The sequence below is a fragment of the Strix aluco genome, chromosome 27 (genome assembly GCF_031877795.1).
Source record: "Strix aluco isolate bStrAlu1 chromosome 27, bStrAlu1.hap1, whole genome shotgun sequence".
Lineage (NCBI taxonomy): Eukaryota > Metazoa > Chordata > Aves > Strigiformes > Strigidae > Strix > Strix aluco.
This window is the reverse complement of record NC_133957.1, coordinates 4,528,198-4,815,033: the sequence shown is the minus strand read 5'-3', so window position 1 is coordinate 4,815,033 and position 286,836 is coordinate 4,528,198. Positions and strand designations below refer to the sequence as shown.

General features: G+C 48.1%; 4 protein-coding genes across 4 annotated transcripts; 3 read left to right on the top strand and 1 right to left on the bottom strand.

Annotated features, from left to right (window-relative positions):
* The first annotated feature begins 72,397 nt into the window (after positions 1-72,397).
* Positions 72,398-144,876, top strand: LOC141915834 (ras-GEF domain-containing family member 1B-like). Its single transcript, XM_074807706.1, is given in 8 exon segments — positions 72,398-72,665; positions 133,434-133,548; positions 133,551-133,615; positions 135,393-135,515; positions 136,478-136,615; positions 140,867-141,079; positions 141,178-141,252; positions 143,257-144,876. Coding segments are annotated over 7 exon segments (762 nt in total). The 5' UTR covers positions 72,398-72,665; positions 133,434-133,439; the 3' UTR covers positions 143,296-144,876.
* Positions 144,877-144,940: 64 nt separating this feature from the next.
* Positions 144,941-148,622, top strand: LOC141915691 (uncharacterized). The gene is made up of 4 exons (XM_074807475.1): positions 144,941-144,989; positions 145,235-145,311; positions 145,560-145,649; positions 146,940-148,622. The coding sequence occupies exons 1-4, from the start codon at positions 144,941-144,943 to the stop codon at positions 147,822-147,824; spliced, it is 1,101 nt and encodes a 366-aa protein (XP_074663576.1). The 3' UTR covers positions 147,825-148,622.
* A 9,808-nt stretch (positions 148,623-158,430) lies between these two features.
* Positions 158,431-258,587, bottom strand: LOC141915927 (hydrocephalus-inducing protein homolog). The gene is given in 50 exon segments (XM_074807862.1): positions 158,431-158,495; positions 158,715-158,897; positions 159,078-159,280; positions 159,685-159,897; positions 160,389-160,994; positions 161,752-161,917; positions 163,177-163,318; positions 163,796-163,979; positions 164,281-164,430; positions 164,894-165,102; positions 166,241-166,414; positions 167,056-167,226; positions 167,904-167,938; positions 167,940-168,090; positions 168,589-168,757; positions 168,976-169,215; positions 170,287-170,436; positions 170,830-171,021; positions 171,141-171,268; positions 172,117-172,253; positions 173,299-173,432; positions 174,071-174,198; positions 174,713-174,890; positions 176,562-176,699; positions 177,553-177,762; positions 178,459-178,575; positions 180,430-180,622; positions 193,844-194,157; positions 194,996-195,139; positions 196,885-197,028; positions 198,902-199,157; positions 201,322-201,560; positions 202,833-202,985; positions 205,309-205,473; positions 205,934-206,069; positions 207,322-207,422; positions 208,248-208,483; positions 210,437-210,504; positions 214,837-215,060; positions 217,066-217,184; positions 218,354-218,453; positions 221,824-221,995; positions 223,157-223,168; positions 224,642-224,843; positions 234,490-234,614; positions 238,866-239,065; positions 245,132-245,266; positions 255,422-255,541; positions 257,184-257,309; positions 258,468-258,587. Coding segments are annotated over 50 exon segments (8,316 nt in total). The 3' UTR covers positions 158,431-158,491.
* A 16,579-nt stretch (positions 258,588-275,166) lies between these two features.
* On the top strand, positions 275,167-283,067 carry LOC141915690 (uncharacterized protein C12orf50 homolog). Its single transcript, XM_074807473.1, has 10 exons — positions 275,167-275,269; positions 276,988-277,065; positions 277,173-277,284; positions 278,960-279,081; positions 279,254-279,457; positions 280,553-280,738; positions 280,841-280,932; positions 281,547-281,583; positions 282,007-282,134; positions 283,023-283,067. The coding sequence occupies exons 1-10, from the start codon at positions 275,167-275,169 to the stop codon at positions 283,065-283,067; spliced, it is 1,107 nt and encodes a 368-aa protein (XP_074663574.1).
* The last annotated feature ends 3,769 nt before the right edge of the window (positions 283,068-286,836 follow it).

Below are 286,836 nucleotides of genomic sequence, written 5' to 3'. Positions count from 1 at the left end.
GCTTGTAGAGCTCTTCTCCACTGCTGCAGTAACCGGAGGTGGGGCAGGGATTCAAGGAGTTCAGAAGTTTTTCTGTCTAGTAGCGACACCAGGTTTGCTTTCCTTTCCATACATTAGTGGACAGACAGCTGGAGCAACTGGCTGCTGCTGCTCACTGCTCGTCTGAAAAAGGGTTTGGCTTTTAAAATGAACACCCTTCAGTTCTCCCCTCAAACAGGTCATGTCAGCTGATACACATGTCTCAATCACCCGCAGACAAAGGAGCTCCCTTGTTGTAAGCTGAGGCACGGGGCGTGTGCCTGAAGCTCCCTTTTTGCTGCTTGGGGGTGAAGGGAGTGCTGCAGTAATTTCCAGTGCTCTGGAAAGAATATCATTCAGAAAATTAAACTTTTTAGGATGAGGTAAATAGCTCTTGAGCACATTCTGTGCAGGTGAACTTGCAGTGTTTTGTAGAAGTCTTGTTTAAAGGCTCGTAAGGGTTTTACTTGTCTTGCGCTGTACTGAGCAGGGGTGGTTTGTGCCTGGTTTTAGGGGCTCTAGTCCAGGCCTGAATGGCAGCTCATTGTAGCAGCGTCCTTCCATGTGTGGACAGCGAGAGGAGCCAACTGCCCTGAGAGGAAGCAGTGCAGGATAGTTTCAAGTTACATAGTACTTCCACCGAGTGGGTGATACCTGACAAGTCTGAATGAGGTTAGTAAATAAATAGTCTGTGTTTTCAGTTTAGACCGTCTGCAGTTGTCTTGCATCATCTCCTGCATGGCAACATAGGTGTACTTCCTTGTGTTCTGTTCCCCTAGCCTGGCCCTGGAAATAGCTTATTTGAGGTATGGTTTTCAAAAATTCTTCAGTTTTAAGGAATTGTTTCAATTGCACTTTCTGCCCTATGATTGGGTGATGGTAACCAACCATCGCTGCAGATTTCAGGTCCTGGAACTAAACTTACCGTCTGAGCTCTGTGCTCAGCAGAGGTCTGAGCAGAGTGTGAGGTTCGTTATGTGTCTGGCCCCAGAGACTGGAACAGGGAGATGAGAGGAAGCTCTGGAGTGTTGCCTGTCTCTGTGCTGGTGTGGATGACCTCAAAAGTGTTCTGCTTCTGGATCCCAAGTAGTGCAGTTTACAATATAGGGATCCTTTCCTAGGCTGGAGCACATTCTCGAAGATCTGTGTCCAGCTGTTGCTGTAAGCTTTGTCTGTTAAGAAACTCTGAAAGTAGAAAACCTCCCTCTTGGGCAAAACACCTTTTGGTAGAATACAGCAGGACTGTTAGGTTTTGGCCTGGCATTCAATCTGATAGAAACTAAATAAAATTACCATCTACTGCTATGAAAATCTTGATTTTATTTGAACTTGTATCTTGGTTTAGGTTTCATTTGGTCACTTGAGACAAAGGAAGCTTACCTTTGCATCATTAATAGGCACCAAAATGTTTGAATGGATCTGAGTAGCGTAGGCTTCCTCATTCATTTTTCTCAGGCTGTTGGATCTGCCTTTCCAGCTGGCCAGTGTCTGTTCCCTGTTGTATGAAAGGCTTGCCTTTACTTGGGCTGCTTAGTGTAACTTCAGCTCCAAGCACTTCTTCCTGCTGCTCAAATGGCATCAGCTGCTGAGCCCTCGATTAATGGGAATGTGGGGGATCACAAACATTTCAAGGCTGTGGAAATGCCTAGGAGACTAACACACACTAACTCAGTAGTAAAGATCTGAGGCTTGAGGGTAAGACCTGTCTATTGCTAACATGGCTTCATCAGTCAGCGTGAAGGGGCATAAACTCGGATTTGTTTCTGTTTGCAAGTCTCTACATCTCCTCTGTGAAGTCTGGTGTCTTGGCAAGCCTGATAAATTGAGATTCATGGACCAAGGAGCAGCAATAACAAAAGGCTTGAAAGGAGAATAAAAGGAACATCTTAGAAACGGTGAAGTTCTTTTCCTGATGTGTCTGTTATACAATTAACTATGTGATGGCTTTAGTGAAGATGTTGCCCATAACGCATTGCTTGCTGCAAGGGAGGGCTGCCCCCGTTTCTTTTTGGCTAATTCTCATCTGTTAGTTCCACGGATATTTTCTGTATGCACTGAAGAAGTAGCAATGTGCTTTGTAACATAAACTTTTTAAGGCATGATTTTTGCACATCACTGCACTTTCTGAGCTGCCTGTTGGATTTAGAAGTTTGTTAGAAGATGTGAAAACACTATCTCTAGAGCAAGGGTAAGGTATGATTAGTGTTCCTGGCTGCTTATTGCTCCTTCTCGCGGTGTTGCAGAGATTTGGCATCTGGAGGTTTAGCCACCTCATGCTACTCTAATCAGATTGTTGGGAATTTGGGCCTCTTCCCTTTTAGATTACTGTAGGGGGAGTCGCTAACAGAGCAGAGGAAGGCAAGCAGTAATTGTGTAAATTTTAGAGCAGAATCTCATCTAGAGCCTGACTTCCAGTGGTACAGCTTGGTTATGTTTGGGGAGCATGCTGCCTTCTAAACTCATTTTTGAAGGATTAAGAAAGCAGGGTTTTTGCAGGGGTAGCACAGTGCTCTGTCATGGGATAGTGAGGATCAGGACTGCTCTGGACATCTTGGTGCTGGCATTACCTTTGTCTCATGTTTGAGCTGAGTACCGGCTTGCCTGTCTACTTGTTTGGTACCTTTTTATTCATAGGGACATATGAGGATTTTTCTGTTAAACCTTTACCTGTGTCCTATTTTAGGGGTTGTCACTGAACATGAGGTTAATGTTGGTTTGTGAAATAGTTGAATGATGAGGGACAAGATGTGTGGAGCTGGCTCTGCTTTGGTTTCACAGGTGTTCTTGAAATCCTGGTATCGTCAGGATTTAATTTTCTTCTTGGAGTATCAATTCAGCAGTAATACAGTGATTCCTATGTCTGGATAGGTTTTCTTTTCCTCCTGATCTCTGCGGAGAGGCTTACCTTTGGAACAGTGCTGAGCAGAAGTACAGAGAAACCGGGGTGAGCTTGCCTTGGTTCTTTTTAAGTGATGATGGAATTACCACTCTCTGGCAGCAGAGAAAGCAGGTTGGTAGGGGAGTTTCTGTGGTATCCATGTGCCCTGAGACACGTGGGGAGTGCTAGCCTGGAGCATGTTATGCAAAAGCAAGTATGACAGTACTCTGGCTGGTCATGCATCAGACAGAAAAGTTATAATTTCAGCCTTAACTGGCTGCCAGTGGATCATAGCCAGTACTTGTTCAGTAACAGAGCCAGCTAATGCAGTTTAACAGTATCAAGTGCAGGCTTCTTAGGCTTGCATGGAAGCATACCCCAACTGTGCGAATGAAAACGGGCAGCAACAGGTTAGGTAGCAGTTCTGCAGAAAAAAGAGAGACACACACACACATACATGCAGTGATTAAAGAGGCAAAAACACTTTGCTTGAAAAAAAGACAAGCATGGAATAAGCAGAAGTAATTTTATTTTAGGACTTTCAGGCCATTTCTACAGTCTCTAGAGAAGATGTAGAAATATGTAGGTTGTTTATTGTTCCGAATAATTTATTTGCTCTGCTGCATGCGTAAGAAACTATTCTGTCTGGTTAGAAGTGGCAAGTGTTGGTCCAGAACCAAGGGTTACCTCTACTCTAGGGAGTTATCACTGGGATTTTCATATTTTGTAGCAATTTAGCAACTCTTGGATTTTATGAAAAGCTGACCTGAACTAGCAGCAAGTTTGATTCATATTGCATTGCCTTTGACTAAACTTTTAAGTTGCTTTGGGAACTGAAAATAAATACTCCAATTTCACAAACTTTAAAATGTAATTTGTTATTTTGCAACTTATAGTATCACATCATCTATAGTCTTGCCTCTATTAACAGTAAAAATGTTGCAATTGAACTGTGTAGTTTTGCTCTGTTTAAAACGGGTAAGGGCAGCTGTTACTTAAAGGTTGCTTCTGTCAGTAGTAAAACCAGCTTTGTCCATAGTCTGAGAGCAGCACGTTACCACTCTGATGTAAAACCAGCTCCTTTTGGTCTCAAAGTAAATGGGAAAAAATGGCAATGATGGAAGTTGCTATGCCTTTTGAAACCCAAAGGCCTACCTTAATTCTTTTGATACTTGCTGATAAGGTTTGGACATATGGACTAATTCCGTAAGTATGTGGTTAGAAAAATTACCTGACTGCAGTGGCTGATAAACTGGGCTGAAGCATCTATTGTTACCATAATGCTGAAAGGTTACTAAGCTAGCTACAACAGAGTCATAGGGACATAGGGACATAGGATCATAGAACGGTTTGGGTTGGAAGGGACCTTAAAGGTCATCTAGTTCCAACCCCCTGCCATGGGCACGGACACCTTGCACTAGCCCAGGTTGCCCAAAGCCCCGTCCAACCTGGCCTTGAACCCTTCCAGGGAGGGGGCAGCCACAGCTTCTCTGGGCAACCTGTGCCAGGGCCTCACCACCCTCACAGGGAAGAATTTCTTCCTTAGATCTAACCTAAATCTGCCCTCTTTCAATTTAAATATGATACCCCTCACCCTATCCCTACACTCCCTGACAAAGTCCCTCCCCATCATTCCTGTGTCCCCCTTTAAGTACTGGAAGGCCACTATCAGGTGTCTCCGGAGCCTTCTCCAGCTGAACCCCCCCCAACTCTCTCAGCCTGTCCTCATATGGGAGGTGCTCCAGCCCCCTGAGCATCTTTGTGGCCTCCTCTGGACCTGCTCGAGCAGGTCTATGTCCTTCTTATCAAATCAAATGAGTACATGGATTTGATAAGTCCTAAGCAGGCCTGTTGCAAGTTTCTCTTATCTCATGAGTCTGTGGGACCTTGCTTGGTGATTTCACTTGCAGCTTGTGATCATTTTTGTGAAATTACTGGAAATACTTGCAGCTTGCTTCGTTGGAGAGGGAAAGCAACATGGAGAAGAACAAGGAAGTTCAGTGCAGCAGTAATGTCAGTAGCAGAAGAAAGTTGTGTTAAAATGAGGCCCTACTCAAAGGCAATTCTGCGTGGGGTTTGGGGGTTTGGTTTTGGTTTTGGAAGGATATTTCCTATAACAGATGACAGAAGTTCAGGTTTATTTTGAACAGGTGCTTTGTGTTTTGTTTCAACTTTAATTGCCCATTGTTGCATAAAATGAATTTTAAACTCAATTGAGGCCATACTCTCAAAGTGGGAGTTAGAGGAGTCTGGCCTATTGGGCAGCCCCTTGGGTCTGCCTTATGGATAATGAAGCATTAACAGCTTGTGCTGCAGTGTTGCTGTGGAGGTAATGTCCTGTAGGTAGGAGAGGGAGTATGTTTGGCAGTGGAGGAAGGAGAGATATTCATGATAGACTGAAAATTTATTTTGATGGCTATGACTGACAAGGGTCAGTCCCTGACCAAGCTCCTGTGCGAAGCTTCGTAAAAATAGCACATAGCGTTAGTAGAAGCCAATTTCTGTCTTTCTAAAAGCATTTGCTGTCTATGTCCAGTAAAGTACTGGCTTTTGTGTATATCTTTTCAAATGTCAAGCAGTGTTCTTTTCAGGATGCAGCAAATCCACTTGCTCTGACAGTTTGTCCTTTTGGGAGCAGTTGATTTCATTAACTGTAGATGTTGAGCAGCACCTCTCAAATGCTGTCAGCTCCATTCCCATGAGCGCGCTCCGAAGTTGACAGTATCCATGAGGTTTGCCAGCTGGAGGCAGGTCCTAAAACTGCCATAATCCCTGGTTTTCTTTTGTTTCTTTGTACATAACTTGTAAATCTTTCCTGTCCCTGATTTGATTTTCTGACAAGTATTCAAGCTTTTGGTCTGCAGAAAGGTTATGCATATGCAGAGGCAAGACTAGTTTTTTGAGGATGAGTTCAGAACATAACTGTTTTTAAATCTAACTCAGTTTCACTGATTCTGTTTTAAAAGCCATAAAGATGTATTCATTTTCCTGTATTCACACTACTTTTGGTAGTTCTCTACAGATATCCCACCAAAGAAGCACATTGGGCCAACATGTATCTGTAGAAAAAGCTTTTTAACCTCGTGTGGGCACAGAAAAGAGGAGGCAGTTTGTGTGCTGGGAGGAGCTGAGCATTGTATCCTCTGCACGTTGGACAAAAGGGACTCTGGCTCCTCTGCCTGATAGGGATTAGGGGACACCAGACGCTGCCATGCTGCCCACCTGCTCAAGTTTTCTGCTGTTTCCTTTAGTATCTGAACAGACTGCTTGAAACACACCTGGTGAACAAGGTGCACAGACATGCAGTTTCAGAATATGCTAGAAAACTGGAAACTCATGAGTGACCTAAATGCATTCTCTGATGCCTTCTAACCCGGGTGCATGTGTTGATGTGTTCTGAGGTGAAGCAGCAAGGCTAGTTCTGGTTTAAATCATGCAGTAACAAGCTGATCTTGGTTTTTTCCAAGTGGTCTTCATGTGAAAAGCATGGAGTTCCCCCTAAATCCGGTTAGTATTTCTGGTGTTGAGAAGACTGCCTTTGTTTTCAGGTTTTACCATTTTGTTTGCCTGGTCTGTTAGATCAGTCTTAATGCTCTTTGTTCAGCAAATGTTCTCACTGAATTGGCAGCTAAATGGGAATGGTAGTATCAGACCTTGTGTGTGTCACTGAAACATGCTGAAAATGATGCCAAGGCAATCCCAAAACTCCAAAGCCATTCACATCAGTAGAAAGATTCTTAATGGCTATAGCGGGCATTGGGTTAGACCTTTACAAACAGGTCTAGGGCCGTTTTTTCAGAGAAGAGTTTGCACTGGTGTTTCTTGTGGACAATTGGAAATTTATTTATACTTGCAAATCTCATCTAGACTGTGTGCAAATGGAGCTTTCCCACTTTTCCCTTTGGTTTGTAGTTTGTGGGTGATTCTGTGTAAACAGAGGGGATTGTAAAGAACTGAACAGATGACGAGTCATTTTAGCTACTCTTTCACTTGATTTGTATTTCAAGGAATACCTTCTCATCTTCTGAATAATTAGAAACTACATTTAAAAAGTGAAGTGTGAGCAGGAAGACTGAATATAGGAAGTGTGTGGCAGGTGTAACCCTGTCCTTAAGCTGTTCAAAAAACACAGCACAGAAATGTCTCAATGCAGCTCATGGAGTTCTGTAATAATGGATTTCTACATGTTTATAGATAACTAGAACTAAAAGCCCTGAGGTTTTAAGATGTCGGTTTCCCTAGTGCTTTCCCTTCAGGTTATTAAGGATCAGATCATATATAAGTGAAGAAACTGCACTAGATCTGTGTGCCAGAGACAACAGAAGAGCAGTTGGGTCAGACATGGGTAGTGCTGGCAGTCTGTCAGGGAGGTGTCAGGGGAGGGAGGGAATGCTAGAACTCAACTGATTACCAACACACCTAGTATTTTTTTCTTCCTACTCATGAGGAATTTTTCAAATTGTATTTTGCGATGCTTTCCTCACTACCACCCTTGGTTTTATTTCTTTACAGTTTCATTAAGCTTTCTAGTAATTCTAGGTTTTCTTCTCCATCCCCCACCCCCTAATCTTATCAACTGATTAACTCAAAGACTGGGCACTAGCCAGTACCTGTTCTGCTGCAGGAAAATTTAATGAACTTGTAATGAGTTGTGGTGTTGGAATGTTCTTTGGTCTACTGCTAATAGCTGTCTCCATCAAGCTGCACTCAACTCCTGTTTCAGGGGTGTTAGGGGAGAAACATGATGTTTGCTCAGATGTTTTCCCGTTCAGAGAAAAGGCATGGCTACACACATGTACGCTCATACCCTGCTTAGGGGAGAGACATGATCTTGGAGACATTCTCCTCTTGAGAGGAAACTAATGCCTGCTCATACCCTGCTTGTCGAGTGCAGGAGGGTGAATGGGGCCTTGAGGTAATGGGGAAGGGTATGGTAAGTAGTTAGCCTGAGACAGGAAGGATTAGGGGAAGGGCAGATGAATCGTAGAATATCTCAAGTTGGAAGGGACCCATAAGGGTCATAGAGTAGAACTCCATGAAGCCTTCAAGAAATAGGACAACAGGTTATGGAACTACTGGAAGAACACAGAAGTTGCGTGTTAGGAACAGGGCTAACCAGACTACTGATCTGTGTGCACCAATAAAGTAATTGCACCTGACCAATTCCTGTCCACCCCAGAGCTGGAGAGGCCCGTGCACCAGTGGAGTATTAAAAGTTAATCTCCAAGTCCAGACACACTTACCTGAAGTGCAGCACCAGCATAGCAGTTTTCCTGTTTAAATGCATGGGAGGGCAAGAAGTTTTCACGTTAAGTCTTCTTACAACAAAGGGCTGAAAGTAGAAGCTAGTTGGCTTCTTGGCCACTTGGTTTGGAAATACATTGGTCATAAAAGTTTTGAATTTCATCTGAAGTAGAGTGCTTTCACTGACATGTTCCTGATCTTTAAGAACATTCTGGTGTTGGAGATGTATTAAAAAGTTGATATTCTGCCCATTAAAGGAGTTTTACTGGGGCTTTTTTGAGTCAGTTGTAAATAGGTAATCTAACAGGAGAGCTGTGCTACAGTTAAGCAGCAGATGAAGTGCTGCAGAGAATGGCTGATTATGGGAGAGTGGTGGGCAGGGGGTTCAGAGAGGCTGAAACTGCAAACTGCTGGTTAAAAACAAGATTTGTAGTCACCTCACTGGGAAACAGGGTTTGGGGCAGAGAGTTGCTTCTGTCAGCACCAAAATGTTTTGCTGCAGCGCAGAAGCTGGTCTCTCTCTGAGGACAGCACTGGCAATGTTACACTTCTCAGACAAGCAGAATCTAGAGTAGAAGTTGGTTTTGCAGCTTTGGTGTGTTGAATCCGGAAGACTGTTTCCTCAAATATGTATGTCTTACTAATACAGAGATCATTATAGTAATCAGTATGGGGAAGCTGAGCGTGCTTACAGAGACCCAGCAAACAACTGCAGAGCTTGCACTGCCCAGATAAATTGATCCATGACACCTATTGTCTGATTGATCTCTAATGGATGTATTTCTTAATGGGGTGTTTTAGTTGAGAATGCTGGTAAGTGGCATTATGGTGTGTCTCATTATACACAGGTCAGGTTCTAATGCTAATGGTATTTCATACTTAGAGTAAGCTTGTAGCTTGTCTCAAATATTAAACCCTTTTTCAAAAACACAGTTCTGCAGCTATCTTCATAATACTGCCAAGTACTTTAGAATTTCAGAAGATGTTGTAAACCCCTGTACCTAGCACATTCCTGGTCCGATGTGCAATACAAGCTACAAACTAATGTAAGTCCTGAAAAATGGTTTTTGTTCCATTTTGCGAAGGGTAATGCTGTAAACCAAATAGGGTTGTTCAAGGGTTTTGCCTAAGGTCACAGGTCTGTAAAAACTGGAAGTAGAGATCCACAGTCCCCTGATGTTCCTGTCTGCGATTGTGCTTGAGCTGCTTGAATAGGTATTATGTGAGGTCCCGTTTTAAATACGTGACCCACCCTCTCTGGGTTGCCCAGGGAGGTTGCAGATGCCCAGTCCCTGGAAACACTCAAGTTCGGGTTGGACGGGGCTCTGAGCAACCTGATCTAGTTGAGGATGTCCCTGCCTATTGCAGGGGGTCGGACTAGGGAGCCTTTAAAGGTCCCTTCCAACCCAAACCATCCTGTGATTCTATCTCTGGTTCAGGTTGCTTAATTCCACAATTGTTTTTTTCCTGCATTCTTCATAAATTTTTCAGCCCTAATTTTTCCACACATGTCCAGTGTTAGGCTGACATTTGGGCCTTCTCTTCCCCTTAATTTTTAGTATGAGCATACATTATTTATCACTTGGATGTAGGCAAGAAGAGTAAGCTGACTGCACATTTCTTCAACTTCTTCAGCTCAGTGCCATCTTTAAAATGTGCTGTAAGTCAACATAAAACAGCTTCTAGCACAGGGCTGATTTTTGTGACTGGTGATGGAACTGAAATATTTGGATCTGCCTAGGGCAACTTGACTAGGGAAAATTATTTGTAGAGGCAATTTTGCCAGTAAGAAAGGGATTTCAAGATAGGTGCTTGTAGAATACCATTTTCCAAAGTATAGGGGAAAAACTGCAGTCTTCAAGCAGTAAGATAGATGAATCAACTTAGAACTTAAAATGAGTACTCTTTCTTCACAGCTCTGAAGGGAAGGTGATACAGTGACCTCTGTAAAGTAAAGAAGAAGAGGACTCAAGAAAAAGTAACGTAAAATAATGGTACTTTTTCCTGAAGAGGTGCAGGATTTGCTTTATGCAATCACTGTCGCATCTTTCTGGTACAAGCTGTTAGTTCCAGTTACTTGGACTTGGTGGAAAATTATGTTGTATTAAGGCCTCAGCATGTGAGGCCTGGCAGAAACCCTTTACCACTGCAGTGTTACCAGGTAGTGGTAGCAACACAGAACAGTCATCTTAAATTGGGTCAAGATTTGTTCATCAATGGAATATGATTCAGGGTCTGGGAGTTTCAGAGATAAAGCCCATGGTGGCGGGATCACCTGCCTGGACTACTGTTAAAACTTTTTGCTTAGCTCTCCTTGTGCCAAGGCCTGCTTTGGTCTGCAGTTAAAGCCCTGCTGTGTCCCACACCTGCTGGTTTTATTTACAACATGAAACGCTGGAGTTCCGTTGTCTTTACAGAGACCTGTTCCCAGGCATACAGTTCTTGAGTTGTTTTGTTCTGTTTGCTCATCTTGTAGCTAGGGAAAGCTTAGGTTCTAAAAGGAAATTATCCTCCACAATCTCACTGGGCAGCGATATGGAGCAAGGAGGTAAATGCTCCCTGGGGCAGGGGGAGCGTAGGTTGTGGGATGGAAACCCAGCCTGGCAGGGGGTTCTAGGTAGGTCGTATCTGCAGACAGTCTCAGGACAAGGGCTCTCTATTCCTAATACACCGATGGCTTTTCTCAGACAGGAAACTGGATACTCTTAACATCCCCTCGCTAGTGTATTACCTTACCTGTAGAAAGCATCATGAGACACATGCTCGGCTTGTGTGTAGGCTGCAACTAGTGATCTTTCATTTCTGGGATGTCCAACTCCAGATGTTGGTCTGGAGCAAGTTTTAGTTATGTGCTGAATTACCATATAAAGAACAAATGAGTGCTCACCAAAGCTGTTACCTTTGTCCTTTTGGACTGTGGATTATAGGTTAATGTTTTTTTCAGTTTGAAGCATTAGATGGCTGAGTTGACTCCATGGGCACTTTGTTTTCAAAATATCCTCAGTCACTAGAGGTGGTGAAGGTCAGTCTTGCTTGACGAGATTGTCTGATAAGCAACTTCAGTGCATTGATGCACTGTGAAGAATCAGCTTAGCGACTGGTTTGGAAATGGCCTTTCTGACCCTTATGTAGCTCACATAGTGTGAGCAAGTTCATTTCAGAGTCTAGCACAGGTCAGAAGTGTGGTTCTACTGATGAGAAGTTCCAAATTGGACCTGTCTGTTAAGCACGCCAAAGCATCCAAGCCATATATCACCATATCACCAAAAAAAGATATTTTGTAAGGAAAGGCTGGTAACCAGTGTTGAGCTGAACCCAGCTGCACCTCACGGTGTACTGAGATGCTGAGCAAATCGGCAGAATGCGATACTATAAAAAGTTGACTTCACCCATGGCACTGCGATAAGGAGATGAGTTTGCCTGGTGAAGTTGAACATGTATGAATCTAAGAAGAGTTTGAAGCTTGCACTCCTTGATGATTTGTTGACTTGTGGAAACAATTTATCCTTCAGGCCTGCTGCTCCCTTTATGGTCCCTCCTGCTAGGGGGTTCTTACACCACCTGGGCAGAAGGGATGCTCTTTCATAGCAAAGGACTTCATTTTAATATAGGTGAGAAAAACCAGTTCTTTAACTCCTTTAAAATCAGATGTGGCATATCCTGTTGACTAGGAAACAAGACCCCTTTCAGAAATGGTTTTAGGAATGTGCTCAGATCAGACATGCCTCCTGAAATAGCTTACATGGGAATTTGAGCAGTTTTTAAACGATTCTCCCTAAATATATTTATCTGGCAGTGTCTTCAATTAAGTGAAATAGTTCCTAAAAAGTGTAAGCCTTCTAATGAAGTTTGTAAGCTTTGTGATGAGCTGGGTTTTTCTTAATTTGCAGGTTTTGAGCAGGTATTTTTCTGTGAAGATATTTGCCACAATTCATGTTATTTTTCATCTCCTGATGAATGCATTGAAAGCAACTGCCTTTTATTGCCAGCCTGTTTCCTGGAGATGATTTGTGTGCAGTCTTTAAATATAAATTTTTTTTAAATGGTGGAGCATATTAGGGGCTCTTGGAGCAGCATATGCTTAGACTCTGCATGATGTCTGTGGGTGAAAATTCTGTTGGATGAACAGGAGTTGTCAGCTGCAATGTTGAAGTGTCCTCTCTCGCTTGACTCCAGTGGTTGAATTGGAGAAAGCCTGTGGAGAGCTGAAGCATGAAACTGTTTTGAAGCAGATGGAGTGAAGTAATTGGAGGGTCTATGCATTGGTGTCCTAATAGTGGGAGGAGTTTGACACACTGAAAGCAAACCAGGCTTTCTTCTTTTCATCCAGTGGGTAGTGTAACTATTGATTTCTTGTCACAGTGGCTGTGACAGTAGCAAATGAGCTTTCCTTCACCAGCATCACAGCTTAGCTTTTAAGACCCATCAGATAGTTACTTGAGGCAATCATTACTGTTCTGCTTTGATTTAAAAGAAGTGTAATAGCTGGTGATTATGATAATGACCCTTTCAATCTCTGAACTTGCCCCTTGTGTTCTCTCAATCGACATGTATTACGCATTTAACGCAGTCTGTTGATAATCACAGAATCATAGAATCATAGATTGCTTTGGATTGCAAGGGACCTTAAACATCATCCAGTTCCAACCCCCTGCCATGGGCAGGGACACCTTCCACTAGCCCAGGTTGCCCAAAGCCCCATCCAACCTGGCCTTGAACCCTTCCAGGGAGGGGGCAGCCACAGCTTCTCTGGGCAACCTGTGCCAGTGTCTCACTGCCCTCACAGGGAAGAATTTCTTTCTTATATCTAATCTAAATCTGCCCTCTTTCAGTTTAAAACCATTACTCCTCATCCTATCACTACACTCCTTGATAAAGAGTCCCTCTCCATCTCTCCTGTAGTCCCCCTGGAAGGCCGCTATAATGTCTCCCTGGAGCCTTCTCTTCTCCAGCTGAACAAGCCCAACTCAGCCTGTCCTCACAGGGGAGGTGCTCCAGCCCCCTGATCATCTTCATGGCCCTTCTCTGGACCCATCCAAGCAGGTCCATGTCCTTGTTATGTTGGGGGCCCCAGAGCTGGACATAGCACTCCAGGTGGGGTCTCATGAGAGTAGAGTAGAGGGGAAGAATCACCTCCTTTGTCCTGCTGGCCAAGCTTCTCTTGATGCAGCCCAGGATATGGTTGGCTTTCTGGGCTGCGAGCTCACATTGCTGGCTCATATTCGGTTTTCCATCCAGCAACACCCCCATGTCCTTCTCCACAGGGCTGGTCTCAATCCACTCCTCTCCCAGCCTGTACTTGTGCTAGGGATTGCCCTGACCCACAGGCAGGACTATGCACTTAATCTTGTTGAACTTCATGAGGTCTGTACGGGCCCACCTCTCCAGCCTGTCCAGGTCCCTCTAGATGGCACATCCCTGCCCTCCAGCCTGTCGACTGCACCACAGAGCTTGGTGTCGGCGACAAACTTGCTGAGGGTGCACTTGATCCATGTCGCCAACAAAAGTGTTAAACAGCACTGGTCCCAACATCAACCCCTGAGGAACGCCACTCGTCACTGCTCTCCACTTGGATATCGAGCTGTTGACTGCAAGTCTTTGAGTGCGACCATCCAGCTAGTTCTTTATTCACTGAGTGGTCCATCCATCAAATCCACGTCTCTCCAGTGTAGAAACAAGGATGTTGTGTGGGACAGTGTTAAAAGCTTTGCACAAGTCCAGGTAGATGACTTCAGTTGCTCTTCCCTTATCCACCAACGCTGTAACCCTGTTGTAGAAGGCCACCAAATTCGTCAGGCACGATTTGCCCTTAGTGAAGCCATGATGGCTGTCACCAATCACCTCCTTATTTTCCATGTGCATAGTTTCCAGGAGGATCTCCATAACCTTGCTGGGCACAGAGGTGAGACTGACTGGCCTGTAGTTCCCTGGGTCTTCCTTCTCTCCCTTTTTCAAAATGGGGGTTATGTTTCCCCTTTTCCAGTTAGTGGGAACTTCACTGGACTGCCACGACTTCTCAAATAGGATGGATAGTGGCTTGGCTGCTTCACTGGTCAGTTCCCTCAGGACCCACAGATGCATCTCATCAGGACTCATGGACTTGTCCACCTTCAGGTTCCTTAGATGCTCTTGAACCTGATCTTCTCCTACAGTGGGTGGTTTTTCCTTCTCCCAGTCCCTGCCTTTACCTTCTGTGACTTGGACAGTGTGGCTGGAGCATTTGCCAGTGAAGACTGAGGCAGAAAAGTTGTTGAGTACCTCAGCCTTCTCTATATCCTGGGTGACCATGTCTCCCATTTCCTTCCAGAGAGGGCCCACATTTTCCCTAGTCTTCCTTTTATCACCGATCTGCCTGTAGAAACTTTTTTTGTTGCCCTTGATGTCCCTGGCCAGATTTAATTCTGTCAGGGCTTTGGCCTTCCTAACTTGATCCCTGGCTGCTTGGACAGTTTCTCTGTATTCCTCCCAGGCTACCTGTCCTTGCTTCCACCCTCCATAGGCTTCCCTTTTGTGTTTGAGCTTGTCCAGGAGCTCCTTGTTCATGAATGCAGGCCTCCTGGCAGACTTACTGACTTCCTCTTTGTTGGGATGCATCACTGCTGAGCTTGGAGGAGGTGATCCTTGAATATTAACCAGCTTTCTTGGGCCCCTCTTCCCTCCAGGGCTTTATCCCATCTTACCCTGCCAAGCAGACCCCTGAAGAGGCCAAAGTCTGCTCTCCTGAAGTCCAGGGTAGTGAGCTTGCTGTGCACCCTCTTCACTTCCCTAAGGATCTTGACCTCCACCGTTTGTTGATCACTGCAGCCAAGGTTGCCCTTGAGAGTATACAGGACTAGTAACCCTCTGAGCCTACTGGTCACAGAGGATTAAGTAATGAAGTGGGAAGGTTGAGGGTTAAAGGGGCAGGTGAAGATGTTCTGGAAACAGCTTGCTAGAAGTGAGGTGAATTGAACAAGAAAGCAGTTATACTAGCATTCACATGGACCTGTTCACATCCAGGATAATATCCTTTTCCCTTTTCATAGTCCTTTTTCGTATTTCAATGAAAGGTTAATTTGGTTTCAAAAGAGTAGTAAGTATACTGAAGTAAAAACTTTCTAGATGAAGATCTCAATTCACAGTACTTCCTGTCATCATGCTTCATTTTGTCTGAGGGTGAAAGCTTCATTAACGGCAGAAAAGTCTCAACAGGTTTTTTTGCCAGGGTCTTAAGTCTAAAAATGATACTATGAATTTAAATGCTTTTTTGAATTGTTACAGGATACTTATCCCATTTTTTCTCCCCATTTGTGGTTGTTTTCCTAATTCTAACTCTAAAAATGCGAAGCAGAACCAGAATCTGATCTGTAAGCTTTACAGGTAGTAAAACCTGGCCCAACCACTTGTCAGTCACAATTGTGAAATTGCTCACAAGTCACAACATGTTAACGCCTGGGAGTATCCAGAAGTTACAATTTAAATTCCTCATACATAACACGTAGCTGTTTTTATGCAATTACTGTTCTGCATTATAAATACGGCTTAGGAAAAAATTATAAAATGTACTTATATATTATTTTTGTTATTTGATTCATGCAGTGAAGCTTTTTAACCTGACAGGCCCATTTACCTGTTTGTTAGCAGGACAGCTAAACCTGTTTGGATACATTTCTAGGGAGTATTTGCTGCAGCAGAAGCAGCCTTCTAGGGCTTGGAAACTTATTGTGTAGTGCCAGTTTATTGGTGAAATGGAGGTGAAAATAAAAATAGCTGACGGGCTGAGAAGAAATGAGATTGAGTTTTTGCAGGGTCACATAATAAATAGGCAGTGAGAATAATGATCAGTTTTTTAACCTGAGCAAAATGCTTTAACAAGAACCCCAGCTTTCTTCACCTGTAGGAAAGTTTATGAAACAAGTGAATTTACATTCTTCTTATGAGCCCAAACATTAACCCAATCGCTGAGTAGGACTCTTGGTGACTAAGTATGTTGGTGCTAATTAGCAGCTGGTTTTGATTTGTGTGACTGGCAGAACAGTGCAGTGCAGTTGCTTTACTTGCTTGCTTGGGGGTAGTCTTTTGATTTGCAAGAAAACAAAGTCTAAACACATACCTCCTTTATGAACATCAGTTAGGAGACCTGGTAGTAACCTGCTAATATGGGTAATTACATCCGGCTCTCTCATCTCGTTCTGTCTGTCTTTAAGCTAGTATTTTACAGGCAGATTAATCTGAGTTATATTTCCTATAAAGAACCTTCAGTGAGTTCCAGTGACAATGTACAGTAATGACAGACAGAGGGTTAAGTTATTGAGGAGACATTGCCAAGGCAGCCGATCAGCTTTCCCCTTGGTTTTCAGTAGTAGTACTTTTTGCTTAGTACTGCATCAAGGATACAGTAAAAATACTTTCTACACAGTATCTTCTGAATTATACCTTGCTGTTAAATTTCAGTGGAATGAGTAAAACCTACCACAATGAAAAGCAGCTTTCTCTCATTGCAGATGACTGAAGTGAACTGTAAGTGATGGCTGGGCAACTGGAGTCCTAGGCAGAGGTTTTTAAAAAATATTTATGTACACCCAGAAGCATAGCATGCACCTAGGGAGAGAGGAGTTCTTGGGGAAGAGGAGGTAAAAGTTGACCAGGACAGGATGCTTCTAAAACCGAGATGTGATTCCAGCATAGCTGAGCTGTGCTCTGCTTCGGGAATTGTCATTCCCACTATTTGAGGGGAAGACAGAATAGCAAGTGAAAACAGAAGGTGATTCAGTGCTTCTTCCTGACTTCCCTTTGGCATCTCATGTGATGTAAATTGCCTAAGAAACAAATTTTATTCCTAGAACTTGAAGCACTAAAAGGTGGTGGACATGAATAGGAAAAAAAAAATGGTTTTGCTTCTCTACTTTCAAACATGAGAAGAAAGCAGTGAGGGCTCAATACTCTAAGCTGATCATTCTGCAGACATGCCCTTTAAGTAATGAAACTGTAATTTTGCTTTTCTTTGGTTTTGGTTGGTTGGTTTGTTTGTTTATTTGTTGGGGTTTTTTTATACCTGTGAAAGCTGACAGCTAGAATGGGAGAAGTCCTGAAAGTATTTGAAATGGTCTGCTGTCAGGGATGACAGCAAGGCAAGAGAAGGCTCTGCTTCACTAATTTCTGCCGCCTTTCAGCAGATTCTGATATCACACTGACTTGCTAAGGTGACATTTTCACTGTGTATCAGAAACAGATACCTGTCAACGGGAGAAACTGCCGGTGCCCTGTTACTTCTGAGAGTGCATCTGTGTCATGGCATAGGGCTTTCCTAACACTGCAGTGAATAACATTGGACTTGACATGTATCATTTAGCTTAGATTATTTTAAATGTGCTGAGAAATAGTTTGTGATCAGACTTTCTGAACAACTTGCAAGAAATTAAATGCTATCCTGATAAAAAAATGGAAGACAAAAACAACTCACACAATGCATGTTCAGCTGTGTTTCTTCTGAGTTATGATTCAAAGCTCCTTGAGATCAGGCAGTGTCTTGTCATTGACTTCAAATGACATTTATTTTAGATGCTTCATTGTGATTTTTTTTTTTTTTAAAGTACCATTTAAGGTTGGTGCATGAAATTATATTTTTTGGAACATCTGAATTAATAATACCTTGCAGTGCTCATGTGCCCCTCCAGTAAACATTATCTTTGCTGGTTGCGAGTCACTGCCAGTCCCTATTGTTTATTATACAAATATAAAGGAAAGAAGTAGGCCAAGTCTTAGCTGAGTAAAATCTTGAAGCATGTATTTCTTAAGATCCTTTGTATTTCTGTATTTGGTTAAGCTAGACTTGAGCATGTGCTTAAATTTTGCTGAACTGAGGTAAAATTAATTCCCTGACAACTGAATGATTTCCTCATGTTAAGAGCAATCTCTATTTTTGTATTTTAGTTAAACTTTCTAGGATAGAACTCTGAATTGGTTGTATTGTGGACTTGCTATGGGGTGTCTTCCCACAATTGAACATTCCTGCTCGTAGCTGATAACGTATTTGACAAAGAGGTATTGATAGCTCACAGCAGCTTTGATAGACTACAGCAAACTTACACGTACCGGTGCTGACCCCTCAGGAGCTGGCTAAAGCAATGTGACCTTATCGGTGCGTTTGAAATCTTTTCCTTTAAGCTTCGTAAATGTTTATGGCTGTTTGAATTTAATTGTGATTCCAGCTGTTCTGCTGATCACGTAATACTGAGGATGTGTGCTTGCTCTGGCAGGCAGCGGTCTCTTAGCCCATGGCATGTGTTCATGTCACATAGAGACTGTTTTGATAATGCTGACACAGGGGTTTTTCTTTCAGGAGCAAGAGGTAGATAGAATGGCTTATCACAGTGGGACCCTGCAAACTTACACTGCCTCGTCAGTTCAGTGATACTCTTCTGGTATAAAGGTATACCCCAAAAATTCTAGTAATGGGTAGATGGTTGCTTTACCTTCTGTTATGTCATTGAAACTTTGACAGGCAGTGGTGTGCAGGAGTTCTGATTTCTGAGAGTACATTTCTAAAGAACACTGTTGTAAGATGGGTCCTGTTGCATGTGAAGTTAATTGTATTAGTTGGGATGTAGGGGCTATGTTCTGTATAGTGTGGTGACACCACCCCATCAGGTTTTACGATGACCTGTTGATAGGGTGGTTATTCCCAGAAGAGATGACCTTCTCAGAACGTCTTTCCCCCTTACTGCATTCTCTTCTCCCCATTTCTTCAGCCAACACTGAACAGAGCTTTAATGAGGACTGGACGCCGGTATCAGCCTTAACTCAGGTGCAGCATTGCTGTGAGTGTTAATTATCCAAGCAGTCAGTACGGGTCTCAGTCTGGAACCACTACCCATTGTATCCAGTCTTTTGGCACAGTGGTCATCTGAAGTCTCTCGTGGTTCGTGTCCAGCTGGTCATTCTGCAGTGCCAGCTGGCTGAACCACAAGACCAATTACAAACAATACATACCTTTATTTCTTAAAAAATACTGAAAGATAAGATATACAAGTATTTATAGACTGCTTGAATTTTTTGAGCAGTAACTGGACTGGAGTGAATTTGAAGTGCAAAGTGATATAGCTAGTAATTAAAATGTCAGAGTTACAGACGTGGTGAATGAGGGGAGAAGTGAGCACGCTCTTAGGAGATTGCTGGAGCATAAATCAGTTTATCAGTATAAAACAATCTGTTTTGTCCTGGTTATGGCCCCATTACTCTGGTATCTGAGTGGCTCACATTCTTGACATGCATCTTTAAAACATACTGGTGAAGTAAGAAAATACTATCATCCATTTATTTTTGAACTGAGAAATGGGAGAAAATGACCAAGCCAAGATCAGAAAGGAAGTTTGTACAGGTTACAGTCCTGGGACACAAAAGGTCTTGGATTGTTTTGCTGCATGAATTTAGTTATGTTAGCGAGCTTTCAGTTGGTAATGTTCAGGTGCTGGTGATATCTTCATTTCAGATCACCTTTGTAGCATGTTGTGTTTGTGTGTGAGTTGAAGCTGTTATGGCATCATGAGTCATGGGGCCTGAGGCAGTAGAAACAAAAGCCTGAACTGAACGAAGTGAATCCTAAGAGTGAGTGTTTAGTTGTTGGTTAGTCAGGAGATCACTAGAAGTAAGAAGAATATGTCAGTTACTCTGAATTTAAATCTAACATTAGAGATGGAGTTAGAAAACCAGTATGAGATTCTTCAAGTGTGGGGTTTTGATCTAATGGGAGTAGAAGTAGTTCTTTGAGTAGACTCAGAGAAGTCTAAAACTGTATATATTAACATTGCTCATTATCTATACAACACAAAGGCTGTGAATGCACACCTTGGAGACAGTTACATGGAATGAAGAGTAACTTTCTAGGTGGCATATGAGATAAATTGAAACAGCTTCCTCAAGGGCTTTAAACAGAAGACAAGTATTAGCTGATAATTAGCATATAAATTTCAGTTTGATAATTAGCATATAAATTACATCTTGAGAATTGGAATGAATGGTTTTTCAAAAGGCTGAGAGATAAAAGCAAATGACAATGGCTACTACCATCTGATTTAGTCAGACTCCCTCCCTCCCACAGCCACATCTAGGCCATACATCAGGCAACGCTTCCATAGAACAAGAAGACTTCTGCCTTGGGTTATGGCAGGAAGGGGCAGATTCATCCTGGATTTACTCTGAATGAACTTCATAGCATCCCATGGAAGACCGAAGAGGGTGATGGCAGAGGGACCCTGCTCATAGGGTCATTCCAGGTGCAGCTGCATTCATGCTGGCATACCAAGAAGAAGGGGCTAAGCCGGGAGGGCCATGGCCTGTTGTGCAGACTGGCGACCACCGACAGGTTTGGTTAGCACATGTGTCAGCGGGGAGCTGTTGTCCAGTCTCACTTGGATTTATTTTTTTTCAACCATGATAGTTAGAAACTTGCCTTGAATTTCTGCTGAAAAGCATCAACTTAATTCTGTACTGCCTAGGGTGTCTATTTTATATTGCAAGACTGAAGAAGTAATTGAGTTGTCACTAGCGCAGTGTGTTCCAGTGCACAGGAGGGCACTTGTGGTGTAAATACTGTGGTGGTGTTCGGAGAAATGTAAGGTAGGAAAAGTGGGGCCCAGAAAATGTCACTGAAGTTCCTGTAGGCTGGTCATCTTCAGAAATACATGAAAGAACTTTTAACAGTGTTATGGTTACAGACTAATGTCCAAGAGTCTAGTGAATGAGTGTGGATCTTGTTGTGAAGGAAAGCCCACTTGCATGCCGTCATAGCACATGGAAAAAAGGCTTACAATATGCTATTCAGAATAGGAAGTAGGTCTCATAATCTGCCATGTGGCTTATGATGGTGATAACACTTGGCTTATCAGCAGGTAGGTGGCATTGCTAAGAACATGAAGGCCACCCTTTCTAAAGAAAAGATTAAACAAGGTCTCCAGATTAACTGTACAAAAAACTACCTACGTCTAAACACAGTTCTATGTTAAAAGTAAAAGGCAGGTGTGTTATATCATATATTGTTTAAGCCAAGAGTTGCTTCGAAGTAGAGGAACAACCAAATGAAGGTGTTAAAATTGTCTGATCAGAGTAATTAAGTGAAGAAGCAGATGCAAAGAAGATGTAAAGGGAAAGAAACAGGAAGAGCAACCGGAATGAGAAAGTTCAAAATTTTCATCTCAGAATGAAGATGAAGGAGTTCCACAGTGGTCCTGTATCAGGAAATTTTGTGTTAGTGCAAGCAGGGGGAAATGCTTTGAAAGGGAATATGCTGCCAAGGCAGGTGGATCAACTGGCTGCAGAAACAGGGGCCTTCCCAGGTATCAGGCAATGCATTGGTCCTTTCTCCCTCCCACAGGGGACAAAAGAACAACTTACAGAGGGCACAAGTAACCACGGGATTTCTCAGGGGCTTGAAAGAAAAAGAGTTTGTGAGGCGCGTGCATCCTGAGCCTGAAGAATCGCAGGGCATCGCTCAGTGAGTGGACACTCCTCAGCGCACCCTTAGCAGGTCCAGGTGGCGGTTGTCAGGGCTTTGTTTGCAGCCCATGCTCTCTCTCAGGAAACAGCCCCGGACTGAAAAGCAGCCAGGTGAAGAGGTGAGTGGGATGAAACTATTTTATGTATAGACATGCAAAATTAATGGCTTCTGTAGTCATGTACTGGACAGAAAATTCAGTGATACCTCCTGAATACACTGTTTAGAAGTTCTCTCAGAAAATCCTTCATCTCTTCAATAAACCTCTGTGCCCAGATGCACAGAGGAAAAAGATGGACAGACTTCCTCAATTTGAGCAGAGGATGACTTTCAAGTCCAGGAGTGGCCATGGAGATTGGAAAAGGCAGTTTAGTGTGAGAATGAGGAAGAAGGCAGCGAAGGTGAACGTGGGAAAAGTGAGAACTTTTAGGAAGTTTAAGACATCTATTTCATTTTTTGGACCAAAAGAGTAAGTTTTAGTGCATGTGTGTTTGTGGATTATGCGCGTTATATTTGCTATATAATATCCCCCTGGGGAGGGGGGAAGGAGACAAATGCACGGCCTTTCCTACCTGCTGTGGAGCACCTGTCGTGTCCCTTTTGACACAGGTTATTTATATAGTAGGGACAAGGGTGTGATCAGATTCACTGGAGCTGCTAGCCATTGACTTGTGTGGACTCTTAAGATATTTAAGAGGTTTGCCTTCCCTGACAAGTGCTTGCTGTGTTGCTTATACCCGTGTTAAGTCTGGATTGCTTTTGTGTTGGTGAGCCTTGCAGTGTGGTTCGTCTTAGTGCTGCGTGGTTTGATAAATGTGACCCAGAGGATTGTCTGCTGTCTGTGATGAGCTGTTACAATCAGCATCGTGGTACTCAGCAGCTGAGCCTGTGGCTGGGGGCTACACCACATGGCATCTGAATGCTGCACTTAATTCAACTCCTGTTGGCTTGAATTTCCAAAGTTGCAGGAGGGAAGATGTTTTCTATCCCTGTTTTCCCCTGGTGTGTCCTCTCTAGCAGAAAGCTCGAGCAGTGAATGATGAAGCTGAGCTCTCAGTAACCGGTCCTGGTGCAGCTGTAAGTTCCTTTTTTTTCCTCCTTTCTTTGCATTTATGTGCTAGGGACATCTTACCAATTTTTACTTCTAGAAAGCTGCTTTTTACCTTATTTTTATTATAATTACCATTACTTCTCTGAATGGGACTTTTGATCCTCAGCTTTAATAACACAAAGCTAATTTCTGCTACTGATGATGAATAGTGATAGAAGGAGTTTTAACTTCATTACAGACAATACTTTGTTTTGGTCCTTGTTATCAGCCAAGACAGGCACTGTAATCTGTATCCTGGCAGGTAGCCCTGAAGCTAATATATATCTTCTTAATATGTAAAATATTCTGGGACTTCATACAGGTTTTTTTTCTAAAAGTGATTGTGATGGCAATCACAATTTATGATAAAAATTGTCAGGCTTTAATGCTGATACAAAATGTGAACATAATAATCGGATTTTTCTAAAAATTGTCCACCTTGGGTGTTAAATCTCTTGGCTTTTAGTGATAACAGTCCTGCAGGATAGTGCAATTCATAATTCTGAGCTGTCATTTTGGGCTTCTGCTTCCTGTGGACTCCAAAAGGGTTGATTAAAATTCATATTTTTTTTTAAGATTTCCCTAAGAAAAATGGGGAGCATGCTTAGTTTAAGTAAAATGTTCAATGCTCAAGCAAAAATCTGATGCAAGAGAAGTTCAGAGGCCTGTGGGTGGGGTGTTATACAGTGTTAAGCTCTTTCTAAAAAGTTCTGGGTGTGTGCTGCAGACATTTATCTTCTGCCATAAGGCCATCATTATAATTTAATTCAGCCTTGCATGTTTTGAAAATACAGAGGAAAACCTTTTGTTCCTTGTTGTAGCAGTGTCGCAGATGAAAGTATTGACACGGTAATGGTTTAGTAAAACATCTAGGTTTATTAATAACTAACAGCAATTTATTATTACAAAATAATTCAGAAATACTGAAAGAAAGAAAAGCGACTTATTCACAGATTCTAAAATGACAAGATTCGCACTAACTTACTTAAGGGTACCTTTATATATATATATATATATATGCACATACACAAAGGGGACAAACACACGGCAACAGAGGTGTTTGGATTCAGTAGAATAAACACACAAGAGTTTCAATTCCAAAAGGAATTTTAAGCTGTCTCAGGGAAACAATGTTGACAAAGACTGAATATGAAGGAACTCGAGCTACTTGTGGTGGGGCAATTCTTACCCCCCCCCGCCCCTCCTTGTTGGGCTGCTGGGTGCTCCGTGTGATTGCACCCACAGCCCCGAGCTCCACCCCAGTCTGTGGAGATAAGGACTGATAATGGTAACGAGCCGGCTCTGCCCTCCCTTGTTCCAGCCTTATCTCTGTGCTCGGAATTGATGCCTTTCTGTAGCACTGAAAATAAAAATGTCCGCCCCCCTGTTCCAGCCCCGCACAAAGCCACCAGTGCTGTGATTGCTCCTGTGGCACTTTGCTGGAGGCACCAATGGCATGTAGCACTGTGGGGAGAGGTGACTGCACTCTGCGACAGGCCGGAGGAGCGGAGGGAGCTGTAACCCAGCAGGGACAGGGCTGGTGTTCAGAAGCTGTCTGGGCACAGTCCTGGGCAGGAGCTCGAGGGAGCCCTTCTTGAGCAGGGGGTTGGCCAAGATGATTTCCTGAGGTCCCTTCCAGCCTCCACCATTCTGTGTTTCTGTGGCGTGCCAGAGTCTTCCATGTGTACGGGGGCCTCTGAACACAGAGGAGAGGGAGAGCTCAGGGAGCATTTCGGGAGAAAGTACCAGCTTCTCAGGATTTCTCCTGCAGACCAGGAATGCCTGTGCTGCAAAGTGACAGTGCTGTCGCCGTGCAGCCCTCGCACCAGCTCATCCAAGCAGGCCGTCTGTGGCTCCATTCTTTGGCGTGAGCTGTTCCCAGGACTGCGCAGGCTTGGAGAAGTTCTGAAGCACCAACTGCTCGGGCATCTGCCATGGGGCACAGGTAGGACCAGGCTGGCGTTGAGCTCAGCCTCATAGGAAGGCTTTGCAGTTAAGAATGCACAACAAGAGTGAGACCCTTTGCACTCAGATCTGTGGGGTGGTTCCTGCTGCACTGTGGTGTCTCCCGAGCCCCAAGGACTCTGTAACCACAGTGGAACTGCAGCGATTTGGTGGTTTCTATCACTGCCTCCTTTTGCATTCCAGCGCACAGAGTACATGACCTGCTTTACTTTGTGCAGCAAAGTTTAAACAGTAATAGTGTGTGGTACATCTTCACTGATCAGCGGGACTGATGTTTGAGAGAGAGTCTGGCTCCTGTGATGACAGCAGAGAACCTGCTGTGCTGAGGTTCCCTGAGGTGATTCCCCTGTGAGATCCGTACGGGAGCAGGATGCCGTGTGTGTTGTATGTGTGTGTGTCTGTATCTGTGTGTGTATTTGCAGGCTCTAGCTGTGGACAGCCCTTAATGCTACCAAGATTTTTCTAGTATGAAGATGTTATAAATGTTCTTGAACATCACTGAGATTTTAAAATTAACACTCGCAGCTTAAGATCTTATGCGGGTTTTATAAGTTCTGTGGCATCACTGAGCAGGAAAAGGCTTCTTAGCTGTGTGTTTAGATGCCCACGGACAGTGAATGAGGAGATGAAATTAGCAAATATCCTTTTAGTCTTCATTAATTGTTATCCTGATTCTTCATGTTGTGCACAAGCTGATCCTGGTTTTAAAATGTGGAAGAGATAATGTAGTCCCTGTTGTATCATGAGGCAGTTTTCTTAGTTGTAAAATTTGTGCATGTGTTACCGAAAAACTCGGAATAAAACTTATCAACACCAATTTGATGTAGATAAGCAGACACTTCTTTATTGACGGCCGGGTGCGCGGGTGAATCCTTTCACCAACGACGCACACCATGCACCAAAATCATACACCTTATATAGAACTCATTCATACATATTCATTATGTATTCATGCATAAACATAACAATTCCTGGAAATCATTATCATACTCTCCTCCTATTTCCGATTCTGTGCCGTAGAGTCCAGAAACACCTGGAAATGGGTCTGGGGTGTAATGTGAGTCGGTGGGTAATGAGTCGGTGGTCGCGATCTCCCCCTGTCGGAGTTACCTATTGCTTGAGGACACCGTTTCTTGGCTTAAACTTATATGTTGCTTCAGCCGATTTCCCCATTTTCCCATTAATTTAGATTCTGACATCTCTCTGCATTCTTTCAGGTTATTAAATACCTTATAAGTAAATGATATATATATAAATCATCTTGAATCTTAAGCCTGTTATCTAGTTCTAAATGTTCCTACTAGGTGATTCTGACCAATTCTTTCGGCCTTGGTACAGGGCTGTGCAAGGGAGTTCGTAGTAGCCTTGGTTCCTGTATAGAGTGCAAATGCAGCATAGGATTTTTACTAAATATCTTCTATATTCCTATTAGAACTAAACAAATTAATACTAATCTATATTAAATCAATAACATATCAAATCAGTAACACATGGAGGAAAAAACCATGGCACAGCTAGCACAGGGCACAAATGGGGCCAACCCAGTGTGGTGCACGGCACTGCCTGCAGGGCATGGCTGGCTTGCTGCCTTTGGGGAGTTGAAGGATGGCACTGACTTTTTTCCCAGTGTGCTTTTTCTTCAGCTACTTCAAGTGCAGTAATGATTATGTAGCATGTTTTTAATGCCCTTGTGGAGAAAAGCAGACATAATTGCATGGCCCAAAAGAGCTTAGCATGTACGTACTGATGAGTAATAATATCTCTTGGCTCAGAACTGATTTTCTGGGGGGGGGCATTGTCAAGAGGAAGAGGGCAACATGTGCTTCATGCCACACTCAAACACAGTGGCTTCTGAAATATGACATAGAAGGATCTGGTCCCTAGTTACCTCCCCTCTTTCTTGGGATAAAATTATGTACTTTAAATCCTTTTCTCTTGTACTCCAAAACTGGCCTAAATGAAGGAACTGAGGCAGAGGTCTTCTTATTCCTTCCTCATGCTTGGAGTCCCATGGAAGTGACTCTAACCAGATGGAGAAATAGTGGTTCCCCCTACACCTCTACTGCCACACGTAGACAAATGTTCATGCCTGGACCTGTGTAAAGAATTCTGACAACTTTGCAAAACATGCTTGGGATGGTGATGGACTTTTCCCTCTGAGTGGTGAAGTATCACATGGATTCACTATAGATTCCTGGTGCTGTTCAGGCTTTCTTGTAGTGCAGGCAATAGTGTCTTCACAATTGCAGAATTTAAGAACTGTACTTTCTTCCTTTGCTTAGCTGATTAGAAAAATGTAAAAGCGGCCGACAGCTGCAGAAGGCAGACAGCCTGTCAGCCACCAGACGCTTACTCTTATTATCGAGCTGTGGCTATGTAGCAAGGGATGAAGCATTCGAATGTACAGACAATGTTTTCTCACTAACAAGGTGCAGAAGAGATCTTAATTCTGTTTAAGCATTTGATTTTCTGTCTTGTCTTCCTGATGCAGTCTCCCAGAAAATGGATCCTGAGAAGAGATGCAAGTGGCTCTGAACTCAGGTGTTGTGGCTGAGATGACGAATCTCATTTACTGACCTTATTTCAAGTCCAGTCCTGATGCATTTGGCTATTTCAGTTCATGTTTTCATACTAGTGGAGCTGTGGGATTCTGAGTGCCCTGAAAGGGCTTTTCACTTACAAGAATGTCTGGGAACTTGCATGTCACTTTGAAGGCCAGCTTGCTTGATGTCAGTGAGCATTGCCGTTTGCAATTGCCTGCTGAGCCAAGGATACATCTTTATTACTTATTCTAGTAGAGGCACTAGGAGAAGCCCTGATTGCTTTCCAACGGCTTTTACTTGGATTTCTCTAAATGATTTCTTTTGAGCCTGCTTTTGGTATAGCTGTGTTAAAAGGGCTGAGACTCATCCCACCTCCCTGAGGCATTTCAGTTGGGACTAGAGCTGCCCCAGATACAGTGCGCTCCTGTGTTAATGCCGAAGGGCTGAACTGAGAAATGGAGACTCTGTTACACTGGGCAATGTCAGAGGAATGGTTTCACTAGGAGAAGGAACTTGTTACCTAGGTAAATGCAGCAATATGATTTAGCTGCTTAAGCATTCCTGATCTTGGACAGCTTGCATGCATTTAGCACAGCTCCGCTGCCTCTGCCTACTTGTCAGAACAGCTTGGAAAGCTGCCCTAGCAACATTTTGTACCTATGGCAGACATGTAATCCTCTTGTACAGACTGGGTGAACGCTGAGTATATTGTTCTTCAATCAAAGAAAGCTTAACAGAATTTTGGACGAAGCTACGGCAGTGGTGGGGTATATGCACGTATCAGCTGATCTAATTAGTGCTAATATTTTGCCAGACATGTCAAAGTCACTTTCCTTCTCAAAGCATTACTAAAAAATAGAAATCCGCTTCTGTTGCATTCATTTCGTTTGCTGGATTTGCATCATCTGTAAGCTAAATCGGATGCCTCAGCTGTGCCACTTTAATCTTTGAGGAAAAGCAGTGTTCAACCGTGTGCCCACCAAAGCAAGAGAGACATCCATTTGGAACTGATACAGCTGAGGCACTGCTGAAGAATTCTGTATTAATGCTTAGCCTGTCGTAGCCACAGCGTGTCTGGAGGCTGTAAGTCGGTCAAGCAGTGCTCTGTTTGAAAATAATGTCCTAAAATCAGGTACTGCTAAAAAGCAGTTCTGTAACGTTCCAGAATCAGACAGTTGAAGGAAGGACACAAGCTGAATAGGGAGCTCTTCTCCCTCGACCCTGCTGATGTGATTGTTCAGACTGATCTGTGAGTGAGAGACTGTATTGAGAACAAGGTGGAGCTGCTGTTAGACAAAATTCAACTTCCATTGCAGCAAGAATAGCACAGTTGGAATTGAACTTTCTTACCAGCAAAACCCATATTGATCATTGTCTTGAATATAATTGTAAATACCTTTGAGCAGCTGTGAAGGGCCAGCGAAGCAATGGGCACTTGTTTTGCTCTAATGCGAAAATGCAGAAAGTGATATTTGATATCCCTTGAGACTTAAAATGCGACAGAAACTGAAAATAAAGAATTCCTTAGGAATAGTTGCAGTACAGGGTTGTCTTTAATTTACAATTAGCAAAGTGTTCTTTAGTAAAGGCAGTTTTCTGGAGCAGTCTGGTATTCAGCTGAGTTTGCCAGTGTATCCCTACCGTGTGGTGTTACCAAGGTAAAAGCCAGCACTGCAGTGCTGTGCTAGGGCCCCTGCACAAGGCACAGTCACTCGGTTGAATGCTGCTGAAATGAACCCAGCTTAGGGAGGCGTGTAAAGCGATGGCCACGCTGGGGCCACAACTGCATCGCTTGGAAATGCCTGGAGCTGGGCTGCCTTGTGACTGTGTTTTGATGACTGTCGTGTGAATAAGTGATGAAAAGAGTGGTGGACCAGATAGGTTGAGTCTTCAGTCAGTGCTTTCACATGAAGGGGAGTTCCCAAAGCTTTTTTCCTGCAGGAGGAGTTGGGTTGGAATGACCTACTCCTCTTTGAATTTCCTGTCCTTTGTATTTATCATACTCAAATATAATTTGCCAAACAGTAACCCGAGGTCTCGGTATCGGTGTGATACTGTGCTCCAGACTGTTTAAACTTCGCTTTTCCATTTTTAGCTGCCCATCTCTTCTCTCTACAGTTCTTTACGACTGATGCCAAGTGACACCCTATGAGCCATGAGGCAATTTTGAAATAGAAATTTATTGTTGGGATTGACAAGGGCCTGTTCTTGCTGCTTTGTGGTTTTTTTTGACTTCTGATAATGTCAAGAATCAATTCAGCTTGGAACCTGGAAATACTTGTATGACTGTGGGTAACTTGTTTTAGCTGGCTTTTTGCTTCTGCTTTCTATCTTCTCCCTTTGGGGCAGCTGATGATGGGAACCACAACTGGAAGCTGGGAATCACAGTAATATCCATCATCCAATGACATTCATCTTGCAGAAAGTACCAGGAAGAGTAATGTCAGAAATAAATTCAGTTTCATATCACCTGAAGGACAGTTAGAAGCTTCATTATGATTTAAAAGGACATCTTTTTTTACTGGAATCTTTTTGCACTCTATTCTTTTGTAGTCAGTGGTGGTTTCTTTTGATACAGTCAGTAGTGGTTTCTTCTGATAGTATCGTGTCTTATTCTCTGGGATGGGAATGCATTAGGGGATGTGGTATCCCATGGCAGTCAGCTCCAGGTAATAGGCACACTAACTTCGGAAGTCCTTGTTAATTAACAAAGTCTTGCTGCGGAAGCTGAGGAAAGCTGTTCCTATGGATTGTACTGCAGTGCACAGCAGGCCTCTTGCTGGCCCTTACTGCAGTGCGCTGGTGACAGCTGCTGCTGGAGTTGCTTTTCCAAGTTTAGCTTCATGTTCGGGAATGTCATGCATGTGTGTGACATCAAAGCAGCCTGTAGGAGTGACTGCTGAAGGCTACATGCATCACACCGTTATTCACACTAGAGGTGAGACCTCGTGTGAAAGCTGTTTCAGTCAGTTAGCCAGGTGAGAGCTGGTGGACTTTTTAACCCTTGCTGGCAGTTTTTGGGCAGAACTGGGAGTTAACAGTTCATGGGACATGGAAAAATTATAAACCAAGTCTCTCCTATGAACTTGGTAATATCAGTTGTGCTGGTATTGTAGGAGTTACTAGGAGACTATGAAAACACTCAAATGCCTGCACTACGCTGTTGTTCCTTTGCTTGCAGCATCAGCTTGTCTTGTTCAGCTGCCGTTCACCAACTTCAGCTGCTGAATTCCACCACACCTCGAGCTAAGTGCTTGGCTGCCTGTTTTATTTTTCTTGTGTTTGGGTCAACTATAGAAAAGATGTCTGAAGACATGACATATGCAGGAAACAGCGGCACAGATGGATGATGTAAGTTGCATATAAAATCTGAGAGCTGAACCTTTAGCAGGTCACATCATTCACAGGGTGCTCGAGGTCCGCTGCAGCCATTTGTACGGCCGTTAGGAAATACCATGGAATGGGTCTAGAACATTGGAGACTTGGTGTGATTTGCCTCAAGGTTGCATTTTCTAGTGTCTTTTCCTTTCCTGCACCTTCCTGACATAATGCATTGTGCCAGGGCTGCAGTGTCTTCTTTGTAGTGCTGCTCTTAGGAGTGCACTGAATTGCTTTTAATTTGTGTCCTGATGAAAGGTGCCAGACAGGTAGTTCTGGAAGGAGAAGTTACTTTTTAAGTAGGGGAAATTCCCTGTCTATCCCAAAGGCACCCTAGACAGAGAGCTACCCCCAAGTTGTTCTACACGTGTCCTCATTTTCTTGCTTTCTTTCCTGCCTTTCCTTTGCAGTTGCTTGGGTCTTGTACACTGAACTGACACTCATGAGGTTCTGGGTTTTGTGCATATAAATTTTTCTTAATACCTGTTCCTATTTTCCACAATAGTCGTTGTCTCTCTGTCTGCCTCTTTACGGTGGAGTTTCATGTTGCCAAGGCACATGGCCTGTTTGACTACTCTGCACTGGAGACTTCATCCAGCCTCACAGTGTGCTGGACACTCGAGACCAGAGGTGGATTTATATGCCTGATGGTGTGACCTCTCTGCTCCTGCCAGGCTGATGCTCAGCCCTGTCTGGTGAGAGGTAGGTGCCATCTGCTGCAGCTGCTTAAGTGGGATGTGGGAGTGATGTGGAAGACTTCTGACACGTACTGGATTGTCTCCAGTTAATGCTAGTGTCTTTGAGAATACTTGTCTTCTGGGATCTGGCCTAGGATTCCAGCGCTCACTCTGCACAGCATGCTAGAGAGACAGCAGATGGTGATGCCTTCTGTGCCATTCTAATCTGCTGTGAGCTTGGGCCAGTGACCTAGAAGGGATGGGCTCTGGGATGGTTTGCCTGCTGTCTGTGGCAATCTACCCACAAGTGCCCTTCTATTGCTGTGGAGAAAGTCTCATTGAAGAGATTACATGGATTTCACAATGGGTGATACCTGATACAGTGTTACTGGCCTAAGAGGGAGAGGGTTTAGACTGCTTTGAAACGAGCAGGCTTTGAAGGCAAACCATCTGTGTGTCTGCATAGCTCTAACCTTCCCAACTGCAGCTTAGTTTCTAGTATATACACAAGCTTTCAAAAGCATCTTTGATTAATACATTAAACATCCTGGGGACCTGTCCAAATTCAAACTATTTAATGGCAACTATCATCACAGGGCTTCTTCCTCCTTTTTTTCCTTCCAGTTTACCCCTCAACTTTCCCCTGGGGCGTAAAGCAGAGCTGGCAAGCTTTGGAGAGGCTGGAACAGTGGCAGGTTCTCCTTGCAGCACAACCTGCTGCTGTTGGCATGAAACTTGGAAGTAGATGTGGCTCTGATGTGGCTGCAGGATCACGTTACTACTTGGGTTCATTTGTAGTGTATCAGCCCTTGGCTGCTTATCAGCTTCATGCTTTAAAATGTTGGAGACACAGAGGGAAGGAAAAACAAATACTGCAAAGTGTGTTGCAATAACTGTGTAAAGAATAGCTGGTCACACACAGGAAATAAAACAAGTTGTCTGATCCAGTTAAGCCTCTGGTTGGTTGCCACATCTGCAGTGACTTATAGTGCTAAGGGACATGATTAGGTGTTTAGAAATACTCGCTTTAAAGTCACTAGAGCAGAAAATAAAAGGATTTTACTAGAATTGCACAGATTCATGCACCTTGTCCCTCTACATTCCTTTTAGCTGCCCAGGCGCAGGAGTAATGCCTTGTAAGGATGCAAAGCAGCATTGCCCAGAGGCCGCCTCTGTGACTACCCGGAGGTTTAGTTCTGCTTGCTGCAATTGTGCAGGCAGTCTGGGGAGCTGCTGCGTGATGCCTCGGTCTGCGTTATCCCCACAGTGGGTGTGCAGGCTGGTTTGTGCCAAAGAACAGCCATGAGTCCAGGCCTAGGAACAGGGTTCCCCTTAGCAGTGAAGCCAAGTGGGTACATTTGAATGTCTGTCTGAAACCAGCAGGCTTACAGGTTTGTGTGCACATATTAGTGGGTTTCCTCCTCCTTCCATTGAACTCTTTGAACGATTGGGTGGCGGAAAGGAAAAGTGGAGAGGGCACCGCACCTTGGGTGGGAGGGGAAAAAAAATCCAAGGCATCCTTGTTTTCTGATGCTCAATCAGTATAAATCATGATCTGCCAATGCTCTGGCCCTGTGTACATTAGTTTCGAACTCAACTCACCTTCAAGGTTAAGCACGAAGATGAACACACGGAAAAGATAGATAGCATGCTGAGTAACAAACATGCTTCTGGTAGGGGTATTCAGATCATGCTATCGGACAAAATGTTGTTGTCAGTGTTTCTCAGCATATGAATGCTGCTCAGTATAAAGAGCAGCTCGTACTGTTACTGCTGTTGTGATACGGGAACCACTGGTGCAAGTTCTGGTAAACAGCAGCAGAATTGGTGTTAAAGACTAAGGCAAGGAACGAGACTTTGGTTAGGCGTGCAAGATACAGATACTGTAAAACTACATGCTTTTTGTGATTGCCTGTGCCTTCTGACTCAGAAATAGGGAACTGGATAGTAGCAGTGAAAGAGTTCTGCAATGGATCTCTCTTGTGGGGTCAATAGGCTGTAAGGTCTGTGTTCCACTGCTTGGCAAGGCAGCGACACGGAATGCTGAGAAAGCAGGAGGGAGCTGAGCACTGCAGAGCTGAGCTTCAGGGACTTCTCTGCTGGCATACAAGGCGTGGGGCTGGCAGGTTTGTCTGGGTGGTGACAGGAAGGCTGGGATCCGAGAGCAGCAGTGGCTGTGCTGGCTGTTAGATGGCATTTGCCTCTGTTACAGCAGTGTCCCAGGTTTGAAGGGATGCATGCCTTCCTGACAGACCTTGTTCTCCCTGCTTTAACAAAAGCGAGTTGCCTGCTCCTTTCTGGCTATAAAAGATATTGGGGCTGCTGTTTGTACCTACTTAAAGTTTATCTTGTGCTTTTAGTCTCATCACATTAGTAAGTTGTTAGAGCAAGGCACAGAAGAAAAGAGGGGGAGGGGGAGGTCTGTGGAAAGAGAAGTAAGTAGGAAACAGCCAGAATTCCATTTCAGTTCTTTAGCTAAAAGTTTTGTGGGCCTGGTAGTTTGGAATGAGCTTCTGATCCATGTGAGCAGTCGCTGTGTTAGTCGTAGTGCCAGAGGGCTGAGCAGTGCTTCCTGCTGCTGAGGCCTGGACAAACAGACCGGTGGAACTCCTGCCAGCCAGTGGCTTGGAGCGCTTTGTGCTTGCTGCAGGACCTCAGCCAGGTCAGAGCTCACCGGTGCTTTAAGTGGGGACACTGGGAAACTGAATACCATCATGTTGTTTTTCTGTGTTGGGATATCTAAAACAAATTCAGATCTGGGGGAAAAAAGTCTCAATGGGCTACTTGAAACATCATCCTCTCTTTTTGGGTAAAGCATTTTGGCTTTGAAATAAGGCCTTAGTATAGTAGTTTACGTACGCATAGCTGGAGGAGGTTTGTCCCAGGGCGAGGAGTGCTGGCCATAGATAGATAGATAGATAGCAGTGTTTGTAGAAGGACGTGAGTGCACGTATGTCAGTAGTTAATTTCACTTTGGTTTTAACCTGTTTTTTTGATACTTAAGAGCATAAATCCCCCAGAAAGTCTTACCTGGAGGTCTTTCAGGGCTGAGCAGGACACACTGTATTAAATTTACTGCTGGAACTTTCTTAGATGTTTCTCCTGAATGGTGTTTGCTGATTTTACTGGGTACCTACTGTGACAAACACATCAGGCTGCCTTGATATTCCACAAGTTTGGCTTGTGTGTTCTTTTTCTGCTCTAGGCCCATGGCCAAAAGAGCTAACATTTGTGTTGTGCCCAAGTGGAAAATCAGTACCCTTAAGGCAATGGTTCAACTATGCTGTGGCATAACTCATCCTGCAGAGAGAACAGCCCGCTGGAATGATTCCCAGACTTCCTGACAGGTTGGCAGTGGCCTCAGAGCGTCTTGTAATCACTGATCTCTCTCCTTGCTGCCAGATGGGTGAATTTCTGGATGAATGGCCACCTTTTCAGTGAAACCCTGTCCCACCCGCCATGGGAACACGACATTTCTGCAGTGACTTAGCTCTCACCGCTGTGCTGATCTCTTGCCAAACAAATCACCTGCAAGTGGAATTGCCTGGGGTTGGCACCTACCAGGCACAGAGAGAAGGTTTTTCTGCGCTGGCTTTTTTTCTGTTTGACTTTGAGCAAGTGTTAATACTTAAGTTTGTATGCTCTACACAAAGCACAAGTATCCCTAGCATTAAAGTATTTCTTGAAGGTCCATACTCAGTGTTTATGGTGAAATAATCTTTTGGCTACCCTGTTTGACAGGGAAAAGTATAAACATTCTTTAGGATGCCTGCTGTCATCAAACACTCAGCACGCTTCTAACAAGTTATTCAAGTACATCTTTTTCTAAGAAGTTATAAGAACAGAAGATGCATTAAGACAATAAAGGAGGTGAAGAGGTAAGGGATTAGTTTATCAAAGAGACTTGGGAGAGAGGTGTTGCTATTAATTGTCATTATTGCTTGTATTGCTGAAGAAAACTCAGAAATCGAATGAGTCCTGTGTGTTAAACTCTTTTTGATGATGAGGCTTGTTTTACTTGCTATGTTCAAAATGAAGTTCTGAAGAAATTAAAGCCTAAGAAAATGCCGATGTCAGTTGTAAATCCTGTTCTTAGGGCTGTTTGCTTGCTGTGTAAGAGTTGTGTGGTTTGAGTTGTGCTGCAGGCAAGCATGCTAGAAAGCTAGGTATTTATAGATAATTTGCCAACATGCAAAGTGTCTCCTGTTCAGTCTGTTGGGTGAGCATGAAGGTCAGGATGAGAGGGCCTGTGGAGTTTCCTAGTGCAAGGATGGGAAGAAGAGAAATCTGCAGATGACAGTGGTGCAGGAAGTGCTAATGGAGAACTCAGTTCAGCAAAGTCCTCCCCAGAGTAGGCAGGACATGTGCCAAGAAGGGAGGGAATAGGGGTAGAAAGCGACTCTACCTAGAAGGTCATTACAGAAGCAGGTGAAGATAATAGTTGTGTACTGAAGAGTTTTGAAGAGAGGAATCTAAGAAGATTCACTTCACTTTCAGAAGTGAAATGAGTTCTTCATGCGCTATAAAACTGGAAAGGCTGTAACCTAGTCTGTAGAGTGTGTGGGCCAAAAGATACCTGGAAATTAATTTGTTTTTACAGTAGCATTTTTAGTTTAGAAAGCCATCTAATCTTCACCGTATCTTTTGGCAGTGGTGGGCGTTCACGTTATTCGACTTTTAAGTTGTGCTGCTGTAAACCCAGTGAAATCTAGACCCAGGGCATTTGTATGTCTTAGTTCCAAAGTCCATCAAGGAAATTCATGGTGACAAAACCTGGACACAGGTAGATTGGGCAAAATTAGATGGATCTTTGGTCTCCTGGCCAAAGGTATGAGACTTTGAGCACTTGGACCTATGAACAGAAGCAAATGAGGTTCTGTTCCTACTGACCCCTTTGTTGTTATTGCTGTGTTTGTGATAAACCGGTGGCTTCTTTTGCCAGAAGGGTGGTGGTGATCTGATTTCTGTGGTGGGCAACTGATGTTGCAGGGCTGCACAGGGAAATATGTTCAGTGTTTGTGTGCAGTTTGCCTCTAGGCAATGGTGTGGGGTTTTTTCTTGAACTGCTTTAAGAACTGTAAACATCTGTTGTACTGTGAAAATGCATGTAGGAAGTAAACCTGAAATCCTTGTGATCTTCACTTTTTTCCTTGTGTCTGGAAAATTTGTTGCTCATATGGACGTGGTGGTTAAATACCATTTACATCCTACCGTGACAGTAACATAAGTATCATGGCAACAAAATGTGCTCCGGGCATATTAAGGGAACGGTATAAAGGTGGCAAACTTTAGAAAATAACGGATCTTCTGTGCGCTATTTCTGCTTGCTGTTTAACTGTTGCAAGGCAATCCATAGCTTTGGAGTCATTGCTTTGGTCGATAGTCGAGAGCCATGCGAGGGCCTGGTGGTAAAAAAAAAACAAAACAAAAACAAAAAACAACAAACCAATTCTGTTGGCTCAGCCAGCTCCTCATGAGCACTTTGTGCCCTGCTTTCCACTCGCTCTTCATGGCTGTATTGCTACTGGGGAGAAGGGGTATGTGAAAGATGTCTTTGAAAACATCCCACAAACTTAGTAAAGCTGCGGCTGCTTCCCAGCAGTGAAGTGGGGCAGGTTGTTGGGAGCAGAAGAGGGTTCGTTTTGGTTCTCTGCTCTTTTATTGTTCTTTCAGCAGTCTGGTTTCAATGCATCACTTACATTACTTCACTCCTGTTGTGACCAGGAACTGGTGCTTCAGTGGCAATCACAAATACTGGATCTTTTCGATCTGTTTGCACAATAAATTGTGCCTGGTTGAATAGGCAGTGTTAGAATTGGTGCTTGGGAGAATCAACTTGAAAATGAAGTTTATTGCATGTGTGAGTATCTGAACAGTCAATTCTTGCTCAGTTTGAACAAAAGCGTATTTTGTTTTCTACTTGGAAGTTCAAAGCATGGAGCCTTGGAGTTCAGCACTAGAGTCACTGAAGCTGCTTCCCCTGCCCCAAGCCCCTGTATGTGTTTTTACCTGGATCTTTCATCCCTGCTTGGAAGCTTGTGGGCTTACAGGTGAGAAATCTAGCCTTATGCTCTGACAGCCCTCTGGGTTTTGAACGGAGCTGAACAAGTCCAGATGCAGGGCATTTGCTTACAGCAGAGGGAGTAGATTGCCAATTAATGCAAAACTTGCCTGGTGTGGTCAGTAGTCTACTGTTATGCAAAGCATAGTTATGCTTGGGGGCATCCCTTTGTTTGAATGAATGTTGTTTGAGTAACCAAAGAGGTAAGGGATGGTGTATGCTAAAGGGGATTTATGAGACTGTAAGACTCAGGAATGAGTTCAGGTGCTGAATTCGGACAGCCATACATTGGGAGGTAGCCAGGGTGCAGTTTTACTTGCCCTCTCTTAGGTGAGATGGTGCGTGCACCCTTAAACCCACTGTAGTGTTGTGCTATGGAATGTGTTTTGTAGATAATATTTTCCTGACGGAACCAGTTAGGAAAGATGGAAAGAAAAAAGCTTCTGCATGATTCTTTTCTGTTCCATCTGCTGTTTCACTGTGTATATGGCCAAAATGGTTTGTACTGATGTTAGAGACTTGTCTCGTGAGCCACTGGTGATAGAGGATGGGTCAGCGAACCGAGCTAACAGCTGGTCCTGCAGCTGTTACTGCAGCATCACTATTACTGGCTTTGTAATTCTTATTACTATTTTTTATTTGGTAATATAATAGGCATGTATGAACCCTGACTGAGATCAGGCATGTTCTCCAAACGGACGGTGGAGAATTAGCCCTCAGTTTAGATAAGACAACAGCTTTCAGCAGAGGCTGCCTTTAGTTGCTTTGGAACTTGGCAAATTTGAAGGCTGAAATTTTTCTTGCTAAATGTCCAGATTATCTTAAAATTTATATTTTCTAACTCTGGAAGTTTAACTTTATGTCTTTGTTCTTATTTATTGTAGCTTCTAAGTATCATTTCTGTGTAGTGCTTGAGTGGTATCTGAGGGCCTGTGTCAGGTACTGTCATATTCTATGCAGTGCTGTAGGTCAGGGGTTACAGGTGCTTCTTTGGAGAAGTAGTGGCGGAATGAACAGTGATTTATAAAAATAAGGGAGATCAAATTGTTCACTAAGTTGGGTGATCTGAACAGCTCACAGATGTTAAACTCTTTTGCGGCAGTTTACAAATCAGTACATTAATTAACGCAGTGTTGTTTGTCTAATTTTTAAGAATCTCTAGATTCATTCTGAATGCCCAGAGATGATTTCCTGTGCAGCCACTTGGAGCTTTCCATTTTGTAACTGCTGTTCAAAGGGAAGCTAATTGAAGAGGTGACTGAAATTGCTCCCATTCCTCTTTACACAAATGAGTTTTATAAAGTATGTGCTACTTATTATATTTTCTCAGCATGAAGACGTTAGAGAGACATTTCCTCCCTGGATAAGAAGGTCCGTTATATAAACCTCACTTACTACCTGAAATGTAGAAGGGTTTACATTTTTAATAGAAAAGTTATTGAACCTTTGTCTCAAATGACAGAACAGACTCTGCTGATTACTTATTTCTTTACAGCAGGTGTTGCAGAGTGTTCCCAGAAGTCATCTGTTGAAAAATCGCTGCCATACCGAAGGGAAATCTGGCCTGATTTCTGTGCTCTTGGCTGCTCTCCTCGGACTTCTGTGTCCTTCCTGCCAAAGCACTTACCCCAGGGTACAGTGAATTAGGTTTGGATATTGCTTATTTTTACTTTTGGGACGTCCTGGATTGTGACCGGCTTTTGCGTTGAACCATCGGTGTGCAGTCTGCTTCCGAGATGAGCACACAGCACACGCTTGATTGCATTGTGAGGTGCCTGTTGTCTTAAAAGTACTTGTTTTCACGTGCTCCGTGAAAATACTGATAGAAAGGTCTGATGCCTCTGAAGAACCCAACTGCAAATACTGCTGGTTCCAGTGTATTGGGAGCACCCACGGAGGGAGTTGCTGCTCTGGTTAAGGTGAGGGGTAGCAGCCTGACTGAGAAGGGCTGGGGCAGGCAAGTAGTCAGGTGCTAATGAAGGTCCATTTCTTCCTCTGATTAAACCCTTTATGCCATCTCTCCCTTCTCCTGAGCAATGCTGTTGAACCACAGATAAGCAGGAATGGGGCAGGTACTTTGTTTTGTAAGCAGCTTGTATGGTTTTGTCCTCTGCTCCTGGTTGTCCCCTGTGTTTGTTTTTTTCTCAGTTGTGATTTATCTCTCTGACACTCCCCCACCTCCCTGCCTTCCCCCGAGTGGCAAATAGCAGTGTCACTGGTTGGATCACCTAGGCAGCATTTCAGGGAGCAGAACTCTTGTACCTGAATACTGCATTCAGGTTAAGCACCAAGGGCTGTTCCCAGGTACAGTTTATGAGGCATCTAAAGGAGGAGCCTGCTCAGGCTCCTTGTTAAAAAGGAGACTGTGGTTCAGCTCAGAGCTACAGCCTCTCTCTGACCTCCGGGTGTGTCATCTTGTTACAGTTCAACATATAACTGAGTTTCTGAAACAACTTGTGAATGCTGGGAAGTGAGTTCTCTCTTTAGTCTTCTGAGCTTTCTGTTACAGGGCTGCATCCTGGTTTTAGTGCTGAGGAGCGCTCTGGCTCATGGGACAGGCTGTTTCCCTACACGTGTGCATTTCTGAATTCATACATTCTTCAGTGTTGACACTGATTCTTACCAGTGGTCTCTCGGACAGCTTTTTGATGCCAGCAGTAAATGATGGAAAAGCCCCAGTATTTTTGCTCCCAGTTGATATTCCTTTAAAAGACCACTTACAGCGGGAGTCCTCTTCACCCCATTCTTGGCTAAAGCCCTGCTTTTATTTTTGCTCATCAGGGCATTGAAAACAGGGCAGGAGTTGCTGTCTTGAGCAGTGTTTCTCACTGAAGAGGTTAACCTGAGCAGCTTTTTTTTGAAAAAGAGCTTAAAGCTGAGGGGTCCTACATACAACAGCAGCCTCCTGAATGGTGTTGACAAAATCGGGCTATTAAGTCTGGTTCTGAAAACTTCAGCTTCTCATGTGATTATTGCTTGGAATAATCCTGAAATAATAATCTCGCTTGGAAATCCTGCAGGTTCAACAGTGAAAAGAGAGTGGGACAGGGATCCTGTACTTGTACACATATTCCAAATCCATACAGTTCTAAAGATCACTGTACAAATTTTGTGGAGGAAGTAACTTGTTAGGATGAGTGAGATCAGGTTTGGGAATACTGTTTTATTTGTCAGACCCTTTTTAGTATGCCCTGTAGATGCACAGAGGTATCTCTGATGTAAATGGACAGGGTGAGGGGCTGGTGGCATACAGTGCTAGGAAAGAGCACTGAAGTTCATGGGCTAACGCTTCTCTAAAAAACCATTAGAAAGCATTTATAGTTGGCTTGATGTAGGCGTCTGGTTGTGGACGAGTTGCTGGTGCTGGCACTAGGGCATTAGTTTCCTGCTTTTTTTCTTTAAGGAAGTGGGGCTGCTCTCTGGGTGTTAGAATATCATATAAACACAAGGAGAGAAGATGTGAAATGGCACGAGATGTGGGAAAACCCTGGACAAGTAATAAACTTTGCAATTTCCTGGGCAAGCCTGTATCTGCTTTTTGGCTCCAATTCAGAAGGAAGGGATCTGGAGTCTGGGAGCTTCGTAGTATTATATAATGCTCAAGAGTAAAATGCTGAGGCTCAGATTTCTGTCTCTCTTGTGGTTAAAATGGTTTAGGAGGCTTTGGCCCTGATTCAGCAAAGCACTTAAGTCTATATGCTGCCTTATCTTATTAGTCTCAGTGGAACTATTCATGTGAATCGGACTAAGCCAGAGCTTGCTGACCTTTCTGGACCAGAGGCTTTATGATAGGTGTGGAGATGAAATGGTCAATCCTAAAACAGCTGTTGATGTAATAGTTGTACAGAAATTGAAGTATAAGCAGCGCTGAAAGCCTGGAGAGAGGATATGGTTTGATCTGTCTTGTGTGTCACCCTAGGCTAGCTTTAGAAACTTCTGACAAATGTATTTCTTGAGTTCTTAATATAGAGGGAAGACAGCATAGACTCCTCCAAAGTGGTGAGAAGTCAGTGCTCCAGCACTGAATCTGTTTCTAAGCACATGAAGTGACACTGTGTAGAGGAAGATCAAGTTCTCAGCTGGAGATACCGTGTGGGCTGCTGCATCTCTGGCAATGGTGTTGCCAACTTTGCTACCAGGAGTTGCCCAGTGTTAGACAACTGAATGCACTGTTGGTACCTGACCAAGAGTTTGGCTGTACTGGGTGGTCGCGTGTCTGCAGACAGCACTATTTCATACTGAGGAACTGAATGTGCATCTCCTGGTTGTCCTGGACAGTCTGCATTGAGGCTCGTGTGTTACTCAGGAGCCCCCCAAGCTCAGGGTGAATAAACTCCTGTGCTAGGTGCTAAGGGCAGCAAAACCAGCCCGCATTGTCTCCTTGAGGAAATGGGTAACTGAATTCAACGATTTGGTAACTGCTTGTCATCTTTTACATGTATTTCTGCTGATGGACTCTCTGGGAAAATCATAAAAAGACCTATTTAAAATGGCAACTCACAAGACCCGTGCTTTTTTCCTAATTTGTGCTACTGATGGTATCAGAGCAACAAATGAAGAGCATCTTAGCAGTTCATGAAATGAGTGCTTTCACCTACAGAAACAGTATAGTTTTTCAAAGCAGTTACTTAACTATCAGCTTGCAGCCTGACAACAGAAGTATCTTGGTTGAGCTTTCCAACCTGTCACATGGAAACTTTCAACTGCTGTTGCTTTCCAGCTTGCTTTCCGGGGTGCTCCGGGCAAGCATGTTCTGCCGCAGGTTCCCCATGGTCAGTGTCTGCCCTCATGGATAGCAACATGTGTCTGAGGGCAGAAATGCTGCCTGCCTTCAACCCTTTCACTCAAAATCCTGTGCCTTGGCTTCCTCCCTTTGAGGGTGCGGCCCTGCTTAATCTGTTTATTTAAGAGGTAGGGCATTTAGCTCTGAATTCAGATTCAGAATGGGAAAAGATGTGCTGTTCTGCCTTTTCCAGATGTATCAGGAAGCTAAGGAAAGGAGAAGAGGTGCAGCTCTGTATTTTTGGGTATTCCAGCATCCTTCTTCTTGTCTTTATAGCTGATGAGTAACAATTACTGCCCTAGTGCTCAAACTACCACATCTGTCTCCAAATGCTGTTCTTTATTTCAAGGGGTCTGACAGCACTGACAATGCAGTTGAAACCTTCATTATGCAGAAGAGCAAAGCAGGTGTTAGACTTGACTTGCCCAAAGCAGTGTTTTGAACCAAAGAGAGTCGAATGATCCCAGTGAACAATTAGTCTTATTTATTGTGTATTCAAGAATAGGGCAAAAATTACTTCACTGATGTCTGCCAGCAAGTAAATGGCTGGTATGGAATTGACTTTATAGAAGGGGATAACCATTTTGGAGAGGGAAGTAGCAGCAGATGATACTACAGCAGTTACTTGTTTTGTTGTCATTCTGCTGATGTCTGGCTTGGACTGGCAGCTTTACAGCAGCCTAGCTCATTGCCAGATGCCATTATACTGCTGTAATAGTGAGGTGCAGCAGTGGTGAGGTGAGACCTCCGTGTTTCTTTAATGGCCATGGCAAGGGTGTTTTAGTACATTGGAGTTGGGAAATGACCCATTTTGAAGCCGTCTTGTCTTGGCATCCCTTCTTTCCTTCTGAGATCCTTATTTATGGCTTGCTTTGACATATGCTCATTGTAGACATAATCTGATTTTTGTAAATAAATTGTAAATCAGAGGTCTGATTGGATTGTCTCTGCTTGGAAACCCCATGGGATTAAGCATTCACCTGCCTGAACTGCTTCTTAGGTTCTTGGTTGTGTGGCACAGCTCTAAAGTTAGGTTTGGAAAACACGTCTCTGGTTGTAGCACCTGTCATCAGACCTTCACCTACCTCACGGTAACACTGAGGCCTAGAGCACAGTAACAATTTACAGGTTCTGTCTGGATTCTCCTTGTGTCCTGGGGTTACTCACCCGTTCCAAGGCCTGGACTAGTTCACATGTTCCCCTGGACAAGGAAGAAAGGGAAAGAGGAAGGAGTCTGCCCATGCTTTTTGAGTGCCAGAAGTGTGGTGTCAGGTGTGTCACTAATCCTGATCTGGGAACGTGAAAGAAGTAGGTTGTACTCTTCTTCCAAGATCAGATTGAATTTGCAGTCCTTGAGTACTGAACTGCCATGAGACTGAGAAACCGTGTCAAGCTGATGTGAAAACTGAAGAGATTAATAAGGAACTCCAGGAGACGTGTGTTCCATTTCTCTGGATGGGAAGGCACTATGCTTTCTGAGTGCCAAAGGCGATATAAATCAGACCCAGTGGGCTGTTAAATGGTGGAGGCATGGTACAGCAGAAGAACATAACAAGTTAAATCAGCTTCCTCTTCCCTCCACCCATTAATGCTGTTCCTTGTATCTGTATATGATGCCATCTACAGCACTCAGCTTTGTTTCTGTAAATCAGCATAACTTCTGTGCATTTTATAAATGGATTGAAAAGGTGTGCCTCTTGACAGGGTGTTTATATATCCAAAGTGAAGGACCAGTGTTACCCCTGTCCTTTTTTCGAGTAAGGTACTGTAGCTTTCCTGGTAACTTGGCTTGTGCACTGCCCTCTGCATCTGGAAGGCCTGAAAGGAACGTGCACTGAAAGCGTAGCTGGGCTTACAGCTGTTTGAGAGCTGGGAAGATCATATTGACTGATTTAGATCTATAGAGTGATATGAAGTACATGTTTTAGGTACTGGATACTAAAGGAAGTAGTCAATACAGCAAAAACTATGAAATCTTCTGTGTAAAATAATAATGAAAGTAAACCTTTACTCAGACGTATCTTCCCAGTGTTATTTGTAATTTATCAGGTCTTAAGTCATAGAATCATAGAATGGTTTGGGCTGGGACCTTAAAAATCATCTAGTTCCAACCCCCCTGCCCTGAGCAGGGACACCTTGCACTAGCCCAGGTTGCCCAAAGCCCCGTCCAACCTGGCCTTGAACCCTTCCAGGGAGGGGGCAGCCACAGCTTCTCTGGGCAACCTGTGCCAGGGCCTCCCCACCCTCACCGGGAAGAATTTCTTCCTTAGATCTAACCTAAATCTGCCCTCTTTCAGTTTAAATATGATACCCCTCATCCTATCCCTACACTCCGTGACAAAGTCCCTCCCCATCTTTCCTGTAGCCCCTTTAAGTCCTGGAAGGCCACTATCAGGTGTCCCCGAGCCTTCTCTTCTCCAGCTGAACCCCCCCAACTCTCTCAGCCTGTCCTCACAGGGGGGTGCTCCAACCCCCCGAGCATCTTCGTGGCCTCCTCTGGCCCCACTCGAGCAGGTCCGTGTCCTTCTGATGTGGAGGCCCCAGAGCTGGGCCCAGCACTGCAGGGGTGGGGTCTCACAAGAGTGCATCCCCTCGCCTGACCTGATGGTCATGCTTCTTTTCATGCAGCCCAGGATACAGTTGGCTTTCTGGGCTGCGAGCACATTTAGAATGCACTTTGATTTCAGACGTCTCATGTAAGATTTTGTAAGACGACCATCTCTGCTGCTTTAAAGTAACTTTTCTTTACGCTTGTTTCTTGGGCTTTAACAGGCCTTAAGAGCTACCACTGCTTATCCCAGGATTTAGTAATAGTGTGTGGGAAATGAGGTTAACCCTGTCAAACTGAGACACTGTTGTCACGTTGGGGTGACGTGGGAGGGTGTTTATTCTGTCAGGTACCTTCCTGTGAATGTCACTTCTGAAAACACCACCACACCCGTTGGGCTGAGCTTTTCTTTAGTTTTGACCATTAAGATAATCCTCTAAAGCCCATTCCCTTCTAAATTACTGTCTCCCTGGCTAACAAGAAATGCAGAAAGCTGCCACAGTCGAGGGGAAGCTGATGCCATTCCTTCTGCACGGTCTGTGGGGTCTGTGTACATGGCACTGATACCACAAAACTGAAGAACTCAAATTACCTTTTTTTGTACTAGTTTATGCTGAGGCTTGGTAACTACCATTTTTAAATGATGTATTTTAGAGAATGGTTATTGGGTGAGTAATAAGGAAAAACAAGACCACAGGGTTCTGACTGCTCACCTTAAGAAAGTAATGGGAAAGCCTTGCTCTGAAAACGCTGCTGCAATTGTGCTTCTAGGTTATACTCTGAAGCACTGCGTGTTACCGACGGGAATTACTTGAGACCCCTAGTTTAGGTTTGACAAGGTCAGTGTCACCCACACAAAAGACAGGATTTGAGCTTTCCTTCCGTGTAAGATAAGCAGAGAACAGTACTAAAGCTACAAAAGTAATAAAGCTACTCGAAAATAAACCACTAATTTTTCTTGATTAGTCTGGCATGTTCTTGAGTAAAGGTCGTTGCCTGCTCTTTTTTTGAACCAGAGAAGACAGTTCTGAGTAGTTACGGGTTTCTTGCCTATAAGCAGTGCCTTTTGCATGTCTGGTTTGTCTTTCCACATGTCACAGATTTCCTGTTTATCTTGTGTTCTGCTGTTGCAGTGGGAAGGAAATCCAAATTCTAAAGATTTTTTTCTTTGACATGAGCTATCAAAGTTAGGACTAGAAGTCAAAACAATGAACTGTTCTTCATCTGCTAGTTATTGATAAACAGAAGAGGTCAACAGCAATGGGGCAGAATTTGCAAGTGACATGCCATTATATGTTAGCAAAAACTAGAAAAGAGTTTGCAGTGCGTTGGCAGGACCTTGTGGAGCTGCAGAGATTTGAAGAATCAGAGCAGATGAGGTTAAATTCAAACCAGTACCAGACTGCACATGTTGGAAGTAAGAATTATAGCACTGATGTGGTTGACTTTATTGTGAGCAGCCAGGAAGAAGAGCAAGGTTTTAATGTTAACAGTTCAATGAAAACAGATGTGCATTGCATAGCAGGAGTTAGAAAATTGCATATTTATACAGTTCAAAAGATGGTCCCCAGTTCCAAAGCATGAGGTGCTCTAGGGATGTGTAAAGGAGTTGTGCACTTAGGTTTCTGGCAGTAGAGATCCTTCTAGGGACCCAGCTGTGCTTTCTTAACTTGGGCAGGTTATTCCTCTGACACACGACAAGAGTACAAGGTCATCAGACTGGGAGCATCACCATCGGACCCAGAGTTGGCAAATCCTGTGTCTTCGTCTGAAATCGTACGACGTGCTACCTGCAGTGGTTAGGACAGAGTCGTGGCAAGAAAAGATTTGGTTTCTGAATAGAGGAGCAAAGAGTTTGGTGTTAAAATCTTCCTTGAAGTTTAGAGCAGCAACATGCAAACAAGCTGAGGTCTGGACATGGCTGAGATGAAAGGAAGAGAGGAGGGAATCCTAAACTTTGCAGTTGACCTGGTTGGTTTGTTTTAAACGCTTTCTCCTAGTATTGGCAGTATAGCGCCACCTATGTATCAGGCACTTGGGTCACTGGACTAAATTGTGCAATGCTTGCTTTCTCTTTTGGTGCACAGTACTGTGTGTGCAGGATGAGATAGTGGCTGAGGCCTATTTCTGGAGGATCAGCGTGTATAATTTCTGTAGTGGATGATGTTGTTATCCTTCTGCTGGCAAACCAGTAGAAAAGCATTATGTAGGCAATAAATACCTGTTTGACTTGATGTCTTGCCTCACTGGTTGGTGATTTCCAGCTAATTCTTAAGTATAAGATCAGTTTTCATCCTCCTGCTTCCTTGGATTCATAATAACTCTTCTAAAACTTCTGCATCTTGTCTTGGAAGTTTTCTGTGTTAGGTGAGATTGTTGTTGAACTTGCTGAGAGGAGGGGGCCTTGGAATGTAGGGCTGAGCTTCAGAGAACTGAGTTTGTGGTGTTTTGTAGCATGAGCTACTGTTTTTGTAAACAGTGAAACTGCTCCTTGCTCCCAAAGAATAACTACCCATCCTCTGCCATGTGTGTGGTTCAGCAGCATGTGTTTAAAGGCATAAAATCCCAGTTTTTCTGTTCAGCCTATTAACAAGGGAGATGGGGAAGAGGGGAGAGGACTGATGGAGCTCTGAGCGTTGTTTGTGTTCAAAGTATATCAGACTAGGACACGGGGGGAGAAGAAGGGGAGACAGGAGGAGAGGCAGCTGAATGAGAACAGAAAGGGGAGATGTACAGGAGCAGCATATAAGGAATGTGAAATGCAAAATAATTAGAAATGTGGGAAATACTTGACATGAGTTTATATTCTTACTAGGGAGTATTTATTGCTGTGACCCTCTTCAGGTCACCTCTCTTCCGGAGAGAGACAAAGGTGAATGCTTGGGTCATTCCCACCTGCAGGGAGGGCTGGTGGGAGGTAGGACCTGTCCAGCCAAGGCAGTAGCTCCTTGTCCAGTCACATTCCTTACCCTGAACCCCCTTGCTTCCACCACTGCCTTCCCCTGCCCTGCTCTCACAGTAGCCCAGCTCCAGGCTATGGGCATGTAGGAGCTGGTGACTAGTACAATCCAAGACAAGGCACATTAATGATGGCTGAGCGAGACAGGAGATGCATTACATGAAAAAGAAGAATCCCCGCAGTACAGCTCTTAGGTTGCCCTCACTAAGCATCACACTTTCAGTTAAACTTCCGTAGTGTCCTGAGCTGCCATTCATCTCCGGGTTTTATTAACTGGCAGATTCCCAAAGAGCCAGACAACCCTGGTGACTGAAACAGGCTTTCTGACCTCCCACACTTACGTGGCAGGTGTTTGCTGATTTATCTTGCTGTTCTGATATATATTCCCCACCCAGAGGGCAGGTTGTTTGAAGAAAAGTCCCAGCTTGCTTGGGAATCCTCTTTTTTGCGGTGTTACCAGTGCCGTGTGTGTTTGGTGGTGTCTGCTGGGCTTCTCTTGAACAGCTGCAGGTTGCTGTGGCACAGCTCTGCTTGGCCTCCGACTGCCCCAGAGCTCGGGCAGCTGCTGCGAGGGTGAAGGGCTAAGGGGCTGTTGAGGGGCAATTTAATTTTTTTTTCCCCCCTCCTCCAACTCTTTTCAAACATGGACTTTCAAGCCCAAGTCCAGGCCAGGTTTCCACACTCTCTGGCAGATGTAGCGGAGCTCTTAGAAACCATTGTCTGCTTCTGAGGAGTTGGCAGTTCTGTGCATGTAGCATAAAGCTCTGAACTCATGATTGAGTTATTTTTTTTATTGTAAAAAAATCTGGTGTTTCAGTTGAAAAGAGATATACCTAGTAATGGAAACTGGCAAAACATTAGTACAGTAGCCCAGGGTCCAGGTCCACTCATTTAACCCAAAATGCTGCACACTTCCACTTCAGCTGCTTTTTATCACATACCATAGTTTTATGCCTAGAGCTCTTACTGTAATTGATATTTATTCCTGCTAAGTTCATTTCAGTTCATACATTGATTAATGCTAGAATTGGTTTTCAACTGTTAAGTTTCAAAGGAAAATATTCAGGTTTTACGTTCAGTTTTATACGGGTACAGTACAGGTTTCCAGTTTCACCCTTCGCATTCTGAGTAAACGTATGAGCTCCCTCCTGGCAGGTGGCCTGGATCAGCTGGAGCTGCAGAAGCTGTTGGTCTGATTGCCACCTTAGATGGTATCTCTGTAGCAGTTGGAGTGCCTAGGCAGAGGGAGGGAATACAGCTTACACATTCAGCTCATAACCTTTTGTGGCAGTACTGAGGCTACAATTCTTCTTTTGTAACATCTGATTGACTTTGTGGATCCGTGTGAACACCGCTGATGGGTAAAGGTAGGGTTTGAGTGTTGTGGCTCCTCATATTCAATGTCCTTCACGCTTTCATGCATGGAATTTGCATTCCCCAACTGGTCTGACATCCCTCCCCACCCCTCTTTCCCTTCTAGATGTCCTGAGGGTATATTATAGAGAGAGTTTTGGTGATTATATTAAATGTGATATGAAGCTGTTAAAAGTCAAGGCAAACCACTTCCAAGGTGTTGATGTTCAGATTCTATGGCAGTGAGGCCTGGTGATTTCTCCTTCTTGCTCTGTGTGCACTGTGAGAAGAAGTGGAATCATTTCTTTCACTAGTTACTTTCTGAATGGTTTTTGGTAGCAAAGCTATTGCACACCTACACACTTTGCACGGGAGCAAAATGACAGCTGTCCTGATCATGGGGCTGCTGAGGCCAACCCAACAGGGAATGCATGAACCATGAAAATTGCCTTTCCAGATTATATCTCTGTGTTCTCAGGAACACCAGGAAAATGTGCACTGAAGTCTGACTTTATTCTGTTTGCATAACCCATTATTTAGCAACATGTAGATGTGGCCTTTCTCTCATTTCAAGTTACCCCGTGTTTGTGTGGTGGCACAGGCAGCCTTGCCCTTTTCTTCTATGAGTAATTTGGGATGTTTGCATATGTCCAGAACAGTCATTTGTTTTACGTGAATCTTCATTGCTTGTAGGGAAGCATAGGAAAGAATTGTACGTGCAGACAAGAGCAGCTGTGATGGACACAGCACATGGTATGGGTGTAGAGTCTGGATCAGTACAAAAAAATGTATCTGATCGAGATGGTCTTTCTCCATACAGGGGCAGACCCAAGATGGCTGTAGTCCGCAGCCTGTCCACTAACCATTTAGTGGCCAACATATACACACACAGAGAGTGATAAAAATGGGGCATGCTTAGGCGAGACTTGCCCCAACTGCTTTCTGCTCTTTGAAGTATATTCAGTATGTGGCTTTTTCTCAGCTAGATGTGGATTTCTCTTCCATGAAATTGTTCACTCTCCTTTTGAACTTAGGTCAGCTTTTAGGACCCACAGTCATCTTCTACAGTGAATTCCACACGTGTCATGTTCTGTTGATTTTCAACCTGGCTCCTGGTAGTTTGATTGACAGCCCAGTAGTTCTTGTTTGTGAACAGTCTAACCAGCCAGATCTGCTGGTTGGATCTGCTGTCTCACATAGCTGCAGTCTTTGAGGTTCCTGCACAGAAAACCTGTACAGGCAGTCTCTTGAGGACAAACCTAGTGACTTAGAGGGGGCATGCAGTTTTGGAAGGGTCCATTCAGCTGGGTGGATTTGTAGGAGGAGCCTTTAAATACACTCTGGCTCTTTGGCTCATTTCAAACTGCTCTTCTTACTCCATCATCAGCAATTCTGATTTTTTTTTTTTTCTAAAAATCTGATTCGAATACATTTTTTCCTGCTCTCCAAATGTGATAATGATAAGTTTCAGTGTAAATGTGCAGCTCTTTTCTGAAAATATCTTTATAAAGTTGTAGCTTTTTAGTCCTCTGATAACTTGATTGTATGTTCAGGTGTAGTACTCAGTGTTGGCTTGGCAGAACTTGGAGACCATGACCTGACCTTTCTACTTTCTGATGGCTATTAAGTAAAAGCCTGATTCAAACCCACTGAAATAAACGTGTTGCCTTTGGATCCAATCCATGGTTCCTGACTTCATGCATAACCTCTTTATGGTACCCAAGAGATGATCCCCAGTCTCATGAATCTTAGTGTGACCTCAGTCACAGAAACCTCCCGCTTAACAAAGAGGAGGGAGGAAAGAGGTGGGACAGCACTGAGTTTGTGTGATGGACTTGAAGAAGTAACCTCAGTTCTTGTAACCCCTCATTATGACCAACATCATGAAATGCACAATTATGTGGTGAACACAGAAGTACCTCTGTTGTTCAGATACCAAGTCATCTGCTACGGTACTGCAGTAGTGTTGTGTCTCTTATTTCAGTCTCAGTAATACCTGACAAATCGATTTGGGTTTTTTGTTCATGGCCAATAGTCTTGTGATGTGAGAGCTCATACTAAAAATCTGAGCAGTCACTCAGCTGTGGAACCCCCTTTCTGCAGTAACAATTTTAATCAAACAGGCCACTTGAGAAGGTTACCAGAGGTCAAAGCGTCACAGTGGTTTGTTTTCAGAAGGGCCGTGCATCTGGCAGCTGCGGCTGACATCAGAGGAAGCTTCCTGGTGCTCAGATCTCTTGAATACATTGTGTAAGTGTCACCCTGTCAGGAGAGTGTCTTCTTAATGTTGTTTCAAATGCCTGGTATCTCTCAGGTCCCAGAGACAGCTGCAGCTGTCAAGAGGCTGTATTTGCTTTCTTAATTTCTGTGCAGTTATCGCTAGTTTTTAATAACTGTGTGTGCCTTGAATTTCATTTGAACATCTCAAGACCTCTAAAATAAGATATTAATGAAGATAAAGTTGGAGATTTATTGGGTTTTCCTACAGGGTCAGTGAATGAATGATGGTTTTGAATGGACTGCAGCAGGATTCTGTCCTTTATGGAGTTGAAGACTGATGGGGATATTTAGCTCAGGAAGTTTCCTGGGAACTGAATACTCTGGAATACAGACGAATAGGTTGTTACCCGAACACACAAATACGGACGCATGATTTTAGGAGACATAGGGTTATGTTTGTTGGGTTCAACTAAGAATTATCAGGATGTTGCTGGGGTCGTGTGGGAAGGGGAGAAAATGATTTATTAGGCCAGGAACAAGGAGGGATCGATGGACTTAGGACAGCTGAAAAATGCGTAGGAATTGTTGTCAACTGAATTTCCTTTGGGATGTTCAGCAAGCAGAGTGAAAAGGCACGTGTTTGGGGATGGTGTGGTTTCCTCTGTTCTGAGTTTTCCCACAGACTTGTAGGCCTGAGGCAGCACAGTCAAGGTTCAGATTGCCCCAGAGCTTTTAAATGTGGAGTATGCAGAGAAGGAATTTCATATCTTGCATTCGCGTCTGCAGCTTGGAATGGCTCCTGTGAAGACGAAAAAGGTGAAGTTGTTCTTGGACACGTAACCAGTTTCACGGAGGACGAGAAGTTGTGGCCTCTCCAGAGGTTGTCAGAATCGGGCTGTGTGTGTTTCTCAAATGGCATTTCACATTTTCTCTGCTTTATTGATCAGAAGCCCTGGTTTCCCTCTCTGCATAATACCCCAGGCTCTTAGGGCAAACAACGCTGTATCTTTGCTCTACCTTCCTTTCTGTTTTAGCCTCATTCTGCAGTGATTGGAAAGGAGACCAAAACTCTCATCCTCTTCCTCTGTTGGTCTGTTTTTCCCCTCCCTGCTGTATTCCTGACTCCTGAATACAGGATGCTAGCAGTCTTACTCAAGTAGGTTGTAGGCACAGGAGTAACCATATATATATAATTTTTTTTTATTGGGGGGTAGGTTGTGTCCTGGTTTCAGCTGGGATAGAGCTAATTTTTTTTTCCTTCTGAGTAGCTAGAATAGTGCTGTGTTTTGGATTCAGTATGGGATTTGATATGAGAAGAATGTTAGTTGTAGCTAAGGAATCAAGGACTTTTCAACTTCCCATGTCCTGCTAATGCACAGGTACACAAGAAGCTGGGAGAGAGCATAGCAAAGCGACAGACCCAAACTGGCCAATGGAATATTCCACGTCATATAACGTCACGCTCAGTGTATAGATAAGGGTTAATCAGGAAGCTCACTCTGGCTTCTGGGGTTGTGCTTTCAGGATTCACTCTTCTCTGGGATCGCTGCTGGGAAGGGGCTGGGCATGGGTCAGTGGGTGGTGAGCAATCACATGGTGCATTACTCGTATTTCCTAGTATTGCTATTATTATTATCATTATTATTTTAATTTTATTTCAATTATTAAATTGTTTTTATCTCACTCTACAACTCTCCTTACTCTTACCCCTCCAATTCTAGTTCCAACCCCCCTGCCATGGGCAGGGACACCTTCCACTAGCCCAGATTGCTCAAAGGCCCGTCCAGCCTGGCCTTGAACCCTTCCAGGGAGGGAACAACTTCTCTGGGCAGCTTGTTCTAGTGTCTCACATTACCTTCACATTAAAGAATTTCTTCCTTATATCTAATCTAAATCTTCCCTCTTTCAGTTTAAAACCATTACCCCTCATCCTATCCCTACACTCCCTGATAGTCCCTCCCCACCTTTCCTGTATCCCCTTTAAGCCCTGGGAGACTGCTCTAAGGTCTCCCCGGAGCCTTCTCTTCTCCAGCTGAACCCCCCCAACTCTCTCAGTCTGTCCTCACAGGGGGGTGCTCCAGCCCCCTGATCATCTTCGTGGCCTCCTCTGGACCTGCTTGAACAGGTCTGTGTCCTTCTGATGTTGGTGCCCCCAGAGCTGGACCCCGCACTGCAGGGGGGTCTCAGGAGGGCAGAGTAGAGGGGGAGAATCCCCTCTCTCACCCTGCTGCCCACACTGCTCTGGATGCAGCCCAGCACACGGTTGGCTTTTTGGGCTGCGAGCGCACATTGCTGGCTCACATCAGTTTTCCATTCACCATCACCCCCCAAGTCCTTCTCTGCAGGGCTGCTCTCCATCCACTCCTCACCCAGCCTGTATTTGTGCTTGGGATTGCCCTGACCCATGTGCAGGACCTTGCACTTGGCCTTGTTGAACTTCATGAGGTTTGCCCAGCCCCACCTCTCCAGCCTGCCCAGGTCCCTCTGGATGGCACATCCCTGCCCTCCAGCGTGTGACCGCACCACACAGCTCGGTGTTGTTGGCAAACTTGCTGAGGGTGCCTCGATCCCAGTGTCCATGTCACCGACAAAGATGTTTAACAGCACCAGTCCCAGCACCCACCCCTGAGGAATGCCACTCATCGCTTCTCTCCGCTTGGACATGGAGCCCTAAACACACACTTTGTGACACATTCCGTGTTAGTGTCACATTGCTAAACTGTGTCATGGAATAAAGGTGAAATTTTACAAGGAGTACCATGAAGCCACATAAATGTACTTAGAGCTCTTAGATGCTCCCAGCTGAACAGTTTTTTCTCAAACTCCTCCATATAAGCTCAATTTATTGGATCACTAGAAAGTTTCCTGCTGGCTCTCCAGTTGGTGAAACTACTTATGTCTCTACATGATTTTTTTTTCTGAATGTGTTAAGAGACCACAGGCAGGCATTAAGTAGGAAAGTGTGAATGACGGAAGATCTGCTGAATTTTCATTTCCTTCACTGAGTACTTGCCTTAATTCCCAATTCTAGCTCCATCTTCCTCTGGCGATGCTCATACTTGTATTTTCTGCAAAGTTTTTGGAGCTCTATGTATATGATCTATCTTCTCCATGTTAGGCTTTAACTTCTGTGCTTCCCAGAAATTTTGGGAACTGAATTCACAACCAGAAGTTTCTAATCTGATTTTAGGTTGCTGTCTTCCGAACAATGCCAAAGGTTTTCTTTACCTTCATATTTTGAATGGTCATCCATCTAATTTGTTCAGTTTGATCTGAACGGAGCCTTTCAGACAAATTTCCACACTTTCAGTACTTCAAACCAAGGTGAAAGTCTGAAATCTTTCACGTCAAAGAGCCTTTGACAGAGCATTGCCTGTCAAGCATGTATTTCTGAGGCCTAACTCAAGCATTATTTTCAAGCCTGCAGTAGTTTTTACCAGGTGAGAACTTGCTTCTGATCTGTGTTACTGCTTTAAACTGCGACTTGAAGTGTAAGACTTGCAAAAGATATCTTTTCATCGGGGGATTTTGTCTGTCTGTCTTCATATATGCCCTCATCCATCAGAATTTTGCATAGTGTTAAAGATGGTTATCCTCCAAAGGTCACCTGGGAATGGCTTCAGTTAAACCATGCTGACACATCCTATGGACATAGGCCAAGCTGAGGTCGTTCATTTGGACACTCATTCCAACATTGAGATGCCTTAATGAAACCAGTTAAACAATCTCACACCCTTCATATTTGGATTGGGTTTGGTGTGCAGAATGTCCCTTCGTGGATCCTTTTTAACCTCTAATGAGGAAAACAATAGGTTTATAACCAACAATGTGATAGAAGTTTGTGAATATAACTTGAAATGTAAAATGGAACTGTATTTCTGTGTACAATAAATACAGTGAATATTGAAAACGTTCTTTTATTAGGCTCAAGAGTGAACAAGAGTTCAGCAGACAATTTAATTTTGTAATTTTTCACTTAAGAAAGATGATGCAAAAGTTTCCCAGGTGACTGTGCCACATGCGTGTCCTCACCACACCCTGATGACTTCTGTATGGCAGAGCTCAGCCTCCTGGCCATTCCAGGCAGGAAAGTGGCCCTTTGGTCAGAGAGGGCATTGAAGAGCCAACCCAGCCCAAGCTTCCTCTGTTGTTTCTGTCTCTCTCAGCTTTATAGGCTGGACTGCTGCTCAGTGTTTAATAACCAACTAACCCACCCTGGCAGTTAATTTATGCTGTAATTGATACGCTGCTGCTTAAATGAGAGTGAGTGGGAGGATTGGGCCATCAGGCAGCAGGCTCAGGTCCCCTCTGTCACATCTGGCTGCTGCTGCTGGAGCTTTTTTCTTTTTCCCTGAGGTTCTTACATAAACTAAATGACAGTTCCCAGACTTCTGGGCTGTGGGACATATGTCACTGTGTGTTGTAGAGTAGTGAAGGGTGGTGGTTGAGTTGGTTTGTTGAAACCTCCCTTGTTGGGTAAGGCAGAAGACAAGAAGAGTTGGTCTGTTTTCTCAAGCGTGCTGCCTGGTCATGTTTTCCTGTTCGCAGGGGCCCTCAGGAGAGAGGTCAAGTCCTGTGTACATCTGCAGTCAAAAAGAGGGATGGGTCTGAAGGAGATTTGTGGAACAACAGGATCTAAGAGAATATTCTGTCTTTGATGACCCCGAGGTTGTAATTGGGGTGGAAAGACGTGCATTTTAAGTGCCAAAAGGGCAAAACACAGAGCTTGTGTCAGTAGGTGACACGTGCAATCTTAGCCAGGCAGCGTAATATTTGTGTTTATGTAAGAGGAAGAGAGTTTGTGTTACTTGATTTTAGCTGGTTTCTGCCATTTTCCAGATCCATATGGGATCTCTCTGGTCACCCAAATCACATGGCATAGAGTGGAAAGCTTCCTGCTGACTATGGCAGAGCAGCAATCTGACTGTGAACTCTCACCTTGTTAGCCCAGGTCAGAGCTGAAGCCCGTTCAGTGCTGTTTCAGCATGGCAACTAAGCTATAGCAGCCACAAATGCTCCCAAGGATAGGGACAGGAGCCTGACAGTTTGTGACAGCTGTTACATAAAGCTGTTGTATTATCTTTGATCTATGGAATTGCTCTCACAGGGCAAAAATGCCTAGAGGGATGACATAAACCTGCATGCTTTACTCTTCAGCAGCAGCTGCACAGAACATACTAATTCCCTCTTGAGTCTCATCCTGAAATCAAGTCATTGATTGTAAAGGACTTAGAACAGTCAATCTGTCATGTAGCACCTACTCTACTCTCCAGTGATACTCCACAGCGGTTCAGCTGAGAGACACTGTTGAGTTACACATATTCCATGCGGGGAATGGGCCCTGCAAGAGATAACATGAGCTTGGGGAGAGCAACACTGCAGTGGCTGACTCTGGTACAGAGAGCGGTGCTGACCTTTGCCAGCTGAAAAACTTGGGTGATTTTCCAGATGATTAAGTCCACTTGAATAGATCAGTTCCCTCAGAAAAGGTCACTTCTGACACAACTCCATTTTCTAACAGGAGTAATGTTTTGATAGAAATTACAAAAAAGAAAAAATAGCCTTTTCTTCTAAATCAGCCAGCATTAGCATCTCTAGGCTTATCCTTATGAAAAGCATTGCTGGCATGAAAGATAGAAAGTTCCTGTGCTAATGAGGATTCAAAACCAGAGTTTAGCTTGGAGCTAAATCCTGAAAGCTGACAAGCATGTGAGTCTTGTGCTAAACTGAACAGAAGGTGCTCAGCAGGTCTCAGTATCTGGCCTTTAATGCACAGCAGGAGACAGGCCTGACTGACATAAGGTGGGCTGAGGGTGCTCCAAAGGGCTTTGTGCACCACTTGATGGGCTTGTAAAGCTCTGGCATTGGCCACTGGCAGCACTATTCAGAGACCGTTCCTGTAACAGTGAAGTGAAGCTGTGCAGATATTGGAAGGTGATGATTGGGCAGTAGTGAAAAGGACTTTCCTGCAGCCACTGCCCCAGAAAAGTACTGATTGATGCTTTCTTTATAATTACAGAGTAAGCTGCCTGGGGTGGTATGCATTCAGTCACTGCTTTTACCCAGACTTCACACCTACGTGTCAGTTCCAATCCCATACCAGGACTACAGAGCAGTGTGTTCATTATTCCATGGATGCTCCCTTGCTCCAGAACTATAAAACACAACCTCTTGGGACAGATGCTCACAGATGATGAGAACTTGTCAACTTCCTTTGAAGTCAGTTGGTGGTTGTGTACTGCACTGTCTGAGCATTTGGCCTAATAAAACTGAATTTATAGTGGAATCGAGACTCTCTTGGTACTGAGCCCCTTTAAGAGTTTACAGGCTGACCTGGCCAACAGTCTCAGGAGCTCTTCTTTTACTGGTTAAGATCTCTTCCACCTAGACTGCTCCACACGAAGCCCAGCGCCTGGGAGAACAAAGACCATTTCAGGAATGCTAGTTGCAACACTGCAGACGTGTTTTTGTATCAGGACAATCTCTACTGAGAGGAGATAGACTTTCTCAGTCCACACACGTCCACAACTGCTGTTCAGTTTTCTTGTTACATTCCCTATACTAGTTAAAATTAGTGTCTAGTTAATCTACAACTGTTGACTCATAGCTCTGACCGTGCAGTTCTAGTACTAGTTCACTTCTTTGGGGGAAAGTATATTGTCTAGGTTAGTGCAGATGAAGTTCCCTTTTTCTGTCAGATCTTCTCTCTAGGCATAAAATGGCAGGGAGTATATGCAGTATTATTACTTCCTCTGCCTGTAATTGTTTTTCCTGTTGTTACACCCCCACTCTGTGCTGTACTGCCTTTGGAAAGTCCCCAAGTTGTTACAGAAAATACTGTGTGTGGGCTGTGTTACAGGATTAACTGTGGCAATAATAGGGTTTGATGGCAAGGCTCTCCAAGCAAGAATGAGAAAAGGGGTTTTCAAAGATGGTCTGGAAATGGTTATTCTTACAGAATCAGTCTTGGCATTGGCCTCACTGGTGACATTGCTTACTCCCTTGGACTTGGATGTTAGGTGACAGCTGCCTGTTTCCAAAGCACCAGCTCTGTTCACAGGGGATGTGTTAGTGTGGAGATACCTGAATGGTGCAGGTTGTCCTCCAGCTTGTCAGACGAGTGGGCAGGCATCTTAGAGTTGCTGTTCTCTGACATTACTGACTGCATCTCATTCACATGTGGTTGGTTTTGGCACAGTGGTGATGGGGGTGGCTCATAAAAGCTCAGATTAAAATTTAATTTCAGCCACACAGGCCCAAGAGACAGCAGTTGGCAGGTTCTGGTGCCTGCCTCCGCCAGGACATCCAGTTGTGTACACCTGAATGGTGTCCTGCAGTTCTACCCATCAGACAGCTGTGAAATGGTTGGTGGGGTGAACGTGTTCACTGTGTAGCTAGGGAGTAGTGACCTTTCAAGATGTGGATGCTACCTACAGTACTCGATATTTTTGAAGGACTTTGCCCTGATTACTCAACTTAAATAAATTTCCCTAATGTTTGCTGTATGCTCTGGTTGTTAAGGGGGATTTCTTTCAGGATTTCAGGTTGGTCTCTTTATTAAGGAAAAGTCTTTCAAAGACTTGCTGGATTTGGGTGCAACTTCTGTGCAAACTTGAACATGTTTTATGTAACAGCCATACTGGTGGTGTCTCCTTTCAGCCTGTTTTTCTAGGGAAATGAGATTTTTTTTTTTTTCTTTTTTCATGCTTATAACATGTTTGTGATTTTTCTCCCCACCCCGTTGCCACTGTTGACGTTACAAATTTGTAGAACACAGGGTTGAAGGAAATTCAGCCTCTGCATGAGTAAAGCAGCTGAAGAGAAGAGAATCCCCAAGGAAAGGCTGTGGTATGATATCTCCTTTTATTAGACATCAAAGGATCCCCATGGGAACACAGCCTCTTGAAATTAATCCAGGTAACTTGTTCTCTGCTTAGAGAGTTACTTAACGTTATTGCATGGCAGGACAGCTTCTCGCAAGGGACAGTTCTTTTCTGCAAAGACATAGCTGAGAAGACCATTCAGTTCTGAGTTTCTGTTTTGGTTTTGTGTTTTCTACACTAGCAGAAATGGCATGTAGGACATGTGGGTTTAGCTTCTGATTATGCCCCAAACTCATTCTGGACCTAGGGCCGGTCACCAAATGCCTCTGGGACTTGAGACATTACTTCTCATCAAAGCCAGGGATAAAGCTGTGCTCTTTGTATCTCTTGCCTCATCAGAACTTGGTTTTCTCTGGAATTTCATAGCACACCTTGGCCTGCAGGAGTAAAGTGTTTGCGTTGTAATGTAGCAGGTCAATAGCAAACACATCTCAGCAACAGCAGAGTCAGATGAATTAAAACGCTTGTTTTCCAGCAGATGCAGGCTGTCAACCAGTTCTGGCATTCAAGATGTCTTTGAAGTGCTTTGGCTGTCATTTGTCTGTTTGGATTAATTTGTTAAATAGTGCATGTGACACAGACTTGAGTGCAGAGGGAGACACGGTGAGTGTCCGTAAGAGGGAAGACACCAGGGCAGTAACAGGCAGTGCAAGAAAAAACTGGCAGTGCATAGCTAGGGTGCTGTGAGGTTTGGAGAGAGGATTACCAGAAAGCTCCCATGTGGTGGTTGTGGGCATTTATCCATTGCCAGTTTTCTGAGGGGACTCATGCTCGTAATGAGGTATGACTGGCAGAGCCCTGTTTGCTCTGGATAGACAAACATGATCATAGTGGAGTCCTAAGAGGGAATTATTTTCAAAGATCAGCTTAATTGTGTTTGGCCTTCCTTTATAAACAGAAGTACTGCTTTCTTGTGGAAATCAGGAGGAATACGGGTTGGATGGAAGATGTAGCTCTACGGTTTCTGCAATTGCTTGCTACGCTAGAGAGGGTTAGTAAAGAGGCTGAAGTTCCTCAAACCTCCTTTTATACGATCAAGTTCATACCTGATAGTACAATAGTAACCCTGGGACTTCCATCTGGCCCTGCTATAAATGGAGTTCCTCAAAATCGGAGATCAGGCCAAGCAGACTCTGTTGCCCTATTCCATTTCAAGAGATACATTGAGAGATCCAAGATGGTGATAGTGCAAATTAAGACCTTTTTTTGCTCTTTTTGCTTTAACTTTCAAAAATTAGCTAAATTTAGCTCACTCTTTTGAATTACATAGAGTACTTATCAGGACAGGCTCAAGAACAAAGTCAGTGATGGTTCTGCCCCAGAGACGTGAAAGCAGAAGCCCAGCTGCAGTGCAGTGAACACGTTAGCTCATTGCCTGCCCAGATAACATAGCGCCTGCACCATAAACCAGCTTAAAGTGAAATTGGTCCTTCACAGTGATGAAAAATCTCAGTCTAGTTTAATGAGATCAGGAAAATAAAAAGGAAAGGGGAAGCTGAAGCAGTGACAGCAAGAGAAGGAAGGGGAGAAACCAAAGGGGTTTTGGTTGCAGTATAACGTGTACTTACAGCTGCAGAACTCCGTACGTTTCCTCAAGAGATTTTATGGGTAAGCTGGAGGCAATTTACTTCTGAGAGTCCCAAACACTACTGACCACAGGGATATTATTAATTTCTTTTGAACTCTACTGTTGTAAGGGAGTTGAGTTGTTGGGATTTCTGCAAGGGCTACGGAAAACCGAAGGAATTGCTGAATCCAGCACAAGAAACATTCAAGCAGCTATAAAACAACAGAAAAACCTCTACAGAGAGTTAGAGCCACAGTGTATTTATAGTGGTCTACTGTGCTACTTGAAGGGTTTTAACAGACCCGAATAAGAGATTGTGTTAAAGGTGGTGGTTTTAAGCAAGTAGGTGGTGTGTTCTGCAGAGAAATAGCATGACTGGGATTGTCATGCGTGAGTGTGTTCTTACACCTTGTGTGGGGGGGGAGAGGTCATACAAGCAGCTATATAGTGCAAGTGTCTCTGTCCAAAAAAGCTGATCACTCCACGTGGCAGTGGGAAGAACAGCATGTCTGTGACAGCTGGGGGGGGGGATTCAGGGCTGTGCTACTCTCCCATCTTGCTTTCTTTGCCTACGGATTCCCCCTTTTCCTCTCCTTCCATCTGCCTGGCTTGTAGAGTTGCAAACTCCACCAGAGAGGCCAAGATGGAAGCACTAACATCAGCACAAACCCTGGCACACACAGGCAGCTACAGGGAGTGTCTGTTGCCCCCTCTGTCCCTTTTGCCTTTCCTTTTAGTATTTCTTGCCCTGTAGTAAGGAGTTCTTATCATGCTGGGCTCATTACTTTCGGAGTCTGTCCCCCCATAGAAGATTTTCCAGCAGCTCCCTGGTCACCCCGCCAGCCTTGCCTTTCTGTTCCAGCCCCTCTTGGTACTTGGCTCTTTTCCCCTCCAGGGCTGGTAGGGAGATGAAGCTTCTCTCTTACCTGTGGTTAACTCCTTGCAGCATTTGCCTATGTCGGACGGGCTCCCTTTCACCATTTATAGTTGTTAAGCCCCTGCTGTTTGTTTGTTCTGAGCAGTAGCAGTCCCCACACCTCCTCATCGTGCTTACGGAGTGCCGGGGCTCTGTTTCAGTGTCCCTGTGGCGAGGGTGCTTTGTGGCAGCGAGGAGAAACCGATTGGTGTGTTTTTTCAGCAACTCTGACACGCAAAAAAAAATTCTGTTTCTGTCGCTTCGACACCTCTTCCCCGTGAAATGTGCCAGAAGATGGTGCTCACCTAGAGAGTATGGAGTCGTGCCTAGCTGTGGTTGCTGAAAAGCTGGTTTGTGGTGTAGACTGCTTGGTCTTTCACTAGGTTTTAGTAGTAATGCAGCATGTTGCTACACTAAGAAAAGAACCGAGCCATCAGTTTGAGATGCATTAGATTCACGTGGAACTGTTTTTCACCAAGTATTTCAGGCCTTGTGGTTAAAAAAAAAAAAGAGAGAGAAATCCAAATAAAAATGGTAGAATTGGATCCAGGCTCAGACTAGTGTTGGTAGTTTGCACTTGATCTTCTGTTTTTCAAAATATATAAACAGCCTGAGATTCAGGAGAGTGTGCCTCTGCAAACATTCCGGTAATGCAGAGAAGTTACACTTGGGTTCCTTCAAGAGGCTTTTGAAATGAGTGTAGGACCTAAACCTCTAGCATAATCAGTTAAAGCTTTGAGACCCAGCATCAGCTGGTTTATGCTTGATTCTGGTTCAGGTTGTTATTTATGGGGCCGCAGAATCATCCCAAGGGGAGACAACATCCCTGGCTGCAGGGCCTTACTGGTTCAGTGTGTAAGTAGCAAGTTTGAGGAAACCTTATGGTCTTGACTGTTGTTCAGGGTTAGGAGTTCAAACCCAGCTGAGGTTTGTTTAGTCACTGATTTTTGTTGTACATATTTTGCTTAGTTCAGATGTCAGCAAACAAGCTTGGCTCTGGAGGAAGAGCCCTTTTGACTCATGAATATTTTGAGTGCCACCAACTTCAAAGCCTAACATGAATTTCTGCTCTGACTGGCCAAGTTACAGTTTTAACCGTATAAAGCATATTTTGCTTGGTGACCAGCCTCTGGCAAGCATGCTCTCTTCCCTTGAGAGAACTTGCCATGTTCCTTAGACCATCCATCACATGGCTTTTCATCAGCCGTCACAGTCTAAAGACTTTACTCTCTTTTTCGTAAATATAATTATTTCAAATTCCCAAGCGAACACGAGTGTCCATGTAGTGTGAGTGCGGCGCACCCCAGGTGTACTGGGTGAGGCTCAAGGTGCAGCAGTCCCCGTCTCTGTGTTCCTGGCAGCGGTTGGTACAGTGCTGAGGGGAGGCTGCGAGGAGCAGGGCGATGACCCGGTGACGCGTCCGGCCCCGGGCACCCTCTCAGCGCTTTGAGACCGCGTGGAACGGTTTGTGGGTAAGTCAGTGATGGACTGGGGGTTTTCAAGGAACGTCTGCTGTGAGATAAATAGGCTGAGGCTGGGGATATATCTGAAATTAGCCTGAGCAAATTACCCTCGCTCATAATCTGGAATTCTTTTATGTCAAAATGGTCACATTTTGCACTGAGGCTGCAGAGCGTTCCTCGAAGCAGTGAAGGTGGCCCCTCCCGAGGCTGCTTTGTGACAGCAGGGTCACTCACCTTGGGTGTTAGCAAACTAAACACTAATGTCCAGGTCTGAGCACGCTGCCTCCCCTGCACTCCTGCCTTCAGGTTCCCCAGGGCCTCCTTTGAACACGTCCTGCATGTTTACCTGCATTTAGATGCCCTTTGCTTTAAGCGTGAGTTTATTCTGTAAGATAATCGCCCCATCCTTACCTGTACCCTCAGCACGGTGCTTTTAGTTTCTTCAGAGAATGTTCTCTCTAAGGGTCATCTTCTACCCTCTGATTTGAAGGCAGAGTTACTTATTCAAGGGGAGCCTCGCTACAGATTTATAATTATATTCCACCACCCCCACCACGAAATGCAGTTAGAAATGCAATCTGGTCTCGAGCAGTGGTGTGGGTCCAAAGTTAGTGTCTTGTCATCTACTTTATGTTTCACTTCATGAAGTATTTTTCAGAGCATGTTTCAAGCAGCAAGATACTTGCAGTATGGAAATATTACATTCCTCTGCTGATGAAATTAAGTATGAATTCCAACTAAACGTGTAGTTAAAATAATTAAGCCTGGGTGCTAAGAGCTGGAGTACAGTGGCAAAAAAAAAAAAAGGACTGACTTTACAGTGACTCTAAGCTTGTATAGTTTTCCATATTGTCTAAGGAGAGCTAACTCTGCTCAACATATTGAGGGGAAAGAAGCAGAACGCTTTTAGTTACATGCCTGTTTAAATCAGAAACAATCAGTTTCATGGTAGTGCTTCATGATTTTTAATCCACACTAGAAAGACTTTGTGGCATCTTTCCAGAAACAGCTCAAGTCATGTGTATTTCCTTTAGATTCTGCTTGCTGGATTGCTCCTGTTGTGTTGTTTCCTGACATGGATGCCGTCAGTCTCCTGTCTTTCAAGGCTATTTGTTATGTCTATTGGCTGTAGTCATCTCTTGGTGCTGCTTGCTAAAATGCCCAGAAAGCTTTGGGCAAGACTGAGGTTTTCCTATTTTTAAGAAGCAGCTTTGAATTTTTGTTTGTGTGCCCAGTGTGACCCTCTCAGACTCTTGTTAACCAACTGATAGAGGAAATAATTTTTTTTCCTGCATGTAAACAGTTTGGAACAAATAAATAAACATTCTTAAATGGGTGCTTTATTTAGTTTTAATTTACCCAAGGACTTCAAGTGTGTTTAGTTTAAAACAAACATTCTGCAATGCATCATCCTATCAGAAGATGTTGTTTACTGAAAGTCACAGGAGGAGTTTGTTTATCCTTCTCCTCCCAAACCCGTGCCCAAGGTTCTGCTTTTCCAACATTCACCGTAGTTGCAAGAACAGGGCTGTGGAGAATATACACAAGCCCTCAAGGAATAAAGTACCTCATGCAGCTGATACTCTGTTTCTTTTGGGATGGGATGGACAAAGCCTTTTCTCTTTTAGAGATTAATTAAACATTCATTAATTAAAACCTTCACAGGTTTATTTCAGGCCCTCATTCAAGGAAGGTTTAACTGCTTTTATGAAACAAGTTGAAAGAAATAAGCTAGCACAATCCCTTCCTCAGGCCAAAGCGTGGGGTTTTGGGGTGTTATTGTCGTTTAGGGATGGCTCAGGAGGTTTGTGAGGAAGATGGAGCTTTTCAGCTTCAGGTCAGTACTGTGGTGTTCCGAGGTCCTAGAGAGTGTGAAGCTGTAAACCCACTTTAATCTTACTGATAACTATCTAGCTAGTGTTATAAATGCCGAGGCAGAGGCGAAAATATCTTTAATAAATTTATTTGCAATAAGAACAAGCAAAAAAAAACCTAGGCACGCCGGGGGGCAGGGGGGGCTTCCCACTCCGCACCGACGAGCACCGGGTGGTGCTACGTCACTCTCTTTTATAGTCCCTCCTTCACATGCGCAGCAGGGTCCCTCAAACTTTCCCGGGCTTTTTGGTGTTGCCGGGGCTCCTGGCAGGGATTCCTCCAATCATATTTCACCTGCGCAATCCGGTGTTGCCGGGGACTTCTGACAGGGGTCCCGCCGGTAATTTTCCACCTGCTTAGCATCTGTCACTGAGGAAAAAAACCTCCAAATTCCTTTCAACAATAAAACCATGACAAATCTCCTTCAACTTATGTACATGGCAAATTCTTAACAAAGTCATCATATTTTAACACAAATCACCACCCTATTCTTCACAATCCCTCGCCTTTTGTTTTATTAAATTGATTCGTGTTTCGGTTTCAAAACGTGCTAGGGTTTGTTGTATGGGATTTGGGTGTTCTGTTTTCTTTATTTTAACTATCATTAGTGGGTGTACCTCTCCTCCTTTGGCTAATTCAGGATCTATTGGTATTGCAGAGATTTGCATCCCTTGAACAACTGAATGAATCAATCTAATAAAACATGGAATCATACATGGTATAAACATTAGGGCAGCAAATGCACACAACAAGTAAAATAAAAGCTGTTTTACCCATGGAGCTCCAGGACCATGGATCGCCATTCCAGCTACTCCATGTTTGGACATGGACATGAGCCAGTTTTCTGATATCTGTGGTCAATTGAAGGACCACTTCTCCTACATCATCTATTTCTAGGCAACAATTGGAGACATTTAATTTTCCACATACCCCTCCCTCTTCAGCAAGCAGGTAGTCCAGGACCATGCGATGTTGGAGGATCGCAGTGCGCATCTGCTGAGCCTGTTGAGCTAAAAGATCTATAGCATTAGCAGTTTTATTTGTAATGATTTCTAAAACTGCTTGCAGTCTAGTTATACGATTCAAATTATAAATTGGTTCTCTTGCCCCTGATATTGGTTCATTAGGGTTCCAGGTGGCAGGCCCATAGAGTTTAATTATTCTCTCAGGAGGCCACTCATTTTCCCCCCACTTTTGTGTTCCACCTATTTTGAAATCAATGGATCGCTTACAACGGGTAATACTCTTATTTCCTAATTTTATTCCTAATTGGGGGCCATCCGCCTCTGGAAGAAGGAAAAATAGAGGTCGGATAATCCCTATATAACAAATTCCTGACCAGTTCGTCGGTAATTGTTTGTAGGCAGTATGTCCGCATATCCAATAGTGGCCTTTTTTGGCCTTCGTACCTTTGGCAAATGGTCCCTCTGCAGTCCTTGGGGTTTGAAAATAAGTCGTATTTTTGTCACCCAAAGGGCTGAAAACTTCGTTTAAATTGTTATTTATCCGTATAGTACAATACCAGGACCCAGTGTCATTTTTCCATTCTCAAGTTCAATTATAAAAACTGTTTCCTCGTAGTTTGGCATATTCAGTTTCATTTTTGTCTGACCAGAACCCCTTGAATCCTTTGCTGTGTCCTTGTTCATTAAGCCACAACCATATATAGATACCTCTATCTTTGTTAATTAATTTATGTGTAAGTGTCCATTGACACTTACTCTCTCCCACATTAACTCCTCCTTTCTGAGTTCGGTTCAGACAAAATTTACCCTTGTTAGGGAATTGAACTGGCCATTTTTCACTATCTTCCCAGGTAGTATTATTAACATCACTATAGTTACTTACAATTTGTGATGGGGAAAGCGGTACAGAAACCCACAGCCAACTTGACAATCCCAAAGGTCCCCCACAAACCCAGCAATGACTTAAATTGAAAGTTTTACTTATAGTTTTTGCTAACAGAACAAACTCATTCTCTTCAAAGGGGTCATATAAGCTGGTAGTGTTTTGACCCTTTTTAGCCATCACGAGGCCAACACACAAAATGAGGAGAAAAAGCCAGTCGCCATCGTGAGGTCCGGTATGGCACATTTTTCTGTTTATCCCTGGACCCATTGGGTTGCTGCCAACGGTCGGGTTTGTGTCTTCTTAACAGCAAAAATGGAGGCCAATCTGGTCTTGCCCTCACTTGGACTTACTCTCAGCTTTTCCCTCACTCTATTACTTCCCTTTTCTTTCAGTTTCTTTGTCCAACTATACAAACTGACTTATGTTTTCATGCAAAACCGTCTAAAACCGAAAAAAACCACCTGTGAATGTTACAACTTTTTAACATATATACATACACACAGGGTTCATGTGGACGATTCAAGATCTTTACTACTGTTGATGTCGCTCTGTCTGTTTCAGTAAGTCCAGTTCTATTTTAGCTTTGTTGTATTTGAAGCTTCAAATCTCCAGGTGCTGACTAGATCTTCCAATCTGATTCACCTGTGACTGGTCCTTTCACCCTGGAAATATGAGTCCATCCTCTTTCAGCAGTTCTTACAGCTGTCTCTGTAGTCAATACCAGGAATGGTCCTTCCCACCTAGAAGATAAGCTTTCCTCCTTCCAGGTTTTAATCATTACTTTACCAAATATAGTCAGGGGATAGTTGGTTAAGTAGCATATAGGGGTTTGCTACCACAGGGAAACGAGCCACAGTTCGCTGATTCACAGCCCTTAAATCTTGCACCAATCTGTAAGATCCGTCTGATTTTAAAACTGGTAAAATAGGTGTGTTATGTGGAGACATGCAAGGTTCCAATGTGCCTTTACTTAGTAATTCATCTATTATTTGTTTCAACCCCTCTCGACCCTTTAGGGGAATGGGGTATTGTTTTATCCGAATTGGTGTCTCCGGATCAATTAAATTAATTTTAATAGGCTTTATTTCAAGTTTTCCAGTCTCTCCTTTTGTATACCAGACTTTCGGATCTATTTGTTGTTCGTCTTTTTCCGTTAATGTATAAATTTTTAGTTCTTTTTCTTGTATTATTATTAATTTTAACTCCGTAATTAAATCTCTTCCCAGAAGGTTATTTTCAGCCTCTGGTAGCAACAGTAAATCCCCTATAACGATACGGTGTTGGGATTCTATTTCTACATCCCCGACACTTGGTACTTTAAATGGTTCCTCTTTAGCTCCTATTACTAGAGCAGTTTCTTTTTTTCACTTTACATCCCCTCAGAATGTTTCTCACAGTTGATTTTTCGGCACCCACATATACTAAAAACTCAAACTCCTCTCCCTGGGGACCTAATTTCAATTTTATCAAGGGCTCCTCTGATGTCTTTGTCCCCAGGAAATAGAGCCCCTGACACCCCTATTCTTCTTTAAACATCCTTTCATCCCGCTCTCGCTTTCTACAAGTCCGTTGTAAATGTCCCTTCTTTCCACAATAATAGCAGGTTAATGTGTTTTCCCTAATTACTGTCCCTCTCTTTTCACCACCTAACGCTCCAGGTGATTCATTAGAGCGAGATCTCGGAGGCTTCTCCTCTCTCCGCTGAGTTTCTCTGACTGCTGCAACAAATATTTTTGCCTCCACTCTCTGCTTTTCTTCATCCCTTCTAACATACACCTTCTGTACTTCTCTCAACAGCTCCTGCAGACCCTGATCTTGCCAGTCATCTAACTTTTTTAATTTCTCTCTGATATCACCCCACGATTTGGCCACGAACTGAGTTTTCAGCAAAGCCTCTCCCACCGGGGAGGTCGGGTCTACCCCCGAACGTATTTGTAAAATCTGTTGCTCGCTCTCTGCTTTATTCCCCGGCCGGGCTCCTCCAGCACCGCGCTCAGACCGCAGCGCTCGGCGCAGCCCCCGCGGGGGTGCAGCCGCCGTCGGGCCCCTCCCTGCGGTGCCGCGGGGGGGCCGGGTCCTGGTGCGGGGTCGTGCCGCGGTCCCGGGGGCCGCCCGCCGCCGCCAACGCCTTCCCAAACCTCTGCCCCACTATTTGTTGTTTGTTTCTGTTTTTCTTGGTTGCTGGTTCTGCTAGTTGATGGAGGGGAAGGAGCGGTAGGCTTTGGTTCCTCATCCTCTGAGCTTCCCTCGTGAGGAGGAGGAAGATTTTGGGTATGGCTCCCATTCTTTTTCTTTGAAAGTTTTCTTATTAGTGTTTTTATTCTTTAGTAATAGGATTTTTGATGTTATTCGGGAACCTCTCCACACCTGAGTATAGTTACATTCTTCTTGATTATAGGGTTTTTTATTGCGTACATATGAATTTAATGCCTGACATGTCCAATCGTCCGTAGTTCCAAATTTTGGCCAAAATAAATCATCAGATTTGATAGGTTCTTTGGTCCACTCGACCATGCAATACTGAATCATTTTTTCTTTACTTTTTCCTTTTGTTTCAGGCCAATTATACCAATTTTTTAGCATACAACCCAGGGGACTGTCCTGAGAAATATCGGGCAAATCGCTCCCTCTCTGGGAACCTCTCCGTGGGTTCCCCGAGCCGCGGGATTTACTCCCTTTCTGGCCCATAGTCTTTGCCGGCGTCGTGAGATAAGACTGATCCCGTAAACCCTAGGATAATGCCTATCCTGAAAACCCTTGCCTGAGGCCTTTCAAACCCTTTCTTTCTTTCGCTTCGCCCCTTCGCCGGCCAGGCCTCTCGTGAGACTCTGAAACCGCAGCTAGAAGGGCTCCGCACTCGCTTCGTGACACTGTCACGTCTCAGTCACACCGCACTCACTCAGGCAGAAAATCACCCCTCCCGCACCAGGCGTCACTCACAGTCCAAGGTCTTCGCCTGGATCCTTCGCGGGGAATCTCCGGGGAGCGTCGTCTGGGGATTTCGCTTTTCTTTTGCTTGTTCTTATTGCCTTCTGTTCGTGATACTATCGGTCCGAGGAAGTACTGGAGTCCAGGGGCCACCTAAAAGGTGGGGCGCACCTCCCCTGAAAACCAACGCTCCACAGGTCCCGAAGTATCACGTCAGGGTCACCAGATTGTTATAAATGCCGAGGCAGAGGCGAAAATATCTTTAATAAATTTATTTGCAATAAGAACAAGCAAAAAAAAACCTAGGCACGCCGGGGGGCAGGGGGGGCTTCCCACTCCGCACCGACGAGCACCGGGTGGTGCTACGTCACTCTCTTTTATAGTCCCTCCTTCACATGCGCAGCAGGGTCCCTCAAACTTTCCCGGGCTTTTTGGTGTTGCCGGGGCTCCTGGCAGGGATTCCTCCAATCATATTTCACCTGCGCAATCCGGTGTTGCCGGGGACTTCTGACAGGGGTCCCGCCGGTAATTTTCCACCTGCTTAGCATCTGTCACTGAGGAAAAAAACCTCCAAATTCCTTTCAACAATAAAATCATGACAAATCTCCTTCAACTTATGTACATGGCAAATTCTTAACAAAGTCATCATATTTTAACACGAATCACCACCCTATTCTTCACACTAGGTTTATATCTGCTATTTCGGTCCAAAGCAGCATGCCTTGCTGGGGCTGTTTGTAGATTAATTGATTTGCTGGATCAGAGCTCTAAGGGACCAATTTCTGTATCAGTGAAAAGCCTAGAACTGGTAACACCTCTTCCACCTTCTTCATTTGAACAAAAACATGCCAATGGAACGGTCCCCATTTATTTGATTTTCAGTATCTTAATTCTGAAATACCAGTTACTCTTACAATCAACTGTAAAACACTCCAAAACGACCAGAGGACTTTGTGAGCCTGAGGCAACCCTGTTGTGGCAGACACTGCTTGTCCCGGCTCCGCAGCCTCCTGTGCCCTCTCGTGTGGGGGACACGCAGCAGCTGCAGAGCAAGCTTGGGGAAGGGGACTTGGCAGCCCACAGTTGGCCTGAATGGAGAATCCATCCAATTTAAGGGTATTTTTTAAGCTTCTGTGTTTTTCTCCAGACCTGCAAGATCAACATGTGAAGAGCTATTTTTAATCATGGTTGGGGTTTTACTTATATTTTCGCTAAAATTATCAAGGCCAAAAAATTTGGGCATTTGTCTTCTTTAGGGACGATGTTTGCAGCAGCAGGAATTGCTGCTTACAGTACACCTCGTAAAGACCAGAGCTAATGAGCACTTCTTAGCTGCTATTGAAGACCCTTCTTGCTTTTTTGGCTCACTGTCAGGTGCACGGCATGAGCTGGGATTTCACAGGAGGGGTGTGTGTGTAGGTGAATGCATGTGTCCATGCGAGAGAGAAATCTCAGGCCCTCTCCTGTCAAGGCTGTCGACACTTTGCACGTGTAATGGCAGAGCTGCCTTGGCACTGGTTTTTGTGCTCTGAACAGTGAGTGTCTGCACTTTGGGGTATTCACTTAGAGCACTGTTGAAGAGCAGATCATCTGGAGTTGATATAAATAACAAACCAAGCCCTTCCAAGGGCACAAAATGTGCTGGCAGCCTCTTCTGCAAGGACATAATTCTCCCCATCTGTGGTTTTGTTTACAAGAGGATTCTAAATGTATCTCTCATCTCCTGATGATGATTAGGAATAAGCCTACTCCTGCATCATAGGGTTAGAAGACAATGGACTCCTGAAACTGGTTTTTCTTAGAGTACACTGGGTGCAGTGTTGCTCCCTGACTTTAGTTACGTGTTCAATAATAATGAATGCTATTACTGAAATCATGTGAGGAAGAGTTGTATCTGTAGAGCTCCCTGCTATAGTTGTCCCCTTCTGTGGTAGGATATAGGTCTGGCTGCTGGGAGGAAATGTGAGACAGTTGTTATGGATTAGAGTTATCCTGAAAGCCCTGTGTTTACTCTTCTCTGCCACAGGTTCAGCAGCATTACGACAAGAGAACCCTGTGAGAAATTACGTAGTCTTTTTCCAGGTCTTTCTGTAGATTTCATTAGAATAGATTTTTGGAAATTTGGAGGTAGGATCAACAAAAACCACATTTCTCACCATCACGAAGAGGTAAAGCAAATACTTCCCAGACACGTGATTTGTTACCAGAATTGTAGTCCTGCTTTTGATGTGCGTTTTCAGGAAGAGAAGTTGCCCTTGGGGGTGTTGGTCTCAAGCCTACCTGTTGAAGTTGTTTGATTTGCAGATGTCATTTGCGTGTGGACTGGATGAATAAAGCGGCATACAGACAAAAGCTTTTCAGGCAAAGAGGCTGTGCAGGTAGTGCACACTTACTCCGTGTATATTTAAGGTCTGCGTTGTAATTGCAGACTAAAAATAACGACCATTTCTCCCCCAGCAGTACTGCTGCTTGGTCAGTAACGGTGCAGACCTGTGCCTTTTCCCTGGCTCAGATACAAACGTCACTTAGCGGCATGTTCAGCAGGGACTGGCGCCAGGATCTCTCCCAGCACATAAAACATGCAGACAGATCCCAGGGCTTGATGACGTCTCTGTTAGGGCGCAGCGATCACAGGGTTTGTGTCAGCTCACTGTACGTGTTCTGCATGAGTGGTGTTCCACGTGCTTCCTCAGTGGGTTGTCATCTCTGACAGTGGGAAATCCAGAGCAGGTGAGATTTAGCTCTACTCTCTGAAGCACAGGATGGAGAAGAGGAAGGCCCTAGAGACTAGAAAAAGTTTCTTTGGAAACTACTGTTCCAATGCTGCAACTCATGCAAGAGAGAGTGCAAGTATTTGAGGAGAAATACCCAAATAAGCAAGGAGGAAGAAAGAGAATGCAAGCACCTGGCACAGAGTAAATTAGAGAGAGAATCTGGAAAAGAAAAGGCAAGCATGTTTGAAAAACTCCAGTTCTGTTTTAACCCATAACTAAAGTGAGTATTTGAAATTTTCTTTAATAAAAGGAATTGGTTTCTGAAATACAGCTTTAGGGAACTGGATAGGAAACTGTTTTTCCCTTTCTTGATCTAAATTGCATGATTATCAGAGATGAACTTCTCAAAGCAGTGTCAGATTTGAATGCACTCTTCTATTTGTGAGCCACTTCACAGCAATTACTCTTGATGTGTGCTGGTGCCACTTGGCAGGAAAGCAGACTTCACTCCCTTTACCTGTGTTCTGTGGCTATAACGCAGCAATCCATACCTTAGCTAGTGTCTAGACCACCCCTGCGTTTGGTGAAGGGGCACTTTGAAGGTGCCATTTGTCTCATCTATTTTAGAAGTCTGCCTTCAAAGGCAGTTGCTCACACCTGAGGAGCGCATGTCTCTCCATGGACGACCAGGGGAGTCTCAAAGATGAGCTCCAGCATTCATATGGAACATGTTTATGTTGAGGTGAGAGGAATCCTACTTCATTTCAGCAGTGAGGCGCAGTTTTAGGAATCTCCCTGTTGTGTCGCTTGAACTGAGTTGTTCTTTTCTCATTTCAAAAGCTCTTACTTTTTGATTTTTTTCTTCCGTTTCGAAACCCTGGCTTGCAAGTTGTGATGCTCAGCCAGGCCCAAAAGCATGACAGCGAGTGAGGAGGCTGTGTACCTAAAAAGCCCTCTGCTTCGTTTGTGGCTCGGTCCTTTGAGATTGCTTTGTAGACCTCAAACACAGCTGCTGAGAGTGGAAGTTCATATGAACCAGAAATTTCTGAGCAGAGCCCTTTTTTAACTTTTAAAAGCCTATTTTATGCTCTTGGCATGTAAATTTGCCTAAAATTGACATATACAGGACATACAACTCAGGAAACCCTTTGTTTTCCATAGGGAATAAACATTTGTAGTGACTAGTTAAGGAGCAGTTTTCTCAAGGAGTTATTTCTTTAGGATGCTGATAATATGTCAGTCAAGTTACATAGTGCTTGGATGAAAAAAGCCTTTTTTGTGAATTCAACATGCCATTTGGGGCCAAATGTAAGCTTCAAGTGTGGCTGTTCTGAGCTTGAGCCAACTGTGTGTGTTGTCGGAAATGAACACGGTCTGTGTGCAAGTCAGTTCAAAAGGAACTGAAGTCTGATAGATGTGGTGCTGGCAGTTAGTTTTTCAGAGTGCTTTCTGATTCAAACACCTGATTTCCTTCTTGCTTTGCCCCGGATGGTGGTTTTGCTCTATGCAAATTATGTCTATTTGTAAACCATTTCACAGTCTCTGTGCTGAGGTGCAAACAGCTATGCTGAGGCCAAGGGGAGAGCAATCTCTCTTGGAAGCTCCTTCCTTCAGTGCACTGCTTTTAAACCTCAAGGACCTTCACGCACCAGAAGGACAGACCTGGAACAAAATGGCCAAGCTAGGAATGTCACGCTCTTTTCACTATTTCAGGTGTTGAGCTCTCACCTTGACACCTCACAAAGAGGGTTAGATTTAAGGAGGTTACAGTGCAATGCTCTCTGGACATCTCTTGGAAGGTACCACGTAGTGACTATCAAAAGCTAAAGAGCACAAGAACATCAGTCCCTCAAGAAAACCTTTGCCAGGATTGCTGTGAATGGGCAAGACAGATGGAATTTCATACTCTGGGAACCAGATCATTCTGAGTAGAAGAGGATAGGAAGAGTATTGCGTGTGGTAGTGCAGTTTGAGAAGTAATTTTGTACTACTTTCAAGGGATCTTAATCATCAGGTTTTGTCACTTACTACTATTCTGTTCTGCCATTTGGAGTGGAAGAACAGAGGCATTATGCTATCTTAGTACAAAAAGACTCAGCATTAAACCCTAGAAAAATCAGTATGTTGCTACCGTGCATTTCAAAGGTTGGAGTGCGGAAAGAGAAAAGACTTTCCTCATAGCAGAGGAAGAGGAGTCAGCTGGATCTGTAGATTCTTTAGAGAGAGAAAGAGAAGCAAACTAGTGGTATTGAAACAGATCATTTTTGGCTTACATAAATTTATTTTGTTGTATAATGGATCAAATAGAAGGTGACCCAGCTGAAAAAGCAGCAGCAACTAGAATTGGTATTGAACGAAAGGAGCTTTCAGAAGAGAAGCCTTGTAAAGGAAAGTTCTGTGCTAACGGCTAAAATGGACTCCTGATAGAGAAAACAGTTGGCCTTTGCTTTGTTTGCCTGCAACAGAGGCTGAGAGAGTGTGGCTGATGCTGTGAGTGTGTCTGTGCCCACACCTGCATGACAGCACATCACCGTGTGGGTGAGGGGGGGGTGCCTACGTAGTGCCTGCACACGTGGAGTTGTACAGCAGATTTCAGTGGAGGCGTTTTCAAATGGCAGTACAAATGTTTCAGGTATGAAAAAAGGTAAATCAGTTCAGCCAAACAGAAGCGTATTTAGTTTTCAAATGCTGTGGTTTGACTTTGTTTTTTAAATGACCTTTCTTCTCGTATTGTTCTTCAAAACATTTTATTGAAATAATAGGTGAAGTGCTGTATAGGTGTTTTTCTCTTGTGTTTACAAAGGGACAGATGTGGTCATCGCTATTATTTATTTGTATATTACTGAGGTGTGCTGAAGGTTGTGAACCAAAGTATAATTAAAGCTGCAGAAGATGCTGAAGTGGCTATTGTGGGGTAGCCAGAAGCCATTTATGTCCTTATCAATTTTTTTCTTTCAGTTTTGAATTGTAGCAAGTTGAGGGGTTTGTTATGGTGTTATGTAAACTGAATGTGTCACCTTTTCTTTTTTTTTTTTTTCCATTCTGCATGCAGTGCAAGTTATTTTTAGGACTGTTCTTAAACATAATTATCCAAGTGCTGGCTAATCCTTGCAGTAGTTCTGTAGAGCAGGAAAGATGTCCCTTGTCCAAATCCCAGTGCCTTCCATAAGGTGAATAGTCTTCCTTTCCCAGTTTCTGGTCTAGACTTTAAATTACATGTCTGCCCCCAGGATGCTTTCCCAGATACTTATGTCAAAAAACTAACCAGAGGTTCTCCATCATGTGAGCGTGTGTATAGTGCCTGTACCATGCTGTGGACGTGCACAGGTGCCTCGCAGCCTCCCTTGTCTGAATTGTTTCACAATATTACCATCCCAACAGCCTGTCTTGAGATTTTCAGAATGCATGTTACAATTACTTTCAATCAGTTCTAGCAGTCTCAAGTGATTGAGTCAAAATGGAAGTGGAAGGGACCCGCACACGCTTAAGCTACATAAATTGATGTGAAGGATGAGGCTACTGTGCGAGCAGTGCCGGTAATAAAGTTAGTGGTCAAACGTATTTTTTCTAGCTGCTCTTTTCTGGAGCTCCGAGGCCTCCTCACACCCTCTAAGAAGTGACTGTGTGCTTGTTAAAGCTGATCCCTGAGGTACTGTAGGTCGGCCTTGAGAGGCACTGGCAGAGCTTTGTGTAAAGCATCTCACCTACTCTTTCCACGGTGTGTGCTGCTGTTTCCAGAGAGCCATCCTCAGAGCAGAGTGCAGACACTACCCATGATATTTCAGTGTGTTGCTCTTCGTTGTATGTCAAGGACAAAGAGCCCTCCTTGGCTGTCAGGCCTTCCTTTACTTTCCCTTTGTCTCTGGTGTCTCGGTGTAGCCCTTCAGGACTTGGGTCTGAGAGGAGGTGGTGAGGATCTGTGTGTGACCGGTGCTGTGCCAGTATCTGCTGCCACAGATGGACACTGGGAAGTAAGGGTATTTGGTATGACGAGCCCATTTCAGAATCTGCCTGATCGTCAGAGGCTGTAAGGATGATTTGTTTTTCATAATCAAGCAAATTAAAACTCAGCTTTTATGTAAAATGAGTAATGCTTTGGATTTCTCTGAACTGATGTGGACACAAGTGCACCGATGTGTGTCTTGGCCTTCTTGTGTTCTCACCTATTAGCTGGTTACAGGACAGATAATTAAGGTAGTAAGGTAAGTGTGACTGAGGTGTTGTACTTGGAGAGAGCCGTTTCTGCCAAGGACCAGCCATACTCCGTGAGCTGTGGGTGTGTGTCTGGTGTGCAGGGGCTGATCCCCTTGTTCTTCAGTGGGAACAGAAGTGTTGAGCACCTGTGCAGGCTGCTCCCCAGAGGAGAGGGGCTGGCGTCCTCAAGATGAGCAGTTTGGGATTTTTGCCTTCAGACAGGCAAGTTCAGAGGAGAGAGGGGTGAGACCCTGCTTTCTAATGCATTACAGACACTCCAGCCTCATCCTTCTGTGGCTGTCAGTTAGGATGAATTCCAGTGCAGACTGGTGGAAGAAAGAGAAAGGACTTGGCTTTTCCAAGCGCAGTAGTTCCATGGCTTTGCAGAAATCCACATATCATTGCTGCCTCTGGAAACCCTACCTGGATTTTCATCCTCCTTCCTCCACAGGTGTCCATATTGAGATAAGCTTTGTTCCCAGACCATAATAATAAATGTGGTGTCCAGAATGCACAGAGCCTGCATTGTCCAGTGCAGCAGAAAGCAGGTAATTGCCTCTCTCAGCAGGTTGGGTGCAGACCGGCTTCACTGCTGGGATGAAGTGCGGCAGCCCTTGCTGTGAGCTGCTGGCGCTGCACCTGCATCTGCCGCTGCTGCAGTTGTACCTCAGCACACTTCTGTTCTGGATGGAGACGTCAGGATTCATCACGTAGTCAGTCCCTATTCTCCAGAGAAACTCTTTAACGTACTTGTAAGATACCGTGTTTCATGGGATAGTGTCTGAGTATCACTTTGGGTTGAAAAAGCTCTTCTCTGGAAAGCTGTTGTTTTCTCCTGGAGGAAGCTGAAGAAGCTTTTTTGGGAACATTTATTCTTCACTTTCCATACACTGCCTTTCTTAATTACATAAAGAAGAGACACATTAACTGAAAGGCAGCATGTGTATTTAGCTCTACTCAGCATAGATCTCTGCTATTTTAACTTAGGGAAGCGCATCTACTTATGTAACAGATTATTTTGGGCCAGTTTCACATACTTCATATGAAAAAATTAAGCAACAACCAACCTTGTGAAGTTTCTATCTGTATTGAATAACCCGATACGATGGTTCAGAGAAGACAGCCTCTGCTTTTGTCACTACAGCTGCATGTTTTGCTTTCTTCCCTCTTTCTCTCTCCCTGTCAAAGTTCTTGGCAGGAAAACCTCTCCCCTGCCACTGAGGAAGGCTCTTGAAATGCAAATAGAAAAAGCTAGCAAGAAACCCTGGAGAGAAAAATGGGCAGCAGGCGCTGGGCACACGCACAGCTGGGCACGTGACTGCTAATCCCGCGGTGATAGAAAGGAAAGGTGTGTACCGGAGCTGCTTCCTCTCCTTCGGAGCATCAGTCCAGTTCCCTTCCCAACAGGAATGGGTGTCCTGTTGGAAAGAGAGAACTCCCAAAGATCTGAGTCACTGCTGTTAAACAAAAACAAAGGGCCCAGGTGAAATCCTGTTTTCCCTGGTGGTTAGTCTCCTGCCTGGAGGACTGGGAGGTGTGGGCTTGTGTAACACAAGTTACAAAGGCCCCAGCCCTGTTAGCGCAGCCTGCGTGTGGTTGTGTCTGCGATGTCTGGGAATGGCTGCAGAGCAGAGCATTTGAAAGATGCTGTGACAGCATCTTGTGCTCGGGTAGCATGAGTGGGAGACCCGTCAGATCGAGTGTAATGGAGGGGACATCATTCATTCTTCATCCTGTATGATCTTTCCTAAAGCTTGTGATGCCTTAGCCAAAAGATGAAATGCTATTGTTTGCTAATCTAACTGTTCCCATCAGATATAACCAAGAAATCTGGGTTAATGCCCCTTATTAGATAAACAGCAATCTTCCCAGACAGCAGGGTGCCTACTTTGGAAACTGTAAGCAGATTTACTTTCCCCGTAACTTCTCCGGGGGTATAATTGTTTCTGATTTCCCCATCCCTGCTGCTGTTTCCATTAGCTTTTTGAGAATGGCTTTAGGCAGAACGATAGGAATGTATCTTATATTGCCATAAGTTTCTTCTCCTAAAATCCAAGTGAAAAAGCTCTGTGGTTTAATTGGGTTTGTGCTATCAGGTAGTGGTGCTGCTTTATCTTTGTATATGGTTAAGCTTGCACTGCTGAAGCTATACGAAGGATGCATATTGTCTGTCAGAGTATGAAGTTTTACAAAATAGCATACCCTAAGCATCCCTCTGGGTTGTGGACAGCTTTAGCAGAGGTGATGGTGTTATGAGAGGATTGTGCTGCCAAGTCAGAGGAGAGCAAATTAGGACTTTGAAGTGAATCCTTACTGAAGTTGCAGGCCCACAGTGGACGTAAGGGAGTCTTTAAACGTCAGGCTGTGTTTCAGCTGTTGTTCTTCAAACAAAAATCTGGTGAAAACATTTTCCTGTAGATATCAGTGATACATTCTTACTGATGCTAGTGGGGTCACTTTCACTTTATTTATTTTAGTGACAACCTGAAAAACTAGTGACAAGCAGGAGGGAGTTTATTCTCTGCTACACAGCATAAGGTAACCTGTTGGAGTGGGTTGCTTGCCACAAAAGCATATTGCTGGGAGGCAAGTCCCTCGACCTGATGGCTCTGCAGCCTGAAAAATGGAACAAGCTCTGGGATTCTGTAAGTGCAGTTAGAGAGTGTAAAGGAGCTTGCGTGGTAACAGCTTCATCACAGTTTATTGTGATAGACAAAGACATGGTAAAAGAGGGCACCACTGACAGAATACAGATGAGGAACTTCAGCTGTTCATGTCAGGGATGCTGAACAGTGGGCTTGGAGGGGAGTGTAAATGGAAACAAACAGGGAAGATGGATTTCATTCAGCTTGACAGGCTGTATTTTATCTATCAGATTTGTAATGATGCTGTTGCTGCTCTTCCACATAAGAAAGCTGACCTGAAAAGCCAGGGGTACCTAGCGACCTGCTATCTTCAGGCTAGACGTTTTCAGAAAGCAAAAGGTCTTGAATCAAACCTGCAAATGGAGGATTTAAATCAAGTAAGCAAACAGATTGTTAGGCAGAATCACTTGCAGAGGAATACTCTGTGAGAAATTAGCCATTGCTGAAAATGAATGAGTGTAACTGGCTAGTTTGTATGTGACCGTTAGAGAAAATAACACAGCTTTTGATTCTAAGGGGATGAGAGAATTCTGTGTCTGCCCTGAGAATTTAATAGCATAGATCCTAAAAGGAGGAGGTAGTAATCTGTAAAATAGGGGCATACTAGTGTCATAGTTTAAGCCCAGAGGGCAACTGAGCACCAACCACACAGCCACTCACTCACTCCTTCCCCCTCAGGGATGGGGAGAAGTAAATAAAAAAAAAAGGCTTGGGAATCGAGACAAGAACAGGGAGGGATGACTCCCCCATTATGGTCATGTGCAAAAGACAGACTTGTTAGGGGGAGAAAAAGAACAACAATTTAATTTAAACACCACACCAACAACACTTAATCTAACAGTCAAACAGAGTAGGACAGTGAGAAGTATAACCACATCTTAAAAACACCTTCCCCCCACCTCTTCCTAATTCCCAGGCTCAGCTTTGCTCACGATTTCTCCACCTTCTCCCCCACAGTGGCGCAGGGGGCAGGAAATGGGGGTTGTGGTCAGTTCATCACCCCTTGTTTCTGCCACTCCTTCCTCCTCAGGGGGAGGACTCCTCACGCTCTTGCCCTGCTCCAGCGTGGGCTCTCTCTCACGAGGAACAGTCCTCCACAAAGTTTCTCCAACATGAGTCCTTCCCATGGGCTGCAGCTCTTCCCAAACTGCTCCAGCGTGGGTCCCCGCCATGGGCTGCCGCCCTCCCAGCAACTGACTGCCCCAGCACGGGCTGCCCTCAGAGTCCTGCCCTTCTCCGGGCACAGCCCCCTGCTCTGGCGTGGGGTCCTCCACGGGCTGCAGGTGGCATCTGCTCCACCGGTGACCTCCATGGGTGCAGGGCACAGCCGGCCCTCTCCCCACGGGCTGCAGGGGTCTCTGCACCGGCACACTTCCCCGTCCTCCTCCTTTCTTCCACTGACATCAGTGTTTGCAGAGGTGTCTCCCTCACAACTCTTCTCCAGTTCCCCTTCTTAAACACGTTATGGCAGAGGTGCAGCCACCGTCGCTAATTGGCTCAGCTTTGGCCAGAGGTGGGTCCGACTTGGAGCTGGGGGAGCTGCGAGAAGCTTCACACAGAGGCCACCTCTGTAGCCCCCTCCTGTGCTACCAAGAGCCTGCCACACACACCCAACACAACTAGCATAGCCTAATGCTAAACTGAACAGAGCGGTGGGTTCTACCTAAGCAAGAAAGGCACAAGTGTGTCGTTACACTACTGCAGCAGGAGCAGGACAGAAGTGAACTTGAGTCGCAGCCACCATTTCTCCTTTGCTTGCCCTTTGTCCGCACGTAGAAGTAACTTCCCCATCATTGCACAATCACTGCCCAGGGTACCTGGGGCAACAAGGAGTTGGGGGGGGGACACCCGACTTCACTCATTGCAGCAAGATACAGGGAAGTGCTCCCTGCTGTAGGTGCTCACAGTGGGACCAAGCAGAGGGAGGTGAGCAGGCTCCTCTGTCTGTGCTGCTCAGCCAAGAACAGCCTAACCCTGAGAGAAGTGAAATATCACTGCAGTGTCAAAGCTACCATGACATTTGACCTTGAGCCTCAACTGTGATGCAAAAGAAATGTGACTGGAGTGGCTTGGGAGCAGTAGTTGGCTGTCACCAATGCAGGTGTACTGGCCCGCTTGGGAGCTGCAGCCTGAAAGAACTGTGAATTTGGAAAGTATTATGGGAAGTTCTCACAGGCTGGAACTGAAGCTGCAAGTTTTGACCAAGCATGCTTAAAGAAAGAAGATGATCAGACAAACTCCCGTGTGCCTCATGATTGATGAGATGATGTGGTGAACAGAAAGGCCATTCAGCAGGAAAAAAACCACATGGAGAGCTATTTTTCCTGTTTCTCCATAAAAAAGGCCACCTGCGTGTAGCAGAAGGTCACTTAGACAGCTAAACAGAGGGAGAAGAAATTTGCCTCCATCCATAGGAAACTGGAGAAATAATAGGAAAAAATTGTGAAGCAGAACTATGTCACTCCAGAGGCTGATACAGAAGGGCACTGTCTGCCCACTGCTACAGAAACAGGGTGGCTCTCATCTTACCAGGAGGTTGTCCGGCTCTGTTTTCCTGGGATATCTCTTGCTTCCCATGGCTGATTAATCTCAAAAGGAAAAATAGTTATTAGTAATTTTCAGAGATTCCATTTCCTTTTCTCAGTTTTGTGTGGCTCCCCGTCTGTCATTATCCTCAGTAGTAGCCTTAGACTTTTCTAGAAATGCTTTTTCTGCACTTTTGTGTTCTTCAGCCTGGGCAGGGGGAGGTGGCATTGGTCAGAATTTCTGTTGTGGACCACCTCGTCCATGGTCAAAGCTCTTCAAGGACAGAGGAGAAGATGGTGTGCCACAACAAAATACTATTTTTGGTAGACAAGATGGTAGACAAAGGATGGGAAATCTGTGTGTTATTCTTCCTGTTTTGTTGGTCAGGAGCTATTGTTAGTGGGGTTAAATTTGCTGAGAATTGACTGCAGGTGCTCTCATTTCACATGCAGATTGGTGACTGCAGGGCCATTCTTCCTAGGTTCCCCTCAGATCTGCCTTAGCCAGAAAAAGAAAGCCCCCAAAACGATCACATTCTTCAGAGAAGTATCTTCATTTTGTCACCAAAATAGGGAATAAACCTCTTAACAGCAATGTAGCATTACGAAGCAGGCCTTCTCTTTATTACAGCACTGGGTGCACGGGGATCGCTCCACCTAACGTGTTTACAATAAAATAAAAGTTCATCCTTTAATACTTTAAAGACATGAATATTCATACATTTTCCAAGAAGTCTCCACCTCTCTGCCTATCTACTACATTTACATAATGTTGGCATTGCAAAGCTACACCATGCGTGCGCGGGGGTCTCACGTGGTCCTCGATGGTCGTTCGGGGAGTCACCCCCGTGCTCCTTTTTCCCTTTTACGGTCATGAGCCTTTTGAGGACAATTTCTTCTCCTTGGATGTGTCCCAACTCTGTTGTCTGGCCAAGTTGTTCTTCTCCGCCTTGTTTGAGCAGTTCTGCCAGGATGTGTCTCTTCTCAAGGTTAGGATTTCTTCTCTGTGCACTTTAATCACTCAGGCCTCGTTAACTACAAAGTTAAACATTGTTTGGTAAAAGAATTTCTCAACAATTTCACCCCACCAGCAGGAAGCTTTGTCACTGTAGGATGGGGAAGAACATGATGGGATATCATAAAATTAGCTGCCTCAAAAAAAAAACCAAACCCCAAACTGAAAAACAAAATGTGGAAAATATGGTACAAAGTTCTCAGGGTGCCTCCCACATGGACTGTTAGCACTAGGTTCATTCTGAGCACCAATTTATTGATTTTGAATTTACTGTGAGCAAGCCAACAGCTGAGGTGCAGTTCCTGCATGGTTTGCACATAGATCCCCTTTGACTTCACTTATGATTAACTTGCTTTAAATTCTCAGTGAGAGAGAACAGAAAAACTTCATCTTTCCTGATGGCAGAAGTGGCTGTTGGTGGTGCTGCCTTTGAGTATGAATCTCTCAGTCTTCGTATTCATCTTGCTGTTCTATGCTATGAAGTATGAAGCCAGTGAGTGCACTTCTCATATTTTTTTGAGGTAATTCAGATGTTGAGTGGGATATTTATGGGCTGAAGGACTCGATGTTACTCTTGTGAGACTTCACAGCAGTGAGCTGTAACAGAAGCACTCCTCCAGCTCTCCTCCCCCGGCTTCTGAAAGTATTCATACTAGGTGAAAACAAGCTGTTTCCTTTCTCACTGATGTAGAAATACAGAGAAATGCTTGCACTCTCTCAAATCAGAGCATATCCCCAACAATATTACCTGCATTAATGGTATTATACATACCCTGAAGTGGATAGTACCCAGCAGAAATGGAGCTGCTTGAGAAGTAGACACAAGAAGTCCTAAGCAGCCACCTGGAAAAAGCCGTGTCAGTCCCTTTGGAAGGACATAAAGGGCTGGACTTTCCTGCACCAGGATTGTCTTTAGGTGGGATTTGGCAGTTAACTGAGGAGCTGGCACAGTTGGCAGATCTTGTGCTCTGACCAGTCTGGTGCTACTCTGAAAAGGGTCTTTAGCATTACTGGTCATTGATAGGGAGCAAATGTTGTCTTTTGGAGCACTGGCAAATATCAAAACACAGCCCTAATGTAGGAGTAAAACAAGAAAAAAGAATTTGGACTGCTGCTAGCTCAGCTGCTTAGGGAAACTTTTGGCTAGCTTACACAAATTCTTGGTCTGTGTGTGTGTGTCTTTAGGTAAGGATTGTGTCAAAGTTTCCCTGACACCAGGAATGTGAAGCGCCCCAGCCCAGAAGGCTTAGGTTTGGTTAGGTGGTTTTGTTTTCTGGATTAGGGAGGGCACGGCTACTCAGTTGATTAAGCTGGTGAGCTATACTGTATTTACAGCGTGTCTATTGGAGCAGAATGAAGTTTCTGGGATTTTCTTCCCCCCCCTGTTTGTAGGCATTTCTGGAGAAAAGGTACTACTCTCATTTCCTCTGTGGTAATCCCCCTCCCATAATTCTTACAAGCTTAATCCTGTGGTTTTCAGGGAATTTCGAGAGAACCCAGTTTGGATTCTACTGAAGTGAGTGGCGGAGCTCCAGCCTGCTCTGTGAGAGAGCTGAGACAGATCCTCTAGCTTCTGTAGAAATCCCCATTCAAACACACAATTCTTTTTACCGCTTGTACTTTCTTGCTTAACAATTTAAAATGAGTTAACTCGTGGTGTGAAGTAGGCTCTTAGCACTGTGGTAGCCTCACTGGCAAATCGCAAGATGTTCTGCAACCATAGTCCCCCCAGAGCTGAGTGAATCTGGTTTTCACCTCTTAGCACTGATAACAACTCCGAAGCCTCAGTTCGGTGTGAGAAGTTTTCATGTGAACAGGGCCGTGCACCAGCAGACCATGTACATGACTGGCTCAGGCAAAACCACGCCTGATTTGATGCCAAACACTCACCTGCTGCTGGTTTTTTTCATCCCTTTGCTGTATTTTCCTGTTGTATGTCTGCCACGCACCCGGGCCATAATGACCCCGAGGTCTCCCCTCACAGCAGTGAACCTTTCTGCTGTCGGCTGCAGCCCTGGCCTGGGGAGTGGTGCTTCGCTGGCCTGGGGAAAGCCCCCCCTCCAGAGCCCCCGTGGGATGTGCCTCGGTGGCCTGGCAGGGTCCTCCTAGCCCTGGAAGTGTCTTGTCACGCTAATTTGGGGCCAGATCCTCTGGGAGTTGTTGGGGGGCTGATGTAGCCCTTTATGGCCTTGCAGTTGTTGTTCACAGAATCGCAGAATCGTCTCGGTTGGAAAAGACCTTGAAGATCATCCAGTCCAACCACCAACCATATTGTGAGTTTATTGACCTGGCTGGGAGCTTCCTAGTGAGGAGAGCTAATGTACAGTAAATAACCAGCAAACGGGCCAAAGCTAAAACTCTGAAGGACAGAGCTTCCTGAATTCGTTGCTAGTTCAGGAATGATGGTACTTAATGACACGGTCAGAAGGAGCTGCAGGCTCTTGAGTGCTTTAAAAATTATTCAAAGTCAGGATGGGCTTTTAACTCCTCGGATTTTGGTAACACCATTTAAATTAATGTCTAGCATAGGTCATTCTGTCTGAAAGGTCTCTGCAAATTTTGGCTTGGAGACCTGGAGCATAATGGGTCCTTAAGGGATAAAAGGAGCACGGGGTCTTTCTGACAAGCTGTATTTATAATACCCCCTGGGTGAGTGCTGAGTAAAAGATACTGTGTGGCAGCAAGCGGCTCTGAAGTGGAAGTACTGGCATAGCTGGTGTCTGGTTTGTGGTTTTCCACAGCATCAGACTGTTCCAGCCTCTTGTCAGTAAACTTGCGTGTACCGACTGTATCGGTCAGTTTTATCATTAGCCGAGGGTTAGTCGTGGGCACTGGATATTTACAGAGCCAAGTAAATACGTCACAAAAGGAGACATCAAGCATAACTCCTAATGGGTGTGCATTTGAGATGTGCTTTTTCACTAAACCTCGTTCTAACAGGGTTTCGGAGCACGCTGCATTCGGCACATGGAAGTGACTGAGAAGGTGCACGAAGTGGAGTGGTCGTGTTTGAGGAGAAGGTGGCATTTTGAGTGCTGGTTTGTTCCGTTCCAGGAAAAGGTCCCAGGGGACCTCTGAGTCTCAGCCTGGATCTCTGTAGGAACTTGTAAGACCCCAAGGCACTCTTGGCATCTAAGTTTTAAGATGACCTCCGCTATAGACAGCGCCATCACGTGATGTTGAGGAAACATTTGAAATGCTGCAAAAGGCAGGGACAGCCCGGTTTGTATTGGAATCGCAGCCAAGGAGATGTTCAGCTCCCGAGTCACTCTCCATGCAGTAGATTGTATTCTGTCAAAAATTCCTCTGGGCCTCAGGATTTCAGCATATCCCCAAAGACTTGGTACATGCCAGAGATCTCTGGCCTCTATGGAAGCATTTCTTCTGGGTCCATCTCCAGCAATACTAGCTACCCACCAGGGCTGTGCAGTTGGCACCATGCCACGTCCTGTCTCTCCTTGGCTGTTTGGAAGTGCAGCATTGCAGGAGCTTTCCGCCAGCCTCGCTCACAGATGTGGTTCAAGGCCTTCCCTTGAGTAATGTTTTGATATTACCAATGACCTTGCAGTGATCTTAATTCAAACTAGATCAAATACAGATTAAAAGTATTTAATTAAAGTGTAGAAAGCCTACTGGGAAAAAAAGCAAAGAAATAAAAGGCACGTTTTATCTGCTGATACCAGGATAACACCTACAAACTGTCCCTCCTGTATTTGGCTGTTGTGTTGCAGGTGCTTTCTGGTCCTACAGCCCTGGAAGCCGATGGCCTGGCTGTAGTCTAGTTAGATTTCTCAGGGAAGACTGTTTCCTGGTGCAGCATGTTTGCTTTGTAGTCCTTCTGCCTTTCAGAAGTTTTCCAGAGGTTCCATTCACATTCAGTCCGTTTTCAGCAGACCTTGTTCACTCCTGACAGCTGATGACTGTGATACCTCCTGGCAAATCTAGATAGTTCACTGGAATGTCATCTATCACTTTCTGTCTGTATTAAGCACTTTCTGACTCCACAAGGGGTTAAACTCTCTGTTTTACCCCCCACACCTACTCTCAGGAATATACAAACAGTGCGTGTATCCCTTGAACTGATCATCATGTCTCTATCAATATTGATATCATCTGTAAGACTAAATGCCAGAAACAAGAATGAATTAATGCAGCTCATTTCTGAGACTTGGATGTGATCAAACATGATAATGATCAAGCTTCCACCTGATTGACAGCTTGGGCAAGGCACCCCCTTGCAGTCTGGCTTGGATGGCCGTTCTTTTAAATGCAGGAGTCTGTGCCCCCTCTACCTGTGGCACGTTGCCATGTCCCGGGGTAGGACACAGCACTGGGTCCATGTTGGTTGGCTTGTGTTGCAGATTCTGGGTACGAGCGGTGGGAACTACGTAACTGTTTTCTGTCTGTACTTACAATCAGGAGTATTGGTTATGGTAAGATTGGCTTGGTGAGTCCCTGTATTCAGTTTTTAACTTAAATTTGCCAAAAACAAGCACTTGATTGCAAAACAAACCCTCTAGTGTTTTGTACATTAAAAAACATCAAACAACAGACCCAAGCAAGAAACAGACCGATCCAACCCAAGGCTTATTCACCACCATCTCTCAGCAGAGGGGTAGAGGTGTGAGGGAGAGCTGAGCTTTCATGTATAAACTTGGAAAAAGAAGCATAGCCAGCAGAGTACACGAGACTGTAATTTCCACTTAGAAACACGTAAAGGGGGGTAGGAACACTGTTAAAATACTGCTGTTGCATTTCTTAGGAACTTTGTGTAGGCTTTATTTCTGGGTTTGAATCATGTGAACTCCCAGTAGTTGAGCTTTGCTTTGCGTTTGGATGAAACCAAACCTTTCGAAACAGAACTCAGATTAAACTGCTCTTTTTCATCCTTTTTGTGGCTTGATTATATGAAGTTAACATATTTCCCATGGTTTCTAGCCAAAAACATTAATCTAAGGTTTATCTGAAACTCAGTAAAAGTTCATGTGGAATTGGGCTCAGGTTTTGAGGTGATTTCACTGAATCTGGACTGAATATCAGGGTTACAGCAGAACCACAGCACGCAGTGGAAAACACCTGTTTGGTTAAGTTCCCTGTCTGCCTCCCCGATATTTAACTTGACAATTTAACTAACATTTCTGTGCTTGGAAATAATAGTGAAATATTATTATGGCACCATCTGTTATCACCCTTTGAGCAAAGAGAAGCAAAGGGCAAACCAAAATCTTGTTCCACGAGAACATAAAGCAGTTGCTGGTTTTTTTTCCTTCCCTGTGTTCTCTGGTGCTATGCTGTTTTCTGACTATAGGGGAAAGTTTCTGCAACCTAAAATGCACTTTGGTTCTATATTTTGAATATTAGGTGTTTGATACTATTCAGCTTTGAGTGTTGGATACTACTGGGCTGGAATGAATGGGATAGGCCGTCTTTGCTGTGAGTCGTCTCAAGGAAGCTTGGCATTGCAGGATCTGACCAGGCAAAAGGAGCCATTGCCCGGGAACGATTGTGTCAGGATCAGTCCCGCTAGGTTCTGGATGTTCTGGCCTCCATCCATCAAAGCACTCCAGGAATACACAAAATACCCAAGAGATCTCATTACAGACAGAAACCGTACTTCTAGGTTAGAAGGATATCCTTGGCTGGATTGAAGCTTGAATGCTGAATGACTTGGAGGACAAAACATTGATTCGTTTTATTTACGTGCACAGAGAAAAGGCAGAACAACTGCAAGTCCAGTTGAATAAGGGTGGAATAAGGACTTTTTTAAATGGAATTTTTAGAGGCACTTGGATACTTAATGCTGCAGCTCAGTGCCAAAAAGGCCCTTGAGCAGTGAGCTGAAGTGTTGAAGACTCATTTTTCCCTGCTCAGAGAGGAAGAATGAGTCAATCGAAGCGCTCATCTCCACTGTGCTCCTTCTCTGCCTGATTCCATTGCTTTGGCTCTGGTGCTCATCTGATCCTCTTGTGAGCTGGTTCACCCTGGCTGGTCTATCTGCTTTTCCTTTAAAAAAAAGTTTTAAAAAATGGACAGAGGAGTGCTAGATACAGAGTGAAAAGGAGGAGGGAGACCCTTCTGGGTCAGTAAATATTGTCAGCATGCATTTAACATACTTGATGTAAAGGTCTGAATTAAATATTTATAGGTCAGTGCTGTCTCTTGGCTGAAACCAAATGAAATTGGAATTAATTGCTTTAGGATGAGAAAAGGTTTGAGGAGACTGACCTGCCTATAGCAGTCTTCTCAGGATCTTTACCTTTAATCCAAGGATGCTTACTGTGGTCACGTTACTTTTCACTTCACATGAAACCCCTGAGAGCAAAATTTGCCTTTAGTTCACTGCCAGTTGCGTGTTTCTGCTAAGGTATTACTGCTGGGGAAAAAGAGTTTCTGGGGTCATACATACAGTTGAAAGTTTCCTCTGAGTGCAAATAAACAGAACATATCTGTCACCTACCTGTTGGTAACAGCTTTGCATCCTCCAGAATGACAGTGTGTGCAGTGGAGTTGCGTGTGGAGACTTTTTGGCTGTGTGTTTCTTCCTCAGAATAAACTGATGGTATGAAAGGCTTCTCAAATCACAGCTGCTTCCCAGTGGGAATGAACTGAGCAGTTTCTTGTGCCAGAGCTTATGGTTTTGAGGGGAAAATCCTGCTCCTGCTGCAGTTATGTGCCCTGTATGCAGTGGGAATTTAACAAAAGTGCTTTAACTAGACTGGTACGCTCAGAGAAAAGTAAATCTGTGCTTTGAACCAATTCCATTCACTCCATCCTCTGCCAGTGCAGTCTGTGCTGCTAAAACTTCTCTTCTGACAGTGTAACTGTGCCTAAATAGGGGTTTCTCTCTACTGAGTGGGGGTGTCACCACCTCACAGCTTTGGTAATTTAGCTGTATGGCAGAGATGTGTAGAGTAGCCAGCTGTACCAGGATTCTGGTCAGACATTGGGGAGATGTAAATGGCAGTTTGCAGCTTACTGGATATCAGGGAGAACATGCCCAGAACAAATTGTCCCCACATCCGTGCCACCGTTTTAAGTACGAATGTGCTTTCATGGCTGCCTTAAATTAGTCTGGATGTAGCTCTGGAGCTCTCAGTGGCTCTGCCAGCTTAAGTGGCTTCAGGCTGGTTGTTCATCCTCAGCTGTGGCAGTACAACTGTTCGTGAGACAAAAGGGTGAAAAGGCTCGGGCGGCTGACCCAGAAGTTTTCCTGTCAGTTCTCTTCCATGTCCGAGCCGTGTTCCCACAGCAGCTTCCCAGACAAGCTGTACTGGTACAACTGCAGCCCAGGGATGAGCTGGGAGTGAGCTGTTGGGGGCAGAAAGTCTTCAAGCTGGTGCTTACACTGAGAGAAGTGGCCACAGCAGCAAGGCTTTTGGCTCTTTTCATGAGCTTCAAGACAGGTTTTTTTCTCTGTACCTGCTGCATGTGCATAAATACAAGGCTGCTTGTTATATTGTTTACAGCATTTCTGTGCTGACCACCGCTGAGCTCATCCGAATGAGTGCAGATTCACTGTCATTTGTGAGAGTGCACGATCAAACAGCCACAGTAAATGTGATACCAACTGTCAGGAAGATTTAATCATCATATGAAGTGAAACATCTCCCACTAATGACACAGCCTAATCACAGGATGCTGTTTGGCATGCATCACTGTCAAATGCTTTAATAGTTTTAGTCCGAAGGTATTTCAGAGATTACAAGATGCTTGTGATTAAAATTAGTACAATTACACTAAATCAATGGGATTTGTGTAGTTGCCCAAAGACACTTTTTGAAAAATAGAATTAAATTCCTGTATAAAGGATGAAACAACGCTAAGACAAGGTTCATTTGAAAGCGTATGTCAGTGTTGGTCCCTGTGACCCATGTGTTTTCTCCGTCAGTTTGCTTCTCTTGTATGTTGTCAAAGAAAATCCTTCCCTTTGAAATACAGACTTCAAAACATAAAAATAGCATGCCTGCCAAGAAGACAGAGAATTTTTATTGGTGAAAACAACCAGAGAAGGATATGGAGCAGAGATGTGCATTTTTTTCCCGCTTTAGTATTAAGAATGTGTTTGTTTGTTTGTAGACTGAGTAAAACCATCTGTTTGGGTTAATGCCTAAGCTCAAGTGACACGTTAATTTAGGATTGAACGTATTGCACTGATCTTCTAAGGAAGACCACTAAGCATTGGCTCTGTTGTGTAAGCCTGATGCTTGGTATAAGCGATGCAGGCCTTGTTAACGACTGTAGCCTTGAAGAGGAGCTAAAAGATTGGTAAGAGGGGAACATCCTGTCCCAGAAGGCATCAGAGGCTGGATGATTGCCTGAGAAGCTGAAGTCAGCAAAAATCAGCAGTAACTGGGGAAAGGTAAAGGCAGCAGGGGGAGACCACCACCACCAACTCAATTTAAGACCAAGAAGATGTGCCCCCCCCCCCCCCCCCCCTTCGAGTTTGCACAGAGTAATTAAAAGACACTGTAACTTTAAATTGTGATGAGGTCTGTTGTTAACCAATAAGGGACAAAGTGTTAAGAAACTAACCAATGGTGATTACAGTAAATGTGTATTGGTGAAGTTTGAAGTGTATAAGTACACTGAAGTTCCTTTGTGCGGTGTGCTGGCTCTGTGGAATTAGCACCCAGCACCCCTCTGTGCAAACCTGGAATAAATAAATATCTTGGCTCTGTGTAAGATCGGCTTGTTGCACACTGGGTACCGAACCCTGTTGGAGGGACAACATGTTGTTTTTTCTGGACAAAAGCAGAAAAAACTTCAATACTTTCCCCAACATCTGTAAATGCTTCTGAAACTTGGCAAGTTAATGGGGTCTGGACTGATTCAGACTAAGGCCACAGAGTTTAAGGGGCAGCATGATTCTGGGTGAACTCCTGCCTAGCTGATACTCTCCTGCCCAAATCCTGGGGGTGTTACCAGGTAGGAACCCCTGTCAGGTGGCAGCAGTGGATTGATCTTTGTAGACCTCACCCACCTGAGGTCAGGCAAGAAGTCTTGTCTTTTCATCAGCGCTAACTTCTCACTGTGTGTTCATTCCAACCACAACAGTAACAATAGTCAGGGGTAGAGAGGAACCATCTTCCTTCTAGTGCTGCTGAAAAGATGTTTGGGGGAGATGTCAAGGGTGCAGTCTCCTCAAGAGCAAGCAGCCTGGCAGAATGGAGGAGAGGAGCTGCTGCTGCTGCAGGAATGAGGACAGGGCGGCTTGAGACTGTGTCAGATGGAGCTGTTCTCACAGAAGAGCTCTGCAGAGCTTACTGCTCCCCTTGTACCTCTATCTGTAGAGGGTAATCTGTAGGGCTGGCAAGCTCTGACATGGAAGGGGTAGCAAAGCAGCCTATACATTTTTATTCAGTTCAGCTAAAGGCAAGAGTTTCAATGTCAAATAGTTGAGGGGATAAGAGAGAAAAACGGATTCTGGTCCTCTGGGATTCCACTTAAAAAGACGAGATACACAGCTCCTGGCCTCAATTCTTTGACTCAGTGTTGAGGCAGTGCAGGCTCTGCTGACTTCAATTTGAATTTCCTGGTAAATGGTATTTTTCTTGAAATCTTAGCTCCTGGAATCATAAACTTACATGAGAATCTTAGTTTACATTTTAGTTTTGTTTTTCTGGAGCAGCAAAGGCATTAAAAGTCTCCAAACTATTAGCTAGAAAACCTCAAAACTAGAGGTGACTAGATGACTAGGTGACTAGATGTATATTAAAAAAAAAGTAAGGAAAAGAAATAGTTTTGGGGTTTTTTTATCAGGCTCCAGCTTCTGCTTCTTGTGAGTCTTCCTTAATCTTTTTGACTGATAGAAATGTTGTTTTAGTTCTAGTTTTCTTGTACTGTGGAACATTTTGGCCGGTTTAGCTCTCTTTCTCTAAGGCCGTTGGCATTGTTTCACAGTTAGTTTGTCATAAGTTTCAGCCTGTGTTGCTTTTGTATTTCTCAGAATCTGCTTTTCTTTTCAGTTCCTCTTCCTCCAAGTTTTGTTTTAACTCATTGAGGATTCCTCAGGACACAGTCTTAACTTGCTTGCAGAAATAATTAGGAAATCAGCTGAAAGACTTCCCTCCCCAAACCATTTTGAGGAGTGCAGGATTATTAGTTCTTTCATAGGAGATTCTGAGGGCCAAGCATGTTTGTGTGGCCAGGGATAGATGGCAGGGGCATGGGCTGGGAAGTTGAGATGCAGGGCAGGGTTGCATGTAGTCATGTTTTGATTTATGAATAATCTTGCTTAATACTTTGCATTTTGGTAATTCTCATGCAGGGATAGTAATCAGAGCCTTTTCACTGACTTCCACAAAGTTATGCAAATTTATTCTAGCTGAAGACTTGACTCAACAGCTGGAAATCAAAATTCAGCTTATTTAGCTAGGAGATCAACTGCTGAGGTAGCTCTTGTACTGTCATCTGTTGCATCAGCTATTTGGTTTTTGGTGTTTGTTACTGTTCGTTGGTATTTGGGGGGAGTTTGGTTTGTTTTTTTTATTTTTTACTTCACTATGAGTTCTCAAAAAGATTTCATTCAAGTTACCTCTGACATAAAGTTCAGTTCTCAAATGATGATAGTGGAGTGGGACCTGTTTTGGGATGGACTGCATGCTCCTGAGGACCTTTGCAGTCCAATTGTGTATGAAATTCATGGCACCTTCTTTGGTTAAAAATCCTGTTAGTTCATATCTCTCATGACATTTTGTAATTGCGCCTTTCTCAGGATAGCAGATGTCTTCAGTGTCCTGTGGCTTGTATGTCTGTGTGTGCTGTCCCTGAAGAAGCTTCTGCCTTGTGGATTAGGGGAAAAGGGATAATGCATTCTAATTCTCAAATTCTGGATTTAGAGCATAAAGTAAAGCAACCTGGAGATTGCTCTTATTAGAGCCACTGACTCTGACAAGTGAATATTCTCAATACGTGCAGCGTAGGGGCACAGCTGGATAGAAGGTGATTCTCTGTTCAGCGCGTTGTTAACTAGGCAGAGCTGAATTGAGACTTTACTCCACCGTTTGTGATCCACTTCAGTGGCTTTGGGGAGCTGCTCCTGCCTTGCATACTAACATCATGAAGTTACAAGGGGAGACCAAAGTGTGTTAGTTGGGTAGCATATAGCCTCACCTCTGTTTCTTAAGCCAGGGCAGTTATTTAGCGGGGAGAAGGCCTTCGGAGTGTTCTGTTGCTGATATGGGAGGCACCTGCAGAAATTCAAGATTATGAGCAACCTATTGCGAGGGTTATCATCAGTGTGACCTCATCAGAGGGACTTTTTTAATACCTCAGGTTAAGGATCCAATAAGACAAACAAGGGTTTTCTTCCCCTAGGAAGACACACAATTACTTCATTCCATGGCAGCGGCCCATCAGTGGAATGAGCAGGGCGCTCCGGATCCATCAAGTATTCCAGTAGTAATCCAGAGCCTTTTATTAGTGTTTTGCCTAACACAGGGGAAAATCATCACTTTAGTGTCGTATAAAATGAAAACTAAGTGCTGTTTGAATACTTAGAAAGCTGCTGTAGTAAAAATACAGAACAAATTAGCAAACAGAAGTTTGATGGCTGAAGCAACACGTCAGGTACCATTTAGGTTTTGTCTTTGCTACAGGACAGAATTGCCTGTGACATGAGGGATACCTAAGTGTAGCCTGGCATCCAATTTTAGAAACTTCTAGCTGCTGAGCTAAATTAAGGCAGCCCACAAGCCACATGGAAGTCTTAATTTTTCACCTAGTTTAGACCCCAAATGACACCACTTTTCTTGACAGCTCTCCTGTAAGAATGAATGTTTCTACTGTGTCACAAGTGTGGATGGTGCTAAATATTGCCAGCCTGGAAAAACCCTCGCTGCTTCTGGAATGTCTTGTAGTGCTTCAGATTTCTGCAGGTAGAGCTCTTGTTACTGTTATTAATTGGAACCTTATTTTCTGCATTTCTTTGCATCGTGGTTCATGACACGATGGTGCTCAGAACGGTATGAACATAGTTCTTGCCCTGGGGAACTTATGATCTGAATCAATGCAGAATAAACTGATCCACCAGTCAGTACCAGCTACAGCCGTCTGTGCACATCAGGGCACACCAGTGGCCTGAGCACTTCTGAATTTCCTTTACTCGTCACTGCAAAGAAGAGTTTTGAGGTGGGTTTGAAGAAGAGTAATACATTAGTTCTGAAGGAGTTCAGAAGGAGCTTTTCCCATGCCTGAATTACAGCTCAGGAAAGAACCTGTCTGCGTGTGTTAATAAAGGCAAAAGGAAAAGATGGAGGTGAGCTGGGTGTCAGGGCCTGACACTCACCTGGAGAAACGGAGGGGCACCAAGGTGGATTTCTTCAATGAAAAGGATTTTTGTCTGTTTAGACGTAAATCATTTCAATGGTTTATCATTTCCCTTTGCATATTATCAGTAATGAAATTTTCAATAAATAATACAGAAATATTACTTCCTCTGCCTTACTTACCTGAGGGAAAAGTATAGGGAAAGAGGATCATAGAGGTTGGCATTTCAGCTCTCTCCCATGATCCAGGAACTTCCTTTACTTTCATTCAGTAGGTTGGGGAAAGGAGGTATGTTGAGGTGAAGATGAAGCAAGCTCCTCTTTGCTTTGTATCTCTAAAAGCACACTGACTTTAAAAAAGAGAAAATCTCACATTTGTTGCTGTAACAGAAATACTGAGAGGGTGTGTGGTGGTGGTGGGTGTCAAAATAGTCCATGTTCTTCAATAATAAGTCATCTAACCCAAAACACCCATTCTAAATCCAGGAAGAAAAACCATTTTGTCTTTCAGCCACTTAAATAATTTTCAGTGAGAAGTTTAGTCTGTATGAGACAACAAAGAAGGATGCAAGCACAGTCTGCTCTCAGGGTGCTGTTAGCACGTAGTGGACCAGTTTAGCAGCTGTTCTACTCGATGGCACAGGCAACAGAGTCTTGAAACCATCATTTGTGATGCAAACCCAAGTTGCAGTTTAGTTAGAAGCACTGAGCGTGGGTATATTCGGTGGGTGTGGTGTTGGTCGTGCACGGTTCTGTGTAGAGATCCTGAGTGCTGGATGAAACACGTGCGGTTGACAAGTAAAGGAGCAGCTTTCAAATCTTCAGCCTTGAGAACTTCAGAGTGGGGTCTTCCTGAAATGCCAGACAGACTCCTTCCCGATTCCCTGTCCGCACCACTAGTTACAGGGTTCTGCGTGCCCAGTCTGTGTCAGGGCACGGCTCCTGTGCCCTAGCTGAGTTCTTCACGGTGATGTAAATACACATTCAAAACCTATCTGCTAAGTGTTTTGCCAAGTTTTCTTTGTGGAAGAAAATGAATGTAAAAAACTACTTAGAGTTTGTTAGCAAACCTGCACTGCTGTATAATCTCCCTTCAGCCATGGGAGTCTTAGCAAACTCCACTGCAAGGCATGTATTCCATTGATCCCTCTCCCCCCCAGCCTCATTACTGCCATTTGTATCATTTGACTAGAATAATAACATGAAACGGATTTTTTTTCCAATAGATACTAGTAATTAGATAAAGCTTTTCCTTTGCTGTCAGAGTTTGTCCAAAATACCAGCTTTCAAAAACCAAATATTCTTTCGGAGAAGAAGAAATTTCTTCTGTTTAAACTGTGTTTGGGGAATTTCAGTTGAGGAGGAGAATGGGCAAAATGGTTGCCTTTGTAATAAGGTTTTGTTTTTTCCTGGTTACTGCCGATGTTATCCTTCGACTTGTGGCTGCATAGTCTATTTATTATTGCATTTGGTCTAGCGCACAATTCTTTCCAGCTTTATAGAGGCCTGGTCAACAATTGGTGCTGATGGAAGTTCTCTATGAACATATGTATATCAACTTCCCTGCCAAAGTAATTCTCAGAGTTACTACACTGTAACAAGGCTGTGCTGCCTGCACTGGGGTGGGAATGCCTGGGTGTATTGTCAGTTTGCCGGGTGGGATGCTGAACGCTGCGTTATCCCTCGCTGCAGCTCACAGAGGAATGGGTTGCACTTCACTGCTTTCACAGTCATCAGGTAACTTGACCAAAAGGGGCAGGAACTTGCACTAGGAAGAACTCAGCCTTCCCCCCACAGATACTCTGCACCCACGCTGTGATCTCATGCAGATTTCAGGTCAGTGGTGGGTTGCATCCCACCTACTGCTGTTGCAGTGTTTCAAGAATGTGTTGGGATAACTTAGAAGATACCCAGCGTATCAAAGTCTTTGTTCCCTCTCACAAGCCTGCACTGGAAGTCTTTAGTACGGGCATTACTGCAGCTCTTCAGCACTCCACATAGGTATGTTCCCTTTGTGAAAAGGTCTCATTGTCTCTGAGAAACTCTTTTATTTGCCAGATGCCTCATAGCAAAGAATTATTCTCCATTTATGAAATGTGACTGTTTTCCACGCTCTGAAGATACATATCAGAGCACACCTATGCAAATGGATTCCCTTCAGAAACTTGATCCTGAGCTCTCTGAAACAAGTATAAATAAAAAAGGAGGGCCTCTCAGATTCAGGATTTGAACAGCAAGACCCGCTCATGGTTAGCATTCCTGCGCTCAGTTCAGCTTTTGGGACTCCAAGGAGTTTTCAAACCTGTTTTTCCACAAATGCCGCATACAGCTAGACTTGGCTGTTATTTCTAAGTTCTGGTCTCCAGAATCTCCTGATCATGGGGGCTGATGTAAAGCTCCTTACCTTTTGTCCACAGGCATTATTGTGGAATAACAAGTGGAGAACTCTGCAGGCTGTCTTACTTGGTGGTACAGTTCCCTCACACATGCATGGGTGTGTATGTACTGCAAGGACACTGCTCTGAGCATCTGAAGATTGCTTGAGAGCATTTCTTTATTTGTTGCAACACAGTTCTAGATGTCATCAAATTCAAATCATATTTGAACGTTCCTCTAAGCATTTAGCTTCTCTTTGAAATGCAAAAGGACATATCATGGCCCCATTCCATAAAAGCTAGCAACAGTGTCTTTAGAGGCTCGGGGCTAAACTCATGTGGAAGCACTGATACCTTTGGAACAGTCTCCTTCATTTCAGCTACTGCAAAAGGGCCTGCCAAATTCGATATTTGGAGAGGACAATTAATAAAATCTTATTAAAGAAAATTAGTAATGGATATTCCAATAGTCATGTGAAGAGTTACAGATAAGGTGGTGCTCTGAAAGGTGAAGGCTGTCATATTAAACCAGCTGGGTGACTTCTGTTTGCATTTATCCTCTTGGTAGAGGAGACCGCATGACATAGAATCATAGAATAGTTTGGGTTGGAAGGGACCTTTAAACCTCATCTAGTCCAACACGATCTTCAACTAGATCAGGTTGCTCAAAGCCCCATCCAACCTGAACTTGAATGTTTCCAGGGAGGGGGCATCTACCACCTCTCTGGGCAACCTATTCCAGTATTTTACCACCTTCATCATAAAAAATTTATTCCTTATATCTAGTCTAAATCTACACTCTTTTCGTTTAAAACCATTACCTCTTGTCTTATCGCAACAGGCCCTACTAAAAAGTCTGTTCCCATCTTTCTTATAAGCTCCCTTTAAGTACTGGAAGGCTGCAATAAGATCTCCCCAGAGCCTTCTCTTCTCCAGGCTGAACAACCCCAACTCTCTCAGCCTGTCCTCATAGGAGAGGTGTTCCATCCCTCTGATCATTTCGTGGCCCTCCTCTGGACCTGCTCCAACAGGTACATGTCTTTCCTTTACTGAGGACTCCAGAGTTGGACATAGGTGGGGTCTCACGAGGGTGAAGCAGAGGGGCAGAATCACTTTTCTCGACCTGCTGGCCACACTTGCTCTTATGCAGCTCAGGATACGGTTGGCTTTCTGGGCTGTGAGTGCACGCTGCCGGCTTATGTCCAGCTTTTCATCCACGAGTACCCCCAAGTCCTTCTCCGCAGGGCTGCTCTCAATCCCTTCATCCTCCAGCCTTTATTGATACCGAGGGTTGCCCTGACCCATGTGCAGGACCTTGCACTTGGCCTTGTTGAACCTCATGAGGTTCACATGGGCCCACTTCTCAAGTTTGTCCAGGTCCCTCTGAATGGCATCCCATCTCTCAGGTGTGTCAATGGCACCACTCAGCTTGGTTTGGTCTGCAAAATTGCTGAGGGTGCACTCAATCCCACTGTCTATGTCACTGATGAAGACATTAAACAGTAGTGGTCCCAAAACGGACCCCTGCAGGTCACCACTCATCTCTGATCTCCGTCTGGGCATTGAGCCATTGACCACTACCCTCTGGATGCAACCATCCAGCCAGTTCCTCATCTACTGAGCCGTCCATCCATCAAATCCATCTCTCTCGAATTTAGAGAGAAGGATATTGTGGGGTACTATGTCAAAGGCATTACAGAAGCCCAGACAGATGATATCCGTAGCTCTTCCCTTGTCAACTGATGCAGTCATTCCATCACAGAAGGCCACTAGGTTGGTCAGGCAAGACTTACCCTTGGTGAAGCCATGCTGACTGTCTTGAATCACCTCCCTGTCCTCCATGTGCCTTAGCACAGCTTCTAGGAGGATCTGTTCCATGATCTTCCCAGGCACAGAGGTGAGGCTGACAGGTCAGTAATTCTCAGGGTCCTTCTTTCTACTCTTTTTAAAAATGGGTGCAATGTTTCCCTGTTTCCAGTCACTGGGGACTTCACCTGACTGCCATGACTTTTCAAATATCATGAAGAGTGTTTTGGCAACTATGTCAACCAGTTCCCTCAGGACTCTGGGATGCATCTCGTCAGGTCCCGTAGACTTATGTATGTTCAGGTTCCTCAGGTGGTCATGAACCACCTTCTCTGAAATTGGAAGGACTTTGCTCCCCCAGTCCCTGTCTTGTGGTCCATCCACTCAAGAGGTATAGAAAGAGAGGTTGTCAGTGAAGACTGAGGCAAAAATGTTGTTGAGTACCTCAGCCTTCTCCTCATCTGTTGATGTGAGTTTGCCAGTTATATTCATCAGGGGAGGTACACTTTATTTGACCTTCCTTTTCTGACTGACATACCTATAGAAGCCCTTCTTATCATTCTTTGCATCCCTTGCCAAGTTCAGCTCCAGCCTCACCTTGGCCTTCCTGACCCCATTCCTACACAACCGGGCAACATGCCTATACTCTTCCTGGGACACCTGTCCCTGCCTCCACTGCCTGTGCATTTTCATCTTGCTCTTCAGTTTGACCAGCAGGTCTCAACTCATCCATGCCAGTCTCTTGCCTTCTTCTCCTGATTTCTTACACCTGGGGATTGAGAGCTCTTGCACCCTATGGAAAGCATCCTTAAAGATCTACCAGCTCTGTTCTGCTTCCTTGTCCCTGAGGGCAGTTTCCCAGGGGGTCCTGTAGACTAACTCCTTGAACAACTGGAAGTTGTATTTCTTAAAATTCAGGGTCCTGACCTTACTCTTTGTCTGACCCATATCCCTCAGGACTATGAAATCCACCAGTGCATGATCACTGCAGCCCAGACTACCTCCAATCTTGACGTCATGGATTAGCTCACCTGCATTGGTGACCGTCAGGTCCAGTATTGCATCCCCTCTGGTAGGGCTCTCTCTTACCTGGCTTAAGATGTTGTCCTCAACGCACCCTAGGAGTCTCCTGGATCGCCTGCAGCTTGCTGTGCTACTTTTCCACCAGATGTTGGGGTGGTTCAAGTCCCCCAGCAGTATGAGAGCCTGCAAGCGCAATGCCTCCTGTAGCTGGAGTAAGAATGCTTCGTCAATAGGCTCCCCTTGATTGGGCAGCCTGTAGTAAACACCAACCACAAGGTTCCCTTTGTTGCCTTGGTCTCTAATTCTTACCCATTATCTTTCAACCTGCTTGTGGCTGTTCTTCAGAGACAGCTCTTCACAATCTATCCCTTTCTTGACATAGAGGGCAACCCCTCTGCCCCTCCTTCCTTGCCTGTCCCTTCTGGACAACCTGTAGCCATCAATAGCCACACTTCATTCATGGGATTTGTCCAGCCACATTTCAGTAATGGCAACTAGGTCGTAGCATTCTAACAGCATGCTGTCTTCCAACTCCTCCTATTTGTTGCCCATGCTGCATGCATTGGTGTAGAGGCACTTCAGCTGAGCTGTTGGCCGTGTCACCTTCTTAGAGGAGCACACCTTAATTCATTTGAGGTATTTCACCAGTGTTTCCCTGTTGGGTCCTATTACCTAAGGAGCCCCTGGCTCATCTCTGTAAGACTTCAGGTGTGCTCCAGTGTACCCAGCACATCTCAGAGCAACAGGCTGAGGGTCCTCTAACCTTGGTGTGTCATCCCACAGCTTGTCATGACCAGGCCTGATATTATCCTCTTCCCACTTCAAGTCTAGTTTAAAGCTCTGTCAGTGAGCCCTACTAGCTCATGAGCAAAGAATCTCTTCCCCCTTTGAGAAAGGTGAATCCCATTTGCTGCCAGCAGGCCTGGTGCCATGTAGACAATCCCATTATCAAAAAACCCAAAATTGTGGCAATGGCACCAGCCACAGAGCCATGTATTAATAGACCAGGTCCATCTGTTTCTTCCTGTATCACTGCCTGTAACTGGAAGAATAGAGGGAAAAAATGAATTGTGCTCCAGATTCCCCTACCAACCATCCCAAGGCCTGAAGTCTCTTCTGATTGCCCTTCAACTACTCTTTGCGGCTTCATTGCCACCCACATGGAAGAGCAATAATAGGTGGTAGTCTGAGGGCCATACCAGTCTAAGAAGTTTCCTAGTGATGTCCTTAACCTGGGCTGCAGCGAGGCAGCAGACTTCCCTAAGGGGAGGGTCTGTCCAGCATATCAGATCCTCTGTTTCCCTCAGAAGGGAGCCATCTACAACTATAAGCTGTCTTTTCTTCCTCGTGGAGGTGGTCTTGATACATGGGGTAGGCCTTTCTGACCTTGGCAACACCTCTGGTGTAGATGGACCATCATCCACATCATCTGTTGACTGGCCTTCCACATCCAAAGCCTCATACCTGTAGTACAGAGGCACCTAGGAAGGCGAGATAGGTAAGGAGGGGGTTCACCTGCTGCCTGTGACATGTGAGCACAGGCCCACAGTGGCTCTGTTTGCCAGCAGTTCTTTTCTTGGGAGGTTCTTCTTGTGACTTACAGTTCATTTACCATCATGAGTAAGGTGATGAAACACTGGCACAGGTTGCCCACAGAGGTGGTAGATGCCCCGTCCCTGGAAGTGTTCATGGTCAGGTTGGACGGGGCTCTGAGCAACCTGATCTAGTTGAAGATCTGCTGGACTAGATGACCTTTCATCCCAATTTGTAATTGGTGATAAGACCTACAGAGATAAAGGTCTTTCAGTTCTGTCTCTTATGTGGTTGTTCAATATAGAGCAGATGACACAAAACAAAGAATGATTTCCTGGTGAGGAGACTCATCCAGGACTTTTGCCCATGAAATTACTGGAGCGAACTCATTTCGATGATCTTGTTGATCGCTGGACTGACCTGGGTCTACTCAAGAAAGAAAATATGGACAGCAAAGAACTGTATAGATAGAGAAGCTCTCTGATGATAGTTGTAATGCAATGAATGTCAGCATGCAAGTGATGGGAAAGAGATAAAAACGTCCCTGTGGTAAGGATGCAGAATGTAATTTTTTGAGTTATATAGCTTAGTTTATTTGGGAGTTGAGACCACTCACGTTTGATTAAATTTAATTTTCTGACAAACTTTGCATTATTTACAATATGTTTAGTGGTCTCTGCTTGGAGGGAAGAAAATCAAACCTCTCGTCTCTTTTCCTTCCAAAGGCAGGAATAGTAGGTGAAAAATACATAGATGAGAAAGACTACCTGCCCAGCAGATGTGCTAGAGAGAGCCTAGGAACCACTAAGTACAGAAGGAATGAGAACTAAAGAATACTCTTTGCAGACTGGTTATTTTTCATTTGATCACTGGATTTACATGCCCGTAAGCCAGCTGGATCTGACAGGATCAGATAGGCTGTAGGTCCGAGTTTCATTCATCAGGTTGCGCTTTCCCAGTTTGAAACCCTTCCTTGGAAGGTGGGGATCCATAATCCAGTTGCCATCAGCTCACACATCATGCAGAGGTTTATGAAGCATCCTCAGACACTTATGTGCACAAATCCAGTTAGCTGTCATAGTTGAACTCTGAAAAATAAGGTGAGGAGTGAAGAGTGTGAGAATGTGTTGTTGCACTTCAATCCCAAACAGCATTGGAGAGTTTTGGATGTATGCAAAGCAGTTAATTCCCAAATTCACTCTTTAACTTTCTGGATGCCTTATTACATGTCAAGAGTCCTGTGGATAGATGGAGCCTACGTGAACTCAAAACAGGAGCTCTAGTCTGCACTGTGGTAGTTACTGTCACAACGATAGTACAGAACAAAGGGAACCTGGGAGTTGGCACAGGTGGGTTTCCCTATAGTGTCTGACTGGACAGAGCTACAAGAGTGAGCTCTGCAAACTGCTGAATTTTCTTTGAAGCCCACATGTTAGTTGAAGGTGTTCCTAGCTGGTGAAGCACTTCAAGCCTGCCTGTGACGATCTGTATCCAGCCCGTATGTTGGCAGATACAGCTTTAAGCTCACAGGGGGAAATGAGGTCATTGCGTGCGGGAGGGGGGGGTGTTCTTTGCCCGGTAAAATTTTGGAAGTTGCCTTTGTGCTGTCTAGCAAATTTTTCTATGAGTGTCTTTTGTAACCAGTGTGCTGGTTCACCAGTTCCTCCTTCTGCTGTGAATAGCAGCGGCAGTCACTTGTGGCGCAGGCAGCTGGCACGGGACTTGCTGGGGTTACTGGGAGGCAATCGCGGAGTGAAGGCTGGAGAGAAACTGAGCTGGTGCTTTGGGACAAAGCACAGTTCACTGGGTGCTGACATACGTGCACTGTCACTAACAGCAGCTTTCCATGTCCACCCCTAAGCAGGGCTCAAGGTGTTGAGACTGAGCAGAGCAGAACCCCTCAGAGCTTACAGCTCTGGGCGTGACTCCTACAGCAGCAGGTTCATCTCCAGCTGTTGTTCCATTTCTTGCACATCCAGACTGGCCCTTTGCATTGCTGAAGTAACCAGCCGCAGCTAAAGGACAGTGTTCATGCCTGAAGCTGAGTGTAAAATCTATAAAGCGTTAACGCCAGGACTCGGAGCCGTTAAGCCCCACTGTATCTCACATCCTGGGAACCGACTGATGTTGCAGCATCGCAGTGACAGAGTGTGTTGTCTGTTCAGTCTGGATCTGGGTTGCAGGAATAAAACTTTCCCTTTGTGCCCAGAGCGCAGACAGAGTTGGGGAACTATTAAACTGCAGGAAGTGAGCGATGGAGAGGGAGGCAGGCTTTCAAAGGAAGTGTGTGGTGGGACGGTGAAACTCCAGCAAAGCAAGTATGTGATATCCAGAAGGGATCAGGACACTGATTGGACCCACATGTCACAGCAAAGAGTGAGAGAAAGAAATCTGCTTAAATGTGGGCAGATTGAGCTGCAGCGTTAGGGAGACCCAGCATGTCTTCCACACAGATCCTCATCCCTCAGAAGCAGGAATTCAGCTCCATCTCTCTGGGAGCTCCTGTAACTGCTCTGAAGCCGTCATAGAATCCCTTCGCCAGAAGCCTTCCCCAGGGTGTTCTGCAGATTACAGGCCCTTTGAGTTGGGGAGGAAGAGCTGATTGCCACAGACCTTAAACACCTCACTTCTAGTCAGGGTTCAGCTCCTTCCTGTTGTGGCTTTTCCTTGCTTTTTCTCTCTCATTACTTCTTCAGGGCTACACATGGTCTCCGAAAGTGGCTGGAGAGCGTGAGCCCGTTAGAAGCAGAGAAATCCCCTTTCCTGCTCCGTGGTACACTTTTAGCCAGGAATCAGAGAGTTCCCTTCCTGCACATCAGAGAGAGATTTTGTGAAGGACTCAGCATTCCGTTGCGCCGTACCCTACAGTTTTATAAGGAGATGTAACGTTTGGTGGCAGCTTCAGAATCTCATCCACACTTTTTTGTGCTTAAGGAGCGGTTTGTCTGTCTGCTTTGCCAAGGCAGCAATGACTTTGTAAGGCATGAGGCAGAAGGGGGTTGGGACTTTGGTTTTATTGTGGAGCTTTCTCAGAAAAATGCTACTTAATTCACTTTGCTGATACTTGGTGGAGTAGAGGCCAACTTTTACGTTGTTAGTGTATATTAATGAAAAATACACCCCAAAGAATGTTGCATTTTACAAGCCCCTGCACCTCTCTCTGCCTAGTTGTGTGTATCACAGAAAACCAGTTAGCTCCATTTAGAGCTACTGGAAAGTACCACAGAGGAAAATATTGCAGGTTTGGAAGTTGCTTCTATTATTCTTGAACAATTTGAATAGTATTATTTGTTCATGTGCTGCACGATTTTTAAACTCAGAACATCTATGTAACTTGAAATTTCATTGTCCTTATTACCATTTTCTCCAAAAAAAAAACCCTGGAAATGAAAATGTTTATAAGTACAGTCAGTGAAAGAAAGCTTTGAAAAATCCTAGCCAGCAGATTATTTTTAAAAAATTACTTTTGAATAGGCTATTGTGTTTCAATGAAAATAACTCCATAGAAGTCCACCACATGTAGTTGTGTATATTTTCTGCAGAATTTTTTTCTGAAGATTTTTCTTGTTTCTGAAACAGAAGCCGAATGACCACTAAGGTCCTAAAAATCAGAAACGCTGACATCAGTAAAATAATGATCATTAATATTATGCTGAATCTCTCATCAGTATAGCTATTCTGGACTTAACAAGTGGTGAAATATCAATTAAAAGGATGAGTTCTTCTCCTGTGTTGTTTTCTAAATCCCAGCTTGGTAAATTCTTCAAATTAGTACTTTTCGTCTGTTGAAAGCACTTTGAGAGATGGAAAATTTACACATTTATTGTTCAGCATCTCTGTATTAAAGTAATAGTCATTGTTACAGCAATGCCACAAACCAGAGGGGAGGAAAGCGATCTTGTAATTACAGCAAGCCTTCCCTGAGTGTCGTCTGGAACTTTAATGCTGGCATGAACAGGAGTCAATTGTTCTCCATGGGTTACAGATCTCTCCTGTTAAAGCCGCACACAAGAACCACAGAGGAAAAGGCAGTTTGGGACGGCAAAACAAAACTATTCTGGGCTTCCAGACCTTCTGTACTCAGCAACACAGCTTCCAGGCAGGAGCCAGTTCTCAGCTAGGAAGCCCCTACTGCTCTCAGCAACTTTTTTGGCCTGCCAGCTACTGAACTGAAAATGAAGAGTTGTTGTGTGGTGTTGCATCATTTTTCTTTCTGCTTCAGTTGCACTTTCCAATAAAACAATGAAATGGCTGGAAAGTGATTTTCAGAAATGCACTAGTAGCTCTTCCAAAGATGTACATTGATAACCCACGGTGGTGAGGGAAGGAGGGGTGGGGAAGGGTAGCACGTTATCCAAGGCAGGGTTGTAAACTCACATACTGGATGCAAGCCAGATTTGGAAATGAGGCAGAAGGAGAACTCCCAGGCATTTGGCCTGCCTTCTGTGAGCAGTAAGTTACCCGTTATCAGGTGGTGATGTAGAAACCAATGCTTCTTGTCTTGAGCTAGGCTCTCCTGTTCAGCACTTTGTGGTCTGTGACCCCAAGGGAAGATGACCTTGTCATTAGCAAGTCAGCCTTAGCGTTAGGAGACCAGAGCTTAAAAGTGCTTAAATGATTCACGGGAAGGTGTTTTCCTGATACAGATACCCAGCTAGGAGAGCTCCAGCTAGGAGAGTGTCTTACCTGAGCAATGATCTCTTGAGCAGGGTGTTTCTGAAGAAGCAGCTGGGACCCTCAGTGACTGCTGCTGCCAGGACCAAACCAACCACCCCTGGAGGAGAAGGGTGTGGGAGCCGTGGGCTTCGTTCCCCCTGTGGATTATTAGTTTCTGACTGTGTTAACAGTGAGTTGTAATCTCTAAAGAGTGTTTGGAGAGGTGGGCTGGTTAATGTGCTGGATTAAACTTTAATTAAACTTTATCACCTATTTCTCATTGTTTGAGTAGGGCAGTTTGGGAAATTATGTCCCTCTGCTTCACCTGGGTATTTTTATCTCCTCTTTAAAGCAGATCAATTGGATAACTTCAGAGGGGTATAAAAAGAAACGTTTGTAAGGCCTTGACCAGAAAGGAACTGTTTGCATACCATGATATGACATGATTTTTATATTCCCCAGTAAAGATTTGTGATTACTGTTGAGTAAAAATTTTGAATAATTTTAAAGACATCAATATGAGTAGCAGTGCCCCTTTGAGGGTTTTGTTCCTTTGGCTGAAGCAAAACCCCTAAAGCTTCCTGGGTTGCTTCTGCTGGGTCTGATCATAATGTTTAGAGTCCATTGCTGCCTGATCCTACAGAGAGTAGAGCAGATTGGAGTGATGCTCCTGAGCCACAGGTGATGGAAAAGCCATCTCTGTAACGGGCGATGATGGGAGCCTTTCCACGTTCAATTTAGTTAAAACCAGGCACAGCTCTTTAGATGAGACGTGGAGTATGGGTTTGGTTTTTCTGCCTTCCATAGAAGAACACACAAGGAGTCTCATGGCAGCTAGGACCAGCTGCTAGAGTCATGAATTTTTATGAAGAGCTTTCTGGCAACCACATTAAATCATCCACATACTGGCTCTCTGAAGTAATTTTTATATCAACCCTGCAGATGGGTGATTTGTTGCAGCACTGGCCACTATTCCTACAGCAAAAGGCTCTTCTGCTTGTCAAGATTGTCAAGTTTGCAGTTTCTCTTCCACTCAGGGTGATACTAGTGCCAGAAGAATTATGGAAGGGAAAGAAGAATGAAATATTATTTCACCCCCAAGACTCAGTTATAATATCAGTTTTAACACCAGTTGAATTTCTTTACATCTTACTACTGATTCTACCTTCCAGGTTATTGGAAATCTTCACACCTCTGACTTCTTTGAAATGGCCTCTAAAAATGAGTGTCACCAGGAGTTCACCCTTCAATGACTGATATCTCAGTCCAGATGGGCCCATATTATGTCATGCAGCAATGCAGAAGGACAAGTGCTGTTCACCTTTATGTGCATCACCTGCATGCCTTCAAGACTCATGATGGGAAAGCTCTAAGTGTTGTAGCAGAGGTTGTGTGCAGGTAAATGAAAGCAGAATCTATTCTGCAGAGTGCAGGGGAGGTCTATTGGTAAACACTTCTGGAAAGAAATCCCATAGGGCTCAAGCCAGTAGGTTCATTTTATTATGGTCATGCTATATTCTTCTCCATGATGTTTACTGAAATATGAGTTCCGTGGTTTTCACCTCAAAATCCACGGCATTGTAGAATACCAGAATCCAGAGTGAGTTCCTTCTCTAATCAAGTTAAATAATTAAAACCATTGGGGTGTCATTCACTGATGATATAACCACCACCCTGCTTTGCGAGCACTGTTTTTATTTCAAGAGGCAGTGTCCTACTGGTGCTCTGCAGCTGCTCTTGATTCCGTGATGTCCGGTGGTTGCAGTTGTAAAGGATGCTCGTAAACATTCTCCTAATTGTTAGAAACTGGTTTGGGAAGTGCTTTTCATTTCTCATTCTTTTTTTTGGAAGCACACCAAACTATGTGTGCATGGTGATGCTCTTACTCTGGAGCTGTGGACTGTCTGACAGCTCCATGGAAATGACCCAGTTTTGCACTGAAGGTCTCATCCTGTAGGAAACAGAAAAAGAGAAACAGGGGCATAGAAGGGAAGTGATGCACGTGCAGCTACAGAAATCATCAGTGACAGAACCCAGAGAATAACTTTGCTCTTTGTTCTCTAGTTCATGGGAGCCATCAATACCCATTGGCAACATTATCTCCAAGGTTTCATGAAACATCTTTTCCTTTGGCTGTTTCCTGACACCTATTCAGTTGTGGTTTTCTGCCGTTCTGATTTATACCCTCTGCAGGCTGGACAAGGCCCGTGATGTTTATGAAACTAGAGTCCACTAATCTGTCGTATACTCCAGGAAAGCAGCATGCAACCACCTATTGCCTTTGCTTTTGAAGATGCTTGGTACAGGCTTGGGGTTTCTCTGTGCGGACAACCGAGACACCTTTAGCAGGCTTTCCTGCACATCGGTGTCACACTGTTTGATTACAGCACAGCTGTGCAGATCTTAAACTGCAACAAAATGGTTTAGTGAAAACTGCACATAACAACCTCTGATTTCCTCTTAGGAACCACAATCCCCCTTAATTATCTTCTGCAGCACGGAGTTTTGTTGTTGCTTTTGTGGTTGGACTTCTTTATTAGCCAGTCCACCTTTGTTTATCCGAATGCGCCCCCTCTTTCCCTTCTCCAAAGGGAAATTTGAGGGAATTTCTTGAGAAGTGGGAACCTTCTTAGAGCTTTGTGCTGCCCTAGTCAGAATACTTGTCAGGATAACCTCTGATCTGTGTGAGCAAGTAGCGTGAAACAAGGCCCATATGTCCTTGGCCAGACACAGAGAGGGGAGGAAAGGGAAGGAGACCTTGGAATTGGGAGCCAGTGTTGACTCTTACGCAAAAGCAAAAACCCTTTTGGCTTTGATCACATCAAACATTTGTGTTTGCCAAGAGAGTCAGAATTGTGCATGACTGTGTGGAATGCCACCTGCTCATTTGGCATTACGAATTGTGACTAACCCTACTGTAAAATTAATCCTGTCCTGAAAGAATACTTGTTAAATTTGCAGGAGGAGGTACTCTCTTACCCAGATTATCCTCAGCAGTCTGTACGTATTTCTTAATCTGAATTTAGGTACATTCTTCCCTGTGCTGGAAAAAGGAAGGGATAGGCCAGGCTCTTGATCAAGACGATAATTCATGTTTATTCTTCAGAAATAGAGAGCTATGCTGGGATATAGTTGACTGTTTGACTAATGGGTAAAAATCAATGTTGTATTAAAATTCTCCAGCTGGAAGCAAATGGAAATAATTTTGTGAAAATACTTTATTTACTTCAAAATATGAAATAGAAATCACTTTTAAAGAAATCACTCAATCTTTTTCCTGCATGATCCAGACCAAACCAGAGTAGATGTGTTTGGCCGGCTGTGCTTCCCCATGCCCAAACCAAGGCCTACTGCCGAGGTTGTGAGAGGTGTGAGGGTGCCATGGATAATACCTAGAACCTCCCCCTCTGCCTTTGCTTTCTCCCAAACAATTGACAGATGAGCTGAAATACCTTGAGGTAAAAACAGGGTTATTTTTACATGGCTTTTTGAGCCTTAAAAATACATTTGGGTCATACATGCATGCTTCTTCCTACGGCCATGAAACTTAGGTAAAACCAAACAAAGGAAACAGATTTTTTGCTTTATAAAATTTCTTTCAATGCAAGGAAGCAAATATTTTCATGCCATAACATTTCTGATAAACTATTTGGAGCTGGCAAATTGAACTGAATTGCTGAAAAACGGCAGGACAATTCTGGCTTTTGTTGCAATATGAAAAATGATCACAGTGTTACTCCAGTAACCCAGAGGGCTGAAACTGTGGCACTGCTGATTTCCAGAGACTTGTTTTCAGATACTTTCATAATCACTTCTGCATTTTACTATTGTTGTGTTTCTGAATTCTGACACTGTGGCTGTATCATTGTTTAGGTGCAAGAAAGAGGCAGGAGTTTATGTAAAAATACCCCAAACTAGACTCAAAGCCTCTTTTTTTTTTTTTTTTTTTTTTTGTCTTCCGATTAAATTCTCCTAATTGCCTGTTGTGGTGTTCATCCCAGTGTTAAAGTCAGAGGTGATGAGAAATATCTTACTTGGCTGAGGTGATGCTCTCACATAGTACTGATGACAGTAAAGCAATCATATTTAAACACTGCTGTAAATCTGAGGAGGAAATTGCACTCTTTAGCGTAAACATCCTTCCTCTCAGCCTGTCTCCTACATACCTGCACTCATGTGCTCTGTCTGAAGTACTGTGTGAATGTTTAATGAGACTCTCTCTCGGGTCAGCTCCTCTTAACGTTGAGCATGTGCATAACGGTTTGCAGAATCTGCACCTTGGTTTCTGGCGGAGTGCCTTTCCTTTCCATTGTGTTGTAGGAAGGTGAAGAAGCCAACTGCCATTGAGAGCTGGTGAACTGGCACAGCAGGCAAGAGTTTCAGCCTATCATGGGTGTAAAACTCTGCCTGCTAAACCATATTTAGACAAGAATTGAGGCGTTCACTATTTATTCCGTTTCAGGAATGGCTGTTTTGAAGCCATTTCTGTTGCATGAAGTAACATTTAAACAGTTTCAAATGACTGTTACTTGCTTAATAGAATGAAACACTGGAGAGTCACAGGGTGACAGGACAAGCTGCTAAACCTGCCTTGTTTCCCTTGAGACTTTTGTGTGTTCGCTTTCTGCCCATCAGAAGCATTGACTCGATGGCAAGTCTTTGCAGTGACAGAGAGTAACAGCAGAAAAAACATCAGTAGTAACCGTTCCTATCCTCTATCCCACCACTTTTTTTCAGGAAAGAAAAGCCTTAGCACATTTCTGCAAAGAGATGCCCATCCCAATAGAGAGATACACAGCCAGGGCTTCTACCCTGCAGCTGGAGAAGCTTTTGGGTTGTTCTCTGCCTTGCACGTGCTGCCAGGAGGACAGTACCTCTGGCAGTCTGTGAGCTCAGGAACTGTTGTTCCAAGACTTTTGGGAGACATACACCGGGCTAAAAAAGGGGCTGAAGGCTGAGCACCAGCTGGTTTTCTTGCTTTGGGTGTAGCAGCTGCTCCACTGTGTGTGTGTGTGTGGAGTCGAGGGCTCCAGGCAGACCTTTGTAACCCTCTGCACTGGAAGCTGGAAGGGGACGGCTGGGGACACACAGGCGACCTTTCAACCAAGTGGAGAGAGTATGAAATTTCTCAGTGACGCTTTTTTCCCCTCGTGACCAGACAAATTTTCAAAACTGAAAACCATCAGGAAAAAGGGTAGTTTTTGAAAAAACAATCTGATAACCTTCTCACAGGGGGAGAATTGGAAAAGTTTTGAGATTTTCTACTTAGTTATTTCTGAATTTCAAAAATTGGGGTTTTTTTATTCAAGCCAACCTTTGTTTTCACACATTGGTTAATTTACTAAATAAGGTTTTAAATAATACAAAGCTTTGAATTTGAAATTTAATCTTTTCAAAAATATTTAAATAAAATTTTCAGTCTGAACTATGTTTGAGATTGTTGGTTCATGAACATGCATTTTTTGGGGTGATTTCAACATTTTTTGGGAGGGATTTTCAACATCTCACACATACTTGCAGAATAGGAAGGCTATTCCTCATGCAGCTGCTGGATGCTGTGGTGACAGTTTTGAAAATGTGGATCATTCCCTGGAACTTGAGAGCGGTCACACACCAGATTCTTTCATGTAGACTGTCAAACTGCTTTCATTCATAACAAATCTTCCTTTTTCTTCACTGACCTGCAACTGAACTAACACCTTAAAAGTAATAAAGGCATTATTTTCTTCATTTTCAGGACATCTTTTCATTTCCCTTGTCTTTTCTGTTGACCTATAAGCCTATTTTGCACCACATAACAGTGGAAAGAATGCCAGATCCCTTCACAAAATAGCAAGCACAGAGAAATGTGTGTGCATACTCTATCCATACTTCAAAACAACATTTGTTGGTTTTGAAGTCTTTTAATCCTTTGTGTACTGGTTGTGGGTAGAGATGTCTGAACTCTAGCCAAAGATTTTGAGAGATCACTGCCAAGTTTATTAAACATCTGGGAGGTGTATCAAGTTTCCTGCAAGTCATCTGGTACAGAAGCTTCTTACTATAACCAGTGCTTTGAGGTTTGTCTAAGAGCCATCACTGCTGCAGGTTAAAAGGATGAATTTCCTCCATGACATCGCCTGACGGGGTTGGTATGGTTAGAAGGGACAGAAGGGAATGTCTGTCAAGCTAATGGATCATCCATTACACCAGAGCGCCAGACTGCCTGCGTGCTAGGCATACACACAAGAGAAATAAACCAAGGACTAGTATAAACTTCAAGCAAACATAGTAGGATCATTTTCTCATTTTGATAATCCATTCAAATGGGGACTGTTTTGCCCTCGTGATACTTGTGGTACAAGACTCTGCGCCCCAAAGGCAGTTCAAAGCTCTCCAGTTCCAGTTCAGCAGTTCAGGGAGGGTTTATGAACATTAGCAAATTCAGAAGAAGGGTTGGGTTTGGCTCTGGGAGGAGGTGGTTTATTTGTTTTCCTTTGGAGCTTTGTTTTGTTTGTTGCATTTTTTGGTTTTGGTGGTTTGTTTTTTTTTTTTTTTTCTCCTGAAGACTCCCTTTGTTTCTGTTTACTCTTTCCTGTTATTTCCCCAAACCAGTGAGTCTGTTTCTGGTAGCCCAGGTCCCAATATACAATTGCAGTACAGGGAAAGACCTTCAAAGCCTCACTGGCCAGAGCTCAGGCCTTGTTGTCTGGAACAGCAAAAGGTGGCATTCACCCCCACAGCTAATCTGTCGCTGCAGTCTTGCCCAGCCCCAGGCATGGCAAAATTCAGTGCACAAGGGTTTTTTGGCTGCCTGTGTGGGTGCAGTGAGTCCACAGAACATTATTAACTTTATTAATTATTAAATTATTAATTATTAAACCTTAAACCTGTGCCAGACTGTTAATGTCCTAATGCTTATTCAACTGCCATCAAGTGCTGGCAGATGGCGGAGTACAGGGCGCTGTCAGTAAGGACATCACCTGCCATTCCCAGGGGCATTGCTGCAGGCTGGCAGGGAGCTTTGAGAGGATGGCAGGCTGAAAGAACGGGGATGCAGGAGAAGTTGTAAATGTTTCCTTGTCTTGAGGGGGTGAGGAAGAAGCCTCCAGCAATAGCAACTGTAAATCAATAACTAAACAGAAATAAAGACCCCGACAGCCAGCTCTGGAATGGTGCTACTAAAGGAGGAGTTCAGGGCTGTTAAAGCTTAAGGCACGGGGCCCTGACACAGTCTAAAGCATTTGCAGTTACCCACCAGCAGCAGGTCACGTTCATCAGTTCTCCTGTAGCTGTACGTCACATGCACATCATCAGTCGAGGTCCCAAATGAGAGCTTTTACCCGTAGTTAAAGCCGGTAATTGTGCAGGGCTGTTATTTCTTCTGGACAGTCTGGTTTGCAGTGAGGCTACTTCCCATCGCCAGCGCTCTGACCTCCCAGGGCACAGAGGGCTTGGGAATCAGGGTTCAGCTCTGTTCTTGGGGCTGGCTGCTCATGTGCTACATCATCTGCCTTTGGAAATGCCTCAATCTGCTTTGTCTTTACGACAATGTGGGATATTTTTCAAATTTGCAGGTAGCTGTAAAGATTTATTAGTTTGAATACTTTGGGGAAGTTTTATGTAAATAAACAGGAAACTTAATTATTGTGCTCTGGACAGTTTATTCCTTTGGGGACAGGTAAATAGAGGCCATCAATAATGCAAGTGATTGCAATGAATCAACAACATCTCTTAGAGATAAAAGTCAGGATTAAGCCATACTGAGTTGGGTTCGACTTTACTGTATCTCCCAGCTTGTAAGGGACGTCAGGAGCCAGTGAAACATCACGCATCCAGCTGCACTTCTTTTGATGGCTTTGAACTTGTGAAGTGCCCCAATAGTACTGGCAGTTATGTTTACTCAAAAGGACACAGCCATTTGCTCCTTACAAAAATACATTTTTAAGGTAGGCCAAATGCTGACACTTTTCACCATGGCTAGTGGTTCCACATGACATTGAAGGGTTCAGTGAGACTCTCAAGTAAACAGCAGCCTATAAACTGTCCTAAATGAAAGAGTTGCTGCTTGTCCTTGAGAGCTTAAAGGTGCTTTTCCAACATAACTTCAGCCTTATCTGGCTTGATTTATGCAACTTCACTCTTATGCTGGCCAGACCTGGGGAAGGGTCAAGATGATCCACAGCTAGATGAGATGAAAGAGAAACTGAAGCTGGTGTCCTCCTTAGGCCAGCCTGTGCTAAGCCATTGGTATGTGCTTGCCTCACACAGGGGCTTCACAGGAGAGAAGGCAGGGCTGTGTGACAGCTTACAGAGGACAGCCTCAGGACACGTGAGCAATGGTTCAGACTGGCTTGCTTTGTCATTTGGGAGAGAAAATAACACTATTCCAGGATGGCTGTCTTTCCCCTCTGTTCCCCACCCGCACCAGCGCTTGGCCTTGTCATTCTCCAGTGTCAGTGGCTTTAAAGATTCAATGTCTATTTTTACACATCGGTTGTCACCCACGTAAACGATGCCCTGTGGAGCTCAGGTGTGTGGAATGACTCAATGGAGTCCGTCCTCCTGTCAGCGTTCTCTGTCTCTGAAGCACTGGCGTATGGGCTGGGATTCAGAAGTTGCATGTTCCTCTTGCTGGCCTGCCAGATGACACAGAATTTGATATTTCTGTGCTTTGCTTTGCTCATCTGGGCAGTGCTTATCCTCCTTGGCAAGGGGTCTTGAGCTCCAGTGGAGATACCTCCGTGTGAGAGATGTCTCCTACAGTTTTAATTTCTTCTGTGAGGTTCCTCCTTAACTATATTATCACAATACGCAATTTCCTTTTCCCACCTTGTTTCTCCCCAACATATAGTATTTGATCCTTCCACAGTTTTGTCAATTTTCCCTCCCTTTCCCACTGTCTTGGTGTTAACACGGAGGGCACTGAGAATATAGAAGACTCTCTCCATCTCCTCAGCTCTGGAGCCCGCTGCGCAGAGGGGGGCCACTTCAGTGCAAGTCCAGCTCAGCTCCTGCCTGAGGCTGGCAGTCATGAGAAAGTCTGTGAGAATTCTGCTAATTCTCACATGTGCTTGTAAGGCAAACAGCTTTCAGAAGTTAAGAGCTTGCCTGAATTGGGGCATTAAAGGTAAATTACAGGGAGCGTATTCTTTCAATTTTCAAGCCCCTGTCCAGGGCTTTGTCACAGAATGTTTTCCTTCAATAGGTGACAGTAACAAATCAAAAAGATGTAGTCAACACAGGAACATGAGCAATAACAGTAGGTTTTTGTCCACCACCTTTTCAGAAGAGTATAAATAATTTTATTGAATTTTGCCCTAGCCTGAAGCAGACACCTGCCATCAACACTTTCAGCTCTGATTGCTTAAATTCTGACAAAGCTGTAAACAGCTAAAATCAAAGTCTCGTTACAAAAAATCTATTACAGGAAGTGCTGTCTGCTTACCAGTCAGGTGCCCTGAGTGCTTGTACATCCCTTCATCTCCACACAGAATCATTCCCTGTCATAGCCCTCCATCGAAACATTGAAGACTGCTTGCATCCTCTGCCAAATCACTGAAGTACGCTCTTAATTTCAAACTTGAAGCTAAGGCGAGGTTTAAGTGATCTGCTGGACTGATCCCTCTAATCTAAATGTTTACAGTGTAAATTGAATTTGAAGCAGTTTTTTGAAAATTCAAAGTGCTCAAGGGTTTTGGTATCTGGTTCTGCAAATAATTGCCCCTGTGCAGGTGTCTCAGTGATTTCAGCAGTCCTGTGCAGAGGTTTCAATGTGCTAATATTGCCAGGCCAATGCTTATTTTTGAATCTCAGAGAATTGACTTCAAACTCTAAATCCTTCCTTTCCGTCTGTTTGTGTCGAGTGCTCTTTGTGTGGGGGATTCTGCTGGGTACTTTTTGAAACGCCAGATAGTTGTGTGCTTTTTGTGTAACAGGACTTCTCCGCAGTGAAATGCTACTTTTCATTTAGTCTGACTTTGCTCTTATGTAAAACCACAGCTTAGTTTTGGCAAACATTAATAGCTCTTAAATGATTTGTAATCTATTTTTAATACGATCCTAGTTCAAGTTCAAAATGAATAAACATAGGTCTTAAAGGAAACCTCATGTCTTTCTGTTTTATGCAGGGAAGTGCTACAAACCACAGGGTAAGGCTTGATTTATTTGCACAGCAATGAGTATTATAATGAAAAAAGAATGGGTATTGGCTATTTGCTCTTAATTACTCTTCTTTGATGATTCTTTGGAGTTACAGGAGGCAGAGAGCAACCAGTTTAGGCAATTGTTTCACATTGCTCTGATGGAGAACTGTCCAGTTACTTGCTGAAACAAGTGTGTTCTCTCTTTATGCTTAACATCCAGCATCACTTAACTGTTGTACAGACCCTGCTTGCATGATCTGACAAGTAAAGATTACTGGGTAAACCGAGGGAAGTGGTTTCTGGTTTATCTCTTGGAAATTACGAGTATTTGGCTGGGGCACATAGCACAAGCAATGCTGCACGGGATCAGTATAAACCCAGAGCCTGGGGGCAGGGGGGAGGTTGTTTTATCAGTAGACAGATTGTTCAGCCACGTAAGGGAAGTTAATCCACAACGGAGGCTGCATAGAGTTAACAACTCTGTTCTCAGTATTCCCAGGCTTGGTGATTTTTCTAAAGCTTAATTTCCTCAAGTCATCTGATGCCATTAAATATGCTTCTCACCCCCATTTTTTATAACTTCTAATTCTTATGTCTTGCAGAAACACTGGATAGTATGAATATGTTGATTTGAAGCTTATCAGCTCAGCTACCAGTCACCAGAAAAGTAAACAGAAATACCTTGAAAAAATACATTTTCCTTCTATGTAAATATTGACATTTTGGGAGTTAAACTCCTGCTTCTTCAGCGGTTAATACTGGCATTGGTGTTTCAACCCACCTTTTCTGGAGTGGGCCTGGAAGCCCAGGAGCCTGGTTACAATCAGCCAGAACTGTAGTTTGGTTGCACACGTGGGCCCACAGATTTCCTGTGTCTGTAGATACAAAAATCTCTTCTCTCCTAAAATCCAGTTTGTTTTGAAGTAACACATTCAGTTTTCATATTTGGATGAAAAAAAGCTTTTACAGTAATAATGGAGATAACATGGGGCTGTGGATGAAGTTTCCCACAGCTCAAACCCGCAGGCAAAGCAGAGGGCTGGTTTGCAGCCCAAGGTTGGGGTCTGTGTTTCTGCCACAGGAGAGGGTCCCATGTTAAAGCCCAGCCTAGATGCTGGGTTTCCTGCCAGCAGATCCAGCCATGGGACCCGGGCCTGGATTTTAGAACACTGCCCACAAAGAACTTGTTTAGTGAACATCAGTCTAATTGGTTTAATCAGCCCCCATCTAGTTTTTTAGTTTTTGTTTGTGCTTAATTCCCTTAATCTGCATCGCTGTTGTGAGCACTACCATATCAGAAATGGGGAGGGTAAATAAGCGAAGCACCTGAGCAATGCAGACTGGGCACGTTCTGCGTTTGGGACATTAGCTCACAGCTATACCTCTTGACCTCCTTACAATTTTTGATCTCCTCTCAACTCTGGCCAAGTTATCCATAACCAATTGCACTGTTGAAGTGAGGCCTGAGCAATGCCAAGCGCACAGACAAATTACCTCGCTTGCTTAGCACGATCCTTGACTTACAGCCCTGAGCTGCAGCATGTGCCAGTCCTGCCGCAGTGCCGCGCTGCTGATTCACGCCCCGCGTGCCGTTCGCTGCACGCCTGGCACTGCTCTGCCAGGAGAACACAGGCTGCCCTCCCTCTTGTCAGCCTGCACCAGGACAAACCAGGAGAACAGCACTTACTGTAGGAAAATATTTCTGCTTTAAACAAAGGTTGTGTCTGAGAATACGGGAGACATGGGGAGGGAAAAACATGTTTATCCTCGAATCTGAGAGGGGCGAAAGGAAAAGGGGGAAACACTTTATCTGGATGAAGTCTAAATCTTTTTTCTAGTAGATTTCTTGTAGGTATGGTGGCAAGAGTTGTCTGATGAAGAGAATTGTAGGGGTAAACAGGAATCGATAAAGTGAAATAGTTTATTGCATTGGGAAACCTGTCACAGAGAGGAGACATCACAGAGCAGAGCCTGGGGAAGATACGTCGCACCATCCTCTGACATACCCACCACAGTGGGAAAGGCCCAGGGTACGTGTGCAAGGGCTGTGGCTTCTGGCTCGGCATTGTGTCATCTTCCTCCAGAAATAACGCTGCAATGTCATTTGGTTATACTGCACATTATATGTGACACTGTGCAGACGGACAGAACAAGCTTTTGTGCGAATCCAGATCTTGAAGCCTTGCAAGTAATTTCTAAAATTCACAGTGAGATCACATGAGCCTTTAAGTCCCAGTTCCAGAAAGGGAATTGTGTGGGCAAAGGCTCTTTGTGCTGGGGTCCCTTTCCTATTTGTTATCTTGACAGCTCAATTATTTTGAAAGTAAATTTTTAAAGCATTTCTTTCTAGAGACTGAATTTAAAGAAATGCAGGTAGGTAGGGTTGTGTGCCTGCCTCCAAAATAATCCTGGCCAAAGGAGCTCAGGTTTACATGCTCCTTGTATGCTTGTGTGCAGAAGTAGTAGCCAGAGGCTCCTGTCTTTCAAGCATTCCAACGCCCAACAACCCCTTCTGTGAATAATATCCTAAGAGCCAGTCTGACCCTGCCCTGGCGCAGCTTGAGGCCATTCCCTCTTGTCCTGGCGCTTGTACTTGGCTCAAGAGACTCATCCCCCCTCTCTGCACCCTCCTTTCAGGGAGTTGGAGAGGGCCAGGAGGTCTCCCCTCAGCCTCCTCTTCTCCCAACTAAAGCCTTCCAGCCTGGAGAAGTGGTGACTGAGGATGCTGTGCAAGAAATGGAGAAAACTCAGAGTGCTCTGGAGCGAGTGCGTAGGAGTGAAATGTTTGGCACTTCATGGAAGAGAAGGGAACATGAGATGGAAGCTAGTAAGCTGAGTTCAAGAGAAATTTTTTAGACTGGCTCTTAGGAAGGATTTCTTTGCAGAAGGGGTTGTTGGGCGTTGGAATGGGCTGCCCAGGGCAGGGGGGGAGTCCCCATCCCTGGAGGGGTTGAAGAGTCGGGTTGAGCCAGCGCTGAGGGATCTGGTGGAGTTGGGAACGGTCAGGGGGAGGTTCATGGTGGGGCTGGAGGAGCTTCAAGGGCTTTTCCAACCCAGATGGTTCTGGGGTTCTGTGAGATGAAGGACAGTGGCTCTCCGAGGAGTTCTGGTGGATCTGCGCAAGTCCTTTTTGAAGACTTTTGCGGATGGGCTGCGGGGGGAACTGGATGAGTACTGGAAAGAGAGATGTGCTGAGCGTCGCTGAACAGACGAACATCCCTGAGCTCGGGAAATCCTCAGTGCTGAAAACACAAGCTGGGAGGCTGCTGGGAGGAAGCGTCGTGTACGCGGGGCCTGTAAAGGTGCGGGGCCGCCTGGGCAGCGCCCGCTCCCGGGCAACCTCAGCCGCGTGCAGTCGCCCACGGGCTCAGCCCCGGGTTTCAAACCAGCGCCCGCGGCACCGGCCCGCCGGTGGCACCCGGGAACCGGCTGGGCAGCGGCGGCGGGGCCAGCTCAGCCCCTCCCGCGGCCCGGGGCGGGGCGGGCAGCGGCACCTCCCGGCGCTCCGCCTCCGCCCGGCAGTGCCGGGCAGGGCAACGGCGGCGTGGGGAGCCGAGCCCAGCCCAGCCGAGCCGAGCCGAGCGAAGCCCAGCCGAGCCCAGCCCAGCCGAGTCGAGCGGAGCCCAGCCGAGCGGAGCCCAGCCGAGTCGAGCCGAGCCGAGCCCAGACGAGCCGAGCGAAGCCCAGCCGAGTCGAGCGGAGCCCAGCCGAGCGGAGCCCAGCCGAGCCCAGCCCAGCCCAGCCCAGCCGAGTCGAGCCGAGCCGAGCGGAGCCCAGCCGAGCCGAGCCGAGCCCAGCCGAGGACGACGCGTACCTGCGGGCAGTAAAGCGCCTGCAGCCACTTCCAGGTACGGTCCGGGGCGTCTGCGGTGCTCGAGTGTCCGTCCGTCTGTCCGTCCATCCCTCCCTCCATCCCTCCCTCCCCTTCCTAGCCCCGGCAGCATGCTCGCTCTCTCCTGGTGTTTATGTCCTTTCTAGCTCCCCAGCTCTGTACAGCCCGAGCTTGCTCGTTTCTGGGGGATCAGGATGCTGGGGAGGGCAGAGAGACTTCAGCCCAGCAGAAAAAGCACCTGGTGGTGCGGTGGTTGGGTCCTTCTACCTGTTCCTTTCCCTGTATAACGATGGAACAGGGTCCTAAAACTGCACGATGTCATCTTTCTGTGGCTGTAATCCCTCAGAGAAGCTTTCCCCGTTTTTGCTTAAGCCCATCGATTCAATTGATGGCTGGTTTTTTGGATGGGAGAGATGAAAAAGAACTAATTTGCCAGATTGTGGTTGTAGGGCTGCGTGAAACGGGGAGGTGGGCGGGGGGGGGGGGTGTCACCCAGGTGTGTTTATGGGCTTCTCTTTTGCTGGGCATCTGCTGTGTGTGACTGGTGAAACTTCAGGCCCCTGTGCTGAGTGAGGTGGGAGCAGCTCAGGGGCAGAAGGAGCGAAACGGCTGTTAAATGACCCAAGACCGATGTGTTGTTCGTCAGCGATGTTTACTGTGTTGTGCTTAGGCCGGGCTGTAAACTAAGGCAGCTCTAACAACAAGCAGTGCCTCCCTGCCTGCCTGTGTGTAAAGCTAAATGTAGCACTGAGAGGTGAGGAAAACTTCAGGAGAGTTTTCCTGAATAAAACAGAGGAAGGCTGACTCCTCTTGGAGGGGAAATATGGCCTGAAAAATCTAAAGAGCTAGGAGCAAAGGGATGCTCAGTACCTCACACAGCGCGAGGAGTGTTGGGGGGGTTGCTTTCAGTAAGATTACGGCTGCGGTGGGCTGAGATGATGTGTCATCTGTGGGAAATGGGGACTTGTGCAGGCAGGACTGGGTCCCTCTCTGTGTCTTTGTTTTGAAAGCCAAGAACAATGTTTGAGGAATGAGTCCCTCAGGCTTGTCTTGCAGCTTCCAAATGAGATGTCTGGGAGAGAAGCTGGTAATCAGTTGAAAATCAATGCCAAGTACACTAAAGCCAAGTAGCTAACTGGGGGGCTGTGGTGCAGAGACCTCATAGGAAAGAGGAAAGAAAACGTTGGTTTATCAGGGGTTAAGTGCACAGCGGTGCCCCACACTAAGTAAAATGGTTTTTTGGATGGTAAAATGAATCCCCATTGGTTCACATTCTTCGTGGTTTCTTCCTGCTGAGGTTTTTGGGAACAGCACGGTGTGTTGCTGCCTGTGCTGCAGTTGTATCTGAACAGTCCTTGGGGAATCAGTGAGTCACCATACCTGTTGGTGGTCCGCAGGGTGAGCTGCTGTCACGCCGTGTCAGAAATGACAGGCACAGTTCAACACTGGACTTGTCGGTGAAGGAACGCAAGCTGAAAAAGCTCAAAACATGGGAGCTTATTTTTATAACCCAGAGTAGATAAAAAGTGAGTTTTTCTTGGGGTGAGGATAGGAACGAGCTGTGTGAGGGTCATATCGCCAGTTTGTGCTACAGCGCTGGCATTATGACACCTACTAGAGCTGGCAAAATTGTGTGGTGGGATCTTTCTTGGCTACCTTTGACTACATGGCTGGTTGGACATTAACGCCTGTGAAATGATCATCTCTGAAAGGGTTAAGTGATGTTTGGGACCAAAGAGCTCAACACTCCTGGTAACAGGGATGCACTGTGGCTCTAAGCTTTTCTGACTATCAAGCTCTAGGGCTCTTGTGCAAAGAGAGGAGGTGTAAGAAGTATTGGGTCGTTCACACTCCAAAGATTTCCTACCATATCAAAGGGTTTAGAAGCTTTTCTTTCTCTGCAGGGCTGCAGTCAGTCAGCTAGTACTGGAGTTTAACTGGAGTGTCATTATGCTTAGAAGTGGTGGGAGCTCAGTGAATGACTTGGAAGAGAGCAAGCTTGTGGTGCTCACTTCACTCTTACACATCCTTCGTGTGGGTGTGTTGCTGTTTGAAGCTGTGTCCCTGCTCAGTTTGTAGAGCTCCTTCCATTAACTGTGATCCTTGTCACCGCTTTGGCGTGATTAGTGTCAGAGCTCCAGCACGGAGCCGGGTAGCTGTCACAGGAGAGTTAATTTAAAGCATAGTCTTCAGAAGACAGCCCTCAATTTCCTGAGGTAGAGGTGATTTGAACCGTTTATTTCCTTGTATCTTTATGCAGTGTTTCTGAATGAAAAGCTAGTTTTGCCTTTGTCTCAACATGTCTTCCTTTTCTTCAGTCATTTGAGCACTGTTCTGCTGTTCAGGAGATGTTGGGCAATACAGGAAGAAGCTGTGGGTTGGAATAGGATGCTTGTGTTTCAGTGAAGGAGACAAAATTTGTGTTTTCTCATGCTTAAGCATCTTTTCCCAAATGTTAGTAGATACACAGGTGTACTCTGCAAGCACTGACAAGTGCCCTTTGCTTGCTGTGGGTTTGTGGGACGGAGCCACATCATCTAATAAACACTTTGCTAGAAAATGAGCTTGCAAACAAAAGTTCCAGAGTGCATTTTGCAGCCACAGCAAGGACAATACAGAATTTGCAACAGGAGGCAAAGACTCTACCTCAAGCCGAAAGCTCTTGCTAATTCCTCCTCAATGATAGCTGCTGTGAGAAGCAGTATGAAAAAACCGAGATCACTGCAGTGAGGAACAGTGAGGATGGTGTTTGGTGTGGCTGTGTTTTTAATTAGAAAGTGAGCAGGATCGCAGAAACAATACAGCTCAGCCTTCCGAGGTGGCTCTGGAATAGCACTACATGACTCAGATCCACGTATTCTGACTCGTTTGGGTTTGATTCATTAAAATGCACCTTCTCCCCACAGTAAAACGTTCCCCAGGTCACCTGCCCCTCCCATGGGGTCAGGTACTCTGCTTGCGTCTTGTCACATCTGGAAATAGGGGCCAGAAGTACCAGGTCACACACCAGTAGAGAGATGAGCCTGGGAAGCTGTGAGTCTGCATCAGCCAGCACAATGAGACGTTTAGATCCATAAGCAATAAGACAGAGGATAAATATGCTTGAGTCAGACGGGGGAGCAGGATATTTTCTGAGATAATTGCTCTCATTGATACAAGGCCAGGTGCTTTCCGCATGAAAGCAGCGTGCTGACCTGACAGTACCTGCCCGTGAGGGCTGATCCTCCCTTAAACATCCTGCAGGGACTCAGACACTCCTAGCCTGTGCTTACAATGATCCTTTCCCAATCCCAGACGGTATACGTTTGCTCAATACCATACCTACTGTGTGTTGACTTAAGAGATCGAATTGTTTCAAGGCGAGGAGACTTTGACCCATCGCTGCAGAGCCCAAGGGTCCACCTTCGGTTGAGCGTGGGAACTGCTGCTGGGTCTTAAAGGCTGACACGAACCAGCAGATGCAGCATGTGAGTGGAGGATATTTCTGCTAGGGCCCTGCCTAGACTAGGGAAAAAACCCTCTTCAGTCAGTTTGGCTACATTGTTCTTCTCCGTGATTTCCCAAGGAGCCAGCCAAGCTGGAGCCAAGTGCTGTACAAGTGCCCTGTGCCTCCGACCCAGCTCTGGGCTGGCAACCACTGGCTGATATTCAGCCCAGGTGTAAATGGGTGTGAGGAAAGTATAACTGACCCAGGTACAGAGCTGTACTTGCTTTCTTAACTGCCAAAGTGGGACCATCCCTTTTTTTCTTCAACCAAAACAATAAAAAGTTTATTTTGTTGTTGTTGTGGTTTTTTAACGGAAGTATTTCTACCGCAGAAACTCTAAATATACTGCCTTCAACTTGCTGTACGTCTGCAAGGGCCAGTAAAAATTCTGTATTGTTCATGGAAACATAAGGTCTTGGTAAATGGAAAAACAGGTATTATGTGAACTGTTCGCCTTAAACCAGCATTTTTTCTGCGTCTTCTAAATAGAAGAGAGATGTCTGGCGATGACATTTTAGGTAGAACCAGCTAAATGAAATCAAGTACTGTTATTTAACAATGTTACAGCTTGCTGTTGTAAAGTATAACTTGCCTGTCTATTATGATCATGAAAGGGGATGGCTCTTTCTTCTGAAGTGCATCGTAGGTTTAAGCAGAAGGCCAAGCGTGGATGTCTGCAAAGAGCAACAGCTTTTGGATTCTGAAGGTGTCGTGCTTTGGTGAGGTTGAAGAAGGAACTGTGTCAAGAGAACTTCATGCTTAAGGCTTAGTACTGTGCTTCTGGCGTCAATATAGTGTGATACACCTACTGTACCCCTTTTGAAAAAAGATCTTGGAACTTAATGAAAGGAAATAACCCCACACTAATCCCTCTTTGTACTGTCAAGCAGAGGAATGCAGTAATGAGAAACTGAGTGACTTGACTAACCCCACGTGAGGAGCTTGTAGCAGAGTCAGAAGCAGATCCAAGCTCCCACCTGCCAGGTCTAAGCACTGAAATGATGCTTCTGCTGTTGGCTGGGGACGAATGTGTGAACAGTTCTTGATGAAGCTGGTTATCACTCCAAACTAGTTCGGACCCACACTTACCTACTGACCGTGCAGATAGAAAATGTGTATGGTTTGGCCTATGGTCACCTCAGATGGGTTAGGATTACAGAGGTTTATATCCCTGTCACATAAAATCACACAGAATCACCTAGGTTGGAAAGGACCTTGTAGATCATCCAGTCCAACCCTTAACCTCACCCTGACCGTTCCCAACTCCACCAGATCCCTCAGCGCTGGGTCAGCCCGACTCTTGAACCCCTCCAGGGATGGGGACTCCCCCCCTGCCCTGGGCAGCCCATTCCAACGCCCAACAGCCCCTTCTGCAAAGAAATCCTTCCTAAGAGCCAGTCTGACCCTGCCCTGGCGCAGCTTGAGGCCATTCCCTCTTGTCCTGGCGCTGGTTTCTTGGCTCAAGAGACTCATCCCCCCCCTCTGCACCCTCCTTTCAGGGAGTTGTAGAGGGCGAAATGGGTCATATTCCCCAAGGTTAGTGGGAGTCTGATACGACATTGAAATCAGTGGTACTGTTATGATGATAGCATGGGGGAAACTGCTCCTTTCTCTATTGACAGCGTCAATTTTGTATCAGTCTGAAGCACACAGGAGGCACAAAGCATGCTGCAGAAATGACAGAGTGCCAGGGTTCTGACTCACTGGTGGGGATGGCATAGCGTGGATGACACGCAGGTCCACCCCGTTCCTGGACAGCTGAGCCACCGTGCGTCAGCTGCTGAATCACTTGGTTTACAGCGTGATGTTTTGAAGTAAATCATCACTGCTGTTCGCTTGCCTTAAAACTCCTGACTGCAAACCGCAGCAGTTCATCAGCTGATTGATGAGCAGCACTCAGCTGGCTGCTCAGCAGCACGGGAGGCCGGGATGGAAACCTGCTTGGGTCTGCAGAGCTCTGTGCCTTGCTGGGGATGGGAGCCCTGACAGACTGAATAGAGAGGTGGCATTTTAGGGTTTGTAATATTTAAAAGACCTCTGTTCCCAACAGAACAGCTGGCAAAACTCTTCTGTATTTCACTCGGTGCAATTAGGGGAATGCTGTGTCCTTCTAAAAACCCCGTCCTGCTTCAGGGAGTTAAAAAAGCATAAGGCTTCAGTCGCATGCCTGTGTTTTCTTTGCATTTAATACACTTGTACTCCTATTTCAAAGCTCTCGATTTTGCCATCAGCAGTTCCAGCCAATTTCTTAACACTCCGTGCTGGCCAGCCAGTAGCGGTCTGTCTTTCCTGGTGGTGTCTAATTTTGAATGAAATCTAATGCGTAGGACTGAGGAGATCATACTCAGCTTGTGCATTTGTTTGGTTTTAAACAAAGTGCTTGGAGGACGGACCATTTATGAATTTTTTAACAAAAATAGATCCAGGAAGGGGGTGGGGGGAAGTTGTTTCTTAATACGATCCCAGTATTAGTTGTCTATCAAAACTTCTTTTGCTTTCAGTCCAGCTGCCTGCTCATAAATTTTGGTAGAAAAGAGTTGCTACATGTGTTGTGTGTTGTTTAAGATGGATGGTACTTCACTGCAGGCTTTGGCTGGCCTGAGGCCTTTCTGCACCCTTTCCCATTCCATCCATTCTGTAAATCACTCGAGCTTTACAGGAGTTGCTATGGAGTGTGCAATGGACTGAACTTTTCTAGAATCTCTGATGGTTTGTGACATATAATCACTGCTGTGCTCATCCATCATGGCACTTAGGTACTTACCCTGTATGGCTCATTTTAAACTTCTCCTCTGAAACCAGGAAAAAAAAAAAAAAAAGTGGGATTATTAAAGAAATTTACAGGGTTAAAAAACCCCATGGGAGAACAGCCTTATTTTAACTGAAAATTTAATTAAAATGTTAAAAGGACATCATCCAGGTGAAGAAATTGCCCATAAATTAAAAAATAACTTACAAATGAACTTAATAAAAAGATTAATCAGTCAGTGACGGAGCACACTTCGTATAGTATCTTTTTTAATAATTGTGGCCGCCTCAGTTTTAACCTGCAGATAAAAATCTCCGCTGCGTTGTGATCAAGGTAAGGTACAAGTGTTGAGAAAGCGAATATATTACACACGTGGTCTTCTTTCCATGTTCTGTGCTTCCAGGCAGCTGCTTTTGTGTGTCCAGCAATACAGCTTGTTCCGTGTGTTTTGGTTGGGAGGAACATACGCCCTGCCCTCTCCCTTGGCCCAGGTCATTTCCCCGCAGTTGGGATTTTTGCAGTGGTGCAGTCTGCCCGTGTGCTTGTGTGGCACTGCAGCATCGTTGTGGCACAGCCACCCTCAGCATCATCAGACCTGCGCCACTCTTCTGCCCCCCAGAAGAAGAGCACGGGGAAAGGGCAGAAGGGAGGTTGGTTCTTGGGGCTTAAGCAGGGGACATGGATTTACAGCACATCAGCAGCAAGAGGAACGTGTTTGTTTTCCTCCCTTTTTCCACCCTGACATGTTTTGAGAAATTCAAGGCATTCTTACACCCCCTGCACTTTTCCTAAGGCTCCCAAGCATACACACAAATGCATTCATATCCATCACGCTTTTGCAGTTCAGTAGCCAAGGTCTTTAGTTTCGGGTGATTCAGGATCTGCTTAATTACTGCGTCAGAGTTCTCCGATGTGAGTGATCAGTCAGCAGTGCTGCATCTGACCTTCCGCATCATCAGCGAGATCTGTCTATAGATCCAAGGAGTTCCTTTGCACGTTCAGGAGGAAGATGCCTTTCATTGAAATTCAGTCCCTGGTCTGTTCTTTGCTTACTGGGGTTTTCCTTCTCCCTTTGCAGCCCATTGTTGCCTGGGGAATTTTTTGAGAACTTTACAAAATTGTTCCTCTGCTGGTTTCGTGAAAATGAAGAAGTCTCTCGAGGCTCAGTGGGGTTTGTTATGCCTGCCTCAGATCTTTGCCTTCCCTGCCAGGGACTGCACTTCACTGGTCTCTGCTGTGTGCAAGATGCGTTTCTGTTGCTATGTCGCTGTCTAGCAGTATCACCTGTGGATAGTTTTAGTGCTCCTGTTGCTCTGGGGTGGATTCCTTCTGAGTTGCTCTTAGTCTTGCTCTCGATTTCAGCCAGGAAAAAGCCCGTATCGCTCCTCTTTCAATCTCCTGTGTGAGTATGAAATACTGTTCTGTGCTCTGCCTCTTACAAGGTGCAGTTATGAAGAAGTATTTCTAGGAAGGACAATATATAGGAAGGAACTGTAAGTCAAAGTTGTGCTGAAGTCACACTGCTGGAATTGTGTGGCAAATTCTGCATGGAAGAATGGGAGTGGGAGGACTTGAGCTGGGATAGTTATAAGGTCTTCGTTTCTACAAGTAAGGCATATGAAACACCAACCTGGGAGTATTTCAGGTTTCTTCTCAATAGCTTGAGCTGTAGAATTTCACTTTACGTTTCAGTGCAGAAACAAATGCTTTTGTAAGCAAAGCAAACACACCCAGCTGTATGGAATGCAACCAGTGGTGGCCCCTGTGTCTGCTATGCTTTTGTTTTGGGTAGCCTGTGCCCTTGTCTAAAACACTCCACACTTTTCAGAAACACTCCAGAGAAAGCTGGGTGTTGCTGGCAAGCACCTAGTCCTTACTTCCTTTCTGTCTGTGAAAGCCGAGGCTCATTCTGACTTGCTCAGACTTTCCCAGGTTGGTGCAAGGCGTTAAGGTCTATAGTCCTTTCCCCAGCAGACTTTTGTTTTGCCATACCTCAGTTTTGTAATGGCATCCTTAAGAACAAGGCAGGATGGTAATCGCCTACTAAATGTGGTTTGGGGTTTCTGATTCGGCGGTGAAGCAGCTCTGAGGGGATGTAACTGCACACATGAGGTTTGTATCTTCTGTGAGGAGGTGTGACTTGGGACGCGTAACAAATTCAGTCACCGTTCCTCTGGCTGAGGGATGTAGGATGGGAGGTACCTGCACATAACCAAGGAGCTGAAAATGTTTGGCAGTGTCTTTAAAGGCACCTTCCGTGGCTACTACTGAAGCCCTCAGTGGGTGCTTCTGTAAAGGATACGAGCTGTCCCTATTGCTGGCTCTGTTTTATACACCCAGCGGGCAGACTGAGCTCTCTAATATAAATGAAAAGAAAATGAACCAATGCAACCTTCCGCTGTTGCTAGTAGAACACAGATTTTTCTCCTATTGCTGAACACAGAGGTTTGGACAAGACCTTGGCGGCCTGGAAGCTACGTCTGATTCTTTTAGTTTTGCCAAACTGGAACTCATCTCCTGCAGGAACCGGTGGGGTTTTGAGCACGTTGTCTTTGGCTCTGGCTTTCCATTTACACTGCTGTTACTGGGAAGGTTGGGACTTCTTCCTTGTCAGAGGCTACTCAAAGCCAGAATCTGGACCTTAATGCCCAAGATCTCACGTTCTCCACAATGACACTAAATGCAGAAAAAATGTTTATTCCTCTTTGCACAAGGCAGGGAGTCACTGACTTCACTCTGTCATAGGAGAACATCACTGATAGAGCAAGGAAATTATCTAATTGCTCTGTCCTTCAAGTCAGGTCTTTAACAAAAAAAAAAAAAAAAAAGCCACTCTTTTCCTTCTTAAAAGAAAAAAAAGAAAAAAGAGAGGAGAGAGAAATGTTTTTCATGTTAGTGACAGCCAAATGTTTTCAAAGCCCAGTTAAAAAGTTGCAGTTTTAACTCTCAGCATGTTTTTCACTAAAATCAGATTTCCTGTCTTTTTTTCTAATTCCTGCTTGTCAGATATTGTGTTGCTGTGGTTTATCAATATTATTAGGTCCCAAGATGCCTCTGCTCTATATGCTGAGGCTTTGTGGTCCAGATTCTGCTCAGTGACCAAATTTCAGTTCCACTCAAGTCGTTCTGAAGACACGGTTTAGTGTTCTGTATTTAGCTCCTGAGCTAGTTAGAACTGAGCATGCTGCTTTGTTTCTCCACCTCCATATAAAATACAACAGAAGAGTCAAGGTCGAGGTAATAAAGGAGTCCTGCTGGAAAAGCACATGTGCTGGATGAATCATCCTGTTGGCTATGCTGTATTTATCTCTGTCACACTTCGGTATCATCCCTTTTCATTGCATCGAGAACGTGTCCTGTGCCTTGTTGACAGTGTTTGAACGTGGAGCGTACAGAACATCTCTTAGCTTGGTGTCTCACTGAGCAGAACTGAACCATCTCTGTCAAGCAGCATCCAGAAATAGATAGCAAACAAGTGAGCCAATATGTACCTTTCGCAGCCAGAGTTTTGGGAATTTTATTTTATTGTTATGAATCAGTGTATCTATTAATGACCTGATGATTTTTTTCCTTTCCTCTTGAGGCTAGGAGGCTCTCTGTGTCTCAAATTTAGTTTTTTCTGAAGAAGGATCCACATGGTTGTGGGAGTAAGTGTTGTGCTGAGCGTTAGGGGACTGCAACTTCAAATTGAAAAGGAAAAATCCAGCCCTGTGTCTTCCAGCTTCAGATTTTCTTAATACTTAAGGAAAAATAAAGCAATTACTCATCAGTCTGCACCTCAGTGCCCGCGGAATAACCAATTTCCTTGCTCTTACCAAGGAAAAGATCAGCCGGAGCTGCAAACCCAAATTCCCTTTGGGAATTAGTTATTAGAGTTTAAGCACTGCCTGCAGACCTTCTGCCAAGTCTTGTGTTTTATCAGGCAGTAATACGTAGTATGCATGTGTGAAATACGTGGGAGGAAAACCCTGCTGTGATTCACACCTGTTTCAGTTCTTACCGTGACAGAAGTTGGTGGTGTGGTGGAAGTGGAGGTTTTTCCCCAAACATTGTATCACCCATGAAATGAGATACTGCCCGAGTCTGCTTTGTATTAACCAGAACAGCCCAGTTCAGGGTGAAACTGGAATCTATAGACGTTTTAGCGAGCCGAGCCAGCAATTAGTTGTGATTTCACATAACTCTCACCACCCAAAGCAAAAATCTGGAGTGAAACCACTGCTCGCCTTGGTTCTTTACAGTGACGATATTGACGTCAAGTTGCTTTGCAGACGCAGACTAGCCTTTCTCACTTTCCTTGTAGAGTATTATTCCCTTGTAGAGTATAAGGTTTGGTGGGTGGCAAGTGTTTACACACTGTCCACTGCCACTTGCCTCATGGCTGAGTAAACTTTGCTGCAGTAGCTGAAGAGACTTCTGAATTTGTGTGCAAACGGGACATCTTTCAGCGCCGTGGGCTGCAGAATATTTTGGATTTGTTCAAGTCTCTGTGATTAAAACATGGTGAGCTTTGAACAGTATGAAAACCTAGAAACTGCTGCAGAACGTTCCTGTCAGCTCCTTGGTAATGCTTTGTTTCCCAAACTTTGCCAGCCTTGCAAAGAGCCTGAAAGCCCAAGAGACTTTATGCATCAGGATGCTTTATCATTGCAGAGTGTGGCTGTGGTTGGATTGCTCCTCACTTGCCCAGTGATGTGAACTCTCTTGTACAGGAACCTTGTTTTGTTCAGTCCTGCCCCTCATGCTCTTACGCTGCAGCACAAGTATTGACTTTGTTGTTCTCCCAAATCGTTGGGCTGGATGGAATTCAGTCACTGGTTGAACAGCTGCACAGAGTGACTCATGTCACTTTTCAGACACGGAGACTCCTCACTCTTTCCCGTTTGGATGCAGATATCTCTTGGCATCTCGCAAGGTGGGGTCAGCACCCATCACACAGGCCAAGAGGCTCTTTTCACTGTCCCTCTCTGTCTTTGCAACTGTTTTGGGCTTTCTCTTGCTGTTTATTTACTGAATCCCTCAGTCTTGTGCTGGTTTGAATGCCTCCACTGTCTGGACATGCTGCCAGCAGCATCAAGTCTGTGGTGTGTGTGGTGCTTCAGGTCCCCAGGAATCTAGCTAATAACTTAATAGCTCGTCATCCCCACCGAGCTCACTCTGAGCAGTTCTTTGTCGTGGGCTGCGGAGCACACAGATGGCAGCATGCTGTTTATCTCCAGGCTGTCACGTTGCCAGTTGTTTTCAAAACGGGGTGCCTTCACAGGCTGGTGTTTGCTGAAGTCTGTAGCTTTACAGAGCCTTTTCCCAAATAGGATTTGATACAATGGAGAGAAAAGCAGCAGCATCTGCACTGACAATGGTGGCTCGGGGGCATTAATGCTTTTCTCAGGCACATGCACACGCTCTGTCAGCACACAGGCAGGGCAGCCTGGGCATACTATCTTCTCAATTTGATCCCCCTTGCCTCCCAAGGCGAGGGGAGGGGGGAAGCAGTGTGCAATACCTTTCTGCACTTGATCTGTCCACTCCCCGAATGTGCCTGGCCCATTAGTACTCACGGTCCAGTAACTGCTGTAGTAGAGTTAAAACCAGCACATATTTGTGGTTAAAATTGAGCACAAACTTGGCTTGCAGTCAAGGCTGTAAAACCCAGGTTCCTTAAACTGACAAGAACCGCTACTCCCAAAAGGAAGGAGAGAGGGGAGGGGAGGGAAGGAGGGTAGAACTCAGCTCTCAGATAATCAGAGAGATTTTATCTTTTGGCCTTTGTCACCAAAAGAGCTCTTGGGTGCTCACAGCCCCCTTGCTGCCCACCCACTACTCTGGATGACTGAACAGCCTGCAGCACTGGCTGATCTTTTCCTTGGTAAGAGCAAGGAAATTGGTTATTCCACAGGCACTGAGGTGCAGACTGATGAGTAATTGCTTTATTTTTCCTTAAGTATTAAGAAAATCTGAAGCTGGAAGACACAGGGCTGGATTTTTCATATTGTCACAGAATTTGGAGAGAGCGTTTAACAGATGTCTGACTTTGCTCACATCTTTGATATCATTGGTGAGCTTGGACAACATTGATAAGCAACTATACACAGGCATATTTTTCCAAATTTCTGTGAAGCCACTCAGAGGGTAGGTGGAGACAGATGCCCTGAAGCGTCGGTCTTTAGCCTGGGTCACACCTGTCACGGTAGAATTGGAAAAACCCAGCACTGATTTACCAGGGTGGAGTTGGGAAATTGGAGCTTTCGATTGTAGTTACGTGGTTGTTGTGTTGCATAAGTAGACTGTCCTCACACGTGGCCTCTTCAGGGCTGGGCTTCGCTTCAGTCTCTCTCCCTCTGCGCTGACGGGGGCTGTGGCAGCCCATGACAGCCTGAACACGCTTCCCCATCAGAGCGCTGCTCTTAGGTAGCTGCTGTAAGGATTTGCCCAAAGTTGTCAATGAACGTTATGCCACGTCCCCAAAAGCTTTACAAAAAGTTTGAGTTCCCCAAACCTGTCAGGATTCTTGTACGCTCCTTCTAACTCTTAACCTTGACCCCTTATCTGTCATTTAATGAAGAAACAGCAAGATATAAAATAAGCACGTGGCAATTGCAGTAGACAGGCAGTGATGAGAGCCTGTGTTGCCCTTCCCTGAGAAATCTGCACGGGCTGGAAGACGGCACAATCTTTACTGCTGTGTTCAGGCAACCCAGGGTATGACACTGGGATTTCTTCCTCGTGCTCTAGTGCTTCCTATCTCTGCAGTGGAGAAAGCCTCTTACGTTGTTGTGCCTTGTGGTAATTACCCCGTATCTTTTTGTGTGTCTCCTCAGGAAAGGATGCCCCAGACACCTCCCTTTGCAGCTGTGTTTGACAGCAGTGGCTACAACAGGAACCTGTATCAGTCAGAAGAAGACAACTGTGGAGGGCTCTGTTACCATGACAACAACTCCTGTCGGGGTCTCTGGGAGCTCTGATCCAGCACTTGGTACCCAGGGTAGACTGCTACCCTGATGTAAGTCTGTACCCCAGTTAGCTGTATGGCTGGGCCTCACGCATCTCGTAAAGAGGAACTTCACATGTACAGCCAAAGCAGAACGTGTCACATCAGATTGCCAAGGAAGGGGTTCAAGTGACTGAGGTAGCAATGACAGGATAACTATTGCTTCATGTGAGTGCAGCGTGCAGTAGCTCACCTGACCTAGGAAGTCTAATTCTTTATTACTCCTGTTGTGAGGTGCACAGCCCTGGTCTCATTTATAAAGTAAGTACCTAGTGTGGCTTACTGTTCGGTGGGTTGTATGTACCATTGACCCTTTAAAGTCTGTCAGGCAAGCTGAGGAGAAAGACGTGACCACCAGCGTGACAGTATGGATGTCTTTAGTTTAAAAACAGTTTTTAGTGGTTATTTCCCATTGCTCATGTGAGGTCCCCACATATCTTGCAATTAGCAACCAGTTGAACTAGTGCCACCCTGTTTGGAATCAACAGATGCTGGACGTGAGAGTGGAACATCTGTCATCTGAGAATTTTTGGCCTGTCTAGATGCATCTGTGCATTGAGACATTTTATATAATTCTTAGAGAAGAAGAATGATATCAAAAGGGGGGGGGGGGCAGTTGGGGATGACTGAGGGATGATGAAACTGCATCTGTGCTTGTTGAAAGGCTCTTGCTGAAAACATAACTCTGCTTATACTCAGTTTCTGTTGTTGTCGTAGATCTATTCATGTTTCCAAGACAGGATCTTTTTTAACTTGGGTCGGAGTTAGTAGCAGCACAGGACTGTGCTTAAGCTAGTGCTTATCCACTAATGCTTAAAATTCAAACATGTAGCAATTTAGACACCAGTTGGTCAAACATGATGTTTATTCCAAGTTCCTAGGACTGGAACATTGTAGAATCTTTCTTGTGGGTGCCACAGATACTTAACTACTGGCAGTGTGGAGAGTGGAGTGGCTATTTTGTATATCCATCTCACAGTGAGTTCAAATCATGATATATGGAAAATTAAAGCAAAATAAGGAGCCTCTTCTTGTAACCTCAGAATGAGTTACTAATTTTTGTTCTGTAAAATTAAGCTATGCAGTTCCCTCTGCTTTCACCCAGGAGACAAGCAATACTGTGGGAAATGAACAGTATTTGGAGATTCTTAAAGGAAGTACAAGGTCATAGTGTGCGGTTCACTGAGGTCAGACAGGCAAGCACAGCATGGTAAAGGTGGTGTACGTGGCAAAATTGAGTCAGCTCAGCGATCTGGTCAACTGGCATCTCTTTTTATTCTTTTTCTGAAGACTGTTTACTTTCACTATCAGTGTGGAAGCAGACAGGATTTCTCTGTTGGTATTCTAAGTATCTTGGACTTGCAGCATGAATTTTATTCCATTGTCAGCCTACAAAGAGTTATGTAACATGGTAATGGCTCTCACAAAGATTTACTGTAGAGCAAGAGAAGATGAGTTGAAATTTTATTCTGAGTAATTTTAGGTACTGAGCTTGCAATGAGGCTGTGTGCAATAGGAGAGCTATACCAGCCCTACTCTACCTTGTTCTGGTTAAATCTTGCATAGCTTGGCTCAAGCACGAATTTATAACACTGATTCTGGAGCAATGACAAGTGTTAAATTAAATGCTTATTGCTGTAGTAATAGCTCTTGTCACAGTCACATGCAGAGTTTTCTTCTGCAGATAGTAAAGTTTTAGGAATGGATTTGCCAGGAACACAGTTGGAGAAAATATAAAGCTGGTGGTAATTTATCCTCATCCCTTTCTCTGTCTTCCTCTTGTTTGCAGAGGACGTACATCTTCACCTTCCTTCTCAGTTCACACCTGTTCATGCACCCGCGTGAGCTCATGGCCAGAGTCTGCTATCTGTGCCCTGAGCAGCAGAGACTGAGTGAGCCTGGCCTGGACAAGGTGAGGTCCCTCGTTCTCAGGGACTCCTGTTACTTCCACTCAAATGTCTCCTCCCTGCCCGCGGAAAAATGTTCCTGCTCAAGAGAGTCCTCAGTAGGATTAAACAGATTGAAAACCTGATACGAGCACCTAGAATGTGACCCTTTCTTTGCTGACATTCATGTGGAATTTCCACACTGCTCAGCCTGTCTCTGTGAAGACTGTTGCTGCTGCTGCACTGTTTTACCAACATACGGCCCAGAAATGAAAGTGCTGCTGTTAATGACATATCCCGCACTGGCCCTGCAGTGGTTGCTTTTGTTTCAGGGCTCCGAATGTCTTGACATGTAATGCCAAAATGTTGGAAAGATGTAATGATGAATTGAGCATGTCAGTGGGGATTACACTGACCTGTCTCACATGTTTAAGCTGCGCTCTTGCTACAGTCTTTGCAGAGTGGCTTAGATCGCTGGCCCCTTTGCCTGTCATGGCTGGAGCTGAAAGGGGACGGGATGTGGATGTTTGGAGAGAACCTCCACGCCAGTAGAAAATGACACAAATTAAATTCAGATACTTGAATAATTCCATTGCTTTCTCCCTATAAGGTATAGTGTGTGTGTAAGTCCTGGCAGAACTGGACTTACCACTTTCATTGTTGACAGTTAGCCATAAGTTACAGAAACACTAATAAATGTCTTGCGCTGAGACACTCCTGATAATGGGGAAAATCATTCTAAGATTTCCACCTACCTGGGGCCTAATTCCCACATCAGATAAGCCAATGAGAATCTCTTCATTGGCTTCATTGGGTATTGGCTCTGGCCTTTATTCCAATGCTGAATTAAGTTAAGCTTAAAAATTTAAGTGACCTTCATACCCTTATGCTCCACAGTATCCTATAGAAGGGAATTCTGTTTCCTTTGGGTTAGATATGTGCTGTACTGCTGTTACTTGTAACATTCCTCCTTGCCATTTTCCAATAGAATCAGATACGAAAAATTGCACCCAAAATCCTACAGTTGTTGACTGAATGGACAGAGACGTTTCCTTATGATTTCCGAGATGAAAGAATGATGAGGAACTTAAAAGAGTTGGCACAAAGAATAGCCAGTGGTGATGAGGTGAGTTGTCTGTGTACAAAGTTAATTGATAAAAAGGCATTCCTTTAACGCTCTGATATTGTAGGTTTGTTGTTGGTACGGCTCTGGGTGGCTAAGCTAGCTTAGTATGAAGGTGCTGGTAGGCAAGAAGTTCTGCCTGCTACCTAGGCCTAGGAGGAAACCACGCAGCACAAGCAGAGCCTTTTCAAAGCACAGGTAAGGTTCACTCCATCCCTAAACCCGTAATATAATCGCATCTTGTGCAGATAGACACAGCTTGCTGGCTGGTGGTATTTTTCATTTTAGTGATTCTGCTTGGAAGCCTTGCATATCTGAGAAATCCCTACTGATGTTGATAATTTCTTCGATTTGTGTGAGTACAGTGTGCTGGCACTGGGCCTGGGTTTTCCAGCTACAGAAGCAGGTCAGTGGAAGAGTTATAGCAGGTTTGAAAAAAAGTTTCTAAAAAAAAACTGGACCAGGAAGAATTGTCTTGAACTTAAAGCATCAGATATGGGCTGAGAGGGAGTCTGTCGTATTCATTCCTCTGGGTGGAGCACACAAGGAAATCACCTGACCTTTTTCTAAGTCCCATTCTCAGGTGGAAGTAAAGTTTCACAGAGGTATTATGAAATATTTTGATGCTTAACTGATGGTTGTCTTGTAAGTACTGAAATAAACTCAGCCAAAAGCCAAAAGTTAATATTCACTTAGTGGCAAGGCAATTACCAAGGTTTCAATGAGCAGATCATGCGTAGCTGCCATAATACTCACATTACAAAAGGCACTGGAGTGGCGTTTGGAAGAACTATAAACACAAAGAGCAGCTGCTAAATGGCATCGTGTTTGTAGCATTCCTCAGGGGCTGCTATTCCTTAGTACCTTATGCCAAGGGCATGTTAACAAGCATTTAGGTGAGCTTTACTGGGAGGGGTTGCAAGTGCTACCAAAGGCCTGGAAAGGTCTTGAGAGACTGTAAACAAGGCTGGAAAAGAACAAACCTAAACCGAGTTTGGAAGCTAAAATACATTGTGGTGTTGTGGAAATGGGGAGGGACAAAAGAAGATGGGACAAGAGAGTGAGGTGCAGTATGGAATAGAAATGAAAATGATACCGGATTTGATGAGCAAGCTTAGAACTGCTGCGAGATAGCTACGGGGGCTCTGGGCTGTGGAGCTTTGCCTTCACTGTGGGGTGCCAGGAGGAACTTTTCCCTGTACAGCGCTCCTGCACTGTTGCTTTGTGTCTGGGTACTCTTCATAGGAAGACAGGGAACTGAAGTTCGGTTCAAGGAAAAGGAATAAGATTGAGGACTCACACCTGTTTGAAAAATACCCACTGGCACAAAAAGAGAGAGCGAGCTGTTCAGCCTGGGCCAGTTGGGCTGGTGGATACGAGAGTGAACTGGCAACAGGGAAGGGTTGTCTACAGTGAAGTTTCTGGCACTGCAGACAGTTTAAACAGTGAAGTCATCTATTGAGGAGAAAGGCAAACGTACAAATTGCTAGAAAATGAGCGCTAGGGAGCAGTCTTACTCTGGCAGCCAGCTGTAGATCTTTTCTAGCTCTAGCTTTGAGCTTTTTTGGACTTTGAGGTTTCCTTTAGAAAGACAAAGGGAAAGCAAGCACTGCAGTGAATTGACTTGTGTTACTGTGAACTGCTTGGAACAGTAAGTGGCAACTTCCTTGACCTTGCTTTTCTACAGATTGCTTGGATTTGTGTGAGTCACCACCTTGAAGGACACAGAAGAGGCAGTGTTTGCTATTGCTGTCCACTACAGCTCTTCTACTTGTAGCTTCTTAATCCACTTCCCAAATTATCGTGCTCCACTGCTATTAAGAGCTGTCAGTAGGAGTACAACTAAAACCCTTCACCATGCTAACATCAGAAAATCGTCTTGGGAAAAACCTTGGTGGGGTTATTTTTGTCCCTCTTCTCCCTCAATTTAATTCCATTCCTTCCACTTTTTCCCTCTGTGTCCTGAGAGGTCATCATGCTCATGAGATATTTCTAGATTGTTCTGGTCCCTTTTACCACTTAACTGACCTTTGTTTCAAGGTATATCTGAAACCTTTCCCATCAGCCATTGCCCCCCATTTCCTGATTAGTTCCATATAAACGTTTAGCAGAGGCTTTTTCTGTGAAACACTTGATGGCTGTGTGCAGTCAGACCAAAGCCACATCCCGTAGCCTGATCTCTTTTTCATGTGCAGCCCAACATCATTGCACTGACCTCTCTTTTTGTTTTCCCCACCATGATATCACATAGTGAGATTGACTGTGGAAACTCATTTAACGTGTGGTATTCCAGATCTAGCAGGTAGTAATGGTACTTCCAATCACTATCCATGTGGGATGGACACAAAGGAGTGACCTTGAGGTGAAGTGTCCCATCACTTTCTCCCATGCTGTCCAATCCTCAGAGATTTTTAAATATAAATAAATATCAGCATTGTCAGTGTGAAAATAGAATAAAAAATAAGACAAATAAGTGGAAAGGGTCAACCTAATTTAGATGAAGACTGTATGTTTAGGCTGACTGGGAGCCATACTACAGTCAAATTAGTATCTAAGAGACATATTCAGTGAGTTCATTGGTGTGTTGTTAAATATATATATATCTCTATATATATGGAATTAAAGCAATGCCTGAGATGAAGTAATGGCCCAGCAGCAAATCCCTGTTATGTGTGCAAAGTGCAGTGCGTACTTATCCTCACACACAGTGCTTCGAGGTCACTGCCCCTTCGCTCAAGAGGAGGCTGAAGCTCAAAAGAGCAGAGGGGTGTTGGCTTTGTGGGCTCAGCTACACCTATGAGGTGTGAGAGGAAACTGGCATTTCCTTCTGCCTTTGTGCCAAGAGGGTTTTGCCTCATCACTGGGCAGAGGGATGTTTGTTATGCTGAACTGCTGTTAGACCAGATGTGGGTAACTACCCTGATTTCTTGTTCTGGTTTGGAGGGTATCTGCCAGTTTGCCTTTTCTCCCTGATTTTGTCAGTTCTGACATGAACCACAAATTAAGGCAAGGTTTGGGGTTTTTTTGCTTTGAAGCTAAACCCACTGGTATTACGTGATTTCCATCAGTAGCCAGAACTCATCCTGAGTATTTTAGATTTTTTTTTTCATTCTCAGGTGAGTACCAACTGGGCAAGAAAACGCTTCATAAAGTTCTCTTACATGAAATTTCAAAGAATTTGGGAGGGAATGGGTCAGTGAAGCAGGTCTGTGTGTGTGTCACCTAACACCTGGTGATGGAAGCGCAGCACTTGAAGTAATACTTCTGTGTCTTCCTGAGGAAAATGTAGATCCCCTTGTGCTCTTCCCACCCACCCTGGTGAAAAATTACGCCGTGTGTATTTGTCTAGAAAATCAAAATACATCTAAGCAGAAAGCAATTATTTACCAAGTAACAAGACAAATCCAGCCTTGGTTGAACATAACTGACTTCAAGAATGAATCTGACCCAAGATAGTGCTGTTGTATTTGAGTAAATTTGGAAATCCATGTAAATGGCAGCTTTGGAGGGAATGAGAATTTCATTAGAATATGGGAAACATTCCTGCCTTGGACCGATCACCCTGTGCTGTGCTGCCAGTAGGTTTTGGACACTCCTTTTTTCATCCACTTAGGTTTTGCTTTAACGGCTTTAGGATGGTATCTGGAATTTGGAATGGTAACCACCTTGGGGTCAGTTACACAGATCTATCTACTTAAGAGTCAAGTCCTGCTCCTACCTAAATTTGTCCCTCCTGTTAACTTAAACCGCCACATGGAAAGGCCTGCAAGGTGAAAGAGAGATGTTTGTATTATCTTCTCCTTTTTCTCATATTTACTGCAAGTTTTAATTCTGACTTCAATGAAATTGGTCTTGATTTACTCCAGAGAGAAGCAGGCCCTTTTTTCATCATTGAATGATCATATATTGTTTTTCCTGTGGTCTTAAGCAGGAGAAGATGGGAGTATTTTCATTTCTTGTGTTTTGTCTGGTGATTGTTGGTACTTTTCTTGCAGTAGGTTGTGCATGTCTTTTCTGCTTTTCCTTGAGCTAACCAGGTCACTGTTGAATCTGTGAGACAATCAGTGTTTAAATTCTTGGCTGGATTCCTTTTGGTCTGATGAAATGCTAATATTAGAAACCCACATAGTGGAACACATCTTCAGTTGGCAACAAGTACAGGTATCAGCATCAGTCTGTTTTGGTGTTATGCAGACTTTAATACTATCTTTGCACATTTCGAAAACGTCTCCGGATCGTTTCTTGTCGTGACAGATGTATCGGAAGAACGTACAGCAGCTCCTCCAGAACCTGATTCGGAAGCTCACCACTGTTAGCCAGTATGAGGAAGTACTTGCAAAAATTAATGCCACGTCCACAGATCGCCTCACAGTTCTAAAGACCAAGCCCCAGTCCATGCAGAGGGACATAATCACAGTCTGCAATGACCCCTACGTGTTAGCTCAGCAGCTGACACACACAGAGCTTGTGAGTTGTCATACTTCAACTACGATTGCATCCTTCCCCTCTTTCTGAAATGCAGGTTAACATAGCGTAGGACTTGGCTGCTTGTGTGCTTTGTTTAGGAGAGACTCAATTATATTGGACCAGAAGAATTTGTCCAGGCATTTGTGCAAAAGGATCCTTTGGATAATGACAAGGTAATTGGAGCAGATCTGGAGCAGCTCTGAAATGTGGTATTTAACATCCTGGAGCTCAGGTGCCCCATGACCTGGAAGCGAGGTCTGGCAGTAAATGAGAACCAGCAGGAATGAGCTTTATAGTGAAAGTGCTTTAGTATTCCTCTTAAAAATTTGGTTGATGCTTTTTGTTCCTGGAGGACAACTCCTGGTGCTCTAGAACTCAGCCAACAAGTTGACTTGAATTAACACATTTGCTTTTTTTCTGATTTAAGCTAAGTGAGAACTTAATCCTGTGAATGGTTTCTGCAGGCCACCTATGTGGTCGACAGCTGGAAAAAGCTGAGTTTAACTTTGGCTTTTGCATTACTCGTTCTCAACATCTGTTCTTCCTTTTAGTAAACTGCACTCTTGCAGCAAACTGGCAAGTGGGTCAATTTGCAGGTGAGCACACATCACAAGAAGGGGGGCTGTGAGCTCCAGATCTATGTGAGATGAAGGGCAAGGACGCAGGGTTTTTAGCTAACCGTGCTAGAGCTGTCATCTCCTTGAGTGCAGCTTTCAAGATGATTTATGCTCTGTAAATAAACTGTGCCAAAGCCAGGCAGTTAAAACTTGAATTACTGTCCTCCCTAAAACTGACAAACGTAATAGAATGACTCAAGTTTACAATTTGATATTCAGTCAGACAGTCTCTGAAGATGGTTTTGTATGTCGAGATCACTAAAACCGCAGTCTACCCCTTTTTAGGCAATCCTGAGATGTGGTGTGGGAATCGTTCCAAGACACTACAGAACAAATAACACTGGTTAGGAAAGGGAGAATCTGAACATAATGTGCCAGTGGAGTGGGCTGGCCTCTGTTTTCCTTCTGCACTTGCAGAGAGCATAATGTTGTCTCCACCGTGTTAATGGGACAGGAGTGAGGACAGACACAGTGCTCATAGTCAAGGAAGCTTTAGCAGATACTTAGCTTGGATTGTTTGCATAAGTCTATCATAAATCCTGGTAGGATTCACAGCAGGCGATGGATTCTGCACACCTGCTGGAGTGCTTTACTGTGCCAACGGCTCAGGAAGGAGTTACACGTGCTCGAATACTGTCAATCCCACCCTTTTTCAGGCTTTTGTCGACTTACGAAATACTGTTAATCATCGCACGCATCGGGTTTTATCATGCATATAAAGAGCCATACGAGGCTCCCTGGAGGTCTTGTAGAAGGCAACACTCGAGCTGATCAGTTGGTTGCCGCTTTAGCAGACACGCATAACATTGTTCCAGAAGCCTATAAATCTCATGCCTTTTTTCACCAGTCTGCAACTGCATTACGTAAGCAATTTAACATCCCTAAGACCCAAGCACGGGCGATAGTGGCTGCTTGTCCAGACTGTGCCACTCTCACACCGCTACAGGACGGTGGTGCGAATCCTCGTGGCTTACAGCCACGGGAAGTTTGGCAAACTGATATCACTGTATTTCTGCCTTTTGGGCATCTTCGCTACTTACATGTGTCAGTGGATACCTGTTCCTCATTTATATGGGCCTCTGCTCGTGCTTCTGCCTCGGCAGCAGCAGCTTGTCAACATTGGACGCAAGCAATTGCGGTTATGGGGTGTCCAAAGAAAATTAAACCTGATAATGGTCCTGCATATCGGGCAGCCTCCACCACTGCCTTTTTACAACATTGGGGAATTCAGCTTCTCCACGGAGTACCACACAACTCTACTGGGCAAGCAATCGTTGAGCACGCCCATCGTATATTGAAACATCACCTTGTTATTTTGAAAAAACGGGGAGACAGGGGGTTCCCCTCATGAGATATTGGCAAAAACATTATTTGTTTTAAATTGGCTTAGTATACGTGGAGGGCAAGATGAACCGCCTGCGCGAATACATATGCAAACAAACAAGCATGATTATTCTTTTCAAAAAATTCCAGTGCAATTGTATTCCCCTCAATCTGGGCAATGGGAGGGATCTATGCAGTTGCTAACTTGGGGAAGAGGTTATGCTTGTGTTTCCACAGGTAGTGATCCACCCAAATGGGTCCCCGCAAAGTGGGTGAAACCATGGATCGCAAAGGATGACAACACCAACCCTGCATCCCGAGGCACTCCAGAGACACCAACATCGATTGAACTTGGTCCTGACGCCGTTGTTAACGGCACTACATCCAGCGAACAGTGAAGTTCTGTGTCTTTTACCGAATCTGTAGTCATTTTACATGGCTATTCGAACACAGCCGCTCACCATAAAACAGCTTGAAGAACATGACACAGCTAGTACGGAACATGGTCTAAACTGTCGACCTTGGGTTTTTATACATTGTGCATGGTGTGACAGGGGAACTTGGAGAGTCACGCGTGCGCATGATCGGGAAAGTGTGTATAAATGTCACTTGTGTGCTGACCGGATTATCTTTTACCGAAGCAGATTGGCTGTCTGATTTTATAGGTAGGTCAGTGTATCAGCCATTAGCTGTTAGTACAGAAGGACAGATTAGAGTTTTAGAGAACAACAGCAGTTTTCTAGGGCTTTAAGCCTAATTGAAGATCTTGGGCAAAGAGTTTTAGCAGAAATTAGTTTTGAGTTTTGTAAACGCTTAGCTTTGCAACGTATTAGGCAAAATAATAAGGTAGTGGATAGGAGCTGTGGTGTTGGAATAAACGTTCCTCGAAGTTGGCAGGTGCACAAGGATAAGATCACGCGGATCTGTTCGAACCTTTGACGACACCTGCAACGACAACGTGCGGCTACCTTCATTAGCCACTGTTATAGCTACTTCTTTCTTCTTTCCGCAAGGAATGGCTGCCATAAATGCAAAAATATATACGTAGATTAGCATGTTGGAGTGAAAAGCAATTTAATCTACCTTCGCAAACGCTGAGTGCGCTGCTTACTGATGTTGATAGTGTTAGGCATGCTACTTTGCAAAATCATGCTGCTGTAGATTTTTATTATTGGCACATGGGCATAGATGTGAAGATTTTGAAGGAATGTGTTGCTTTAATTTGTCTGACCATTCACAGAGCATACACCAACGATTAGCGAAAATGCAACATAACATGAAACATATTACAGAGGGACATGGCCCCTTTTCAGATTGGCTCATTGGTCTCGGACTGAGAGGTTGGTTACAAACATTGGTCAAAGGAGCATTGATGGTATTGATGGTATTGCTGCTTTTGCTGTTGATTCTTCCTTGCTTGTTCCAATGTTTGCAGAGGATGCTGCAAAGTTTGGTTGAGCAAATAAAATAAAAAAAAAGGGGGGGAGATGTAGGAGTCTGGGCCGCGCTGGGAGAAAGTGCAGACAGAAGAATGCAAGGACGAAGACAAGGCCAGCAAAATAAGGCTGGCAAAAACACACAAGACAGCAGATAAGTGAGAAACACCTGTGGTCAGCAAAAGCACACAAGTCTGAGCAAAACAGGGTATGAGATAAGGGACTTTTGGCAAGTTTTGGGCTTTACGTGCTAATTGCAATTAACCAATGCAAGTGCTTGTAGAGGCGCGTGAACAGCGCGTGTAGATGACCTGTAGCCTATTAGAAGATAGATGAGTGCGTGTACGGAACTTAGTAGAGTATAAATGTAACCAGAAAAGGAATAGAATATGTAATAAAAAAGATGGACGACCTGATCATCACATTGGTGTTGCGTCGTTTCTGTTCCCGCAGAAATAAGGACCCCGGCTAATGGTGACCCCAATATGCGGCACGGGTGTCCGGTCTCGGGGTGGGCAACGCCGTCGGGGTCCGGTGCCGGGGCAGGCAGGGAGGCACCGGGAGAGGTTCCTGGGCGGGCTGGGAGGCACTGGGGTCTGGTCCCGGGGCGGGCAGCGCGGCACCGGGGGCCGGTCCCTGGGCGGGCAGCGAAGGTACCGGCAGCCGGTCCCGGGGCGGGCTGGGAGGCACTGGGGTCTGGTCCCGGGGCGGGCAGCGAGGCACCGGGGGGGGTCCCCGGGTGGGCAGTGCGGCACCGGGGGCGGTCCCGGGGTGGGCAGCGCCTTACCGGGGGCGGTCCCGAGACGGGCAGCGCGGCACCGGGGGTCGTTTCCGGGGCGGGGAGCGAGGCACCGAGGTCCAGAACCGGGGCGGGCAGCGAGGCACCGGGGGCCGGTGCCGGGACGGGCAGCGTCGTCGGGTTCCGATCCCGGGGTCGGCAGCGCCGTCGGTGTTCGGTCCCGGGGCGGGCAGCGCGGCACCGGCGGCCGGTCCCGGGGCGCGCAGAGAGGCACCGGCGGCCGGTCCCGGGGCGGGCTGGGAGGCACCGGTGTCCGGTCCCGGGGCGTGATGGGAGGCACCGGGGTTCGGTCCCGGGGCGCTCAGCGCCTTACCGGGGGCGGTCCCGAGACGGGCAGCGCGGTACCGGGGGTCGTTTCCGGGGCGGGGAGCGCGGCACCGGGGTCCAGAACCGAGGTGGGCAGCGAGGCACAGGGGGCCGGTGCCGGGACGGGCAGCGCGGCACCGGGACCGGTGCCGGGACAGGCCGCGCCACCGGTGTCCGGTCTCGGGGCGGGCAGCGCCGTCGGGGTCCGGTGCCGGGGCAGGCAGGGAGGCACCGGGAGAGGTTCCTGGGCGGGCTGGGAGGCACTGGGGTCTGGTCCCGGGGCGGGCAACAAGGCACCGGGGGCCGGTCCCGGGGCGGGCAGCGAGGTACCGGCGGCCGGTCCCGGGGCGCGCAGAGAGGCAGCGGGGGCCGGTCCCGGGGCGGGCCGGGAGGCATCCTGGGTGGTCCCGGGGCGGGTAACAAGGCAGCGGGGGCCGGTCGCGGGGCGGGCTGGGTGGCACTGGAGGCCGCTGCCGGGACGGGCAGCGAGGCACCGGGGGCGGTCCCGGGCGGGCAACAAGGCAGCAGGGGTCGGTCACAGGGCGGGCTGGGAGGCACCGGGTGCCGGTTCCGGGGCGGGGAGCGCGGCACCGGGGTCCAGAACTGGGGCGGGCAGCGAGGCACCGGGGGCCGGTCCCGGGGCGGGCTGGGAGGCACTGGGGTCTGGTCCCGGGGCGGGCAGCGCGGCACCGGGGGCGGTCCCGGAGCGGGCTGGGAGGCAGCGGGGTTCGGTCCCGAGGCGGGCAACAAGGCACCGGGGGCCTGTCCCGGGGTGGGCAGCGTCGTCGGAGTCCGGTCCCGGGGCAGGCAGGGCCGTCGAGGTCCGGTCCCGGGGCGGGCAGCGCGGCACCGGTGTCCGGTCCCGGGGCGGGCAGGGAAGCATCCGGGGCGGTCCCGGAGCGGGCACCAAGGCAGCGGGTGCCGGTCACGGGACGGGCAGCTAGATACCGGCGGCCGGTCCCAGGGCGGGCAGCGAGGTACCGGGGGCCGGTCCCGGGGTGGCTTGGGAGGCACCGGGGACCGGTCCCGGGGCGGGTAGCGCGGCACCGGGGTCCAGAACCGGAGCGGGCAGAGAGGCACCGGGGGCGGTCCCGGGGCGGGCAGCGCGGTACCGGTGTCCAGTCCCGGGGCGTGATGGGAGTCACCGGGGTTCGGTCCCGGCGCGCTCAGAGCCTTACCGGGGGTGGTCCCGAGACGGGCAGCGCGGCACCGGAGGCCGGACCCGGGGCGGGCAGCGCGGCACCGGGGTCCTGTCCAGGGACAGGCAGCGCGGCACCGGGGTTAGATACCGGGGCGGGTAGCGCGGCACCGGGGGCCCGGCGTCCCCCCCGCCCCGCTCCCCCCTTCAGCAGGTCCTTGCCCACCATCTCGGGCCGCAGCTGCTGCAGACGCACTGGCCGGGGCCGCAGCCGGAGACCGAGGGCACGGACCGCGGCGAGCAGGAGGGCGACCGGGCGGCGGAGGAAGAGCAGGAGTCCTCGTCGGGGCGGGCTGCGGGAGGAGCGCGGGGAGAGCGCGGTCAGCGCCCGGCCCCCGCCGGCCTCGCCCGGGGACTCCGCGCCAGCCCGGGCTGCCGGCACCCGGGGGGCTCCCGCCGCGGCTCCTCCGCGGGGCCGCCGGGCGCGGGCAGGTCGTTGTCCTCCAGCCGCAGAGCAGCCGCGGGTCGCGCTGCCACCCCACGGCCCGGCCCTACCGCATCCCCCGGGCGGCCCCGGGACCCCGCGCCGGGTCTCTGCTCCCAGCGCCGGCAGCGAAAGTTTCTGTTTCCCAGCGGGTGGCCCGGCGGCGCGGGGACCTGCCTCGGCGGCCTCACTCCCCGCGCAAAACCCGCCTGCGCGCCGCGGGAGCGTTATCGCCGGGGAGGGAGGAGGGGGGAAACACAGACGACAACAACAACAGCAGCGACAAAAAAAACGGGAAACCCCCCCCCCCGCCGTTCTCCTTCCCCTCTTGCCACAGCCTCCCCCCCCCCGCCCCCGCCTAAACAAAGACCCAACCTACACCGCGGCCTGAGCAAACCCGGCGGAGGCGGCGGAGCGCGGGGCCCGCGGGAGCGGTTTGTCCGTCCTGCTGCCGCCCAGAGCCCGAGCGCGCCCCCCCGGAACCGCCACCCCCCGCCCTACAGCGGCCTCGCCGCTCCCCCCCCTGCGCCCCCGCGGTCCCGCCAGAAAACCTTCCTCATTCAGCTGAAAAAGGAGCATCGGAGCCGCCCGGGGCCCTTCTCCGGGGCCGAAATGGAGCCCGACACCCCCGGGCGGGGCTAATGAACCCCCGCGCCTCGGCCGCGCCGCGGGCAGAGGGTGCTCGGCGCCGGCTGCCCTCAGCTCCCCGCAGAGCCGGGACCATCCCCAGCCGGGGGGGCCGCAGGCTGCTGGCGCCTTCCCCCGCCAGCCCAGCCCTCCCCGCAGAGTTCCCGCACCCCAAACGCTGCTGCTGCCGCTCCCGGCACATCGCGGGGGAATAAAGCAACAGCGGGTCCGGCGCAGGGGCCGTAAATACCCGCGGTGGGGCTGCTTCTCGGCGCCTATTTAACTCGCCAGGTGTCTTTAGTTAGACTCGCCGTTGTGTTTCCATCTCCCCCCGCCCCCCCTTGTTTCAGCTCCGCCTGACGAGAGATGCGAGACGCGCCGCGGAGCCCCAGGAAAGCAAACGGAGACTGGTCCGTCCGTCCCTAAATACGGTCCGTTTGGGAAAAGGGAATTCTGCTCTCGAGCAGCTGCAGGAAAGGAGAAGCCCCGTGTTCTTCTCTCCCTAAAAGCCATGACCCTTGTTTCAAACCCTCGGAGCCGATTCTGCAGGACCGTCACTGAGCGAGGGGCGGGGCCGAGCCCCGGGAAACCCGTTTGTCCCGCGCTGAACCCGACCTAAGCCCGGACGGCACCTCGCTGGAGTTTAGTCCTGACGGCCCCACAGCCGCTGCCGCGGCGAGGCAAGCGGGGCTTGGGGGGGTTTTCTGGACGCGACCAGGCACGGCGCGACCGCCAGCCCAGCCGCGGCACGGCCCGGCCCGGCGGGCAGAGCGGGGGGGCCGGGGACACCGCCGGACCGTCCGTGACCGGCGGAGCTGCGGCGCCGGAGCGGTCGTCGGTCCCCGGCGGCAGCGCGGAAGACGAGCCCCGGGGGGTGCGGAGGGAAGCGCGGCGGGGGGCGGGGGCCAGACCTCGGTAGGTGGCGGAGGCCGCGCTGCGACGGGCGGCAGCTGCGCGGGGTTTCTGGCTCCTCGGCCCTTTTTCCGCGCTGTCAACGAGTCCGTGCGGGGCGTTCGTGCGCGCTTCGCGGAGGCTGCGGGTTCGGTTTCTATCAAATCGCTCCCTTTCTGCACGCCCGCGCCTTTCCTCTCTGAACGACACAGCAGGAGGCGCCGACGAAGTCAGTCCGCGCGTTGTTCTCCGCGGAGATGGCGAGCGCGCAGCAGTAATTCACGGAGCGGCTGTTGGAGGGAAAACAGCGTGCGGGAGGTTTCTCCCCGTTTCTTCTTGTTTTCGGAGCCGGGCGACGGGCGGGCGCGGCGGGCACCGTGGCTGCGCTGGCGGCCAGGGGAAGGCGGCCCCCCCGCCGCCCCCCCGCGCCCTGCGGCGGAGCCTCCGCTGCCGCGGAGCAGCTCTGGGGAAGCGCCCGCGCGGTGCGAGGGTCTCTGCGGCGGAGAGGGAAGGGGGGGGGGGCGTGGGGGGGAGGGGGGTGGTGCCACGCTTTGGGGGTGCGGGGCTTGGCCGGGGCCCCCCCGAGGGCTGCGCGGAGCCGAGGGCCGGGCGCGGGGGGACGGGTACCGCCGTGGCCGGGGGTGCTCCGCGAGAGGGGAGAGTTTTTGGGGGAGAGGCGCGTTATTCCCGGAGCGCGCGGGGCGGACGCGGAACGCGCAGGGGCTCGGCTCTGCGGCTGTGCGCTTCCGTCACCTCCCGCCACAGCCCGGCCTAAACGGCCCCGGTTCGGTTACGCGCCCGCGGTATCTCAGCGAGCGCCCCCAGCCCCGTGATTTGGGGAGGGGAAGGCGGGCGGACACGCCGGCTGTGGGGAATTCCCGATTTCTGCGCTCCCCCGTCCCGCGGCCGCCGTCTCCCGGCGCACCGGAGGGTGCCCCCGGCTCGGACGCCGCTTTACTCCGCGCTGGGCCCTGCGGAACGGCCCCGCGGGGCGGAGGGGGGGTGTCCCTCGGCGGGGAGAGGCGGGAGGGAAGGGTGCTTCCGCAGGGCTGTCGGGGGCCGGTGCCGCTGTTCTCCCGGGCGGGACCCGCCGCGCCCCGCCGCCTGCCCCCCCTCCCCGCCCCTCTGCCCGCTCCGCGGAGGTGAAGTGCGGGTGCTGCCCGCTTTGGCGGATGCCCCGTCTCGCAGGAGTTGCGCCTGGCACTGGGAGGCGACTCGGAGGGAGGAGGGTCTCGCTGCGGACGGAGACCTGCTGCCGGTGGTGCTGAGCCCACCCCCCCAGCATTCGCCCCGGGCCCTGGGCCAGCGCTGCCCCCGCTCCTCTCCGCGGGGTTATTAGTTAATAATAATTCGTCAGTGAGGCCAAGGACGAGCCTCCCGTCTGCCGGGGAGGGGCGCGGGGCCCTGCGGGGTGGAACCGCAACCGCCGCCGGGGACCCGGCCCCGCGGTGCCGTCGGAGCCGCCCGTCGAGCCGCTCCCGGGGCCGCGGCGGTCGGAGGCCGCGTCCCGTCGAGTCTCGCCTTTGCCACCCCCGTCCTCCCAGCGCCCGGGCTCACGGGGCAGCCGGCGGCGGAGGGGGGGGAGGGGGGGGCGGGCGCTCCCCGCGGGGTATGATGGCCCGAGGGGAGTGTGAAACCGGCGGGGGCAGAGCTGGACGCGGGAGGATGGCAGTGGGGGCGGTGGGGGGCCGGGGGGCAGTGGGGACCGTAGGAGAGCCCGGGGAAGGGGAGGGGGGGCAGTGCGGGTCGGCTCACGGTGCCAGGCGGACCGCAGGGCGCGGAGGATGCGCGCAGCAGCGCGGACACGCTGACCGCACCCCCCCGGGGCGGGACTTCGGCCCTACCGGGAGGGGGGCACCACGAAACGGGCTCCGCGGGGGCAGCCGGGAGGGTTTAGGGTCTCCGCACCGCCTGACCGATGTCCCGGTGCAGGCCGCCCGCCGGGCCCCGCTGCGTGCCGCAGGGCGATCTGCGAGGAACCGCCGGTGGTCCCCCGACCGCAGCCGGGCCGCGCCCCAATGGCCCCAGTAGAGCGGGGATGGGAGCGGCTGTGCAGCCCGCGGGGGGGCACGGATCGCTCCCGGGGGGGACAGGGAGCGATCCCGGGGGGGGACAGGGAGTGATCCCGGGGGGGGACCCCTCCCGCTGCCACAGCCCCTCGGATGTCTCGCCAAAGCCCGTCCCAGGCGGGGGTTCCTGCGGTGCGGTCCCCCCGCAGCCCGCGGGGGTGAAGGGGGCTCAACGGGTCCCTGTCCTCATCGGCGGCGGCCCAAGGAGCTGAAAATCCGTCGAGCTGATGCGGCCGCGGCTCCTCCCCCCACCCCCGAACACGCGTTGCCGCCCGACGGCCCCGCTCCCCTGCCCGGTGTTTATTCACCGCATCGACAGCGGTGGAAGGAATTGAGCGGGCAGATGGGAACCGCTGAGGGGAACCCTTCGGGCCCCTCGCACGGGGTCACCGCGCTCACCCACCACAGGACACCCCTCCGGCTGCAAACGCGCAGCGAGCTTTGGAGCTGGGTGGGTACGAACAACCCGCCGCGGTTCCCGGTCGGGGTTTGCCCTCCGGTACGCTGAAGGCAAAATGCTCTTTGACATCATTTGGTGGCAGCTTTCTTCTCCCCTGTCCCCAGCACTTTCCCCAGCTGAATGCAGCGTGGCACGGTTAGCGCAGGCGCTCAGAAAGTCACCTTCTCGACACAGTGCTGGCCGCCACCCCAGCGGTGCAACGCTTAATGCCAACACGGCCAGGTTTCACCCAGACAGTCTGTCCGCAGCGCAGGGACCAAGGGCTGCAGTGAGTGGAGCCGAGTCAATGAAGCAAAATTACTGCAGTTACACAGCGGGGTGCCGGAATGACTCCCTGCGCTGCCTCCCGCAGTGCACGGGCCAGTGCTCGGAGAAGATGCGGGGCTGCATCCCGCATCACTCCCTTCTTGCCCTCTGCCTCCCCACCCCAGGCCCCAGTTTTCTTCCTGTAGGGGGAAAAAAAAAAGAAAAAAAAAGTCAAATTGCATCAAGTTCTGGCTGTTGGTGGGGGAACCACCGGCTCAGGAATCCAACTCGGAAATAGAAACTTTGGCTTTTAAGCGATCTGGTCATTCCCAGTGAAGCAGGACAGAGCTCCGCGCTGGCGCAGCCGTGACCAAGCGCCACACGCGTGCGGCTTCGGGACATCCTGGAGCCACGAGAGGAGACAGAGCCCGGCCCGAGGGACGGGCAATGCGCTGCTTTGGGAAACGAGTCGTGCGGAGAGACGGGGTTCGTTCAGCGCTCCTGAAAGCGGCCCAGAAGCAAGAAGTCAGGGCTAGTGCAAACCCTGCAGCTTCTGCCCGTGGCTGGGCCCGCGGGGATGCGAACTGGCGAGGAGCGAGCCCGAGGGTCCTGGCTCGACTCCTGCCTGTCTGCCACAGCCCACGGGGCCCCGCGGGTGGAAAACCGCAGGATTCGGGCAGGTGCGCCGGCACCAAAGGGCGTGTGAGAAGACGGCTGGACGCGAGGGGGGAGTTCGCCTGCAGGTGAACTTTGTGTGGCGATGGCTGCCAGGCGCTCCCCTCCGAGCTGTGTGTGTGTCCCCAGCCGGCTGCTGGCGCGGGGGGGGGCGCAGGGCCCCGCGGTTCGCACGGAGTCAAGTGCAGAGAGCGAGAGCGGGAGCACGGAGGGACGCGGCGGCCCGTGAGCCAGCGGGGAGGTGAGACTGCGAGACGGGGCGTCCGCCAGAGCGGGCAGCACCCGCACTTCACCTCCGCGGAGCGGGCAGAGGGGCGGGGAGGGGGGGCAGGCGGCGGGGCGCGGCGGGTCCCGCCCGGGAGAACAGCGGCACCGGCCCCCGACAGCCCTGCGGAAGCACCCTTCCCTCCCGCCTCTCCCCGCCGAGGGACACCCCCCCTCCGCCCCGCGGGGCCGTTCCGCAGGGCCCAGCGCGGAGTAAAGCGGCGTCCGAGCCGAGGGCACCCTCCGGTGCGCCGGGAGACGGCGGCCGCGGGACGGGGGAGCGCAGAAATCGGGAATTCCCCACAGCCGGCGTGTCCGCCCGCCTTCCCCTCCCCAAAACACGGGGCTGGGGGCGCTCGCTGAGATACCGCGGGCGCGTAACCGAACCGGGGCCGTTTAGGCCGGGCTGTGGCGGGAGGTGACGGAAGCGCACAGCCGCAGAGCCGAGCCCCTGCGCGTTCCGCGTCCGCCCCGCGCGCTCCGGGAATAACGCGCCTCTCCCCCAAAAACTCTCCCCTCTCGCGGAGCACCCCCGGCCACGGCGGTACCCGTCCCCCCGTCCCCCCGCGCCCGGCCCTCGGCTCCGCGCAGCCCTCGGGGGGGCCCCGGCCAAGCCCCGCACCCCCAAAGCGTGGCACCACCCCCCTCCCCCCCACGCCCCCCCCCCCCTTCCCTCTCCGCCGCAGAGACCCTCGCACCGCGCGGGCGCTTCCCCAGAGCTGCTCCGCGGCAGCGGAGGCTCCGCCGCAGGGCGCGGGGGGGCGGCGGGGGGGCCGCCTTCCCCTGGCCGCCAGCGCAGCCACGGTGCCCGCCGCGCCCGCCCGTCGCCCGGCTCCGAAAACAAGAAGAAACGGGGAGAAACCTCCCGCACGCTGTTTTCCCTCCAACAGCCGCTCCGTGAATTACTGCTGCGCGCTCGCCATCTCCGCGGAGAACAACGCGCGGACTGACTTCGTCGGCGCCTCCTGCTGTGTCGTTCAGAGAGGAAAGGCGCGGGCGTGCAGAAAGGGAGCGATTTGATAGAAACCGAACCCGCAGCCTCCGCGAAGCGCGCACGAACGCCCCGCACGGACTCGTTGACAGCGCGGAAAAAGGGCCGAGGAGCCAGAAACCCCGCGCAGCTGCCGCCCGTCGCAGCGCGGCCTCCGCCACCTACCGAGGTCTGGCCCCCGCCCCCCGCCGCGCTTCCCTCCGCACCCCCCGGGGCTCGTCTTCCGCGCTGCCGCCGGGGACCGACGACCGCTCCGGCGCCGCAGCTCCGCCGGTCACGGACGGTCCGGCGGTGTCCCCGGCCCCCCCGCTCTGCCCGCCGGGCCGGGCCGTGCCGCGGCTGGGCTGGCGGTCGCGCCGTGCCTGGTCGCGTCCAGAAAACCCCCCCAAGCCCCGCTTGCCTCGCCGCGGCAGCGGCTGTGGGGCCGTCAGGACTAAACTCCAGCGAGGTGCCGTCCGGGCTTAGGTCGGGTTCAGCGCGGGACAAACGGGTTTCCCGGGGCTCGGCCCCGCCCCTCGCTCAGTGACGGTCCTGCAGAATCGGCTCCGAGGGTTTGAAACAAGGGTCATGGCTTTTAGGGAGAGAAGAACACGGGGCTTCTCCTTTCCTGCAGCTGCTCGAGAGCAGAATTCCCTTTTCCCAAACGGACCGTATTTAGGGACGGACGGACCAGTCTCCGTTTGCTTTCCTGGGGCTCCGCGGCGCGTCTCGCATCTCTCGTCAGGCGGAGCTGAAACAAGGGGGGGCGGGGGGAGATGGAAACACAACGGCGAGTCTAACTAAAGACACCTGGCGAGTTAAATAGGCGCCGAGAAGCAGCCCCACCGCGGGTATTTACGGCCCCTGCGCCGGACCCGCTGTTGCTTTATTCCCCCGCGATGTGCCGGGAGCGGCAGCAGCAGCGTTTGGGGTGCGGGAACTCTGCGGGGAGGGCTGGGCTGGCGGGGGAAGGCGCCAGCAGCCTGCGGCCCCCCCGGCTGGGGATGGTCCCGGCTCTGCGGGGAGCTGAGGGCAGCCGGCGCCGAGCACCCTCTGCCCGCGGCGCGGCCGAGGCGCGGGGGTTCATTAGCCCCGCCCGGGGGTGTCGGGCTCCATTTCGGCCCCGGAGAAGGGCCCCGGGCGGCTCCGATGCTCCTTTTTCAGCTGAATGAGGAAGGTTTTCTGGCGGGACCGCGGGGGGCGCAGGGGGGGGGAGCGGCGAGGCCGCTGTAGGGCGGGGGGTGGCGGTTCTGGGGGGGCGCGCTCGGGCTCTGGGCGGCAGCAGGACGGACAAACCGCTCCCGCGGGCCCCGCGCTCCGCCGCCGAATCCCGGTGCCTCGCTGCCCGCCCCGGGACCGGCCCCCGGTGCCTCGCTGCCCGCCCCGGGACCGAACCCCCGTGCCGTGCTTCCGGGACCGGACCCCGACGGCGCTGCCTGTCCCGGGACCGGCCTCCGGTGACTCGCTGCCCGCCCCGGGACTGGGCACCGGTCCCTTTTGTCCGCCCCGGGACCGAACCCCGGTACCGCAATGCCCGCCCCGGGACCTGACCCCCACGGCGCTGCCCGCCCCGGGATATAACCCCGATGGCGCTGCCCGCCCTGGGAACGGCCCCCGGTGCCTCCCTGTCCGCCTCGGGACCGAATACCGCCTGCGCTTCCTGTCCCGGGACAGGACCCCGGTGCCTCGCTGCCCGCCCCGGGTCCGGCCTCCGGTGCCGCGCGGCCCGTCCCGGGACCGCCCTTCGGTAAGGCGTTTAGCGCCCCGGGACCGAACGCCGGTGCCTCCCATCACGCCCTGGGACCGGATACCGGTGCCGCGCTGCCCGCCCCGGGACCGGCCCCCGGTGCCTTGTTGCCCGCCCCGGGACCGGACCCCGGTACCGCGGTCCCTGCCCCGGGACCGCCCCCGGACCGCCCCCGGTACGTCTGTGCCCGCCCCGGTTCTGGACACCGGTGCCGCGCTACCCGCCCCGGGACCGGTACCCGACGGACCTGCCCGCACCGGCACGGAACCCCGGTGCCTCCCAGCCCGCCCCGGGACTGGCCTCCGGTGCCGCGCTGCCGGGACCGGACCCCGACGGCGCTGCCTGTCCCAGGACCTGACCCCGGTGCCGCGGCCCCTCCGGCACGGGGAGGGCGGGGGCAGCCCGCCGGGACGGCTGGGGCCGTCGAGGCGCCGGCCGAGGCTGTCGGATCCGGGCTCAGCGGGCTCGGGGAAGCTTGTTCCCCGCCCCCGGCACGGCCCTCCCGCCCCGCCGTCGCTCGCGCAGCCGGTGCCGCCGCACGCCCCGTCCGTGCCCTCGGTGCCGGCCGCGAGTGGAGGTGCCGCGGGGGGGCGGGTAGAAGTACGAAGCTCGTTGCGGGCGTGTCTGTGAGTTCGGGGCCGGGGGGAACTGAACTGCTGCTCCCGCTCCGGGCAGCGCTTTCCCGGGCTGGGGTTGGGTTTTCTTGCCCCGCTGCAGGAGAGAGCGGGGAGGGCAGCGGATGGTTGGAGCAGGGATCACTGCCCGGCCCTGCCCGCCCCCCCGGGTACGCGCGGCGGTGGGACCCCTTTGTTATCAGCTACCAGGAGTCTCTAGGGTGATGTCGTGAGCCTCAGAGCAAAAGTGCTTCTGGAGAACCGCGGCAATCAGTTACTGCTGTGAAAGGTGCTCTGGTGCTGTCTGAGGGGAACAAGCTGTGGGGTGCAGAGGGGTTTTGCTGGCCTGAGCGTTCAGACCTGAGTAGGATAATTTAAATCCAAACAACCCACGTGACTTTAAATATGAAGCGTTAATGTGGTTCGAAGGGGGCTATTTTCCTTCTGTGTTACACCACCTGAATTACCCTGGATCAGCCTCTCACCCTCTGTCCTTCCAAAAGCCAGGCAGAGCCCCACACCAGGAGTCCCTCGGTGCCATCAGCCGCGGCTCACCCGAGGCCATGGCCCGTCCTGCAGAGGGACGGCGGTGACGCTGCTGGAACCATCGCAGTGCTGTTCCTGGGGCACTGGCTGGGCTCTGCGCTGGGTGAGGAGCTCAGAGGAGCGGGTGTGCTGGGGCGGTGTTCACTGGGAGCAGGGAAGGGGCAGGGGTGGGGAGCTGCTCGATCCCGTTGGTCCGAGGGAATCCTCTGCAGCGGGGGGCTGGCGCAGGGACAGGGCACAGGGCTGGCAGAGAGCGCACTTGGACTTGGTGCCAGTGCCATGAGCTCCTGTGACGCTCCGGCAGCTCGTTTGTGACTGATTGTTGCTGTCTCCTGTCTCAACAACTGGGATAACTGGGTGTGGGGGTGCAATTCTCACCCCTCCCCGCCCCTCCTGGTCGGGTGCTTGGTGCTGGGTGTAATTCCCCCCACCTCCCCCAGCTGTGCCCCGTCTGTGGAGATAAGGACTGAGAACGTCACCGAGCCTGGCTCCTGCCCTCCCGCCTGCTGGGGATCGGCTCTAACGGCCCCTCATCTCCTCAGGGCCGGGCACACCTGGGCCTGGGATGGGGCCAGATGGGAACAAGAACAGAGCTGCACCTTCATCAAGTTCTTGTGCAGCTGCTGGGCGGCACCAGAAGGGACCTGACAAAAGTCAATGATCTTGGACCCTCTAAACTGCGCCCCCCAGGGAGACCCTTGGAGCTCCCCTGGATCCCAGCGGCCTGTGACCAGCATCTCCCCTGAGCTGGAGCCTCGCCGGGACCAGACCCTGGAGGTGTCGTCTGCTGCCAGAGCTGAGGGCAGGCCGGGGCGAGGTGCCCCCGCTCGGGGCTCAGGGATGGCCCACGGGGGAATGCCGAGGCCTCGGGAGGATTGGCTCTGCCCTCGAGAGGAGGGAGATGCTCTCTGAGCTCGCTGCTCTGTCACCCGCTCGGTCTCTGCTCATGGGGGGACGGACCCTCATTTCCGGGTGTCTGTCCGTTGGTGGATGCGCAGGGATCGATGGGTCAGTGAAGGCACCGGTGAGGGAGGGAGTGTGAATCTGGGCAGTTCAGAGTCTGTGAATCAGTCGCTTTTCCTTCTTTCAGCATCTCGGAATTATTTTGTAATGATAAATTGCTGTTAGTTATTAATAAATCCAGATTTCCTGCTAAACCATCACCGCGTCAATACTATCAACCGTGACACCCAGTGCCCCCACTATGTACCAGTGACCCTCTTAGTGCTCCCCAATATATCCCAGTATGTCCCAGTGCCCCCCAGTATGTCCCAATGACCCTCTTAGCACTCCCAGTACGTCCCAGTAACCACCCCAGTGCGTGCCAGTATGTCCCAGTGCCCTACAATACATCCCAGTAACACTCCCAATGCCCCCAGTATGTCCCAGTGACTATCCTACCACTCCCCAATATATCCCAGTATGTGCCAGTGCCCTGCACTATGTCCCAGTAACCATCCCAGTGGCCCCCAGTATATCCCAATAACTCTCCTAGCACTCCCCAATTATCCCAGTATGTCCCAGTGTCCTGCAATACATCCCAGTAACCCCCTCAGTGTGCCCCAGTATGTCTCAGTGCCCCCAGTACATATCAGAGACCCTCCCAGTGCCCCCCGCTATGTGCCAGTGATTCTAGCGCTCCCCAATATATCCCAGTATGTCCCAGTAACCCTCCCAGTGTGCCCCAGTATGTCCCAGTGCCCCCCAGCACATCTCAGGGACCTGCCCAGTGCACCCCACTATGTGCCAGTGACTCTTCTAGTGCTCCCCAATATATCCCAGTATGTCCCAGTGTCCTGCAGTACATCCCAATAACCCTCCCAGTGCCCCCCACTATGACTCAGTGACCTTCCTAGTGCTCCCTAATATATCCCAGTATGTCCCAGTGCCCTGCAGTACGTCCCAGTAACCATCCCAGTGCCCCCCACTGTCATTGTTGAGACGGACACGACAAACACTGAATTGTGCAAAAGTGGCTACTTTATTGTTCTAACAAGCCTTTTTATAACTTTATGAAGAGTATGTGTCCATATCTGATTGGTTTAATTACAGACTAACAGTTCATGGTTGGATGAGCTCTTCTCTGCTGCAACCCCGATACCCTTCCTCTCCTTGCGGTCAGGCAGTTCCAGTCTGGCAGTTCCTTACTCTTGTTCACGCAGCTCCTCTCAGGACGTTCCAGCCTCTGAAGGGTACGTGGTTATCTGCTCAAGGTCAATATCAAACTTACATTCTGATCCCTCGGACCAGCCGAGGTCTCCCATAGTACCAGTACTGGTTCCCAGCTCCAAGCACGGAAGAGATGCTGGGCGGCTCAGGCCGCATGCTCTGCCCAAGCCAGAAGGTCACTGGGGCACAAGGGGCAGCCCTGGCTCCGAGCTCAGGGGGGAGCAGTGGGGGAGGCTCCCACGCCCCAGCCTTACCGTGGGTCCTGGCTGACGGTGGGATACAGGCAGGTACCCCTGCAGTGCACCTGGTACTGTCGCTTTGTCCCCAGGACCTCAAAATGCAGCGTCTGGTCAAACTGCCCCGGCACCGTGGAGCTGAACTGGACCTTCAGTTCCACCTCCCCGTGGGCAGGCACTATCCACCGGCAGCTGCTCAGCCTGGCAATTAAAGAGGAGGCTTCAGACATTGCTAACGAGCAAACGAGAGAAGGAGGAGGCTCATGGGCTCGCCATCCCGTGGAGGCACCGGCAGAGGGTCCCTGCGGGGCTGGGGATGATGGAGCCCGTTTGGCAAGATGGACGTGAAGCAGAGGGATCACCTCCTCCCTCACAGCTCACCTGACGTATTTCCCCCGGGATGGGACCCTGTCCACGTCGCTTTGGTGCCCCTCGGGGGGCCACGTGGGTGCTCCCGTGCCCGGCGCCTGGAGACCTCTCCTGCCCCGGCTGGAGCTCCGCTTCTGCCTCACAGCCTCCCGCCTGCCCGCGGCTTTCTCCTTCCCCGACCGGCCCCTGCTTGGCGTGACCTGCTCCTCTGACACCTTCACACCAAGGGAGAGAGGAAAGGGAGAGAGGTGAGACCTGCCCCGAGACACCCCCATCCTGGAGAGAAAGCCGCAGGTTTGGTAACAGACAGGAGAGAGAATAAACCACCAACCCCCTCTGCCCATGGATTTGGTCTTCCTTACGGGACTTTGTTTCGCCTACAACACCCCTCCTTGCCCAGGACCCTCTCCTCAAGGGAAGTTGAAGGTTTTAGCTGATTTTTTTTTCTCTCATCTCACGGAACTGCCCGATGTCTCAAGCAGAGCTGTCTCTTTTAAACAGAGAGGAGGGATGCCTGCAGACACGGGGCCCCGTCATGTCTTCACTGCCCTTCCACAGTGATCCTTTTCCATCCCACCTCCCCCCATGGCCCCATCCAGCCTGGCCCCTGCCCTGGCACCTTCACTGCAGGCACAACGGGGACATCCAACAAACTTCTGGTTTTCTTCTTTCCTTCTTCTGCAGTGGCGCCTCCTGGCACCACAAAGGTGAAGTGCTCGAGGGCTTCTCCTGCTGCAGGGACCATCCGCTTCTCCGGGTAGCGGATCACAGAGTAAAAAGCAGTAGATGGAATGGGAGGCCCCGAGGGACCCAGTCCCAGGTCATCCAGGATCTAAAGCATAAGAGAAAACCCTGTTTATAGTCCCGTCGCCTTCATCCTCACACTTCCTGAAAGGCACCGAGCTTTTGGCAATGGGTTTTTTTATTTAGATGGAGCACAGTGCTTTTTTATGCCCAGTGGGGTGGGCAGGCTCCAGAGCAGTGCCAGGACCTACAAGTGGGACCTAGAGAGAAATCTCAACTCTGAGTGACTCAGCTGAAGGAAACAATGACCAGGAGTTGCCCTGCCCTGGGACCATTTTTAATGATTTCCAGACTGGGAAACTCTCCAAACAGAGAGGATGTTCCAACAGAGAGCCCTCCCTCTTTCCATCCATCTGGGGGATGGCAAGAACTTCCCCAGCCACGTGGCTGCTGTGAAGCCATCGCGGAACATCATCAGTGGCCTGGACAAGGCTCTGTGCTGTTGTCACCTGGTGGGACACAATGCACCAGGGCCCAGACCACGGCAGGCTCAGCATCTGAGCCTCACAAGGGCTTTACCTGCTCTGCCGCTGGCAGCTTGCCGCTCTCCAGGATTGCCCTAGTCACATCTGCAGAGCTCAGCACCTGGATGTCCAAGCAGGGCACCCCGACGTCCTGGCCTTTAGCTGACCCTTCTGCACCTTCCCCTTCCAGCCCAGATAACTTGGAGTCCTCAAGAGCCTTCAGTTTTTCCAGATGCTCCTTCTCTCTGTCCTTTCGGCTCCTCCGCCTGGATAAATGCTGGCGCTGGCCTTGTACTTGGTGCTGCACCACCTCTTGGTTCAGAGGGGACAGCAGGATACCCTGAGCCCTGTCCCAGGATGACAAAATATGTGTGACATCCCTCTGCGATGCCTCGTAGCTCTTAAACCTCAGGGCCAAGTTCTTCTCGCTGTCACTCTGCGCCTCGGTTTTGGTTTCCCCCTGTTCTGGGTCTGCAGGTTGCACAACCTCCAGGGGGCAGGCCTCTGTCGGGGGAGCCTTGCTCTGCTTCTTCTCATCTTCCTTGTCACTTGCAAGAGAGTCTGGGTGCTCCTCTGCAGATCCCTTCTTCTCTCCCCCCTCGGTGACATTGGACAGGTTGCCGGTGGATGCGCTGGTGTTGCTAGTGGATGCGTTCGTGTTCTGGGCAGGAGGAGCAGGACAAAGCGGTGAGCATTTCAAAGCACCAACTCAAATGCTGTAGGACAGCGGCGATCTTTGCAATAGCACCCCACGCCTCATCTGAGACCTGTGCTAGGTGCTCTACAAATCCCAATTCAGAACGCAGCTGGTACCCAGTTGAGCTCAACTGAAACTAAACTCCCCAGTGCCAGACTGATGAGGAGTCCTGCAAACCAGCTGAGAAACAGAACAGCTTCCCCAACCCAAACAGGGAACTTAAGACACCCCCTTACTCTTGTGCAGTCCTCCGGGCACGTTTCTGGTGTGCTGAGCATCCATCCCTGTGTCTGGCTGACACTTTGGGAAGTCTGGCTGCTAATGAATTCCTAAAGGGCCTGGTGGTATCTCCTGCCAGACAGGTAGCAAAAGACACCACATCCCAGGCGGGTCATGGCTCAGAGGTGTAAGTCACATGCAGAACGGGGAGAAATGCTGGACTAAAACTATCTAGGGCTTGGAGTTACGTGAAGCTATGACTCAAAGGCAGCATGACCCTAGAAGAACAGCTCTACCCAACAAACCCATGTGAAAATACCCCTGGTGAAGCAGCAGCACGATCAAACACCGGCTGCTGTTTCCCAGCACAGCCCCGTGTGTTGCTGACGGCCAGGTACCCACCCCCAGCACTGCGGGGGGCTGCTGGCTTTGCCAGGAATGGTACGGCTCAGCAGGAGGGTCCCCAGGGCTTTCACTCATCTCTATAAACACAACCACCCACCTGCCTGACTCCAGGCTGGCTTTTCTTCCTTAAAGCATTTTCTTTGTCTTTTCCAAGCTTTCTCTTGGCCCACTTAGACAACATCTTCAGCAATTCTTCCTCCCTCAAGCGTTCTAGCTCCCACCGGTGCTTTTCCTCAAGCTCTCGAGCCAGCCGCTCCATCTCCCTTCAGCAAGACAAACAGAAAACATCCCCGAGAGTCACCACCAGAAATCTGGGCTCGCTGCAATCCCAGCTGGTCCCGCACTTCATTCACTGACCCTAAGGCCAGGCACAACTGTTAGACCAGCTCTGTGGACTTCCCTCAACCTGGGGAGGCTGGGACATCCAAAGTGAGGGAAGTGGGAGGGGACCTCCCGGGCCTGCCAAATCTAGGCTTTGCTGTCACAAGGTCTAAATTGCACTACTTCTCCAATAAGGTCCACCTGGACACCTCCAGCATGCTGCCAAAGACTGATCCACCATTGCTCCACACTGGAGCCTGAAGTTCTCAATATCCAGCTCACAAATCACTAACACCTGCTTATCCCTGCACCAATACTTGGCTTATCCAGCCCTTCTCCCTGGGCACAGCCTGCTCCTTAGTGAGACTAGCCATACCAATCAGAAAGCAAAGGCTGCAGTAACTGCCCTCCTGCAAAACAGGCTCCAACCAACCAGGTTTCCTGCTGGAACCCAGCTGGGACCATGGGAAACTTGGGCTGCCTGTCCTGGAAATCACAGTTTGAAGCAGCCCTAGTGATCTCCTCCCAGGGAAACAAACTTCAGCTGGGGCTGAAAGAAGTGCTGAAACACAGGCTCGCTTTAAGCAAGTCCCTCCCCAAGTTTCAGGCAGGGGTTAATAGAGGCTTAAGCTTATCCTGTGTATGCTCTTGAACAGGGCTGCTTTGCTGGATCAGAGTTTCTCCAGGCTCACCTGCTGCTGCAGCTGAAGGTGAGCCTAAGAGACACCAGCTTTTGGGGCTGGTGTCACTCAGTAAGGAAAACCCTGGGAGCTCAGCAGTGCAAGGGCCTCACCTACGGCAGGACTGGGATCCAAACCAAGCCAGCACAGCTGCGCCTCACACCAACCCACACCACAACCCCTCTGGTTTGGTGAAGAAGGGCGATGAAGATGAGAATGAACATAATTAACTTAGAGACACTGGTAAGCACAGTGGCAAGGGAAGCACAGAGCCCAGCTCCCTGCAGCCAGTGTCGAAGCCGAAGGGCTCACCACTAAAACGGAGAGAAGATGTTCTCATCTCACCGGAGGAAGGTCCCTCCTCTGCTGGGAACCAGGGAGGTGGAACTGGCAATCCTTGTGCTGCTGGTAATTAATGCTTTTGGCCTTGGTAACCCCTCTGAGCACAACCAAGGTCTATGGAGCAGGGAAACCCTTTGGAGACACTATCCTGGGGAGGCACCCATAGAAGGCTTACAGACCTTTTCTTCCTCTCACGCTGGACTTGCAGTATACTGTTATCAAAGTGAATTTTCTCCTCCTCGGTGAGGGCATCATACTCGTCCTCTTCCATCTCCCAGAGACGTGCTTTCTCCCTCCTAGCAGCTTCTTCCCGCTCCCGTCCTTCAGCACAGACCAGAGAAGAAACCATCAGTGCCTGCAAGCAGAGCTTGCTGCTCTGGGTGAGCTGCCAGGATTCACAACTGTGTCCTGACCCAGCCTATCATCCTGCCAGGAGATACTGGCGAGCTCACATCCCTGCTTCAGAATTCAGATAAGCCCCAAACTATGGCTGGTCAGTGAGTTCCCATGCCTTGCCTGGCTCACATGCACCAGCACTGTGGACAGCTGGCCAGTGATTAGTTATTGAGCCACAACAGCTTGCACTTGTGCCCAGTCTTTAATGTTAGAGACTGAGGTCAGCCTCAGCATTGCTGTATTTTAAGCAACTGTGAGCTGAGTGCTGGCTACACCGAGGCAGAAGGTGGAAGGATTAATAAAAACATCTCTTACAAGTTCTGCTGGTAACCCAGATACACACGGGTAAGGCTGAGGGCTTGAGAGAGAAGATTTCAGAGTTACGAAGACGAAGAGTCTCACCTTCCTGCTCTTTTGCGGCCATCTCCCTGGCTTTCAAAGAAGCATAATCCTGGAACAGGTTCACAAAATAGATGTGAGGCCGATTTCTGACAGCTTTGAGCAGGCAGAGGAGAGCAGACGCCGTGTTGTGTGCAAAGGGGGTCTCCAGGCCATCAAACACCACTCCCTGGTAGCAGTCACTCAGCTGCAGATAAAGTCAAAAAGGAAGAGAAAGTCAGCTGTCACACGCATTGGGCTCTCAGCTAGTCACTAAAGCCTGATGTCAGAGATCACCAGCCATCACAGTTCCAAGTGCAGCAGCTCAGACAAGCTCTGATCTTTCCCCACGCTCTGCCAACTTATGGCATCTGCAGCTTCACCCACGGATCCCTGCACGCAGCCCAGGACTCCTCCAAGAGCAGGCACAGCCCTCCTCCTCTCGGAATTGTACCTCGCTGCCTGTCTCTCTGTAGCAAGAATGTACCATTTGCCCCCACCCCACGTACCTGCAGCCTTTCAGAGAGGATGGCCACCAGCAGCTCCTCGGGCAGCACGCAGCTCCTAAAGCCCAGCTCTCCTGATGTGCTGCCACTGATGCTCAGCTCTCGCTGCGCAGGAACGCAGGGAAGGGGAGAGAGGTGAGAACTTGATGAGCCCTGCAATGTTGAACACCACAAGAAAAATCAACCACTTTGGAAACCCCCAAAACAATTCCAACTGCTGGGCTTGGAGCTGGGGTTTCTCACTAGCAGGAGACTAGAACAAAACTGCAGGCCAGCAGCTCCAAGGGACCACGCTGGAGGGTGCATCTGTGGCCAGCAGAGACCCAAGCTTGCAAGCCCCCAGCGCAGCATCCCGCAGCTTTGCCCACCGCTGCAGCCACGTTAGCCAGGACTGCACTTTGCCAACAATCTGTTAAGATGCCGCAGAGTTTCTCTGCCAGAGCACAGGGTTTCATTCCCACCCTGAGCCATGCCCAGCCTGCCCAGCTGGCTCTCTGCACTACAGACCCCCGCACCAGGCTCTGGGTGACGCAGAGCCTCCACTGGAAGCGGCCCCTTCACTTCTCAGAGGCAACAGAAAGGTCCCAGGCATTAACCAGTGCACATCGTGCTTCACCTGGGAGCCTGTCAGATCCATCAGATGCTGTTTCTGGGATTGCGGGGTGGGGCCATCTGTCTTCTTCTTGCCCGCCACAGCGCTCACCTGGCCTCGGGACCTGACGGACCGCCGGCTGAGTTTGTCCACAGAGCTGGACCGGCTCATGTCTAGGCTGCGCTTGGCCTTGGTGCCGAACTGCAGGCTGAGGGACGCATCTGCGTTGTGACCTGTGGAGGGGACAGACGCTCAGTGGGGAGCAAGCAGGCACCTTCCACCCCAACGGGCACAGCCCTGCGCTCTGGCAGGGACACAGCCATTGTTCCCCAGCCTGCTGGGCACTAGCAGCACCCATCTCCAGAAGCAGCTCCTGCCCTGCTTCTCTTATTAGCATGGTAAAGCACACCACCTGATACTGGATTTTAAAGCCAGAGAGTTTTTAAGGCACAGCTCTGCGTCCCTCCTCACAAATGTGCACGCAGGTGACACTGCACAGTAGCTCCCCTATGGATCAAGCCAAGGCTCCACCCTCCAGGAGCATCATTTCTGTACCTTGCACCCATCCTGCATTCTCACATGGAGACGGTAACATGCAGCCCTGCCCCAGCTGCATCCCCCATCTCCACTGGAGCTAAATCCTCCTCATGGGATAACCCCACCCAGGGCCCAGACCCTTCTTCCTTCCACCAGCTCCCAACCCAACCAGGTTCAAAGCTGAGCAATGCAAAACTTCCCCCACCAGAACCAGGGTCTGGCCTCACCCTGCAGAGCACGGGGCACCAACTGCCCAACCAGGTTTTCTAAAAGTCTCTGGTCTCAGGTGGAGAACAGCACCACATGCACGAGCTGCGTGACCTGACAGTGTGTATAGGAGAACCTCTGGAGAAAAGAGCTCATCTGCAGCATGTCTCATCTGAAACTCTGGGAGGTTGTTCTTCCCTTCCTCTCATGTTTCTGAAGCCACACTCAAAGTCAGTTGTCTAGTGCTTAATGAGCAGCTTCAGAGGGCTTCTTGGTTGTTAAAGTGGGCAGCAGTTCTGCCTGATGGCCACGAGGAGCCAGCTGGATTCAGCTTTAAGGAAATATAAAAAAACCCTGAGAAAAATACAGGTGTGCTTCACCACTCCTAGGAAAAGGAGTATGTGCTGAGAAGCCCAGAGGCAGTAGAAGTGCCCCTGTCTGAGCCCTTAAAACAGAGATTATTTTTTTTAATAACATGAGATGCTTTATGAAATGGCTTTGCTACATGCTGCACCCACGTTCCCTAGGAGACCCAAGGGCTGTCAGAGTTCCTCTCTGGAGCAAGCAGAAGTGGATGGTCATGGTGGGTTTCTGAAGCGCTGCTCTGGGTCCAGCGTTTCTCCTTACCAGCACCCTCTGCCTCCTTGCAGCTCTGCTCGATGGCAGCCCTGATGCACAGCTCCTGGGCACGCAGCCCTGCCGAGCTGCTCCTGTCCGAGATGGCTTCTCTCACCACGGTGTCGATGGACAAGCAGGCAGCGCCGTAATATTTGGACAGAGCAACCGCTGCCGCTGTCTTTCCTTGAGAGAGAGGAAGACTGCTTGGTGACACTTACACGTGAAGCATTTTCAGGGACAGGCTCTAGAAAGTCCCCAGACAGGATTTCAAAGTTTCAAGGACAGTCGGAAATCAAGTGCCCCTTTAGGGGAGACCGTGAGGGAGGTAGCTGAGCATGGCTAGAAGCGTTGTCCTCTAGAGCCAGGAGGATCACCTCCACCTCACATCCAGCTGAGCACTTTGTCCCTCGTGGTGACCTCAACCCTGGGCCAGAACATTGTTTCGAGCCCTGTCCCGCCACCACTCAGAGCGTTCGCCAGCCTGTGCTGGCCGGCGCTGCCTCAGGCAACATCTGGGCACGGTCTGGGGGTCAGCGTGGGCGAGGGACTGCTCCCATGAGGCTACAGGGGCACTAGGCACTGTGCTCCCACGAAGCAACGGGGACATGGCCACCCTGTGTGGGGGAACGATAGCCTAGCTGTGTGGACACAGGGTGAGCCACAGCCCTTGCCCCAGCTGGTGAAGGCCTGGGACCATTTCATGTACCAGCAGAGCTGCGGCTTACCTCGCTTCGCTTCAACTGGTCAACCAAGCACCACGGCCCTCCAGGATGTGTCTCTCCTGCTTCCCCCCTCCTTGCAGCCACAGGCTGCGGCTCACCTACCTGTCAGGGGTGCCCCATGGATGATGACGACGATCCCTCTGCGGTTTCGGGCCGCGCGCCCCTCTGCAGAGATATCGATGCCAAGGTGGCGGGCGATGGCCCTATAGACAGGGCTGTCGGCCAGTTCTCCCGCGGCCGCCTTGCTGCTGGCGATGCTCTGCTGATGCTCTGCTGTGCAGAACCAGATAGAACAGTCAGCCTCCTGCCTACCTATGATCCTGATCATCCTCCCCATCCCCTCAGATTCTGGGAGAGAAGACTTTGCTGAAACCAACACCACACCGAGGTCTCACCATGCCCCTCCTTTAGGCTTGTGCAGATCAGGGTCTGCCCTAGATGGTGGTCAAGGTGCCTGTTCAGAGTATAGGAAATGGGGTGGCAGAAAGAGGAAAGAGCAAGCATTTGGCAACACCTAAAAGGACTGGGCCAAATCTCCCATGCCCTGTCAACATGGTCCTCATGGGAGTTTGGTCCCAGGTCCTGCTGAGTAAGGGGGGGACAGGCAGAACCAGGCATTTTACACCGTCCCAAGGGAGAGGCTCCATTTACGGATCAAGCGATTATCCAAAAGCTGGATGCTTTAGGAGTATTATACCAGGAGATGTAGCTGGGCTCTGAATTCACCATAACAGCATTTGCAAAGAGCTCCCACCTCTGCCCTTAGGAGGTCACCAAAAGCCATCTCGGCTTGCAGTGTCACGCAGGACAGAGAGCGCGCTGCCCTGCCTAGGAAAGGGAACAGCATCATCCTGATCCCAGCAGCTCCTGGGGGAAAAGGTGCTCATTTGGCAAAACTGGGGAGAACCTCTCTGGCCTCTCACTTGTCCCTGCCCTGTCTGCAACATTACCCATCCCCTGTCTTTTCTCAACACCTTCCTCCTCCTCCACATTCAGATTTAGAGTCCACCTTGTTGGACTGGCTTTCATCAAACACGGAGGGAAAAATGAATGAGTTCTGGGATGAGACAGTGTGAATGACCCCAGCAGAGGACTTTCTTCCTTGATCTGACAGAGACTGGACTTCTTCAAAGTTTGCTGAGGAGGAAGGACATGGGGAGGGAAGAAGAGGGTGGACATGGCCAGGCAATCTGCTCTTTGCCATTTGCCACTTTGCATGGCCACGTGCAAAGTTTCCCAAGGAGAAGTCTGTCCAAGCTGTCTCTGCCCTCGGGGGGATTTTGAGTTTGTGCTTTTGGTGCTGGGAAGGAGCAAATATAAGATAGCTGGTGGTATTAGACCTGGTCCTGCTGGCTGAAGAACTCATCCAATCCTATTTTTTGTGGTTAGGGGACACAAGAGGACAACATGATTATTTCCCCGGTCCATGGCAGGCAGATATGAGCTTGCTTTGGCTGCACTCAGGGCTGGTAGGGGATGCGTGTTACAAGCCACAGACCTTCACGCTGGAATTCCTCCACCCAGCTGGGGAATGGGTGGCTGCTAAAAGCCTGGGCTTCCCGTGGAGAGCTCGGGGCGTGTGGGCTGGACTCCCCGCTGTGTCCACACTCAGGACAGCCAATGCCAAACCCTCACCGTTGTCCTGGCCTGCTGGTTCCCCAGTCTTGGACTTCGTCTGCTCATCCTGCAGCCTCTTCTGGTCCTGATAATATTCCAGCACCTCAGGGGGCAGCTTCTCACCCGGGGCACGCGGAGGCAGCAATAAGGTGTTGCGGCAGTCATAGTCTTTAAGCGTCTGCAGGATCTGTGCACGTTGGGAAGAGAAGCCATATGCAGGACGTGTTTCTAACAACACGGACTATCCAAGCCCCTCCACAGTCTGCCAGCAGAGCTGGCTAACCCTGAAATGCCACCAGACTTTGCCCTGGGGACTGTCTCCATCTCCCTGGCACAAACCCGGGAATGCTGGAGCACTGTGAAGCTACGGGAGCGTGCACATGGGGACCAGACCTTCCCTCTCACCTGCTCCTCAGCAAGGTACTGCTGGTCAAACTCCAGCGAGTAAAACTCGATGGGGAACTCGCATGGGTTCTTCACCACCACCGTCCCCTCTGCTTCACAGCTGTATGGCAGCAACGGTCCCAGCTCGAGCACTGGGGGGCTGAACTCCAGCTGTGGCTCCAGCCCACGCCCCGAGAGCTGCAGCTGGAGGTGCTGGCTGCTCTGGAAAATGTTAATCTTCAGCTCACTTCTGTAGGACTTCTGAAAAGAGAGAAGCACAGAAAACTCCTCCATGAAGTCCCAGGTGACAGGGCCTCAAATTCAACTCTTGCCCCAAGGCAGGGGTGTCACCAGTACCTCTAAGGGGAATGGAAAACAGATATTTACTTCCAGCAGGGGCTACAGCATCTGCATGCTGGCTCTGAGTAACTGGGATGAATCCTGGTGTGAAGTGTAACTGGTGTCAGACGAATCTAAAATGCACTATCAGATGTTTTCACCTAGTCACGAGGGAGTGTGATGCTCATGAGAAAGGTCCTCAGGGTTATGTTGCCCAGACACAGTCCTGGCACTGCTGCATCAGGCAAACATCAGCTCGATGAATGAGGCAGATGAGCTCGCACTGGCTAGAAATAAGGGTCGTCTTCTCTGCTCAGTGTTTAGCTCTGGTCAAAGCCAGACACAAGATGGTTACACCTCTACAGCAATTAAAACATCCCTGGGACTGTTCCCAGGCACGGAAGCACTTGTGTCCATCCTGTTACCCACTGCCAGTTTCCAAGTCACGGTGGCCACAGGCAAACTGCCTTTGGGAACGCCCCATCATTTCAGCTGACTCCCAGACTGCCTGGGAACGTGCAGGCAGGCTGGGCCAGAGCCACAGGGACTGCTGGCAGCACACCACTCCAGGCGACTGTCCTGCCGTGCCCAGGAAGGTGCGTGGTGGCTGTTTTGTCTGCTGGTACCAGCAGCAGGACTTGCCTAGATTGGCCCTTCCAGGGTTATCCCCTGCAAGCGCACCAGCTGCTCTGCACCAGGGCGTTGCAGCCTCAAACAGGCCCGTGCAAGGGGGAGATGAGGGCAAACAGGCAGATTTCCCCCCATGCGCCGAGAGGCAGCCACCCCACCATGCCCTGATGCTGAGCAAGCTCCCCAGGGGATTTCAAAGCCCCTCTCAGAAGAGTGTGCTGCAGGGGAAACTGAGGCACAGTGGGCACGGGGCTGGCAGAAAGCTCTCTGTGGAGGCAGACGCCGTCTCCTCCTCCCTGTGCTGGGCTCTCGTTACCACACTGCCCTGCCAGACCTCTTGGGGGTGACACTCGCTGATCTCACCTCTTCTGTGGGTGAAAACCTGACTTGCACGTTGCAGCGCTGTCCTGGAGCGAGGGCTCCAGCCGAGGGCAGCGCCTCGAAGACACAGGGCTGGGCCTTCAACTTCTGGGGCACCTTCTGACGCCTCCTCGCTGGCCAATGTCTGTCCACCTGAGAACAAAAAACCAATTGTGTGAGGTCTCCTTGGTCTGTGAGGACAGACCCTCGGTTCCTGCAGTGCTCTGAGACACCGTCATGGTGCTGAGGGCACCCACAGCCAAACCAGCCGAGGCCACCTCTGGCCTAGAACTGGAGGGAAAACAGGCAGGGCAGGCAGATGGGGAGGCACCATCCTCAGAAGAGGAGGAACGGGGGAAGGTGGCAGAGAAGTGAAGCACCAGCTAATGCACAGGTCCACGTGAGCCAGCCTTGCTCTGTACCCTCCAAAGCTTCCTCAGATGAGCTGTAGCCCAAGTGCTCACGCAGCCACAGGGGCAGAAAGGGCAAGAGAGGCAAAGAAAACCCAACCGAGAAGTTACGTGTTACACATTGTCTGTGCTTTACCTTCTTAACAGGCTCATTGATAGTGATGAGCCAGTTACAGGGGACCTGGAGCTGATTGTGGAGCTGGACAGTTTCTTCCTGGCACTGCCCACACTGGAGAGTGGAGAACTCCAGTCTGTCCCTGGAGACGCAGAGGGATGGCATGGCCACGCTGGCATGGAGGCGGACGTGGAACGTGGGGCCTTCTGCTACCTAGGGAAGGACAGATCATCCAGCTGAGAGCCCCGGTGACATCTGCTGCTGTCACCGACTCTCCACCTGCCCCGAGAGGTGCACGGGCACAGCAGGGTGAGGAAGCACGCCATAGGTACCTTGATGGGCAGGAGCACGTCCACCTCTCCCAGTGGCAGGCTGGCGCTCTGTGGGTCAAAGTGCACTTCAAACACCTTGGTCTCGCAGCAGAGCAGGTGCTTCACGTGGTCCAGATCCACACTGAAACCTTGAACGGATGAAAATAAAGCAGCTGAGATACACAATCGACATGAACATGTCACAAGCACGTTGGGGCCATATGTCCTGGCTGGCAGCTCTGCGAAGGACCCCTTTGTACCTGTGGAGAAGACTGCTACTCCTTCTCCCTTGTCACCACACAAGGAGAAAGGGCTTTCACAGCCAGAATCCAAGACCCACGTGGTAAAAAGGAAACATCTCAGTTGAGGAGCTCCAACCATTCCTTCACTAGGCATCCCAGGGAAGGATGCACAGACCTCTCCAAAGGAGAATTTCCAACTAAGATTCCCCCATGCCATGGTGCTCCCTGAAAAACAATTTAGAGGAGGCACCTGATCACCCTTCAGACACGGCGAGTCACCGTTTGCTGGTACTGCAGCCTTACGTCAAGGCCTGTTTTGAAAGCCTGTTTTGATACAACAGAGGGCCTCACAGGCTGTCTTCTCTATAGAGGCTGAACAGAAGTGCTATGGCATTATGAACTTTAAACAAAGCACTTCCAAACCACAAAGCGTCCATCTGTTTGCAACACAAGCCCATGGAGTCCCCATCAGGTGATGCTCATGGTAGCCAAGAGCAGAAGATGCTGAGAGGTGACCAAGGTGATCAGCCCATCCAGCCCCTGCAGGGAAGTGTTAGGGCAGGCACGGGCAGGCCGGGTCTCTGAGCACTGCTGGCCAGGAGAACTCAGGCTCTAAAGCACCAGGCAGAGGGTCCCAAGGAGGAAAAAGTTATACACACAAGCACTCAAAAAAACTCCCCATGTCCAGTGGCTTAAGCTAATCTGTCAGAGACAGCTCCTTCAAGCCCACGTGAAGTCTCTCCAGCACTGGTTACCTGTGTCACGCAGGACCTGTCTATCAGCGTGGAAGGACACAGGGAACTGCCCGGTGTTGGTGATCCTCACGACGTGCGTGGGGGTGTTACCGAGAATCACGTACCCAAAGTCCAGGAGGTACTCGGGCAGCTCAGCTCTGAAAGGAGGAGTAAGGACAGTCCTTAAACCACAGCCTGGCTACATTTCCAAGAGCATGGAAGATGCAAATAGAGTGAGTATTTCTGGATTCACTGCTGTAAAAACTCAGCTCAAGCCCATGAAACCCAAGGTCTGACCACCTGGTAATAAGACTTTGGTAAGTCACGAGGAGCACAGGACCTAGGTTTTATCAGCTACCAGTGGGACCTTAAAATAAAACTAGTTTAAAATGAATACTGGTCATAGCTCCTCTGCTATAGAAAGCCACTGTAGATAAGTCCAGTGGACCTCCACTGGTCTCAATGAAACTGCTAAGCCTGGTGTACAGCCCCAGCCTGAAACGGCTTCAGGACCTTGTCATAAGATTCGCCTGCACAGGAAATCTTCACTGCTCTGCAACCAGATCTGTCCCCAAAGCAGCACTGACAAATGCAGCAATCATCACCTACAAGATTCACGGGAGGGTCCTTTTCCAGAGCAATCACACTTGGGAAAGCACATATGTGATCTGTTTTGGAGAGCATCTTCCTGAACTGGAGCCTACCGTGCCCGTGCCTCCTCATGAAGGAGCAGAGGGAAGTTACCGAGGTAAGCCCTGCAGTCCCACCAGCATCCAAGCCACCTGATTTAGGGTTTGTCAAGGGTGTGTCAACCTCTGCAGTTCCCTACTCTTTTTGCTCAGTGTGGTCTGTTAGCTGGAACAAAGATGCCAGCTTTGAGTTGCCTCTTTCAGAGCTGGTCAGCAGGGATGGTGTTGGTGCTCTCTGGAAGGGCTTGATGCTCTGCACTGGACCCCCTCAGCCCTAAGAGCAGGACCCAGCGCCTGTGGGGAGCTGAGCACCTCCAAAGCTCAGGGTGGCTCTGTGGAAGTGAGGACACTCAGCTGCTCACAGGGAGCATGTCAAAGCTACCAGGATCAGGCCCTTTCTGAAGTCCCCACTATCCCCAGCTCTGCAGATACAAGGAGCTCTCAGGAGCAGGGGTGCACTGCTGGGTGTTACCCTTGGGGCACCTGGAGATAGGGTACAGGAGGCCCTACTAACTCGAGAAGCCTCCGACGAGCGTGCTGGTCAAAGGCAGTGGCCTCTGGGGGACCAGAGGTGAGAGCTTTCTGCTGCTCCAGGGCATGTTCCTCCATCAGCATCTGCTCCATCTGCATCTGCAGCCGAGGGTCCAGCTGAGGGAAGGAAAGGCAGCGGCTGGTTAGCAATGGTCCTTCTCAAGGCTCCCCCCTGCTCGTGTTGAGAGGGGTGATGGGATCCTTCTGTCTCGGCCTCAGTGTCTGTGACACCTCCTGCTCTCTTAGCCTGGGCCTCATCTCAAGGGCAATGAACTCCAGTATCTTCGCCTGCCCAGTCACTGTTACAAAAGCTGACCTGGCCAGACAGACAGACAGACAAGCCAGGAACCTTCCAGAGCTCCAAGTCTTTGCCTGCCCCCAGCCAGTGCCAAAGCAGCTCGGACAAAAGCTCTCTTGTAAAGGGAGCCACGATAACGCTGCTGTCTCTTAGAGATCAGCCCTGGCAGCACAGTCCCAGGGCACAGTCAGGCTGCTGCTATTAAGCTCTGTAACCTGGCAGGGCTTGGGTGGTGAGCAGCAAATACCCCAGTGATGACCTACATCTCCATCCCAAAGTACCATAAATTCAATCACTTGAGCAGGGTCTTCAGGATCTCTCCCTGGGATCATGGGGAGGTTGGGCAGGGAGGTCCCAAGTGCCAGCAGGGCACCGGGAAGCCTGCTGCGGGCAGCAGGGGACCAAATGACACCGGGGGAGGGTGGCACGTGTCAAACGGGGCAGCAGCCATTCTCACCATGGCATCCAAGGGATCTGGGGGTGGCTCCGTGGCCACAGCCTCCCCCAGAACAACTGCTTCCTCTCTCTGGCTGTCTTCCTTCTTTTCTATCACCTCCTTGAGGAGCTTCTCGTATTTTTCATTTCCTGAAGGAAGAAAACATCCACAAATAGAAGCGTGGCACAGCGCCATTCCCATTTAAGCTGGGAAGCCCCACTTCCCCGACTCTGGCCTCTCCCAGAAACACCCTCCTCAAGCAATGTCTGGAAAGTAGATGCTGCTTTTCCTCTATCAACCCTGATGTTCATTCCCACCCATCTTCCTCCCCACATAGGAGCACCTCATCCCCTGCAATGTGACACAAATCCAACCCTGCCAAAATCCCTGCCAGCCTGTGCTCAGCTTTCCCGAGCATTTCTGTCCAGCCACCACCTTCCCAGGACTCTGACACATGCTGGCAAGCTCTGCAGGATGGTTCCTGGGGCAAAGCCCACACGGGCTCATCTGCCAGAGCCTCAGGAAGCAACCGGGGGGTTGAGTGTTGGTCTGACAGCCCTGAAACCTCCAGGCTTCGTGGAGTCAGGTGTGAGCTGCCCTACGGGCATCTGACATGGGGGAGTAACAGGGGACCCTCCTGGGGAGCAGACAGGCCGTGCTCACCTTTGATGTTCCTGGGCAGGTCCAAGTAGATCCTGGGAAAGCTCCCCTCTCCTTTCAGGGAGATTTCTTCTGGTTCTAGGTGACCCACTTGGATCTGGAAAGTCCTGCAGAAGGCTCCAGGCACTCCTGGCAGGTAATAGACTTTCAGGACTTGCTCCTGGCCAGGTTCAACGTAACCCTGCAGGGTGTGGGAGAAGAGGGAGGGAATGAACCAAAGAGGGTTTGGTGGAGGGATGGCTCAGACGACAGACACACTGAGAAGAGAAGGCAGGTTCTCATACACGAGAAAGTATCAGACAACATCGCCTTCTAGCTTTCTTGTACCCAGAAGCTGAAGTCTCCTACACCAGGTCCTTCAGAGGGCTCGTAGGGATGCACTCCCCCAGGACAGACCCACAGACCGCCCCTTGCTCAGCATGAGCACAGCTCTGCCCCTAGCGGTGTTTACCCTCTGCTAGCAAGAGCCAGACTGAAGAAATAAAAGCTCTTTTACCGGCCACTATGCAAAATAAGTGAAGTGCCCACACTCTCAGCATGGCCAGCAGCTCCTGCCACAGCACATCAGCGGTTCCCAGGCTGGTGTTGAAGGGCCTGACCCCTTATAATGATCCCAGCCAAACACCTCCTGCCTGTGCAGGTACACCGGGGGTGCGTGAGCCTATCCAGGCTCACAGTGACCTGCAAACATACATCTCTGGAAAGGCAGGAGCAGAGACTAGGATGAGATCTAGGAAAGGTGTTGCCAGGAAGGGCACCTCCTCTCCGGGCTTCCAGAAAGGCTGCCCGAGCCCCAGGCTAGGCTCCCGTCAGCCAGGCTGAGAGCAAATGCAAGCAGACAGCAACAGAGCCCTGGGTGAGGGACACAGCCACAGCTTTCCTCGGCTCGCCCTCTGCACACTGGGCTAGACCCTCGGCTCCCCGCTCCCCTTCACGCTGCAGGGAGAAGCTGCTGAGTGGGACAGATCCTGCCACTTGGTGCCCTGAGCCCCTGGTGCAGCGCAGAACACAGCTGTAGCAAAAGCCAGCCCTGCCAAGCTGCCAGCGCCGATGGGGCTGTCACAGCAACTGACTGCGCGGGTCCGAGCAGAGCTGGGTCTTTGGAAGCTCGCAGCAAGAGGGCATCAGTGTGTCACCCCTTGTAGGAAACAGGCATGAGGAAATGTGAACGCCTTTGGCTTCCTCTTCCCACTGCAAAAAGGGACTAGACAGGAATGCTGCTCCAGCCCAAAGACAGCCACACAGGACTGAGAAGTTGGGATGGTGGGATGCTGCAAACTCCTCTCCTCACTGTTCCAGCCCTGTTCCTGCCTGGCGCCCTCACTGCCCCACAAAGCTGCTGCGGAGCAGCAAAGCTGGGGGAGTGGGGGACCGGTACAGGGGCTGCTACAATTTCTGGCAAAGCAGCTTCATGCCCAAGTGAGAGCATTTAAGTCCTGCTCAGTGCTGGCAGGGGGCTGGCAGGGTGGGCTACAGGCAGGGACAAGGAGTAAGCCCTGTCCAATCACACACCCTGGGCAAGGTGACTCTCAGGAGAGCCGGCACAGTGCGGCCCCAGTGCCCGCACAGCCGGAGCACTCAGCAGTTGGGGTCCCCAGAGCGCTGGTGCCTCCGGCCGGTGGCTGCTGTGTGACAGCAGGGTCACCCGCCGGCAAAGGCCGTGAAGGGCGTCCATTAGCACCGTGCTTGCTTGACCCTCCCTACCCCCCAGCAGCAGCTGCTTACAGCCCTGCCTCTCCTGTCTGCTTTTGTGGGTTGTTTTTTTTTAATTTTGTTTTTTTCCCCTACAACCCCCTCCTGGGTAGCCTGACCCAGAGCCAGGGTCAATCACTCGCGCCACCTCCGTACTCACCGTGCTGGGCAGGACCAGGGGCACGCCGGGCAGAGGGCTGTCTGCGGTGCCCGCGCTGGGCCTGAGCACCACGTAGGTGAATCCCATCTTCCCGCTGTTCTGCAGGGTGACCTCTGCTTCGGTGACTTTGTTAAACAGCTGAAGAGAGGACAGAGGAGTGGGAAGCTGAAGGCACAGGCCTGATACTGGGAACCTTCTTCTGCTTTCATTGGGATGCGAGCAAATGAACTCAACACAGGAGAAAAGCAGAGGCAGAGGAGGTACGGGCACTTGAGTCTCCCAGGTTAACCTGGGGAAGCCACCGCCACAGGGCACCCCTTAGCCCTACACAGGAACAGATACTGATGGCGGCACGCAGAGGGGCAGTGCCAACCACAGAGATCAGTCATAAGGAAACCAAGGAGGAGACAAGCTCTCTGCACCTCATGGTGTCATCTCACACCCAGCTGGAACAAAGGAGGTGGCATCAAGACATTGCAGAAGAAAAAGCACCTGCAGTGACAGCAAAATGGGAGACAGGGCAACAGCTGGAAATGTCTGTGGGGTTTTTAACCAAAAAGAAGTAAAGTGGGGATTATTCTAGGACATTCTTTCCAGCTACAGTGACTGGGAAGCCCAAGTTAACTTCCTCCCTGGTTTATTTTGCTGATTAATCAAGAACATCAAAAGAGAGCACCTCCTTGGACCTCAGGCTTTAGGAGCGGATCAGCAGATGGATGTCTTGGGGCACGTCCCTCTGGAATCACCACTGGGACCCTGCCTGCCCCAGGAGGCGGTGTTAGTTACCTTGAGGAGGAGGAATTCCCAGCTGGAGGGGGGTGGAGATGGCCATTAAAAACAGCTTGAATGCAGGACATATCACTCCAAGGTTGTACTTCCAAGCCATAGAGCCAACACAGCAGTTGGGGAGAGAGCCCTAGCCCTAGGTGGGTGGCAACCCGCCGGTGATGGTTTCACGACAAGGACCTCTGCCAAGAGAAGCGTGCGGTACCTGCAGCCCGCAGTCGATCTCCGTGACGTCTAGGAGGTAGTTGATGAGCGAAGCCTCCCCACTCAGCGCGATCTCGTAGGTTGGGCCTCCCTCCACCCTGCACAGTGCCATGACGTGGGCGACGATATTTGTGTGGCCAAAGAAGGTGAACATGACCCGCTGGCTCTCGCCTGGCTGCAGCACACCGTAGTGCGGCAGGACATCGAAAACCTGGAGGTAGGCGAGATCAAGATGTCGAGCATGGAAATTGATGCAGAAGAGCAGCCACGGCTTGGAGTGAAGTACAGACGTGGCTGGAGGGGGCTCTTCCTCAAACACAGCAAAATCACCCTAATCTCATCCTGTATCCATTCCACTTACCAGTGAAGGGGCACGGGAAAAATCTTCTCCCATACTCACTCATTAATGCATTAATTAATACACTACATATTAAAGTAATTTGGGCTGTCTCCTGGCAGCAAGAAATTCTCTTCACTGCAGAACTTGCCTTTAAAAGCACCTTTTACTGCCTTAAGAAAAACACAGTATTTGGAGGTGAAAGCCCTTGGAGCTGGGGGGGAGGACTCCAGCCCAGCTCATCTGACTCCTGATGCTTTTCGCTCTCTCCGATTTGCATGCTGCGCTCTCTCAAGATGCTACAGCACAAGCTACTGCAGAAATTTCCTGTTGACCCTCTGATTAGCAACAAGATGAATAATGCCCTCCATAGCTGCTGCACAGGTCAACCCTACGACATGTCCTGCGTGGCCTCTCCAGTGACCAGTTGCTTCAGCAGCGCTGTGCGATGGGCTTGGAGGGACGTGAGGCCACTCTGCGAGCAGCATCGAGGGCCACCAGTGGGAGGGGGGGGAGCTACATAACTGCTTGCCACACTGGAAACGTGGCACAAGATGGATTCCCACTTACCTCCTCCATTCCCAAGGTGACGGGCTCTGCCTCCACAAACTGCATCAGTTTGTTGATCCCCACCAGCCTCTGAGTCTCCACAGCACCTTCCAGCTCCGCAGCAGTGGATGGCAGCAGCTGGAAAACAAGCACCATGGGCTGCAGTGAGCAGCTGGCTGGTCTGGGTGAGACCACTCTGCTGCAGGCTCCACCACCTCATCCAGCCAGGAGCAGCTGAGATGGGACCTGGGTGCAAATCAAGTACGGGTATGTCCGTGCCATCCGTTGAGTGTGGGTCCAAGCCCACCCACAGGTGAGACACGGGCTCCATCTGCACTTCCTACACACCAGCTTGCATGGGGAAGCTGAGTGCACCCAGCCCTCAGTCCTGGCAGAGACCTCAAGGGCATTTTTCACCCTTGTGCCAGCCCAGCTTCACTCACTCCTGCCCAAGGAATGTGCCCAGAACCCCATGCCTCGACAGGTTAGGTTCTTCATGACAAAAACAGGAACACAGCTGCAAGTGAGAAGTATCAAAACCAGGAAAATAAGGACTTGGCACAACTATCCCATTTCAGAGAGTGCTTAGGTTTCATCTCGTGCACCCATCAGTGCTGGAGAGCTGAGGATCTCCACCAGGTCATTCTCTTGAATGACACCTTCCTGAAGAAGGCAGCCAAGGTGTTCTTCTGTCTTGCAGCAGCTGAGAGCTGGTGTTTGATCTCAGAGGTGCCATCTTTCAAAAGATTTTCCTAATTTAATAAGCGAGGGCTTTGTGAGTGCTTTTGAAATGTAGTAATACCTGCTTCTTCAGTAACATGAAGAAGTGCTTTGTGCTGGGGCCTTGACATCAGCAGAATCTGCAAGAATATTTATGGGACATCTTTACACCTAATCAGAGGCTACATCTCCCCGGTAGATGAAGCTCAGAATCAGAAGATTCAATGCTCTTTCTCTCGTCTTCACATTTTCAAGCCTAGCAAAGCTTTGCCAAGCGCCTGTTCCCAAAGATTCTAACCCGCATCTTTCCTAGGCCTATGGTCTCCCACCTCCCCAGGGAGGTTATGTGTACAGTGACACAAGCGGAAGATGAAGCTGCAATCCAGACATATCCTTTGAAGCACTTTTGGATCCTACTTAGCCATATCTACTTGAATTTCTTCGGTTTATTTCTGCATACATGGCAACAAAGCAGGAAATAAAGATGATTCCACCCTTCAATCTGAAAACATTCAGCCACACCATTCTTTATGTCTACAGGGTATCATTTCTCCTGATTCAGAAAAAATGTGCAGTTATAATGTTAAAATGACTGCTATTTGGATGTGAGCAGATGCAACCCCTCTCCTTGAACTTAACGCCAACGCCAGTGCTTTCAGAACTTCCCATGCTTTCCTGCATCCTTTTCTATTGCCCCAGGAGCAGCCTCTGTCCCACACAATGCAGAACAAGGCGCCAGTTCCCACTAGCACAGACGTCAAGCTCCAAAGCACCGAGGTTCACCAGGAAGGTCAGCAGACCAAAGGCCATTTTCCATGCCAGGAGGAAGAGACAATGACTTTCAAAGTCTCATTTTATCAAAGACAGCTCTGTGGCCATCCCTGCAATACTGCAGGTCTCGGGTGAAGGCAGAGACATAAAAGCAGGTGGCTCCAGCTGGGGTTGAGAAGGTGGTACATGGAGATCACAGTACTTGGCACAGCTTGATACAGGAAGGAAACTGGAAGCCTTCACATCATGATGCAGTGTAAAAACAAGCCAAAAAAACCCAAACTCAGCATAGGTCCGTAGGATCTGAGTGGGCTTCTCCAAGCAAAACTATCCGATTTCTCCCTCCCCAGAAACCCCGTGTCCAGCCACTGGCCCTGCTGCCCAGCCCGCCCTCAGGGCACATGACAGCAGGGCAGCAAAAAGGGGGATTGGCACAAGCATGGCTTTTTGGTGGCAAGCTGGGGGAGGCAACGCAAGCGGTAGGTGTACAAGAAAATCTACCTTTGCTTCCAGGGAGTCATCTGCATCTGCTGGCTCTTGGGCAGGATCCCCTGCGGCTCCCAGGGCTTTGGCTGGTTCCTCCACACCTCCATCCCTGCAGCTGCTCCCTGCAGACACCAAGCGCTTGGACCAGGCTCCCTCCTCCTTTGGTGGTTGGGGTTTGATGAAAAATTTAGGTACTGGAGGGCTGAACCTGGAAAATAACATAACTTTGATTGTGGACCTGCAGTGGGAGGGAGGGAAGCCTGCACGAACAGCTCCTCAGCAGGATGCGGCCCCCGACTGGGCACTGGTGCTGTGAACTCAGTAACGGGTCTGACCCAGCAGCTCCGAAACCAGGATGGAGCAGGTCAGCATATGGGGCTGCCTAGGGATGACGCTGGTATAGCGGCGGCGCAGGCAGCTGGCAACTGGCTGCAAGGAGGAACGGAAGAGGACACAGGTGAAAGCCTTGTAGGGAGGTAAAAAGCACAGCAGGAAAGGAAGAAACACACGAACTGTGCAAAAAGGTGAGCCTGAGACACAAAGGGGCAGATCCGGACAGCAACAAGCCAGTGCAGACCCACCAGTGCCCTCCCGAAAGCACCCACAGCTGCAGACTGTGCCTCCCCCACCCAGAGGGCCAAAGTCAGAACTTCTGCAGCTCTACCAGGTGCTAATCCGGAATATTTCCCCTGACACCCACCCGCAGCTGCAGGTCAGCACAAGCAAGCAGCAATGCCCGAGGCTCTCTCCAAGCACCATAAGGCAGGAGCAGGGATGGAGCCCAGAGCCTGCTGTGCCCGAACCCCGACAGAGCCCAGCACCGTGCGGGGGCACCCACGGAGCCCGGCATGGGACACCCCCACACACGCGGGGCAGCATGGAAAGACACGCTGAGCAACTCCAGGCAGAGACTCACAGCTGAACAGCCCGTTGATCCCTGAGGAGCACCGAAGCAGCAGCGACTGGTGCTCTGGGGAAGGAAGCTTTGGTCATTTTTAATCAATACACAGCAAACGCCGATGACAAGGTTCAGCTCCTGCTGTGCCCCCGGTATTCCCTGGTTGTGAAACAACGGCTCCAACCGCACCTCGCGCTGAAAGGGCAGCAGCTCTGCTGAAACAAGGCTATAACCGATGTGGCACTTACCAACGGCACGATCACCTCCCCAGCAGCTTCTAAACACAAACCATTTGAGGGTCAATTTGGCAAATGATTCAGCAAAGCAGTTCAACAGCTCATCTTACTGACAGGACGGAGTTGATAGTTTGACCAACACGTGTCAGTAAAAAGTGTTCGGTTTAACACTTTCAAACATTCCCAGTGACTCAGACTACATTCCCTGTTTCAAACTGCAGCAGGTGCTCACAGTAACTCTGTTCACCCTTCTGATGCCCCATGGAGGGACACACTGGAACCATGCCTGCCTGTCACCACGCCTATCTGCACGTGTTCCCGAGGGCAAACGAGGCCCATCTTTTACAGCAATGTGGGTGCTTCCTTCCCAGCCGGGAACTCAGTGCCTTTAGCGACGTGCTCCCAAATGAGTATTTGTCTCTAGCTTTGCAGCTCATCATTTAAGGCTGGTTTCCATTTCTGGATTAGAGGCTCTGTGCCTCACAACCCCCAAGAGATCCCACCTGACTTGTCCTTCCTGCAACCACATGCAAGAACAAGGCTCTGCCCAGGCGAGCTGCCCCAAGCAGGGACCGATGAGCAGCAGCACTGTCACCCCTCCCCAGCCCCCCCTCTGCCTGCTACTGGGACCACATGGGGGACACCAAAGGTGACCTCAGCACCGTCCATGTGGAAGAGCAAAGCAGGACTGGAGGGCGTGCGCTTGCCCCTGCAGAAAATCGCCCATCTCCAGTCCCACCAGTGCAACCTTTGCTCCTCTCAGCTGAGGCACCTTAACAAGTATTGGGGTGCCCTGAGGGGTGACCCACCTGCTCAACACCTCCAGCAGCTGCTAACTTGGGCATTTGCCTCAGGATGAAATAAATCCAGCTCATCTGCAACAACGGTGCCTCCGGGCAGCCTGCAGCTGAACGCTGCCTGTCCCTGGTGATAGGGAGATGCCCGCAGCACAGGGGCAGACACATCCAGGGCCAGGAACACCTCGAAGCCCTGCAGCTACACACAGGTGGGTCTGGCCATTGTCATGGTGATTGTCCCAAAACTGCTAGCTGTGACCCATCTGTGGTGGTTTAGCCCCCGCCGGGGTCTGAGACCACGCGACCGCTGCCCCTCCCCCACAAAGGGAGTGAAATACAAAGCCCCAAGACTGAAATAAGGAAAGGTTTAATAAAACAATGCAACAGCAACACAACCAACAACAACAATAACAATTACAGTAATAGTGATAGCAATGAACAGAGCAAAATAGCTACCAAATACAGCAGTTTGAAGCACGATGTACAAAACCACGAGTGCACCGCGCTCTGCGCCAGGAAAATGTGACCTGCCAGGTCCGCATGGTATCTGAATAACCCGGCTAGAGCTCCCCCCCACTGCTGGGGAAACTTAACCCTATCCTGGTTAAACCAGGACACCATCCTAGCCAGGAAATGAAAGCGCGGCTCTCAGAGCTGCTCGTGATAAATACTGTAGGTCAAGAACAGCTCCTGAGGAGAGGTAAACCGCCGAGATGCAAAATCCATAATCACTTATGAAATTACCCTTAGTTTTATAGAATGGCTTGAGGAAACTTCATGGGATCGTGGTGCCTAGACAACAATATTTTTCTCTCTAAAGCAGAAGCCTCTGGGACCTGGTGCTGGGAGATGATGTGATTAGTGAGTCCTGCTGTGGAGAAGCACAAAGCATGGTGAGGGACTTTTTCCAGTGAGGGAAACCAGAATGAACAACAAGAAATGTAACATGAAAAGGAAGGGAGAGAGGAACCCAAGGTGTCAATAGAAAGCTGACCCCTGGGACAAGAAATCTTCCTGGTGCTGAAGAAAAGGGGGTTGTCTTCAAAAAGGAGAAGAAAGGGGAAGATAACAAGATGCTCAGCACCAGCCCAAGCTTTAGGCAGCTCTTCCCCTCCTGCACCTTCTGGCCAAGGCTGTGAATGCAGGGAGGAAGGCAAGGAGCAGAGAGCAGCTCTTCCACCTGCAGAGAGGACCCATCCCAAACCAGAGGGGCCAAAGGGCTGTGGACGTGCCTCCACCAGCACCGTGGAGCTGAGAGACGGAGCCTCCTGACATAAGCAGGTCAGCCTGGAGCTGGAGGGGCTGAAAGCAAGGGGTTAAGCCCTCCAGATCCATCTCACCCAATCTGGCCACCCCTCAGGTGAGACAAAATGCATCCAGGAATTAACAGTGGGGATTTAATGGGAGTACAGGCGGATTGACACCAGGGGGAGAGGAGTCCTTCCTGCTAAGGCCAGGACAACCTTGTGTCACCCACTGTCCCCAACCTCCTGTTAAAAGTATCTCAGCCTGTCTCTTGGTTTCTGAGCCTGCTAGGGCCACAGCTTCTCACAGCTTCCCACAGCCGCCTCCCAGAATAGAGGAGCTAGAAATCACACCGCTTCTGCAAACTACATGTGAAGATTCACACAGGATGATGTGACCCGGCCGGCTGAGGCTGTGCGAGAGCCAGCAACATGAGGACTGTCCCCTCAACCCTGCAGCACTGCAAGAGGAGTGCCCCAGCTCCCCACAGCCCCGGCCAGCACCAGGGACATGAGCCAGAAGCCACCACCCCTTCTTCGCATTAAATGCCAGAGTTTTAACAGTGCTGAGACTGCTTCCCTAGTGCATGGCACCCACGTATGGAGCATCCTTGCCCAGGCTCCCAAGGACCACCCGCTGGTGCCCCCACTAGCCATGGCACTGGGTTAAAATGAGCCTCCCAGCAAAGCACGAGCTCTTCTCAGGTCATCACAGGGAAAAGCACCAGAGACCGCACGCCCATGAGGAACCTGAACAGGCTACAGGCCCCTGCAGTGCACTTTTATTTCTCCTTCCGGCCATCAGATGCATATTAAAAAGGCACTTTGGAGCCAGCTACAGACAGCTCAAGAGTGTTTGCAGCTGAAAACAAAATAATATAATACAGGCGCAACCAAAAGCTTTCCCAGTGCACGGTGTGGGAACACTGGGCTTGAGCTGGGCCACCTGGCCAGCAGCTGAGGAAGGCAGTGGCGAGGGTTTGCCCTCATCAAGAGCAACTATTGAACAGCATTTCATCCAAATGGCCCTGAAGCCTATTTCTTTGCTTGGATAAATTCCCCTGCTGAGCTAAGGTTTGTGTATTCACTGAACCACCCACTGAAATTCAGACGAGGCAGCGGAGAGACAGAGAAGAGAAGCAACATTGCTGCGGTGAGATCCGACACCTCCAACTCCTGTCTTGCACACACTGGAAGGGATTAAGCTGGATTTGGCATTCATCTAAATGCAGCGAGCAGTCCCACTGTGACCAAGTATTCATTAACTCGAAGTTCATACGCAATTTCAACAGCCACTTACTTATCCAAGTCAAAAAAATGTCAATTTTGAGAGATGAGGGAGAATTTTGATTTCTTGTTTGAAAGCAGAAATTGTGTGGGAATGGATGCAGCAGAAGTGAAGTGTCTCATGTTCCTGGGGCAGCAACCAAAGCTCGCCAGCACCTTTAAGCAGGAGCCACAGGACTTGATTTTTGGGTGCACAAGATTCCTTGGCTCCTGCTGAAGCCCATAGACCTTGACCATCCCATCATTTTCGACGAGAAGAGTCAGAGGAGGGTCTGAGGCCCCTCAAGCTCCATCTGACAGGGCTCATGCCTCTCCCAGAGTATTTCCACAGGATGTGGCTGGTCCAGTTTTGCAGGGTACAGGCACTAAAGCTCCTCAGGCACTTTGGTTCAACTGAAGCTGGACCAGGGCCAGCCACCACTGGCACTGCAGGCACAGCGGCTCTTTGTGGAGATCATCCTTCGGCAGCAGTACTTCCCTCTCTTGACAGGTCACAGCCCTGGACGAAGTCTCCACTGACTTTACTGGAGTTATTCTGACTTGCACTGCTTTTACAGATGGCAAAACATGACCCAGTAAGTCCTCTCCTTCCTCGTGCTTTGCACATCAGCCAGGCGATTTATAAGCATCAGGTGAGCTCCTGATTCTCTATATCAGATAGAAAAATGCTTCTCAATCCAACTCTGCCCAGAGGTCCCTCCGATCAAATCAGTAGCTCTAACAATAAATACAATTACAGTCTTTGTTCAAAATTAAACAAGCCCTGACAGCTGTATTTTGCAGATGCTATTTAAAGTAATCGGCACCAATTACAATTGTACCAGCTGCTTCAAAAACCAGCTCTGCCAACAGACGACTGTATTGACTCCCGTGACCGATAGCAAAGGAGGAGAGATGTGCTCCAGCTGTCTTTGTGGCAGGGGTCTGGACACTCACCATTTCAGGATGCCTTCATGGGGACAAGTGCTAGAGCTTGGAAACACAAAGGGTGTGGCTGCAAGGGTGAAGAATACTAGAAAGCAGGGGGGAGCAGAAGAATTGGTTGAGCATAACCAGCTGAGAGCAGCAGGCTGCTCCTGGGGGATTAGAAAGGCAAGCAGGAGGCTCCAGCCCTGGGAAGAGAGAGATTCTCAATCTCTTCTCCTTAGGGAAAGGCTGCAGGAGGCCAAAGCTGGATCTCAACAAGTTTGTGAAAGGGATGAACAGGACAGTCTGAGTTGGTAGGGACCAGGCTGGGCGGGCTTGGCAGGCCAGTTTCACCCTAAAGGAAGCCAAAAAGCAGCTCAAGCCTGAGCTGGGGCATCCGGGGGATTGAGGACCAGCAAGTACCTGGGCTCTGCCCAGGCACCCAGAGCGCATGGCAGCATGTAAAGACCTCGCAACCCCTGGCCAAGCAACCTCCAGAGCACAGGGGCTCACAGCTGCATCACAGGAAAAGCCAACCACGGCCCCTCTGCCCACCAGCTCACATCACTGTCCCTGCACGGTGCCAAGAGCAGAGCGAGGAAAAGGAAGGAGATGCAATGACGGCGCATGTCCTGAAGTCCTCACCTAGAAGGAAACGTCCCTGCTCGTCTTGACAGTATCTGCTGAACCCCAGGAGGTGTCTCCACCAGCCCGCACTGGTGCAGGCTGCCCAGCATGCCCAGGGCGGGCAGCGATGCCACAGCGCACCCTCCCAACGGGGCTCTGCAGCGGGTCACCGCAGGGAAAGACAGGAGAAGGTAAAGCAGCAACGATAACTAACGCAGAAGGAGAAACAAACCAAAACAAGCTCCAGTTTCATATACTTCCTAGGGTCACATCCCCAGATCACCCAGACAGACACTGAAGCTCCACCCCGCTGAGTACACCAGCACCACCATCCACCCCCTGTCCAGAAGGAGCAGGGTTTGTGGCACCAGCAGAAATCACAGATTTAAGGCTGTGCGTGGCTTTCACCCTGTGTAAAAGGCGAGTTAACATCACTGCTGAGTTATTATTAAAGGTCACTCCCATAGCACAACATAATTACCCCCTGCTTTACCAAGAGCAAGGCAGAAATACTCCCAGGAAACATGCTCACAGTCCAATGGCCCCACTGAGCTCCTGGGGCCGGGGCAAGGGACGAGCAGACAGGATTGGCCTGGTCCAGGTGACACCGGGGACAGCTGGGGATGGCTGTGGGGTGATGGAGGCAAGTGGGTGAGGGAGAGGTGACAGGTACCACCGAAGAGGAAGCAAGCAAAGCAAGCTCACAGTTGGAAGGGTTTCACACAGAGGAGAAAGATGACTCTCCCGAGGGCAGAGCAGCTGAAAAGGCGGCATTAATTGAGTTAGGCACTCTCAAAATGCATGACAAACCAGCTGGCCCAGAAGGACCCTTGGGGTGCCCAACCCCCTGGGACTCCTGCCTCCTGCTCCAGGAAGCAGACGGTGGGAAATAAACCAATCCTTCTCGCACCAGCCTACACCATTAACTCTGGGGTGGGCACCTCTTTGGGCTGCCCCGCTCTTTGCAGAGCCCCATTAAATCTCCCTGGGACCTGAAGTCCTCCCCAGGCTGCTGTGCTGTAGAGAGCTGAAGGTTTCCCCCCTCTTTGCCCCTGGCTGCCTCCCTCTCCAAGTCAGGAGACACAGAGTTATGGTGATACATCCCAAAGTCCTCACCTGGGCTGTGTGAACACGGGGTCCATACTGCCTTAACACAATTGCTACTTGTTCTCTGAGTTGGCAAAGACAAACCACCTGCTTCTGCAAGCAGCGTGGCAATCTGTCAGAGTTCAAGGATCACCTGGACAATGCTCTTAGTCACATGATTTCGTTCTATGTGGTCCTGCGAGGACCAGGGAGTTGGACTTGATGATCCTTATGGGTCCCTTCCAACTTGAGATATTCTATGGATCAATGCTCCTGCACAGCTACAAGGGCAGTAGTAACAGCAGGTCTTCCCACTGTGGCTGTTTTCAGGGATGAAGAGATGGACCAGGTGGATAAGAGAAGATTTTTTTATAACAGGCTCATTTAACAGAGTCTATCACAGCATGGAGTGGCTCCTCACTTAGAGCACATGGAGCTGGTGGCTGTGGCCAAAGAAAACATTGGCAAAGAAACCATTGTGGGACCAAAACACTGGCTCTGGCTTTTAGAGGAACAGCAAGCATTGCTTCTGCTCCATGCCGGGACAGTCTCCTGTCTCCTCGGTGATACAAGAGGCAAACAGAGCACTGGCACATGCCAGGCAGATCCCACTCTTTCTGAAAAAGAAATACAGGATGGTGTTTTGGGAAATGATCTCCCTGACTGGTATTCTCCTCGTCTGCCTTAAACCAGCCAGTCAGCAGCAAGAGATCTGAAACCCACCCAAAACCCATCCTGCCCATCCACCATCCCAATATCAGCCTCTCGAGGGGAAAGAGTGGCTGTACAGAAGGATTAGCACCAGTTTCACTGTCTTGTGAGTGTCCACCCTCACGCAGGACAAAATCCCCATTCTCTGGAAGGGTTTTTGCTGCCAATCCCTGTCTCGGCAGCAGCCAGCTCAGGGCTGATGATGGGACCAGCAGGGAAGCTGGGCTCTCCATCACCTCTGCACTAGGCAGCACCTTGGACTAGAAGGAATCAGCACAAAAATCCCCTGTGCAGATTTACACCCAAAAAGATGTGAAGATTTGGCACCTGGATTCAAATTTGGCTTGAGCCTCTTCTCCTAAGAGTTTAAAGATTTCTCACCTACCCTCTGAAGACAGGGATGCACCAGGAAAGAGCACAGCGATACTAGAGACGGCACTCTTGGGCAGAGCGACGCCAGTGTGTTCAGAGGGACTTTCCCTTAAGGAAAGCTGTTTGATGCACAGCTTGCTGGAAGCAGGAAAAGAGTCAAGGGTGAGAAACAGTTGGAGAAATTACGAGAAACAAGGTCTGGAAAATTTTGTCACCGTACTCCTCATTGCCACACGTAGTGACAGCAGGTCAGCAAATAAAGAGGACTATAAATAGCCCATCCTGCCCCCCAGATTTCATCTGGTGGCTTCACTACTCAGTGCTCTGCCAGAGGCATGACGGGGAAGCAACAGCAGCAGTCCCTGAATCGATGCTCTCGCTCTGCCTCATCCAGGCTATGACAGCAAGCCGTTCCCATGAACAACAGAAAAATTAAAAAAAAAAAAAAATCAACATTTTGTTTCATAAACACCGAAGCTCTGCAGAGACCGGCCTTGAGCAGCAGCCTCCTGCCCAGAGGGAATTAAAGGAGGAGTCATCCAGGCCGCACAGGCGTAACATCATTTATAGGGAGAAGGATGCTGTTTGCAGTGCAAACGTACCTCGGGTTCCTGCTGCGTGCCCCGGGTAATGAAGATGTCCAGAAAGCAAAGACAGAAGTCAGCTGCTCCCCAGGTTTGCTAGCTGAACATCGCTGACAGAGCAAGACGTTGTCACCTTCCAGACAGCCTTTGCTGACTGGCTACAAAACCAGAAGGCAACCCCCATCCCACCGCAGCCTGCTCGGGGCGTGGGTGACACAGGGACACCTCCCACACTTTGTCCTGAGACAGTCAGCTGCCCGACAGCACCTCGGGTAGGACGTGCAGCACTTTTCACCTAACCAATGCTTTCTCCTTTGCCTTCCCTACCCTCAATCTGCTCCTCCAACAGCCTGGGGCTGCTCCCCAGTCCCCGAGGCGAAGGACAGCTCTCAGGGTCTGTCACCCTGTGCAAAGGAGGAGGCTGAGCCTCAGAAAACCCAAGAGGAATAGTTAAAGCAATTCTCACGCAGCTGTTCTGGGCTCCAACCTCCACTGCAATGGCCCAGGTGAAAGTCCTCCAGGTGTGCGACAGCGTAATGGGCGGTCAGAAGCCCTGGGGCAGCAGAAGCTGTCTCAAACCTGCAGTCAGGCTCCCAGGAGAGCAACCAGAAGGTGCCATGCCCAGGCCTGGGGCAGGCTGGCTGACTCGCCAGCACGTGAGCTGGGAAAAGAGCAGCACCGTGCTGGAAAACGCACGGAGATGGAGGGGGCATGGTGATAGCAGAGAAGAAAGAAGCTTACAGACATGTTGCAAATAGAAAATCATCACCCCCCCAACCTTTGTCCCGACAAAGCATCACTGTACCACACCTAGTATGCAGGTTTATGTCTCTAAGATAGACTTGGTAACAGCATATGCTCGCTTACGCCTGGCTCCAAACCCCTCCCTGGCAATCATTTTATTTACTTTTCATTCTCTCTGGGTGCAACAGGCAGCAAATTTCCAGGTCTCCCTTGCTCCAGCTCCCCAGTGTCTCTGTCCACAAGCACAGAGCCTCTCCATCAGCTGTTCACAGCAGCCGCACTGCCACCCCAGAGGTGAAGCCTGCCTGGCACCAGTCCTTGGTCCAAGACACTCCATCTCTGAGAAATAAGAGGCCACTTCTCCCTTACACCAAGCAAAACGCTTCTCTGCTGCTGCCAAACCACACGGAGCTGAAGGCCGCATTCAGCAGCACGTTTCCATCACGACTCAGCCCTTTTCTAACTTACCCACGGGATTTAAGCAGGGAAAGCAGCACCCATGGGGCTACCAAAGCCCAAAACGTACTGCCCCGAGGAGCTGATGGCACTGGGGGGATGAGGAGGGGGTATGGTCTACTGTCACCCACCTGAGACTCCCCAGCACCAGGGGCACGGTGGATGGGTGCATTTCGGATGTACATGCTCACTGCTGCTGTTGCTACCTCTCCCCTCCGGTGGCTGACAGAGGACTGCTGTCAGATTTTTGCCTTGCACTGTTTTTCACTGCCTGCACTTTCCATTTCTTCCTTGTTACAAAAACAACAAAGCAGAAACCCCATCAAATATAACAGAGAGTTGGGGGGTTTTCTGGTCAGTAACAAGGCTGCGATCTGGCTCGCAGGGTCCCTGCACTGCAACCTGCCAGGGGACATGGAAGGAGAGAGGGCGGAGGAATGAGAAGTTACTAATGCTGTAGGAAGACCCACTTGGGAGGAGAAAGCCTCCTGGTTGGTTCAAAACACATTTGCCAAGAAAATCCTGGATGGAAAGGAAAGCGTCATTTTCTACATGTTTAGCTCAACAAAGCCTTTCCCCAAAGAATCTACTGGCAATGCATTATGCTGGATTTGTAGCTACGAAGTTCCCACTCTCCAGACACGCCAGGTCAATACACAGAGGGGGTCTGACATGTGCCACAGAGGTGCAGAGCTCCCTGCTGATCCATCGCGGCACACGGACTGATTGGTGTGTGTCAGCTCTGTCCCAGGGAGGAAACGTGTCTCGCGTGAAGGGGACAAAGAGGTGATGCAGGAACAGCAATGCTCAAAGTAAATGACAAGGCACAGGTCCTTAACAGAGGATGAAAACTCTAGAGAACAGCGAAGTTTGGGGATGAGCCTTTGGCAGCCTTTGTCACAGGTCTCAAAAAAAATCCTTGTATATCCTTTGGGATTTAATGTCTTCCTTTTGATGGGAAACCCAAACAAAGCTGAGGAGCTGGATACTGCCCTTAGAAAGGGGGACAAATCAGTCTTTCAGGAAGAAACCTTTAAGGTAAGAAACATGATAAAATGTCCGAATTTGAGTCCAGACCTACTGTCTCCTGCTGGGTGACTCTGGTGACCCATTCCAACGCTGCAGAAAACATCTTGGTGCAAAGGCTTAACTCAGCTTTGAGCTATCAAAGGCCCAAAGGGTGAGGAGAACGTATTCTCAGTCTGTCTCTAACCACGTAGAGGTCTAGAAGAAGAGTAACCATGAGAGATTTATGGCTCAGCAGTGCCAGAGAAGGGACATGGGTTGGCGGGAGTTGGGCACGTCCAACCACACAGCAATGGTTGGACTGTGTTGCTTATATGATTGCTCTGCTCAAAGTAGCAGCAGTGATTAAAGGGTAAGTAGGAAAAACAGGTTGAACAATTAGAAAAAAAAAGATCTAAGCACACAGTCTTGTCCAGGCAGAGGAAGAACATTTTTCTCTCCTGGCCAAAATAAACGTGTGTGTCTTATTGATGGTGGGAGTCTCTGATGATCGGCTCCAGCAAGGTCAGATGGATGGATGGTTAAACTCTATTGATCTCACCTTCATGAGACCTGATGTTTGATTCCCTCGATGTCAGACTGGGTGAGTTTGACCTGATAATTTAGAATACTAACAGTGCTTAATGTGGACCAGAAATAATATCTGACATGCTGCCCTTCTGCCAGGCTCTTAATGAGCAACTTGAGGTCTTAATAGCTTGGAGACCATCTTCATTTCCAGCTCTGCCACGGAGAATCACATGGTGTCTGCTGAGGGACCCACAGAAACTACATTTCTGCTTAATTAACATACAGAGCAGGAAAGGGAGCTGTCACAACGCCCCCAGTGCTAACGAGCCAGTGAAGGGGCTATGCCAAACCCTTCGGAGCAGAGGCTGCTATCCTGCCAGATGCTCAGGACCCTCAACTGCTACCGACTCAGCAGAGTTGGGTGACTCAGCATCCCCTGGAAGAACAAGCACCTGCAGGCTCAGGTCCTAAGCCAGTTTAGGTGGAGACAGGGTAATTAAAAGCTGAAAACTGATTCGGCATTCACATTTCCAAAAACCTAAATTGGTTCTAAAAAAAGGAAAGAGTAAAGAATAGACAGGCAACTGGCCAGCAAGTGGCCCCAGAAGAAATTAATTCCACACAGGCTTTGCTGTAACGTGCTTGCTTCTCTGTTATTATAAAACATATGCATTGTTCTATCATCAAAATTAGATTTTCCCTCTAGCTTGCAAATAAACCCTAATCTAATTTACCAGGAGATGACGGGGCCTCCAAGCAGAGCTTACAGCTCTGCTCCTCCTTCCCTGCCCACCTCCCTCCACCTGCTTTTGTGGGCTTTCCTCTGCATTTTAGGGTCTGTTCTTGAAGGTGTCGTGCATCAAGAAGGGCCACACTAAAGACTGGTTAGATCCGGCTGTGAACAGGCTACCCCAGTGCCCAGGTCTTCTCCCCCAAGCTCTCCTCATAGCCATAGCTAATCTCCAGTTCCCAGTAGGTTGTGTCCTCTGAGCCAGATCCCAGTTCTCTAAACAAACCTGTTTATTGATGATCTCTATTATTTGTAATGGCAGCACTTCAACGCACAATGGTTAACTTTGCTCGGTTTCCTAGGGCATTATGGAAAAACCACTTGCTACTGTAATTAAAACTGCCCAGACTAGACTTTTGTGCTATGCAGAGAGGCCACAGCGGGAGGAACTGCTGGAAATGTGTTTATAAATGTGCTCCAGCACGACTGCAAGATTGCTCTCGGGCTTGGAAACCACAGCCCAGTGCTGGATGGCCCCGCTTCCCAGGGACGTTCAGACAAGTGCTCCCACCAACACCTACAGCTGTACCCAAAGCTGCAGCAGAACCTGCCCTTTCCCTGTAAAACACTAAATAGCTGTTTGGGGAATGTGATGAGCAGTTTAACAGATGAAAATTCACTTCACCACTGTGGTGTTTGCCTCAGGCCACAAAGGTCTGAGAAAGCAGCTTTCCAATAGCAGCCTTCCTTCCCAGGGGAACCAGTATGGGGGCTACAGCAAAGCAGCAGCAAGAGACTGGGGCAGCAGCACATCGTTCTGGTGGCAGTGCCTGTGTAGGTTCTTAGTGTAAAATGACAACACGTAGGGTTGGCAGGAAAGAAAAATCATATATCTGCTTGTCCCAGTGCCTAAGTATAGGTTTGTAGCTCCAGAAATAAAGCAGGACTCTAGGCTATGGACGATGCAAAAAGTGTTGGTAGCATCTCACAGCCCCAGCTTGGCTGGAGAACGTTGTCTCCTTCCCAGCATCAAACTGGTGGAGATCACTTATTCCCTGAGCACCTAAGCCTGACCACGGCTGGTAGGTGTTACTCCCACAGGGAAAGTTGAAAGCAATTTGTCAGATCACAGGCAAACAGCCTTGGTCTTTGCAAAGCACAAACAGGACACGAGGAAGGAGAAGAGCTGCAAGGAGAGAGCAAAGGGGCACATACCTCATCTGGCTCACGTGGCTGTCCATCAGGAACACCCAGTGGTACTGGACAAGAAGTGGGCTGCAGTTGGTCATCTCGATGTAACGCACACCTTCAGTGTCGTTCAAGATGCAGCCAAAGTCCAGGGCCGTGGGCTGGATATGGAGATTCGGAAAGTAGACTTCTCCCCGAACCGTGACCCGCTCCTCATGAGGGTGCTCAAGAAATCGTATCTTCAGAACCTTCTCTACTACCCGGGTACACAAATCCTCTTCATAAGCAGGGTTAAATCTGATGGAGAGATGAAGTTCCTCCCCTATCTCCAGCTTCACGGGCTGCAAGGAAATGAAGAGTATTAATCACCAGTGTGATGAAGTCCCAAGGTCTGGCAGCACGAAACATGTAAGTGTTCAACGTGTGACCCAGCGTAGGCTTCTCAGTTCATCCTGCGTTTCCTTCACAGTGTGCACCTGACTGCAAGCCCCACCACGCTCTTGTCTGAGACTATCTCAGGCTCATCTCACTGTGCTCTGCATCAATACACGAGGAAAATAAATATTCTTCACTGAATTTGTGACCCACAGAAGCTCCGTGCTAAATACACAACTAAATCAGCACTCTGGCACACCGGGGCCTTTTGCCCCAGCTCTAGAGGAACTCCTTTACCCTCACAGCACAAGCAGCATGGCACTGCAGCCTCAGCCTTGCAGGGGCTAGTCACTGGCACAGCACAGAAGTGGTGGCCAGGCCTACAACAAGTGTTTAGCAGAGACCATGTCCAACACCTTCATCAACAACAGGGCAGGGGCCAGGCAGCGGCTGGAGGAGGTTCCTCAGCCTTCCTGAAAGCAGGGCTGCCCTTGAAGAAAGCAAGCTGCTCTTGAGGTTATCTGAGAATGGCTGCTGGAGAGCTCGATGGCTTCCAAGAGACACCTTTACTACACGGCTTGCCCAGACCTAGCTGCCTGCTCCCCTCTCCTCGCGTCTTAGAGCCAGGATGTATTTCCCCAGTTCAGATGATATTTCATTTCCTTCAGCAGCTCGTTTTCAAAACTCAGTCCACCACTGAGTCTAAAGAATAAACTTCTCTACTAGAGGACCTCCCAACAGAAACGTACCACCACACTCCCCCCTCTTCAAACCCCACCAGCAGGAAGGCCCACGGCTGCTCACCTGAACGTCTGCAGAGAGGGGCTGCCGGTCTGCACCGCAGATTAAGAAGGGCTGCTCTAAGGCCAGGACAATGCTGAGTGGCAGGGAGGAGGCGTTTCTTAAAGAAAGAGGCTGGTACTGCAGAGTTAGGACATCACTGGGTTGCTACAGAAACAGGACACAAGGGAAAAAAACAACGTGAAGTGGCCATGGAACTCCTTCCCTTCCTGATGCATTTCAAGTTTATCAACCCCAAAGGGCATACACCTCTATTTACTATTTTTATTAGTTTCTACCCTTCTAGGTGGTTTTTCTCTAAGTATATCTGATGCCTTTCATGTTTAGAAACCACAGCATCCCCCAGGGACAGGGAAACACTCCTGCATACAGAGGAGGGAATAGGACCCCGAGAGGAGGCAGCTGCATGAACAAGATCAATAGCAGAAAGTGAACCCAGACCACTTGTCTCCAGTTCTGTGTCCTCTCTCGAGAAGAATGGCACAAGATGATTTTCACGCACATACAGTAATTTCTTACAACCTTATCAGCTCTAGTAGCCTCATAAAAGCAGTGATGCTGGTCAGAGGAGAAAAGTGAGCAGGATTTGGCCCATAGTGGAGAGCCTGCAGCAGCCTAAGGTTAGCTTTGAACACCTACAGGCACATACAGCCAGGTAGAAACCTCAACAGTCGGGCTGCAACGGGTGTCCTGCTGCCCCTGCTCCAGTGACAAGCTGTCTGTAGCCTCAAAGCTCAGCTCTGCCTAAGCTATTTCTTCCTGTTTATGCATTGCTCTGGGCTTCCTGCATGGTTTATATCAACTAGACAGTGTTTGGGAAGCTGGTTCTGGATGTATCGTTATCAAACAGCTGCAGCGTCGTAACACTCGATAAATCAGAGCGCATGGCATCAAGCAGACCACAGGCAGACATCAGGGATAGCTGAAAAGCTTCTAATTGAACCCGAACTGCCTGCTCACAGGATTCTGTGCTTCTCTGGAAGTCTGGGAACCAGAGGAGAGACCTGAAAACACAGAAACTAAATAATGAAATATCTTCTCTTTTTCAGACACCTCGCAGGAGAGGGAAAGGTGATGCAGCAGTCAGGATCCAGAGACTAAAGGGCATCTGCTTTGCGCTGGTGTTATCATCACTGCAGCTGAAGGATGTCTGCGGGTCCTTTGAAGAAGGTGAAGCTTGGGGAATTGCAAAGAGCTAGCATCCATACCAACAGGAGAGAAGGCAGAGAGAGACAAGAGATGACAGGTTTTTCTCATCAGCCTGAGGAGTTGACAGGAATCTCAGTTCTTCTCAGCTTCCCTACAGGATCGGTGTTCAGACATCACTGTGCCTTGGAGGATCCCCAAAAACCTCCCTTCACACCGAGTACAGGAACTGGTGTCTCTCTAGAAGTAGCCACGATCCCCCTCAGCAGAGCAGCTGTTATCTCAGTTTTACTTGAGTGAAGTTAAAAACCAGTCCCATCTCTAAAAAAATCCTCACTTACTTTACGAAGCACCTCAGGACGGGTGAGGAGGGGGTTTAGCATCGCTCAGCTGCAGCACTCTGCTCGCCCACCTGCAGCCCCAGCACACGAGGTGGCTGTGCAAAGCCCACGCTGTTCTCGTGGGTCCCACACATCTCGCCCTGTGCCCTTGGCTCAGCAGCTCAATTCTGTCTCCACATCATGAAGGCAGAATACAGCTGGTGGGACTGCTCCCAATCCCAGAGGAGCGAAATACTGATCTCAGTGTTAATGGCAAAATCTTGGTCCAGCTCAGCTCAACAGTCAAAGTCCCACAGACTTGGAGAAGCCATTTAACTTCCTCCTTTGAACACAAGCACACCCCCTCACCAGGCTTTCAGTCATCAGCCATGCTCTTCAATACCAGGATGAAATCCAGAGACTTACCTTCTCCACCCGGAAAGTGATTTCTCTGGAGGACATTTGCAGGACGGGAGCAATGAACTCGCACGTGACATCCACTTGCATCATCTGTGCCTTCCCTGCCTTGCTCCCCACGACGGCGTGGCACAGCAGCCGCTCCTTCACCACCTGCACGGAGGAGTCACCCGTCACCCAGCGGGGGCCAGCAGGGCGTCCCAAAAACACACTGCATTTGCTACCCACCCAGCCACAGACCGTATTACCGCCATCAAGTTACAGCCACTGGGCTCCTCAGCAGTCTCCTTTTCTTTTTATGCTGCATCTCATTTATTCTGCTCTCAAACGTCCGTAATGCTACACCCCACTATCCACAAAAAACCCTCGTGAGTCATGTGCTGCCTACAATTGTAATAGTCCCTGCCCCAAATGATTACTGTTTTGATTTGTACGACTGCCAAGCATAATACTTACAGAAAGCTGTAGGAACTGATTTTAAAAAAAAATAATAATACAACTATATTAAGGAAAACAGGTGATAGAAGGGCCAATGCTAGCAAACCCTCCCTTGGAAGCTTAGTGGACAGGATCCATGGGAAAACCCCAAATAGCCAGACTGCCTTCAGGTAAAGAGGGGGCCACTCATTCCTAGCAGGTACCGTGTCCTCCTAGAGCTGGTTTTAAAAGAAACCTCCCCAGGAAAGAGATGTCTTGCAGTTCACATGAAAACCCTCTGCTTAAGCTGGATGCTCTTACACTTAAGACTTTTTCCTGATTTCTCATGGTTTCAGTTCCCCAAATTCCTCCCTTCATTTCTCACTCTTCCCTCTGATACAACACCACAATCCAATTCCTCCTTAGAGTCTACAGACTCAAAATCATCCGTGTCGTGTGTGCAATGCAGGGAGTTGGGCTTCTGACCAACCTCAAGAGTATTAAGTTCTCAAGACCCGAGGAAGGTGGAAAGCCCACTCCCAGGGTCTTGGCTTTGACTGCAGGAGGCAGGTAGCCACAGCTCAGCTCACAGATCCCCTTTCGACTTTCCAGGCAAGACAGCCTCACCTGCACCCTGATCACTTTATTTCCTTTCTGGTACCTTTTCCCTGTTTCAGCAAAACCTTTGGGCTCCGAACTGCACAGGGACAGTCCCATCGCAGTCAACTAGGTGAGTAATCGAGTATTCCTCAGGCTACCACCAAGGCAATCCTTTAAAACACCTTTCAAAACACAAGTATCAGCAGGAGCTTGGTGCAGATTTATTCCACATTCACCTAAATATCTGTGGTCAGCGGTCTTGAAGAAAGGGAATGTACACCAGGGTTAGTTGGCAGCTTCTCTGCAGAGTTGGATTTCCCTGGAAAGAAGGGTCCAGGGAGGAGAACACCCAGTGATCCTGCTGAAATCTCCCCCTCTGAGCTGCCATCCAAGGGTGCTGCGAGACCTGCCTGCCCTTGGGATCCCAGGACTGGCTGAGAGACTGGGGTGAGCTGTTATGGAAATACTGACAAAGGCCAAGCTGTCAATTATAATGATCCCTGCGAACAGTTTCCCACATGGATGAACATCACCCCGATCACTACAGCTGACACACTGTTCATTTTTCTGCTCCAGGACTCAGTCCTAGACAAGCCCTCTGTCCATGTTTGTCTACAGAGGAAAAATGATGCTACTCCCAGACACTCCCTCCCTTCACAGGTGTTTTGTTTTACTCACTGCTTCCCCCAAATACATTACTTTGCACTTTTTTATTTACTTTCTGCCTGTGCTCCTAATCTAAGCGTAACTTACTTTCTCTGCCCTTCCTTTCTGCCTCAGCACATGACACCTTGTAACCTGCCATTTGCCCCTGAAGTAGCAATATTTCCTTCAGCCCGTGTTTTGGTATCAGCAGGTTGGGTTTACGGTAGCCATGGAAACATGAAAAAGCCTTAGGAGCTGATGGTGGCCAGCGAGGAAAGCAGCTGGTTCTGCCATGGTAACTTGTGGCTCTTGAAAGCACTTGCTCCTGATTGGGAAGGCTCAGCCCTCGGAGGGGGGACCTCACCTGGGGAGTGCTGGAGAAGCCTTCCAGCACCATCTCCATAGTCTTGCCCGGCATCAGCTCCACCCTCTGCGGTTGAACCTTAAACACAGGGCACGCAGGTCTGGGGCTCTGGGAGGAACCTTGGCCCTTGGTGGTGCTGACAGCAGGGACACGATCGCGCTGGTGAAACGGGCCAAAACCTTCTGTTGACCAGTAGAGCCGATGGGTGCGCCGTCCTTTGTTTGTTATCTTGAAGTGGTAACAGCAGGGATCCAGGCTGGAAGAGAAAAAGAGATGGAAAATGTCATGGGAGCTGCTATCTCCCAGCGGTCACCCAGCTTCAGCACCCTGGTGGCGTTATCTGACTGCACACTCAGCGATAAAAGCACCTCCAAAAAGGCTGACCTAGCTCAAAGCTTCAGCAAAAGCCAGACCTTGGTTGCCCCTAAGTTTATCAGCATCCAGCAGCTGCTCTGTTTGCGTACAGCAAGGAAGAGCTGCATGAGATCATCATCTCAGCTGCTGCAGGCAGAGCATCACCAGCCTAGAGACCCTCCGGTGACCTGGGCACCCCTTGCCTCGCTGGCGGGGCCCCTGCCCTGGCACCCACGTTATCCCCTCACCCCCCATCCCTTAGGGAGCATCCAACCCTCATCACCCCCAACATGTCATCCTTTGTCTGAACAGTGCCGCTGGTTTTGTGGTTTAGGAAGATAAATGCACTGTGAGAACATAGGATCAACAGAAGTTTCCCCAATACAAACATGGCAACAAGACCAGGTCTGGCTGCTGAGGGGACAGAGCAACAACGAGAGATGAATAACGAGAGCTAGATATAAACCAAGATGAATATTCAATGGAAATTGATTTCTTCATGTAAAGAAACACTAACTGCAGGCTAGTCTGGAGTAATTATTTTACCCTCTATAAACCTGAGCATGACCAGGACATGAATTGTTCCTGGAACAGTTACTGGTTTTTTGAAAAGGACAGAATACACGGCTTACAAAATGCATGTCTGCCACAAGCAGCTAAATACAGACCTGAGAGTGTAGAACTAACCAGTCTTTGAAACAGACTGTCAAAACATGATGCGTACAAGCTTAGTGTGAAATGGTTTATGTGGCGGACAGCACAGATGAAAGCCTGGAGAAGCTCTGGGTGGATGCAGAATTTGTGGCTCTGGGAAAGCCCAACTCATCTGAGATGTTACCTGGGTCCCATCTCAGCTCACCTGGCGGCAGCTCTGCAGCCGGCAGCAATGGCAACAACTCCAGAGTCTGCAGACCAAGACGTGAAGGGGGGCAGAGGACGATGACACAAATCACACTGACATTGTCCGCTCCGTTGGGTAGCCAATTTGTGGCTGCACAGAGCACAGGACACGCTGGACAAGCGTCAACCTCCCTGCAATGTCCCTGCTTATGTGTGTGGCTTGTGCATGCATATTTAAACCCCCAAAGTCTATCCTAAGAGTAGGATCAACCTGCTCTTTCTACCCCAAAATTTAGGTATTGGACCACCGTGGACCCTCTCTGCAGCCAGGGAAAGGAACAGGCACCTCGAGAAGACTATTCTTCCTGTCCCAAGAGGTCTCCCACACAAGGCAGGCAGCACTTTGAAAAGGCTTATTTTTCTCCCATTTACAGGAACATGCCTGGTTTCAGACACAGGCCTTAGGACCAGTGAATCCCCTCCTTTGAGCTAAGCTCTTTAAATAACACTTTCCATTTATCCCGCCCAAACTCAGTGGACTTCTCCTCCTCTCCCTTTCAGAGCTGGTCCTGCAGCCACCCTCGCCTGCCCGCGCCTCAGGCTGCCGCTGCGGCGGTGACACCGAGGAAAGCCGGTGGGAGAAACGAGGAAAGAGCGACTGCGTCTAATAAAGAGCAGCCTGGCAGGGGAGACGGGGAAGGCGAGCAAACTGAGGGATGGTACGGGGCAAAGAAATTCTGCTGCTCCTCCAGGACTGCGGGCAGAGGGCAAACAAAACAGCACCATTAATTTAGTCAAGGACCTGCTAACAAGCTACCACCAAGGTTTTCCACTGTTGCGAGATGATACTCCATAGTGAAGGGAAAAACAAGCAACATTATCGCAAAGGGAAATATGTTTATACTTGTAATGTAGCATTTTCCACCCAGAGGCTTCCAGGACCTGCTCTGTTTTCCTCCAAATTTTTATTTGAAAAAGTGAGGAAATATATGTATTATAGCTAAAGACAAGTCAGTGACAATTTAACAGCTGGTTTCTATTTTGGTGGCTTTTGAGGGTATCTAACAACTTTGAAATGGCCATAGAAGGTTTCTAAAGGAAGCCCTGTGGCTTCAGGAGAACAGAGCCAGGACCTTGAGCGCTAAAGAACAACTAGCCTGAAGGACTACAGCAAAACTCCTTCTTGCTGAGCCCACGGCAGAAGCGGACGCTGAGAGATCCCCTACCTGAAGTGGGGTCCCAAGTTGAGCTCCGGCGCAAAGGGTTTGTCGGTGACAATCGTGGTGCCAATGCCAACAGCCTGGACGGGGATAACGTAGGTGTGGCTGTTCTCTATGAACAGGTTCACCTCGTCCTTGAATTTCTCCGTGTTATCCAAGTTCGCTATGACAGCCACAGACACCTCTGTCTCGGGGGGAATCACTCCTTCACTGGGTTCAATCCTCCAGCGCGAGCATTTGTCAGCCTGTAAGACAAGCCAAACACTAACTTAGCATGGAAACCACGGACCCTGGTCTCTTGTGGGGTGCAGGAAAAGGAAGGACTAAAGATATGAGGCAATGCAGAGGCCGATATACCCTGTGAGCCCCCCGGGTACACCGCAAGCTGCCTGGGGAGGGAGGGACCGGGACAGCAGTGCCTGAGCAGCTCTGCGGGTCAGTGCCTGGTATGAGCACGCAAACCCCATCATTCATACACCAGTACCACCCACCCCAGGTGGCTTGCTCTCTGCAGAGATGGAAAGCAGGTTTTCATTGTGGAATCAAAGCAAGCTGCCCTGGGAATCCCCCGCTTTGAGGTTACATTTATCCCCCAAACAGCTGGAAAAGCAGCATGAGGGAAATTCAGCCCCCTCCTTGGCCCAGGGGCTGACCCTGTACTCTCACACACTGCCTGATGCTCCATCCACAACACCAAGTCCACAGTGCCAGGTCTGGGCTAACCAGCCCCAGAAGTCTGACCCACCTAGCATGGAGAAGAACAAACCTCCTCTGAACCCGTTTTCAAGCCCCTCACAGATCCCCCCTCCAGTGGGGAGCACACCCCACCCAGCCTCAGCACACGAGCCTGTCCTGGCTGCATCAGCCCTGCTCCCCCTGCCAGGGAGCAACCCAACCTCCCTTGGCTACGCAGCTTCTCACACTACGCAGCCTCCATGAATTAAAGAGCCTTTTTCTGCAGCCAGTCTCCAGAGGTGCTCTGCAATGCGACGGAGTCCACCATAGGTACACGACCCTTACACGTACATTCTTGTGCAACAACCCAGCTGGTTTGACCCCCAGTAGGTGCGAAACTCACCTCACTGAGAGCAGTTTGAGGACAGACCTCACGCCCTAGTCTCTATCATTAACAGCAGTTCGACAGAAAGCAAATGCAGATCTAACAGGGAAACCGTGCGGAAACCCATGCCCTTTCAGGAGCAAAGGGCCACAGCGTTCTCTTGGTCTCAGAGCTCCAAACACATGACTCTTAGAGATAAATACCTTCCACAAAATAAAGGGAGAACTTGCAAAAATGATCCAGACTCATTTCTGCTCAAACATCTATGCAAATTCTCTGTTTTACTGAGGGGTCCCCCAGCTAAAACTGCCCCCAGAGCCAGGCTCCTCTTGCTGCACTGGGATGGAATACGTTGCTTTCTCAATCATACAGTGATATGCAAATGTTGCGTATAAAAATCAAGTCACAGGTTGCTTGTCAGTCATTTTTGTTAGAAAATAGCCCCACAGATACTTACCATCTTTGCCCTGAAGGATGCAGGGATGACACTCTGATTGGAGAGGTGGAGAGTTCGGGAAGCATCTTGTATAACTTGGATACTGCCAAAATTTATCTTACTTGGATGCACGTAGACAACTGGTCCTTCTCCAGTGCTCACTAAATGGATTTTCTGCTCCAGAAAGAGGGTAGGAAAGATCAAAAAAAACAACAGAGAAAGTTTAAAATGATTAGACAGCTCTTAAGGGTACTCCTAGGCTGGGGGATAATTATGGCTCTTTGAAGTTTTTTCAGTGTTGTAAAACCGAAACAGAAGGCCTGGAGCAAGTGTGGGATCTGGACTGATCCCATCTGAAAGCCACAAGCTCCCGTTATCAGGGGATAAAGAAACCCTGTTTTCCGTGCTTGCTTTTTCACACCTCCTCCACACTGTTAACTCTCCCTCCTCTACCTTGTGCCTGCTCCCACTCCTTTTACTGCTCAGTCTTGCCCCAGACCACCCTCCCTGACTTCTGCTGCTGCACAGCACACTTGGACAGGGACTTTAGTCCCAAAGCTACACCTGTGAACGCCAGCACAAGTCAGAAGCAAAGCAGGCCCTTTAGAGTAGAGATCACACAAGTCAGTTGCCTCTGATTTGCACAGACGTGTATTCCTGGTATTATGTGGATAATGGGCATTAATTATTAATTACATCATTCAAGCAGTATTGTTTTCTTTTGACACTCTGAGACCCAAAAATTCTGTTCTTGCAGAACTGGCACAGACTATTGGAGGAGGAATGTGGATCCCTTGGCTAAACCACCTCCTCACATCATTAAAAACATTCAGGAGGCATTCAGGAGATCTAGCAGCATCATTTCCACTTGTTTTATTAAAAGTTTAAATCCCTGTAACAACTTTCAAAATGTCAGCCTTTCTTTCTGTTACAGAAAGCTTAAGGTTCCCAGGAACCCTCTGACATCCTCTTTCATGCCCAGAGAGACGAGAAGACGTTTTAAAACAGCTGCTTCAAAAGTTGATATCATTTTAAATTAAAGTTTAATTAACTATATTTGTTCTCGATTTCAGCTAGATGAAGCCAGGACACTACAGACAACATTCTCTTGCCTACATTTTGTTGTCATTGCTGCTGTTGTGTATGCCTGAATGTGAACATCATCTTTCAGAAGGCTTTAGTCCAGGAATGCTTTGCCTCATCCATTTCCAAACTTAGTAGAAAAAAAAGTCTCTGTGCTCCAGGTGCAAGCGGTGTGGAGACTCACGAGTCTTTGGCTGGGGCTCTTGGCAAAGAGATATGATGGATGTTTCTCAGACGTGATGGGCCTGACTTTCAGCATGGCCTCTCACACAGCGCTTGCTTTAGCAGGATTCAGGGACGTCCCTGCGTGCTCTGAACAAAAAGGCCTAACGAAGCACCAGTGCTGTTCATCTAATAGCACAGCAGAGTACGAGACCCAGGGGTTGTTCTGGGCTTCAGACTGGCCTTCTTATCCCGTCTGACCTACCGTAATTAAATGCTGTGTCAGACACTTAGATTACCACCTGGGATGATACATCCTTCCTCTTCTCTAGGTGAAGGGAAGTGGCTGCAAGTATACTTGAAATTACAAGACCTCCTGACCTTGTTAATGTATAGAAACCAGTAAAGTAGGACGTTTAGTTTTAACATTAACCATCGATTGTGTTTCACTAGCTTTTATTTTTCCCATATTTTACTGCAATGTATATAATTTCATTTATACTCTTTTCCTACCTACCCTCTGACATCTTACCCACTTGTAAAACATCTTGAAACCTGTAACTCCTTGCCTAGTGGAGATAAAACAGGCCTTGCACAGTCTGGCAAACTCCCTGAGTACATCCCTGATAACAGGGACCTAAAAATGCAAGACAAGCGCCTGAGAAGACGCCAGTGTCAAGAAAAGCGACTGGAAGCCGGTTTAAACCAACCCCCTCAAAACAAACGGGAGCCGAAGGAGGGATGAGGTCACTCCATGACCATGTACGGACATGGGAAACCTGAAGTTCAGCTAGCAGACAGTGTGAGGAAGACGATGTGGACCACCAAGGCGGGGAGAAGACCCTCACTCTATTTTTACTACGCACGCTCAGACTATGTAAATGAATTCTGAGAACCCATTAGCGTAAGACTGTCTTTTCTAGGAAACCTGGTGCATATGTATGCTTTTTGTGTATATTAGTCAGAGAGTTTTGTTAGTAAGCGTGGCACTCATGGTGGAGCGATCCCCAGCGCTGCGAATAAAGAATCCCTGCTGAGCAGTTATACTCAGTTCTGACTGTGGAGTGAAGCCCTTTGTTTCGCCGGCATTAGCTGTTGCGTATGTCACAAACCCCTTCTTTCCTTGTCCACACCAGCATATGTTACAAGTTCTTGTTTTCCCGGGAAGGATCCCCGGAATTAGCAACCCTGCCTTACGCTTCACACCTCACCAAGATGAGTCGCACAAAGGCCCACGTCCCCTGGAACTCACCAGAGGGGATCCTTCACTCCCAAACACTGCAACATGAGCAACAGTGTCCTGCTCTCCCGTCACCTGGGCCTCCAGGGTCAATGGGACCTCCACCGAGCCGCGAGGCTGGACAATCCCCCACGGCACAGGGCTGGAGTACCACACAGCAGCGTCCTCCTTGTGTTCCTGTAAGGGACAGAGTCAAATGCAACACACAGGAGTGACCTTTGAGGAAACTTTGAACTCCTCAACATCTACACAATGGCAATTCACACACATTTTCAAAAATCCCCAGGAGAAAGCAGAAAGGTACAAAGCAAGATGCAAGACTTGTATGGGCTTAGCATCCTCAGGGGGGCCAAAAGCTGCTGCACCCACAAACACCCACTCCTGTGCTGGCAGCCTCCTTGCAGCAGCTTTTCACAACCCTCTACGTTCTCCTGCATGAAAGCATCCCAAAGACTAGAATATAAACTGCTTCCTAAAGAGTTTAAACTGCTTCCTGAAGTTTATATTCAGGTAGCTTCCTCTTCTCAGCAACCTTTAGGTTTGAATATAAACCAGCAAGGTCTTATCCAAAACCCTTTTTTTCCCTGATAAACCCCTTGATAACATCTGAGGGCAGGAGGCGGATGCAATGCCAAACCTGAGGGAGAACTCTGTAGCAGCCTGGAAGATCGCTGTCGTTCACAAGGGTCAGCATCTGCTGATAAGGGAATTTTAGAAAGCACCGTCCAAACATCACGACGGGGTTGAGCACTCGCAGCGGAGGAACCATGCATCTAGGCGAAGAGATGACCAAAAGGGAATTAGAGATACTGAATGTAGAGGTCGTTTACTCCCCAAGTAGTGTGAAATAGAGCATAACACATTTGTCAAATAGACACTTAATACCCCTACAGCGATAAATCGCCTTTAACTTCTTCTGACTCAACCACCTCCTGTAAAGGTGGGGCAAAGCCCTGGGACTCAGCCTCGCCAAGTGCCCAGGTAACACACAGTGCCCTGTCCCAGAGCTGCCTGATCAGCTCTGCCCGCTCTTTGCCCCAGGAGGCTGGCAAGGACCCTCCCAACAGTCCCAGCAAGGCGTGAGCTCTGGGGGAGCCTTCCCACCGAGGACCAGCGCTCACCAAAGCTCAAAGAGCACAAGACTCCATCCAGTGTCTCAGTGAAAACGACTCCCTCCTCTCCCACACCGCTGTTGCCCTGCCTGAGAACTCAGCCCTTTGCCCCAGCGATGGAGGGCACAAGCCACCCCCTGCCTTAGGCAGTGGGGGATCACCCTCTCCCAGTTCCTGCACCCCCACGGCTCCATGCACTGTCTGTCCCCATTTGCACTTGTTTTACAAAACTGCAGCCCAGGCACTGACTGGGTGACTCTGCCTGGGAGAGGGAACAGCACAGTGAACTCACCCCTCTTGTAATCAAACCGACACCCACTGCAGCACAACAGCATTGAACCTGGCTGCAGCAAGAACAACTTTTGGCTTCAGTCTGAGAACATTAATGCTCAAAAGAACCAGAGGGAAGCAGAGAAACCTGAGCTCACCTTCCACATCAAGGACTATTTTCCCCTTCATAAGATCGTGCTTTGAGCTTTCCCTCACCAGTCCTGCCATAAGCCCCTTTCCCATTCGCATGCACCTTCGTTAACTGACCCAGACACCAGCTCTCAGCAGGCTGCTCACTGCGGCCCAAATGAATGTTGTAGTTTGGTTGCAATCCAGCACAAGTCCACCACTTGCAGGAAGGAGGAATGATGGCCCTTTGGAAATTTATTACACCTCAAGCACCAAAAAACAGGCCCATAATGAATATAATTACTGTTCCCCTTAGAAAAAGGCTCAGGGCCATGCCTGTCTGTGGAGCACAGGTGCTGCTTTCAGAACACTGCCGGTCTCACACCTAGCTGGGCAGAACTAGCTCATTAAGCAACACTTGTCATTTGGAGATGCAGCCAGCAAACCACGTGCAAGGCAGCGTGGTGCTGGATGCACGAGGAGAGACGACGAGCTGCAAGGAAAGCGCCGATACCTGGCTGTGAGGAGCAGCGCCGACACCGCCTTGCCAACACCGCACACGTCCACCACCAGTGCCAGCTTGTAGCTCTTCACAGTGTTGGAACACAGGGTGACCTGGGGGAAGAGAAGAGCATCAAACACTTCATCACTCCCAAAAGCCATCGTCCACGTGTGCTGTCCTCCGGTTCTCGTTCCACGGGCAGGAAAGGGAGGATTTTGCCCTAACTCTTCTGCTGGTCCATGTACAGAGCACAGTTGCTGGGAGTAACAAAAGCCTTCTGACAAATCTGCTTTGTTAAATACACCTTGCACTTACCAGGGCATACGTAAACACGATTAGATTAATGCTCTACTCACCACTGTATTAAAATTAAGGGACTAATTTTTAATCTCAACTACAACAGCACAAATCCAGAGGCAATCTGTTGACTTCAACATTCAGCTTTACACTGGGAAGCTGAGGGCAAAATGCAGCCCAGCAGGTGCTGTGCAGTTCATGGCTGCCAGAGCTTCTCCAGTCCCCACTGGAGATCACCGCAGTGAATACAACTCATTCTGCTCACCAGGAGAGGAGAAATAAGACCGGGAAGAAAAGCAAACTGCTTCATACAATGACATCTCTCTTTTTAACAGCCACCTTCTGTCCTCATCCTTCCTCTGCCCACTTTAAATCAAAGAAACTGCTCAAAGCAGCTCTCAAAAACATATGAATGGCTTCTGTCCTTGACCATATGGTACATGATCTTCAGCTTACAATTTTGGAAACAAAGCAGTGGTCCTTCAGAAAAGCCCCGGGGTAACGCAGCTAACAAAAGCCTAACACTAGTGCAGGTATCTTACCCGCGTTATGCTCAACGCTAGCGGTGCTAAAGCCCTCTCATCCCTCAGAGAAGCTCCAGCTCCACCTGCCGAGCACGTATGGCCGGACTCTTCCCATACCTGGATATCCAGGAATCCCAGGGGGCAGATGGTCCCTCTGCGGGGCTTTATGGTAAATTCGGTTGGCCTGAGGCGAGGTTGGGCTCCCTTTCTCCGGAGTAGGCGAGTGTTGTCTGACATCTGAACAGAACTGCTGACACTGGGCTCTCCCAAGCCGTCCCCAGGAATGCGAAGGTTGAAGGTCAGGGGCACCAAGGAGGTGTTAGTGAGGCGACACGACAAGGTGTGAGGAAAGCCTGGGAAAATGACACGAATATGAATTTATGCACCAACTGTCCTGTGATTCCTGGTGTGAATAGCCTGTTATGATAAAACTGGGTTTGGAGTTTAGCTCTTTTCAATCTGAAGTACAGCTAACTGAGAAGCTACGCAAGGAATTAATTGTCACTTAAGTTCCCTTTTACGCTGATGACAGAGATTGCTTCCTTGGAAACGCCCACTCTTAGCGATGCTGAACACCACAAGTTTCTCTCTCTCTAACTGTGAGGAGCTCTCTCACCCGCCCCCAAATCAGCACCAATTAGTTCTCACTTACAAGTGTCCATCCAGACAGACCATTTATTCTAAAAATTCAACCCGTAAAATGCCCTGTGAACTCTGCAAACACTCCTACAGTTTTCAGTATATAAAGTCATCGAGGAGAAGCTACAGTAAAAGAAAGGAAGGATGAAATTGGGAACGACAGCGTGATGCAAAGCACTCTAACGCAGTTTCTCTAGGCAGGATCCTTAAGGCATCTCCTGTCTGGGGCTACCAGCCTGAGCACATGACAACTCCCAACCCACCGCACTGGAGGCAAACCTGATGCTTGCTCAGAAATCAGCAGGAGCCACGTTCCACCTTCCCTAACGAATGGGACATGGCTTCCACACTGCACACTGGCCCGCAAAGCTCGACATCACTTTAGCTGTGATACTCGCCTTCCCTCATGGAAAACCAGCGACACAACCACACCTGGTGGGGTGTTCTGCAGAGACCTGCTCTGGCGTGGACATCTGGCTTGGCTGGCCAGCTCTGTGAGAAGGAGACATCTCCCGTGGCCTGCTTACCAAGCGTCGTTTGAATACAGACGGGGAGGAAAACCAACTGCAGCCACAGCAGGGAGTTTCTCCATGTCCAACACCAGTGCCCACTGCCCACCTCCAGCAGTTACTCCAGCAGGGAGGCAGGAGGGGCACAAAAAGGACAAACACAGAGTTCACAGTCCCAAACGAGACCAAAGTCGCCAGATGCAGGTCAACAGTCAGCAGCACAGTTAAAAGAAGCAAAAATACAATAGCTGCCTTCAGCTGAAAAGGTCTTATTAATGAAATGAGATTAAGGAGGATGAATCTCCTATTACATAACCACATTTCTGCCTGGCGTGTTTCTTGTTGTTTTATTCAAAAGAAAAAAAGAAGTGGCAGAGTGGTGATGGAGGGAGGGGAGAAGCAGCTCAGGAAAGGTAATGAGTCTTCTTAAAAAGTCCATGAACAGCTTGAAAACACAGAGGCATCCTGGGCACAGAATGATAATGGCCCTTCAATCAATCCACAATTGATTTCACATTTAAACTGCAGATCATCTCAGTAAAAAGCCTTTTGTGAGACTGAGATGGAGAACCAGAATCTGCGATTCAACGGAGACGCTCTGGATGCTCAGCCCCCGGCTCTGTCAGCAGAGCTGGGCTTGTGGTGGGGAAGGAGGAGCCCATGGTCCGAGGACATCAGTGCCTGATTCAGAGCTACTGCTTGGGCATGTGACCTGGTGGGTGATGACGAGGGGCCCCCACAGCGTTAATTAACATCTCACACTAAAAGTCAGGCAGGTAAATGGTATCCTTGCCTTGCAACAGGAACATTTACCCAGAGCGGCTACAGGCCAGTATGTGGCTTAAACTCCCTTCTGCTGCAGTCCCGTCCCCTGGGCCCTTCTGGGACAAGGACTTTCACAGTCATTCTGCTGCCAAGGATTGGGAGATGGGGGCTGAACAGACTATGAGGACACCAGAAATTACTGACTTTCTATTCCTTCGGTCCTATTTGATCTCACGATGGCACAAGACCGCCTAAGCAACCAGCAGCCCTGGCTTTAACACCCTGAAGGCTGCTATGGAGGAACACAAGTGACAGATGATCTTATGTTAAAGTGCTCCATTTTGGTAATTCACAGAGCTCTCAACCCATGGCCCAAGCCCAGGGCACACTCACCAAAGGAGACATCACCGAAGTGGAGGGCAGGGACGTCGAAATGAAAAGTCGGTCCAATGACACAGCCCCTGCAAGGACAAAGACAGGCAGAGGAGGCGTTGGCTCGGTTAGAGAGAATGGCAAAGCGTTCAGCTTTCCTTACCGCTCGGGTGGGTAAAAGCTGCTCTCGGAACCACAGTGGGTTTCAAATCAACCTGCCACTCCTGTGCTCGGCACAGCACCCATGTGGACAGCAGGCAGCCAAAGCAAAGTGGTCAGCAGCCAACAGCTGCTGCTGAGGCTCAGGGCACCACGGCAGGGTGTGCCCCCACGCTGCTGCTGGCCCCATGAAGGTCCCTGAACAAGTGATGGCTCTGTGCCTCGGTTTCCCCACCCGTAATGTGATGGACAGAGGGTTCCACACAAAAGGGGACTCATTGTAAGTAGCCTTCCCAGCCACAGGTTCCCTGCTTTGGTATTTCTTAGCTGGAACTGGTGTTTCCATGGCGTATATGAACACCTTTCTCAGAAGACCTGATCCACACAATCATTACACATGCAGGACTTTGAGGCATGAATCCAGGGGAGCCCCAAACATCCATTGAGAAGAGCAGCAACAGTTCTACACAGCGGACAGTTGAATCTGAGGGAAGTATCAGCTTGTCACCAGTGCACCAGCTGACACATCCAAGAGCAACAGTCTTAAACCGCCGAACACGGGTGTCCTGAACCCACCACACCACCTCGCCCATCCTTAAACTCAGCAGACAGGCTCCAAACTCCAAAACTCACTCACATCCACTGAAATCAGGACTTGAAGCTGCGCAACATTCATTAATTGACTTCATGGTTGATGACAATCAATGTCAGCTCTGCCTCAGTTAAAAATCAAGGGCCGCAGTGAACAGTGCCTTCTCATTTTATTCACAGGACTGCCACTGTCATTGTCCACATGTTCTGCACATGAACAGACCCCAGCATCCCGCAGGAGGGACCTGCGTCCATCCGTGCTGTCCCATTTCCAGCATCCCTTTCCAAACACCAAAGAAACAAGCATCCAGCACCTCGTAAGGTTGGTTTCCAAGTAACGAATAATCACCTATGGTCTTGGCACCTTCCGACTGCACAGTCAAAGAGCACTCAACAACTGACTTTCAGGAGTTTCAATCCAACACTACTTCTCAATTCTTGCAGCTGAATCAGCTCCTAAGAATGAGCCAGGTACCAAATCCCTGCTGATGGTGAAGTTCCTTCTCCAGGGACCTCACATAACCAGACTTGACCTCCCAAGCCCTAACAGCTTACTCTAGACGGAGCAAAGGGAGCAGACACACTTTCTGTCACAGCATTTGCCAGGAGACGATGGAAAACTACCTCCAAACCAGCCACGACTGGGGATGACACCAGGAAACTGCCAAGGCTGAGCCTTGCCAGGCAAGTGGGGAAATGACTGCCATTTCTGCTGAGTGCACCGAATCTGTGCTCTAGGAAGTTAAACTGGAATGACTGCCCAGAAGGCTCAGCCAAGGAGCCAACCCAGAGCTGATAACAGTACAGCTTGCAAGAGAATAGGGGAAAAGGCAGTGGTTTTGGCAACAACTGTGTTTTACAGTAGCATTAAGTAATGCATGCATGAAGGGAGATCAAGGTCCTGGCAGAGTAGGAAGGATAACACAAGGCGGGAGAGGAACGGCTTGAACTCTTATCCCCGTTCCTTCCTTTGCAGCCCAGTGTCCCACCAGCCAGCTCGCCTCCGTTCAAAAGAGCCAGAAGCTTTTCTCCATGGAGGACGAAATCCAGTGCACAAAAGCTTCCGAAGAGGGAGGCTCAGCTGGAGCTGGTGGGTGGACATCTCAAGGGCATTTGAAAACAAACAGCTTGAGCTGTCGGGCTGGAGAATGACAGAAGGGCTGGAGAGGGATCCTTGAAAAAGGCAAGACAGAGCTCAAGGAGGCAGATGCCATCTCAGGGAGGAGAGGACTGCAATGGGAATTGCTGCTGAGGGACAGCTGCATGGGAGCAGCAGGTGTGCTGGGGTGCCATCAGATGGGCTGCATAGGAGCCACCATCCAGGGAGGAGGAGTACAAGGATGGGGAAGAAATAAATAAAAAAGGACCAGCAATCCTCTTTCACTGAGACAGAAGGTCTGCACTGAGCCCAGGGGGGTGCTGGCTAAACAGGGCAGAGAGTGGCCACAGAGAAGGGGAGGGTGTGCTGGGCACTGGGAGCCAGGGCATCACTGGGGAAAAAAGGACCACTTCATTTGGCTGTGGGGAAGCCAAAATACAACCATCCCTCCGACAGCTCCTTCCTTCCTTCCCCAGGAGCAAGGGCACTGCAGGGCAGAGGCAGCAGGCACTGTCCAAACAGTGCTGTATTCTACCTGTGATAAGTGCAGCCTTACCAGCAAAACCTGCCCTTGCTCAAGGAGAAAGCTGCTCATGCAATAACACCCCGTGACCAATTTGGGGGAGGGACAGAGGAGAATAAATTATTTGATTGTGAAATGTTCCCTCTTGATTTCCAAAAAAAGCAGCACTTTCCCTCCAAACACAAAGCCAACGTAATTGTTTCTCTACTGAGGTCAACAGACCTACTCACCACTCTTCTCTTGCAAAGTAATACCCTTTTTGTTCTTTTTTATCCATTTCCCTCACCTTATTGGTAAAGTCAACCGCAGATTCCTCCCATTGCTTTACTGCCTTTGTCTAGTGCCTCCCAGCAGCAGCAGCCCAGGAAGCTGGTTGCTGAGGAGGCACAGCCAGCCCCACAGCTCCAGAGCACCCAGCACCAGCCTTCCTGCCTACACCACGTCATCCCACCAGCCCGTCGTTAAAGACCAGCTGGGACAAGTTTGCATGCTGCTGCAGTCCTGAGAAGTGAGCTTTGCCTCTCCTGTCATCAGCTTTTTTTCTCCTTCTCCCCTTTGCTTGGTGAGGATTATCTTTTGCCGTGGCACCAGCCCACGGGATGATGCCCGAGTCCGTGTGACAGCACCTGCCGCAGAGCTCCCCGTCTCCCGCGTCAGCACTGCTCTGGCTGCAGAGAGGAGGTACCACAGCGCTGGCTGCACAAGAGGACAGCTTGTCCCAACCCATGAGCATGAGAGGTGATGCTGAGGCTGCTGCTACCCATTTGGGATGGATTATTAACAGAGGATTTTAAAAACACTGCCTCTCTGCAGTCACCCAGGCTGGCCCATCCCCAAAGCCCTGCTGGCCTTGCTGTGTGTTCAGGGGGGGTGGCCCAGGCCATCTACCGCCCAAAGCTGATGCCAACCCACTGCCTGCCGTGGCCCAAGGGGGAATGAGCTACCTGTAGGAAGGAGTCACTCCAGCTCCTGGGTACCCGGACTGGGCAGCAGGCATCTCCACACCTTTCCTGTACCGCCTCCAGTCAAACTGTTTTCCAGCATGGGTAGTCACTTAAAGTCCCGGGGCCCTCACACAGAGACGTGTGAGAACCTACTGCTGCCAAATTCTGTGCAAACAGCGTCCTGGAAAGTCACAGAGCCACCCGCCTCAACCATGAAGGCAAAGCTGCTTCCCAGAGGAACCCAAGACTTTGAAAGTTAAACTGGGTATCGAGAGCACAGGAGGCATGGTCACAGGTGGCAGCAGGTCGAGGGAGCTGATCCTGCCCCTCTACTCCACTCTGGTGAGACCCCCCCTGCAGTGCTGTGTCTAGCTCTGGGGTCCTCAGCACACGAAAGACATGAACCTGTTGGAGTGGGTCCAGAGGAGGCCACAAGAATGATCAGAGGGATGGAACACCTTTCCTGTGAGGACAGGCTGAGAGAGTTGGGGTTCTTCAGCCTGGAGAAGAGAAGGCTCCGGGGAGACCTTACTGTGGCCTTTCAACACTTCAGGGGGGCTTATAAGAAAGATTTAAACTGGATTTTTAGTAGGACCTGTCATAATAAGACAAGGGGTAATGGTTTTAAACTTAAAGAGGGAAGATTCAGACTAGTTATAAAGGAAAAAATATTTTACAGTGAGGGTGGTAAGACACTGGCACAGGTTGCCCAGAGCAGTGGTAGATGCCCCATCCCTGGAAACATCCAAGGCCAGGTTGGACGGGGCTCTGAACAACTTGATCGAGTCGATGACGTCCCTGCGCATTGCAGAGGGGTTGGGCTAAATGACCTTTAAAGGTCCCTTCCAACACAAACTATTCTACAATTCTATGATTTCCTCTCGCAGACAATTACACTTCGTTTGCTGCTGCAACTGCAAGGTTCAAACTGAAGTCACGATTAAAAAGCCCTGGCTCTTATGTGGGGATGCTAGGATCTGAGCCAAGACTAAGACCTTAGACAACACCTTTTTTTCTCTGTTCCATCCTAAAATGAGGTAGGTGGGAGATGATTACCCAGAGACAGCTACAGATGTGCCCACCAAGCTCCTATAACCCTCCTCACCTGATAGTCAAGGTCACAGGCTCAGGGGATCCATTCACACTGAACCTGAATTCTTCTGTGAACTCCCCCAGGATGGTGGAACTGAAGGAGATCCGGATGACTTGCAGCCCGTCCGGCAAAATGATGCCCTCCTGGGGGAGGAAGGTGAAGCAGGAGCCCAGAGCTGTAGCTGGAGGGACCAAGTTGAAGACAGCGTCGATGGCTCCTTTGTTAAACAGGACCACCTGCAGCAGCAAGAAAGCAAAATGGAAATACATAAGGAATCTTCCTTTCTTACAGAAGGCTGATTTGTCTTCTGATTAAGCAATTAACGTCTGTAAAAAGCAGAAGATGCTGTGTGCTGCTGCTTGGCAGAAGCCAAAGAAAATGCAACAGGACAAGTTCTGCCTTTGGGTTTTTCATACAAAGCAGTGACAGCTTCATAGAAACAGTCACTCGGGGTTTATTCCACTGACACAGAGCAGCCCACTTCCACTTGCAGTGCAGAGGAGCTGCTCAGCATCACCAAGTCGATGCAGACCTGTCCCTAAGAGCAAGGAAGGGCAGTTGCAGCATTACTAGTGAATCATCACACAACTGATTCTGCTCCCGACGAGTCCGATCCTGCCGAGGGCAGAACACGCTGCAGCCAACAAGTTTACTGCATGTAGAAGACACCTCAGGGCAGCACTATAACCAACTTCAGAAGCACTCCCCAACTCTGCTATGGTATGTAATTTAGTTTTCTTAATTTTTCTTTAATGGGATACTTTCTTAGTCTTTGCTCAAACAGACGTGTCAGGAAAGGATGAGCGTGCGGTGCACAGCAGCTCCATCTATTCCAAAGAATTTCTCTTTCCTAAATATTCACAGCCACCATCTGAGACTTTACCATTATCAGAATAAACTGCAAATTTAGAACTAAGCCGTATTTTGTTGAACACTTGAGAGATCTACTGCCTCAATCAAGTGACACAATCCCGCAGCACTTGTTGAGAGTCAGCTCTTCTCATGTTGGGCGAGAAATGCCCACAGCTGCTGCGAGTACCAGCACGCTGTCAGGCACCAACAACCCCCCCGAAGCAAAGCGGTAAAGGTTCTGATTGCTGCAGGGTGAAATCCTGCCATTTCCATGGACTTAACTATCTGCTTTGGATTTCTTTTCCCTAATTTTTGTCCTTGTAAAACTTGGTAGAAAAACTGAGACAGAAGCAGAGAGATGTCCCTTATTTTTTAATTTTGCAGCTGCTGTTAAACTTATTCACGTATTCAAGCTCTGCAAGGGTAACCTGAAAACTACTCTCTCCTCTCTTGTCTTTTACACCTTTTACACCTCAGTTACAAATTCCAACGCTGAGCTGAGGTTTACCTCCAGTCTAGCTGCTTAGTACAGCACTAACAGTATCATCTACTTAGTCACATTTTCTCAAGTCATGAAAATAATAAAACGATAATCAATAAAGTATCACCATTACAGATGCATAGAGAGCACAATATTTGGTAAGAAAACACCCTAATGTGTCCTCCCCTGCCACAGTCAAGCTTTTGAAAGTATTGCCTCATTTTCTACCTCTTTCAGTTGCCCTATCTTATTTTTTTGCAGAAGACTTGACACCATTGGCAGGGGGAGGCAAATGTGTAGAAAATTCCTTTGCTTCATTTCCAGAAATGCTTTGCTCTTCATAGAGATGCAGCAAATCTGAAAAGTGGCGAGAGACCGGTCAGCAAGGGAAAGCACTCCCAGTCCCGTTGCAGGACACAGCTCTGAGCCAGAGGCTTGCACAGCTTTCCTCCAACTCCCAGGAACCGGCAGCACGCACTTAACCGAAACCTGGCTGCAGTGGACTGGAGTTCAAACACAGTAAATTTGTTCCAGCTGCTTTTTAACAGCCCGGGTACAAAGGTGCATTGCATCCAGGGCTGAAACAAAAGCCTCTGAATATTTATCTTTTTGTCCCAGTGTTGCTTTCATGTGTCAAGGGGGTATTTTTTCACATGAAGCCTCCCAGCTGATCTCCAAGGAAGGTTGCCAAAAAGCAGGGATTAAGACTTCACAAACAACATATGCACCTTTCAGATCCCGTCAAAAGTATCCAGATTCTGGGAAAGCCCCCGAATTTGACTAGTATGTCAAATACTCCCTGCTCACAACGACCCGAGTTGCCAGAAATCCCACAGGTCCACGAGGCTCACTGCTGCCCTGGGAGCCATCAGGATCCCCCCCAGCCCCTCAGAATCCCGACTGCTCACCTCATAGCTGTGCTCTAATCCAACAAAAACCTTCCCGATGTCCAGCTGCTCAAAGCTGAAGCGGAGCCGAGGCCCTATGCCTTCCCCTTTGATGCGCAGGGGCAGCCTGGTCTCACGGCCTGGGGAGAGATTTCCACTTCAGTACAGTAATTCCCTCTGTTGTCCTGGACTGTCCAGGCTGCCTCAGTGCTAATCCCTGACTCGGGGCTGGATGGGACCAGCTCTAGGTGCTCCAGGAGGAGATACAGGACTCTTCCCTTCCCTCAGGAGACGTGCCTTGGGGCTGGCTTCTAATTTCTAACCAACCCCTCAGGCTGGTTTCTCATTTAGCCATCAGTTTGCACCCTGAAAAAGCGATGCTGAGTTTAAAACACAATCTCTGAATTTCTTCCCATGTGCTTAGATGAGCTCTGAAATCCATTCAGTGAAGGCACAAAGCTCATGAAACAGAACTGAAGATAAAAATACGCCATCTATACTGATGCAATCGGAGACAAGAGCACAGGAGCAGAGAAGTACGAGCCCAGGCAAGGCGAAGCTCCCTGCTAACGGCGGTATGCACGTCTGAGAGCTGCCTCCAGCAGGCAGAGCAGCTCAGCCACTGCCCGTGCCTGACACACAGCTCCGTGCCCGGGGCTCCGGGGCTCCCCTCCTGCAGCGGCACCTAAATAAGACAGGGCTTTGGGATCTCCAGAGAGAAGCTCTCACCTGTGCCCGCCATGATACCGAGAGCTCAGCTTTGTAAAGACACCTTACCTGAAGCACGCTGAACAGTTATGGAAAACCTCAATGCTGAGGTCAGAGAAGCCATAAACATACTGCTAATACACACACTCCTTGCTGCAAAGGAACTGAGACTGCAAGGCTTACAGCTAAACTCTAAGATGCTCATTTTCTTCCGTAAGCCTGCTAAGCTGACAGTGTGGGATCTTTGTCTGAAGGATGCTCTGACCCACTGGAGCAGCCTCAAGTGCCTGAATCCTGGCCACTGTAGCTCTTTGGCCTCTACAGGCACCTGGCAGCAGAGCAAATGCTGGCAAACCCACGGCATGAAAACTTATCCCTTCACTGCCTTGGCTGTTCTGGGATCGGTGATCCAGGCTTGTAGCCACACATCCTGAGGGCTGGCCTTGGACAGGAGACCACCTGGAAACCGCAGGGACAGTGGGCGCGTGCCAGCACCCTGCTGACCACCGACCCTTCCTACCAACTACACGAGAACCGAGTGGGCTGCAAGACTACTTGCGCCTCCACTGTGGGCAACAGAAGCAGGAGAAAGGAGCCGTACCTGAGATGTCGCAGTAGACTGTTTGTTGATAGACTCTGGCTTCTCGGGGTCTAAAGATCACATTAATTTCAGCTGAGGAATTTGGCCAGATATCTCCCTCCTGAAACAGAAGGAGACAGCAAACCATTTATCTTCAAACGCCACATTTCTTGTTTTCAACCACAGCCCTGTAGCCTTCGTTTAGAGCATCAATGAAGAGCGGGGAACAAGCAACACTTATCAACAAAACTTATGGGAGTTTGGAAGGAGCTGCGAAAAAACTTTCTAAGTCTCTTACCTTTACTGGCATCTGGTAGAGGCGTTTTGTTAAATTAGGGCTATAATGAAGCAACCGAACTGGCTCACACTCCAGTAGCACCTCAGGAGCCAGCGGTCTGCCTGGGCTACGTGTTCTCTATAGGATGGCAGTTGAGTCAGAGCATGGAGAACCACCACGGATGGTAACCAGGACAGATGTAAAACTACACAGTGCTGTGAACATGGTATTGCAACACTTCTGGCTGAAACACTTCTGGCCTCAGACAGGCTGCAACTGGCAGGTGGCATAAAATACAGATGGTGGATGTATGATGGTACAGCACAACCACTCCAGCTGTCGTACCCTGGCTTTGCTACAGCATAAAGCAAGGTGATACGGGAGGGGATGGCACACCGTGACTCACAGCTACACAAGTGGTCTCTCTGTAAGAGCCCAACCGTAAATACATGCAGATCCTATTTCTCCCTCAGCCCCTGAATAATGAGAATCTGCTACATCTCCACCAGTCTGAGTAAGAAAAAGCTGGTCTTGAAAAGCTGGGCACTACCAACTGCTGGCCAAATCACCCGCTTTGCTTTGCAGAGGGGGAAGGCAATGGAAGGAAATCACTGCTCAAAGCAGTCAAAGAAACAAAAGGCAGAGCTGGAAAAAGAAGTACTAAAATGACACTCAAAGTGCACCCTGTCAGCTCAGGGCACTTAGGAGAAAGGCAGTGCCAAAGCCAACATCTGCCTCTTTCCATAAATAACTGAACGCACAGGGAGCTGTGCGATGGACCACGGCTCCCACTGGAGATGGTGCCTTCCGCCAAAAACCAAAGTGCTCTGCAGTAGCCTCTCATCTGGATGGGGAACAGCTTGGTTCCCCAGCTGAGGTGCAGATTTGCAGCAACAAACAACACTGTTACCTCCTGGCCCAACCTCTGGATCAACAACAGTAGCACCTTCATAACCTGGACATCTTGAAGACCACCTCCATCAGCTCAGAGTTCACACGTGACACTGAGGAGTCACTACCAGGCAAGGACAGGACAGCAATGACTTGTCAAGGTCAGTGTAACAGTAACAAGTCCTCGTCCTCCCTCTCCTCTGGTTGCCATTTCCAAGGAGTCAGCTCCCACGGGTCTGCAATGTGACTTACAGCCGAGCTGTGGCGGGGAGGATGCAGCAAACAGCAAGGACTTTGTCCTTTGGCAGCCACCAGGGCCTCTATCACAGCTGCCTCTGCTGACGTACCATGTGTAGATGCAAAAATAAACCAAATTTGAGATGTGCTCAGAAAGTCAGAGCTGTGTATCAGCTTGTTTCCCACAGGCTTGGACGACTGCTCAAAATGTTCTCGGTCACATGGTAATTCCAAAATCATGCCTCCTCTTTTTTGTTATTATTTTCATCAGCAAGTTAACCCTATACAGACTGAAGTGACCTGCTGCAGCTTCTACAGATTGCAGCACCTGAAAATACTGGCAGCTAATGGTCCACTGGCACAGCAAAGCTTCTGCACAAACCCTGCAAAGCCATCCCACCCAGAAAGCGTTTCCAAGATTACTCTCCCTCCACCAGCTTCTTAACCTCTGGAAGCAATTATTCCTCCAGTCACCTGTTACAAGGGTTTCATTATTTCTGTGGGGAGCTCCCACACATCACGGGTGAGAGGTGGGAAGAAGAGAGCAGCCACTTTTGGCCAGAAGGTCTGAGGCAGCAAGGTCCCATCTCTGGGGGGCCTCTCCAGCAGATTTACATGGCAGTGCAAGAAGGGTGTCTGCCCAAGCTAGAAGTTACAGGGCTGTCACCGGAGAGAAGGCTGTGGAAGCCAGCAGCAGTGGAGTTTTAGATTCTACATTTGATAAAGAGGAGAAAATACTTACTACCATTTGATGTAAAGACACCCATATGCCAGGGGGAAAGACAGGCACGAGTAAAACTGAATGTGAACCTGATTGTTCCATAAATAATGGAACTAATGGAAATCAAAAGGTTGATAATGCTGGACAATACAGAAGGGGAGAGACTCACGCAGTAGCCCACTTATATTCAGTCCTAGAGCAAACTGTGTAACATTAACACAGCCATTCAGGAAAGGTTTCCACTCAAGAGTTGAGGCCAGGCTACACTTTATGTCCGTATGTCACTACATGGAGCACCAGGACTCGGCGCTGTGGGCAGTCGGACTACTGGACCTCACCTTAACACACTTCAGGAGCTCAAGAGCAGGCTAAGCTAGTTGTGGAGACACAGTCCGACTGTAAAGCAGCAGGAGCCCTGGGACACACTCCAAAACCAGCTCTGACACACCACAGGGTGCTCTTAATGCTCAGCTGATCAGCTCCCACTCTCTACAATATTCCCACCACTCTGACACAACCTCTTGGTCACATCATGCTGCTGTCAGCTATAGTGGTGTGAAACTGCAGCTGTGCCAACATTGGTAGCTCTCAGCCTTATATGGGATATAGGAGTAACTGACAAGATGATCCCCTTCCTTGAAAAAAAAAAATAGTTTCACCTATTTTAAAAGGAAGAAGATGTTGAGATTATCCTAGGATTTACTCCAAGATGAAAAGGGATTTTGCATTGCTTGGACAGTGGGCGTTCTTCATCTCAGACCATGCAAATACTCAGAACCAGGGCTCTGGCTGATTGAAGGATATGGGGTTTTGCTTGCATAAACAGAAAAAACAAAAAAATTTCTGTACCTATGTGCAATGAAACTCAAAAAGTCCGTTTAAACCTGCCAGCCTTGTGTCCAGGCTCACAGATGACACTGGAAGGGAGATTCAGCCGTGGTATCCATCCAGGTTATATGAAGAGATTGGTATGTCTGTGATCAAACTTGGGTTGAATTTGTCCTCCTTTCCACAGAGGACCATTTCATTTCTCAGGTCAATATGTGAACTGAGAGTGCTCTGATATCCTTTGTTAATCCCCATACGCTACGTGTAAGCTGTGCCCTTACTCATAATTATCGATAGCTCTCAGCAGTGTAAGGACACTCACGAAGTGCCCTTAATTTATAGCCCTTGCAGCAGAGCTCAGCTTTAGGCAGCCTCTTGCTCTGTCAGGAGCCCACAGAAATGCTTTTTGCAACAAACCTGCAGCCTCACTAGAAACCTGGTGTTTTCTCTCGGCACATCAAGCCAGCTGATGCAGGGACCTGCCAAGTGACCTCAGCCAGGGAGGAGAAGGAAGGGAGGTTCTCAGCTATCGCTTACCAGCGGCTCAAGGGTGAACACATCGTCGGAGAAAAGCATGGAGTCTCCTTGCGCCTTTGCCCGCTGGTCCTGGGAGGGGCGGGAGAGAAGGGAACGGCGTTCTCGGAGAGTGGGGTCCACCTTGCACTCCCTCAGACAACGATCCATCTCGTCCCCTTTCTGCCTCTGCAGCCTGCAGCCACGGGGAGAGACAAACCAAACAGATCATTTAATGAGCAACATATTTGCAGAGACTCGTGTGAGCACAGGGGCAGCAAAGCGCTCGGGGAGGAACAGCAGCAGCTCAGCAAGGGGCTGACCCCAAGCCGCGGGGTCCACACAGATCAGATTATCACTTGCTGTTCGCTGGCACAGCACGTAGTTTTACTCCACACTTACAAGCTCAGAAGAGGTTTCTGAAAGCCAGCAGCCCTCGAGAGCCTCCCGGCTCAAAGTCTCTGCCACAGCTGATGGAGAATCCACCAACAACCCCAACTGGCTTTTCCTACCACAGAGCTGCTTGGGGGAGGCAGATTGAGATGAAGGAGCACTCACTGCAGGGCTTCACTGGCAAGGGGAGACGCAGCTGGGTTTCAGCTGCAGGCTACTGGCATCACTCAATTTTCTTCCCCTTTGGACCTGCAGGGATAAGCAAGCTAAATGTGCTCTCTGTGCCCTGTACCGCCTTCCACCAGAGGATCCCAGAGCACTGTAAAAGCAAACCAATGAATTCAGGCACCGCATCCCTTTGGTGAAACCAATGGCTTTATATGCATGGAAACAGAGGCCCTGAGAGGGGAAGGGACTTTGCCTCGCATCACCCACTAAAGAAGTCTGGACCAGCATCTCTGAATCCAAACCCCTTGAACCACCTTATCTTTTTCCTCTTTTTGGCCATCTCTGTAGGGCTTTGACGCAGTTAATCTCTCCCTTACTTGGTAGCTGTAGCAGAAATTATTCTAGTGTTTAAAGATCACAACCAAGAGATAAGGGAGCACGGCTACAGAGCAGTTGCTTCCTAGCTGGCATATCGCTGTCCCCTCTGCACGCTCCAGTCCCTGGCCATGAAGAACCAGCAGGTGACAACTCTGGGGGGATGAGTGGAAGGCTCCATCCAGCAGATCGAGGCAATGTAGTATAAACAGGATAGCAATCATCACCCAGCTGAATTCAAATACAGTTCAAAAGGAAATACGGTCATGGACATTACCAGCTGTACACAGCCAGAGCCTCGGGCCAAGGCTGGCACCAGCGCCAAAACCACTTGCTTTGGTTCGCTCCCCCTGGAGTGCAGTGGGAAATGTTTCTCCATGGCTGACCTACAGCGCTGCGCGTGAGGAGGGCTTCCAGCCACCGATGAGCAACCCTCAACTCAACCTCCATCAACAGACAATAATTCCACCATTACATCCCAGAAAGTCCTGCAGGAGGGAGACAGAGCAAACCCCTGGATAGACCTTCTAATGATCCAGGTCCTCTGGGGTCACAGCCCAGAGCAGGGTCCTGCACTGCCTCCTCTCATGGAAAAAGTCCTCTCTGCTCTGAGATCTCAGAAGCTTCTCTGACAGCAGGACAGTGGCCTTGGAGCTATGACCATCCCTGAGACTGCAAGTAGGAGGAAAAAAACATCCTGATCAGACTCTAGGACATAATCTGGCATGAGATCAAATGTAATTGGAAAAGAATCAGGTTGAAGTGAACTGTGGGGAAACCTGGTTGCTTCTGAGGGGAAAGAGGGTCCAATCTGAGACAGGCAGGCGAGAGGAGAGCGGTAAAGGAATGGTCCAGGCAAGTGCCCAGAGAAGGTAATGAGATTTTCTTTTAACACACCGAGCTTGCACAGAAGTCACACACTGTGTAATTAAAATTAGGGAACAGTAGAAAACTAGTTTTGGCCTTCAAGGCATTTTTGACCTAATTATGTTGATCTTTATTGGCTCAGAAGCCCTTAAAAAGTGCTCCAGTTTAAGGCAGTTTCCTGATCAGCTATGAGCTAACTCCTATACACCTACATCCATGCAAGTCTGAAAAGTCCCACAAGGATTCCCTTAATCACCCAAACTTTTAAGTGTCATTTCCAGTTCATCCCCCCGGGCTATAAGTGTTTCTCTGCTGCCTGAAACGGGAGTTTCAAAGCTTCACCACAGACACCCTTTGAAGAACCTGCCCCACCTCTCAGCACCATGAAGACACAGGCTGCTGCAGCCCAAATGCACTCTGTCCTGTGCTGCCCTACCTTCCCTGCAGAACGCTTCACCTCCGAATTCTCCCCAGTCTCTGAGGAAGGGTAGAAATACCTCGTTGTGCTGGAACCCGGGACAGTGCAAGGCAATTCAACATCCTACAGCAGGATGGCCTCAACTTGCTGGGCCAACAAAGCACTTGACCTGCACATTACTGGAGAAGGAGCCTGCCACCTTATCAAAGCTGGAGTGGAAGAAGCTGCAGTGAATATCGTAACAGTTATGCTACCTGCAGCTATGTTAAGTGCTGCTACTCAGTGCAGTCCCAGGGAACGAGTGCTGACACTCTCCTCAGCCTCATGGACCCTCCATAGCCAGGGGTCTCTGGACCTCAGTGGTTTGGTGCTCCCACAAAGCAAATTTGCTCTCTGAGGAAATCCAGTCATTGCAATCAGCCTTTCCTCCCCAAAACACCATCCTCAGCTGGAGTACGGATGGAGCTGGAATGGGAGGCACTGAGCTCTAGGGACACGTAACCTGATGCTGTAGATGGTTTACTTGTCCTAAACCATTCAATGCACCAACACCCCTTGAGGCCATACGTTAGTTTTACCCTTGGGCAGTGTATCTTACTGAAATGAATCTTTCAAACAAACCTCAGCTTCTGATAATCTTCCTCTTCCTGAGTAACAAAAGCCTTCCACTGGAAGTGGACTATGATTTCACTCCGATTGTGGATGACCACAGATCTGTGGTTTGACAGCGTGAGGTAAGTCTTCTCAACTGTCAGGGAGCTCCTGGCCAGCCCGATGTTGACATCTACAGCTGCTCCATAAAGGCTTGTGTGAATATCTTCACCTGGAAAAAAGTAGAGGGGAGTCTTTGCTCATCTCACTTGCTGATGGAAGTACGAGGAACAAAGCAAGCCACCAGTAACAGAAGAAATTGTTACAGCTCTTACCTGTATTAGCAGTTCCACAGATCAGCACATTTATCACATCCTGACAGCTGCCCGTGTACAGAATGAGGATGTCCTGGGCACCACCGTCAGCACCTTATTTCTGGGTGTGTTTGTAGAGATTTATCCCCAAGGTCACAGTATTTACAGTGAGATTTTTCAGATGTGCTCAGGTGGCCTTTGGGTTGCCATCCCAATCAAGTCACAGGGAATTCTGCATCCAAGTCATTCGGGTGACTCTGAGGAGTCCCACCTCAGTCAGGGCTTGCCCAGTGTTGTGTCTCTCCTGATCCCTTGTTGCTGACAAGCACAGATGCCTGGGGGCACGTGGGCAGGAAAGGGAGGTTCAGAGGAACAAGTGACAGCCCAGGGCAGGATGGGACACAGAAGAGAGCTTCACCGTGCTGCAGAAGCAGCACCCTCACTTGCTGTGGGTTTGTGAAGACATGTCAAAACCAGACTGGTGGGGCACGGCCCACCCCAACCTGCCCATTACAGTCCTGCAAGCCCATTTCCTCAGCCGGGACCCTGTTGCTTATGCCTGAGTCTGCAAGTCTACGCTGCGTCTTCCCAAGCCATCCAACGACCAGAGCGAGGGCATCTTTGCTTTCCACCTCAGACCCAGCTGAAGAGGGGAGTGTCCCGGGCTGTGCACATCAACTGACTAACGACTGGAGCCTTGCTGGAGTACCTGCCAGCACGTCACCCTCCCAAACAGACTCCCACCACAGGCTCCCTCATCTCCAGAGCTTTCAAACCTTCCTTCTTCCCAGCCAAGTAACTCCTGGGAGTCAAATGAGCTCAAACTTCAGTACCAAGCCCACTCTTCCTCTTGCAGGCAAGTGTTTCCCAGGTGAGATGCAAACAGCAAACATCAGACATGCTCTCTAGAAACGGCATTTCTGTGGAGTGGTGCTTAAAGCCTCAGAGCCAGCCCCAACGGACAAGTGCAGCAACCCGACCATAGCCTGGAGAGCATCCCTCTGCAAAGGCAGAGCCTCCTCCTCACTGCACAGGTCACAGCAAGGCAGCCAGAGAATGGACCTGCCTTTAAACGGCTACCGTGCAACAACACAGGGAGAGAGCTGGATGTGCGCTGGGTGGACTCCTGAAATCCTAAGCCAGACACGACACAGCAGAATCGCATTCATTCCAGGGGAAAAAAAAAAAAAAGGAGCCCCCTCTTTTGGGGGGGCACTGGGGAATGAAGCAAGACTCACCCTTAAAACAGTAGATCTCTCGAGTCATTCACTCATCTCCACACACGGAGAATCCAGCCTTCATGCCTGTATAGCCTCGATTTCTCTGCTCTTAAGGGAGTCTGGAGTGGTAGGGATTTGTGGCCAGAGACGAGTTACGTTGCGAGGACAGCAGCAATGTTTACAGTGACTGGACAATCTGCTTTCTATAATGGACAACTTGGCATACAGAAATAACTGATGTTCAGGAGGGTTACAGAGGCGGGTATGCTTTATAAGCATTGCCTCTCCCTCCACTGAGTCCTTGGCATATATTGGCAAGCAAAGGAGCCAGGAGCCAAGAAATGGGAGACACGCACAGTGCTTCGAGCTCGGGTTTATGGAAACATGAGCCAGCGCTCTACAACGATCAAGATGACAAACTACTGCAAAATAAACACCACGAAAACTATCATCGTCTCACTGTCTAAACCCATGGCCACATGCGTCCTGAAATACTGGGTATAGTTCTGATCTCAAAAAACAAGCTGAAGCATTTGAAGCTAAATAGAGAAGGGCAGAAGGAACAATTAAAAGTATGAAGCAGCTTTTATAAGAAGATTGAATAGGACTCCTCATCCTAGAAATCATATGGGAGGTAGACGGGAGAGGCTTGTAAAAGCATGAATGGCCTGGGAAACGTGAATAAGGAAAAATTGGTCACTATTTGTCATAAAACAGGAACCTGAGGGCCTGAAATACTGTTATTAGTCAGAAGTTACACAAAAGTGGTAGTACTTTTCCAGGGAGTATTCCTTCCTTTGGAACACACTGCCACAGGAGGCTGTAGAGGCTAACAGCTGTAAATCCAGGGAGCAACTGGACAAATTCTTTGAAGATAAAACCATCAGAAGCTATTAAGCAGCGATGAGAATAAAGCCCCCAGCACAGAGAAATGCTAACTCTAGAGCCCACGAGGGAGAAAGCATATGCACTGCCTGTTTCCACACAATTGGCTAAACATCCCCTATTGCTGCTCTCCCGGGGAGGAGCTGGGGACGCAGCCACCCCTGCGCTCCTGGCTGCAGGCACCCAGGACTCTTCTGAAGGCTGGAGGGTTTGCCGGAGCACCTTCTACCACAGAGAGCATTCGGCATCGTGCTGAATACATAAACCCACAAATCTCTGGGTCCAGGAGAGCGGGCACAGCTGCCAGCGAGTCAGGAGGAAGCCACGGATCTGTCTGCCAGGCCGATGAGCTGACACAGAGAGCGGACCTGCCAGGGTCGGCCACGGGCGGCTGCAGGCTGCGTGTCTTGGTGTCAAATTAGATGTGACATTTCATTTAAGACTCTTGGCTGTTTAATAGATAAGTTTTTTAAAAAACCCCTCTGTACTGTAACAGTGACGTAGCACTAGGTATTTCACTTGACAGGGTAATGTCCATGGCGTGTGGTTTGGGATGCCTGGCTGCCATGAAAGCACATTCACTGAATCTAGATGTGTCAGCCCTATCGTTATTTACACAACATGAGCTTATTACAGGCTGTCAACTCTCTCATTCTTACATGTTTTTGATACATTTCCTACAGGTGGCAGGACACAGCTTTTTCTCTGCAACCTGAACAAAGCAATGCCTGAACTTGAAATTAAAAGCTAGACTTTTTATAGAGCAGTAGAGCAGACGCTTTGGGTTGTGCACTCCTGAGCGATGCTCTCTGACACAGCAGAAACACCCCTGTGTTTTATCCCAGCATCCATCTGCGTGACTACGGACACAGGTATCTGAGCACACCATGGTAACTTTTCACTATCTTGAAGGGAGAAATCTAGCATTGGGTCATCCTCTGTGGGGCTCCTGGTGTGCAGGGAAACAGACAAAGAAAGAATTTACAGAACAGCTAAAACATCTTTCTGAATTCATCTAATACTACATGATCATCCTGGTGCAAGGGGGAATAATTTTCAGAGTGGTACAAACTGTTCTTAAACAGAAAGACAGATTTTGTTTAGCCTGAAAGTATAGCTCAATGAATGGATGAGCAAACCTTTGCACGAGATTTCAAAACAAATCTCAGGTTTTATGAAGAGCACTTTCCTAGTATTCACAGCTGGTACTTTCCTTCATTGATTACTGCTCTAACATTAGGAAGCTGGTAGCCAGATTGATTAGACTGAACAGAAACAAAACAGCACCCTGATGCATTTTGTCTTCACCAAGACATATTCTTCCTCTATCCCTGTGTCTCCCTCTCTGCTGAATTTGCATTTTAAATCTTTTTAGGAGTGAATGACAGTCAAATTTGGAATATTTAGGTAGCATGGAAAGCAAGTGTAATTTCATTTGCCCAGTCTGTCAGGAGACAGTGCCTTGCTCTCATCTCTTCTATGAACGCAGCTGGAGAGAGACAGGTCCTGCCGCTTTTTCACTGAAAATACAAGCAAGCAATGAAAGCAGAGCTCTTCACTCAAAAGGATGTTACTGTACCCCCATATCGACCTATGATAAGGGATTCTTTTGCTCCTGCTACCATCATACCCAGCTGCCTCCACTGCTGGCATATCCTTGTTTTTCAAACAGCATGCAGAGGTCTCTGTTACCACTTCACCGCCGGAGAAGCGAGTCACTTCACCAGGCTAAGCGATCTCTGGAAAGCTGGAGAAGTCACCTACAGCCTGATCCAGCCCCCCCACCATGTGCTTTTTGCTGCGTCGCCCACAGAGCTACCACTAGATCAGAGTCAGGAGCACTGCTCTGAGCTGTTTCGCTGTTGGGAAGCTAATGGCTTCACCTACAAGATGCACCGAGTCTCCGCCAGCCTGAGAAAGGCCGTCTGTCCGTCCCCACGCTTGTATTTCCAGCCCTAGAGCAAAACGCAGAGCAGCGACAGTCATTTGTAAGTGCTCCTCCGAGGTGGTGTTCAGGAGCTGCCTTCAGACATCATTAAACCATCACGTTATTTACTCCAGACCTCGTTTATAAACCTCACCACTAAATCACTGCTGCTGCTAACACAGGTGTTTCTGAAGAACCATTCCCAGGCTACAACAAAGCTCAGAGCATCCTCGTCATTACTGTGGCCACAGGTATTGCTGTAACGGTCAGAGTCCCCAGCGTGGCCCCGGCCTCGGCAAAGCACCCACTGAGCCCACGCAGCACAGTGCAAGAAGAGGGTCTCTACCCCAGAGGCCCTGCAAGGAGCCGTAAGACAACAGATGGGATGAAAAGGGAGGTGGAAAGCAGTGACCAGCCAGCAGTGCTCCACAGGACAGGCTGCAGGCTCTCCAGACAGCTCTCCTGCACGTTAAGTCATCTCCTTGCAGTCAGGCTCTCGCCATGCATCCTTCTGTGACTGAGCACCCACAGCATTCCCCATCACCCCTCTGCACTGTGCTTAGGAAGAACTGTTTGCCTCGTTCCAGGATGAAATACTCCGGCACAGGAATATCTGGGAGCCAGCACGGAGGCTTTGTCCTGCCCAGCATGAAGGAGCTTCGCAGAATGTATCGAAAAGGACGATGAAACCGTTGGATGATGAAAGACCACTGCCACATACCCAGGATGCCGCGGGCTATTTTTAATCCTTATTGCTACTACAGTAACGATACGCTGGGGTACCTGACTGGCTGAAACATTGCTTTTGGCCATGGGGAAAATAGTGCAGGAACTTCCATTCCGATTGCCTGGCAAAGACATGCCCAATAGACCACCTAATAAATCAGTGACCCTTCAAGCTGCTCTTCTGCTTCTCAGCAGTTGCTGATCGATCCACAAGGAAAGGAGGCTAATGAATGGTCAGTTCTGCCCTGAAACACATCCCCCGGTAATGACACTTCAGGACATGTCAGTGATTTCCACTGATGAGAGAGCAGACAAGCTGCGGTCAAGGGTGACCTGCAAAGAGATGAAAACCACATTCTTCCAGAAATCTTTCATGTGCTAAAAATGGGGTATGCAGCGTCATGCAGAAGTCTGTTTCTGTGAATGCCTGAGGATGAACAAAACAGCCAGAAGGAGATTTTCAACTTCCAAGTGACCCTCCTAGTACATACACCCCAGTCTGTGCTCACACAGCCAACTCCATGGGTTGCTGAGCAGGGTTTTTGATCGGAGGGGTGTTATGGAGTTGTGGAGCTACAAAGCTGTGCAAAGAAACCTCAAGCAAATGAAGCACAAACTTAATTCCCTTCATCTACCCTCAAAGTGACAGATCATCTCTCTTGAAACACAAGGCCCTGGAGAGGGGCCATACTCTGCAAGGAGCAGAACGGCCTTATCTAAAACAGTGTAAGAAAAATTCATTATTACAAGCAGTTCTAGAAGAGGGGAACAAAGACAGGAAACAGTTGTTACCTATTAGCTGTTTTGACAGAAACGAACACTTTGGAGACCAACTAGACTCACCCATCAATCTAAGTGATTTGAACTATGAAAGCATATAACCAATCAGTTGTATAAAGTATTAGTTACCAGTCCTCGGTCTGTTGCAGTGCTGCTACTATTAAGATGCAAAGACAACATATAATTGCACAAACTCCTATTTACAATTCTTTTGCCTACAATATATGACTCCCTCCACTCACTTTGAAGCAGATGTGCATGAACATAAAAGTCTGACAGAAACCAGCCCCACTGCCGGGAATTCTCACAAGCGAAGGGAAAAAAGCACAACATGCACACTCACCACCTACGACAGGTAGAAAGAAAAATCCCTTTGTAAAGTTTTTAAATGCCTGATAGCCCAAGGCAAACCTAGAGAAGCCTCTTGTACAGCACCAGTCTGGCTTACACCTTGGGATAACACGGGAAACAAGATCTTCTTTAAAAACTCACAGAACAATGTAAGTTTCTAACCATCTGCCAGCACTAAACACAAATAAAAAAGAATTACATCGGTTAGTGCACTGCAGGGAAGCTTTGGATTCAAAAGGGGCTGCTGCTTAGGAAGTGGAAGATTTCCCCACCTCTTGGCACTTGTAAGCAGCTACTATAAATCTGCCTGGTGTGGAAGGAATGGAGAAGTGCATGAAGATGAACAACTGCGGACTGGAGTGGCAGTGGCACACAGCGGTGGCCGTCAGAAGCTCACGGTCTGTTGCCATGAATTTAGCTCAACAGTAACTTAACGCTGCTCACGGCAACATCAGAGCCCCTGTAAACACTGGCACAAGACTAAGATTAAAACGAGAAAATGTTTTCGGTATTCCCACCCTGGTATCCTGCACAATACAGAGACGACTCAAGTATGTAACGAGGTAGGGAGTTTGCTCAGACAAGTACTGAGCCTCCTCCGTTCTGGCTGAAGTCAGTGCAAACTGAGAACACTCAGCAACTTGTTGGAGTGATCTCAGGAATGGAAAATGCAGCACAACAAGGGCTAAACCTCAGTTAAACCCTGCTGCCTGTCCACATGCCTCAGTGGATTTACAAAGGAGAAAAAAGAGAAAGGAAAAGGCTTGATCCAGAGACTACATCAATAGGATTTTCATTTCATTTTCAAACAAGTTCCTGTAAGCCACTGATTGCAATGCCAGCCTTGCAAGACAGATGACAAGACCCTTGGTCGAAAGGGGGTTCTTAAAGGAAAGAGAACAGAGCTCTACAAAGGTGGTGGTTTTCTCCAAAGCCTACACAGAACCACAGATGACTATCACAGCAAGGCAGTGCTGTTCTCGGATGCTTTATCCTTCTGGGTAGCTGAGATGTTCAGAGGTGCTGGCACGTCCACGCTACAGTTACTTATTCAACCCCAAACAGCAGTAAACAACCAGGGCTGGGATTTCATGAGTTTCCTGCATGTGTACAGTGACCACTAACACACCGCCAAGCCCTTGCATGGGTGGCCTCATTTACCAAAGTAAGCCGGTTCAGCCAAACCCAGCACCAATTTTACCCGAAGAAAGGGATTCAGCATCCCGACACGTTTGCATTCCCAGCTGGAGTATGAGCTGGGGTTTTTCACACCCAGACCCATGTGCATGGGTGAAATGGAGGAGTTTGGACATGTAAAGCAGTGAAGGTCAAATTTTCATTGTAAATCATTATGCTCTTAGCAGCAAAGACATTTTCTTCACACTCACCTGTAAAGTTTGTAGCAACACGACTACCACCACATAGACAGTCTATCCAGGGGACAACACCTGTGCTCCTAACCAGGACAGTCTAAAGGACACACAATTCTAATCAACCAAATAGCAGGCAAAGGGAAGAGCTCCATGTTTGCTTAAGCAATGCTAGGGACAGATTTGACTCAAGTTCAGCAAAAACTAAACTCACGCAACATGCACCTGATCCTGCGTCAGTCACACTAACAACAGTGTGATTCACTGAGAACTACTGCCACTTGTGAGCAAGTCAATACAGACACACAGTAAAGCAAGGAAAATGCCTCCCAACACCCTACACTGATATTTTGCTCTTAGTGCCTCTGTTTCATAAGAGACAGTCTGTTGGTGGCTCTGAAAGAGCAACCCAGCTGCTTTTTGTACACGAGTCACAGGGAGTCTGACTTAGTGCAGGACAAATCAGCCAGGGCTCGCCCCGCCGGGTTGGGTAACATTGTCTGCTGCTCTGCACTACACCTGCAACAAGCAGCTTTTAAGACTGGTTGAATGTTTCGGTTTCACTTCAGCAATTAATCTCAGCAGCCTTTTACTTATTTGTATGCTTCAAAGTTTGAGAGACAATCCCTTAATTATTCCTTGCTCTCCTTCTCAGTCTGTGGTTTATTGAAAAACAACTGCAGCGCTGTACTGACAGGCAGGAACGAATCCTGGCTTCATCTCCCAGGTGGCTGCACCATGTTCCGGGGAGGTTGCCTATCCCAGAGCCAGCAGGTAGTTTGGTCCCTGTGGCCTATCCATGAAAATCACTTTTGCAAAGATTAACCATGGAGGAATCAGGTGCTTCAGTAAGAACAAGACTCAGGTTTTCAAAGCAAGCTGTGAAGATCCTGGCCCTGGATTCTTCACTTGGACTGTTCATTTCACATGGTATAAACCCCCACAGCCCTAACCTCTAGCCCTGATCTAACCCAGAAAAAGATCTATCCCTCTGAAGTTTATCCTATAGGTTCCCTATATGCATACAAACGAGGCACCTTTTGTCGTTCTCTGAAATTTCAGTAGTTCTGTCAAGAAAGTGTTACCCAAACCAATGAGCTTCTGAGTGAGCATAAACCATTCTCTGTGAATGTGTCATTGACTGGAAAATATTAAACAAAGCTGTGATAACTCAGAAGCCTACAAAGAGCATTTGGAAGATACAGGAGCATTTCTAGAACTTCGACAAACTCAAGACAATAAAATGCTCGTTGCTGGGCTAAAGCATCACAGCAGCACCCAGGTGAGGACATCACACTTCCCAGGACCAAAGTTCAGGAACAGGGACAAAACAAACCTCTCTTTCAGGCAAGAGAAAAGGCACACCAAATGCATTCAGGCAACTGAGGAAGTGTCTCGACCAGCATCACAAGATACCTCTGCTGAACCAAGGCAGACAGAAGCATTTTAACATCACACCTTTTTCTTGAGTTTTTCCCACTTACTCTTAAAGTCACTTATAAAGCTGACAGCATTTCTGTGGCCTGAGCTTGGCTTCTCGTACCCTAGTATAAATTTTATACCTATCTCAGGAGGCAGCGAGCACTCCCTGCCAAACCCCAAGAGCCCTCAAGTCCTGGCTGCTTCAGTCCTGATGCTGTGAAGTGTGGGATGTAGGTGGGTAGAGGGCAACATAAAAAAAGGGTCTGTGGCAAGACAACGGAGAAGCAGTCCAGGGGACAGAGGTGTGTAAGAGCCAGGGGCATTTAGAGAGAGTCTGACAGAGACATGCATTCCCCACGTTACACTTCAAACAGAGCATTGTCTAGGAATAAAACTTCACACCTGCATGTGCACACTGCAATGGAGAAGCAAGGTTCCTCCTTCCTCCACTCAGCAACTCCCAGCAAAACAGCCTGCCAAAAATCTCATTCCTGCTTGAGGGGATCCACTTTAACAACGCCCTAAACACCAACTATTTGTCACTTTTTCCCTGAGGTAAAGGACAGGGGAGGCACACCTGGAGAGGGAATTAAGGTGGCTGCGGCAATGGGAAATGATGGTAGATGACTGTCACGGGGGCGTGCTGGGTGGAGAACACCGTGCTGACACCAGGGATGGACCAGCACACAGCCACACAGGACACACAGAACAGACTCAGCCTTTGCCCCTTATCTGCTCCCTTCTAAGCACTGAAACGTGCAGAGGTTTTGAAAGAAAAGCTTTTAGAAGTAGTTTGCAAAGCAAGTTTAACATTATTCTGCTTAGAAAGGGCTCTGCTCTGAAGGACGCAGAGAGCGTGCACCACGCAGTGCCCAGCGCTTACCTGTGTCATAGCGAACTACCAGGGAACTGGAATGATCCCCGGTCTTCAGCGGGTGAAACTCCACTGTTACTTGCATGGCATCACCGATCCCAAGAGTCCCGATGGAGGGATCCACAGAGAAGGGGCTGCAACGCAGAGACAGAGACACGTCAGGGCTACTGTGGGCGATTCGGGGACTATACTCCTTTTGCAGTCTACTCCACTTCAGCTCACTTGTGCAAGCAAGAAGCAAACAAGCCACAGTCAGCAGAAAAAAACAGAACATAGAGGGTCAGAAATGGCTCTACTGACTCTCACTTCTGAAGAGATCCAGCTCTCCGAACATCCTGTGGTGTCAAACGACCTCAGCTCCCCCATACTCTGCATCCCCTTCTCTGCAGGGAGGCTCAGGAGTCCGACCGCTAGCAATACAGCCAGAGGATGGTTTTGAGGAGCACAGAGAGGGTGAGAGCTATCTGCCTGCACAACTTGACACTGACTTCCTCAGGAATCTGTCTTTCCCTGCCACCTATAAACTCCACCTCAAGAGATGCAAATGTCAGGGCATTACCTGTCCCAGTGACACCAGCCTAGGAATCAGACAGGGAGGATAAGTGTCTTTCTGGAAGACCACAGAATAATTATGGTTTAAAGTGCAGAATTCATTTTTTTACCTTGAAAACATCCTAGTTTAGCCTAAGAAAGGGCACGTTTCATCGGCAGTACAATGAAAGCTGCTCTAAGAAAAGGAACAATCAGAAAAAGCTCAATAAGTGCAAAGGCAGATTAGAGCGATACAACAACATGGAAACAAGACACGGGAGGAGGATCCCATGCACAGCCTGAACCATTAAACCCCCGGCTACATGAAGTGCCATTACCAGGAGCACGTCAAGGCGAGTTTAACAGGAGGTTTTCTGGGTACTCACAAGCACTGCAATCTGGGACTCTGGGTTGTAATCCAAGCTCAATAACTGTTTGCTTGGCCCACCAGGCAAATTCTGTGCAATGCACTGGAAATAATTATGAAAATGTGTTGGGGTACTTTGGATTTAATATGAGCAATTATGATTTGTCACCGGGTAAATGGCTCTTGGCTGACAGACACAAAACTCAGTGCTTTAATGCAAAGGGACAAGTCAGGTGAAACATGCTTCTGCAGCTGGGCTTCGTGGCTCTTCTACAGCCCCACTTAGAAAACAAAAGTTATTGGTTTTAGTGCTTTGCTGGTGGTCAATTTGTCACCTTAAAAACATGTTCTGGAGAGTTTTACCATGATTAGAGAACGCAACACACACAAAAATACCGAGAACAACTGGAGCCATGCGCAAGCTGAACTTTGTTCATGTGAGTAGTGACAGCTGATGAAATTGCTGCAGTTTCTGCTCATTAAGGAGATATCGCTGCAATTACGGGCCTGACCTGCTCCCATTACAACCAGCGAGAGCATTGCCACCGAAGCACGGGGCCTGCAACGTTTGTGTGCTGGACCTGAGACTCTGGAGAGAGAGGAGGGAAGACAAGGCACCACCAGCCTCAGAACTGGGCTGTTCTACACGGCCCTGCATCCGCACTGATGGTTATGCCAGGACTGCTGCAGGTCTCTGCCAGGGCTTGGGTGGGATCATTGCCTGGTGTGGGAAAGGCAGAGATTTGGGGTTTTTCCCTTTTTTTTTTTTCAGAAATGTTGCCAGAACAGAAAAGCTGCCAGTTAAGGGGGATCCCGGGCAACACTTCAGCACTACCTCCCATCCCATCACCTTCCTACTCCTTCCCCATGTCTACACACTCCTGCCCTCAGATGGATGGGATGGGATGGGAATAACACTCCTGAAGATATCTTCATCTCTTCAAATTATCAGAAGAAGAGGATCCAACCAAGTTCAGGACTCAGTTCTCAGGACTGAGAAATGGAGCACAAATCAGACACTGCATGTCCTACATCCCACCCCATGCTGTACCCACAAGACTTACTGCTGTAGCAGGAGCTCGTTATCCCTCACATGGACCTGGTTCTCCAAGACCCAAAGATGCAAGCTCCATGGTTAAACTTAACTCCCCTGAAGTTCAGTCACCGTCACTAAGCTGTTGTCTGCAGCCTACAGATAAGAAGAGATGCTAAGGAGACATCCCTGACACATTGTCATAGCCAAATGAAAACCACTGCCGAGAGATGACGCTAGCGGGATAGACGTTGGCTTTTTATCCATTAAGTGTGAGCTGCTCTTTAGGATAATTCTCATCCTGTTAGATCTACCCTTTTAATGAATCACTACTGCTCCTGAAAGACACAAAAGATAAGGTTTGGAGGTTTTTTAATAGCTCATTTTCTTCTGACGTGCTTTTTAACTATGTCCATTTGTAGGTTTGCTTTGTTGTACGACATCTAAACTTTCACAAGTCCAGATCTCCCAATGGCACCTTGCAGCCTGCTACAGTCAAAGCATCCAAGACTCCATCTCTGTGCTGAGAAATCCTGTGTGGATCAGCATCTCGCAAGCTCTGTATTTCCCTCTTTCACTGCACCTAGGCTCTATTTTCACGTCCTTGGATGGTCTTTGCACGTCCTATGGTAACTGGCCAATCTCACGCCTCCAGGTAGCGTATGGGGACTACAGGGAGGGATGCAAGGGGGCTCGAGGCACTGTGCCTCGCAGGATAATTTCCTGAGCTTTCAGAGCTTGGTGGGGACATTCCTAAATGGATCTTATCTCGGACTGATCCCCTCTAGCCCCATAGCATGGCATAGCACGTCGTCAGCAATGTCAGGAAAAGGCAGTGCTGCACTGAGATCTGCTTCCAGACACCATTTTCAACTGGAATGTACTGGAATGACATTTATCTCTGTGAATGTCATGGAGCAGAAACTCATTATCCTGCCTTAACAATGCGACAACAGGAAGAGACTTTCTCTATTTCTACTGTCATTATTTTTTATTACCATGCTATGCAGTTAAGAGCTGGGTATGGACATGCAGAGGGAGGAGAGGCACAAAGCCAGACTGCATAATGGGGAGGGCTTTGGTGGTTTTCTCCCTTCAAGAAAAAGTGGTCAAAATGCAGCCATGCTTCTGGTAGAAACCATGGCAAGGGAGAGCTCCGAACAGGAACAGCAGAAGGATGCTGAATTGGCCCCATGGCTTCACTTAAGAGCTCTTCCCTGGAGGGAAATGCACAACAGAAAACATCAAAGCCTTTAGAGAAATGAGTAACAGGCAGGGAACGTCATCAGGAAGTGACCAGATGCAAGAGCTGCGCTCTCAGTACTGAGGGGAAAGGTTAGGATTGGAGATGGGCTGAGAAATGCACTGAAGGTGAAGGCAAACAGGTTATGCTTGGTGCCACAGAGAAGGAAATCCAGAGAAAAGCCGCAAGGAAACGTGATATGAGCAGCACGATGGACTAGGAAATGGTGGCATCTGCAGCTGACTTGTGAATGGGCAAGAGCCTGAATATGCTCAGGCCAGAAAACAGAAGTTTAAATTGTTTAGATAGAGAATAAAGGATACAGAGGTCACCTGATGGATCTAAGCTTAGACAGATCTCTCACTCCCTTCTACTCCACTAATCATCCTCCTCCTCCTCTCACGTGCAGTGGGTGTCTTTGGCCGACGCTGGTATGTAACCGTTTCAGAAGATACTCAGGATCAGGAGGTTGCAAGCTGGATCCCTACAGATTCGAGCACTCTCCAGGAAATCTGGGAGAGATAAAGCTCTAGAAGAAAAGGCCCCCAACCCATGCACCAGACACTTGCTGCATCTTTTGCCTGTGCCCTCATTAGCATGCTGCTTTGGGGCTGTGGTGCAGTTTTGAAGCCAGTGTCTGCTCAGCTCCACCTAAAAGCTCATTCTACTTAACATTTGGTCCCAGGGACCAGACCAAACCTACTGGAAAACAAAGTTCCTGGACCACACAGTGTTCTTGTCAGGGCCTCAATACCAATTGCTTTGATCTACGATCTCTAAAGGCACTTGCAAATAAAGACACAGCTGCTGGTAAATTCTTAAATGTCTCTCTCACCAGCTCACAGCTTGCCCATTTCTTAACACCCCGTTTGGTCTACAGGAACCGAGCTCCTAGAGCTGTCGCCTGCCACGCAGCATCTTACACAGCCCACGGGCAGCCAGGTTGCCTTCCTTCGTTTCAATCTAACAGAATCAGTCTTGCGAGACGCTCTGTTGGAGACACCCCTGCAGTACAAAACCTCGCTGCAGCACGCAGAGTTTTATCAAAGGTTGCGTCACGCTTAAACACTACAAGCAACAGCAAACCCCACGTGTCCTGCCCGTTTCCAGCTACGGCTGCAATACAGCAGCTCAGATGCTCTGGTTCCGTGTTGTTACCAACCCTGTTATCATGCAACAGTGTTTTGCACAAAGAAGACGAGCTCCTTTACCTCTCAGTGCTGATGCGGTAGCGAGCCTCCCGGTTCCCGATGTTACGAACCAGCAGAGTTTTCTGGGAGCTGTACTTGACTGGACAGACGGAGAAGTTCAGCTGGTCAGGGAAGTCCAGGATAGCTCGGGCACCGATAGCTCGGATTGGCACAATAAACTTTTCCCTTTCTGTGATGCAGGTGAGCTGGTAGAAATAATCCTGCAGGGAAAGAAACAATCTCAGCACAGTGCATTCAGTACCATCCCATGGCAGAAGAAAAACTGCTGTTTTCTGTGACTCTAACAGTAGCATCCAGCAATGTCAAAGGACTTTTTACCTTAGTGACCTTTCATTCCTGCAGCGTGACTTGAACAGGGCTGTTAACTTGCAAAGAAGAAACAATCCCACTGATTCACCTGCTTTCACAGCAAGCTGGCAGAACCAGACAAAATTATCTGATACTTTGATTTGGAGGCACCAAAATAGAGCAATTTCATGTAAGGGATTACAGCAGTAACAAGAACCCGCTTCGATCACCACCGCAGATGATCAAAGGCTCCACTAAGCACCCAGTTGTGCCACAGCACTAACTCCAATCCCAGCAACGCAGCGACCTCACTGACGCTGGCCAGGGGACGCTCAGGTGCATTTTCAAAAGGACTTTGACACATGCACGACCAACACTCACTCTTCGGTGAAAGATTTAACAAGCTGGACACGGGAATTGTTTTAATGTCAGGTGAGTGCAGGGTAAGTGTGTATTTCCCACCCCTTCCCAGAGCATTATAGGGACAAGGCTGGGGACACACACCCTTGAAAAGCTATCTGATCTATCTCCCCACCCCAGAACTGGCTCAGCTCTACACCCAAACTCTTCTTGCAAGATGTCTGACAAGTACTTAAAAGCACTAACAAGTCCACCCCTGCCCTCAGCAGCCTATTCCAGCTCTACCCTAGACTTGAGTTCTTCCTGTGTCTAATCTCAGTTTCCCTTTCCAGCTCACCTAGCCTCAGGGGACGTGGGAAATAGCTTTGCTTCCTCTCTGCTGCAGGGCTGATGCCTTGTTAGCATGCCTACCTGAGGCAGGTGGTAGCAGGAGCTGCAGATGGGAGACACTGGGACAGCCCTGCCAGAGCAAACTCAGCTGTGCTATTCCCCGGCACTGGCTTCTTCACAAAAGAGACAGACAGTCCCCCCAGCTGTCTGGCCTTCAGCAGTAGGAAGGCAAATCAAATCACCAAAATCATTTTACTGTAGGGAGGAGCAGATCCATCTCCAGATGGACGGTGTGGCATCGCAGGGCTGCAAGTATCCCCGTGCCCCCGCTGAAAGCACCGGTAAAACTGTTGCAGCAGGCCCAGGAGCCATTACCTCCAGCAGCTCTCTTAGCCATGAGTTGATGGAAGCTCTGCATCTTATCACTCGCTGTCCTGATCTTTTTTCCTCGGTGCTTTGAAGCCGTCTGATATTTTTATCATTGTTGAAGCAGCAAGCAGATAATTTGATTTAGGAATTGCACACAACAAACTCTCTTAACCAGAACAGATCCAGATTCCTCTGTGCTTGGGATTTCTTGCTCTCCCACACCCGCCCCCTCCAAGCCTGGAAGGGCCCTAAGGCAGCCAGAGGAGGCACAGACACAGAGCTACTGCTTTAACACAACAACTAACACCCAGCGCTACCCACCAGCTAGGGTTTAAGGTTGCTGTAACAGATGCTGTCACAGCCAAGATGTGAAAAAGAATAAAGAAAGATCTTTCTCTCTAGACATATCAAATATTCACACTGGACCTTGCAGAAGGGCTTTTGCTTCTCGTATTTGGAAAGTAAAATACCAGGAAGGAAACTGCAGCAAACGACCTACAGAACTGAATATCACATTTCAGGAGAGCGCTTCATCTTCAGCAAGCCTTTCTGAATTAGCAATTTTGTACTCAATCCTGCAGCCTAAGCCATCTAAAATAAAAGGTACGGGCAGCCCATGTGAACTTAAAGCACCTACTATCTGGGTACTTCACATCCTGGACTGTTTAGATCCTCAGAAACTGCATTAGCAAATGAAGAATCCTATTTACTTTGTTGTTGTTGTTACTGTGGCCACACTACTGTAACAAAGGCACTGTAAATCCACTTGAAAGCTGCCTGCCTTGTTAAATCTTGGCATGCCATATTTACTTCTCTCTCCCAGATGCCAGGTTGACAGAGGATGATGCGAGGAGTTCAGATCAGCAGGGAGATAAAGAAAAAAGAAACTTCAACAGTTGGAATTATTTAAGGGAAATAATAGGAAACCATTTTCAAGTCACTGTCATTGCTAAGGACCAAGTGGATCCACAGCCATGTACAGAAGAGCCCAAGGAATAAATGCCTCCCCCAGGTGTAACCCCCCCAGAAGCAAGCACATGCCACCTTCCCAGCTCTGGGGCCGGGGAGGGGCACTGGGACTGCCTGCCCCGGGAAAGGGACTTCTCCAGGTACACAAGGGCAAGGCTAAAGCAGCCAGGATTTGGCCACAGAGACAACCACGACCTTGAGAGAGCAAGTTGCCTCTCGCCATTCATGCACACGCACGTTGCGTGCCGAGCCCCCTCTCCAGGGACACCCTGGGACGCTGCATCCTGTACAAGGCTGGACTCAGCTCTTCAGAGTGCCCTGACCCTCCAGCCACACTCTGTGACCCACCAGAATGGAACCTTGCACCAAGCTGAACGCAGCCTCGGGCCAAACGGGGGGAAAGCCAAGGGAAGAGGGGTGCCAGGCAGAAGCTGGCTGCTCAGGCTGCTGTGAACCCACAGTCCCGTGAGCTTTTGCAAGCTGAATCACCTCCCTCGGGAGGAGATACAGGCTGCAGTTCTCCACTGCAGCACTGCCCTGCGTTACCAGCTCTGCTAGGCACTTGCTTACAGTCTGCGGGTACAGCTGGAACCAGTTTACAGCCGGAACCAGTTTACAGCCTTGTTTTACTTTGCAACTGCAAACCCTTAGACGGTTTCAAACCAGGTTTCTAAATAAGCATGCCTGGGTGAGAGAGGGGTTGCATCACTTCCATGCTTTAAAGATTCTTTTTAGACCCACCAGGTTCAGCCTACAGATTTTCATGAAAATACAACTTCATCCTTCCTACAACTCCTCTCCCAGTTTCAAGGAAACACCTCTCACTGTACAATGGTTCCTCTTCTCTTATTCACCTTCCAGAAGCAATAAGTTACAAGCTCTGGCCTGCAAAGTATCACCACTGGCATTTGAATTCACAACCAATGAAATTAAAGAACTGCTTGTGTCTCAGAGGTGTCATTTCAGGCTCTGCAAGCTCAGGCTAACATTAATTACTGTCACAGTGACAGCAACCCTAACTGCCCAGTACACCAGCAAACGAGGTGTCGGTTTGCTGCGTAACCAATCCTAAGTACTTCACTGAACTCCTTGCAGCAGACAACTGCGAAGAAGAGATCCTTGTAGCATGAGGTAACGTAGCAAGTCAAGCAGGGAAAGCTCCCTGCTGGAACCAGGGTATCATAAAGGCTGGCAAATAAGGGCCATGAAAAGAGAGGAGAGACTGGAGGGTGAAGACAGCTTCCATGAGAAGGGGTGGCCCTTCTCCTGCCTTCCTCAGCCACCAACTCACAGGAGGCTTTGAAATCGGTCACTTTGCTCCAGGTTCATTTTGCACAGGGCCATCTGCCTTGATTTTCTGCCCCTTTCCTCCCCGCAAAAGTCATCTTAAAAGTGTACTTGGAATAGCTTCTGTGTGCTACCAAACATCTAACAGCGCCCGACTGAAATTTAATTTCAGTAATGCAATAGCTCACCGGCCTGTCATATTTCATGTTAATGAGCATTAATTCAGTCTCCACTGAGCATCAGTAATGGATTTGGCAAACATTACAGACTGAACTTGTATTGCTTGAATATATCGTATTGCTACAGCGAAAAGAGCGAGAGGACAAAACAGAATAAGCTGTGCTATGTATTTATATGCTCCTTGCTTCCTTCTTCCTTTAAGATAATCTATTAATAAGCCAAAGGACACACACAAAGGTATGTATTCCTGTCCATTGCCAGTCAGTTCCACAATGGTTTTCAATTAGGCAGAGACTGTCAGACCATAACGCAAGGACACCTGAACACAGGGTGGCACGAGAACACCCACACCGTGCAGCTGAAACCCTAACACAGAAATGTGTACATCAGAAGCAGCAAGAGCAACTAGTTGGAAACGTTGCCCAACAGAAAAATTGGCATTTCTTATTTCTAAGGCAAGTGCCAATAAACAGAGACACGTCAGCTATTTATTTACTTTCTGACAGTCCAATCCTGTGGCACATTCCCAAATGACTGCAAGACAATAGGAAACTGCTCATTTTTCAAGCAAGCGCTCCATGGCACATGGCATTTCAGCCGCTAACGACTCACACGGTCCTTTGATTTAGGGCTTAGCCGCAATGTTACTCCCTTGAATCAGGAGTGACTTCGCTGAAGTCAGACTGACCCCGGGCAAGAACAGATTCAAACCAACTCCACAGCAGGAGGACTGCCCAGCCCTGGCAGAGGGGCTTGTACCTGCGTCCCAGCTCACTGGGTGATCCACCATCCCTGCAGATGATGGAGCAGCAGAGGGGCAGAGGCTGTTCAAAGGCAGCACTCGTAAGCCTTCCACAACTAACACACAGGTACTCTGCATGCAGGGCACTGCAAGCCCAACGCAGGTGGCTCTACAGAACCGTTTCCCAAAGCCTCTTTGCTAAGGGGTTTTCAAGGTGCCGTGCACCTCCTGACTGCGCTATTGACACATTTCCAGCTGAGCTACAGCACTCTGGTGCTTCGCTGGCCCACACTCCATCAAGTACGAGACAAAATGTTTGATTTGTACAAAATTCTGACTCTGCTGTATAAATCCCCACGTGCTCCTCGCTGAGCAGCACGCATCCCTCTGCCCATGCCCTGCACAACCCCCAGTGCAGCAGAAACCACCGGAGTGTCACTGAAGCTGTGCAGAGGACCTCTCGCTGGCAGAGCTCCCTGCTCCATACACTCGCCAGTTCAAGGGCAAGACAAGGGACAAAGTATTGGACATCCTGTTCTTGAGGGTTCTCTCAAGAGAAGAGGTGCCAGCTGACAGTAACACGCATGACGACACAGCTACCCCGCAGGCTCTGGGTAACGTGTCTGCCCGCAGCTTGTACCTGCCCGTTTATTCCCGTACGTGCTCGTTCGGGCAGATGTCTCAAAGCCACCTGCAGCCCAACAACCTCCTGCCGAGTTAGGGACATCTAGAGCTCAGTGTGCCTGTGCCAGGCTGGCTCCCTGCCACCTGCACAGCCCTCCCTCTGCCCCAGCCTCACAGCTGCATCGCAGACAGACAAGTGTCCTCAGGGACAGCACAGCTGCAAGGCTTGAAAACAGAGGGCATGGAAAAGCACCATCTTTGCTCCAGTCCAGGGTGAGGCAGGGAAGTGGCTGCCCGATGGGAAACAGAAAATCCCTCTGGATCTATTTGTTCCTCTAGTATTTTCCATAACAATTAAACCCCTACCATTGGGTAGAGAGATGACTAATCATCTTATCAACACCCCACCCTGCCATTCTCCTACTGTTCCACGTGCATCTTCCCTCGCGAACGCTCAAGGAAGCGCAGGGAGGGAAAGCACAGCCCGTCAGTCCCTGCTGCAGCAGCTAACAGCATCCTGCAGTGCCAAGAGGGGACCAGCTGCAGACTGCCCGACCACAGCCTGGAGCAGACCCCACAGCAGGCTGTGGGCTATAACCAGTGCGCAAAAACCGCGATGACTTCAGACATAATGTTCCGCTGTCTCGCTACTGTGTCCAACACGCTAGGCATTAAGGTGACTCCAGTTTCCAAGGGTGGCGGTCCCCACTCTGATCAGGCTCACTGCGGGTCTTCCAAATAACAGGTCACTTTTAAACAGGCCTCTGTATCTACCGTGAGTGGAGCAAACCCATAATCACACAGCACTGGACAGATACCAGAAACCAACACCTTGGGAGGCCGTCCCACCACAGACGGCAGACTCTCTTATCTCTGAAACCAGCAGACACGACATCAAATGTTCCATCACTGAAGGATAAAAATGGTCTGAAACACATAAGAGACTCCAGCCTATGAGAGCATAATCTTCACCATGGGGAAAGAGTTTCCCCCGGTTCTAGATCCAGGGCAACCCCACTGGAACCAGGACAGTCCTCAAAACCCACACCAGATGAATCCAGCCCTGCAGGTTCAGCTTCCACTGAAGGCACCAACCTCTCCGGACCTCCAGTCTCACCTTGTTCTCCTCAGGGGTGAACTGGATTTGGAAAGTTGAACACATGCCAGGTGCTACCTTACAGCACACACCACCGGGGCTGGTCAACTTGAAGTAAGGCGATGTCTCCAAGACAACCTTCACCAGCCGAGGAACCTGCAGGAAAGACAGGAAACTATGATTTTGCCACTCATATGGAAACATGAGGAGAAAATACCTGGCCATGCCCTGGGGACATCCCGCCTTAACCACCTTTCCAAAGCACTTCTAACTCTTGAGGTTGTCACAACCTGGGCTGGAAGCCCAGAGAGTCGCAAGGGTGATCCCCTCGGGTTAAATTAAGGTGAAACGACACCAAATGATCGGTTAAAATGTTTTACTTGCGGTAGAAAACAATTTAAACTTGGAGAAGGATAATAAGCAATGTGATCTCTTATAAATCTGTAGGAAAGGAAAGGGAAAGGGAAAGGGAAAGGGAAAGGGAAAGGGAAAGGGAAAGGGAAAGGGAAAGGGAAAGGGAAAGGGAAAGGGAAAGGGAAAGGGAAAGGGAAAGGGAAAGGGAAAGGGAAAGGGAAAGGGAAAGGGAAAGGGAAAGGGAAAAGAAAAGAAAAGAAAAGAAAAGAAAAGAAAAGAAAAGAAAAGAAAAGAAAAGAAAAGAAAAGAAAAGAAAAGAAAAGAAAAGAAAAGAAAAGAAAAGAAAAGAAAAGAAAAGAAAAGAAAAGAAAAGAAAAGAAAAGAAAAGAAAAGAAATAGAAAGGTGAGAAAGAGAGTCAAAGAAATCCGGATCAGCACCCCTGGATCCAGCGTTGTCTCAGGTCCGACCATCTTGGGCGGTGGGTGCACACACAGCAAAGTTTCAGTTCATCTTATCAGCTGATTAACATACTTCTGCTTCTGGGGCAGAAATGCTCACCTCTGGTCAGGCCTTGTCGCCTCTTCAACGGTGAAGGCACGAAGTCGTTAGCAAGGCAAGCATGGTGTCTGGCTTACACAACAGAGCCACACAGTACCGGGCTTACCCAGTGCAGCCAGGGATTAGCGGTCTTTGTGCTTGAGGGGAAACTGTCGGTTCCACTCAGTTTCCCCCCTCTGAGGCCCACATAAGGAGTTTGTCAATACAACTGCAAGGGAGCGGGGGTGCAGCCTTCCATACACTCCTGCTCCCTCGGGTGACATTCCTTAGACTAATCACAAAGGCCACAGCTTGTCCTGCAGGTTTTCTCTGTCGATGAATGTTTGAGGCATCAATTCCTTCAGTTCCTTACAGAGGTACATGCACCTAATACACCAGGATGGAATCCATTCTGCCAGGGCAAAATAGCCCTAGGCCAGAGGCAGTAGGGCACCGCCCTGCTGTGAAGGAATCACCGAGCAGGTGAGACACCAGCAGTGCCTGAGATAATACCTGAATCAAGTCATCCACACATCAACCAGCCCAAAGAACCTGCGGGCTTCTGCCTGCACACCCCCAAGCAGTCATGACTCTGGAGGGGGATGAAATACCTGAAGGCAAAACAGTACCTGTTATACTGGGGGGAGGAAGAAATTCACTACTAACATACTGGGTTTGAGTGGGGCAGTCAAGCTGCAGTGCTACAGTCATGCAGGCAGAGCAGCAAGAGAAGGAGACCACAGACACTGTGGCCTTACTGGGAATAAAAGGAAACCTGAAGAGCAAAAGGAGGAACATAGGAAAGAGACAAGAAACAAGGAGATGGCTAAGGGAATTTAAAGGGGGCTGTAGAGAAGCAAGGGAGAAGCCCAATACACTACAAGGAAAGGCTGATGCAGAAGATGAGAGCAGTCAACTTGCCAAAATGATGGAAAGCCAGACAACCCCCCAGGCTGGGCCTATCAATTATGGCCTTAAGAGGCATTTTCTGCCTTGAGATACATGACCAGCACTGACTCACAGTGTGGTTTCATTATTAAAAGCCACTCTCGGCTCTCTGGAGGCTCTTGCTGTCTGGTGTCTGTAGCCAGGCAGCTGCCAGTGCAGGCAAGGCAGATTTCTAGGCATTCCTCCCCACACCCAGGAGTCCAGGCAGGCACCTTGCTGCAAGTTTCTGCCCTCTGGGATACCACAAGCACAGACACAGCAAATAGGTGTTTTCTAGCACACTGATATCAACCCCTGAGCACCAAAACTCATCTCAGAAAGTCTAAAACAGGCAATTTTGACTGACAGGCAGCTTCGCTGATAAACAACAAACCCACGTGAGGCTTGGGAAAAATGGAGGTTCATTCTTTGTAATAAATAGGAGGAGCATGTTTGTTCATCAACCTTGGTGTATGAGGAAGTAAAATTACAAAGTCGTTGTCTATCTATTAAACTTTAATCTCACCCTATAAGGCATAGAAGTATCTCATAGAGATGTCATTCCATAAGATCTTGCTGTCTGAAATACTGGAAAAATAGAATATGATACCCTGTGTGCATCCAAAATGATTTGGATCACTATAACCTATATTATAATAATATTAATGAATGTTTGAATATATACGGATAAACTATAAAGTGTGCTGTTTGCTTGGAACGATGTAACCGCTTCTCAGCAACCCCACCTAGAGCTGATAAAAAGCCCGCTGAAAGATGAAATCATGAGACTTTCAAAAGACCCAATAGGAAAAAGCTCGTGCCCTGACAATCCTACCAGAGCCCATCCGGACGAAGAAACCACAAGGCGCACAAACGCAGAACACACCCCTCAGAGAGACAAAGACACCGGAAGACGGAAGATATAAAAGGGAAAGCTTTCAGGAAGTAGGCGCGCGCCGTTGGTGGAGTTACACTCCGCGGCTGCCCAGCGCTGTTTTGCTTGTCGCCGCTTGCTAAATAAATAATTAAAACTTTGATTGGCTCTGACTCCCATATTGGGCAATTTGGGAATTAACCTATAACAAATTGGTGCCGTGACTCGGATAGAGGCAATCTGGTGGGAAGCCCCATACGGGGAGGCACGGCCCCGCTGAATTCAGCGGCCCTGGCTGGGTGTTATCACATCACACCCTCTACCGACGAACTCCAAAACTCGGCAACAAGCAAAAGAACACCGGTAACCCCATAATCTTTGTGCACGAAGCCCCGGACGAAGACGCAGGGTTGCGTGAGTATAGGCCGGTTACCGTTCGGTTGGGGTTGGGTTTCCCGGAGCGTGGTGTGTGAGACGCCCAGCAGGGCGAAGCGAGTGCGGACCCCTCGGTAGTGCAGTTCCCATATCCCGCGAGGGACTGGGTCACGAAAAGGGGGAAAAGGAGTGTGTGAGTGTGTGAAGGCGCTCCGGAAGATGGGACAGAAGAAGAGCAAGCCTTCTGATCCCATGGGTGGTGTGGGACCCAAGGTGAGGTACCCCCAAATACCACCAGATATTCCTTTAGGCTTGATGATAAGTCATTGGGAAGATTACCCCTCTAGGTGGGGTAAAAACAAAGTAAAAATGCTTTATTATTGTATGGAGGTTTGGGGAGGAAAACAAATCAGAGGTGACCTACGTGCCTACAAGTTGTGGTGGCAGCAGCTCTATTGATTGAGGAAACACACAAAATAACCTTTGGAAGTGAATTGAGAGTATTATCACCCCATAATATCAGGGGTGTGTTACAGCAAAAAGCAGAAAAAAGGATAACCGATGCTAGACTGGTAAAATATGAGGCAATCCTCATTACGTCCCCCCACCTGACCCTTGAAACAACATCGTTACAAAATCCAGCCCAATTTTTGTATGGAGAACCTAGTCAAAATCTTTTTCATGATTGCCTCCGTAACATCGAGGAGCAGACTAAGATAAGACCAGATTTGGAAGAAGAGGAATTAGGGAAAGGAGAAAAATTATTTGTAGATGGATCCTCTCGAGTGGTAGAAGGAAAAAGAAAAACAGGGTATGCCATAATTGATGGAAAAACTTTTAAGGTGATAGAATCAGGACCCTTGAATCCCAGCTGGTGAGCACAGGCATGCGAATGATATGCAGTATTAAAGGCTTTGCAATTACTAAAAGGAAAAGTGGGAACTATATACACCGATTCTAGATATGCCTTCGGAGCAGTACATACCTTTGGGAAAATATGGGAAGAGAGAGGCTTAATCAATTCTCGGGGGAAGGCCCTAGTACATCAGGAGTTAATATCACAAATTTTGCAAGCTATACGGGGGCCCAGCGAAATTGCGGTAGTACACGTAAAAGGACACCAGAGGGGGCTAAATCCTTTAGTACGGGGGAATAACCTTGCTGATCAAGAGGCAAAGAGAGCAGCGCTATCAGCACTGCACTTGGATGATCCGATAGAGGCCAGACAGCGGTGTGTTAATTGTGGAGATAATTACCTCCCCTGTTATGCTTGCTGGGACGATTTCGGGGTAGACGGCATAGGATGTATATGTGAAAGACCAGGGTTTAAGTGGTGGTTTGTTTGTTTGTTTGTTTTTCATGGAAAACCCTATGAAATTTTAAGCTTTACAGTTCAAGAACAAGTAAAATTAAATCAAATGGGGATTAAACAGAAAGCTAGTGGAACATGGGAACTCCCGGACGGCCGAGAAGTTCTCCCAAAACCCATAGCTACCAAGATAATGCAGCAATTCCATAAAAACACTCATTGGGGAACTCAGGCATTAGTGGATCAATTTACAACTAAATACATGTTCATTGGGATATATGATATAGCCAAACGAGTGATAGGGGAATGGTTTGTAAAAAGTAAATAAGCACCAAATAAGAAAACAAATATATGGGGGGGCGAGAATTGGCTCATAGACCTTTCGCAAGAATACAAATAGACCTCACCGAATTACCAAAGGTGGGGAGGTATAAATACTTATTAGTAATTATAGATCATTTAACCCAATTCGTAGAAGCCTTTCCCACAGCCCGGGCCACAGCTCACACAGTAACAAGGATATTACTTGAAGAGATTATACCTCGGTATGGAGCAATAGAAGCAATAGACGCAGATAGGGGTCCACGCTTTGTATCCAGAGTAGCCAGAGAGACTTTGGCTGCCCTGGGTACACAGTGGCAGTACCACACTCCGTGGCACCCGCAGAGCTCAGGGAAAGTTGAACACATGAACGGAGAAATAAAAAAAACAACTTACCAAATTAATGTTAGAAACCAAAATGTCATGGGTAAAGTGTCTCCCTTTAGCATTGTTAAATATCAGAACTCAGCCCTGAACCGATGTTGGCATTTCTCCCTTTGAAATGCTATATGGGATGCCCTATGATTTAGAAATGCCACCGGATCGGATCACCCCCAACTTGAAGAATTAAAGATAAAATCCTACCTGATACAGCTAATGGCAAGAGGAAAACAACTGCAGGCCCGGGGGATGGTAGTGCAAAGGCCTCCATTGGATGTGGCCATGCATCAAATCCAACCAGGAGATAAAGTACTGATCAAATCATGGAAAGAATCTTCTTTGACCCCCCGTTGGGAAGGACCCTATGTTGCTCTTGTCACTACAGAAACTGCTGTTCGGACTGCTGAGAAGGGGTGGACACGCGCAAGCCGGGTAAAGGGACCTATACAGGATTCGGCCTGGAAAGTGACCAACCCTCCTGGGGATCTACGAGTCACCCTTCGGAAAACCTGAAAGAACTCTCTACACATTGTGAGATAAGAACCTACGAAGGACTCGATGAGTGAGACCCTGATATTTTTGTCCAATTGAAACTTGTATTTGTTTTCCTTTTATATGCATAAAGTGTAAAGTGTAATGTATGTAAAGAAGGCTGGGGGATTCATAATGCACATGGAATAAATCTCCAGTCTAGTTGTAATCAGTGTTATCAATGAGAACGGAGATTAACTAATCAGTCCCTAAAAACTGGAGTAAAAACGGGAAAATAATTGAAGATTCTAAAACTTGGTGGAAAATATTTACTAAAGGGATAAATCCCGAAATAGAGTGCACTCACCCTAATTGGCCTACTGAATATCACCCACAGATCCTAAGGGTGATCTGTAGAAAGCAGATCCCCTGGGTCCCCTGTCATGGACTCGAGGTCAAAGCTAAAAACTGGGAGACCTATGTGTCCCGGAGTAGAGACAAACGTACCCCTGAAGAATACGGCTGCTGCCGAGAAGATGGAACACCCTGCTGCTCTAAGCAACAGAGTAGGCAGAGGAGGCAGAGACGTACCCAAGTGGGAAAAACTTTACTGCCCTACTCTGAGGAGAAAAGGGCCCCTGAGGGAGAAGGGCCAGACGAGAGTGCCAAACACCCTGATACAAAAGAGACTAAGAAAAACTACGCACAAATCTATAGAATCCCGCCAGCCTTCTGTTGGAGCTATTGGATAGTCTGGCTAGGTGTATTAGCCACAATGAATACACCACCAGGGTGGGCTAGAACGACTAACCAATCCCACCAACCTTTTGAACATACCCTAACTAACCAAATTATATGGCCTTGGGCAGACGCTTATTATGGACATACAGGACGTATGGGTGCAGATTTGTATGGGACAGAGTTAGCAACCGCCATACTAAGCAATAACCTAACACTACAAACATATAAATGGGAGAATTCATCCCATACCTGGACAGCTAAAAAAGGAGATGAGATACAGATAGGCTGCAGAGTATTCAATGTAAGTGTGATAACAAGTCGGTACCCTTTGATTCAAACCGTCAGTCAACCCCCTTTGACTCAAATCGTTATCAGAGACAAGACAGAATCTAAAATAGCTCAAACCCATTGTGAGTCGGAGGCCTGTTGGTATGCATTTACTGCAACCCAACCGGTGTCCATAGTTTGTTTGGGAGGGACCAGGTCAGGGGATCAAGCTATATCTTTCCGATTCCCATTGAACATACAGGAGGAAACTACAACTACTCCTGCTCATACTGTTCCAACACAACCAACGGTCGTGCTTAGCCCAAGAATCTTTGGAATTGGACCATATGCAATTAGAAATACAGGTCAGCAACAAATGCTGTTTAACCCAGCGTGGTCTCTCAAACAAGTTGAATTGCTGATGCAAAATAATGTTTCAAACATTCAGCCAGCCTGTTCACCTTTCCTAAAGACTTCTTACGAGGGATGGACAACCTGGCTGCAAAAACGAACTCCTCACACAAAAAGAATGCAGAGAGACCTAACCGGTGCTTTGGGAACAGGATTGGGAGTTTTCAATAGTATTGATTCGGAGGTGATAATGAACAAGTTGGCTACCTCAATTAGTGATTTAACTAATATACAATGGCCTTTGCGATCTTCCTTATTGGCTTTGGGGGCTAACCAGTGGCTGTTGTCAAATATATTACCAAAAGGGGAAAAGGTAAATATAAAGGATCATGAATTGATTACAGATGCACTCAGTGTGCTCCAAAATAACCTCTCTTTGGCTCTCAGCTGTATCCAGGCTCAAATATGGATGCAGTCGATAGTTGCCTCAATTATAAGAGAAGGTGAAGAAGGTATTCTTCCTACTGAAATTCAGAGAATAATTTGGGACAGTGCCACTGATTTTGAAAGGAGACTCCAATCCTGGTGGAACCTGGTAAACTTTACCTATGACCCCATCACAAACACAGCTACTACCTTTATACTCACTATTTACAATGCCACCGTATACCAAATTTACCCTGTCATTGCATTAGGGCTGAATCACAACGGGACCATACTCTATCCTTCTGAGCATAGACTATGGGCCCGAAAGGTAAACGAAAAATGGCAAACTGTCAATCTGGAGTCTTGCATTGTACGGGAACAACAAGGATTCATTTGTGAAGGCAATGCAATTGAGGCACAAGATATTTGTTTAGATACCGAACAAAATATTTACCACTTTGAGGTCCATCCCAATGAAAGTCCTAAAACAGTACTCATATATATCGGCAAAGGTTGTGTATGTTTGAGGACGGTTTGTGAATTCTTAACCGTAGACAAGGTCATAGCAGAGACTAAAAATTATTCAAATCTCTGTGTTTGCAATTTCACAAAGATAATCAGATGTGACTTTTCCTATTTAGCCCCGGTCATGTCTCACCAACTCCTGCAATCCAATTATAGGTTAATACATAATTTACAACCTACACCCATTGGAATGAATCTCACTTTGGTTAAGCAGTTACTTCAACACAACGACTTAGTTGAGATTTTAGAGAAAGTTAGAGAAAACGGACAGAAAACTCTAATAACTGTTCATCACAATGTGGAGGAAATACACCGAGTCTTGGAAAGAGCAAAAAAGAATGCAGAACATGACTGGTGGGACACCCTTTTGTGTCACCCCATCGTGGTTCTCTTGATATTAATTTTGATCAGTTTGACTTTGTCAATAACATTATATGTCATAACTTGGAGAATGATGCAGCGGGTAACATATCTGATGTCTGTCACCCGTCCAATACTCATTAAAGCCAAAAACGACCAATTAGATGACGACTTTAAATTGAAAAAAACTCTCCTGTTAAGTCAACAAGAATTGCAATGATTTGATGAACAAAATGATAAAAAGAAAAACGGGGAATTGTGATAGACAGTAAATTGTTTGTTCATCAAATTCCATTAAAGATACCGGGAGCTCGTGACATGTTATTCCATGAACTATGTAAGCCTAAGCTTAGTCTTAACTATTACATTGTGTAACGACTGACTGCAAGTGCTTATCTAAGTTGAAATGCTGAAGCAGGGACTCCTATTGTGCAAAAGACTGAAAAGAGGGAGAAGGGGAAAAGGACAAAGGGGAGAAAGACAAAGGGGAGAAGGACAAAGGGGTAGAAGGGGTAGTGTCTGTACTCTGTAAGATATAAACAAAAGCTTTATGACCCACTCTCAGGAAAGCAGGAAATACGAGGAGTTGGTGACGTGAGGAAGACCCGGATGGAGCGACCCCCTAACTGCAAAGTGCGCAGACGCAGGATACACCTCTCAGAGAGACCCGATACCGGAAGGCGGAGGATATAAAAAAGACGGACCCTCGGGAAGTGAGTGCGCGCCGTTGGTGGAGCAGGGACTCCCCGGCCGCCCAGCGCTGTTTTGCTTATTGCCGCTTGCTAAAATAAATAGTTGAAATTTAATTTGTCCTAACTTGCATCATTTTGGCAAGATAGTCTATAACATGAGGGACCACCCTGCGACTGTCTTTGCCAAAGGGTCTTCCATTTTCAACCATGTCCCTGTCAAAACCTGTTCCCTCAGAATATACTCTGACTTCTCTTGCTCTTCCCCCACCTGCAACATGCCCTGACAGCTTTTTTTGTCCGCTTGTTTGTTTTCCAACAAGACTGGTAGATTTGGAGGGGGGGTTAATTCACGTGCTCTCACGGACACTTCCCTCTGCCCGTCCTGCCCTCCTCTCACGTACACATCTTACTCTTCATTACAGAACAGTATCTTTAATTACACCTTTCTTTTTCTGAACATTCTCTGCTTCCAGCACACTTACTCTTACGTGTCAAGAGAAACCCTTGCACGTACAATGTTCTCTCCCAGAGCACTTTCCCACTCAGCTCCTTTCCTCCCTCCTGCCTTTTCCCACCAGCTGCTCTTGGCACATGACTCATTCAAGCAAACGTTTCCCCTGCCAAAATCCAAAAGGTCTCAATTTTCCTCTTTACAATGCAACAACATTGCTGGCATTTTTCAGCTTCTCCCTTCTCAACTTTCCTGGGAAATCTCAAAACGATCACAATTTTTTCAAGTAAAGGTGGAGACCTTCAAGAGAACATTACTCTGGATGTGCTGTGGTTCTCCGAAGGGAAAGCAGAGAGCCACCTTGCTTAGAAAAACCTGAGCAGAACTGCATTAAGTTTAGCAGGAGCCTAAAGTGGCACCTAAAGGCCTCCCACTGCTTCTGCTAAGTCAGTCCGTTTCCCCTGCTGCTTCAAAACACCCTTCCTGGAGTGCTAATGCCACTAACCATAACTCCCTCCAGCATGAAGTGGAGAAGGCTCAAGCCCTGGGCCTTGACAGTGAGCTGCACAGAGGCAGCTAAACAGGCTGTGAGAGGCAGAGGTGCCCTGCCAGAAACCGAGATTAACCAGGGAGCCACCAGCACATGGTGCACACTCGAGGTAAAGCAGGAGAGCAGGTAAGAACTGTACAACCCTCAACGTTCCCATCAATCCAGGGCTTTCAAGGGGAAGGACGCCGACTAGAAAAGCTCCTTTGCGTTAGATACCACCAATGCGTGGCCAAAATCAGGGGGGGAAGATTTCCACCGTCTTGCAGAATAAAGGTGGTGAGACATTTTATTCTGAGTGTGCTGTGCTGCAGCAGATAACTTGTTATGCTGTAAACCACAGGAATTACACTGCTCTCCTCTTCCAGCACAGTGTTAAACCTCCGCATCCCAGCACTTACCTTGTCAGTGTTCCTCAGAATCAGTGGCACTTCGTAGGCCTCGAAGGGGACGTAGTTCTGGAATACCACCTCTGAAGGAAAAGGCTGAAACAAGCTCTGTTCCAGGTCAACTGCTGAGAACTGGAGAGGCAAGACAGAGCGGTGAGAGGAGGGTCAGCTGCTGGGAGAAAGATTCATGAAAGAATCCTACACCGATCTCCAGTGGAGTACAGTCTCTTGGTGAGTACGTCCGCGTGGCTCACGCAAGGAAACAGCCCCCCACCTGTGTTCTGAGCTGATCAAAAGTTTCTGGACCACACTGAGAAGGCTCAAGCTAAGAAGCTCTTTTGGCGGGTGTTCCTCCAGGTTTCCTTCTCCAGAATGCAAGGCAGCGCTTACTGCCAGCAGAGCCCTGTGCTGACGTGGTCACACAGCTCCAGAGCACTTCCTGGAAGAGCCACGAGCACTCATGGAGCAAGCGAAACCCAAGAATTTACACGAGACTCCACGGGAAACAATTTTGGGATGATCTTTACTCTGAGACAGAGAGACCGAGTCCCACACATCCCTAAATATCTTTTTTGATAGAGAGCCTAGAAACCAGTTAGAAGACAACACTACCAGAGGAGGTAAGGCTAAAAAGAAAGTAACACAGTAGTTGGGAAAAAGACAAAGGAGGTGAATGCTGGAGAGTGGTAAGGTTTAGCTCTTTTCTCAGCATTACTGGGCAACTTCAGTAAGAGTGGACTTGGTATCTCCTTTTTCCACAGGCTTTAAATAGATGCTTTATTGTATTCCATTATTGCCATTTCATTTAATACCACTGCAGAAGCATGTCTGAAACTATACACAAACAGCCAATGTTCACAGAGCAGAGGCAATACTTGAGAAAATTCCTCCCTGCTTTGTCTCCCCTCTCCCAGCTGCACTGTTCCCACTCAAAAGACCCAGGCAGGCCTCCTGCTGCTCCACAGGAGCCACGCTCACACGGCAGCTCGTGCCTGCAGCACGCTGCCAGTTACGTGTGCGCTCATCTGATGCGTTCCCAGCCTCCTGTGCTGCCTAGGGCAGTCCTTAACCAATTGGTTACAGGTCTCTTGCTGGCAATTTTCCACTCACAGCCTACCTCAGCGATCCACCCGTTTGGACTGTGTGCTACAGTGAGCAGTCCTGTGAGAAAGGCAGCTTAAACATACATCTAAGTGATCCAGAGAACGCACTTCCACTCCCCTCCGCCCAGGGCGATTCCCCTGTGTATCTGGCAGCCTGCAAAATCTAACACCCTGTAAAGGTCCCACACATCGTTCCAACCCAAAACATTAATGCACCTGGTTTTGTTAAATCTTGAGTAATTTCTATAGGCCCTCAGCCTTCAAGGGGCAATGCTGCCACCGTTGAGGGAGTCCCATGACCCCAAGCATTTGACAGTGACTACACCAAAGCACGAGGTGGCTATTTCACCAGGAGGATGGAAAATGGCAAGCTCGAGCCCTTGTGGCCTGCCCCAGCCTTCCCCAGTATCAGCTAAACTCCAGCAAAACCCACCAACTTCAGCAGAGGTTATTTATATTGACGTAGTGCAGACCAGCACTTCCAACCTCTCACCAGGGAAAAGCATTCTACCTTTCCCAGCAGAAGGAACTCCACCACCACCAGCAGTTTGAAAAGACAACAGGCCCTAGCCACTGAGGTATTCAGATGAGCCCGAGGCACGCCTGTCACAAACACACACCCTCTTCAAATGTCACATCAAGCAGCAAGGAAAAGGGCAGGAAAAGGCTACCTTGTGATGGGAGGTTTCACCCATGTCTAGAAGCTGCGTAATCCGGGGCCGCCTCATCTCCCGGGTGCTGGCCAGCCTCTGCTTGGTGGTAAGAGACATCTCCTTCAGGAAGGCAGAGGGAGTCAGCTGAAATGCAAAACACCAGCAAGAGCTACAGAAATGCCTTTCTGCAGAAAGACTTTTCTCGTTCAAGTGCCACTGATGAGTAATCTGTGATCACAGCCACTAGGATAGTCCTGGAAGTCCCGTAAATTACCTGCTGAAATATTTAACATCGGTAAATTAATGATATAGAGCGGAATACACACGCTCTAAGCAAGTGGCTCTGTCCCATTAGCTTCTCCTTCATGAGGTGATGCGACATGTTGGGGGATTTCTGCTCTTCGGGTATTTGTTCCCTCTTGCGTTTTGCTGGATTGAGCCAGAGACCTTTGAAGAGAGCGGGGAGGAGTTATCAGAGATCCCCTAACTCCACCCTTGCACAGTGCTCACAACCAACACGCAGGTGGAGATGGCACTGCTGGGTGAGTCAGAGGAAAGCAGAAAAGCAGTGTTGTGCCAAGGCTGAGGTGGAGAGGAATGGGTCCAAGTTTTCGTTATTTCTTTTCCATTAGCACTCCTCTTCCCTCTGTTCTGGCCTCACAGACCCCTCCACAGAAGGATACAGAGATGTCTCCTTGACAGAGCCTCAGCACTGGGTCACCTCCAGTGAAGGGAGCTCCAGCCAGCAAAGGGGACAGTTGTGGGTGGGAAGGAGGAATCGCCCTGAATCCACTGCTGTTTGCAGGGCTGCATCTGTGCTCCACACAGGACACGAGACACCATGAAACAACTCTTTTGGAAGCTGTTCTATCTGGGACAGCCGTGTCCTGTCAAGACTCCAGGCGGTTTGAGCAGCCCACCACATGCCCAGCTGCCCAGCGGTGTGGCCAGAGCAGCACTGGCAGGTATGCCCACGGGACAGAAGATGTTACTGCCCACACAGCAAAGAGGACGGAAGGAAGCACGTTTGTGCTTCAGCTGTTCCCGTGCAATGCCCAGTACATTCCCTTATCTCGGCTCCACTGGCACGTTCAGGAAAGACCCTGGACTTTCCCTGAAGCAACACAGTCCACCCCCCACTGCACCATGACAGCCCCCTCCAACAGAAGCACGGCAGCAAAGAGGTGGGGAGGTGGTGCCTGGCTCCACAGCACCCTGACAACAGGAGGGGAAGGCAGAGGAGGGACAGGGGCAGCTGCCAGCCTTAACCCAGCTCCTACCCGGCCCCCAGCAGGTACTTACAGGCACACGCTGCTCTGCCTCTCTGACCAGCTTCGGATAACGACGTACTGCCACCTTACTCTGGAGTCCATCAGCCATTTTGGAGGACCCCATGGACCGATGAATCTTCCCAGTGGCCATGACTAGGCAAACCTGGAAGGTGTAACAGTGACACTTTGAAAATCTAGAATCCCATTCACAGCAGACCCAAAGGATACACCTGTGTCTCCAGGCTGTGGCACCCTTCCTAAGTGGAGAACATAAGGCCGCCCCACACTGTTTCGTCATTAGACCATATTTAAGTGGCAGAGTTAAGATTCATAGAAGTAAAACTCCGTAAAAATATTCCCTGAGCCAAAACAGCCTTTTGCTGTGGGTACAGTAAAAGAGCCACAACTATTTCTTTTAATGAACTTCATCTCTCAGCTGACAGTGAGATGCACCAAGGGTCCCTTCCAAGGGTCTGCTGGAGAGTCACCAGCTCCACATACTATCATTTACTGCTGTGGCTCCTGCCTTAAGTATTTACAGCACCATTCTCCCCTTCCCAGCATCCGATCTCTGCTATCCTGGATTGGCAACTTTGCATCTCCCTTTTTATTTACTCTTTTTCTGGCATCTGGACCATATCTCATAGAATCGTTTAGGCTGGAAAAGACCTTTAAGATCATCGAGTGCAGCTGTAGACCTAGCACTGCCAAGCCCACCACTCCTTTCCCTGGATGTACGCAGGAACTGCTGCTCAGAAAATCCCTATGGATTTCAAATGCAGGACCGAGGGCCCCCTACCCCGGGCACCCCCCTACCCCGGGCACCCCCCTGCCCCAGGCACCCCCATCTCGCACAAGGGATGCCCCCAGCCCTGCAGCGTGGGGCAGGGGGTGTCACACCCCCACACACCCCCCCTGAGCTCCCCTGCAGCCTGGGTCCCTGCTCTGTCCCGCTCCCAAGCCCCCAACCCCGCCTGCCCATGGCTCAGCCACCCAGCAGCACCAGCACCCAGAGCCACCCTCTGGCTTTCGGCCGGGAAGGGGACGCAGACACCACTCCCCCAGCATCCCCCACCTCTCCCTCTCTGCAGGGGCCGTGGGGACACACTCACGGGAGGATCCCCGATGCCAGATGGGCTGTTGTCCCCGTTGCCAGGGCAACTGGGCATCCCAGCACTGGGCAGCCCCAACACTGCCATGGCAACAGCAGGGACACAGTGGGGGGCGGGGGGGACAGCTCTGTGACACGGGGGCAGAGGGGACAGGGATGCTCAGTGCCCAAAGCACCCAGTGAGCACAGCAAGCAGCCCTGAAACCGCCTCCAGCACACCCGCCTGGCTCCAGCAAACCAGCTCTGCAGCTCTTGGGGACACCCAGAATGTTCTCAGGGCGCTGGTGCTGGGGGCGGTGCCGGTTCGGAGCCACTGAACGCCCCGAGCGCGCTGCCGCTCTGCTGCGGCAGATCTCCGGTGCCTTCTAAGGGAGCAGAGGCGAGGCTGATCCCTCTGCTCCCAGAGGCTCCTGCCACAAACCAAACGCCCTCTGTGCCTCCGCCGGCACCCCGAAATCCTGCCCTCGACCCCAGCCTGTGCGCACGGGATAAACCCCCCGGCCTGCGCACAGCTCAGACGGAGTGAAGCACCCAGTTGCTGCCACTGAGTTAAAAAAAGAAAAAAGCAGTTTTATTCTCTTTTTTACGCTGCGGGTGTCGGTGCCGGGGGCGGTGTCTGTGTCGGTGTCAGTATCGCTGTCACTGCAGGTGTTGGTGCAGCTATCGGTGTCGGTGCTGGAGGCAGTGCTGGTCTTCAAAGTTCTTCCACTGTAACCAGGTTCCTTCCATCTCCATTTGTGTTCCCATGCAGGTGCTTTTAATCCAATAATTCAACATGTCAGACTGTTACTGAGGCTTCAAAAGCATGAAAAAGTTCCAGGTTCTCACCCACCTTAAGGTGTAGCTGTTTCCCATCTCAGCCACTGCAAACCCTGCCTAGCGTAGTGTACCGCCTCGGGCACGCTGCTGTTCAGTGCCAGAGTGCATGTCGCAGTGCTGAGGTCAGCAAAAAACTCTGGAAGAAGGGGAGGGAGGGAGAAAACATTTGGTTGGTTTCACACAACAGGCACATCTGACAGGCGAGGGGCAGTGAGCAGCGGCAGCAGCAGCAGCACCCTGTCAGTCGGCAGGTCCCGCTAAACACATCGTGAATGCAGAGAGCTCAGCACTAGCCGAAGGCCGGGCAGCGTCACAAGCACAGAGGGCAGGGCACGTGGGAGGAAACGCACTCACACAGGCACACACACATGCTGAACCGCCTCCCCGGGCTCTGGCTTTGAAAGGACACCGAGACGCCGCGGTAGGCGGGCAGGAGTTTGGGTGTTCACACCCCAGTCCCTACCGCGCGCCTCCCCCGGGTTTTAAACCGGCCAAATTTGGTGTCTTTCTGAGGGGTGCCTGGCAGCACACACCGCTGTCACCGGGCTGGTCCCTTTGCTTCACCCATCCTCAGACCTTGCAGACGTCAGGACTTCTCAGCTGAACGGGTTTCACAATCTGTCCAGCTGGCCAGGCGATACAGCTCTGACTGGGGTTGCTCACAGCTGGCCACGTCAGGCAGATCGGAGAGAGCCCTCCTCTCCTGCCGCCAGCTCCAGCTCTGCACAGGTGGCTCCAACATCAGTTACAACTAACTGCTTTCCACCAGTTTTCAACTTCCCTCTTTAAGGGATCTCTGAAGGCCACTGCTCTTTCTTCCTCCTCTTATTCCCTCTGAATTGCAGAAAAGAATCAAGGATGTGGCCTTTTTTTATTTTTAGTTTGATGTACTCGCTCTCTGTACCTCTGAGCGTCTGTACCTTACGCTGAGTATCAACAGGCTCCAGGTCTGGAACTCCTCCACCATCCTGAACAGCGGCAACAACTGCCAAGCCCACAGGAGCATTTACTGTTGTCCTGCACAGATCCACTCCCCTGGGAGTACTTACTACCCCAGTCATCGTTCCCCTCCATTAAAACAGCAACAGAGAGCCAGTTTGGTCCTTCTCAGTGACAGTGTTTTACCAGCCTTTGGAGGATATAACCCAAAATACTACACACGCATTGCTGCTGCGAGCACAGATTTGCTCAGAGGACACCCAGCAACTGAAGTTGCTCTCTTCAAAGGGGACTTGCAAAGCCTTTTGAATTTCAGCAACCGCCTCAGAGTGAGGATTTTTACAGCCCTCCAGCAATTCAGCCAGGCTCATCGTGATTATTTTCTTGTGCCAGTTTGCCAGCAGACAGCGGCAATACATCCTGTCGCCCACAGCAGCTCACAACACTGTGGGTTTTAAACCACTCCAGGGCTTTTGCTTATTCAGTGCTGCTTGTACCACAGGAGAACACAACACTTTTAACAACAAAAGTGTAAACTATAAAAGTAGCACAAATTCAGGAAATGGTACTAACAAATACTGCTCACGTGCCCAGCAGGGACTCCAATGCAAGAGCTGCTCAGCTTCTCTGTTATGGAGAGAAGCCAGCTTCACCATTTTCAAGGCCAAAATACCTGCAGGTTTGACAAACCAACTAAAACACAAGGCTACAGGCCAAAACCCTGTTTTTAAAGAAGGGGAACCAACTCAGAAAAGCTAAGCGCCCCCAAGGGAAAAACAAACCACAAAAACCCCCTTATGCTTCTCGTGTTACCATGCACCAAGTTGGCTGCTTCCCTGCACTTGATACCCTCATCCCATAGCTCTTGAGACCTCTGAGGATGCCAAGACAACCTGTTAATTGGAACACTCATCAATTTATCACCATTGGGTATCTCTGCCAATAACCTGCCAATGTGCCACAGCTGTCTGCTTCAACATACGTGATGCTTTGACCTTCCGGTACGGCGTTTGCTACGCTGAGCGTTAGGATTGAAGCAAGTCCATACACACAACCACCACACATGTGACCGAAAAGCCAGAGGGCAAAAACTTACCCGTGTTCTTCCCGGCCAGTGCATCGGCCTTTTCCCAAATATCACAGGCATAGAGGATACGGGAAGTGACGCTGACGTAGGCAGAGGTGATGTTTGGGATGTCGTAGGGAACAGTGACTGCAGAGCTAATGTCGTTCCCACTGTAGCTGCCAGCATAAGCCATGCCTGTGCTTCTGCAGGAGAAAGAAACACCATCATGAACGTTTAACTGCAGAGTGAAAGACATCAGACTATTTGATGCCGGGAGCTATTTGGTACCATCCAGGCCTGCAGGATGGAGTGGAGTGTTGAAAACTGAGATGTGTTCAGCTGCGTGACAAGTAATTGGGTAGCCCTCTGCCAAATGCAATTGCCACCGCACACAGAAAAACTCTTTCTTACTCCCTGTCGTTCAAACACGGGCCCAGTCTGCTGGGCACCGGGTCAAACACTGTTACGTGACAGCTTGAGTTTGACTTTGACTGTCACATACGCAGCAACACTGAGGCAGGTACACGGAAAGGACAAAATGCTCAACAACTCAGAAATTAGAAAATTAGCTTCTTTTTCTTAAGTGGTGACTAAGCCAAAGAGAAAACTATGAACTATGTTATGCTACCACAGGATGAAGGCATAATCCTACTGGGCAGTGGCTAGGGAGGTGGGGATGGCATCCCGTTACGTCTCAAGGGATCTCTAACAGAGGACAACAACAACAGGGGCTCTGACACAGCAGTGACAATACCTTCCTTGGTCCCCTGACCTGCTTCTCGGGTGGAGAACTGCTCTGCTTAATATAACTCTGGACTTCATAACAAAAAACTCCTTTCCGAGGAGAAAAGACAGGGAGGAGAGAGCAGAAATACTCCTGCCCCTAACGGTATGATTTCAGGGGGCAAGAAGAGCGAGTGGCAATGCACTCCCAAATGCAGGCAGCAACTCAAACACTCCGGCTCCTGTTCTCACTCACGCCCTCGTAGAAACATGACAACGGACGTATTTTTAAATCTTACCTTGCAACACACGGAGAAGGTGCTTGTGCAGATCTGGAGGAACTCTGCAGCAAGGAACAGAACTCTTGTTAGGTTTGGGCTATTCAGCCAACATCAGTAAGTCCCGCAGCCACCCAGCTGGCAGCTCAGTAACACGCGGGCCCTACCTTGAAGTGGTCATTCAGGATTCTGGAGTACTTCAGGGCAGTGTCTTTTTTGTAACGGCACATTGCCATGTGCAGAAGGGACTGGCAGCGCATGCTGTGAACAGAAACACACCCAAGCATCAGTGCTGACGCTGGCTGCTGCCTGCTCAGCAGTCACCAGCCTTGTGGGACAGAGGCAGGCACACGTCAGCTGCACTGCAACGGCAAGGAAGCGCCGAATGTCTCCTCCTTGGGCTCAGCTTAAGAAAAGACTCTTTAAAAACATCCCAAGGGAAAAAAAGCAACTGAGGAAGGGCCATGCCTGGTCTTTTATATAAACACGTGCCCAGCCTCCCGTAGGTGTCACAGGCTGAGTAAGCCCCAGTCCAGAAGAGCCTTCACTACGTTCAGCTTCAGCCTCAGTTACGCAGCTCAAACATGGGCAGCCAAATCCCATTCTTTCACCTTTGGAGAAAGCCCTTATGTGCTCTCCAGTTACCAGCAGATCAAATTTTAGAGCCTGTGCCTTCCACATGTGGTCCCCTGTGATATCCTGACTTGCTTTAGAGATGTTCCAGTTCATTCTGGCTTTTATATTGTGATTTCTTTCTCCTTGCAGAATTCCAATTCCTATTTAACTCATTCCTTCACCCCTGAAAGTAATGGGTCTTTCACTCTATCGAGTCTAAAAACAGAATATGAAGGCACAGAAAAACAGTTACGCACCATAACACAGCGAAGATTTTGTCCTGTGAAGATGCTGTGGAGTCTGTAAAGGATTTCAGCGTCATGGCGAATCTAAGGAAACAAAATGAACAGAATCTTGTCAGCCATCAGTGCTCTGAAGTCCCACTGTTTATGAAAAATCAGCGTGTGCCATTATCTCAAACACCGGTCCAAAAGTCAGGAAACCTGCCCCGAGTTCTTAGTGCTGGCACCGAGTGGTTTGTACGATCCTGAGCAGAGGACTGTGTCTCCAAATGCCTTGTTTCCCGGGCAGCAGGAACAGACGTGGCCCCTTACGTGACTCACTCTGCTCTTACACTGATTAACGGGCACCATCCCTACAAGGAGAAGCCCTCCATGGGCCACCTCTAGGCCTGGGGCCCAGAAGAGGTGCCCCCGCTACTGAAGGTGAAATATTAATTCAAGTGTTTCTGGACAAGACAGACATCTTAGTGGAAATGTTGCTTCTGGCAAAAAACAAGCAAGCCAATCTCCTTTTTGAGAACAAAGCAACAAGAGCATCTTGGAAATACAGTCCATCAAGACCAGAAAGCACAAACTCTTCTTCAGCACACAGTATAGTTGCTTTGCTTTTCTTAACTGAAATACTACTGAGCTCACATGCAAAAGCAACACCAGATCTGGATGAACCAAAAACTCCTTCCTGTCCTTGACTGTCGTAACCAGTGTCCTCTGGTGTACCTCGGCTGCGCGGCTCAGGTGCCAAGTAGGACACGGGGCCTCCTTCTGATCAGCGGTGCTGGAACATGCCAAAGGATTTGTCTCTGGTGCCTGGCCATGGGCTGTCTCGTGCTTGTGCAGCAACCTGGGCGCTGCTCCGTGGGGGGAATCCAGAGCTGCCAGTTGCAAACAACAACACAACTCCCCCTCCCGCTCCAAACACGCTGCCTGACCATCACGCTGTGAAAACCGCTTACTTGAGGAGATCTATGGTGCCTCTGAACACGCTGGAAGCCCATTTTGGGTCTCTTGGGTCCGATTCCAAGGCAAGGCCGTATTCGATGAAGGAAAAGGCAGCATCTAGGTACTGGAAGGCCCTTCCAGTCTTGTCGGTCTATTGGGAAGAAAATTCTCCTGTTTAGACTAAGACAAAAGCTACTTCTCTCAAGTGTACCTGAATTCCTTTTTTCTCCTTAGTTAGGCAGGATTTGAAGAAAGAAAAAGATGCAAGTCAGGCCTGTGGGTGATAGTTAAAGGCTTCTCAGCAGAACCCCTAATGTGCTCCCAGTCATCAGCTTTGTGTGCTCTGGCTATTTCTATCTCTCCCTCAATGTTTTCCTGGAGTAATTTATTACCTTCAGATGTTTTGGCTATTATCATCCGGTCTTGGAGGCCTGCCTCGGGTGGGGCTTGCCCACTGCAGTATTCCCTCACTTCATTTTCACAGGTAAATGGCAAGTGGCAAATGTACATTATCTGAGTGAACCATCATTAGCAACAAAAGATGTTCCTTCACGCACGCTGTTAAACTGCCCGTAGCGCAGAAAGCCAGTGACATCTGCAACGGGCACTTCCAAGTCTTGTTCACCAGCAACACAATTACCGTGAGGATCCCGACGGTTCAGAGTAAACTGTGTTGCAACTAACTGCTGCACCTCTCTTCCAAGGACACTGTGGTAGCTCTGCAAAGCCAACAGGCCTGCTGACCTCAGACAGCACCAGCTCTGAATCCTCTTCTCTAGGCGTGTTCTCTAGGTGTGTTTATAGCCAAGGGAAATGTCTGAACACTTGGCAGATAAAGACAGCCTCCCCCCGGGCGACTCGAACATACTCCAAGGGTGGAAGTCACGTTAGCCAGTGAATCTTATCCCATGCAGGCAGGGATCGGCTCTGAATGCGAGAGCTGGTGAGCATTTCTAGCACAGGGCCAAGACTTACCATTGCATCAGCTATGTGCTTCAGCCTCCTCGCCTCTTCCATGTAGTATTCCACTGGATGCTGTCTGAATTGGGGACAGAGAGAGGAAAAACAGAGAAAAAGGGTAGGAGAAGGATCAGTTTTACCTTCCTATCTAGAGGATGCCAGGAGTCCAAACATCCTGTTTTGGTAAGCCCGTTACAGCCTTATCAAGCACACCTTACAGTTATGATAGTCACTGAATGAGCGTTGTCTGCACGTTCAGAAATGCACAACAGCTGAATGCGCAGATAAAATGAATTGTTTTCTTAAAAAATGCGTGTCAGAATAACATTTCAAAATAAAAAGCCACTGGAGGTTAGGCTACTGTGAGGCCAGGTTTACTTCTCTGGTCCCATGGAAAGATCGTAGTGATGTGATCTCCTATCTCTCCTCAAGTACGATCCCACAGACACATGTTGATTGACACATCCAGTAAACTTTGCAGTGCCAGACACTCATCTCGCACCAAAAGAGCCTGCATTCAAGTTATCTGCTTACAAGAGAGATGGTCGGTCACCAGGGCTCCTCCTGTTGAAGGGTCTGAATCAACACCTAGACCATGATAAAGTTCGACCACACACATTTCTGTGCGCTGGGATAATCTATTCACCGTGCAAATAGCACACAGCCGCCTGTGCACCAACAAAATGAGCAAGGAAAGAGTCACTCTCCCCGAAAAAGCCAGTTGCCTGCCCAGCACCTTGTGACAGAGGAGTTTGCCACTTGTCAAGCATCAGACAAATCAAAACCCATCACTTGTAGGCAGACACCAGAGACACCTCCTCTCCGATTTAAAAAGGACCTCATTCCCAGAGTAGAGTCCCTCAAACCAAGAACTGCTGTCATGAGACCTTTGCTTTGTGGTGGTGTGGGGGGTATCGCAGACACGCCAAGGCAGTACAGGGCAGGTCAAAATGCGGGCAGCACACTGGTCTGCAGATGATGGGGTGTGTTTCAGCAGATCTACCGGAAGGACTGCAAATGCTAGGCTGGAATAAATGAGAAATTCCTGGCCATAAAGGCCACCTGAAATTCCAGACAGTCACAAATCAAAAGGCACGCTGGCTGTGTGTCCGTTGTGTCCGTCACACACAGAAGAGACAAAGACAACAAGATGATTTTAGTGGAGAAGGGAAATGCTCCCTACCCACCCATACACACGAATCTCTTTCCTGGACTGGCCTTTGCACCTTTCACCCCTCTACAAATCTGGGCCAGTCAGAGGGAAAAGCCTATTGGCCCTGAGGCATCTTGGCTTGGTTAGAGAAAGGGGGAGCTGCATAGCCACATGCTTCTGGAGCCCCCCAGTTCAGCAGTCTCGCACGGCAGCGAGGTGAGAAAACGGAGCTCTGCCATATCCATCACATCCCTCTCTGTGTTCTCAGCTGGCAGAAGATGGGTCCCACCCAGCGCCAACACCGTGGGCACCAGCAGCCAGACAGCAAGTGCTATTCAAAGCCCGTAACCAGTGACAGCAAAAGCAGCTGGGGGAGCAGAGACTTGTTGCTTTCATCACCACCTGTCCAACTAAGAAAACAGCAGTGGTCACCCAGTCAAAATTGATGGACATACAGCTACACTTAGGACAATGGCCTTTCCCAAGAGGCTGCCAGAACTCTCTCTGCTGTGGATGTGGTTGCTCAGTCACGGGAACAAGGGTCACGACTTCTGGGCCACACTTTCAGCTCTTTCACCTCTTTGCAGCGGGAGTCTGAGCAAGCAACTCAATTTGTCTGCAGTTTCTCCATGTGCAAAGTGCGTTCACATCATCTTCTCACTTTACAAAGACTAAGAGCTTTAAACGCATGTGAAGTGTCATGAACCGGATAAAGCCTTCTGCTGCTCCCCATGCAGAGAGAGGACAAACTTCCCCCAAATAAAGATGACAGCAGAACCCAGAAGGAGGAAGACATGGTCAAAGAACAAGATGTTTGTCGACTCCTAGAACGGCTTAGGTTGGAAGGGACCTTTAAAGATCACCTAGTCCAACTCCCTTTTTAAAAGCATTGCAAGGCTACTTCCATTTCTCATGAGAGCAGAAATATTTGATACTTGAACTCTCAAGTCTTACTCACTGAGCATCATAGAACAGTTGGGGTTGGAAGGGACCTTTAGAAGTCATCTAGTCCAACCCCCCCTGCAATGAGCAGGGACATCTTCAGCTAGAGGGCAATTTCTCTTGCCATCCCCTGACGCCCCTGAACTACCGTGCAGAACAAGTCCTTGCTACTCCCCACAGAGCCGCTGCCACCTCCCAGATCACTGTGGGCAACCATCTGCTGCCAGATCACCACCACTGCAGTCTGGAGAAGGGAAACGACTCCTGCATCCCTGCAGGCAGGCAGTCTACCACACTGTTTGCAACGCAAACAACAGATCACTGTTTTGCACAGATTTGTTCCCTGTACCCGGTCCGAAAGAGCAGTGCAAATCCCTGCCTACCGGCTTAGAAGGAAAAGCAGCACGGGCACAACTGGCAATTAAATTTCTTGCGGCGTGAACACATCTTTTGAGCTACGTGTGATACACAGACCAGAGCATGCAGCAAGGTAAGCTGTAGGACGGACAAGTTGGGGTTTCAAATGGCAAAGTCTTCATCCCCATCTCAGCTGTTGGAAATCAGGACAAATGCCACAACATTCAAGCTTTTGCAGCAGTGTAAACCAAGTGTGGGAGGATGACCAGCCACTGAAACATCAGCTTATGCTTCAATGATTAGAACCATAATCCTCAGCTGTAAGGACAGAGAGGAACATCTGCAACAAATACAAAGGCAAATCAATTACATTCCCACAGCCACGTGGTTGGTTCCAGGATGTAAAGACAAATCTGCAGCAGGTGAAGTTTCAGAAGGCACATTAGGTTAGAAGCAAACTCACGAGTATGAGGACCGGAGATACAGTTCTTTGCCTCAACTTCTTAAAGAAAGACTCAGTTTTATGCATCTTTCTGCCATCCCACCAGCGTATACTCACTTCAAGTTACTGGAGTCCTCCTTAGCTGAAGACTGCAATGACTTTGTTTCTTTTTCTGATTTCCTTCTCTTCTGATCAATCTCCTTCTCCACTGCCCTCTAACAAGAAGGAAAAACAAAAGAAAAAAAATCACTCAGGTTTTCAAAGTGCATGTAAAGTACAGACCAACTAAGCTTGATCGATTCTGGTTAAAGAAAGAAAAGACATGATATTGGAATCAACAAAGGGGGAACCCAGAGCACAGCGGATCTAGATTTCAGGCTCACTGCCAAGTATCCTCAAATGACATTTTATCTACTTTTGCTTAGATAGATTAATTATTTTGTAGTGAAGGGGATGCAACTGCCAAACCTCTTGTTGCTCATGGTAATCAAAATTAAGGCACTTCCATTGCTGAAAATAAGCATTTCATCAGTTCGGGATGAACTTTTTTCTCCTCCCTCAGTCTGAATCGTACAGACAGGTATTCAGATTCCTCCTGGGAAAGTCATCAACTGCAAGCAATTGTGTTTTGTGACACACCTTATCAAAGGGAAGGAAAAAACTGCCTTCCCAGGGCAGTTAGATCACTCACATTGCCCCAGATGTGCAGGGCTTTTTGGTTTTATTAACAGGAACCCGGTACAGGTTCAGGCAGCAGAAGGTGCACACATGGACAAAACGGAAAAGCACAGGTGGGGGTGGCTTCTCCCTCTGGACACCCCCACAAACTGCAGGCAAGGTGCTCTCCCACAGCAGACATTAAATAGGTAGCGCAGATGGCTGCAGAGTCTGGGAGGCGCTGCAGATACCGTGCGGCTTTGAAAGGGGGTGCAGGGGGAAGGGGCACTGCAGCCCTCCAAAGCTCTGCTTGGGTTGAAAGGCAGAGAAACCCACAGATGCTACCAGGGGGCTGGTCAGCCACATGCTGACACAGCCTGCTGCCAGAAGCTCCTCCAGCATAGGAGGGCTGGGGTTTTGTTGTCTGAGAAAACTAGTATTCCAACAAAAAACATCCAAAAAGGTGTTAAAACACCAAAGCATTTGTTAGCTTACAGGGCTTTTCACTTGCTCAGCAGGGCATTTGTGACCAACAGGAGACACCTGTGGACAGTTTTGATGCACATTCCCTTTAGAAGTTGGGTAACACCTTGAGAGAAGGAGCGTAATGGATCCACTCCCAAGCTATGAAGTGGAAACGAACTCTACATGAGTGTTTTTCAACCACCACCTTGGTCCTTGTACAAACCCACCTCCACCTCCACCTCTCACCTTCCTCTTTTGATGGGACTTGTCACCAGTGCCCGTGATTCTCCTTCCCGCTTCCTCTCACCAGGGAGTTCCTTGGCCTCTGCTCTCTTCTGGTGACTGCCGGGAGAGTCTGGCGACTTCTGGTGACTGGCGGGGCAGTCCCTCACCAGCAAGAGCAACTGCTTCTCCCTGACAGACAAGGGAAGTTTGTCCTGGTGGAAATCCTCTCTGGCCACCACGGCAGGCCTGTGGCCACTGGTCCTGCTTGGGGGTTGTGCCCTGGCCTTGAGGAAGGGGACTGAGAGCAAGATACTCCTGGGCACTGCCAAGCAAAAAACCTCTCACGAGCTTGGGGTCCAAGCAGGGTTTGGCATTGGCCTGGTGGGAGCTCTTGTGCTTTCTGCTCTCAGCGGGCACTTGCTGTGCCAGCTTTGGGTCTCACACTCACCCATCACTACAACAACTGAAAATCCCATCAGCTCCAGTGTGATCTACACATACACTCGTGGAGGGGAAGAGCAGAAAAGAAGGGAACGGTTGGGGAAATACCATTCTGGTTCCTAGGCCAAATCCAGCATGCCTGGATTATTCATTTCTAACTGGAGCTTTCGGTAAAACCCCACACAACCACAGCCACTTTTCAACAGCAGCTTCAGGCAGTTAGAAACCAAAGCCTGTATCTAACAAGAGAAACCAGGAGCCCTTACCCATCTACCCCCTCTATAAAAAGTAGTTTTGGTTTTCCTCCTTATTTGGTCTAGCTAGTAGTTTGGGAACAAACCTGTACCTTGCAGGAGCAAGTGAAGAAGGTGGCTTTTCAGCAACCTGTTTTGTTCACAAAAACAAAGAGGAGAGGGGGAGGAAAGGTGATCTTAAGGAAGTCGGAACAACGCCACAAGTCGTGATGATTTAAAGGGATGTCTGTGTGCCTAGTGTATAGAACATCTCAAACTGACTTGGTCATCACCACTCTCTTCGCTGTCACTGAGCTGCAGGTCATCCTGGAGCATTCTGAAAGACAACCAGAAGAGAAAGATCAGCCAAGGCAGACACAGTTTCAAGCAGCAGACACTGAAAAAGACTTGGTTTGCACCTGCCAAAACAAACCAGCCTCCCACATCCTTTTTGAACATTCGGCATGCTCCGTCTCCTCAACCCTGCCGTTACCTAAATGAGGGATAAAATGAGAACACCCAACCTGGACATTTCACTGGCTTTTCCAACTGATCTCAGGACGGTTTGCAATGGAGGTCAGTGTCGCTGGCTGCCAGCTACAGTCCTGTGAGGGGACTGCTCCTCAGTGCCGGTTACCTAGCGCACTCACAACACAGCCAGCAAAGGTTACCTAGCACACTAACACAGCAGGGCGGGCTGGAAGAAGTCTGACCCTTGCAGAGCAAGAGGCCAGCACGCTGTTTGCCCCCACGGGCTCCCCAAGGGGCAGAAAGCATCGTCTCCGCACCAGAAGCTGGGCATGCTCATGCTCTCTGCTCTCAGGGGTGGCGGATATTTCTTTTGGCACAGGGGCTCTCTTTTTGCTGCTCAAGTCTCCTGTCACACATACATAAGTAAATGCCAAGGTCAAGCCTGTCTCCTATCTCTTCTCTACACAGTGAACATCATGCTCCTGCACATCTCAGCGGTAACCGTAACACTGAGCAGCTCTCAAAGCAGTTTATAAGCGGGGAGGCACGAACCCTCTTTTACTATTGCTAGAGAAGAGAGCAGGCTGCCTGCAAATGTTTCCCAAAGCATAATTTACTCCTCTGCCTGCAAGTGGTAACTACTGCTTGCAATTTCAATGCATTACCCAGGCAATACCGAGCTGCCAAACTCTTCTGTTTATCACATCAAATATTTTTGTTGACAATAAAGATAAAATGCTGTTTGTGCTGCAAGAGGTGCGATGCTTAAGATGTTTCTGAAAAGCAGCCACATTTGAAGCCCACGATTATAACAAAGGTGTAAGTTACTGAAACATTACACACACACACCCCCTCGGCTCAGACATCTTACAACTCTAAAAACACAAAGCTTGCTTAAAAAATGAGGAAAGAGGAAAGATAATTAGGCTACCAGATAACCCAAACATTCTATGATTCTATGCTCTTCATCCAGCACTTTCTTCTGTAAATAGAGTTTAGGAAACTCCTAATCCACATTTGTATGATACAGCCTTTATCACGGGATTTTGTGGCTGTGACTCTCTTCTGGCTGAAATGAGCAGCAGGTTTCCTGTTCACATAAAGTGAAGCAAATCACAGAGGGAGTTTTTCCAGTGGGGTTTACTTGCCTTACTCCTTATGGCTGAGATAGCACACCGCATTTCCCCAGACACTGGAAACATCTTCTTTTGAATAATAAAAAATAAGAAAATGGTGTCAGTTAGGGCTGAGCACTGAAGAAGGGTATCATGCAGTTTCTCATAGTGCAAAGCTCTTCCTATTAACAGGAATGATATTTCTGCCTTGCTCAGTCATGGGGTTTGTGATCACAGTTTCCATGAAAGGGCCACCTTAGAAAAGCAGTGCCTGTGATTTTGAAGTAATTCTAACGTACTCCAGCAGCTGGAGAGGAGAAGAGCACTGCGTGACCAGGTAGCTCCGTGCAGACTGTGGCGTGAGTGCCATTGCCTTACAGCGCCCATTGCAGTTTAGAGATCAGGGGATGGATACTGCGCTCCTGGAAAAAGTGAGTTCAGCTCACAACTGCTTGCCCATGAAAACAGAAGGTGTCATGTAAAGGACAGAGACGGGTGGAACAGCCCTAGTGCCTGGTACCTCGCTGTTCCCTCTGCTTACTGCAGGGGGTGAAGCTGTGCAAAATGCAGAGCAGGGAAGCACACAGGGGCTAAGGGTGCAGCAGAGGTTCTCTGTAAAGCCAATTGGAGAAGAATTTTAAATACAACCTCTGGTATGTTTGAAACAGATTTTAAGGCCTAGTGAAAGGTGTTCAGGACGGAGCTATCTCGTAATATTACCAAAGCAACCGGGGTGCTGCTCCACAGGCCTGAAAAGTGTCCTTAGCCCGCTTCTTGTATAGTCCCAACCCAAGGCTGGCTTAAAACCCAGTCAAGCTAATCCTAGAGAGACAGTTTTAACACAGGATGCTTAATTGTTTTGCTAGATTAAGAGAATTTAGTATACAGGATCTGCTTGCTCTACCTAAGCTTTGAATAGAACATCTTGAAGTCTTAGAATTGTGCAAGATGAAAATTAGTGGAAGAAAAATGAAGATGATGATGAACTGAAAGATGACCCTGAAACTGAAACAAGGATTGGAACCAGAAGAGAAGAATTCGGCTGAGACAGGGGATTGTAGTGTACTTTCAGCATGCATGTGAGGTGGAGTGATCCCCCGTGTGTCCACTGTTGCAATACAGAACGCCGGCCTTCCAAAACTTCATACTAAGTCTTAGGGGGTTCTTTTGAGACCGAATTTATGGTAACAGCCTCTTCTTACTCACTACCCCTTTCTTATGCAACCACTTATCAACTGAAGGCTATGAGCTTTATTTTATTTTTACATTTGAGACTCAATGCTGGAGGATCCCAGAGGCGTGATGACAGGAAGGGACCCCTGTGGTTTTTTCTTGGGGTACCTGGACTCACAGAGCAGTAAAGGCTGACAGATCATACTTACAGGCTGTATTCAGCGAGCCCACTAAGAAAATGGGGATCACACTGGCCTGTTGAATCCGGTCAACAGGTACAAACGGCCTCACCATGACTGAGCACAAAGCTCGGAAGAGTATTTTAGGTACAGGATTGGGCTTTTGGTTGTTACGCTGGTTTTGTGTTTGTATGGGAACGTGTGTGTGTGCGGCTACAGATGCACGTAGTATAAAAGGAACAAGCTTTAGAAAACTCTCTTCTCGTCGGCTATTATTAATAGCAGAAATAATTAATAAGTAGATATTGGTTTATACAGCACAGGTGCTCTAGGAACAATACTGAAGATAAGTAACCATGACGACCGAAGACTGCAGCAGTGAGCAGTGGTGTCCGAAGAGCAATTAGAACGGAACGGTAAGAACCAGTCGAAACTGTGGAATACAATGGACTTTTGAAATGGATGATGAATTAAGAACTGAAACTTCCTGGAAAATCACCAAAGACTCTTTGTATTGTAAAGGGTGCATAGATATGAGATCATTCTATTATTGGCTAATGATTTGAAATTGGAAAGGTGCAATACATTGAATCCTGCCACCCTAATGCCTTTACCCTCCGATGGAGAAAAAGATAATCATAACTGTGTTCAATTATTAAGTGAAACCAGCAAACCGTGAGATGATTTGAAGGATCAATCTTTGGATAACCCTGATCTGAACCTCTTCACAGACAGCTCCTCCTGTTATGAAGAAAGTCAAAGATGTACTGGTTTTGCAGTGACCACGGAAATGCAGGTACTATTGGTGGGACCTTTTCCCGGCACCTTTAGGTGCACAGGGAGCAGAAGTAATTGCTCTTACAGAAGTTGCAAAATATGGACTTAAATATGCTTTTGGTACCTGCCATGCAACTGGGACTTTATGGAAAGAACGGGGTTTCTTAACATCAGCAGGGAAGTCTATGCCTCATAGAAAGCAGATCAAGGAATTATTAGAGGCAATACAATTACCCTCTGAGATTTCTGTCATCTATAGAAAAGCACATACTCAGAGGCAAGATATGATTTCTAAAGGAAATTCTTTAGCTGACCAAGCAGCTAGAGCCACAGCACAACAGGTTGTGTCTATCATGTCATTATCACAACATGAGGCGATATCCAAACTTCTGGATATAAATAAGTTCTATGAAGACCTCCCTGATGAAGAAAAGTAGCAGTGGATCCGGCTTGGAGCCCAGCCACAAGGAGAACAATGGATGCTTAATAACAAGCCTCTTCTTCCAAAAAGGTATTTATTACCGATTACGCGATGGCATCACAAAAAAACTCATGGGGGGCCAGATTGCTTAGCGCTCCGGATTCAAAGACTTTGGGCTGCCCTGGGAATTTATGCAGCAACCAAAAGAATCTGTGAAGGATGTAAACTTTGTAAACAATATCCTTCTGTACGAATTAAGGCATCCAGTGGAAAAAGACCTCCAGCCACCATTCCTTTTTCAAAAGCTCCAAAGTGATTATACTGAAATGCCAAAAAAAATATGGGGTACTCTTACATGTTAGTGATAACTGATCAGCTAACAGGGTGGGTAAAGGCTTTTCTTACCAGGAAAAATGATTCAAAAGCAGTAGTAAAAATCTTACTGAAGGAAATAATTCCTAAATAGGGAGTTCCTGAAGTCATTGATCCTGATCATGGGGGTCATTTTACATCAGCAGATATTTTAATTCCAATTTATAATTCCTTAGGAATTTTTAGTCACTTTCACACTCCCCATCACCCCAAATCATCTGGCCAAACAGAACGAACGAACAGAACCTTAAAAGAAAAATTACTTAAGGTTTGTAAACAGCCTGGCCTGAAGTGGCCCGATGCTTTAAATTTAGTGTTATGGGATATAAGGAATACCCCAAGACAGCCAACTGATATTTCCCCAGCTAAAATTTTATTTAAATTAATTGTTATTATTTTTAACGATTATAGTCATAATAGTCTGATTGTTTTGTTTCGATATTACATTGGTTGTTGTTCTTTTATAATACAGAAGATACAGAGAGAGATGTGGAATTATAAATAAGAAGGATCGCAGGAGTGCGATGGGAAAAACAAAAGGAGGGAATTTGTAAAAGGAACAAGCTTTAGAAAACTGTTTTCTCTTAGGGTATTGTTAATAGCAGGAATGATTCATAAATAGATATTATTTGCAATAGAGCACAGGTGCTCTAGGAACAATACTGACAGTTTAAGCAACTTAGAACAGCCAAGTAATGAAAAGCTAGACATAGATTAAGTATATGTTAAATAGAACATTTTGAGTCTTTTCTCAGAGGTCTAGAAGTGAATTATGATGAAGATTGTTCAGAAGATCAGTAACCACGATGACCCAAGACTGCAGCAGTGAGCAGTGGTGTCCGAAGAGCAATTAGAATGGAACGACAAGAACTAGTCAAAACTGTGGAATACAACGGACTTTTGAAATGGATGATGAATTAAGAGTTGAAAGTTCCTGGAAAATCACCAAAGACACTTTGTATTGTATGTTATATCGTATATATCGAGGGTGCTTTTTGTTAGCTATTGCCACTCACTGAGGTGATGGCCCAACTCTGAGTTGTTAATAAAGCCAGCCTAGAGAAACCCACAGTCTGGTGAAATCCTTTAACAGAGGAACTCTGGGCAGAGGTTTTGTGACAACCACTCCCTGGTGACATGCTTCATCTGAAGATTTCAGTTTGGGGGTAAAAGAAGGATCATGAGTACTGAAGATGGTTTTGAATCAGTTTAGATCAACAAACATTTGCTTCTTAATACGTGTCGGAACTGCAAGTCCACTGTGCTTGGAAATACCTAATAGCAAGGAATCAATTGTCTGGCCAGAAGCAGAGCTTGCAGTCAGAAAAAAAGAAGGGCTGTGACCAAAGTGAAATTCCTTATGGTGGTTGGTTATTAAGAATTGCTGAAGGTCTTTGTATAGCTGTTTAGTCATACTTGAAAAATATTTCCTACAGATGTTCCTAACTGGGTGCTGAAGACTGCTGTGGATATAGAAGAGGAAAGAGCAATAAAGGAAATATGCTATAAATCTGGTAAATACACACTTAGTCACTCTTTCCTAAACAGCAGTGCTGCCCATATAGTAAACTTAGCTGTTTTGTTTTGGTTTTTTTTTTTTCCCCTCTCGGGGTGTGTTTAGGAGAGTATTACAGGATTCAGCCCTCTCACAAACACCAATCAACAAAAACTGTGTCTTCACTCCAGGAAAAGGAGCTGTTACCCCTGGAAGCTACCGACCGAGACTTGCAGAAGGCAAGCACTTTTCATCTTTTTGGACAATGGTTACCGCTTTTAAAATTACTGTTACAGGGAGAAACTATCACAGAGTTTGCCCCTCCTCCCCACTTTTGAAATTTAGTGTTGATAAAAGACAGCATGTTACGAAGAGCATAAAAACACTTCAGTAATTTCCCCCCATCTCTCTCTCTCTAGTGTCACACACGTGGTGACTACCTGTATCGATTGTAGATGGAAAAGGTAGAAATGGGCTATTAACCCTATGTGTACTTTCCTGAGATACACAACGTAGGTCTTGCATCTAGTTTTTCGTCAGGATCAAGATTTGTGTAGCCTAGTTTTAACCGTCCTAAGGTAGCACTGGAGTTTCCATTCCCCACCAGGCCGTGCAGGCACTCTTACGGGGCTATTTATTGCATCCTAAGACAGTGCCAAAGAGAGGTGAGACCAGTCCCTTTCCCAGAGCTGCTCTGTGCTCTCTGCCGGCTGTCTTGGGTGTCTAGAACATGAAACACAGCCACACATCAAACTTTTCTATAACTAAATTGAGATTAAATAAATACCCCCTTCAAGTGCCTTCTAAGAGACAGTAACAAAAGAGTTCCCTTCTTGTTTTGAATGCTAGGCTTTATCCAACATAATGTAGGACAAAGAAATACAAATTATAATATATACAACATATACAAATTAAGAAATATTTACCTCCTGTATTTTGTTTCTCCTTTCTTGAGCAAGTGGCATGACTGAAAAAAAAAAAATCTGTATTAGTTCTTTTACTGAATCAGCAATAGTATAATTCCATTTGAGGAGAGAGCGTTATGTTCTGACTACAAAAACACACCAGACTCACCTGTAGATCAGTCATCAGAAATTGCTGGACAGAAATATGACCTACTACTTTCAATTAAAAAAAAAAATATTTTCACATTAGTGTCAATTTCAGGGATAAATTCTTGATAATACTGTTATGTAATGCAGATTTGAGTAGGATGATGTGCGAATAAAAAATGGAATGGAAAAACTGTCTCAATTTTGAACCATACAGACATACAAAGCCTAAGTTGTTCAACAGAACTGGGCAAAAATATTTTCTTCTTCTTTCTGCTTTTAACATGTTTGTTATTGAAATAGTTTTGACAAGCTATTTCTGTTGAATATTTATATATGTTTAGACTATAGACAGGAAAATCCGTAAGAAATATATGGATATAGCTTGTCATATTTATCTGTATTTCTAATTAGATACATTCAGAGAAAAGCATAGAGGTGTTTCCCCAGAGCATTTCTTCAAGTGAGTTCTCTTGAGGTTTTAGGTACAATGATGACACGCACCTTGAATATGCCACATGTTCAATCGGGTAGGATCCATAAATATCATTCACGAAAAGTGAGAAGCTAAAGAACAAGCAGGTGGCTGTAGCTGGTGCCTTACTTTGGAGCCGAGGTCTCCTTTAACCTGTGCATTATGGCATTTCCTTAGAGAGCATGGCAGGTTACACACCAGGTGCTCGAGTTACACTCGGCAGGATCCTAAGAACTAACCACAGAGAAAGAAGCACAGAAAATGAGAGCTTAAAGGCCATTGCACTAAACTAACCATGAGCTCCCAGAGGTGGGAGGAAGAGAACGGCTGTGCCGTTCCCTGTGCTTACCCACAAGCAGCTAAACCGTTCTTTCTCCTGCCTTTCCAGGTGATGGCAACACAACTCCTACCACATTTAATAATGCAAAAAGAGAAGGAGAGCGTTCGGGAAGGAAAGTAGCAACTGAGAATATTCCCAGAACAGATCGCAGAGCCTTTGAAAATGCAGGTAATATACTTCAGCACTGGCTTCTCATTGCTGAGCATCGTGTGGTAAATAAAATAACTGAATGTATTTCGATTGGGCTACCCACAAAGAACAATTTTTTGATCTTGTTTCCCAGCCAGTATGTCAATTTTTGAAGAACAGCACAACAGTTTTGTTTCTTTTTCACTTTTAGAAATTCACACTTCAAACCCCACAGTAAAACCAAGTTACCAACAAAGGGGTCAAAGGAAGGGGGATGAAACTGATTCTTCTCGTCTTTGTGTCACACAAACTGGAATAAAGTCTTCTTTCAGCTCTCCAGAACCTCGAAGAAAGGCGTATGTCGTCTACCGCAGCGTCACTGCCAATCAAGAACCAAAGGGCAGTGAAGCTACAGGTGGGCTCCTGCTTACACCGGATTCTTAAAACGCCCCAAATGTGCCTGTCTGTATGGTGCTGCTTTCGACTGGTCCCTGCAGGTGAAAATTCAGTTATTTATGCCTGAATACGGACAAGAGTAAATTTGAGCCAGCATCATTTCCACAAACAGATTGCCGCAGCATCCATAGACAGAAATGTGAAGCTTTATAAAGCTTTACAATTTGTCAGGCAGAATAGTCATGAACACTAACTTAGCACCTTCATAGCAGAAAGCCAGTTCTCTGCCCCACAAGGAGGGATGAATGCAATGATGTGCCACGGTGCACAAATATCCTGATCCCCACTTTTCACAGCATCTTTTATGTCTTATTCAAACTTCGGCAATCAATTTAAATGTAGCATAAATTTTTGTGATTTATATTCGTTTTGTTCACATTATTTATGTTGGACAGAGGACTGAATTCACTCTTCCTGCCATTCATTCAGGATGATATTTTCCTTCATCTTTTTCCCATCTTTGAAATACTCTACTGTCCTCTTGATAGCACCTGCTATGTCATAAAGTTGACAAGAAGCCTACAGGTGGGATTCCCAGTCTTGTACCTTTCTTTCTGGCAATGTGTTCTGGATGTAACCACAATTGTACATCTTTTGCTTTACTGGTCAGCATTTTTGTCATAAAAGCAATCATTAGCATTTTTGCTACCTTTCTTTTTATCAGTACCCGAGCCACATGGTCAGAAATGCCCCAAGCAAACGAATCAGCTTGACACAAAGAGAAGACTTGGGACCCAAATGCGAAACTACGGTAACACTTACATGTAGTGTATAAAGTGAAAATTTTAGGATTATTGTGGAATTAATAATTTGAATTAATGGAATTAAGCTGGAATTAACAGAACACCAGAGTATTAATAACATTCATTTTTCAGCCCGTTTTACAGAAAATGGTTAGTCCTTAGGCAGCGTACTCTGATGCAAAATCAACTGCCCAGCACAAAAACACAATACTGCCTTGCACCTTGTAAGAGCTTTCTTCACAAGCAGGGATAAGACAGGAGATTGGCTTATGGACTCGTTCACTCTAGAAGCAATTGATGCCTTTGGGCAGATTTTAAACAGAGGAACATCCCCTTTGTTGGAGTCAAGGATGTCCATGGCGGGATCGCCTCATTGGGAAGGTCCTGTGAGCCCCCTGGGAACGCTGCGAGATTACCAATGAGCTTTAAACGACTAGAGAGGGAGTCTGTATTGAGTACTAGCTGGTATTCAGAGGGGATGTGTGATTCACCCGACGGTCCTTCAGCTAACGTCATACCGAATTCTCCTATCAGGCTCAGAGAGTCTTTCCTGCCATTGCAGCTGTGATTAAGAAACAACGTCTATGTGTTTTCTACAGACAAATGTATGTCAGGATACTCTAATGCACCGACTTGGAGGAGAAGAAACCCACATGCAAAAACATTCTCTCAGTTTAAAACCACCAGTCAGGTAACTGTTTGATACAATTCCATCTTTTTAGTACCTCATCACTTTACAATAAATACATGGGCCAATGAGATATTAACAGTTCCCGTGAGGTGTGAACTACTCTTGACTGAAATCAGAGGAACAGACAGGGATCAGTGCTTTGTGTCATCAAATCCTTATTTAAGATTTCCTTTTCACAGCCTCAGCGGCATTAAGATCCACAAAAATATTAAAAATACATGCGTGTTTTCCAGATCACGGGTGCATCCCCTATTATATTTCTTAATCCTCTTCTGTCTGGTTGTCTCTGTCATTAGGGCCCCAAAGGGGAGTCAAAGAAAATTGAGGATATTCTACATTTCATGCAGCGGGGCCCTAAAGACTGTATTTCTGTGTTTTCACACACTCACTGCATGACAAATCCTCCACACTGATTGAAACTAACACTACTTGAAAATAAGTCCTGAGATAACGAGCCAAAGATCCAAGGCGGAGGGCTACTGAAGGAGAGCTGAACTTGCCTTGGTATTACGTATGCACGTACATCGTCTGCTGCTGAACTGAAAGGCCCAAGGGAAAGAAATCATCTGCTGCTTTCACCTCATACCTGTTAAAATATACTAATGTTTTTCCAGATGGTACTTCTCAAAGGTCATCAGACATCTCCTGTAGGTGAGTCATATCAGATCTCGAACAGATTAACAGTGGTACCACCTGTACTTTATTAAAAGTTTGCAAAGCTTCCAGCCTGAGATCCAGCATTCCTGAACAAACTGATATGGCTAAATTTACACCATTAACTCCCAGCGTCTTAGCAGCACTGATACTTTAATGAAGCTATTTATTAATTAAGGTAGCAAAATCCATCTCAAGTCAACACTCAAATGAGAAAAAAAATGGTTGGTGCAAAATAAAAACTGAGCAAAACTTCCCTGGGAATTGTAGAGATTGCTTAAAATAGAAGGGTTTTGACAATTTCCTCCTAATGAAGATACCTGCTGATAAAAGCTCCCTTGTAGAGCAAGACGTTATGGAAACATATATCTTTATTTTTGAAAAGAATTGAATCCGTAAGTTATTTAACTGTCTCTGCAGTCCCAGGAATGAGCTCGAACACCTCCCTGGAGCCACCCTTTAGTAGCGAGCGCTTTATTCCAGCTCTCCAGAGCCAAAGCCTCTCTGCAGTGCTCTGCAACGGCTTTAAATCAAGAGAAAAGGGTGCAGTAGGCTCATTATGCTTCCTCATGGCCAACTCAGGGGAGAGGAACAACCACTTATATTCAAAATCGCTAAAGAGCTATTTTTTGTCTCTTAGAACACAGTGATGACATCACCCTACTTCTCCCTCATCCTACATGTTCTCCAAAAGCGTTTCTGTTCCCTCCTGAGCTGGAGAGCCCTCACCACAGCTTCTCCTCAGGGAAACAGTCTTTGAGAAGAGCTGTTCCCAGGCGGGGAGTCTCATCAGAGCTGCTCTAGAGAAAACCAATCTCTTAATTCCCATGTAAACTCCAGGCAAACAAGTAGCAAAGAGCTGAAAAGAAGGGTTCCTGATTTTTTATATATGTTTTTTTAAATGTACACTATTTTACTCTTGCTAAAAGTAAATTTTCCATGTTACGTGGCTTGTTTCAGTGACCTCCTTGCACTGTAAATCCATAACCTGCACCTCATTTTCTTAGAATCTACAAGTTGCAATGCCTGCAATTTGTGGTCCCTGCATGCATAGGATACGTGTGCTGACTGAAGCTCTACGGGACAATAAACTATGATTTCTTCAAGCAGATTACCAGTCCAGACATCCCAATAACCCATTTCCAAGAGTGACCAGAAGAGTGTGCTTTGGGGAAACTGCAGGTGTTTCCAAAGCAGGGAAATAATGAGTAGTACATGCTCATGGAAAGTTTCTTTGTTTAATAGTGATCTTGTGGCTTGAAGTGAGTGATTTTTATTTTCTTTCCAAATATATTTTCCTCCTGCCTAATAGTATTGGAACAGTGAGCTCCACAGCTCTTTTTTTTTTTTTTGTGGTGTACTAAATGTATTTTTTTTAAATCAGGTTTCAACTTCTTGACTTTCCTTTAAATGATGTGCCCTTTTTCTATCAACAGGCAACTACACTGAAGAGAGACAAACGGTATTTTTATTCTGTTTAAAATTCTGACATTTCAAAAGGTTATAATTTAATATTTCATTTTGTACAGGTCATGTCATTCCATTCTGCCCCACCTGTCGCCTCGTCATTTTTGTGACATCAGAGCAGTGTGCTATCTCAGGAATTCTGAGGAATTTTATGATGCCACTACGCCTGTGTTCCCCTGAATCCCGTGAGGGCAACTTTCCACAGGCTGTTGTCAGAGAGCTGGGAAAATTCAAAAATTTCTGGGATTTAAGGATAAAGTAAGGAGTTCCCCAGATTAGGGGTAGAAAGTCATAATTGTGTGTATTAGAGTGCTCTGGGGAAAAGATGCATTCCCAAGCACTCCCAAGGGGAATTTTTTCCTACACACCTTTGCCATCAGGACAGTGGGCTTCATGAGGATACGCTGCTGTGTCCTTTCGCCTGCCCCACATAGATGATGGCTGCACATCTCTGTCCCTATGACCATCCCCCTCAATGAAGTGTGAATTCTGCTCCTGCTCATCCATTCCCAGCTCTCTTACAGATGCCATCGCAGTGCCTGCTGCCTGAATCACTGCTGACCACCGCAAAGGCCCAAGGAAGGGTGAGGGAATGACAGGCTTACTCCCCCAGCTGCAGCTTACCTCTGAGAGGACACCCTGATGGCCTGCTCCCAACCCACACACATCAGGAAGATGGGTTAATAATATCCTCACAGTCTCTGCAGTTGCTCTGCCCCTTGTTGATCAGAGATTGTGTCTAGAAGATGAAGGCAGCATCCATCTTATGGGGCAACATTGTCCTCAGGACAGGGGATGACCAGCAATGGATGCAGGAAGAGCTTTGTATTCGCGGGGATACGGTGGATGCCTTCTGCCAAGAACTAGCACCATGACTTTGTCATTGCTCAACAGCATTTCAGGAGCAACAGTTCAAGATGGTGGCTACCACCCTGCACAGCCTTATTACACCCAACCTGGCTGCTCAGCAACTGACCATTTTGGGTAGGGAAATGCAAATGAAGACAGCAAAAGCTACCATCAAAGTATCTGTAGCCACTCTCCAACCCTATTCTTATGAATAGTGTTAACAGGAAACATGAATGAGATCATCCAAGCTTTCTGTCACTGAATTATTTCTCGCTGCCTGAATTATTTGGATTCTACTGATATCATGCACTCCCAGTCCAGCACCTAAGCCGCAGGAGCAGACCTAAACTGTGAGGTCTACCATTAAGTTGCTCTTTGGCCTTTGGAGGACTATTGGTGCAGATTCATGGTTGTCTTAGAAGGCTTCTTGGGAAAGACACAGTGCCTGCACCCTTTGGTTCACCTGGGATTCAGGTCTCTGTGTGCCTGCTCATTTCCTTTATGAAGAGGAGTATGTTAAATGAACAATGTGCTCAAGCCATATTCATGAAATCCTGAGAGACTCAGCTTTGAGGGGATTTAAAATTTTCTGTCTTTCTACAAACACGGTGCTACTGGATCCAAAGCTCCCAGACCACTGGGAAGTTTGTTTCAAATTCCTGCTTGTCCCTAGAGTGGCTTTGCCCTGGAGTTTTGAACCTGAATAATCATTTGCCCTATGCCTGAGGAGCCCCATAACACAGATCTCCCACAGAAAGTGGGGATCCCAGAGAGCCTGCTTGGTGGAGATAAGGCATGTTTCTAATGGGAGGAAAGTCCCTGACAGGCAGAAACCTTGGCTGTGATTCCATTGAAATATTTTTTTTAAATGATATATTCCCACAAAATACTTCTGTTTTGACAAATTCACATTTTCTACTGGAACTAAGCAGTTAGAAAATTCCCAGCTCTCCCTAAATTCAATTTAGTGAATGTATTATCCATGGCACCCTAAACAGTACCTCTCAAAGCTGAACTGTCCCAGTCATTTCATTCTCCACATAATCAATGTTTTCCCAAGCCTCTCCTCATTTTTGCTGTCTGTAAACCCTCTGCCACTCCTTTTTTGATGAAGTGATCAGTGCACAACAGCGGTTCAGAGGAAGCTCTGTCATTGATTTATATCACCGCTCTGCTTGCATCCTAAATTCTGTTTGCTCTTTTGATCGATGTCGTGCACTGAGCAGAGACTGTTATTGAGTTGTTCAGAGAAGTTGTTCAAGCCCTTTTTTCCCCCTGTGGTGGCACGTAATTTAGAGCCCTGTAAGGCGCATTAGTAGCTCAGATGATTATTCCCACTGTGTCTCATCTCTTCTTTCTGAGCCCTGCGAGGCAGGCAGGCAGTGGAACTGCATCAGGCTTCCCCTGCAGGAGCACAGCTTGAAATTTGGTCTGGGCCTAGGTAAGCACACTGCACCAGCAGCTCCGGGAGAGGCACGGACCTAACGGAGACCTGTCCTCCTGTCACAGCGTGACCCTGCCTTGCTCTCACGATTACACACTCCAGCTGCAGGTTAACAGAGGAGCAAATACAAAGGAGAAGGGACATGTCCTCAGTTTTCTCAAAGAATTGTGCCTCAGAAGCCTAGGTTTTACTGCAGACTGTATGACATACGAAGAAATTACTTCCTAGTATTACCCTAAAAATTATCTGATACATAATCAGTCAGCGCCATGGCTCGGGATGAGAACTGCCAAGACAACTTCCCTCATTTAAATTGCTAATCCCAGTCCTATAAAACTGCCTGTGGCCTTTGCTTAAATGTTCTCTTTATAAGGGACCTGAAGGCCTCCTGAAAAACTAACCCCTTGGCTGCTGTGGAAATCCTCAATGTCTTGGGCTTTTCTATTATTATGTTTGACCAGCTGTCTGCAAGCTCTGCTGTGAGTTGAGCACACCAACCAAACAACACAGGCTGTCTCCTACAGGCAAATACAAAGAGGGGAAAAGATGCATAATATATTGTAACATGGAAAAATTCTTTTAGGTTTTTTGCCATTAAAAAAAGTTTAATATTAGAGTGGTCAGCCCAGAAAGACATTTAAATGGATAAATGATTTAGATTTCACGGATGATTTTCTACATCCACTAGGCAAGTGCTGAGAGATCAGTTTAGCCTCTTGGGCTTTCGCAGCGTAAGTTTGCTGCTTGTAAAACAAATAACATGGATTAAACTAGATTCATTTTTTTGGCAGACGAAGCAGCTGTCTTCTGTCAGGTTCTCTGCTCAATCCTTCTTGACAGTGCTCACTCTTAAATTAGGAAATTTGTCAGCCACTACAACTACTACGACACTGAAGTAGGAATGATTCTTTGCATACATTAATAGCAACACAAGTTATATTTCCAATTCACCTTTCAATTACTTACTAGAGGAGTACTGTCCAGGAGAGAGCCTGCTCATCACAGCTTGCTCAGTCATGTCCTGGAAGGATGATTAAAAGCAAGTGTCAGAAGAAACTCTTCCTCCTAGAGGAGGGGCATTACACATCCTACCCTCTTGCAAAAGGATGTAAATACAGTAGAAGTCAATGTTACCTCTGAATAACTCCTAATATTAATGGTCAACCCACTAAAAAAAACAAACAATCCCCCATAGTCTTATGAGACTACCAGCACTAAAAACTCAACGAGGCCTCCAGAAACATGCTTGGTTTTATTTTTCTTTCCCAAGGAATGATCAATATTGAAAATGAGGAGGAGCCAAATTAGCTTCTCTATGACTCCTGTGCAAATGCCACTCTTCTGATTAATTTATTAACAGCACCTTGGCAAATGCAGGGCCTGCAGTCAGGATTGCTGAGGTGCAGCTCAGCAGAGTTTATCAGATAAGCTTCTTAATGAAGCACAAGAAATGGCAGTATCCTGCTCAGCCTCTCTGCTGTCCTGGGGGG

What these genes read in the sequence shown, in the direction of transcription:
- LOC141915691 (XM_074807475.1), top strand. Translation starts at nt 144,941, where the DNA reads ATGCGGCACGGGTGTCCGGTCTCGGGGTGGGCAACGCCGTCGGGGTCC. An exon ending in GGCAACGCCGTCGGGGTCCG is followed by an intron (nt 144,990 to 145,234) that starts GTGCCGGGGCAG and finishes CGGGGTGGGCAG; the next exon opens with CGCCTTACCGGGGGCGGTCC. An exon ending in CACCGGGGTCCAGAACCGAG is followed by an intron (nt 145,650 to 146,939) that starts GTGGGCAGCGAG and finishes CTCGGGCCGCAG; the next exon opens with CTGCTGCAGACGCACTGGCC.
- LOC141915690 (XM_074807473.1), top strand. Translation starts at nt 275,167, where the DNA reads ATGAAGACCTCCCTGATGAAGAAAAGTAGCAGTGGATCCGGCTTGGAG. An exon ending in AAAGGGCAGTGAAGCTACAG is followed by an intron (nt 279,458 to 280,552) that starts GTGGGCTCCTGC and finishes GCCTTTGGGCAG; the next exon opens with ATTTTAAACAGAGGAACATC. An exon ending in AATCAAGAGAAAAGGGTGCA is followed by an intron (nt 282,135 to 283,022) that starts GTAGGCTCATTA and finishes TTCTATCAACAG; the next exon opens with GCAACTACACTGAAGAGAGA.